General features: G+C 39.9%; 1 protein-coding gene and 1 non-coding gene across 2 annotated transcripts; both read right to left on the reverse strand.

The window, feature by feature from the left end:
* Positions 1 to 12,999: 12,999 nt before the first annotated feature.
* Positions 13,000 to 141,656, reverse strand: LOC124717180. Its single transcript, XM_047243957.1, has 13 exons — positions 141,642 to 141,656; positions 134,412 to 134,474; positions 127,093 to 127,161; positions 100,597 to 100,710; positions 76,430 to 76,479; positions 37,546 to 37,750; positions 14,652 to 14,861; positions 14,354 to 14,548; positions 13,934 to 14,198; positions 13,738 to 13,857; positions 13,548 to 13,661; positions 13,291 to 13,456; positions 13,000 to 13,215 (listed from the first exon to the last, which is right to left on the reverse strand). The coding sequence occupies exons 1-13, from the start codon at positions 141,642 to 141,644 to the stop codon at positions 13,176 to 13,178; spliced, it is 1,614 nt and encodes a 537-aa protein (XP_047099913.1). The 5' UTR covers positions 141,645 to 141,656; the 3' UTR covers positions 13,000 to 13,175.
* On the reverse strand, positions 114,034 to 114,108 carry Trnas-cga. The gene has a single exon. It is a non-coding gene; the product is annotated as a tRNA-Ser (tRNA).
* Positions 141,657 to 288,358: the final 146,702 nt, after the last annotated feature.

Below are 288,358 nucleotides of genomic sequence, written 5' to 3' on the forward strand. Positions count from 1 at the left end.
TCCCCCCCTCCCTCCACCCGACTCGCTCCCCCCCTCCCTCCACCCGACTCGCTCCCCCCCTCCCTCCACCCGACTCGCTCCCCCCCTCCCTCCACCCGACTGGCTCCCCCCCTCCCCTCCACCTGACTCGCTCCCCCCTCCCCTCCACCCAACTCGCTCCCCCCCTCCCCTCCACCCGACTCGCTCCCCCCCCTTCCCTCCACCCGACTCGCTCCCCCCCCTTCCCTCCACCCGACTCGCTCCCCCCCTTCCCTCCACCCGACTCGCTCCCCCCCCTTCCCTCCACCCGACTCGCTCCCCCCCCCTTCCCTCCACCCGACTCGCTCCCCCCCCCCCGCCCTTCCCACCACCCGAGTCGCTCCCCCCCGCCCTTCCCTCCACCCGAGTCGCTCCCCCCCCGCCCTTCCCTCCACCCGACTCGCTCCCCCCCCCCGCCCTTCCCTCCACCCGACTCGCTCCCCCCCCGCCCTTCCCTCCACCCGACTCGCTCCCCCCCCGCCCTTCCCTCCACCCGACTCGCTCCCGCCCTTCCCTCCACCTGACTCGCTCCCCCCCCTTCCCTCCCCCCGTCTCGCTCCCCCCGTCTCGCTCCCCCCCCCCTTCCTTCCGGCCGCCTCGCTCCCCCCCTGGCTCAGCCCATGACTGCACTCCACTCACAAGCAAAGGTTCTACTAACAGTTTTAGCAGTGTGCAACCTCTTTGGCAAAGATGTTGCCTGCTATTAGTCAGATGTTGAACCTTGGCTTTTCCGCATGTTGTCCAAAATACTACAAAAGCTACAATTTTCTGTATAAAACAAAACCCTTACATTTTGACAGACATTACCATCTTTTCTTTGATTCCCAATTTGTCAGAGCAAGGCAGGCTGTTGTAAGACTGACGCACTATGAAGGAATTATCCGAATGGAACCAAAATTGATGGATTTGATGTACACATACAAAAAAATGAATACAATTTCTGAAAAATTTAAATCTTTTATTAAAGAGAGAGAGCTTAATAAAATGAGCAAGTTAATAACGCGTTGGTCCACCTTTGCCAAGCAGACTAACTGCATGCCTTCGTACGCAACCTCTGCTGATGTGCCTGTGTACGAAGTTATACTGAATGCAACAATATCTTTCCGTGCTTCACCTTTTTTTTCAGGTGTTGAATGTTCCCTGCTTTTGTTAGAGTGAATGACACACCACACAACTTTTCATAGGTAAGATCGTTCAACAAACGTCCCACAATGCACAAATAAACAGCATATAACAGTTCTAATAAATGAGGTGGCTGCGAGTTAGTTGTGTAATTTTAGGTAGTAATCAACACTGAGGTCTGAAGCTGGTGGTGTTGTTACAGGTAGGCACGAATAAATTATATGTGCCCACTCGAGTGTCTCGTCAACACCTGACCAAATGTGGAACCTGTGGCAGGGATGTGCACGAGGGTGATTGTCTGCCTTCTCCTCCACACTGTATCTACTGCAATGGCAATCATACCCCCTCCTCTCGAGATTGTCCGATGTATGTAAATAAGCGAGATGTCCAGGAGATCTGGGTAAAAGGATCTGTGACTAGTCAATAACTTCCGAGTGAAGAACTTTTACTATGTTCTCCCGTCTGGATTTACAGTACCATTCTTGCTACATCCCCCTCTAAGGAGGCCATGACCACACAGACATGCGACCTCAGATTCAGCTCTGTGGTTGTGAAATTGCCCATTGTCAAGGTAGCATCGTTCTCCCCTCGTCCAGCCGTGCCATCAAACTCTCGCTTCAAGAGGGGAAAATCACCAACTACACAACCGGAGGCCTGAAAGACTCAAGGAAGTCAAAGGCAATGGGTTTCTCCTTCACCAACTCAAAGATCCCCTTCGACAGTGTCGCCATGTGATACCGTCGCCCCACCGGCCTCTGTGTCGCCGGAGGGCAGGGCTGGACTCTGCAGACCAACAGTACAAGAAAGTCAATGCTTCTGTGGACCTTATGAATGACGACGACGACGACGACGACGACGACGTCGTTTGGTTTGTGGGGTGCTCAACTGCGCAGATACCAGCTCCCATACAAATTCTCAACCTTCGCTCAGTCCAATCTCGCCACATTCATGAATGATGATGAAATGATGAGGACAACACAAACATCCAGTCATCAAGAGGCAGGTGAAAATCCCTGACCTCATGGAGCAGGATCCTCCGGTCTCTGTACCCTGCAGCAGCGAGTCTTCACATGCTGTAACTCGGCAGCCACCGAGGTGATACCCCTTCTTTTTTTCCTCATCGTGACTCTCCTCCAATGGAAGATTCACTGCCTTCAATCCAACAAAGAGGATTTACGGTTGCTTGTAGAATCGGAGCATCTTCTTGTACTCTGCCTTCAGAAAACAAAATTGCGTCCTCACAACAGCTTTGAGCTTTCGCATTACTTCCCAGTCCGTTTTGAACTTCCCCCTGAGGTTGGCATTCTATTACATGGGTTGACTATGTGTGTCATCCTGTATGAGAAGCATGACTCCCCCATCTCCCTGACTACCTGTCTTCAAACTGTTGCAGTTCGCTTTTTCCTTCCACACCTGACGTTTTTCCTTCATACCATTTATATCTCTCCATTGTTTGACGTCACCAGGGCAGACTTCCTCCAGCTTATTGTGCAGCTACTCACCCATTTCTGCTGCTCAGCGACTTTAAAGTGCACCAGAACCTGACTGAGAGGTGCCCTCCTGGCTGACATTCTTAATCAACTTAAGCTCTTCTGCTTTAACACAGGAGCACCCACATTCCTTTCTGACTCCTCGCACACCTATTCGCATTTGAACCTATCCTTCTGTACTGCCCAGCTTTCCCATCGCCTCGAGTGGTCTATTCTTTCTGACACCTACTCGAGCGACCAGTTCCCGTGTGCTATCCATTTGCTGACTCCTACCCCAGTTGCAAGCACACCCAATGGCGGTTTACAAAGGCCATCTGAAAGCCTTGCTCCTCCATGGTGACCTTTGAAGAACACGATTTCCGCAGTTGTGATGTCCAGATGGACCATCTTACAAACATTATCCTTACCACTGCAGAACATTCCATTCCTCGCACTTCCTCTTTACAACACCGTGTCCTGGTCCATTGGTGGACAGAGGCATGCCGTGATGCAACTTGCGCTCTGAGATGCGCTCTCCGCGTTTTCAACTGTCATTCTATGTTGGCATACTGCACTCATCATAAACAGATGTGTGCACTGTGCTGCTGCGTTATTTTGGATGTCAAAATACCTAACTGGATTTCATTCACTAGTTCTTTTAATAGTTCCCCTCCTCCACTGTCACGTGGGCCAACCTCCAGCAGCTCTCTGGCACCAAGACCCATTCCCCAATTTCCGGGCCGACAGTAGCGAACGGTGTCATCATGGACCTTATTGCTATCTCCAACACCTTGGGCCGCCATTTTGAGGAAATTTCGAGTGATTCCCACTATCAACTTGCCTTCTTCCATCAGAAACGAGTGGAAGCGGCTCAGGCGATATCCTTCTCTTCTCAGAATCGTGTGTGCTACAACTCCACCTTTACTATGAGGAAGCTACATCATGCTTTCTCTTCATCCTGATTCTCCTCACCAGGGCCAGACGCTGTTCACATTCAGATGTTGCAGCACTTTCTGCTTCATACGTACAACAGCATCTGGGCAGAGGGCACGTATCCCAGACACTGGCATGAAGCCACTGTCATACCACACCTAAGCCCAGTAAGGACAAGCACCTTACTTCTAGCTACCACCCCACCTCTATGACCAGATGTGCCTGCAAAGTGATGTAAAGTATGATTTATGCCCCGCTGGTATGGTGGCTAAAGTCTCGTAATGGTCAACTGCAGAATGGCGCGCTCGAAATCCACACTGTGCAGTGGTCAGTAAATTGCATCACATTGTCCACTGATGTCATGAATGGTTTTCTGCGGAAATCCCAAACTGTGGCCATGTTTTCGATTTGGAGAAAGCCTACAACATCTGCTGGACGACTGGTATCCTCTGTTCTCATTACACGTGGGGCTTACGTTGCCACCTGCCCCGTTTCCTTGAAGAATTTTTGAGAGACCAAGTTTTCAAGGTCTGTGTGGCTTCTGCCTTTTCGGACACCTTTATCCAAGGAAACGGTGTGCCAAAGGGTTCCATGCTTAGCGTTGTGCTTTTTGCTGTTGCTATTAACCCTATAATGGCCTGTTTCCCGCGCCAGGCATCTTGGATTCCCTTTTTGTTGTCGATTTTGCCATCTATTGCAGTTCTCCACAGACTTATCTCATTGAGCGGCGTCTTCAGCGATGTCTCGATCGTCTTCGCTCATGGAGCATCGACAATGGCTTTCGTTTTTCCACTGACAAAACCGTTTTTGTGACTGAGCCGTGGTGAAAATTGCTGTTTTGAAGAGCGCACCGCAGCACGTAGTGTGAAGCAGTCGCCCTTCGTTTCTGACAGTGGCGCCGCTGTGGCAATTGCAGCCTTTGGTGTCTCCCTCTGGTGGGAAAGGATGCCTGTTCATGTGCATTTAAGGGGCGCTTTGAGCTCGCCAATCGGTCAGTCTGGGGTTAGTCTGGGTCAGTCTCTCGTCCCCAGCTTGCTAGTCTTCCTCTCGTCCGAATCTGTGAGGCAGTTAGTATCTCTCTGTCGTCCGGAGTGCTAGTATGTTTTTCGTTCAGATCAATCTTTAAAGCCAGATAAATGAGTCTTTCCACTCCACCAGTAAGAGAACTCAGATGCAGGAACTAAGCCCTGACCGGGCGACCACTCGCTGAGTCCGCGCGTTAGGCCGCCAGTCTGCTCGAGTTGCTCAGGCAATGGTCATTGGCGGTTGGATCGATCGATCGATCGATCAATCAATCGGTCGCGCACTGAGACACAAGATGACTTGTCCGCCTTGAGCGTCGGCATGCGTGAGGTCGCCACATGAGTCCGGTGGGCCACACTGTAGAGCAAAGGGTAGTGGCTTCGCGGTCGACGCGAGAGCAACAGGAGTCAACCCACGACATCGGTCTGGCTGGTGGGAGCTGCGACGCCGTGAGATCGGCGCACCTTCCTGCGTCTGTTGAAGCGGCTGGCAGCGGGCAGTTCGGGAGAGCAATTTGGGGGTGCTGCGCCAGGTCTTCTCGAGAAATCGCAGTTTATTAGAATTTAAGTGATTGGTGATATGTTGTTTCATTTACTTATTAAATTCTACTTGTTTTCTTGGTGAGGTCACCAGCCGCTTTGTTTTGGGGACGTCCCACCATTCTTCTCCATTTGCCCACCTGCGGGAAGGTGGTGATTTATGAATTGGGTGGTCCATTTTTCCCCTTGTGGAGTATGGGCAGTTTAGAGCAACCAGCGGTTCGGGTTGTTCGGTAATCTTCCTATCAATCTGCCGTACGTTAGTAGCTTCCTCTGTTATGTCTGTCAGATTCGGTGTGTTAATGAATTTATTACTTGGAGTGTAACGGCCTAATTCCTGAAATATGTTTTGATCTTGCCTATCATCTTGAGAGGCGGTATCTGTGTACTGTAGAGCATGTTAACTTGTTTGGCCAACCTTGTATAATTTTATTTAAGATTGCATTTCATGGGCTTTTATTTAAATGGTCATTTTAGTATATAAAGTTGCCACCCTTCCACTGTAAGACTTTTCTTAGAAATTAAAATCAAGTTGCACCTTCGCTGGCAAAGTTAATATTTTAATTTTAGTGTTTTGTACCATTTCCATACCTCCTTATGGGGGTGCATAGTTTGTGTGCTTGTGTAAATTGTTAAAACTTTGTTTGCAGATTTGCACAAGTGTAGTCTTTCAGAGGTTGTTGTGAGCGGTCGTAACTACGGCCGTGTCAAAAGGGAGCAGCAATGTTCTCAGCCCGAAAGCTCCTACAGTCAAAAATTTGTTTCTTCCTGCCTCTGAATAAATTGTAATTTGATATTTAGAGGGTGCTTTCTGATTATAATTTTAAATCTGTTTCTTTTAAAAAATGCTTTAGGCACTATTAAAGTGAATAAATTACCATTTGTTGAAAAGGAATTTAGTTATGATTTCATCAGTTACTCCCTGGCAACACCTTCCACGCTCACATAGTGTGATTAAATATGTTACTGTTGTTGATGAATCACTAGTAAGTAGAATAAATTCTCAAGAAAATAAATTCCTTGAAAATAAAGCACGGTTCAGTGACTTTATGGCGGCTCATCTTGGGCATGTTGCTCTACAGTTTTTTGAAATTACGAAATTACTGGGGTTCATGCTCGACAGGAAACTCTCTTGGTCCTCCCAAATGTCTTACCCGGCAGCCCGCTCTACACAGTCCCTCAGTGTCCAATGTGTGCTCAGTAGTACTTCCTGGGGTGCAGATTGAACCACCTTCCCCCATTTATACCGGTCCCTTAACCATTCGAAACTAGAGTATGCACCTCCATCCGTCTTAAGCCGTCTCAATACTATCCACCATCGTGGCCTCTGTTTGGCCACCAGCGCCTTTTACACTATCCCGGTTGAGTCTGTATTCAGAAGCTGCTGATCTACTGCTGTCCTACCACCGTGACTTTCTCCTCAGCAGGTACGCATGCCGTTTGTATGCCATGCGTGGCCACCCATCCTATGCCTCCTTCTTGGCTGACACCTTTGATTGCCACTATGGATCAAGTCTCTCTTCTCTGTTACCTCCTGGAGTTCACTTTCGGCTCTTTCACCGGTATCTTAACTTCAAAGTACCTGTTACTTTCCCCATGGTTGTGAACCCTTCACCACCTTGGCTTCGTGTGGCGGCCCGTGTTCACCTTGGCCTCCATTCCATTTCTAAGAACACTATTCCAGCCTCGTTCTATCACCTTCATTTTCACGACCTTCTGATTCAACTTCGCGATAGTACCTTTGTGAACACTGATGGTTCTCAGATTTATCATGGTGTCAGGTGTGTCTTCGTTATTGGTGCCATCGTTTTTCGGTATCAGCTTCCCGCACACTGCTCAGTATTTACAGCCGAGTTCTTTGGCCTGTATCAGGCCACGGAGTACATCCAGCGACACATGGTTTTCAACTGTGTCATGTGACCAGACTCTCTCAGCGCCCTTCGAAGTCTGTGTGCACTGTACACTGTCCATCCCTTAGCGCAATGGGTCCAGGAAAACTGTCACTGGCTCACTCTTGTTGGAGCCAGTGTGATGCTTATGTGGGTTCCTGGTCATGTTGGTCTGCCAGGAAACGAGGCTGCTGACGCTGCTGCCAAGGCGGAGCTCTTTATGAATGTGTCTTTTGCGAACTCTTTGGGACTTTTTTTCTAAAAAGAAAGTAATCTTACAGTTGCTATCAGCTACAATCATGGTAGTGCCAAATCTACCTATGAGGTTTGATCTGGGAGACTAGTCTTGCGTGACTAGTGAAATTCAATGAACGAATCACTTCTGTCCAAAATTTAAAAACGTAAGACTTCTCAATGTCAACAGTTATTCATCCATTATGAAACTTTTTCATAACACCTGAATCAATCTGGTAACAAGAGACTCATGCTAAGTATGAACAAGGCTGTTGACGAAATAATGTATGAAAGCAACTGCAAAAACAAACAAGTCATCACCCTAATTTGGCACAGCACTAGTAATCCAGAAGTAGTATTCTGCATACAGATGGACATTCCTCTACCTTTGAATTAAAAAAAGTTTAAGATTCTTAACCTGGTAATGTATGCAGCTGCAAATTCTTTACCCATTGGAACATTCGAAGTCTGTCTGAAGGAATGATCAGCAAGATTTGAGATACACAAATTCTGTTAGAAAGTATGAAACAGTCAGCAAAGGTAATGTCTGACTGAAAATAGGCTTTAAACTGAAAATATAGAGCTTCTCAATAAACATAGGCTAGAAACTGGCTACCAGCTTCTGTAGAACTAATGGGTATAGTGGATCTTACATACTAATTTATTCCTCGCAGTGTGGTTTCAGTTGCCTAAGACTGCAGTCGTGTGTGTGTGTGTGTGTGTGTGTGTGTGTGTGTGTGTGTGTGTTGTTGGTGAAGGCCTTAATGGCCGAAAGCTACAATTGTGAGAGTCTTTTTGTTGTGCCTATCTGAGACTTAGCATATCTGCTATATTGTGAATAGCAACTTTCCTTCCCATAATATTGTAATTTATTCCTCAGGTGACTATGAAATCAGATAGAATTTTAGCCATCTAAATGAAGAACTTACATTTGAAAGTAGTTGTACAGAACTTAAAGAATACAACATTTTAATCATCACTACATACCGCATCCCTGGGTGCCATATAAGCTTGGTATTCTAGATAATTTTGGTATATAAAGCTAAAACTGAAAAACTGCTTAAGAAACTAATTACACATGCTGACTTCAACACTGATGTAAGAACTGATGAAAAATTTTCTTCATATTTAAAAACCTGATTGCCACAAATGGGCTAAATATCAATTTTGACCAATGTAAGAGAGTTAGAGCAACTATTTAAACATATATTGATAATATTGTAATTGGAAACAAAGATGATGTAACTTACCAAATGAAAGCGCTGGCATGTTGATAGACACACAAACAAACAAAAACATACACACAAAATTCAAGCTTTCACAACCAACGGTTGCTTCATCAGGAAAGAGGGAAGGAGAGGGAAAGACGAAAGGATGTGGGTTTTCAGGGAGAGGGTATGGAGTCATTCCAATCCCGGGAGCGGAAAGACTTACCTTAGGGGGGAAAAAAAGGACAGGTATATACTCTCTCTCTCTCTCTCTCTCTCTCTCTCTCTCTCTCTCTCTCTCTCTCTCACACACACACACACACACACACACACACACATCCATCTGTGTATGTGCAGATGGATATGCATGCGTGCGTGCAAGTGTATACCTGTCCTTTTTTTCATACAACAGTCAGCATCATAATGATAAAGAGGTATCGTGATGGGAAGCCCATTAGCTCCAACATTCACAAATCTCTTTACATCTACATACATACTTTGCAAGCCACAGTTGGTGCATGGTGAAGAGCACCCTGTACCACTAACAGTCAACTTCCTTCCTGGTCCACTTGCAAACAGAGCAAGGGAAAAACAACTGTCTATATGCCTTTATATGAGCCCTAATTCCTCATATCTTACCTTCATGGTCCTTACGTTAATTGTATGTTGGCAGCAGTAGAATCAGTCTGCAGTCACCTCCAAATGCTTATCAAAAATTTTTCAATAGTGTTCCTTGAAAAGAACACCGTCTTCCCTCCAGGGATTCAAATTTGAGTTCTTGCAGCATCTCGACAACACTTACGTGTGGTCTGAATCTACTGGTAACAAATCTAGCAGCCTGCCTCTTAATTGCTTCCATAACTTCTTTTAATCGGGCCTGGAGCCCTATTTTGTACTGTTCATACTGATCGGTACAGTAGGTTAGCCTTGAAGTTATTCTTCTGTAAGTTTCTGAGATGTATTACCAATTGGTCCACCCACTGATTCTTCAACTATATCGAGAGGTGGTTAGGTTTTAGTATGGCCACTGATTCGGTTCAGTTTGATTTGTTTACACCAAGAATTTGTTATTTTAGGCATACTAAGTGATTTTAGTTTCAGATATAGTGATTATGTTTTACTAAAGAAGCACCCAGACACATCTGAGAGGAAAGTGAGTTCATAACAGACAGTTTTCCTTTGTTAAATCATTTGTAGTAATAGAAATATGGTTTGTATTGCTAACACCAAAAAATCATGTTTGGTCAATATTCTGGCTATAAATATCTGTTAAAGCTTAAATATGATTAAATTGCAAGATTTTGTCTCTGCTTACATATATTAAATGAGTGTTAGCTGAAATTACTAGTGGCTCTTTTGTACTTTTTCCTGCAAATGGTTTAGTTATTAATTATTGAAGCACATTTACAACTTTTAAGTAACAATGGAAAGGAATTTTGTGGAGCTTGATAGTGGAAACCTCTCAAAATTTCATCCATTTACGGCTTACGCCCACAGCAAAGTCAGCTTCACCCTTTTTTTCCGAGTACATAGCGATTTTTGAGAGTGTGTGGTTAGACAGGAATTTAACAGCACAACTGAACTTACTGCAGATGAAACACTAACAGCAATAAGTTCAAGTAGTAAGTAATAAGATTTAAAACCTAAAGTTGCTGCATGTACAAACTGCAGCAATACTTCTATTTTACTACTTTGTCATTTATGCTATCGGACATGTGACTTGGACATGACGGTCATAAATATCTTGGTTAGGTACTCTGGGTTGTTGAATGACTACTTTGTGTGTGCAAACACTGCACTCAGAGTGAAAATGGAAAAGTTGTATAGAGGAGGACAAGAAAGCTAGTTATAAGGTAACTGCAAAAAAATATTAAATGCAAACATTGTTTGACTTTAATACAAGCTAACATAAAATACAACTATTTGCACATATTTATCTTACTTTTATGATATTCTTTTATAGTAGGGGATACTGGATATCCTTATGACTCGTGGCTCCATGTACCAGTGACTAAAACTGGCCTCTCCACTGTTAGGTAGCCGATCAATCTAGCCCATATGACAGATAGATGCATTGTGGAGAGTACGATAGGACACTTACGCACCAGATTGAGGTGTTTTCTTAAACACAGGTTACTGGAGTACAACACAGTGAAATCAGGCTTCATTACAAATGCATGTGCAGTTTTGCACAACAAATGTGTGAGGGCTTTAGGCGTAGGTGAAGGAACATGGGCAGATCAAAGTGACAGCAGCAGTGATGAATATGAGCCACCACCAATGGTGAATGAATGCCATGCGAGAGATGCGTTGCTGCAGGAGGCTCGATTTGTCAGAGCAAGAATTATTGCCAGGTTGCCCCTCTTCCACCTTCTCAAACCTAAAACCCTCGTAGGGCCCATTTGTGTGCTCAAAGACAGTCTGTGTCTCAAATTTTCAATAACGTGGAACCCTGGTGAATTTCCTCTTGCAGCTAATTTATCATATACACTCTTGGAAATTGAAATAAGAACACCGTGAATTCATTGTCCCAGGAAGGGGAAACTTTATTGACACATTCCTGGGGTCAGATACATCACATGATCACACTGACAGAACAACAGGCACATAGACACAGGCAACAGGGCATGCACAATGTCGGCACTAGTACAGTTTATATCCACCTTTCGCAGCAATGCAGGCTGCTATTCTCCCATGGAGACGATCGTAGAGATGCTGGATGTAGTCCTGTGGAACGGCTTGCCATGCCATTTCCACCTGGCGCCTCTGTTGGACCAGCGTTCGTGCTGGACGTGCAGACCGCGTGAGACGACGCTTCATCCAGTCCCAAACATGCTCAATGGGGGACAGATCCGGAGATCTTGCTGGCCAGGATAGTTGACTTACACCTTCTAGAGCACGTTGGGTGGCACGGGATACATACGGACGTGCATTGTCCTGTTGGAACAGCAAGTTCCCTTGCCGGTCTAGGAATGGTAGAACGATGGGTTCGATGACGGTTTGGATGTACCGTGCACTATTCAGTGTCCCCTCGACGATCACCAGTGGTGTACGGCCAGTGTAGGAGATCGCTCCCCACACCATGATGCCGGGTGTTGGCCCTGTGTGCCTCGGTCGTATGCAGTCCTGATTGTGGCGCTCACCTGCACGGCGCCAAACACACATACGACCATCATTGGCACCAAGGCAGAAGCGACTCTCATCGCTGAAGACGACACGTCTCCATTCGTCCCTCCATTCACGCCTGTCGCGACACCACTGGAGGCGGGCTGCACGATGTTGGGGCGTGAGCGGAAGACGGCCTAACGGTGTGCGGGACCGTAGCCCAGCTTCATGGAGACGGTTGCGAATGGTCCTCGCCGATACCCCAGGAGCAACAGTGTCCCTAATTTGCTGGGAAGTGGCGGTGCGGTCCCCTACAGCACTGCGTAGGATCCTACGGTCTTGGCGTGCATCCGTGCGTCGCTGCGGTCCGGTCCCAAGTCGACGGGCACGTGCACCTTCCACCGACCACTGCCGACAACATCGATGTACTGTGGAGACCTCACGCCCCACGTGTTGAGCAATTCGGCGGTACGTCCACCCGGCCTCCCGCATGCCCACTATACGCCCTCGCTCAAAGTCCGTCAACTGCACATACGGTTCACGTCCATGCTGTCGCGGCATGCTACCAGTGTTAAAGACTGCGATGGAGCTCCATATGCCACGGCAAACTGGCTGACACTGACGGCGGCGGTGCACAAATGCTGCGCAGCTAGCGCCATTCGACGGTCAACACCGCGGTTCCTGGTGTGTCCGCTGTGCCGTGCGTGTGATCATTGCTTGTACAGCCCTCTCGCAGTGTCCAGAGCAACTATGGTGGGTCTGACACACCGGTGTCAATGTGTTCTTTTTTCCATTTCCAGGAGTGTATAATAACAATCTCCATTTTATATCTTTGCACCAGTTTGCATAAAAATCGCACCCCACATAAACCATTTTCAGCACAATAACCAATTTCTTTCAAACAATGGAAAATCCAGGTTGGAATGCAACAATACGAGAGAAGCAAAGTTGCTACTCACCATATAGCGGAGATGCTGAGCCGTGATAGGCACAATAAAAAGACTGCAGTGCAGTTTTAGCTCTCTGAGACTGCAGATGGGTGTGCAAGTTGCGCTTGCACGAGTGTGTGTGTGCGTGTGTGTATGTGTGTCTACTGCTGACAAAGGCCTTAATGGCCGACAGCTATGATTTGTGAGTCTTTTTATTGTGCCTATTGCGACTCAGCATCTCCACTATATGGTGAGTAGCAACTTTCCTTCTCTCGTATTGTTACAATTTATCTTTCAGTTATGCAGTCTCTTTCAAGATGGAGGCAAACTTGTCACAAATTAAAGCTACAAATGCTGTGAGACAACCATCTTTGATTTTTATGTAATGAAAATGACGTCAACTCATTACACAAGAATTTCATTACTCAATCAGCACAAATTATCTTTTCAAAGGAAATCAGCATGTTACTATTTCCTCAGTATTTTAGTGAAGGTGTTGTTTCATTAGTTCTGTAATGAAAGTTTGAGTCAACATTTGTAGAAACATGATTTAATATATTTGTATCAAAACATCAATACATTTGGACATGATGTGATTCGTACCTCTGAGGTGAATTTTTAACTTTTAATTATACATCAGTGCTTGCTTCGAGTTCAATGTCTGATTAGAATATAATATAATTCAAGCAAAATTTCACAGTTTGCACTACTCATTGTCTCTCCTATGCGTCAGGTACTCCTCCAGTCTGGAAGAAAACAAAACAGTTAAACAATAAATAAAATCCAAAAAAATCAAAACACAAAATTTGTTTTAAACTTACGCCTTCATGACTCCTACAAACGCCTCAGCTGCATTTTCAATGGCAACAGTTCTGCGTTCTTCCAACTGAAGTTGTTCACGTCTGATGGCGTTTTGCTCCTGCATGCACATCACCTGTTGTCTGGTGATATCCACCAGAGGATCATCATCTTTTGTTAATGTACCACCTAGATGTACCAAAACAATGTAAATTACAAGATCTAAATATTAAGAAATTATAACTTCTGCGGGTTAATTTCAGGCAGTAATGATACTTACCAGAACTACGTTTGCGCTTCTTCGAAGTTGTAGCATGTGAAGATTTAGTTAAGTGTGAAGCAGGTATGAAACCTGATGTAGAGGGTACACTTTCTTCTAGTGAAGCCAACGATGCTGTAGTCAGAGCAGGTGATATATAGTTTGATGGAATATCCGATGCAGGTTAACCTCAGATGGTAATGATACTTACCAGAACTGCATTTGCCCTTCTTCGCAGTTGTTGTACCACATGAAGATTCAGCTACGTGTGAAGCAGGTACAAACCCTGATGTAGAGGACAGGGTACTTTCTTCTAGTGAAGCCAACAATGCTGTAGTCAGAGCAGGTGATATATAGTCTGATGGAATATCCGATGCAGGTTAACCTCAGATGGTAATGATACTTACCAGAACTGCATTTGCCCTTCTTCGCAGTTGTTGTACCACATGAAGATTCAGTTACGTGTGAAGCAGGTACAAACCCTGATGTAGAGGACAGGGTACTTTCTTCTAGTGAAGCCAACGATGCTGTAGTCGGAGCAGGTGATATATAGTCTGATGAAATATCAGATGCAGACATTATGGTTAGTCCTTCCACAGGAAGGACAACATATTCATCCATTTCCATTGTATCTTTGTTATCTGAGTCATTTTGGGTGACCTGACCTGAATCCTGCAATACAGAGTTACATCAGTTGAATTTAGGTAATCTTTTCAAGGCTCGCTGATCTTTACATGAGTGAAGGTAGTAACTGTACAGTTATGAAGTAAGACTCAGAGACAATGACATATACATATCTTGCGCGAGAAAAAACAGTACACTGATACCTGATGCGCTATGTTTAGGGGGTCTGGTACTTCTTCATGTCCATAAACAGTGCATGGACCCAAGAAGTCAAGAAGCCGCTCCTCAAGAGGGGTCAGGGGCTTAGCTTTTGTACTTAGTTCTCTTCCTGTTTTCTGCAGTTCCTTCTTTACTAGAGAAGCTTTGGCCTTTACATCACTTCTCCAGTCTTGCCAGGACTGATACAAAAAGAGACGAAAATAGAGATAAATAAATGAGCTGCAACATAGGTTAGTGAAAACAGTCTGTAATCAGTAATGCATAACAGTATTCATATGATACCTTCATCCATTTATCCGCTGTTTTTGATGTTCCATTTGGCAGGCTGTTGAGCTCTGTTGCTAGTTGTTGCAAAAGTTTCTGCTTGTGTCTGACTCCATCTGGTCCTGTGTATCTCCCAGTCGCTAGTTCCGCATGTTTTATCATGAAATCTAGCATCACTGTTCGCTGCTCCGTGGAGATTCGCATAAACTGATGTTTTTTGGACCTTACCTACAAAACCACAGATACACATATAAACTTTATTCATGTGGTCTTAACAGTTCTGTTCTTTGTGTGTGGTACATTTGAAACAACACCAGCAACTATGCAGTAAGTCATTTTATTATTGTCGGGATTGGAATAGTATATCTGGCTTTCATTTGCATCTAATAGCATGCTTTATCAGGAACGAGTTTAACTGATGTCATAGTTCCAGGCTAATCAAACTAAAATAAAAGACTGAACGAAGGAAGAAACCAAATCACTTTCTGACCATTTCTCTACTATTCCATTCTCGAATTATAGCTCTCAGGTGTGACCTAATGGCTACAATTTTTAGCAAAGGCTACAAATACTGGTTGAAACTGATCAAGAATAAAGTGACTTACCACATCCTGAGTCGCTTGTTTTTCCTTCAAATAAAGCACCCATAAACAACAAACACAATAGCACTCCTCAACGTCATTTCAGTGTCATTGGGATGTGAACCTTCCAACATTTCTGCTGATATTTGAATAATAGTATGTATTCAAAAACACATTTTTTGGTACTGTGAAGAATAGTGTGCCTATGTTGGCTGCTAGGTGCTTTGGGTTTGTGGTGCTCTGTACACTGCATTGCGTATGCACGGATCTGCAGCCGCTTGCTTTCGATTGGCTGGCACGAGGAGAACCAACCACAGCACCTCAGTTCTCTAGAGTCGTGTGGCATTGTTTCCAAAATGCTTACAGAATAACGTGAGGCCTCTCCTTCGATAATCAGGCAAGTCACTGCACTTGCCTACCAAACTGAATGGCAGAGTGGTTGAAACATATGGAACAAGACACTTGGTACGAATCGCAAACACTCGAGGAATACTCAAATGTACAATGCACTAGTGTCCTATATTTGGACTTCTTCACAAATGAACCGCACTTTCCTAAAACTCTTCCAATAAACCAAAGCTGACTGTTTGACTTCCCTACTACAATACTTACATGCTTACTCTATTTATTTCATATTGCTTTGCAATGTTATGCCCAGATATTTAAACAGTGTGACTGTCAATCAGGACACTACTAATACTGCACCCAAACATTATGGGTTGTTTTAACTACTCATCAGCATTAAATTACATTTTTCTTATTTAGGCTACCTGCCATTCATCACACCAATTAGAAGTGTTGTGTCCTCCAACAGTCACCCAACTTTGATATGGACCCACACACTACAACATCATTAGCAAATAACCACAGATTGCTGCCCACCCTAACCACCAGATCATTTATGCATACAGAAAATAATAGCTGTCCTGTCACACTGTCCAGGGGGCACTCCGGCCGATATCCTTGTCTCTGATGAACACTCGCCATCAACGACAACATACTGGGTTCTATTACTTAAGAAGTTTTTGAGTCACTCTCATATCTGCGAGTGGATGGAAGCCTTAGACTCTCTTAGAAATTTTACATAGGACCAGAATTTTCTCAGATTCTTGGCAAGGTCTTTTGCTCAGGTATGATGGTGGAAGTTGTTGTACACTTCGTGCACTGACCTTCTTATGGACGCACGCATTTCTACTAACTTTCTCCTGTCAGAAATTTGTGTGCTCTTCTTTGAACTGATAGTGCAACAATCTCTGTTAATCAGTATTTTTCAAATTCGATTATTAAACCAGAGAAGCTTATTTCCATCCTTAATACACTTACACACTTACTGGGCACATAGATCTCCAGTAAGTAATTTACAATCCGTTTAAGCTCTGCCCATAATCCTTTTACAAGTCATCCTGCAGCTAAATGCTGTCCATTTATTGTCTAAGTGGGATGCTAACAACTGCTTATCTGCTTTTTCTAGCATAAACGCTCTCCTGGCTTTTTTGATGGATATGTTAACTTTAGTAACCATTGTCACTATAGTGACACCAAGATCACCAATACAATTCTCTATACTGTTACTATGAGGTCTGAGCTGTCTGTGCCTACAAGGTCTAAAATATTTACAATGTGTGTGGGTTGTTTAACTAGTTTTTCACAGCAGTTTTTGGAAAACTGTTCAGAAATACATCACAAGACTGCCTGTCCATACCACTTGCAGTGAATCCACAGACATCCCAGTCTAAACTCGGTAGGTTACAGTCGCCTCCAACCAGTGCTGCACGATTAGGGCATTTATGCTCTACTGACTGTTGACTTTCTGAAATGGCTCTAGAACTGTCACAGAGGAATCGAGCGGCTGGTAAAAATAGCCAGCAATTAATTTCGTTTCATTTTGACTTGTTATACACAATCGGATAACTTCACTATCACACTCAACTTCACCTCAACAGGGACAATATTTTTGTCAACTGCAGTAAAAATTCATGACTTGTTAAACATCTTGGATCTCTCTACTTTGGATTTCAGTCAGCTCCCAGTCTCAAGAACAATTAGAGCCGAAGAAATTTCCTTGAGGGCAGTACATTAGGGAAATTTGTTACAAATACTTTGCCAATTTACTGATGTAATTCTGACAGTCCAAGTTTCGTTACTTTGAACACAGTCTGACTTCCCTTTCTGCATAATGTCTGGTGAGTGTATGTCAGAGTACATCAAACTACCATCTTGCCTAAGAAACCACAATGTGCCCTCCCCAAGTACTCTGCTACCTGAGTAGCTGCTTTCTTTGTGTAGTGCACTCTTAACCTATCAACGAGAGTCCTACAAATTGCTGCCAATGCTGCAGGTGTAGAAATATGTATCCCAGACAATCACAGAGTCAGCAAAGCATTTGGTTGAGAGCTTCACTTGGCTACAAACAAAAGGACCCTGATCAATTCTGGGAACAACACTGCAAATTTCGAGCTCTGCTTGCACCTCACATACAAGGCCAGCATTCTTCACCATCTTAGCCAGTTGCCTGTATGAATGAGGACGTTCTCAGAATGCATGTGACAGGCATCATTTGTGCTGATGTGAGCCACAACTTCCACACAACTGCAGCAGGCAAGGCCATCTCCCCATCTCAGAAGAGGCCCCTCAGCAGACATACCAAGCAGCTACTGGATTTGTTTCCAGCCCTGAATGCTGCTATCTTCCCATGGGACTCCATAATGCACCTAACATAGGAGCTCTTGATAACTAGAAAGTCCCCTTCCCCCCACCATGTGTGCCTGCTTGGACCTTGTTGAACGAACGACCACCTGTTCACTCACAGGTCAAATAGTGAGGCCAGACAGCCAGCCTTCACATCCCATTTACACCCCAGATTTTCTGCCACCGCTACACTCCAAGGCAGTAGCCTGAATGTTGCTGAACTTAGCACGAAGCGCATTCAGCCATTCTCAAACTACAGCCAGCTTCTCCTGTGTCTTCACACAGCATGCATACATCCTACCCATGCTAGTAAGACTGACTGAAAAAGTAAACTATAAAAGCAGACAAAAACCTAGGTACACAACATGCTACCCTCCTGATGCATCACCAATAGACACTGATGCCTTCATGAGCTTTGCAGCTGGCTGTTCAGAGTAAATGAAAACTGTGCAACGGACTGCCTGAATTTGAACTTACAAAACATGAGACTGACCTCTTGAACAGAAAAACATACACAAAATTTAAGAAATATGCTGCTAGTAAAATGCAGGAAAAGTTAAACATGTAATGTGTCACTAAGGAGAGGTGTATCAGCGGACAGCTGGGGCCTGCCTTAGACACAGTCCAATTGAAGCCTAAATGTCTCTCTTGATATTTGGCAACACATTTGAATCTGGCCCCACAGACATGAAAAACTTTACGAGTTCCTGAAACATCTCAATATCATTAGCAATAACATCCAGTTCATCATGGAACTTGAAAAAGACAATGCCTTGCCTGTTGTCAAAGTTCCTAACCATCACAGATGCAATGGATGCTCAGCCACAGTGTCTACAAGAAACCAATGCACACTAAGCTATAACTGCCTGCCATAAAGTATCCCCTGGCACAGCACCATACTGGAGACAATGTTGATATTTGGTATGTGGGGCACTCAACTGCGCTGTCATCAGCACCCGTAAACAGTCCCAATTTTTACACAGTCCAAATTATTCACATCCAATCTAGTCACTATCATGGATGATGATGATGATGATGTGATGATGATGATGATGTGATGATGATGATGATGATGACAACACAGAGAAAATTCCCAACCCAGCTGGGAACTTAACCCGGGACCCTGTGATCCAGAGGCAGCACTGCTAGCCACTATACCATAAGCTGTGGATAACACCATACTGTTACACACATTGCTACATAATACAAGAAAAACATAACATGCTGATAACTTGCGCCACAAGATGAACCACCTATGCTAAGTAGTCACAAACAATGCAGACAACAACAATTCAATAAATGATGTGATCTCAAGTAAGGCTCGCATTAAATTTATATTCTTGATGCTCTGTGGATCATTGTCAGGTAAGCTATGCCGGCTGATTAAAGGTGACAGTCAGATTTTTGTGGGAGAGCTTGAGACCAATTTGATGCTATTTTTTAGGACACCTATGATATACAAAATACCCTACAAGATCTTATATTGGATAAACAGTGTACAATAATGCAGGAAGGCGTATGAGAGGTTTTCTCACTCATGTTACCCCTAGAAATTTGCTGTGACTGAACATGGTCTTACAAATAGTAACCGAATAAAATTTTATGAGTCCTGGCTAGCACTTAAAAGCTTATGAGACAGTGTAGTTAAAGCAGCAAATTAAATACTAATCACTGACAACAGTTTAATAGAGATGGCGATCTACAGCTCAGCATGGCATGGGATCCATCGGTCATGAGGTTCAAACAGACACATCAAATCAGGAGTTAATATATACCCCAGTATGCCGACCTGCAGGCATCTGTGATGTAACAGCCAGCGGCTGGAGTATGTAATAAAGTAGTTCATCAGCAGTTATTCCACTGACAATGTCGAGGAGTACTTCAGCAAAAGCTCATGTCTTTTATTCCACTGAGAATGTCGAGGAGTACTTCAGCAAAAACTCATGTCTTTTTAACCACTTGAAACAGCTGGAAGCCAATGAACATTCTACTTTTTCAGTGTTGTGATGTTTCCATCAGAACAATCACTTTCTCCTCTTGTCATATTTTTAAAGCCCCATAAATTGAGATGAGCTGCCTTCATCACAACAACATGCATTAAACCTCTGACTGTTCTGGACATGTCAGTGGCGACACTCCTACCATTCTTGGATGCTCTGGATGTGTTTACATGTACTATTGGTGCTTCCCTCAGGTGTTCTTAGATGTATATACATGCACCCCTTTGCCACCACCTTTGTGCTTCCAAAGTGTTCACACAGCCAGCTGCTCAGGTCTCTGTGTGCTCTGGATGGGTTAATGTGCGAAGCACTTAGTGGCCATGCAGAGTGGCCAAATATCCACATTTCTGCCTTGAGAGCACAGCAGGATTCCATTGTTCGACCTATGTGCATTTGCTGCTGTGATCTTATTTGTGTTGCTGTCTTCATTTTCATTTTTGACTGAGAAAATGGTACATCATTGTGGTTGCACAGAAGAAGAAATCATGGAGGTGGTGACAGGTAATTACATATGGTACCTGGAAACACAGGATAAAAGAAACAGATGTAGAGTTTCAGACGCATCCACATAAAGGCCATTGCATAATGTTCGGAGAGACTAGTTGGCAAACTGATGTCATTACATGTACCTATAATGCATAACACTTTCAATATCAGTCGAACGGTCAGTGAGCCAGAACATTCCGATGCTGCTGCAGATAAGGCAAGTACATATTTGTCTGTGAATTATATTTATGAGCTTTGATGTGGATACTAGTTTAGTTTCTGTTTAAATTCTTGCGTATTTGGGTGTTTACTAGGCATTAGTAACCATGTAGTGTATATTTTTGCCTAGCATTCTAATAACTGTGTAGTGTATAGTTTTGCTGTCATTGGTATGGATAGGGACTGTGACTGCTGTGTCAGATGTGAGCTGACTTGGAGACCCTTTGCGCACAGCTCCAGGTGGTGTTGTCTTTGGTAACACGGCTTGAGACTGTTGACAATGGGCGTCATTGAGGTGGCCAGACATGGGGATCAATGGGGCGTCCAGGGCATCCCACGTGTCTCCTAACTGGTTCAGTACTGTAGCCATTCTGTGTACTGCTCACAGTGAAGTTGACCCCTCAGCTGTGGTCGAGTGGGAGGTCACTCCAATGTGTGGCAAGCAGTGAAAGACTTTCCAGGAGGACCTCCCTGGATCATCTGATGAACAGGTTTTGGGTGCTATCTCTGGCTGACATAGTTCTTGGGCCAGATGCAGTCACTTGATCTGTTCTAGAGGAAGCCTCTCAGCCCACAAGGTATGGGGATTCACAAAGGGTGGAATTACTACCAGTTTGGAGCTCTAACATTAGGTTGAAATGGGGTCCCTCACAGATATGGTTGCCCAGGAGGGGAAGCCTTTCCAGATGTGGAAAGGCTGCTTCTGGAGGTTCTGAAGAGCACAGGGTGCAGCCAGCTGAAGGTGGTGGCTCATGTCAGAACTAACAATGCATGTCATTTTGGACCGGAAGAGATTTTCTCCGGTTTCAGCCGCCTAGCCCCAGTTGGGCTTGTGAGATGGAAGGAAGAACTTGGCATCTATAGTATCATTGACAAAATCAACTGTGGTCCCTTGGTACAGAGCCAAGAGGAAGGTCAGAATCAGATGCTCTGACAGTTCTGTGACTCTGTAGGCTGCGGATTCCTTGACTTGTGCCAGAGGGTGGGGGCTTTCCAGGTTCTGCTTAATAGGTCAGCGGTCAACTGCACACAGGATAATTGGGGCAGTGTCGAAGGGAGTGGGAAATATTTCAGGTTAGAGGGTCTCGGGAAACTGCAGAAAGAGTGTCAGTCTAAAAGGGTGCAGGACAAAAACTGAAAGGTAGGCTATGCAAGAATTGGTATTGTACTTGTAAATTGTTGTAGCCGTGTTGGAAAAGAACCAGGGCTCTGTTCACTAATAGAGAGCACTGAAGTTCAAAGCATTACAGTTATAGAAAGCTGGCTAAAGAGAGAAATAAATTCAGCTGAAATTTTTACAAAGGACCTAACCATGTTCAGAAAGGGCAGATTAAATACAATTGGTAGTGGAATGTTTATTACTGTCAGAAGTAGTTTACCATGTAGTGAAACTGAAGTAGATAATGTCTATGAGTTAAGGTGGGTAGACATTATATCTGACAACCCAAATACACTAATAATTGGTTCTTTTTACTGGTCCCTGAACTCATATCATACAGTTGCTGCACAGTTCAAAGAAAACTAGAGTCTCATTTCAAATAGGTACCCCATTCATAGATTTCAATCTACCTTCGATATGTTGGTGAAAATACTTGTTTAAAGGCGGTGGTAGGCATAAAAGGTCTTCGGGAATCGTTTTGAATGCAGTCTCAAAAAATTATTTTGAACAATTAGTTCAAAGGTCCACTCAAGGTGTAAATGGTTGCAAAAACATACTTATCTCTTTGTAACAAATACTTCTGTGCAAACAGGGAGCATCATGATGGATACAGTGATTAGTTATCAGAGGGTTGTTGTAGCTGGACAAAATACTGTAACATCAAAACCCACCAAAAGCAAACACAAAATAGTCTACTTAAAAAAAAAAGAATAAGGCAGTTAAAAATTTGCCTAAAGCTGCTTTTCTAAGACACAGTCACCAATCCTTCCAGTTTGACTATGCAAGTGTATATCAGATGCGGTTTCAATTCAAAGAAATATTATCGACAGCAACATTTATACTGGATGATAGTTATTGAACTATATGAAATAAAATCGTCATAACTTCTGAATGGTTTGCATTAGGTCGTCCGAACTGCATGGTTGGCCGCAGGGCGTGATGGGAATTAGTATGAGCATGTGCACGCAACTTGTTGCTGCCAGCCATTTGCACATGAAAATGTCATGCTACAGTGTGCCTAAGCATTCAGTCCTCCTGAAGGCCTACTACGTGAGCAATAACAGTCCAACTGCAGCTCAAAGGAAGTTTGCAACTGAGTTCAAGCTGAAGACAACCAGTCCAAGTGTGCTAACAATCAAGAATTTGATTCATAAGGTTGACAGAACGGGTAGTGTTCATGATGACAGCGGTGGGAATGCAGTGACAACAGCTGAAAACATAGAGAAGACACGTGTTGTGTTTCAAACCAGCCCCAGGAAATTGATCAGACAAGCTATGCAACAGGTGGGAATCAGCCAGGAGACAGTATGATAAATTGTTTTTGAAGACTTGCATCTTTTTCCATAGATTAAGGCCCAGGGCCATTACTGAACTACACAAAAAATCATAAATTAGTTATAAACTGTGCCATGCACACACTTTGTTCAACATGTAAATTTTCACTACAGATATTCAAATTTATGTTATGACATTTTCGATATGCCTCCCATGATTGGTGATGATGGGGTGCAGGCAAACAGTGCTATTCTGCATGATCCCACTGAAGTGTCGGAACATTGATGCTGTCAATGATCTCATGAATGCATTTCCAGACGTGTATACACACACACACACACACACACACACACACACACACACACACACACACACTTTTTCCACTGTGCACAAACTCTAGGCAATGATCAGTGAGAGATTACAGAACAAAAAAGGTCTGATGAATTTATGTCTAGAAATGCTTGGTTTCCATGCTAGAGACCATTTATTCAATCACACATTGCTATAGAGACTGCAGTCTAATACACGCTGTACCATGCAGCCACAGTAACATCTGAACAGTGAAGAGCAACATGAATATGCTGCTCCAGCATCTCATAACCAGAGATCGCACAGGTTGAGATCCAGTGAATGAGCAGGCCCTGCAACTGGACCCCTCATCTGATCCATCGATCAGATAAGACACGATTGGGATGCATCCAAACATCATTGGTGAAGTTGGGCTTGTGCACCATCATGCAGCAACCATATAACCCTTCCAATCATCAATGTCACTTCTTCCAGCAGGGGAGGCAAAGTCACCCACAAGAAACACTGATAGTTCTGGTCTGTTAGGCGATGTGGCAGGAAACTGGTCCCAAAATACGGTCGCCAATTAACCCCAGCCCACACATTTTGGCAAAACACTGTTGCAAACATTCAATGCTGTGGTTGTTGGTGGCGGAGATAGGCCTCCTGATACAACATCGCTGCCTGCTGCCCGTTTCCATTTGCCTTTGTGTAAGTAAACACCTTGTCAGCATGCTCTTGATATGAATACAGAACCATTTTGTACAAGGCTGTATCACATCCATCACAAAGTTAGTCAGTCTAGTACCTCCCGCCACAGAAGTCGAGCATGTGCCAGAGCAAATGGACGTGGTCAGACCATAGAGGGCTCCACGTCCGTGGCGGCTATTCCACGCAGCGAGGGCGCCACCGCTACGCCACGTGCAGACAGCGGCCAATAGCCGCTCCCTCCAGTTTTGTATATAGGGACCCGCTCTGCCCTAGTGCAGTCAGTCTGGTACTCACTCTGGATTGCGTTTCTATCTCGGCGGTACTGCGTTCTGGTCTTTGCTTGTTGTTGACATTTGCCTGGCTCTGGTTCCGAGTGGATTTACTGTTGGTGTTTTGTGTTGTAGTTTCTACAAGCCTCCGTTATTTATCTCTTCCTTGTTGTGTCGGTAATAGTCGGTCATGGCCGGTTGTCGTTGGTCTGCCATCCGACTCGTCCTTGTGTTTACCCGGTGGTGCGTGCTACACCGCCGGTGGCTTCCCCACCTGGCGGCTCCGATCCGCAGCCCAAGGCATTCCCGCAGTTGCTTTTGCTTACAACAGTCAGCAAGAGATGAATCTGACACTACATTACCAATTACTATGGCTGGAGAGGGCGCTAGGGCATGATGTATGAAGAAAAGTACCACCCGCTAGGAGGAAACCATGAAACTGCAACTATTGCTGCATGGTACAGCGCTTATTAGGCCGCAGTCTCTGTAACAAAGTATGATTGAATAAATGGTCTCTAGCATGGAAACCATGCATTTCCAGACGTAAGTTCATTAAACCTTTTTTGATCTGTATCCTCTCATCGCTCAACCCCTAGCATTCAAACTCAGTTTTTAAACAGGGTAACTTTTCTCCTCCATCACAGAAGCAATGAAAACAGGAAAATATTATGCCAAATTTCAAAGAATGCAAAAACCCCCAAGATTGGCAAAGTTTTAGAGAAGCTCGAAATTTAGCACAAAATTCAAAGCAAGAAGCTGTTAATATTTTCCATTACGAAATTCTGTCTTAAAATCTGTATATGACCAAAATTTCTTTGGATTTTCTGCCAAACACACCAGAAGAAAGACACTGCTTTAGTGGCACCGTCATCCATGACATCACCATTATCACACAGAGTTACTACATATAGTTCTCTGAAATTCCTTCACCAAATAAAATGCAGCAAATATTCCAGAATCCAAATCTACAGCAACTGCCAAATGAGTGACTTAGAAGTAGATATCCTTGGTATAACGAAGCAGCTTAAATCGCTTAATAAAGGCAAGCCCTCTGGTCGAGACTGTATACTATTCAGACTTCTTTTAGAGTATGCTGATACAGTAGCTCCATAGTTAGGAATCATGTACAAACATTCACTCATAGAACGATCTGTACCTGAAGACTGGAAAGTTGTGCAAGTCACACCAATATCCATGAAAGTAAATAGGAGTAATCCACTGAAATTCAGACCCACATCACTAATGTCGATTTGTAGTAGGTTTTTGGAACATATACTGAGTCTGAACATTACAAGTTACTTCGAAGAAAACATTTTATTGACAAAGAGCCAATACATATTCAGAGAATATCATTGTCATGAAACACAACTAGCTCTTTATTCTCATGAGAAATAAATCATACTGACAGGTTGTCGAATTGATTTTATATTTTTATGTTTCCAGAAGGCTTCTGACACCATTCCTCACAAGAGACTTCTCATGTAATTGTGCGCCTATGGAGAATCGTTCAGTTGTGTGACAGGCATTCCCCAAGAAATTGTTATGGGTCCTCAGTAGTGCTTGATCTCCATCAAGATTTAGGAAACAATCTGAATGGCTCACTTGGTAAATGACAGCTTCATCTGCAAACAATCTATCTCGTAAAGTCATCAGATGATCAAAACCAATTGCAGAACAATTTAGACAAGATATCTATTTGGTGCAAAATGTGGCAACTGACTATATGGAGGGTTTTTTTTCTTTTTTTTTCCGCTGTGTACTAGCTCCAGAGACTGATTCATGAGAGGATTTGGAATAAAAAAGGTCTAATGAACTTATGTCCAGATACGCATGTTTTCCATGGTAGAGACCATTTGTTCAATCATACATTGTTCCAGAGACTGCAGTCTAATACACACTGTACCATGCAGTGACAGTTACAGTATGCATGGTTTCCTCCTAGAAGGTGCTACTGTTCCTCATACATCAAGCCCCAGCACCCTCTCAAGCCGCAGTAATTGGTGATGTTCTGCCTGATTCACTTTTCTTGCTGACTCACCTTGTAGTGGGTGTGATACAGCGTTGTACACAACGGTTCCATATTTGAATTGATAGCTTGCAGACATGATGTTTACTTATGGAAAGGCAAATGACAAGGGGCGACAGGCAGCAATGTAGTATCAGGAAATGTATCTCCGCCAATAATAACCACAGCATTCACTGTCTGCAACAGTGTTTCACTGTTTGTCTGACACAAGGTCATTTTCAGGAAGCAAGAAATCATGAAGGACGTACCTGAAATGTTCAGATGTCAGACTTGGAGCAGTTGCCTTCCGCAGTGTTAATCACATTTTCCTCCATCAATACCAGGCAGATGGCCCGCCAGTACGCCAGACGACCGTGTGGAACATTATCCATGACAACTGTTACTACCCTCATCACTTACAGCATTTGCAGGGCTTACTAGTGACAGGCTTTCCACATCGGTGGCAGTTTTGTTACTGGTTTCTTCACCAGGCAACCACAATTCTGGTATTTGTGTCATCCATCATATTCACAGATGAGGCCCCCTTTATGCAGAGTAGTATCTTCAACTTCCATAACAGTTTTCTGTGGGATAGTATGCAGAGACCCCATGGTTTTATGACATAAAATCAACAGTGTTGGTGCAGTTGGAGTATATGGGCTGGGATAATTAGTGATAATATTTTGGGACCAACCTTCCTTCCACATCACCTAACAGGCCAGAACTATCGGTGTTTCTTGCAGATGACTTTACACCCGCTGTTGGAACAAGTGCCACTGACGATTTGAAGGGTCATGTGGCTGCTACATGTTGGTGCTCCAGCCCATTTCATCATTAATGTCTAGACGCATGTCAATCATGTCTTCCCAGATCAATGGATCACACAAGAGGGTCCAGTTGCATGGCTTGCGCGTTCACCAGATCTCAATCTGCGCGATTTCTGGTTGGGGGGGCGATCTCAAAAGTATTGTGTGTGCAAAGCCCATTCCAGACATGGAAACAATGGAGCAGTGTATTCATGCTGCCTTTGATGCTGTTTGGATGCCTGGCTGATGTGAATGTGTGAGACAAATCACAGTACAGTGCATACCCGCATGTGCGAGGCACATGGAAATCATTTTCAACACATACTGTAACTATGCCACCCTCTAGGAGGAAACCATGCATACTTTAACTGTTGCAGTATGGTACTGCGTGTATTAGACCACAATCTCTGTAACAATGTATGATTGGATAAATGATGTCTAGATCGAATCCATGCATTTATGGACATAAGTTCATTAGATGTTTCTTATTCTGTATCCTCTCATTACTCAATTCCTAGAGCTTGTACGCGGTAGCAAAAATCAACCTGTATCTAATTAAAAAATCTGAAGTACTGTAATCCACATGTGTACTAAAAGGAATTTGATAAATTTTGGTTACAGGATAAAACACACAAATCTAAATGCTTTAAATTCAATTTAAATACTTTGGGATTACAGTTAAGAATAACTGAAACTGGAACGGCCACATAGATAATATTATGGAAAATGAAAGAAAAGACTGCAATTTATTGCCAGAAGACTCAGAAAATACAACATGTCCACTAAAGAGAATGCTTACACTGTGCTTGTCACCCATCTTCTGGAGTACTGTACTGTGTTGAGGGATCCACATCAGACGATTGCACATGGCACCTCATTTTGTAGTATCACAATATAGGGAGAGGGTGACACAGATATGCCACGCAAATTGGGCTGGCTCCGAGCACTATGAGACTTAACATCTATGGTCATCAGTCCCCTGCAAATTGGGGCGGCAATCATCAGACCAAACGTGTTTTTCACTGTGGCAGGACCACCTTAGAAATTTCAATCACAAACATTGTCCTAAGAGTGTGAAAATATTTTGTTGGCACCCACCTACATAGCGAGGAATGGTCATCATAATAAAATGACAGAAATCGGAGCTCACATGGAAAGATTTAAGTGTTCCTTTCTCCCACACGCTGTTCGGGAGTGGAATGGTAGAGAAACAGTAACTGTGGTTCGACAAACCATCTGCCAGGCACTTGATTGTGAACTGAGGAGTAATCATGCAGATGTAGATCTGTGTGATCTGGCGTTTAAATGCCTTGCTTTCTTTTTTCACCATGCAGAGATAATGCATAGGTTTCTTTTATTCCTTGTACATTATTTCCTGCTTCTAATGTTTTATTGTGTCAAGGTTTCTTACGCTATATCTACTATCAATATTCATCATTCCGATTGTGTTTGTTATTGTTTTCGAACATACTTTTATTTGCATATATGTTACAAGAGGTACTGAGACTGTGCCCATTTCAAAGATATACTTTGGTTGAAGCACCTGTGTAAGGCCATATTGGATTTCGTGAAGCTCGTATTTGGTGTGTTTTGTATTATAACTTATACCCTAGAAATAAATGACATTCCAAAACTTTTGTACATTGAGAATCTCTCAGAAAGGTACAATTTATTGACATTAAACGTTACATAACGTATTATTGACGTTTAAGGATTTCAGGAGACATAGGACCGACACCAAAGCTCAGTAATGCTCTCTGTCTCTGGTGTGGTGGGTGAGTTGTGAATGAGGAGGTTGATTTCATGATGAAGGAATTTTGGTTGAGTCCTCCCAAATGCAAAAAAATTATTATTCAACTTCACAATTCTGAGAGCTTCTCGGAGTTATCATTGTCAATAATTTAGAAACTAAGCTTGATACATGGAAATGCAAGTGAATATTCAAAACATGTCTATAATCTGGTGAAAACATAAAAAAGACTGAACCATGAGAGAGGATTAAAATGTGGCTTACTGTCACTGTTAGCCACCTATACAGAATAATAAAAAATTTACAAGCTAGTTATTTTAGGAAACTTCTTTTCCAAACAAGAACATCTTCAAATTGAACACATATGAAGGCGAAACATATTCTGGTACTTGTGCAGCCATATTCCTGCTGGTGTTTCAGTTACTTTCAAGATGACAGGGAAAAGTTTACTTTCCTGGCAGTGAACTGTAATTTTTCACACAAATGAGGCCATACTTTACACACCCAGCACATTTATTTAGCTGTAGGAGAGCTTCTCCTTAAGTAATTTTTGTAATGCATACTGCTAAGTAAATAACAAATATGTAGGTGAACAGGTCCTCACTTCCAAAGAAAGATGATGCAGCTATAATTGAAATTTATGCACAAATTAGAACATACTTCACACAATCAGCTCACTAACATTGCGTTGGGGCAGCTTCTTGAGTACTTTCCGTACTAATACCGCTATGCAAATAACGAGTATAAAGTGCGCAGGTTGTCATTTTCAAAGAAAGGAATGACAGTAATACTTTCCAAATTTGTAGTGAGTGGACCAGCCGAACATACAAATAGTTTTTGCTTTAAAGGCGGATTCACACTTGTCAGAATGCCACTGCCATGTAACCATCACATTTTTTAACATTGATGACTGAGGAATTCCTGAGCACTCACACGATATGGCACGTCAACGTCAAAAGAATGCTGTGTCGTTACAGCTGGTTAATAAAGTACTCAAAAAGAGGTGCTATTTCACGGTTCATGGTAGATCATCATCAAAATGCCAAAATTTAGTGTAAAGCAGTTAGCGATGACTGCTGTTGCACTTGATGATGAAGAACAGAGAGCAAAAAGAGCCTGGGTTAGAAAAATATTAAAAACTTGAGACTGTGAAGGAGGGTTCCACACTCTTTACAAGGAGCTGGAAGAGGAGGTGTCATTGTTCTATAAATACTTAAGAATGTCTGAAAAACAGTTTTTTCACCTGTTAAGCAAGATACATATGAAAATTACGAAGAGAAATTCAAGATTTATGCATCCAGTATCACCTCGACAGAAGCTAATGGTTTGCCTATGGTATGTCTAGATGGGCTAGGTTTGCATACATTTGTTACCTGCTGTTTGTCATTAATTTATTACAAAGCTTGTTTTCAACTTCTGCATGCTGCATCGACTTTACTCCTGGTTTTTCTTTTCACTATTCCACTGGAAAAATCCTGAGTAAAGCTCACTGAAAGAAATACATATCATTTATTTTGTGATGTATTCCTTCAGGATTTAAAACAAAATACTCTTAATTTAGTACTGTCGTCCAGTACATATTAAGACTTTTTCGTGATAGCAATCAGTGGGGAATACATTCGTATTAGTGTAGCCTACTTGGTGAGCATCTGTCACATTAAGTACACAGTGTGAACTATTACCTGTCGAAATTTCTTCCTGGAAAACCTTGACATGATGCTCACATGATGTGACGTGTCGACAACGCTCCATTGATGGTGTGTGTGAATTCCACCATTTGAACTACAGAGGATAATCTTTGGACGTGATGTAGATAACAGTGATGTTTTGTTTACTCGTCTGCTAGAATGGCTGCTGCAGTCAGAATGATACCTTGACAACAGAGACATTTATTGATGCCTTTGGGGATGTCAAAGGGTGTCTCTGAAAGCAGCGCAGCCATAGTACCTCTCGTGACGTTTATACAAATAAAGGCATATGTTTCTGAGTGCTATTGGTTGTACTTTGTAAAGCTTATTGCGAGTGAAGTAGGGGCTGATTTATATATTCTCTGGTTTCGTACGTTTTCATAAAAATGCCACGAATAAGGAAATTCTCGCCTAAATTAAAATTCAGAGGAAATAAATACATAAAGCTAAATGAGGTTAGTGGTAGTGGGTCAAAGGAACCAAGAAGATAATCACAACCTCAAAAATAAAGTGCAGTGTCTTGATGGGGTTTCCTCCTAGTCAGCTTGTGGAGGTGAACACGCTTTTGAAAATACTGTGGTGAATCTTAGCATGCTCTGCAATTTCATTTCAAAAAATACTGTGTGCAGACTATGCAGTGATGAGTTATCCTTGGGAGAGAATCAGTGTCTTCACACAGGGATTGTGCCAAACCTGATGTTGAATTGTACCAAATGTGGTGCAGTAGCTACAACAACAACATCACAAATGGCAATAATTTGTACAAGAATAACGTAAGGCTAGTTTGTGGTCTCAGATTTATTGGTAAAGGGATGGAGGCAGGCAAACTTTTATGTGCATTACTTGACATTCCAAATCCACCTGTAAAATTTATGATGTTCAATAAAATTATTGGAACTGCTGTTGCTGAAGTTTGTAGCAACTCAATGAACGAAGCAGCTGAAGAATCACTCAAAGAAAGTGATGACAGTGCAAGTGGGGATGTTTGTGCATGTTTTGATGGCAGTTGACAGAAATGTGGCCACACTTCACTAAATGGTGCTATGACAGCTACATCATTTGATACACAGGCAAGGTAACTGATATAGAGATTGTTCGTTAGTACTATAAAACTTGTGACAGTGAAAGTGAGAAAGAGGATGAATGTAACTGTCACATGGATTATACTAGCCCATGTGGTGGAATGGAAGTAACAGGAATTCTCAGAATTTTTAATCATTCAGTGGCAAACAGAGGTGTCAGGTACACACAATATTTAGGGGATGGTGACAGTGAGGCTTATGACTGGATATGTGCAGAACAATCCTATGGTCCTAACGTCTTAATTTATAAATTAGAATACATTTGGCATGTCCAGAAGAGAATGGGGTCCAGGTTGAGAATATTATTAAGAGAAAATCAAAAACAGTACTGGAAGATGCTAATAAGATGTGTGACAAAGGCCGCCCAACAAATGTTGAAATAGGTAGATTACAGAATTATGGTCACTTGGCGATAAGAAGAAATGTTGGGAATTTAGAAAATCTGAAAAAAACTGTATGGACTACCTTTTTCCATAAGCTTTCCGCAAATGAAAATCCTCAGTACTATCTCTGCCCAAATGATACTGACACTTGGTGCAAGTACATGGGATGTGCAACATATGACCACACACATTTTTTTCCTGCAGCAGTAGTGAATGAAATTAAAGCTATTAGTAATGATACTTTGTTGAATAAATGTCTTCATGGGAATATGCAAAATTTATATGAATGTGTGAAATCTATCATTTGGACCCACTTGCCAAAAACTGTATTTGTTCAGATTACAACCCTCAAATTTGGTGTTTATGATGCTATTTTATGCTTCAGTGATGGTGTAATAAGAAAACTGGATGTTTTGGAAATATTGGGCATAAAATCTAGTGGAAATACTGCAAAATCCTTCGTGCAAATAGATAAAGAGAGGATCCACAAAGCAGAAATTGCTAATTTAAAATGGACAAAAGAAGCTATACAGAAAAGAAGAGGCACCAGGAGAATAAAGTCAGTATGATTCAGATGATGTTCAGTATGGTGCAGAAAAATATTAGTGGTAAGTAATCCTCATCAATAACTAGTTTACAATTGCTATACTAAACTTTAAAATGACTTTTCTAAAAACCAAAATTTTTTTTTGCTTTCAGGTACCATTATTTTCTAAACTAATTGAATTAGAAATATGAAATTTGGTCAATCTGTACTCAGGATGGTAATAAGTTATTACAAGTAAATTGAGAACCACTAACTGAACAGAAACTGTTTTATAACAATTAATGTATCAAAAAGTGAAATTTTATTAGTGAAAGAATGAAAAAATTTCTTCAAATCCATAAGAGGTATTTTGTTCATTTTACTTGTGAATGCAGGAATATATGTTATGCACATTAAGTAAAAATTTCACTGCTTTAGCACATATAGTTCTTTTGAAAAGTGTACCTATTCAAAGAGTGAAATAGCATTGGCAGAATAGGGAAAAGAGTCAAGTATTAATCATACTGCAACATACACACGTCTTTGCATGGTATCATTTGCAAAAAACCGCATTTCAATATCTTGAACTATTTATGAAATATGTTGTGTGTTACGACCACATCATTCACATCGGGCATGGCCAGAACACTGGACACAATACTCACAACCCTCTTGTGGATGCAAAAATCAGTATCTTGAGAACGGTGGCATACATATCGCTCAGCTTTCAGCTCTAAATACAATTTCAGGATGTTAGGTACATTTCACATGCTGCTATCAATGACATAAAATGAACCGTACTCAGTCTACACAATGTATTTTTACCATTGCAAAAATGTTAAAATATTGTACAATGCTTTACTCCACTGAATACGGCACAGTAACTACAACGAATAATGAAAGGAAAATCAGTTATTTCTTAGGTGAAGATATCATACTGTAAGAAATTAAAGAATAAAACGTTTCACCAGACAGTTTGCTTAAAATCGGATGTTAATGTATTCCATAATGGTCGACATGTCCACTCAAGCCTGTTATCGACAATTCATGTAACTCTCCCATAGGTATAACAACCAATATCTTCAGATCAGTGATACATATAAGTGTGGTATCAGCTCTAAGTACTATTTGGAAATGTTACCTATATTTCATATGCTGCAATAAATGTCTTACACAATGTGTTTTCACCTCTGGAAAAAGTAAAACAATCCTTCAATGTTTTATTGAACTGTATGCAGCACAGTAAAAACAAATAACCAATAGCAATTTGGTTCTTTATCAAGTGAAGATATCATGGTGTAAGATGTGAAAGAATCAAAATTTTCGTCAAACAGCTCGGTTAAAATTGGATAATAATTATTTCACCAGTGGCCCACATCTTCTCAAACACTTTGCTGACAGTTAATGAATGGACTCAATAAACATTTAGCAGTAGTATTATGACTGCTGATGTGTTACAGTGATATCACTTGTAGATTCATCCTTTCCTCCAGTTATTCCAATCATGAATAGATGTTGGATAGCAGGTTTATGGAAGAGTAGCTATGAAACAATACTTAGTTACTGAGATGAATTAAAAGTGACACTTTTATTTGCTCATGGCCTTCTAACACCCTACTAAAATTTCCAGGATAGTTGTACTTCTTAGGCATGAAACTATAACAACACACTTGTTTGTCTATGCAGTGATTCATTTCTAGAGGAGGGTTAAAGAGAACAACTTAATTTGTTAGAGTAACTGTACTTATTGTGTATTGGGGAGGTGTACAGGGGAGGTGGGCCATATGGCAAAACCAGTTCACAGGTAGCTGTCTGTACTCTGTCTCCCAGTGCTGGAAGCAGTATAAGGCCACAAAAAGCTGCACTTCCCACGGAATGCAGTGAGCATGTCCGTAGCAGCCACAGGGTCAATAAATCCACATACAAGCTGAACTGCGAATACTGGCAAATTGTTAATTAGCAGAGAGGCATTGCACTGTGATGGTGTATATACAGGATTAGTAAATACTCTGGCAGAATCTCACATCAGAAGTAATGGTGTAGTCACTGCAGTCTCCAAGTGGAAACTTATATGAGTATAATAATTTGAATGCAGTACTGAAGAAAGGCACCAAAGACTCAGGGAAAGATGTCATGTCAACAAAAAGATGTCACAATGGTATGAAATTAACCTGAAACACAGTGTAACATACACAGTCTGGAATCAGATTGTGGCCTGATCACCTACAAATTAACACAGAATTACACAAAGATAAATTCAAAGCAGTTGCAGAGGGATTCAGTTGGTATAACTTCCCCTTGCAGTCACACATAGTAATTGAGATGAGGAACTTTTAACAACTGCAAATGTACAGTACACATGTGTGTGTATGGTCAGGCACAGAGTACTGGACAATGTTTTAGTGCTAAAGTAATACTGAGTCTTCTGTAATTTTTAAAATGTCATGCTATCTACCAACAAGGAAGAAAGAACTGTCATTAGCACAGAAATCCAAACAGTATAAAAGCATGTTCTATAAAGTGTTTTGTTTGTCTTGTGCAATAGTGCATTTGCCTATCAGCCACAGTAATCCATTTTATTTGAGGAAAATAACAAACCACAGAATTGTCAAAAGGTCACTGTGAATGGCAAGAACTGTACAAAATAGCAATGTTAGTAGAGAGTATGGTCCCTCAAGAGGAATAGGAATTGCCTTTTAGAAGGTTGTTATTAGTGGACAATGAATTCAGGACTTACAGAAGCAAACTGTCACTTATGCTAGCTACCTCCACTACAATAGTGACTTAAGTAGTCAAGGTAACAGCTAGATTATAATTCATGTACTTTGACAGATGTCACCAGTCAAAAATTTACACAAAATTATGGACCACTCTTGCTGTAATGTTCTTTCATATTCAGTACTCTAATTGTAGTGAAACTGTCTTGTTGTTGTTGTTTATGCTATGTTACAATTTTCTGGAGAGTTAATTCTTGTGTTACATATATTTGCTTTAACTAACCACAGAAAATAATGTCACATCTAATCTGGCACTGACAGCACAACATTCCTTCACAGATTTAATTAAGGCAAGAGACTGAAAATCTGTTTGAAAGGACACTTTCTCCCACAGTTCATATTGCTGCTGCCTAACACAATGGCTCTTTAGTAACATGATGCACATGCTCAATATCAAGTCGCATTGTTATAAGCTGAAGCTAGTAGCTACATTAAACACAAGTGTTATATAATCCAAGGTAATATATGAAAGTAAGTGAATATCTAACCAGAGAGGTTTATGGTGTATCTGACCGAGGGAAAAACAGAAAAACATCATCACAGATTGAGTTACTCTCAAAATGTATGCCTCACACACCAATGCAGTTGCAGTTAAATATTGCTTTCTCCAAGTTTTGTGGCTCATTATACCACTGATGGTGCAACTACAGGAACTGAGTTATATACAGAAGAGACTGTCAAAAGTAATATTTTGAAAACTATTCCTTCCATATTATATGTGTAACATAATCTCTCTCCTATATAGTCACAGATATTCCAAACAGTTAGGTCACCTGGACTGAACCCACTTAAAAGTAGGCATTTATGTTTCACAAGCATGTTTATTACAGCAACTTAATTTCATGAAAATATTAGGCTTCAGTATAATTCCACCATTTTACTTCAACACTTCAGGAATACCTGTGACACATCCAATTGCCCTGTCTTAAAATAATCATGATTACACTGATGTAGTGGTTACTACATTATCCAGACATAAGTGAGACACCTAATCTGTTTAATCAGTTTTGCACCCAGGTTTGAAGTATCAAAGCAATAACAGTCATATAAATCATCTGAAACAAGAGGTTTTGAAACCATTTCAAGGCTGATACACAGGTTCATCCTTTTGTGGCACATGTCGCAGCAACAGGTGCATTTGTCTGCATAAATTCCATTCCTCAGACCAGTATTATAGGAGAATTTATTTTCATAAATGCTACAAGTGACGTATGTCACAAGTGTATGGTAGGTGGCATCTGTGGAAACAAGTGATCCATCAGCTTGCTGTTGCTATTGGACCTTTTATGACCCAATCCACAGCCATGTAATTGTTCACATATGAGTTCACGAAAGTGCTTCTTCATACTACTCTTATTAAAGAATTTATGTTGACAAAATTTACAACTGCATGGTGTTTCCCAAGTGAAGTAGACATTCTGTCTTGAGGCCACTGCTTTCCATTAATGCCTTTAGACACACATCACAGCTTTACTGACATTCACCATTATGCACATGCTAATGTGATTTCAGTATAGTACTTTGTGCAAATGTCTGATTCCAGCTGCACACTAGCGAATGCCCATACAACTGTGGGGTTTGCAAACAGTGCTTTAAGTGCCAGCTTTGTGTGAATGTTTCACTGCAAACACAACAGCTGTATGGGCATTCACCAGTGTGTTGCTGTGAATGCTGCTTCAAGTAAGAACTTTTTGTGAATGTCTTGTTACATATGATACATCTGTATGCATTTTTACCAGTTTGGAGAAGTGAATGTATCTTCAGAGAACTACTTGTTGTGACTGTCTTTTTGCAAACACCGCAGCTGTATGTGCGGTCACCAGTGTGCAGCTGTGAATGCTTTTTCAGGCAGCTACTTGTTATGTATGTTTTGTTGCAAATATTGCAGCTGTATGGTCTTTCGCCACTCTGGAGGCATGAATGTACCTTCACATAGCTCCTAAACATGAATGTCTTGTTGCAAACACCACAGCTGTAGGGTCAGTTGCCAGAGTGCATCCTCAAATGTGAAACCAGGTGGAGTTTTTGCTTCAATGTCTTTTTGCAAACTTCAAATCTGTAAGGGCATACATCAGTGTGGACCTTCAAATGCCTGTTTAGGTTGCTAACCTTTGTGTAAATGTCTTGTTGCAAACGTCACCGCAAATGGGACATTTACCAGTGTGCTTATCTAATTGTTTCTTAAAATGGTCAGACCTTCTGAATATTCTGTCACATACGCTGCAGGAATGCAGAGATTCATGGCTCTCCTCATGTGTGTGCTCCTTCAGGTCCTCCAACTTTCCAAATGCCTTTTTACAGATGGTGCACCTGTGCACCAGATGTTTGGTACCATTTTTGTTCCCAAAGGCAGATCTGTGTTTAGTAATCAGACCACTGCTGCCATCAGTACCACTGTTGTACTCCACACCAACAGCGACAGTGCTGCAGAAAAGTGAAAAAAATTATCAGAAAGATTTTTCATAACATTACAGTTACATTTACTAATGGAGTGTAAAATTTCTCATGAGATTCCTGTGAATGCACTGTACAAGAAATTTGGCACACTAAGTTACAAATGACGATCCTGCTGTCTTAACTTCATGCAATATTTAAGCTTGGTTGAACCAATACATACTTTTTAGTTCATATGCTGTATGGCTTCAGATCATAGAAGTTTCCAAATTTGTCAGAGAGCATTGAGAAGAGATAAATGTAATCAGATTCACTGATAACATGTCACTGCAAAGTGAAATACCAGGTGTGAGAAATTAGCTGATAGGTCCTATGGAAATCTAATGCATACCACATGAAGATGTATTTAGGAATTTACCCTCCCTCTTTCCCAGCTATGAATCTTGCCACAGTGGGGTTGCTTCTGTGTGTCAATGATACAGACAGCTGTATCACAGGTGAAGACTCATCAGAGGGGTATGTGTGGTTATATCAGATTAATATACAGTGTTGAAGAGGGACACCAGCCTTTTCAGTGGTTGCTGCGGGATCAGTCTGGATGACTGACTGTTGGACCTTGTAATGTTAGTCAGTGTGGCCATGCTATATTAGTACTGTAAGCAGGTGTAATGAAATGGAAATTAAAGCTGTTTATACATACCCCAGACAAGAAGCTTCAGTGTAAGGATTAATGGGTATGGCATCCTCTTGGATAAATATATCAGAAGTGAAATAGGGGGTTAAAGAATGGGGAATCAACACACATTTTAATATAAGTAATGCCTGAGGAGGATTAATAATGAACAAGAAAATAGAAATGTTGGTGTGCAGTTATGAATAGCTTAGTGACAGCCTTATCTTAGCTAACAACCACAACAGTAATGCCACTGCATAAACCTACTATCTACACAGACAATAAGATTAATAAAAATATGATGATACAAAGCAAATTATTCAGCTCTTCACAAAATTTAATTGTACTGGTGACTGGAGTAACAGGGTGCAGAAATGGATTACAGGGAAAGGAAGAGACAGAAACACATTAGGAAGACATTGGCTGAGGGAAGAGAATGACTGGGGAGTTTTGCATAGAGCAGAATTTAATCATTAAAGACATTTTCTTTAAGAATCATGGAAGTAGGTTTTATACATGGGAGATACAAATAGACACTAGAAAGTTTCAAACATATTACATAATTACATGACAGAGTCTTGGAACCAGATTTTCTACAGGAAAATATTTCCAGGAGCATATGTACAATCCAAAATTTATTGCTTATGAACTGCATATTAAAAATTAACAAATTACAGAAAGGCATGAAATCAAGGAAGTGGGGCATGCATAAACTGAAAGAGCTTGAAACGAAATTAAAGAAGTGAAACTTCCGTAAATTTTAAAGCGCTTGCGGTTTTGGAAAGATTTATGGAGCTCTACCGAACTACTGATTTCTATTGTTATCGTGTCCTGTGTTGCAGATTCTGCACAGATATGAGATGCGATAAGCTTCAATGCAGGAGAGAATAAATAAATGAAAATCATTAAATAACAAACAAAATACTGAATTTAGCTGATGAAAGGAGAAAATATAGAACTGCAGAAAATGAAGCAGGCAAGAAGGTTTATACACACGTATAAAAATGTAGAAGAAAAATTGCAAAAGGACAAAACAAGAATGGTTAGAGGAGAAATGCAAAGCTGTAGGAGACTGCATTAACATCAGGAAGGCAGATGCAACATACAGGAAAATTAAAGAAGCCATTGAGGAAAGAGAAGCAGGTGACTGAATATCAAGAGCTCTGATGGTATGACAATATATGCATACAAGGAAAGCCTGAAAGCTGGAAGGAATGTATAGTAGGTGACACAATTAAACAAAGCTAATGACAATATTAGGGACAGGGAAGATGACGTACATGAAGCTGAGATGGGATGTGTAATACTGTGAGAAGAATTTGAGTGAGTACTAAAGACGTTAAGTTGAAACAAGGCCCCTGAAGTAGATGCTATTCCCTTACAATCATTCAGATCCATGGGAGAGCCAATCATGGCAACATTATTCCACCTGGTATGCAGCATCTATCTGACAGGCGAAATACCCCTCATCTTCACGAAGAGTGTCATAATACCAGTTCCAAAAAGGGCAGATGGTGACGGGTGTTAAAAATCTGATAGTTTGGGAGTATTAAGTCAGGGTCACAAAATGCTAACATGTATTATTTGCAGGAAAACTGGTAGGATCTGAACTCTGAGTAGTATTGCATCATGTGTTTCTACATTTCTCTGAAACACAAATTGATATTCGCATTCAGACTAATCTTAGAAGACAGGGTGAGAAAGGGAAAATTTACATTTATAGCATTTGTAGACACGGAAAAAGATTTTGACACTGTTGACCGGAGTAGAACCTTTGAAATTCTGAGGCCAGCAAGGATAAAATACTATTAGCAAAAGGTAGTATACAACCTCTACAAACAGAAGACTGCAGTTTTAAGAGTCAAAAACACGACAACGAGGCAGCAGTTTAGAAGGGAATTGGACAAGACTGGCGACTGGTGTGTATCCCCCATGTTACTCAATCTGCACACTGAGGAAGCAGCGAGGGGAAACAAATCAGAGCTTCAGATATGAAGAGATGAACTCAAATGTGGTGCAATAGATGAACATTGTGCCATAACACTCTGTTCATCCAGTTCAGCTTAGTATATCACAATTAGTTATTTCATTTGCCATCGACAATGTACCTAAAATATGGAGTTGGCTGTTAGGACATGTGCTGAGGCATCAAGGAATCATGGTTTGGTAATGGAGGTAAGTGTGGGAGGTAAAGTATAGACTGACTACAGTAGCGAGGTTAAAATTATGTAATTTGCTGTGGTTGCGCAGATATGTAGAGACTAGCATAGGATAGAGCAGCATACAGAGTTGGAGTAAAAACAGTGTTCATTATCGACTGGAGACCAGTACAACTAAAACATGTTGTTGGACGTTCACCTACATGTTGCAACATGTGAGGACACTTTCTTCCTGGCTACACTGCTAGTCACAGAAACATATGTGCTTACCTTGTTTGGACTGGTACTATAAATGACACATCGTTCGTGGAGGATTGGATAAAATATTTTACACACTGATGGACCACAGAGCAAATATTGTACTCAGAAAGGCCTGGGTAGAACACATCAATGTTAGGCATGAAATATCTGAATATCAATGTGTGGCTACTAAAAAGTCCATCACGTTTTCTTGAAAATGTATACAGATATTTGTCTTCGAAATATGGTCTTCAGGTACACCAGCATGCAGGTCAGTACTCCACAGTAAATAAAAAAATTTAGTAAGACATTTTTTGCACCATGTAGAGCTTAATTACCTGTTTCATCTGTCGACTGATTGAGACATTATTTCATACATAATAGCCCAATACGAAAATTACAAAACTGGAATTACTACTGTCACATAAAGTTTACAACATAATGAATGTAGATGCTGTTTGCTCTGGTATATTATTACTACTTCTGCTTATTAGGTGTTTACATAGGCTGTCAATGTATCAAACTGATTGCTTACATGTACTTTTTGAATATTTAGCATTTTCATGGTATTCTCATATTTAAAATGGTTACTATTTTCGTCTTAAAGTTCCTCCTGCATTTAAAAAACGACTCTGAAATACTTTCAGAGTTTTTGACAATGACTTTATGTTCTTAGTGAGAACGAATATCCACATGACTTTGTGACTGAATATTTTTACAGTTCTGAGGATGAATCCATTGATAGTGTCATAATTAGACCCATAAAGAAGTGTATGGTGGCAATGTTTTCAAGTCATTGTGACAATAACAATGAAGATGATTCTGTTCTTGTGAACGATTCATTTTATCCTATGATAAAATGGCTGGTGAGAAACTGACAGTCGCGTACACTTGCTAGCATTATGAATGTTATCCTGGGGTCATTACAAGCACATGAGCAAGGACAGTTCAGGCACCAAAGCATGTCATCGATGAGTTATATGGTCCCCACCCGCTGACAAACACCAATTGCTCTATGTATAAAATGGTGGTAAACAAGAATTTTTGTGGGAAATTAAAGAAAAATGGCCCAATTGTGCTACTGTTCCCTCCTATGATGCCTGCGGCTGTTGTCCTAAGCACAGAATTAAAGATGGCAACCACAGCTCACTAACCCAGACTTGTGATACGAGCACCAGTCTAACAATAGTGTCACAACCCAGCTCAGACCTGTCAGGCTATTTACCCTGAAGCGCCAAAGAAACTGGTGTAGGTACATGTATTCAACTACAGAGATACGTAAACCGGCAGAATACAATGCTGTGGTCGGCAACACCTATATAAGACAACATGTTTCTGGCACAGTTGTTAGATCAGTTACTGCAGCTACAATGGAAGGTTACCAAGATTTAAGTGCATTTGAACGTGGTGTTATTGACGGTACATGCGTGATGGGACACAGCATCTCCGAGGTAGCGATGAAGTGGGGATTTTCCTGTACAACCATTTCACAAGTGTACCGTGAATGTCTGGAATCCAATAAAACATCAAATCTCCATCATTGCTGTGACCAGAAAAATATCCTGCACGAAAGGGACCAACATGACTGAAAATAATCATTCAATGTGACAGAAGTGCAAACCTTCTGCAAATTGCTGCAGATTTCAATGCTGGCTCATCAACAAGTGTCAGTGTGAGAACCATTCAATGAAACATCATCGATATGGGCTTTTGGAGCCGATAGCCCACTCGTGTCTGTTGATGACTGCATGACACAAAACTTTATGCCTCGCCTGAGCCCGTCGCCACTGATACTGGACTGTTGATGACTGGAAACATGTTGCCTGGTTGGACGAATCTCGTTTCAAATTCTATCGAGCAGCTGCAAGTGCACGAGAATGGAGATGACCTCATGAATCCATGGACCTTACATATCAGCAGGTGAATACTCAGGCTGGTGTAGGATCTGTAATGGTGTGGGGCATGTGCAGTTGGAGTGAGATGGGACTCTGGCAGGTGACATGTACGCAAGATCCTGTCTGATCACCTGCATCCATTCATGTCCATTATGCATTCCAATGGAATTCCAGCAGGACAATTCGACACCCCACATGACCAGAATTGCTACACAGTGGCTCCAGGAACACTTTTTTGATTTTAAACACTTCCACTGCCCACCAAACTCCCCAGACATGGACATTACTGAGCATATCTGGGATGCCTTGCAGCGTGCTGTTCGGAAGAGATCTCCACGCCCTTGTACTCCTTCAGATTTATGGACAGCCCTGCAGGATTCATGGTGTCAATTCCTTCAAGCACTACTTCAGATATTAGTTGAGTCGATGTCACTTAGTGTTGCACAACTTCTGCATGCTCCCGGGGTCTCTACATGATATTCGGCAGGGGTACCAGTTTCTTTGCCTCTTCAGTGTATAACTGCATAGAATTCTGGTATGCTGTCCCATAGCTGGAATACTGGCCTCGGCTCCATCACATCACAATCCACCTCAGAGCTTGTGGGCTTTGCATATAGGCGTAGAGTTCTGGTACACTGTTCCAGAGGTGGAAAATGAGGACACTCTGAAATGTTGCAATCCAGCTTCCACTTGTTGGGCTATTTATAAAAGAGTAGAATTCAAATAAACGAGCACAGTTGTGGGCATACTGGAACAGGCTCTATGGCATCAGAATCCAAGTTCTGGAATACTGGCACTATGATGTCAGGAACGGAGGATGTTTGTGTAGGTCCAGGCCTGTCTGCTGACCTATTTTACATGTTTTTCCCCGAAGCTACTATTCTCTCAGTGGTGTATGGTCACTGCCTACTGCTTCTCCTAACTGAAAGTTCATCTACATCTACATCTACATTGATACTCCGCAAGCCACCCAACGGTGTGTGGCGGAGGGCACTTTACGTGCCACTGTCATTACCTCCCTTTCCTGTTCCAGTCGCGTATGGTTCGCGGGAAGAACGACTGTCTGAAAGCCTCCGTGCGCGCTCTAATCTCTCTAATTTTACATTCGTGATCTCCTCGGGAAGTATAAGTAGGGGGAAGCAATATATTCGATACCTCATCCAGAAACGCACCCTCTCGAAACCTGGCGAGCAAGCTACACCGCGATGCAGAGCGCCTCTCTTGCAGAGTCTGCCACTTGAGTTTATTAAACATCTCCGTAACGCTATCACGGTTACCAAATAACCCAGTGACGAAACGCGCCGCTCTTCTTTGGATCTTCTCTATCTCCTCCGTCAACCCGACCTGGTACGGATCCCACACTGATGAGCAATACTCAAGTATAGGTCGAACGAGTGTTTTGTAAGCCACCTCCTTTGTTGATGGACTACATTTTCTAAGCACTCTCCCAATGAATCTCAACCTGGTACCCGCCTTACCAACAATTAGTTTTATATGATCATTCCACTTCAAATCGTTCCGTACGCATACTCCCAGATATTTTACAGAAGTAACTGCTACCAGTGTTTGTTCCGCTATCATATAATCATACAATAAAGGATCCTTCTTTCTATGTATTCGCAATACATTACATTTGTCTATGTTAAGGGTCAGTTGCCACTCCCTGCACCAAGTGCCTATCCGCTGCAGATCTCTCCACCTGCATCTTTATTTAAACAAATACCAGGAGTGATGGAACCTTCTGCACACACCCCCACACTGGCATCCTGACTTACTGCACTAAGTTAAAGTGCAACCTGTGTGCTGCGTAGTAGGAACAATTATGTCTTCATTTAAACAAGTACCTTACCAGGGAGAGTCAGATCTGTCGACAAGACTGCCATGACCCCATCTGTAGTAACCATACTAAGAGCAAAGCTGCCCTAGAGTCGTGCCACCGTGCACTTCTGACACCTCTGTAAAGAGAAAAACCGCACGCATACTACTGATTCAATAACCTAACACAAAATGATGTATAGAAGTTCTGATTCCCAATGCTACTATGCTGTTGTGACAGCACTGCAGTAAGAGCCTGTGTGACTTGAATTAAAATGATGGGAAAGATGAACAATGCAGAAACCACACTTGCACTTCAACCTGAATGACAGGGAGTCAAAATTCACATAAGCTGAAAATAATATGCATGGATCCACGCATATGTTCTGCATGGAAATTGAAAAACTGGAGAGGCACATTCATCCTCCTGGTGGTGGATACTTACGGGATGGCTCTGAAGGCCCCCCCCCCCCTCCCAAAAAAAAATAAATAAATAAAATAAAATAAAAATAAAAAAATAGTTCAGGTACTGTGCTCGTAAAATTCACCAAAACATGTGTGAATGGACAGTGATTATTTCATTGGTAGTAACATGACCAACCACCAAATGGATTACATTATTTACATGTAGAATTGCACCCATCAAAGATGTGGCAACTATACAGGTATATGGTAGGTAAGTATGATCTTTTGCAACTGAATTACACATCTAGAGGTTCCCACCTCACATGTTCCACTATGCACACATCCCCACAGGATTTGTAAATGGAGTCAGCTAACATACAACAGAAATCTGTCTTCCATCCATTTCTCCTGTGCTTTATGAGACCAAAGAATGATGGCTCAGCTTTAACCACTCTATTGATTGGAAAGTGGAAAATCTAAGTATTTGTTCCTTTGTCAATCAGTCATAGGATTTGTATCTGTCACTTACCATTTCTTACTGCTCTGTTGGCGTTAACACTGAAGAAGGAGATGGCATAAGGTATGATTTATAAGTACAGTCAGGCACTTTATAATCTCATAAGTTGACTACAGAATTGTAAATACTTTTGGAGTCTGTGAAATCAAGTTCCATGCAGACTGAATGTAATTTAACCACTATAGCAAATGAAATATTGTTAAATACAGTTACTCCACCAGTTTGAAAACCTCCACAAACAGCTTCCCGGCTTACAAATGCACAATATGGTCTCCTTACAACCCAGTGGGCACGCTGCAGAACTTTGTTACATAATCTACATCTCCATGCTGCACTCATGACATTAGAAGCCCCCACAGGAATTGTAAATGGAGACAGCATGACATGCATGCTGAATATCATGGCATGTATGTTGAACAACACATGGCAGTACTATCCACTAAATTATCGGTGTTCCAATTTATGGTGAAAATCCAAAAATACAACAACTAGAAAACTACAAGTTCAACACACATTTTGACGAATACTGCTGCACTCTTCAATCCAATCATAAGTCCGGCATGACATTCTGTATTTTGCTCATGCAGTGACATTTCAGGACTACTTTTAACACTAATCAGAAGTCAGGAATGAACTATACCTTCCACCACATGATGACAACATAAATGAAGAACAGTTTGTATGGAGACACATCATCATTCTATTTGCATGCTGAATAGGAAAGCAAATAACTAGAAGTGATATAAGATATACACCACAATACATTGTATGAACATTTGCAGAGTATGCATAGTCAGTTTCCCAATGTGTGACACTTACCAGAAGCAGGATTAAATTCTTTAACACCACACACACTCACTACACACATTACACCTCACCACACACCACAAGCCACACCACACGATACCACACCAAGCACAATACACATGCACCAGGCCATTCACCAAACACCAGAGTCCAGCACAAGCAACACATCACACTCCACATAAGACAACAGATGGTGAACCACACACAGCACCCAAATCACACAACACACACCCAACAGAACTCACATAGCACACAACACCTAATACATACAATGCACACCACACACTACACATACCACACAAGACATCTCAGACACCATACACAGCATGCAATTACACACCACTTGCCACACCATACCTCACTACTGAACACAGAAAACAGCACAACAGACCACACCATATGACACACCACAGACACTATACAACCACACCAGAAAGCGCACATCATACACTCAACACACAGCACACACACTATACATTGAACACCGCCCACACACACCACACACCTCATGTCTGGTGAATTGTAATAGTTCGTATAGGCATGTGGATTTCTGTTGCTTAGTTGGTATAGAACTAGCAATCGTAGTAGTAGTAGTAGTAGTAGTAGTAGTAGTAGTAGATTCACATAGTAGGTCTCATGGCAAATTGAGATTGCAATAGGTTCCCAAATAGCTGCCAAGGATTCCCAGCTGGAAGTGCATCGATCCACACACTCTTTTGATGGATGAGAGTGTTATTTTTAATTTACAATGATTTTTACTGTAGGTACACCTTGGTGTATTGAACATCTGATAGTTATGTAGACGAAACACACCCAACAACAGTGAAAACATATATCAACAAGAAGAATACCATAGAGTACACTTGCATGTTAGCAACATCATCCAGCAAGTATTATCCTTACTTGTACAGATTTCACGAATTTTCTAGATAAATCTTATACTGCTAAACCATCAGAACACTTCAGAAGTAGTCTCTGCTATGAATTTCTAGCAAGTTATTCACATGTGACATTCCAACACAGTAAACCACCGAGCACAGTATTTCTATGACATCGCACTAAAAGTACAAATGTGCCTAGTTCTAAGTTTAAAATCATGATGTCAGTGAAGATGTCAGAGACAAAGATTGCTGACCTGTGATTCTGAGCACAGTCCAAAATAGTTGCTCCAATTCCTGACGCATTGTGGCCATCTACCACCTCACCAATTGTGTTATGTACACCATAGTGAAAGGTTGATCATCATCACAAGGTACCATCAGACTTCTACCACCTCCATGCACAAGAAACTGACATGCACACTTGATTGTAAATATGAAACCATTCCTCTCTCACAGAATGTTTATTATTCATTATATTTGTAAGTGTATGCATGTGTTTTTAATTATTTTCTTTTATTTCTCCCTTAGTTCAACAGCTCCATGATTCGGACAATACAGTTCCTGATACATCTGAGCAGCAGCAGCAGCACATCATATCAAATCTAGCATGCAGACATGCTCGCTAATTCAGCTCTTAAGACGTTTGAGTGAAAATCAAATACATTTGAGCAGCATAGATTCTGAACCATCCCAACTGAAGTACTCAAAAGACTTTACTTGAGAAACATTTCACTAATGGAACACAGTTTGTTACAAGAGCTGACTACTGTCGACTTCTTCTCAGCAGTGTTATTTCAGATCACCAGTCAGGCACACACTTGATCTTACAACTGTCAGTTTGTCTGTTCTCATTAATAATCCATGATATCAGAAAATACTTGAATGAGGACAAAATATCAGGCAAATCTCTCAAACATACTAGAAGCTTATAGTGGTACCATATCTGTGTTCTGCCAACATACATAGTTCCTGGGGCTCATAATATAGGAAGAATAACTACAAATCTGAAATCAGCATAGCAGATGCAGCATCAGATATATTGGAGCAGCATGCACAATTGGTTCCAGAAAAGCTCTATGAGACCTCGCTCTGGCAATGCATGCTATTTCTAGTCTACATCCCCTATATCGTTACCCTACTGACTGTGACCAGCAAGGGGATGTCTAAACCACAAGCACATTCCATCAGCTGTTTACAGCTATGCTACTCCCATCTCGATACTATTTCAAGTCTACAAGCACGTTTTGCACTACATTAGAATGCAACACTGCAAACCACATAGCAGAGTAATAGTATTTACATAATGTTACTCTACACCCACTAACCTGCAATGCATCTGTCCCACCAAGTGTCTTATAGTTCCCACTGTAATGACAGCTTAAGACAATCAATGACAAGTGCAGTTTATTTTGTAAATTAAATCATAAGTAATCCCATGTGTGGCTTTAATGCTCTAGAACAAAACTTAAAGGATTTTGATAAATAATACCTGAAACCGTCATGGTATATATATTTTCATGAAACAAAAGGTCTAAGAGCTATGTTTGTGGTACAGTTTCTTGCAGTTTCTCCTGACATACGACTATTACTAGGTATCTTCCTACCACATTCCTGTAGTGGTGGTACGAGTCTGCAACACATTTCATTGTCAAGAAGATAGATATCCAACAAGGTAGTGAAACAGTGTTTGAAATCCTAATAATAATAAGCATGCAGGAGTGAGATAGGTGGGTTGACACGGGGTAAGACGAAGTTACAGTCCTACTAACATACAGTTGATCATGTACATCGAAGCAAGAACTGAACCACATAAGGTGTTTGTAGCAGAAAGGGGGACTAGGATGAACTCCAAACATTTACTTATGAACAGAAGCATGTAGAAGAACGTAGCTCAAGTTTAAGTGAATAGTTGTGGAATGTCGTTGCTCAAAAATTTAAGTGTGTACAGGAGAGCCATGCAAGACGTATTTGTCAGGGAACCCAGAACAACCAAATCTCCCACCAAGTATGAAATTCATGCTGAGGGGTTTCGCCTGACTTCCACGTAGCCCACAATACATATGTCATGCATGACAGCAAAATGTGGCAATGTTTCACGACATTGAAGGAGGACATATAGATGTTTATGATGCAGGTGGTTAGGGATGGATGATGATCTTGTTCAGCAAGTGGATTAGGCTATTTGAGAAATCCGTCAACAGAGAACAATTCAGAACAAGTGAAAAGGAATGTCGTCATCAAGCATTGTCCTTGTTTCTGAAAACGTTTGGCCACACACTGCAGCTGCAACAAAGACACTTCTGCAGCATTTTTGGTGGGAAGTGTTTGATCAGCCACCATACAACCTGGACTTGGATTTCTCTGATTTTAAATTCTTTGCTCACATGAAATGCTGGCTATGAAAAGACTACTTCAGTGCAGTCAAAGAGTTGCTGACCAGTGTAGAAAATTGGAAAGCACATGTAGCTGCTTTCTATGATGAGGGTATTGGAAAGTTGCTACTACACTGTGACAAATGTCTAAGTCAGAGTGGCGACTATGCTGAGATGTAGCTGAAAGCTATGTAAATGAAGCTAAAAATGAAAGCTAAAAAATGAAATAAAGCTAAATGTTGCAAATAAAACATTTTTGATGTTCACGGTCATTGCCATTTAGTGACTGATGGGAGGAAAAAAGGCCTCACAGCTACTGTGATGTTTTCAGTGTCTGTGAATTGAAATAAATTTGAACAGATTAGCTCATTCTGGCACTTCAACGACAACATGAAACTGATTAACAGCTCTGGAAGACTTTTTAAAATTCAACCTGTGCTGGATTAATTCCTCAGTAAATTTGGGACACTTAAGAAAGCAAAGCCACAAATTTTGGACAGGGAGATGATTTGGTAAAGTAGACATCTGAGATTTCGAATTTACAACCCTGCAAAGATTACAAACTATGGTTTACTTGTTAGGATGGTGTGTGCGAGTGACACAAGCTACATCTGCAATCTAGAGTTTTACACTGGTGAAGGGAAGAAATTGGAAGACACTATTCTCTCAATTCTTGGCTGTTATCTTGGTGTGTGGCACCATATCAACCGGGATAATTAATATAATAGTACCTCTACTGCAGATTTACTATTGAAAAACCAAACAAGAGTCTGTAGTACTATTAGGGTTAACAGAAGTTCACCACAAACTTTGAAAGCCAAAGTAACAAGAATGAAGAAAGCTGACATAGATTTCTTTAGAAGAGGCAACATTATTTTCCTTGTATGGAAAGACAAGTAAGAAGTCGGAATGATATAAAAAATTCATGACACTTCTGTGTCAAACACATGAAAGAAAAATAGAAAAACTGGAGAGTATTTATTGATGCTTGTGTGTGTAAATCAATACAATGCTCGCATGAAATGAGCTGAATGTGCAGATCAGTACTTTTCTTACTAACATGTTCTAAGGAAATCGATGAAATAAACAAAAAGGTTGTCCTTTATCTAGTAGAGTGTGGACTTCTCAATTCTTTTGGAATTTACAATGCTCTGAACCAGAGAAAAAAAAAGAAATGCAGCGAGTTTGTCATTTTGGTGGCGAAAAACTAGGTTACTGATGATTACAATGAAGGCTCTCCAGACAGGGACAGAGATTTGCCCAGTGCTTCCCCTAGTGGAGCAGCGAGAGCACTACATGAAGATCTACCTGGCAGGCAGTCGAGTGACAAGCAGCAGCATGAGGCTGTGTTCATTTCAAACAATGGAAGACAGAAATTTCCTACCAAAGGCTGTAGAGTTTGAGCTGCCTGCAGAAAAAATATTCTCAAATTTTATGCAGTTCCGCTTCATAGAGAGAAATTTTTTACACTGTATCATACATTAAAAAACTACTAGACTCAAAGATAAATACAATATGAAAAAATAGTAACTGTAAAGGATAGGCTACCTTGATAAATCAAAGCAAAGGGCTCAGTCATAATATTTGCAAATTGTCTTTGTGTGTTAATGAAATGCTTAGTGTATTGTAATAATAATATATTTTATAACAAAGTAATATATCATCAAATGTGCACTGAACAAATAAGAGTATTTTATGTTTGTGTGATATGCAGGGTGATTAGAATTAAAGTTAAACATTTAAACCACTGTAGAAATAACACCATTGGTCAGAATGACGTCAAATTGCAACGGAATATTATTGGAGAAGGGGAAGTATGTATGGCAGAAGAAAACTAAATAGTTACAAAATGTAGCAATAGATGGCGCTTTAAGCATCATAATTTAATAGTGGTCGACTACAAATGACAAATGAATCATACGGCAATGCCTAAGGTGCACATTTGACATTAAACAAATAGTGGTCGACTACAAATGACAAATGAATCATACAGCAATGCCTAAGGTGCACATTTGACATTAAACAAATAGTGGTCGACTACAAATGACAAATGAATCATACAGCAATGCCTAAGGTGCACATTTGACATTAAACAAACGGTATTCCTCAGTGCGCATGGGTGTACAGTTGTGATACTGTTAGTTATGTAAGCCCAACCACTACGACAAGGTCATATCACATCGAATGGGAAAAATCAGTTTTAAACTCTCCTGAGACCAAAAACCACATAAAAAGCATCACTCACATCAGTTTTTAACTGTCCTGAGGCCAAAAACCGCATAAAATGCATCAATCACATCAGTTTTTAATTGTCCTGAGGCCAAAAATGGCAAAAAAAGCATCAATCAAAATCAAATCGGATTATTAATTTCTGTGTGATTGGCACAAAACATGTTTAATATGCTGTCCATCGTTTCCTGCAACGAGTGAAAATCAAGAAACAACATGTTCCACAACTAATTGAAGAGTTTCCAGGGTCATGTTCAGATTGTATTGTGCAATGCATGCCTTCAATGCAGCTAAGTTTGCAATTGAAACACTGAACACGTCTTTCAGATAGCCCCACATCCAGGAGTCACACAGATTAAGATCAGTTGATCGGGATGGCCAGGCTGTAGGGAAATGGTGCTTCAGCAGCTGCTTAACTGGATTTGCAATGTGCGGAGGTGCGCCATCTTGCATAAAAATGATGCCATCCATGCTGTTGGAGAGCCGGAATTACTTGGTTGTGCAAAGGATACTCATAGCGCTTACCAGTGATGGTACAGGTAACAGGACCGGAAGCACCTGTCTTTTCAAAAAAATACGGCCCTATGATAAACGATGCCGTAAACCCGTACCACACAGTGACCTTTTCAGGGTGAAGTGGTGCTGGTTGATTTGTATGTGGATTTTCCATTGCCCATATTCGGCACTTCTGTGTATTGACATACGCTGTCAGATGGATGTGGGCTTTGTCTGTCCACAAAATCTTCCATGGCCAATCATTGTCCACTACCATGTGAGCAACAAATTCTAACGCAAAGGTCTCTCTTGCTGGCAGGTCAACAGGAAGCAACTCCTGCACATGGGTAATTTTGAATGGATAGAAAAGAAGGCTGTTTCGTAGGATTTCACACACTGTGCTCACGGGTATGTCGAATGTTCAGGCAATTCTCCTGGCATTACACGTTTGCGCACCACCACTTGTCTCCTCCTGCATTGCCATGGCCACTGCTCCCACTGGCATCAAATCAATTCATTTCCTCCCTCTACCAGGTTGCACACCAGAAGAACCCATCTTTTCGAATTCCTGAATCATTTTCTCCAGACCCACAGCAGTCATTAGACTAATGCCGTTTTTCAAACCCTTTAGTGTCCAGAACTTTTGCAGAGCAACTGGTGCAGTCACCATTCTTGTAATACAGCTTTACAAGCAGAGGGCGATCCTGCCCTGAGACAGTCTTGGTAAACATTGCAGATGCGAAAGGAGCAAATGCTGTGTACTCGGCGTGTTTATAGCAACTTCAATTGATCGTATGCATGACAGGTGGTTTCATTTACATGTTCTGGCACATACAGCACCATCTATTGATCAATTTTCACACTTTTTTTTTTTTCTTTTGCCATACATTTCCCCCTTATCCACTAATATTCCATTGCAATTAGACATCATTCTGACCACTGGTGCTATTTTTACAGCATTTTGAAAGTTTAACTTTAATTATAATCACCCTGTAATACATTTATTGTTTTGCACACCAATATGTTGGATTATGGTAATTATTTTTAAATTTTGTTTATAATTTCATTGCTATTATGGTTTATATAAGGTAGCAATTGAATGCTTGCATTAAAAATTATTGTTTCATAATGTGGACAAACATTTTATGCTCAAACAACAAAACTTTACAATGAAGAAGATACAGAGTTGAAGAAGTGTAAATTTGTTTTATGGTTACATGCAAAACCAAACACAGCTGGCCAAAAAAACACCCTTTAATCTCTTTTTGGGGCAGCTGTTTGACTATGCAAATGACATGCAAGAAAGGTAAGTTATGTGGGCCACATGCAAATTATGCAGAATATAATATGCAGCTACTGTGGTAATGTGGAATAAAATATGCAGTCTTCATGTGTTTGTAATGTAACTTACTCATACTTAAGAGTACTCCAGCAGTACGCAACCTTCAATTCATCCAAACATATCAATCTTTTGCAAGTCTGGCGTAGTTGTGTTGGATCATTTGCAAGAGCTGAGTATAGGGAAACACACAAAAAGGGTTCCACTGATCTCAAATTTCATTTCTGAGTCCAAATATATAAACATCTTGCTGCTCTGGTAAAAGTCCCACTCACTGGGAATCCATTTTATTTCGAATATTTTACATATAACCTACATGACCAACCATACTCAGCAAATCACAATGAAGTGCAAAGAAGAGGACACTTCCAACTGTATTTCTATCACCTATTAGTGTTTATTCTTGTTCCATTCACGTGTCGTGCATGGTACAAATGATCACTAAAATGTCTCTGTGCGTGCAGTGATTGGTATAATCTTGTCTTCACAGAGGTATGAGAGTGATATAGAGAGAGCTTAAAAATATCTACAGAGATTCTTCAGTTAATACTGGCTCTTGAAACATTGTAAGTAGGCTGTCAATGGAAATTTGGTATTTATCTGCATCTGCGTCTACATACATACTCCGGAAAACACTGTACGGTGCATGGCAGAGAGTACCTTGCATCACTACCAGTCATTTCCAATCCTGTTCCACTTGCAAATAGAGCAAGGGAAAAACGATTGTCTAAAAGCCTCCATACGACCCCTAATTTCTCGCATCTTATCTTCATGATCCTTATTTGAAATGTATGTTGTGGCAATAGAATCATTCTGCAGTTGGCCTCAAATGCTAGTTCTCTAGATTTGCACAATAATGCTTCATGGAGAGAGTGTCATTCTCCCTCCAAGGTCTCCCATTCAAGTTCACTAAGTATTTCTGAAAAACTCGCATGTTGGTCAAACCTACCAGTAACAAAACTAGCAGCCTGCCTCTGAATTGCTACAATATCTGTCTTTAACCCAACCTGTTGCAGATCCCAACACTCAGACAGTACTCAAGAATGGGTCGCAATAGCGCACTATATGTCATCTCCTTTAGGGATGAGCTACACTATCCCAAAATTCTCTCAATAAAACGAAGTCAAGCATTCGCCTTCCTTACTATCAATCTGATACGCTGATTCCACTGATACATCTTTGCAACATTACGCTTGAATATTTAATCAAAGTGATTGCCTCAACCTGCAGCCTATTAATGCTGTATTCTAACGTTACAGGACTTCCTTTCCCTATTCATCCGCTTCAACTTACATTTTTCTACATTTAGAGCAAGCTACCATTCATCACATCAACGAGAAATTCTGCCATCTTCCCATACACCACAGTGTCCTCGGCAAACAGCCGTAAATTGCTGTTCACACTGTCTGTCAGGTCACGCTTCCCTGGGGCACGCCTGACAATAGCCTTCTTCTAGGACCACGTACTGGGTTCTTTAACTTAAGAAGTCTTCCAGCCACTCACATATCTGGGAATGTAAACTGTGTGCTTGGATCTTCACCAAATGGTTTCCAAAAAAAAAAGAATATCTAATCTGCCTGTTGTCCTCCATCTCCATGAGAAAAGGGCAAACTGAGTTTCACATAAGTGATGCTTTCTAAATCTGTGCTACCGAGCGAGGTGGCGCAGTGGTTAGACACTGGACTCGCATTCGGAAGGACGACGGTTCAATCCCGCGTCCGGCCGTCCTGATTTAGGTTTTCCGTGATTTCCCTAAATCACTCCAGGCAAATGCCGGGATGGTTCCTCTGAAAGGGCACAGCCGACTTCCTTCCCCATCCTTCCCTAATCCGATGAGACCGATGACCACGCTGTCTGGTCTCCTTCCCCAAAACCAACCAACCTAAATCTGTGCTGATCTGTGAACAGAAGCTTTTCTGTCTCAAGGAAATTTATTATATTTGATCTTGGAATATGTTCAGGAATTCTGCAGCAAACCAATGTTAATAATTAATTATATTGGTCAGTTATTTTACCTTTCTTATTTAAAGGAGTTGTCACCTGCACTTTTTTCCATTCACTTGGGACATTTTCCTGGGCGAGAGATTAGCAATAAATGCAGACTAAGTAAGAGGCCAATACTGCAGAGTAGTCTGTAAATCCGAAGTGGGGTTCCAGCTGAGCATGGTTACTTATTAGATTTCAAATTTTTCAGTTGCTTCTCTGTGCCACAGATGTCATTTTGTATGTGTTTCATGCAAGAGTCTGTACAGCAGCACGATCCTCTTGCATGAATTATTTCTTAAATGTGAAATTTAAAACTTCAGCTTTCCTTCTGCAGTCTTTGGGATGGACAGAAGCCTTCGACCCACTCAGTGATTTTACACATGACCAGAATTTTCTCGGGTTCTTGGCAATATCTTTCATTCAGGTACTGTATGATGGTGGAAGTTGATGCGTGCTTTGCGCATTGCCCTTCTTACCGATGCAGGAATTTCTACGAACTTTCACCCGTCAACAATTTGTGCATTATTTTTTGAACTGACAGTGCAACAGCTCTACTTCTTCAGCATCTTTCAAATTTGATTATTAAACCACAGAATGTCATTTCCATCCTTAATTCATTTACTTGGTACATACATCTCCAAAGAGTGATTTATAATTAGTTTAAACTTTGCCCGTAATCCCTCTATATCTGTCAAACTGGAGCTAAATGAAGTCCACTCTTTATCCAAGTGCAATGTTAACAACTGCTTATCTGCTTTTTGTAGCATAAACAATCTCTGCACTTTTTTGAGAGATTTATTAAGATTGGTAACCATTGTCACTATGAAGACTTCATCAGGCCTGTTTGTACCAACACAGTCTAAAATATTTCCGATGTATGTGGGTTGTCTAACTAGTTGATCAAGGAAGTTTTTGGAAAACATGATCAGTAGTACATTGTAAGACTGACTGACTGTACCACCTGCAGTGAATCCATAGACATCCCAGTGTACACTCAGTAGGTTAAAGTCCTCTACAACCAGTATTGTGCGATCTGGGTATTTATGTGCTACTAAACATAGACTTTCTTTGAATGACCCTAGAGCTGTCACAGCAGAATCGGGAGGCCGGTAATAACATCCAGCAATTAGTTTGGTTCCATCTATACATGTTACATGTAACCTGATGACCACTGTCACACTAGAGTTTGAACTCAATATTTTTGTCAACTTCAATGAACACACTCCCTCATACAGCATATTCAAGTTTTAGCCAGTAAAGATTTTTCAATACGTCCACAACCCTCTCCTGCAAGTAAAAAGAAAAATGGGAAACAGAATTCCTGTTGCCATTCTTTGTATACCTTCAGTATCTTCTGTTAGTCACATTTGGTACAGGTCTCATACATTTAATACTGTATTTGCAACACGTAAGTGTTTTCTGAGGAATTTCTTTGGCGGACAGATTGCATTTTCTGAGTGCCCTATCAATCGACTAAATCCTACCACCTGCATTACCTATGAATGAGCCCATGTAATCACTCAATTTCCTGCTCCCACCAGTTATTACACCCACATATTTCAATGAGTTGACTGATTTCAATAAAGACTCGTTGATATTGTGCTTGTTTCTGCATTTTGAGGAATGCACAGTTTTACATTTGAAGCAAGTTGCCAACCTTTGCAACAGCTCTAAATCTTATCAAGGACAGAATGATTTCTTGTGTAGCCTTTTCGAGACAGTACTTCCACATAAATAAATAACTGAATCAGCTGCAAAGTGTATTGTCACTTTTAATATTGTCTTTCAGGTTATTAATACACAACATCAACAATAAGTGTTCCAATACACTTCTCTGAGGTCTACCTGAATTTGTTTCTATTCCTGTCACTGAATCTCCATCCAAGACAACATGCTGTGTCCAGTCTATTAAAAAATATTCAGTCCAGTCACAAGTTTCATTTATTAGCTGATAAGATCTTTCTTTCATTAGTAAGTGCTACTGTGGTATGGAATCACATGATTTTTGGAAATTAATTAATACTGCAACCCCCTGGTTATAGTTTACTATAGCTTTCAAGATGAATTGTGAGAGTGATGGCATGGATAAAATCACTGTCTTTTATGTATCTCATTTTATTTGAGTTCACGTGTGTATATTTGTGAAACTTGTTCATATAGTAAAGGGTAAATCAGCTGTAAAATCTGCCTCAATCTTACAGAAATTTCATGAGTTCCTAGGGCATTGATAAACTTTTACGGTTTCAGCTGTCCTCTACATTACTGAAACTATTATCACTATTCTTGCAGTGGTGCAAGTAATATTCTCTTGCAGTACACTGAAATTTTCCACTTTAAAGGAATGTCTGAAAATCGATTTCAGCTTTTCTGCTCTTGTCATTCTTTGATTCTTGTGTCATCAGTAAGTGTCTGGACAGTAAATTTGTTACCACTGTCTTAAAAAGGAGCAGAATGGATGCGATGGGTCACAGCTCAGGGTTCACTCATTGCCCTTCAGACAATCAAACACGTTTAATTCCACATCTCTCTATCTGTAACCCTCCCTCCATTTGTACCTGTTATGCAGCAGTCACTCTTTCCTTATGAGTTTCTTTAAAAAATTGTAGAGTATGGAGGGTTCATTCCTTCACAAACAGTTTTGCTATATACATATTTATCCCCTCCTTGGTTAACTGCAACATGTATATAAAACATAGGGATTTATTCTTGACACCAAAACCTATAAAATCTTCATATGAACATGGGTCCAAAAACCTTTCACTAGGGAGCTATGAAAGTATTTTGTTATTCATGGCTCAAGATTGATACATTTACCCAACACATTTACATTTACAGATATTGCTCGAAATGCCCATCTCTTGCTTTCATGCTTCCTTTGAGCCTCTATTCCATACTTCATGGAAAACACCTGCTGTCTTTGTTATTTGGTCGAATCTATTTTGGATGCACTCCCTCAGGACATGTTGAATATGCTAATGGTTCTTAATACCTGCAGAGCAAAAAAATCCACTGAATTTGAACCTGGCAATTGGTTGGCAATGCAATAGGTTCCCTGTGACCAATGCACCTCTTTCGAAACTGTTTACTGAGATACTGGCAAAGTATACATTTAAAGTGAGGTTGAGCGTCATCAAATACAAACAACATTCATTGGATGACATCTAGAGGTTTATCATTACGTGAATTAAGCAACTCATGTCTGAGAAAATGGAGATATATTTGTGCTGTAAGGCATTGCTGAAAGAAGTAGTGAACAAAGAATCAGTCAAGAATGATCCCACCCAACATGTCAATGTCCATCTTGTCACATTTCAAGAGGGTTTTCATACACCCAGATGTAGTTCTTATGACAACTGAAAAACCCATCACTTGGAAAGCTAGCCCCATCAGTGAATAATCTATGTGCCAAGAGCTGAAGAAACACCACACACTGCCCTATTACGTGTAGACAGAAAGTTCTTAGCTGAAAGACTGACTCATTTAAACCTTGAATCCCTTGAAGAGCATATGGGTATAAAAGATTTTCATGCAGAATGCTCCAACTGTCACAGAATTAATGCCTTCTCTTCTCGCAACTCTCCCCATACTTGTTGATGGAGTTTTATCCACAGTATGAAGAATTTGTTCTTCAAGCTCCGGCATTCACATAGCACTCGGTCTCCCACCATTTGCAATTCTCTTTTCAAATGAGACTGCCTCTCGCAAATCTTGGTAGAGTAGTATTAATGTTCTTGTGAGAGATAACTGCCTCTCATGGTAACAATGAGCTCAAATTTAATGTACTGCCTCCATATTCCCATCTGCTAGGCTGTACACACAATGTGTATCCAACATTACAAACACTGAATACAACATTGTGATGGAAAGAACTTTAAAATAGAACAAACTACATACAGACAAAATACACAGATACCATGAACAACTGTAAACATGAATATGAGCGAAAATGCACATGTAAAGCTAATTAGACTATTGGGTGTCAATACTTGGAATTCCTTGCATATCTTCCTATCAAAAGATTTTTTGGTCCATAATCATATGCGTATACTGAGTGTTTTGATGTCAAGAATAAATCCCTAAAGATTTTGACGCGCTTTTATACACTTCACATTCTTCTACACATCTGCAACATTATGAACTGATGTCTTGCAAAGACAAAGGAGTGGTGGGGGTGGTGGGAGGTATGGAGTTTGACAGCAAGAGCCGCTGGGCCAGAAATGGCTTGCAGCCAAGAAAGTGAGCAGCTACAAGAAACAGCTTGCCACTAGGGTCATGTCTCACCTTGTGGATGGGGAAGCAACCATTGGGGGCAATGTAAATGAAGATAAAGGGACTTCAAAAGCAGGCACTGTGTGCCAATTCCAATATGGCTACAGTTATTTCAGTAAAATTATGTTCCACAGCCTATCATCATGAGACCATAAACCTCACCATGGATATTGTGAAGCTGAGAATTCACAGAATGAAATAGTTCATAACTGTATAGCAGTTAATACAAATTGTTACATTTCTTTACAGTTAAGAATTTTACTATAGAAAAAGTGAAACTGAAATTCCACATACACTTTTAAATCACAATAACATATATGAGAGATGAGATGAAAGATGGAAATCTCGTCTATCACCATAATAAAACCACACTTTAATTATTTTAGCCATATCAAAAATTACAGCTGATTTAATTACAGTATGACTACCACAATGTGCCACTACTCAGTCTCCCAGGGTGCATGAATTAACCTGATATATTTCCCATGATGGTTTCTCAGTTATTCAAATGGTGATGTACTATTTCCGATTTATTCATGATTTTATTAAAGCTCTCCATAATATGAAAGCACAAATTTATAGATGGTGGAGAAAGCTGGCCACCTTTGTGTACTAGATTAACATACTTTGTTTGTGTTAAGAAAAACATGTATGAACATGATTTACATTTTAATTAATGTTTAATGTTATGCTGAACTTTCAATATCTGGAGAGCTCACAAAATGACTGTCAACGTGAGGCAACTATTTTAATTTAATCTGTATGCACCACATCAGACCAAATATTTCGTGACTCAATTAATGAACAAGCGAGAAAAATTAAAATGGTGGTTTAAATGGTTCAGATAGTCTATTTAGTTTCCCCCAATTGAGTGCAATCCACAGAACATTCATAACATATGTGAGACTGTTAGAAAAGTCTTTCTTTGGGATGTTGTTCAACTTGCACTTCACACTGCTCTGAAAGTTGGCTATGTCATCAGTGTTGATCCTCCTTGTGAATTTCGGTATTTAGTTGTTTTGTGATACATTTGCATAGATAACACCGACCGTCACCACCTGTGATGATTCTATCCGGAAAACTCTTGTCTGCATGTTGCATTTCAATCAAGTCACGGCAAGTCTCCACATATCAGTCACCACATGGTAATACTCTGCATCTGACACGGCAGTACCTGAAAGTTCACTGGTGAATTCGGTTATGTTGGTCAGTGTGGTTTCGTTGAACTTCTCCACAAAATGCAGATATTCATGTGGATGTATTTGTTTCTTCATTATGGGCTGAAATTTAGCTTTATTGGGAATGGAGCCTGAGTGAGATGTAAATCCCCATGACACACTATGTGAGGCTAGAAAACATATTTCTCTGTGCTGTCTAGCAGGATACTAAACTGATCATGGTACAAACTGAAATGAGTCAAGTGCTCCACAAGGAAGTGAACATTGTACCCACTTAAATTATTGATGAAAACAGGTATGTGTCACGGGAAATGGTAATTCAAGCTGCATGAATTGTGGGCAGTACCATGTTATTTGCCTGTTACATTGCAATGACCCCTTCACAGTGTTCCAGCTTTATTACCTAATGGCTGCCCACAAGTATAGCAATCAACAGTATATGTGTATTGTAGCAATCAACTGTATACTTGTACTATGATCTACTGTTTTGCAAGGTTTTCAAGCTCAGAGACCAACCACATTGCAAGATCATCCTCAATGTATGACAGAAAATCATTACAATTCTAATCAGATGCACATACAGTTTAATACGCTGCCACAAGATGTAAATGTTATTTTTGGAGCAGTGGGGTCACCCTCAAAGCCTGCCACAGTAGCGAGAATGCACTCGAAGTCAGCATATACAACAAAGGGTACTTTCTCCTTGTAGAGAGAATCCTTAAACTTGAGGAATTTATATGCCTCACTGGGTATTTCTACAAGTATCAGGTCGTGTGTAGAGCAATCTGCCAGATTCTCTATTTGCTTGCTTGTAATAAACCAGTTCAGGATCCTACAGCAAAAATGCCATTCATGACTGAGTTTACTGAACTGAGGGCAAAGAAAGTAGGCCACTGATGATAAAGTTTTCTTGGGTTATCAGCTGAGTCAAGGAATCATTCTGCAAAAATTTGTCGGAAGTTTGCCACAGATATGACATGCTGACTCAGCTGATAATGCGAGAAAACTTCATCATCATGACTTCCAAGAAAGCTTGCATTCCAATATAAGGCAGTACATGTTTTTTGATCCAGAAGTAGTGCTGCTCCTGATCCTTGGGGATGTTATGCACACTGACCAGCGATTTTGATGAAGTAAAGATTCAAACACTTAAAAATAACATCACCATCATGTGACTTACATTGCTACAAGACATGTACAATGATAGATACATTGTAATTCGGCATCTTAAATTTATAGATATCCTGAGGGCTTATGGGTCATTCAATACCATCATGTTTATAATACCTAAAAATATCCACTTGGCATTTACTGGTATGCTCAGAATTTTGTTTAATTTTTCCCTCACAAGCCATAAGTGACTACAGACTATACAAAACATGAAATTCCATCATAGTTTTGGACATTAATAACGCCTTTTTACCAGCTCCAGCTGTACCCTTGGGAGAGGAATGTGGGAAGTTCCCACATGCATTGAATCAAACACATGCACGTGAGCATCCATGTACAGGACCTTACTAAGAGCTTCCTGGGATCTCTTTCTTGGCATTCAGAGAGTAGGGCCAATGATAGCTTTAGCGTAAAGTGCTCAAACTTCCCAGCAACTGTGTTGCCCTGCAATAACACTCCGTTATCACCCTGCTTATGTATAATGGTGTTTTCAGGGACAAGAGTCATCTCACAACATAACTTAGTGATACACCTAACGGCGGGATAGTGCGGCTTGTTCACAGTCTTGGAGAGTTCAATTTACCAGGCAATTGAGGCGGCTGATGCAGCAGAAATCAGCAAATGGTGAGTGCACAGCATTTGTAAGGTACTTCCTACTTTCAGAGAAGAGCGCATTATACTTTATTTCCAGTTTTGTTATTTCACATACATGAAGTGAATGTATCAGTAGTGCAGTATGAATGGAGTAAGAAACGAGCAGTAGGGTCCCACACTGGCTTGCAGAGACAGGTGGCCATCTGATGCTCTCAGAGCCACCAGCGGGATGAGATGCCAATGCAGAAATTACTCGTGACGTCAGCAAAGTGATACATACAGAAAGTACATTTGTTCTAGCGTGAATCAAGTAACTGTTATTTGTAAATATTAGTAGAACTTATCCAAGTTACCCAGGACCGGTACTTTTATCCTACTATACTCCCAATTTTAGGTCAAAATTCACGTATTTTCATTTAAAAAACATCTATTTTATATTAAATTACTTGGAATATTAATAAAAATAATTTGTTATTATCATGTTCACTTATTATAAATTCATTATTTTGTAAATCAAAGGTGAATGTAAGAAAATAAATAAAATGAATTATGGTGAACGTAAGAAATCTATTCCTTACCTAATTACTTACAGTTCTACCACATTCACAAGTAACTTTAATTTTCAGATAATATTTTTCAAATTCTTTAAAAAAGCAACAATATCCATCTATTCGATATTTATCTTTATAAAATTCATGAACATTCTTTTTCTCTAGACAGTCACCACACTGTTTTAGCTGTTTGCTGCTGTCCATTTAAAGGATATAAAATTTAATAGTAAAAAATAAAATTTTAAAAAAGTTTTCACAGGGTGAATTCGAGATCATGAAATTCATTATTTCTATTTTTAAGTTTCTTCATTACTTAATATTTCAGTTTCATTTGTTCTTTTTCAGTTACTTGTAAATCTAAATCAATAATCAAATTATCATATCTATCATGTAAAATAATCTCAAACTCATTATTAAGCTCCATAGAATTTTTTCCATATCTAATATTTAAATATTCTTATCCAGTAATATTGTGTAACACATTTACCCCTAACTCACTGAATTTTTAAATCTCTTTTGAGACATTTGTGTTGCTGAGCATCTTGATTAGTCTCCATTTATATAGAAAAATTCTTATTAGAATTTTTATTATTTGTAATGTCTGTATGGAAATGTATCTATTTTATTTTCCAAAACATATCTTTTGTCATACTGAGAACTGAACACTTTCTTGTTTATTTCAACTGTGTATATTTCATGTTTTTCACTTTGAATCATATTAATTTTCCTGTACTGTTCCCTATTGTTAAACAAACAATCATTATAATCTTCTAAGCTTATTCTAAGTTTAACAATACATTTTTTAACTCCTTTACATTTTTTCTCTATTTTATTACCAACTTTATAACCATACATTTTTGCTCTCAATCCACAAAATTCTTCCATTATTTTCTCCATTGCATTCATCTTTCATTTTTCCTAAATCTTTCTTGTTTACTTGTGGAATACCATACATATTATTTTCAGGATACTCACTAGTATCAAATGTCTCAGTCATCATTTTCATGTCTTCATAGAAATCTTCAGTTTTTATATTGCAGATATAACTGTCTGTATCTGGGTTAATACAATTCAATATTTTCTCCATCTTTTGGTTTCATTCTTCTGTAGTGAAAATCATACACAAGTTCTTTAGATAACTCAGTTATACTCATTCCATTTTTGTTTTATTCATATGAATAGCAAAAAGATTTTCATTAAATATAGTTCTTCCTTTAAAGTTTGGTTTAGCTATAATTTTATCACACTTATCTCCATCTGATACTAATTTTATATCAACTCTGTTTCTAATATTTTCCACTGTCTTACCAAACACTGAATTATTCAACAATTTATAGAAACATTTTTGAAAATCATTTTTGGCTTTTGTTCTCATTTCTGTATTTAAATCTATATACTACTTTAACCAATCTGATTATTTAAATTTTAAAACTCTATGTATTTTTGTTAATTTCATCCGTAATGCTACATATTGTTTAAGATTTCTATAGCGAACTACATATTTTTTTTTTTATGATTCAGAGTTTTCAAAGACTTGCTTACTTTAGTTCCTGGTACAATTTCATTTTCTGAGGCTAATGATAAATATTTATGTAGATCATGTAATTCTTTTGGATATTCTAAATCTACTTCAAAAATACATCCAATTTTAGCAGTATTTTATATTTCACTTATCCTACTCAGTTTCTGGCTAATCTTTATCTTACCCGGTCTCTTGATGGCTACTGAATGTATTACAGACTTCTCTTATTTTGGTCTGCCTAATTGACTTTGGAAAATGTTAATTTCTCTGACCATCAGAACTTAGCACAGGAAGCCCTTTGTTTTTTTGTATATCACCAAATTGTTTAAGATGCTAGTTGCTCCCTACAGCGATTCAAAATTAAAAAATATCTGACAGCACAGTGCCTCGAGCTAGACAATGTCCAGATCCAATCTTGCATCATTCCAGCTAGCATAGTCATGATGACAGCATTACCAGACAATTCCTATGGCACTGGAAAGTCTTAACAGCGATTTGTGAGTGAGGGACTGATTGGTCCTGCTAAATTTCCTTGGCTTTTCCTTAATATTCTGAATAATTCCCACTTAAGATATTGTACTTTTCAAAATTCTTTGATTCCAAAATGGACATTTCGTGCACAAGATACTGCTACTTTCATCTTTCACATTGTGAGCTATCTACATCAGCTACGATTATGGCAATGAAAGTGTGTTCACTACAGCAATGCCTTGTCCGTGTAACTGTAAAGTGCTCCCTTTCTAAAACAGTGGCAGCTTTCGAAATTATTCTTTTTTTTGCGGCAAAAGCTTTGTCTTATCACTTCCTTTTGCTACCACATTAACTGACCCGCTAACTGTCACAACCAAAGTCATGAATGCTAACACTCCTCACATTGTCTCCTGGCAACCTCATCTATGTCGCAGGAACCTCTTTAGATCACCAACAAAACAGGAGAAAATCTCTTGAACAGATTCGAAGCAACCGTTAGTGACACGAATCTGTGTTTTGTTCATCATCTCAATCTCAGGAAGATGGGACAAATCACAGAATCTATGAACAAGCTTGCAAGTATGTGTTACGTACCGTAGATCTAGAGATGAAAAACATATGAAAGTGCACAAATGCACATTGAGCTGTTTTGTTTCTACTTCCGTAGTCACATGTTCAATTTTTCCTGTGAATCCACAATTTGATTTATTACTATGTGGCATCTACGTTTTAGTCTATTATCCATAACATCTCTACATTTTGGCAGTATTCGCAATATTCCAGTTGTGCAGCACACTAGATTGGAACTAGATACAGTCCATCTGAGGTCAACAGTGCATAGTAGCTTACTATTTACTGACATTTTTGACAAGGTTGTTTTGCACACATTTTTAGTTTTGTTAAAATATGCTTTTGCCACAAGCCGAACTGGATAAGACTGCAACTCATTTGTATGTTTTAGTGGTGTAACCTTATATCGGTTGGAAGTTGTCCCTTATATCGATGTCTCGAAGTGCAGCTCCACTGAAGGCTGGCTGAAGTAGGCTGTGGATAGCAGTGAGGACATTGTGGGCAATCCATGAAGACCTTCATATTGCTAGTACAGATGAGAGTTGGCAATATTGCTGATGATGTTTGGCACCTCATGACTGTTCACTCATTTTCGGGATCCGTGCAAAGCGATTATGCCAAATCCTCATAACAGTCTGTTTTCATACTGATGAAGTAATCTGAATAATCATCGCATACATATGAGATCGACATTGTAAGTTCAATTTTTCTACCCTAGGAAGGTAATTCCACACTTAAATTTCTCCTGGTTTTGTATTTAATGTTGTGAACTGTCTGCACTGATTATCATCAGAGCAATGGCAGATAGCTAAACCAGTGTCATGTTTGCTCCATGGCATCATTCTCATCCCATGATGCTATGCAAGGGTAGTTGCTGGTTCAGATCTCACTGGATTACCAATGTGTATCGCTTTATTTCTCTTCTCTGGAAACAGCCACAAGAGAATTCAGTAACTAAATTTTACAAAAACCTTTGTTTTGTGCCAGCTGAACATCAGCCTAGTTTTAGTTTTAATTCTGAACATTCTTTTGTAATGAAAAATCTTCATTCATTGTCAGTTTGTTACTGATACTATTATTATTGTCATCTGTTCGCTCGCCAGAGCTTTCCTATTCCTATTTTGTACCAATGTGCTTGACTAGTTAGTGTGAAAGAATGGAATATTGCATGTTCTGCCATCATAGAGTGCGTGACTTTAGGAAGTATCAGGGGAGAATGCTGCATAAAAACCAAACAAACTCTTGCCTCACCTCAGAGCCTGTATACAAGCACGACAAACATTTTGCCACTTCACCGACTTATGCTACATAATCCTAATGTAAGATGAGACAGTGAGACAGAAAATTAAAATTCTGGGCTCTTGGAATCCAATATTTCACATAAGTTACAACTGTTTTTATCTTCAACGTTACACTATGAGGATCAGCAACCAATACTACGATCAGATACACATACTCCCACTGAGAGGAGAAGGGTATCACCCGAGCCTCCTCCATTCATTTCCTATGGAAGAAGGCAGAGTGATAGTGGGTAGAGCTCGAAATCTCTACAGAACAGCAGCCTAAGATGTTGGAGACAGCAATGCAGTCTACAATGACATCATCTGCTAGTCAGCCTGGAAATTGAGGAATGGACCTTGGACTCAAAGAGCCACAGAAGGAGTGCGTAGGCCCACATGACGGAAGAGGGAGTCGAACTGTTAAAAGAACTAGTAAATGAAATCCAGCAAACTTTTTTACGGTCCTGAAGAATGCGACGACACTGTGCATGCAACTGTTTACAACGAATAGTCCACAATTGTAGGACGAAGATTAAAAACGTGGGGAGCATGTCTCCGCATGCAAATTGCATTGTGGCATGCCTTAGACCACACAGGGTCTGGGGCACGGCACGGTAAAGATGAAGTGCAAGGAATGGAACATTCTGTGGTTGTAAGAATAATGTTTAAAAGGTATTCTACCTGGTCATCACAACTGGGGAAATCCTGTTTGGTGAAGATGGCCAGGGAGGAGTACAGCCTCCATTCAGCCTTAGAAAGCTGCCAATTGGGTTTACACATAGGTGCGGTAGGAGTCAGCAACTGGATAGCACACAGGAAATGGTTGCTTGAGTACATGTCAGAGACAAAAGACTACTTGAGACAACGAGCAAGCTGGGCAGTGCAGAATGACAGGTGCAAATGGAAACATGTTTGCATGGAGTCTGAAAGAAACACGGGTGCTCCAGCATTAAGGCAGATGAGGTTTAACTGATTGAGACAGTCAGCCAAGAGGACATTTTTTGGACAGGTTCTGGAAGAGCCGCAGAGGGGATGGTGTGCATTAAAGTCACTGAGCAGCAGGAAGGGGTGAAGGAGTTGACCAATTAGCTGGAGGAAGTCCTCCTTTGTGACACCGAATCATGGACAGATGCAGACAGTACAAAGAGAGAAGGTGGAGCAAGGAAGGAAAATGTGGACTGCAACAGCTTGCAGCAGCCAGGTGTTCAGCGAGATGGTTTGACTATGAAAGTCATCTCAGACAAGAAGCATGACTCCCCCATGAGATGAAATGCCATCCTCAGGGGGAAGGTCAAAGCAAACTGTAAGAAAATGTGAGAGGACAAATCAGTCACAAGGACACAATTTTGTAACATGCAGGTAGAAAACAAGGGTACACTGCAATTCAAGGAGTAGCCGCAATTCCTCTTTGTTCTACATCCACATCTACATCTACATGATTACTCTGATACTCACAATTAAGTGCCTCGCAGTGTGTTCAATGAACCACCGTCAAGCTGTCTCTGTATCGTTCCACTCTCAAATGGCATGCGGGAAAAACGAGCACTTAAATTTTTCTGTGCAAGCCCTGATATCTCTTATTTTATCGTGATGATTATTTCTCTCTATGTAGGTGAGTGCCAACATAATGTTTTCACAATTTGGGGAGAAAACGCCTTGGTTTTAATGATTGCCACTCCAATTCACGTATCATGTCTGTGGTACCATCTTCCCTATTTCGTGACAATACAAAACGCGTCACCCTTCCCTAAACTTTTTCATCATCCCTCAGTCCCAGCTGATGTGGATCTCACGCCGCACAGCAATACTCCAGAATAGGGTGGACAAATGTAGTGTAAGTAGTCTCTTTAGTAGATCATTGCAACTTTAAGTATTCTGCCAATGAATCACAGTCTTTGATATGCTCTACCCATAGCATTATCTATGTGATTGTTCCAATTTAGGTTATTTGTAATTGTAATCCTTAAGTATTTAGTTGAATTTACAGCTTTCAGATTTGTGTGACATGTCGCTTAATCGAATTTGGCTGATTTCTTTTAGTACTCATGTGAATAACTTCACACTTTTCTTTATTCAGGGTCAATTTCCACTTTTCACACCACACAGATATTTTATCTAAATCATTTTGCAATTTTTTTTTGGTCATCTGGTGACTTTACAAGACGGTAAATGACAGCATCATCTGCAAATAATGTAAGAGGGCTACTCAGATTGTCTCCTGTGTTGTTAATATAGATCAGGAACAACAGAGGGCCTACAACACTTCCTTGGGAAATGCCGGATACTACGTCTGTTTTACTTGACGACTTTCCGCCTATTACTACAAACTGTGACCTTTCTGACACAGCTGAGGCGACATTCCATAGGCACACAGTTTGGTTACAAGGTGCTGGTGAGGAACTATGTCAAAAGCCTTCTGAAAATCTAAAAAAATGGAATCAATTTGACATCCCCTGTCGATAGCACTCATTATTTCATGAATATAAAGAGCTACTTGTGTTTCACAAGAACAATGCTTCCTGAATCCATGCTGACTATGTATCAATAAATCGTTTTCTTCGAGCTAATTCATAATGTTTGAACACAGTACATGTTCCAAAACCCTGCTGCAAATAGATGTTAGCGATATGGGCCTGCAATTCAGCAGTCGCTCTTATTTCCCTGGTTCAGTATTGGTGTGACTTCAGCAATTTTCCAGTCTTTAGGTATGGAACTTTCTGTGGCGAGCAGTTTTATACAATTGCTAAATATGGACCTATTGCATCAGCATACTCTGAAAGGAACCTGATTGGCATACAATCTGGACCAGTAGCCTTACCTTTATTAAGTAATTTAAGCTGCTTTGCTACACTGACGATATCTACTTCTATGTTCCTCATCTTGGTAGTTGTTCTTCATTGGAATTCGGGAATATTTACTGTGTCTTCTTTGGTGAAGGAGTTTCAGAAAACCATGTTAATAACTGTGCTCTAGTGTCACTATCATCAGTGAATTCACCACTGTTATCGTGCAGTGAAGGTATTGATTGCGCCTTGCCACTTGTGTGTTTTATATATGACTGGAATCTCTTTGGGTTTTCTGCCAGATTCTGAGGCAGAGTTTTGTTGTGGAAATTATTAAAAGCCTCTCGCATTGAAGCACACGCTATATTTCAAACTTCTGCAAAACTTTGCCAATCTTGGGGATTTTGCATTGTTTTAAATTTGGCATGCTTTTTTTTGTTGCTTCTGCAACAGCAATCTGACCCGTTCTGTGAACCATGGGGGATCAGTACCATCACTTATTAATTTATGTGGTATATATCTCTCAATTGCCATTGATACTATCTCTTTGATATCATTGCGCATCTTTTCTATGCTTATGTGATCAGATCGGAAGGAGTGGAGACTGTCTCTTAAAAAGTTTCCTGACTTGGTAGAGCACAAGTGTCCTGTTCGTCTCAAGTTGCTACCTCAATATGCTACCTCAAATTGGCCTACATAATCTACGCAAGCTACAGCGCATGCGCGTTGAGTGAGTTTTTCAACATTCTCGCACTCTCTTCACACAAACCATTTGTTATTGAGAACAAAATGAATAGGACCTTTTTTTTATAGGAAATTTAAAACAGTTTAATTTTGTACTGCAACACGTTTTCACTGGAGGGTGTGGTATTCGAGTTATTCAAGAAAAACATACAAGAGTGATATTAAATGTGTTCTATCTCAGAAACCATTTGGAATAGGGCATACGTTCACACAAAGTATTTTGTTCAGAATCACTAATATTATCACCCCTCAATGCATGTACCTTTCCTCCTGACTCACCCTATATTTGCTCAGCAAGGGTGAGAGGATACAAATTTCTGAATATCTCAGCAGTTAGCATCAAATGTTTGGTGATGAGGACGAAGATGTGAAGAACAAATGGAAAAAACTCAAAGGCATCATTCATTATGTCCTAGACAAGTATGTTCTGAGTAAGGTTTTAAGGGATGGGAAAGATCCAGCATGGGTTTTAATAGCCGTGTTAAAAATGTGCTATGTAAACAAAGAGCATTTCATTTCAGATTCAAGAGGAGTAAAAACCTAGCTGACAAACAAAAGTTGAATGAAGCAAAAATGAGCCTAAGGAAAGCAATGAGAGAAGCGTTGAATGATTTTGAAAGTAAGATGTTGTCAACTGACCTGAGTAAAAACCCTACGAGATTTTGGTCATATGTGAAATCAGTAAGTGGGTCAAAATCGTCTATTGATTCTCTCAGTGACCACACTGGCACCAAAACGGAAGGTAACACAAATGAGGCCAATATACTGGATTCAGCCTTCTGAAGTTGTTTCAGTGTGGAAGATCGTAACACTGTCCCTCCTTTCAATCATTGTACGAACGTTGAAATGGCAGATGGCAGATATTGAGATAACCAATTGCAGAATTGAAAACAGCGACAATTGCTTAGTAGTGGAATGGTGCCAGGACCAGATGAGATACGTATAAGATTCTATAAAGATTGTGTGAAAGAACTTGCTCCCCTTCTAACGGTAATTTATTGTAGATCGCTTGAGCAAGGAAAGGTACCTAATGATTGGAAACAAGTGCAGGACATATTGTTTTTAATAAATGCCGTACGGCAAATCCACCCAATGATACATCTATATTGTTGATGTCAATCTGTTGTAGAATTATGGAACATGTTTTATGCTCAATAATTATGACGTTTTTGGAAAATGAACATCTTCTGTACAAAACTCAACATGGATTCCACAAACTGAGATCCTGCGAAACTCAGCTTGCTCTGTTCCTCCATGAGATCCATAGCGCAGTAGACAATGACGCTCAGGCTGATACCGTGTTCCTTGATTTCAGTAAGGCATTCGAAACCGTCCCACATTGCCGTTTAATGAAAAAATACAAGTTTACGGAGTATCAGAGCAGACGTTTGATTGAATTCAAGACTTTCTTGCAGATAGAACTTAACACGGCGCTCTTAATGGAACAAAATCGACAGATATAAAGGTAATATCTGGAGTACCACAGGGAAGTGCAAAAGGACCATTGCTGTTTACCAAATATATAAATGATCTAGTAGAAAGTGTCGGTTGCTTTTTAAGGCTATTCGGAAATGACACAATTGTCTATAGCAAAGTAGCAACGCCACAAGATAATAAGAATTTTCAGAACGACCTGCAGAGAATTGATGAATTGTGCAGGCTCCGGCAGTTGATCCTGAACATAAATAAATATAACATATTGCGCACACATAGGAAAGACTCCACTACTGTGTAGCTAAACTATTGATGACAAACAGCTGGAGACAGCGTCTGCCATAAAATATCCATGCGTAACTATCCAGAGCGATCTTAAGTGGAATGACCACATAAAACAGATAGTGGGAAAAACAGAGACCAGGCTCAGATTCATCAGAAGAATCTTAAGGAAATGCAACTCATCCACGAAAAAAAGTGGCTTATAAGGCACTTGTTTGCCCGATTCTTTAATATTGTTCATCTATCCGTGATTCCTATCAGATTGGACTGGTAGAGGAGATAAAGAAGATCAAATGAAGAGAGGTGCGTTTCATCACAGGATTGTTTAGCTGGCGAGAGAGCTAAACAAACTCCACTGGCAAATGTTAAAAGAGAGGCATTGTGCATCAAGGAGAAATTTACTATAGAAATTTCGGGACAGCACTTTTCCGGAAGGGTCAGACAACAAATTACATTACTTCCCTCCCCCCCCCCCACTCCCCCCTCCCCCCCCCCCCACTCCCCCCTCCCCCACATACATCTCGCATATTGACCAGAAGGAGAAAATTCAAGAAATTAGAGCGAATACAGAGGCTTACCAGCAATCATTCTTCACATGCAGTATTCGCGAGTGGAACGAGGTTGGAGGGATTAGATAGTGGTACCAAAGTACCGTCCCGCACACATCATTACGTGGCTTGTGGAGCATGATGTAGATATAGATGTAGATAGGAGATGGAGAATGAAGAAAGAACAGAAGAGGGACTGTTCTGATGTCAGGCTACTGAAAATTCAAAACACATTCCCAGAAATACCCCAGATGTGTTCCCTACATGAGGGGAGAAAAAGAACAGCATGTGGACAGACATGCAGCACAGAAGGGAAAAGATACTGCAAAAGGCTGGGCCCCCATGGTAGCCAAGCAAGAGCTCACCAAAGAGTGCTGAGCCCTGGGGGGTTCAGGTATTTGGGTCATTGTACTCGGCTACACACAAATTTTCTTACTTACTGTATATAACTTATTATTCTGAACCATGGCCCATATCACAATGCTTCATGTGCTGTTGCTGTGTTTAACATCTGCTACTGCAAGTTGAGCTACTGGTTAACATCCGTCCCCACTGTAATGTTACACATTCAGACACACTATTCATCTGTCTAGGGTTGGCACTGAGGAGATGTGAGTAAGCTTATTTGGGTGAGTGCAAGTCAGCAGTGTGAGGAGGCCACTCAGCTGCTCCAGGTGAGCTCAGGTAAAAAGGCAGTCAGTGAGTGCTCAGACATGGAAAATTTGGACAGTGATTGCTCGTATTGCCGGAGTGCAGGAGATGTACCAGTAATGGTGGTGTTATAAATATGGCTACTTACAACTCACAGAAATTCAATAATAAATCACAGTTCCATAGTCAGGCACATCTGAATACATATGCAGTCTCAGAAAAGTGAAGCACATCCAATGAAACAATAACAGATTTTAAAACCTACAAAAGTGAGTAATTTATAGTTACCAAATATCTACCCAATGAAACTCAAAACTAACCACTTTAAAATGATTTGTGTGATTTCAATAGTGTCTCAGATCGTAGCATAGCATTTTAGCTATCAACCCTGAAAGCTTAACATCTGTATCTATTTTATTTATTTATGTATTATGTTTTTATATCTTTTTCATTATGAAAACATCTGTCAGAACATTGTCTTCTGCACAATAACACAGCAATTGAATGTTGCATGAATGGCAAATGTTTTGCCATATTTGTGTAGTTATTTAATAAGTATTTTACTACTTTTGCCAGTAACTTAATTTAAATGTTGATGATAGTTGATACTAAAAACCACTGTAACTTAAAAGTGATCACTTGCATGTATTCACTGACACCATAATTGAGAAGAGTGCTAGAAGATGCTTCTGTCAAGATGGCCTAAGGAATTGTTTAATTGATATTTTATTGTCATTTAATGTGAACACACATGTGCAAGAATGCTGGCTTGTTCATTTATGAATTAATTATTATTTATACTTATTTTAAATGGTCTGATTGTGGCCAAATATTTGTGACATTCTTTTTATTAAAATTGATACAATTTATTATTTTAGAGCTGAAAGTGGTCAAGTTTAGTCACTCCTACAGAACACATTATGTATTTTTGGTGAATGTGGACTTCAGCCAATGAGAATTAGCTAGTGGCGGTACAGTACTGGAATCAAGTGAAGATGGGCACTTTTTGAGTGGTGCTCTCAAGGGAGCGATTAAGGACTTTTACATCGAGATGTGGAAGAAGGCTGACCTGCCTGAGGTACCATATGATACTGTTGTGTAGTTGATAAATTCTGTGCTATAAATGTCTGCTAGACTACTTTAACTTTCAATGGGACTTTAACTTTCATAAAGTCTGAAGACACCCCAGTTCAGAACTTTGACTTTTTCTCCATGTATTATAGAATTAAAACTACACACAATATGAGTATCTATTCCTTATCTCTTGTGTGTTTATACATAAACCGTCATGCAGAATCATGAATTATTTTGAGCTAATGACTATTTCACATACTGTGATCACAAAACGAACTAAAGTTTCTTGCATTTCTTGGATGACTATTTACTTTGAGGATTCTGATACCATTCTTGTAACACAATTACCTTCATTGCATTTTAATAAGGTTATCTTTCTGACTGTTGTATAACTGGTAATGATAGGACCACTTACCGTTTATTTGAGATTAGTTACTGGGATAAACATTATTTAATGTAATTCTCTGGTGTCATCTTCATAAATTTCAGACATTAGAATAAAACCCTTTTACTAATTATTTATTATCTTTTATTTAATGTTTCTGATTATTTTATTAATTCATAATTCTAACCGATGCATTCACAATCTGACAGCAAGATCACAGGTACATGTTATTATTTGTAGCGAGTTTAGGTGCAGGGCATGACAGAAGATCTAAATGGTCACCCCTGCGAATTTATTGAGCCATTCTTTTTAAACAGAGCTATGCGTAGCCCAATTACCTAAGTATCACATTCATGATTTTATTTTTTTTTTCAAAATTTAATAGAACATTTTCATGTGACAATGTCAGCACTATAAGTGTTGCAAGTAGCAGTCATAGCTGCCTATTTCTGCACATGTCAACAGCTTGTGCTTCACAAACAATAAAGTCACTTCTAAACACTCACAGTCATGCTGGAGGATAGTTGTTTGGTCTCTTTATACCCCAAATCCACCAACCAACCATGCTGAAGGATATTATATCAAGTTATCTGATACACACATTCTACTTTTTTTTTTTTTTTTTTTTTTTTTTTTTTTTTTTTTTTTTTTTTTTTTTTTTTCACCTTTCAAATAAGTGTCATGTTTCAGAGATTAACAATTGAGGACAGCTTATAAGAGATGTGAGCACACTTGATCCCTCATGAGAAATGTCAATGTTATAAAAAGTGTATGCCAAATGATACTTTTTCATGGGTGGGCAAACATTCGTTTCTTATTATGTCGTGATGAACGTGTTCGTCAATGAGTGTCCACTGTTTGCCAGGTGGACAGGAATTATGTGAGCTACCCATATCAAGACATGACATTTGCATACTGCAAAACTCTATTCATCAGGCAAGGTGATTAGAGGATATTGACTTAGTGCAGTCCAAGTTTACTTATGTTTTCTCTTGTCTCAACAGATGAACAATTTTATCAAAGCTTAGTGTGAGCTACTTTAAAGTGTGCCTTCTCCCCAACTTTGCGGAAAAGAAATATTAATTATATTGAAGCTGGAAAAAGTTGCCTTATCATAAATTTTGTACAACTGGGGTACAAACGGAAAGAAAAATAAATGTAGACATTACTCAATTGCAGGAATGCTTGCTGTTGGTTGAATAGGAGCCTATGGCTGAGTGTGTTGCAGCAGAACAGCACATGGAAATCACAGATACTGATCAACAGCATTCATCAAATCGTGTGCATATGTGCGTAATGCCATATTTTCAGCTGTGCTGTTTATAATGTTAAGCTGCAAACACAGTACACAAAATCAAAAATTTACGATACAAAAAAAACTGTACAATACCTTTCTGCTGCACTGTGATTATTTGTCAACTTAGCTTCATCCTTGAGCTCCTGAAAGAAGGATGAAGAACATCTGTAATAATAATAAATAATAATAATAACAATAATAATAACAATAATCACAACAACACCTGTGTGGAGTTGCCATTCTGCCATCAGGCACCTCCCCAGATAGAAGATGGAGAAATACTGATCAGGTATGGAGAGTATCAGAGAAAAAAAAAATATCTTGGGTGGACCAAAACTGCCATCCATAGATCACTTCTCTATCACATGTTGGTGTCCGTGTTCAGCAGGACCTGCACCATGTTATAGATGCAGCTGAGTAGTCGACTTTGGAGCCCACAACCTAAGAAGTTATTTCAATATCATCACAGCAAAGTGTTCCTAAAGCATGCTGACAATGTCTCCGACAGATGTAACTGCTGCAGGTGATAAGTAACAAGGTAAAACTATCAATAAAACAAGTCACACATCTGTGTGTTTTGGTTTTGGGGAGCCACAAACAACATGCAAGGACGATTTAGATCACTGTTGTAAATACAATCACAAAATTAAAACCCAAAATACGCTAATGGCTTGGAACATTAAGAGCTGACTGTACAAAGCAGTTGATTCTAGACAAGCACAAAAAATGAACTTTGATCTAGCTTGCCTTGGAAACCTGCATCGCATAAACATTACTCTGTGATTGCTTCACTGCAAACCAGGATCAACAAGTAACTAGCAACATTTTGCAAACTGAATCAAGTTCAGTTGCAGTCATTATGTAAAAATCTAGTGAAACTACAAAAGAACAGATTGTTTAACTCGAGTACAAGCTGAAGGTAAATATAAAATAAAGTGCTGTTAACACTCCCACACTGATGATGTTAGAAATGATTTTTTTGGATTTATAAAGTTATGTCCAAGAGAATACTGGTGATGTAGATAATGACTACAGTTAAGTGCTCTAATAACAATTCTTGATGGAAAATATGACTGGGAAATTCGAACTATTTGCAGCAAACAGTTAAGTTTATGGAGATCGACTACATTCAATAATGACTGAACATCTGTTACAAAAATGGCTCTAGGCTTGAACAGCAGTAACTACACAAGTCATATTAACTTTTAATCTATCGAACACGTGCTTAATCTGCTGTGGCAACTGCACATCAATTAATGAACAGAAATAGTATGAACGTGTAAGACAATTACTAATGTCATGTTTACAGGCCAATTACGGAATGAAGTTGTCTTGGAAGCTTAGTGATTACATGCTGAACTAAAGTGCCAATGGTACAGTGGATGAATATAGGTCAGACCCAGGATTCCCCCCTCCCTCCCCCCCCCCCCCACACACACACACGTGCACACACACACACACACACACACCCCTCTGACAATGCTGGTTAATCTGCAAAACAGCAAGCTGCAATGCACTGCATCATTGTACATATTAAACTGTTGGTCCCCAAATAGCTGGATATCAAATGTCTGAGAAAGACAATCATCATATCACTGTAGTTGTAAGACCAACCTTCTAGTAGGCAGCAAACAACATAAATGTGCTCTCTGTGTTAATAATTTCTTTAGCAATGAGTAACAATGGCTTTAATACCTCCTAAGTATTAAAAAGCACGTTCAGCAAATGCTGAAAGTATAACACGATGCCACAGTCATCTACAGTTTGTGTTCAGAGTGCAGCTGGATGTGCCTCCTAATGGAAAATTGTAGGTGGCCAAAAATTATCAACTGTGAAATGACATATTCTCTAGAATATTGGTTACAAAGATAACAATGACAACTCTATGTTTTGAAATCATACCACCGGATAACGAAACGTGCTTTTTCCTAGCATTAAGGGCCACTGTGATGGCCAGCACTCCATGTTCAAGAGCCTTAGTGCTGAGAATTATACAGTTTCTGCAGTATTGATGGCATCTTCAATGACCACACCTGGTGTACCATGAGCTGCTCTCAGCTATGCAAGAGAGAGCACTTTTAAACCTGCCATCAGGGCAATCTCACTATCCGTCACTTCCTCTTCTCCATTGGGTGGCACCAAGCATACTTGCCACCAGAGCTGGTGTGATCTAACTGCATGCAACACTGATTGGCCATCTTTTTAAGCAACCATGCTCAGCGTTTCACCCTGAGGTTTAGTGCATTGACAGACTTATCAACATTAGACTGCAGTGAGGACAATATGTCAACTTACCATGACACTACCAAACATTACTGTGTGTCAGAGACTTAAGTAAGTGTATCAGCATTCAAGAATATTTGTTACAATCAAGAACTTTATTCTCTCTGTATGTAGCTCAGCACCACAGAAGAACCTACAACAATTCAAGTTACATATATCTCAACTCCTAATGTACACAGTGGAAATAAACGTATTAATGAGTTATCTTCTTGTACACGTCTAACTGTGTTTGTTGGCCACCTCCTTTACCAGTACAACTGTTTCTTTTCATTTGTTTTGCAGATATCTATTTCTACATGTTTTAGCTGTGGAGAAGTTTCTTTAAGAAGCTTGAAAGGCTTCATCTACTTATTTTGCTCCATCTTCACAAAATGAAACTTTCAATAATAAATATTCTGTATCTATGATGTAAGATTAATTTCTGCAGTCAAAAAGCAATAGTCATGTCAATGGTTGATTTAGAGGTGTTGCCAAGCATCTCTCATTCAGTTGGTCTACGTCCAGAGTTACACAACATAATTTATGAGCTGCATTCATTTTCTGAATACAAAGGGGAACTCACATGCTGGGCCTCTACAGTTTCCTTCATACTTACAAGTTCTGAAGATCAGTGGCCAGACACCAGTTTACAATAGCAGTATGACACAATTCTCAAAAATATTTGAAAAAATTGACTTTGAAGATTTAAACGTGCTGTTTAGTACAAAATAGTTTCACTTAATGTAACAGAACCTGGTAGTAACTGAGTGCACAGCACCGAAATCTAGTAATTGAAAAGTTACCGGTTTCAATACCGCTTAAAGGAATTCTCTTTTTATTTTTATTTATTTATTTTTTTAAATTCAATATTTATTAGCAAATGGTAATTTTAATTAATAAATACAGGATTAATAAATAACATTTCACCATTTTTTATTGGAGATTAGTGTTTAACGTCCCGTCGACAACGAGGTCATTAGAGACGGAGTGCAAGCTCGGGTGAGGAAAGGATGGGAAGGAAATCGGCCGTGCCCTTTTAAAGGGACCATCCCGGCATTTGCCTGTAGCAATTTAGGGAAATCACGGAAAACCTAAATCAGGATGGCTGGAGACGGGATTGAACCGTCGTCCTCCCGAATGCGAGTCCAGTGTGCTAACCACTGCGCCACCTCCCTCAGTCACCATTTTTTATTACTAATGACATGAAATGCAAGTATTCACAACAAAATAAAACTCTGCACAAAAATGCAAAACATCACATTTATTACTAATCGCTGAACAATATTATTGATATACAGGATCAATCTAAAAGTTGCATACTGACTAAATGAGCTGACTGACGAGTCACAATGCAACAACTTTACAATAAAATTACAATGAAAAGACAACCCTTGGCTGCTTACAGGCATTGACATACGTCAACGGGGACAGATGAAAATGTGTGCCTCGACCAGGACTCGAACCCGGGATCTCCTGCTTACATGGCAGACGCTCTATCCATGTGAGCCACCGAGGACACAGTGCATATTGCGACTGCAGGGACTTATCTCTGGCATGCCTCCCACGACACCCACATTCTCAACATATTGTCCCGCACTTCATTCGTAGTGCCCCCGCCCATTGTACTCATTACTCGCAGAGCGTTGCCAATTCCCGTAAGAGTTCGGGCACTTTTTGTGCATCCGCACAGAAGAAGAAGATGGTCAAGTGGCCAGTGAGCCTTAACTATGTATATACTAAGATGGTATCTGTTCTTTTGGACATGTTCAAAAGAACATATACCATACCAAGCAGCTCATTAGAATGAAATTACAATGAAAAGAGAACCCTTAGCTGCTAAACAGGCATTGATATATATCCTCTGTGTCCTCCGTGGCTCAGATGGATAGAGCGTCTGCCATGTAAGCACGAGATCCAGGGTTCGAGTCTGTCGGGGCACACATTTTCATCTGTCCCCATTGACGTATGTCAACGCCTGTAAGCAGCTAAGGGTTGTCTTTTCATTGTAATTTCATTCTAATGAGCTGCTTGGTCACTGATGGTATATGTTCTTTCGGGCATCTCCTAAAGAACAGAGAGTTCAGAACAGTTGCCCAGGACCCCAGGTCACAGGAGACTTACTAGATGGGATGAGAAGGACTCTGTGCTCTTTGTGACAAGTGGGTTGTTATTGCAGTACTTCTATGGACTGGTAATGTGCACTGCAGCATTCCCAAAGACAAATGCAATGTTTGTGGCATGTACAGTACTTTGCAAAATGGAATAGTACACTTACAGTGTCTGACAATGTTTGTGGTTGCCTTATATGCTTGATAGTGTGTGTCAGAATTCTGTCTGATGTAGTTACGGGTGTATTGAACATGGTGGTCACAGCTGAGTAAACAGAACATCATCTTTACTAAACTTAAGGTACATGCGCAATGTTTGTCCTTGTTGTTCCAACATTCCAAAGCATTCACAGAACTACTTCCAAGATCATAAATTCCTACTCCAATATTGTTGTATGTTAAATCCTTCAATTTGTGCATGACCTTCTGAATACTGCTTTACATACTTTTCTTTTAACAGTAACACATTTCTCATTTCTTTATCAAATTTTCATTACTTTCTTATGACTGTAACGAAAAATAAATGTATATTATTCACAAAAATCATAATTCAGTATTTGCTTGTGTGGTAATTAATATATCCATTTGATAAAAAAATAAATTTGAAATGATTTTTTTTTTTTTTTAAAAAAAAAAGGTTGCTAAAATCAGATTCGTACCACCAACTTTGCTATTACAAGACTTTTACACTGTACTCTCAGCTACCGATGACTCTGTTACGGTTTTTGAAATGTTTTGTACTCATCAGTTCTTGTAAATCATCAAATCTTGAGCAACTTGTACTGTCTCCTTGTAAGATCAACATTGATCTCCAGAGAGTGCCATTTATACAGTAGCCTCTAAATATTCTAGCACTGATAAAAGGTAACAAACCCAAAGAACTGGCAAATATGCTCAATTCTCTACTAAGTAAAATATCATCATTACAACAAACCAGATTTACACATAAAGAAACACCAGATTCAGATAATTATAGTATGTGCAAAGACAAACCAGGAAAAACCTCACTAGGCACTACATTCATAATTAACAAATCATTAACAGATTCAGTGCTAAATTTTTTACTACCTTCAGGAAGATTTTCTCTTCTCACAGTACAGTATGGGAATAAGAGGTACACATTAATTAATGCATATGCACCAACCAATAATGACAAGCAAAAAAATAACCCAGAGAAACTACAGGAGTTCTGGGAACAATGGTACAAAGTTAAAGTGCCATGTAAAAATGTAAACATTTTATGAGTAGATTTTTTGCTCAGACTGGTTAAGAAACTGTATTTGGAAAAATTATTTGCAATGATTCTGTTTGCACATAAATGAATATAAATAGAAAAGACTCATACATCTGTGTGAAAATTTTCACATGAAAATAGCACTAACAAAATTCATAAAGTTACCTAAAAACACGATCAACCAATAACATGATAAGAGAATTTCAGGTGATCATGTTGCAACAACTGAGTGGAATTCCAAAAGGATAATGAAAGTGAAAAATAAAAAAAAAAGATTCAATAAAGAAAGCGATCATTTTTGGCAACAAAAGTAAGCAAACACTCCTATAACTAGGGTATCTACAGCTAAAATAATTATGCATAATGAAAGGAACACTGAAACAAATTAAAATATATTGATATGTTGAAATGCTGGTTAAAACTGAATGAGAGTCCAATTTGCCGCATTAGCTGTTTTATTGCAGTTGCTCAGAGACTGGTACCATGCACTTACATCCTCAGGTGTTCTTAAGATCTAATTGTACCATATTATTTAAAATGCATTAAGCAATTTAGTTGACATGGGACATTACAGTGTTCCTTTCAGTATATTCACGGTGATTCATGGAGATATTTCATTCTACAAGCAAAACTAAAGACAAAAGTTCATACAGAGATAGGTCCACAAATGTTTAGTTATGGCTAATAAGAGATTTTGCCTGAAATTCAGCAACTTCGCTAATATAAAATCATCACAAAACTGTACAAGGATAAAGTATAGCACGATTTCCATTTATTTTATTGTTATTAACCTGGTGAATCTAATAAAACATGTCCCTGGCATGTACCTGCAGTAGTTTTCCAGAATATCCAGAGAATCAAAGAAGTAATTTCGTAAAATTTTTAATTTATTAAGTACTTGGCCCAACTTGTTTTTTTAAATTCAAGACAACTGCACAAAGTTTTCAACAGATGTTGTAGAGAATTTAATTTTGGAAAAATTCCTCTGTAGTAAATTTGAAAGGTATCCCTACTTCATAAATAATCTGCAAACTACAACAGTTACTATGTGGTTTCACTTAAATACACTGTTGTTGTTATGTTCTTTCACTCAAAACTACAGAAACTCACTCGTTTCAAGGTTTTTAAATGACCGAAACAACTCACTATCGGTTACCAACAATGACATAAAAGTTCCTAAATTCTTAACAGAAAGTAAACAAACTTATTTTTATAATAATCTCTCTTCCTCTGGATGTTCTGTAAAACTGCTGCAAATACACATCTGGGACATGTTTTATTAGATTCACCAGTCCAGTAACAACAAAATAAATGTTAATAAAGCTTTACTTTAACCCTGTACAGGTTTGCAATAACTTCATATTAGTGAAGTCACTAAATTTCAGGCAAAATCTTTTATTTGCCGTAACTAAACATTTGCAGACCTATGTTTATATGAACTTTTTGCTTTAGGTTTACTTGCAGAATAACATAAAATATTTGCATATCTTCATGAATCACCTGTATAACAAAAGTAAGACTTCTGGTCCACAATATGCAATAACAAATTCTCAAAAGATTTTTAAATATACAAATGAAAACTTAAAGAAGATAATACATAGTTAAACAGAAGCATGAGAAAATTAGATTCTGGGAATGGGGAAGAAATAGAAGAGAAATTACATCATGAAGCAAAACAAAAAATCCCAGAGAAAAGAATACAAAACACCTGTGGTGGACAATGGAGTGTGACAAGGGAATAACAGAAAAACTAAAGGCCTGAAAAATATGGCATGCTAATAAAAATGAAGAAGAATTGAAGAATTGAAGAATACAGCAGCATAAAAAGGAACATAAAATTATTAGGAACATTCAGACAATGTACAAGAAAGAGCAATTAGTTTTGATAGTTCACAACTTCATGAAAAACCATAGCACAGACTTTTATTAACCATTTTAGAATAAATTAAAGTCTCAGAAAGTACAAAATAAAAAGGTATCATGAGCTTCAGAAACAGATAAGCTATGTGGGAGCAAGTTTGGAAACCATTCTAATACACACAGTTCAATCCATACAACACTGCAAGCTGATTTGCACCATGGTGCACCGATTACGATGTTAATTATGATTACAGTCTTCGTCCGAGTATGTTTTTTAGGAAAATGGATACATTATTTGTGTATTCCAGTGCCCTAAAATTTAATAATGATACACCAAGAATGTGATGCGCAGGTGGAAAGTGAAATTTGCCAGAGTTATGTTAATTATCTGAACCATTATCAACACTGGTGTCAGGTGACATGAGCCAATTGAAATATTTCTTGGCAATTATGAGGAATCATGAACTGTTCTTGCATATAACACCATTCAGGGCAATAAATATCATATGCATGAATTAAATGATAGCAGTCAAAATACAAGAACAAATTTATAATCATGCAGGATCACTACCACCATTGCCAAACACACTCACAAATTTCTTAAAATTTATTTCATGGGAAAAATTGATAAACAAATCAATTGTCACTGTGTTACAAACTTTAGTCAATCAACATTATCGTCAGATCATCATGATATTTCTGTGCCTACATTCAAACAAAAACTAAAATCTTTAAAGGCTTTCAAAGTCAAGTTTTTGGACAGACACACTGTTGGATGTATTCCACTGAATGGCAAAAGAGAGAATTGCACATGCACACATTTTTATTTGGTTGATCAAAAACGTCACATCACATCAAATTGATCAAGTCATCTTAGCATAAATACCAGATGTTGATACCATTTTGCACTTATTTGAAGTCATCGCCAAAAACACGATTCATAGTCCATGTGATTTACTAAACAATAATCCACCGTGCATGAAATACACGGAACAATACACAAGAGACTTCTTTGTTGAGACTATTGCTGGACATCCACTCAACTGTCAATGATCAACCAAAGACAACAGCAAATTCATCAGATGAAAAAAAATGAAACAATGGTGCTGAAGTCGATACTTGTTGGGTTGTATCATATTCACCATTACTCTATAAAATATACAAAGAACACATCAAAATTGAGTATTACCAATTTGGTGAAATTGATCAAGTACATTAACTGCATTTTTCTCATTGCGCACAGATGATATGCTTACTAGGGAGTTACTTTGTTCTGAAGTGCCAACATACTAAGCATGGAATGCAACAGCTGACAAGTTCCAATATCGTAAGTGAGGTAAAACAGCTGCAGAACATCCCAATTTATATTTGACCAATGTGTTAGTCCGTGTGTACACTATTCACTCAAACAATGAATAATGTTCTAACTTGCATTTACTATTAATTAATGTACATGGACCAATATCCTTCCAAGAACTGAGAACAGCAGACAGTCAAGTATGTGGCACTTATCGTGAAGCCTGCAAGAGTTACATCTTGAGACTGATGCACATTTGGACAGTTCGCATGCTGATGCATCAAATACTGCTCAACCACAGCAAATACATATTTTATTTGCAATTATATCAACAATATGCTTCTGACCCAATCCAAAGGATCTTTGGGAATAACACAAGCTACAAATCAAAATATAGATATTCAATTTATACTAATTGTTTATTATGAGGCATTTGTTTCAATTGAAGACATGTTTGGCACTGGTAAAATTGGGAATGGCTGTGCCTCCTCACGTGTGATTTGCAGAGACAAACACACTCTGATGTCGACAGATTAGGCACGTTTGTTCAAACGAATCTTCCAAAATTGGTTCCAGGACAACACTTAGCATATGACAGAATTATGAATGCAATTACAAGCAAAGGAGTGAACTGAATTTCCTTGACGCACTCAGAGGCACAGGCAAAACTTTTCTTATTTCATTTATTCTGGGAACCATACAATCCCGGAAAAAATATTGCACTAGCAATCATATCATTTGAAGTTACAAAAACTCTTTGATGGTGGCCAAACAGCACACCCAGCAAATGCCTGATATATCAACATGCAATATCAACAAAAATTCTGAACTGGATAAGGTAATCCAATCACTGAAATCTTTATATGGGATGAATGTACTATGTCGCACAAAAAAAAGCATTGGAAGTGCTTCATAATAAACTCAAAGATTTGAGTTGAAAAGAACAGCTATTTGGTGGTGCACTCATTTTACTGTCTGGTGATTTTCAGGATATGCTGCTAGCTATAAGCATTCAACAACTGCTGATGAGCTTAATGTGTGTCTCAAATCATCATTTCTATGGTACACAAACTGACTCTGAAAACCAATATGCATGTACAACTAGACCATGATGCAATCAATGAACATTTTGCAAAACAATTAAATAATTGTTGATAATTGGTATTCGTAAGGCAGCAACTGAGGTATTGCACTGCCAACAGACATCTGTAAAATTACAACAACCACAGATGAATTGTTTCACAAATGTTTCCCTAAATATTGCATAGAATTACAAAAATAATCAGTTGCTCAGCGCATGTGCTATTTGGCAAGCAGGACCAATGATCTCAATGTCATCAGATTCAGCACTCAAAATGAAATACCAGGACAAATGGCAATATCAGTACATCAATACTGTAATAAATCCAGCCAAAGTTGTCAATTATCCAACTGAATTCTTGATTGTACTTAATCCAATAGGAATGCCGCTGCATGGTTTAACATTCAAAACTGTTACACCTATTGTGGTGTCACATATCGCTCCAGGTGATTGCTGTGTAGCCTGATGCCTACCTGGACTAAGGAAGATGCTCACAGACTCTAAAACGATGTAATCCATACATATAATAAAAATGGATGTATATATGTGCCATGTATGTGGACCAGTTCAATCAAACCTGCCACACATATCGCTTCCTAATGGGAAAGAATTGTTGTGGGGTAAGAACCACATACCTATCAAAGGGGTGGGGCTTGGAGTGAAAAAAGAAGTGTAGGTCACAATGTGCAAATATCCAGACTTTCTTCACCAATGACAGCACTTAGTGACATCCAACAAACTTTAAACATAAATTCAAACCTTTATGAAATTTTTTGATTCTCACAACCCCCACAAAACAATGTAAGGAAAAAGCTTATTGATTACTAAAAGATGAACAACTTTGCTTCTGCCATTTTTCCCCAACATTTGAGGCTTTAATAAAACAAATTGGTTACACATGTATCATTCAAAATATTTTCCATCACTGGCCACTACTTTCTCCCACCTTTCGGGCAGTGTACAAATCCTGCATCAAAAAAATTGTTCATCTTTTAAAGCGATCCACGAATTGATCCAATTTGTGACTTCCTCATGAGATCGGAAGTGTTGGTCAGCCAGGCCATGTGCTATTGATCTAAACAGGTGATAGTCAGAGGGAGCAATGTCCATATGTACGAGGTAGGGTGGGGTAAGACACCCCATTTTAACATTTCCAAGTATGTTTTGACCTCTTTTGCAATGTGCGGTCAAACATTGTCATGCTGCAAAATCACTTTATGGTGTGTCTCGCTGTACTGCGGGCATTCGTCTTTTAATCCTCAGCTCAAATGCATTAATTGCTTTCGATAGTGAGCACCTGTGATTGTGTCACTTGGTTTTAACACCTCATAGTACACAACGCCAAGCTGGTCCCACCAAATGCAGAGCATGATCTTGGAGCCATGAATATTCGGTTTGGCCGTTGACGTGGAAGCACGGCCGGGATATCCCCATGATTTTTTTGCATATAGGTTATTGCAATGAACCCTTTTTTTGACCCCGGTCACAATACAATGCATAAATCCCTTCCGTTTTTGCCTTTGAAGCAACTGTTCACAAACACACAAACGCCATTCAACATCTCTTGGTTTCAGCTCACATGGAACCCAAGTTTCTTCTTTCTGAATCATGCCCATAGCCTTGAGACATTTTGAAATGGCTTGCTGTGTCACTCCCACTAATCATGCCAATTCTTCTTGAGTTTGATGCAATGTCTCCAATTCTGCATCTTTGGAAACATTCTCTCTTCCACCACTATGCCGGTCTACGATGTTAAAACCATCGTTCTTGAAGTGTTGAAACCACTTATGATGCAGACACAAATCGACTAATGTTTGAATAAGGTTATGTTGACTGAGGTCCAAGCTAATTGCCTGATGTCTGCGATCTATTTCATTCGACCGCTACTTACCATTGTCGCCACCTATTGGCAAACAGTGGAAGCAAAATTGTGCACCTAGTACATTTTCACTTTTCATTCAGTAAAACAGCCACATCAGGCACAACATTTTAATTTATTACTTCTTTACTACTAAATGTATTGGTGACACATTTTGCAGACAGTATTAACATATACCACTGATTCTACTCACAAAATTATATCATTCTCGGACAGATAATTCAAGCGATATTAGGTCATAAACACTGAAATGTGTGAAAATCTGCTGCATTTATTTCTTTTTTGCAACTAATGCTATTCACAACACATTTCACAGACAGTATTGAATTACATTACTGAAAGTACCTACAAAATACGACACTGGGCTGCATGGAAATGAAGATGCAGAGCAAAGTGTGCTAGAGATACAGGTAAAATATGTGTACAGATATGTGTGAAATATGATAGACATATGTGCAATATATGTGATGTAGGTTTGTGGGGAAAGTAATGAGTAAAAATCTATTCCCAAAACCTCTAGACTGATTTCAATCAAATTTGGTACATACCTCCTACGCAGGGGAGAATGGGGGGGGGGGGGGGGGGGAGGGAATAGGGTTGATACATGGACAGAGAATGAGAGGAGGAAGAGATTGACGATGCTGATACAGATTTGGGGGAGGGAGGAGATGGATACAGAGAGGGTGGAGGATGAGATGGAGAGGGAGCTGAGGAAGAGGAATTGGACAGAGAAAAGAGATAAAAGATGGACAGAGAGAGGGGGAGGGGGAGATAGGTAAGAGTGTAAGAGTGAAAGAGGGGAACAGAGAGGAGGAGAAAGAGTTGGATGGAAAGGGGTGGAGGAGACAGGCAGAGAGATGGGAAAGGAGGAGATGGACTAATAGAATTAGAATAAATGCATATCTGGGCACTACCAAGTATGCAGCTAATTATCTAATAAATAGGAGAGTGCAACTGCTGTGCACAATTTTTTGTGTGTATTTGTACATGGCAAGTAATCTGGAGGGGTGACGCATGTCTTCAAGCTGTAACAACGATGGCATTAACTATGCAAGTAGCAGTATCTGCAGGGGCACCTGTGCCCACTTGATGTATCATTAACTATGCAAGTGGCAGTGCCAATGGGGTCATTTGCGCACAATCCATGTATCACCACCCCATGTCGTACTAGTGCATAAGCACTGGAACACTGGCCACAGATGACAATAGGAAAAAATCTATACACGCAAACAAAAGGTCAATTTTGAAATGTGTATTAATTCTATTGTAAAGTTTCAAGTTGCTAAAACGACAGACACAGTCTTGTTATCTACATTGTAAAGTTGTTGATAAAAGAAGTGTCTGTATTTTGTGAAACAATGTAAGAAATCATTGCAGAAGGACTCTTCATATTTATTTCCGAGAGCTGAAACATTTAACTTCCAGCACACTTAAGAGTGCAATGGTGACAAAGTTTGAAGACCAGCAGCATAATTGTCTTACATAAACATATTTCACGTGCATAGATTGATAACTGCGAGTCAACAAACTCAAAAATCAGTTCTCACATATATACGGGAACACTGGATTCTGACACCCTGGTGAAAGTACCCATAAAAACTGGATCAAACTGATAAAGAATGTTAATACTGACTAAAACATGGGTATTAATCAAGAAGAAATAAAAATTTTAATCGTACAATATTATGAGAAGGAAAGCAGCTACTCACCATATAGCAGAGATGCTGAGACACAAATGGGCACAACAAAAAGACCCTCACAATTTAAGCTTTCGGCTATTGGCTTTCATCAACAATAGACGCACACACGCACACGTAAACACAACTCACACATATGACTGCAGTCACGTGTTTGAGTTGCGTTTGCATGAGAGTGTGTGACTGCAGTCATGTGTGTGTGTGTGTGTGTGTGTGTGGGGGGGGGGGGGGGGGGTCCATGTGCACATCTACTGTTGACAGCTTTAAATGTGAAAGTCTTTTCGTTGTGGCTATCTGAGACTCGGAATCTCTGCTATATGGTGAGTAGCAACTTTGCTTCTCATGATATTGTTACATTCTATCCTGGATTTTCCATTGTTTAAATTTTAATCTGAGATCGAGTGGAAAGTTGTTACTGTTGTCCTTGACAACTGACAAAAGTCAAGGAAAAATGCATAGCTAACAACATGTTCACTGAACATTAAACATTAAAAAGGAATAATTTTGCCAGTAAGTAATGGTCACAGTAACCGGCAAAAGTCACATCATGAGATGGAAGAGTGGTGATCAACAACTATTGAGTGCAACAACAGTATTCATCGACTATGCAGCTGCTATGCAGTAGCCACTTAACAGTTGAACATATTCTCTGTTCAAATTACTAAATTTGCTTGAGACTGAGAAGCTTATGTCTACAAATCAGCATGGTTTTAGAAAGCATCATTCATGTGAAACTCAGCTCGCCATTTTCTCACAACATACTGCGAACTTTAGATGAAGGGCAACAGGCAGATTCCATATTTCTAGATTGCCACAAAGCGTCTGACACAGTGCTCCACTGCAGGCTGACAAAGAAGCACGAGCATATGGAATAGGTTCACAGATACGTGAGTGGCTCGAACACTTCTTATGTTATAAAACCCAGTATGTTGTCCTTGATGGCGAATGTTCATCAGAGGCAAGGGTATCGTCATGAGTGCCTTAGGGAAATGTGATAGGACGAGTAATACTCTCTATATATATAAATGATTTGGCGAACAGGGTGGGAAGCAATCTGTGGTTGTTTGCTAATGGCACTGTGATGTACAGTAAGGTGTCAAAGTTGAGTGACTGTAGGAGGACACAAGATGACTTAGACAAAATTTTTAGTTGGTGTAGTGAATAGCGGTTGGCCCTAAATGTAGAAGAATGTACATTAATAGAGATGAATAGGAAAAACCAAACCCACAATGTTTGGATATAGCATTAGTAGTGTACTGCTTGACACAGTCACATCATTTAAATATCTGGATGTAACACTGCAAAGCGATACGAAATAGGAGCACGTGAGTATTGTGACAGAAAATGTGAGTGGTTGACTTCAGTTTATTAGGAGACTTCTAGGAAAGTGTGGTTCATCTGTAAAGGAGACTGCATAAAGGACATTAGTGTGAGCTATTTTTGAATACTGCTCAAGTGTTTGGCACCTGTACCAGGCTGGATTAAGAGAACACATCAAGGCAATTCAGAGGTGGGCTGCTAGGTATGTTACTGGTAGGTTCAAACAATAGAGATGCCTTGGGAATTCAAATAGAAATCCCTGGAGGGAAGGCGATATTCTTTTCATGGGTCACTAGTGAGAAAATTTATAGAACCAGTGTTTGAAGCTGATTGCCGAATTATTCTGTTGCCTCCACCATACACTGTGCATAATAATTACGAAAATAAGATACAAGAAATTAGGGCTCATACTGAGGCATATAGACTGTCATTTTTCTCTCATTCTATTTGCAAGCAGCATAGGAAAGGAAATTACTAGTATTGGTACAAGGTAGCCTCTGCTACTTGCCGGAAGGTGGTCTGGGGAGTATCGCTGTACATGTAGACAACCTACGACCATCCAACCTCACTGAGTTGCTGTGATGTGGTCCCAGCTAATATCACAACACGACGGGCTGTGCAACTGAGTTTGATGAGCTGCATTGAAGCCAAGTTATTGTTATTTGTTAATTTCCTTCTGTGATGGCGTGTGTTTTGCACAGCTGAAATTGATTTTGTTTTTCAAGAAAGTCTGTAACAAAGTCACCCACTCTTTAAACAGTTACTGGTGGGAGAAGATTACTTATAAACATATCATCATAAATACTTTACAACAGTGGTAACTTAACAAAAAGCACGGAGGAGAAATTAAAGGATTTGTTTGCTTCTTTAGTGTGCAAATAACTACAGACTTAAAGGTGGATATGAAGGCTCATGGTGAGGAGTTAAATTCTGAATGAAAAGCAGATTTACCGGCAGATTTAAAAGCTCTGTGTGACGAATTAAAAACTTATTTTACGGTTAAATTTGATAGCAGTAATGCTAACCTATTAGAAAAATTAAAGGTTCAATGTGATGGCTTAGAGACATTCGTCTTCAGAAGTTTGCAGTTTCCATTAAGACTTACATTTGTAATGACTGTCAACAAAGCACAGGAACAACTGCTAGAAGTGTGTGGACCAAATTTGGCAAATGCATGTTTCTCATATGGACAGCTGAATGTGATCTGCTGACACATTGGTAAACATTTTGATTTATTTGTGTATGCAACAGATGGAAAAACAAAGAATACCATGTACCCAAAAGCACTAGAATAACAGAATTTAGGCACAAACACTTTCTTCCTGTGAGTGGCACTGGAACATATACTGGGTACTTGCTATTAATCAAATAAAATATTATTTCTACTTGTACTGAGTTCAGACTCACATAATACATTTTGTAGGACAACACTTTTTTCTCTGAATGTCTGCATTATGTGAATCTCTCCATGAATATTTATATATGTGATGTTGCTGTTGTGGTCTTCTGTCCAGAGACTGGTTTGATGCAGCTCTCCATGCTACTCTATCCTGTACAAGCTTCTTCGTCTCCCAGTACCTACTGAAGCCTACATCCTTGAATCTGTTTAGTGTATTCATCTCTTGGTCTCCCTCCACGATTTTTACCCTCCACTCTGCCCGCCCTCCAACACTAAATTGGCGATCCCTTGATGCCTCAGAATATGTCCTACCAACCGATCTCTTCTTCTAGTCAAGTTGTGCCACAAATTTCTCTTCTCCCCAATTCTATTCACTACCTATTCATTGGTTATGTGATCTACCCATCTAATCTTCAGCATTCTTCTGTAGCATCACATTTCGAAAGCTTCTATTCTCTTATTGTCTAAACTATTTATCTCCCATGTTTCACTTCCATACATGGCTACACTCCATACAAATACTTTCAGAAACGACTTCTTGACACTTAAATCTACACTCGATGTTAACAAATTTCTCTTCCTCAGAAATTCTTTCCTTGCCATTGCCAGTCTACATTTTATATCCTCTCTACTTTGACCATCATAGCAAAACTCATTTACTACTTTAAGTGTCTCATTTCCAAATCTAATTCCCCCAGCATCACCCGATTTAGTTCGACTACATTCCATTATTCTCATTTTGCTTTTGTTGATGTTCATCTTATATCCTCCTATCAAGATACTGTCGATTCCGTTCAGCTGCTCTTCCAGGTCCTTTGCTGTCTCAAAGTTTTTATTTCTTCTCCATGGATTTTAATTCCTACTCTGAATTTTTCTTTTGTTTCCTTTATTGCTTGCTCAATATACAGATTGAATAACATCAAGGAGAGGCTACAACCCTGTCTCACTCCCTTCACAACGACTGCTTCCCTTTCATGCCCCTCAACTCTTATAACTGCCATCTGGTTTCTGTAAAAATTGTAAATAGCCTTTCACTCCCTGTATTTTACCCCTGCCTCCTTTAGAATTTGAAAGAGAGTATTCCAGTCAACATTGTCAAAAGCTTTCTATAAGTCTACAAATGCTAGAAATGTAGGTTTGCCTTTCCTTAATCTATTTTCTAAGATAAGTCATAGGGTCAGTATTGCCTCACATGTTCCAACATTTCTACGGAATCCAAACTGATCTTCCCCGAGGTTGGCATCTATCAGTTTTTCCATTCGTCTGTAAAGAATTCATGTTAGTATTTTGCACCCATGGGTTATTAAACTGATAGTTCGGTATTTCTCATATCTGTCAACACCTGCTTTCTTTGGGATTGGAATTATTATATTATTCTTGAAGTCTGAGGGTATTTCGCCTGTCTCATACATCTTGCTCACCAGATGGTAGAGTTGTGTGAGGGCTGGCTCTCCCAAGGCTGTCAGTAGTTCTAATGAAATGTTGTCTGCTCCCGGGGCCTTGTTTCGACTTAGGTCTTTCAGTGCTCTGTCAAACTCTTCACGCAGTATCATATCTCCCATTCCATCTTCATCTACATCCTCTTCCATGTCCATAATATTGTCCTCTAGAACATCTCCCTTGTATAGACCATCTAAATACTCGTTCCACCTTTCAGCTTTCCCTTCTTTGCTCAGAACTGTATTTCCATCTGAGCTCTTGATATTCATGCAAGTGGTTCTCTTTTCTCCAAAGGTCTCTCTAATTTTCCTGTAGGCGGTATCTATCTTACCCTTAGTGATATATGCCTCTACATCATTACATTTGTCCTCTGGCCATCCCTGCTTAGCCATTTTGCACTTCCTGTCGATCTCATTTTTGAGACGTTTGTATTCCTTTTTGCCTGCTTCATTTACTGCATTTTTGTATTTTCTCCTTTCATCAATTAAATTCAATATCTCTTCTGTTACTCAAGGATTTCTATTAGCCCTCGTCTTTTTTACCTACTTGATCCTCTGCTGCCTTCACTATTTCATCTCACAAAGCTACCCATTCTTCTTCTACTGTATTTCTTTCCCCCGTTCTTGTCAATTGTCCCCTAATGCTCTCCCTGAAACTCTGTACAACCTCTGGTTCTGTCAGTTTATCCAGGTCCCGTCTCTTTAAATTCCCACCTTTTTGCAGTTTCTTCAGTTATAATCTACAGTTCATAACCAATAGATTGTGGTCAGAGTCCACATCTGCCCCTGGAAATGTCTTACAATTTAAAACCTGGTTCCTAAATCTCTGTCTTACCATTATATAATTGATCTGAGACCTTCCAGTATCTCCAGGCTTCTTCCATGTGCACAACCTTCTTTCATGATTCTTGAACCAAGTCTTAGCTATGATTAAGTTATGCTCTTCACAAAATTCTACCAGGCAGCTTCCTCTTTCATTTCTTAGTCCCAATCCATATTCACCTACTACGTGTCGTCCTCTTCCTTTTGCTACTATCGAATTCCAGGCACCCATGACTATTAAATTTTCGTTTCCCTTCACTATCTGAATAATTTCTCTCATCTGATCATACATTTCATCAATCTCTTTGTCATCTTGTGGAGCTAGTTGGCATACAAACTTGTACTACTGTGGTAGGTGTGGGTTCCATATCTATCTTGGCCACAATAATGCGTTCATGTTTGTAGTAGCTCAACCGCACTCCTAATTTTTTATTCATTATTAAACCTACTCCTGCATTACCCCTATTTGATATTGTATTTATAACCCTGTATTCACCTGACCAGAAGTCTTGTTCCACCTGCCACCGAACTTCACTAATTCCCACTAAATCTAACTTTAACCAATCCATTTCCCTTTTTAAATGTTCTAACCTACCTGCCTGATTAAGCGATCTGACATTCCACGTTCCGACCCGTAGAACATCAGTTTTCTTTCTCCTGATAACAACGTCCTCCTGAGTAGTCCCTGCCCGGCGAATGGGGAACTATTTTATCTCCGGAATATTTTACCCAAGAGGAAGCCATCATCATTTAACCATACAGTAAAGCTACATGCCCTTGGGAAAAATTACGGCTGTAGTTTCCCCTTGCTTTCAGCCATTCGCAGTACCAGCACAGCAAGGCCGTTTTGGTTAGTGTTACAAGGCCAGATCAGTCAAGCATCCAGACTGATGCCCCTGCAATTACTGAAAAGGCTGCTGCCCCTCTTCAGGAACCACACATTTGTCTGGCCTCTCAACAGATACCACTCCGCTGTGGTCGCACCTACGGTACAGCTATCTGTATCGCTGAGGCACGCAAGCCTCCCCACCAACAGCAAGGTCCATGGTTCATATATGTGATAGAATGGTTAATTTTTTTGGCACGTAGTTACACAAAAATCTTCCATTTTGAAATAACCCTGTCATCGTAATTACAGTCACAGTGAGTGACTGGAAATAAAGCTAACAGTGAATGCTGAAAATTATGACATTCAAATGAAATATATTCGATCATAATTAAAAATTCTGAAATAAAAACATTAAGCAAACAACATAAATATATGCAGTCATCAGGAAGCATCTGAACTGTCACTTGCATGCCAAGTGTAAATTTCAGCAGACAATTTTTCAGAAAAAGAAACAACAGAAAAAGAAACAAATAGATGTCATGGGAATAAAAAATCAAATTTTAGGCACAAATCTTGGGCATTATTAGTGTTCAAGAATACTATATTACCAGCAACAGTTCGATATAGACTCTTCCACTGCTTGTTCAGTCTTTAGAAATATTATTTTGCTTGTACAAAACTAGCAAAGTAAGTCTATTTGTTGTCAAGAACTGAATTGTATACATCCTTCAATTTCACACATCATAAAATATCTGGTATTAACATTACAGTTAAATGACATGAATACAACAATGGAGGAAATTATTTATTAGATAAAAGAAGCCTTATCGGATTGTGAAATAAAATAATCCCAGATGGCACAACTCATCATCCATTATCTACACTCCCGGAAATTGAAATAAGAACACCGTGAATTCATTGTCCCAGGAAGGGGAAACTTTATTGACACATTCCTGGGGTCAGATACATCACATGATCACACTGACAGAACCACAGGCACATAGACACAGACATCAGAGCATGCAGAATGTCGGCACTAGTACAGTGTATATCCACCTTTCGCAGCAATGCAGGCTGCTATTCTCCCATGGAGACGATCGTAGAGATGCTGGATGTAGTCCTGTGGAACGGCTTGCCATGCCATTTCCACCTGGCGCCTCAGTTGGACCAGCGTTCGTGCTGGACGTGCAGACCGCGTGAGACGACGCTTCATCCAGTCCCAAACATGCTCAATGGGGGACAGATCCGGAGATCTTGATGGCCAGGGTAGTTGACGTACACCTTCTAGAGCACGTTGGGTGGCACGGGATACATGCGGACGTGCATTGTCCTGTTGGAACAGCAAGTTCCCTTGCCGGTCTAGGAATGGTAGAACGATGGGTTCGATGACGGTTTGGATGTACCGTGCACTATTCAGTGTGCCCTCGACGATCACCAGTGGTGTACGGCCAGTGTAGGAGATCGCTCCCCACACCATGATGCCGGGTGTTGGCCCTGTGTGCCTCGGTCGTATGCAGTCCTGATTGTGGCGCTCACCTGCACGGCGCCAAACACGCATACGACCATCATTGGCACCAAGGCAGAAGCGACTCTCATCGCTGAAGACGACACGTCTCCATTCGTCCCTCCATTCACGCCTGTCGCGACACCACTGGAGGCGGGCTGCACGATGTTGGGGTGTGAGCGGAAGACGGCCTAACGGTGTGCGGGACCGTAGCCCAGCTTCATGGAGACGGTTGCGAATGGTCCTCGCCGATACCCCAGGAGCAACAGTGTCCCTACTTTTGCTGGGAAGTGGCGGTGCGGTCCCCTACGGCACTGTGTAGGATCCTACGGTCTTGGCGTGCATCCGTGCGTCGCTGCGGTCCGGTCCCAGGTCGACGGGCACGTGCACCTTCCGCCGACCACTGGCGACAACATCGATGTACTGTGGAGACCTCACGCCCCACGTGTTGAGCAATTCGGCGGTACGTCCACCCGGCCTCCCGCATGCCCACTATACGCCCTCGCTCAAAGTCCGTCAACTGCACATACGGTTCACGTCCACGCTGTCGCGGCATGCTACCAGTGTTAAAGACTGCGATGGAGCTCCGTATCCCACGGCAAACTGGCTGACACTGACGGCGGTGGTGCACAAATGCTGCGCAGCTAGCGCCATTCGACGGCCAACACCGCGGTTCCTGGTGTGTCCGCTGTGCCGTGCGTGTGATCATTGCTTGTACAGCCCTCTCGCAGTGTCCGGAGCAAGTATGGTGGGTCTGACACATCGGTGTCAATGTGTTCTTTTTTCCATTTCCAGGAGTGTATATTAGTACAATTAATTTACTGTTCTGCATACACCAAGAAGAGAAAAGGAGGAACATCACGGAATATATACCACATAAGAATCCTTCCCACAAGTTAATTCAAATGCAATGACGTTGCTGACTGTGTAAGTCAGTGGGAAGATTTAATACTATATTCTCCCGTGTTCCATGAAATTTTGAAATTTTAAACAGAGCAATAGCCTGTTGCTGTGGCTGCCTCTTGACTTGTCATCCATCATATACACTCATTCAGTGTAAGTCAAATTTCTTGTTACTGCTCACGCTGCACTCAATACCATATTGAGGCCTGTGGTGTGCAGGGGCTGTAAACCACAGGTATTTTATGCCTATCTGTAGCTGCAACAGCAAGGTTAAATGCAGTCAACAGCACAGTTGTGAAATGCAATTGATTTAAAACTTATCAATCAGGTTCGAGTCAAGAAGTTCTAATACAACAGCAAACAGATGAAGATAATAGTAGAGACAACAGCAGGCAATAAATTGTGTTAAATAAGTACCTTTTCTTTTTGTTTGTAAATCACTGAATGTGCCTGCTACAACTAGGTGAAATGTGTTTTGTTGGAAAAATAATGGAAACTCAGTCATAAAAGAGAAATAGTTATTCTTATCTACAGTATAAATAGCATTATCCAATAGCATGGATATTCGGCACACACAAATTGGTTGTAGGCAGCACCTGTTCATTTGTAATTTGTCTGGTAAAGTTTATGGTGCCATGAGTCTGTCACCTACAATTCCTGACCACATACTGACACTAAAGTGAACTTGATCCCTTGCTTCCACGATTGCTTGATAATTTTCTTCTATTCACATGTGGTTATTGTGCTTATTTATCATCTCGGTGTGAATCTTGTCTCAACATTAAATAAAATGCAAGTTGCACTTGCAAAGCACTGACCATGTGAAAGTGTCATTTATGTGTTCAGTAGCTCCAATTTTTGCATACTTATCCTACAAAAATCAGTCGTTGCAATGCTCCATAAAGGGTGTGCAAACTGTGTGAGGTCTACTACAGTCCCTCATTCTTATTGTGAATGCACCCATTTCTGGAAGTCTGCTGAACATTTTGTAAACAGAATAGGGCACCAAGTATGATGTTCACTCTGTGTACCAACTGCTTGTCAATTAATGCCACTGGTTAAACTGCAGCAGAATACCGTACTTACTCGAATCTAAGCCGCACTCGAATCTAAGCCGCACCCAAAAAATGAGACTCAAAATCAAGGAAAAAAATTTCCCGAATCTAAGCCGCTCCTGAAATTTGAGACTCGAAATTCAAGGGGAGAGAAAAGTTTTAGACCGCCCCTCCAAATCGAAAAACAGTTGGTCCATTGTAATGAGAAACACAATAGAGGTCAAATGGATGAAGATACAGCTACAGTAGTTTGGTTCAAGTCGTAAGCTTAACAGTTAAGCTTTACCAGGTAGCCATTGCTTTGTGTCAGGCGCTCCGTCCATATTTATACGGGTACCCTTCCTTTTTCGCGTGCTTCGTCTGATTTGAATCGATTGCTTATTTTGCTTTAATCTGATAAGTGCCGTTCTCTTTGTTATAGGTGTTTGTCACTCTAAGCTGAAAATGCAATATTGTACTGTGTCATGCATTGTTTGTTACATTCTGATAATGCGTGTTTACGACCTGTCGCCGCTTGCGGCAAGGCTTGCTTTTGTGCACGCTACCGTGGCTTACAATTAAAAAAAAAAAAGGAAAAAAAAAAAAGAGAGGAATTGTCTCATAAGCGAAACAATGGTGAGAGTCTGCTATTTGTTGTTACTTAAACTGCTGCTTTCTTTGATAATGATCAACAAGATCCAAATAATAGACTGCGTATGATAGAAGATGTTGTCTCACTCTAGTTTCGTAGTTTATTAGGCAGACAGGATTTAAATGAAATAGCAGCAAACATGAAAGAATACAAGGCATAATGTTTACATTATTCTACCTTTAAATTTATTTACTGACGCAGAGGTTTTGGCGCCGGTATTTATCTTTGTGCCCGCAAAGCATACCTGTGTAGCGCGACATATATTTGACGGCAGAAGTCAGTTGTGGCGACACCTACCAACATTTTTCAGAACTTCGCCTGTGGCTTAGAATCGAGTGCAAAGTAGGTGGGTTTTTTGGATAGTAAAAACCAGAAAAATAGTGCGGCTTAGATTCGAGTACATACGGTATCATGTCTGCCATGCAACAATAGGATTCCATGTCACTCTTTATCTTGTTCGCACTTCTCAGGATCAGTAATACTGTTCTGATGCCAGCATAACATCAAACTGACTAATATAGAATGGATTGTCTGATAACAGCATTAAGTACAGAGACAAACACAATCAATACAGAATGAGCACTGTACGTCAACTGGAGGATTTCCTACACCACTAAGTACTGGCTTTCTCAGCAGGAGTGAGACGGCCCATATCTACACAAGTTTCTGCTTTTGCACACCTGTTAACAGAACTGTTTTTATAGTTATGCCCAGCACTACCTCCTGTGAGAAAAGTTGTCCTTTCTAGACACTCTGTACACATCAATATCAGAACTAAACAGCAATGGCTGTAACATCTTTTCCTCCCCACCAAATCACTTATGTCCATAACATTCACAAGCAAATCTAACACTCCACAGGCAGCAATTTGACCTTACTAGTCTCGCATGGCTGCCACCAACACACCAGCAGTGGACAGGTCACACGGAACATAACTCACCTCACCATCGCCCTCGCTCATTGCATCCTCCATATCCTCCTCACATTCCTCATCCTCCATTTTCCCACTATCCTGAGTGCTAGGCCATGGAATATCATCTGAAGGTGAAGATTCCTGAAACAGTTAGAAAATGCTACATAAGCTGAGGGACAGGAAATAACAAACTTTCCAGCAAAAGCACAAAGAAATGATCAGCTCACTTCCTTTTGTTTTCTTTTAACAAATGTGTTTGTGGAAGTGATCATACCACACAAGAATCACGCACAAAATTTATACTGTGTCATAAGTACAATACAGTCAGATAACACAGCTGTTCAAACACATTAAAGATAAGCCATTAACGTTGGATTATCACCAAATCCCCTGGACGTCAATGGAATGTCAAATGGTAGTATACCCACACTAGAAAGAATGTGAATGTGCACCCCATCACTCAGCATGACACTCAACAGGGAAACTGGGCATACAATGGGTAGCCTGTCTAATAAATAGTTGGAACGTAGTATCAACATTTAGGAACTGGCAATGCTGACACAGTTTAATGGTCAAGGAAAACTGTTTTGAGATTAAACTCGTTTATATTGCTTATCATATTTCATTATTTTAATTTCATTTTGGTTACTGCTCTTGTCAGGTCAAAACTTAGAAATCTGAAAAACAATTTTCAATGTCACATTCAATAACGTCCCATTTACGCAGATGTTTTACTAGAATGGATACTGGACATTGTTTTACAGTTTTCAAGTTTTGACCATATCATGGCATCAGCCAATACAGCATTATAAGTAAAGAAATATGTTAAACAATCTAGATGGCTTTTTCACAAAGTCCCCCACAATAACACAGTTTTCTTACAGCTGTGCCTGTATCATTAATCAGTGTATAGTAGTCACATATAAACAGTTCTTTTTTTACTCTGCACCAACTATAAACATATATTGTCATTCAAGTCAACACTTAATGCATCTAAGTTGGTTGGTTGATATGGGAGAGGGGACCAAACAGTGGGGTCATAGGTCTCATTGGATTAGGGAAGGATGAGGAAGGAAGTCGGACGTGCCCTTTCAAAGGAACCATCCTGGCATTCGCCTAGAGTGATTTACAGAAATCACAAAAAACCTAAATCAGGATGGTTGGACGCGGATTTGAACCATCGTCCTCCCTAATGCGAGTCTAGTGCGCTAACCACTGCACCACCTCTCTCAGTCTAAGTATTCTATATTAAAGAGTTATAGTGAAATAAACTAATATTATATGTGCACTGTTGTAATGGCTCAACCTCCGCCTCAATTAATTCTAGGCTTGCTACAACAAAAGTGGCAAAATAATTCTTTGCTTTCAGGTAGTGTGTTTATTATGAGAGAACAATCATAGCAAAAACATAAAATTGCATGAAATAAACAAACAAATAAAGTAATAACGAAGCAGCAGCTCTATGTTAGCCTACCCTGTGTATGTCTCTGTAAATCAGTGTATCTATTGATACCTACATCCATCTGAACTCACTTACTACTGTCAAACCCCAGAATTTGTCTAAAATTCTTAGATGTCACATACAAATTAACTTTTGCTTCATGCCTTTGGACACGTCCTAGCAACCAATATGTTCTTCTAGTCAAGCTACACAACAAACTTTTACTCTCCCCGAATCTACGCAGTACCTCAACAATACTTACTTTATCTACCCACCCAATCTTAACCAGTCTTCTGTAATATCTCATTTAATAAGCTTCTGTTCTCTTCTTATATATGCTGTTTATTGTCCGCGTTTCACCTCCATATAATACTGCACTCTTGACTAATACTTTCAGAAAAAACTTTATAACACTAATATATCTAAAAACAAAGATGATGTGACTTACCAAACGAAAGTGCTGGCAGGTTGATAGACATACAAACAAACACAAACATACACACAAAATTCAAGCTTTCGCAACAAACTGTTGCCTCATCAGGAAAGAGGGAAGGAGAGGGAAAGGCGAAAGGATGTGGGTTTTAAGGGAGAGGGTAAGGAGTCATTCCAATCCTGGGAGCGGAAAGACTTACCTTAGGGGGAAAAAAGGACGGGTATACACTTGCGCGCGCACAAACACACACACACACACACACACACACACACACACACACACACACACACACACACACACACACACACACACACACACACACACACATCCATCGACACATATACAGACACAAGCAGATGTCTGCTTATGTCTGCTATTTGTTGTTACTTACACTGCTGCTTTCTTTGATAATGATCAACAAGAACCAAATAATAGACTGCGTATGATAGAAGATGTTCTGAACGAGAGTTTAGCGAAACATTTTCTCCGTTTGAAAATCTTTGCAGATGCCTCTTTAGTACATTACATTCTACACAGAAATTAGAGTCATCTTAGATTTAAAAATCTAGTCAATTGCCGTGCTTCATTTCTGACTGTATCACTATTACGCATAAGAATAATACGAATATAAACATGAAATGATATGTATATTCTTCCTCATTTGCTGTTGTCTCACTCTAGTTTCGTAGTTTATTAGGCAGACAGAATTTAAATGAGATAGCAGCAAACACGAAAGAATACGTGGCAAAATGTTTATATTTGTATTATTCTTATGGTGAAGAGAATACTGCATGTGATTCACAATTCATAAAAGCTCCTATTAGCAACCATCTCTTCTCACAGGTAGGAAAAAATTCAGAACGTAGAGTTGGCCATATTGACAAACATCCCTAACAGTCTTGCCAGTCAGATTTTCACAGTACATTGAAACGCTGCAACATTCGAAGATAAAAATTCCGTATTGTTCATTTACTTCGATGGATAATGTATGAAAATGCAGTGGTCAAAACTCGGGGCGAAGGAAAAAAGCTCTTCTTCCACCTTTTTTTTTTTTTTTTTTTTTTTTTTTTACCGCAGAGGTTTTGGCCCCAGTATTTATCTTTGTGCCTGCAGAGCATGCCTATGTAGCGTTACATATATTCGACGGCAGAAGTTAGTTGTGGCGGCACCTACGAACATTTTTCAGAACTTCCACTTACTTTGCACTCGATTCTAAGCCGCAGGTAGTTTTTTGCATTACACAAACCAGAAAAAAAATGCGGCTTAGATTTGAGTAAACACGGTAGTCACAAATAATTAAAAAAATGGATTACCTTAAAAATTGGCTTTTTCATTCTTGCATTTTGAATCATCTCATTTCCTCAAAATTTTTTCTCAAGACATATTATTACATAATCCTTTTTAAATAATTCTGCCTCCACTATATGGCAGGCAAGCTTCCACCCTTTTCAAACCAAGTACATAGTCAGATTGTCCAACAGACACCGCTACTCTCTTTGAAAGAAGTAACCTCTCTGACCCAGTTGGATGACTCTTGTTTCATAGGTTTCCAATTTCTGGTCAAGTTTATGCCGAAAGTCTGAAACACGGAGGGGGTTCGATGATGATTTGGGCAGCCATAAAACAGTACTCCATGGGCCCCATGATTACTCTGCAATGTTGTGTTCCTGCCACAGATTATGTGATCATTTTGGCTGACCAGGTCCATATTGTGGTACAATGTTCCCCAGTGGTGACGCTGTGTTACAAAGCAGGGCCCTTGTTCACAGAGCTCACATCGTCCAGGACTCATTTTGACAACACAAAGATGAATTGTTGCATCTCCCCAGGCCACCAAGGTCATCAGATCTCAATATTATTGAGCCTTTATGGTCTCTTTCTTGAAGGGTGCATGATCGCTATCCTTCTACATTGTCACTGCCTGAATTTGCAAAACTAGTTGCACAAAAAATGGTATAAGATTCCTGTAAAAACCTTACAGAACCTCAATTTATCCATACTGAGACAAATGGAAGCTGTTTTGAATGCAACTGTTTTCCTACACCGTATTTGGCATGGTAGTGTGTTGTGTTTTTGTGTTTTATAATTTTTGTCTACCAGTTGTATGTTAAGTTTGGTGATACCTGTGACAGGGCTAAGAAAAATTACTGTGTCATCTTATGTTACATTTGATGAGCACATTATGTTAAATGCTGACTTTGGCAGTTGCTAACATGTGTGAGAGTTACTGAAACATAAAACCTGTAACTCATGGTAACACATTCTATGCACACAAGAATGGAACAACTGGTAGGAGGCTATACTGGAGCGGATGAATTTGAGCTCTGGAGAAATGTACGAATATGACAGGCAATGCTGGCTCTGTGAGTTATCCTTGAAGGTAGAGGTAAGAAAGGCACATTTAGGTTAAGTAAAAGTTTTTGCCAATATTGTCTTGAATACACTCTTTGGAATTCTGAACTTATCACGAATAAAATTCTGGAAGTCACATCATATTTACAACTTGAACAAAAACCAGACATGAAACGAGGCCAGCAACTGAATATGTAGTGAGACTGGGATGTACGCCATACTCCAAGTTATTCCATCTTACACTAAGCAAGTAGTAAAGGAAGCCAACGAGAAATTTAATTCTTGGATAAAACAAGAGATAAATTCAATAAATTAAAATTAAGTGACCAGAACTAAAAACATGAAAGTTTGCTGATGATGTTGCGATTTTGTAAGAGATATCAAAGAGCTTGGAAGATTAAATTACCAGAGAAGATAACATCTAGAAAAGATTTTATAAGATGAACATCAACAGATGTGAAACAAGGATAATGGAGTGTAGTTGAATTAAGTCAGCTGATGCTGAGGGAATTAGAATAGGACCAAGATGCAAAAAGTAGTAGATAACTTTTACTATTTGAGCAGCATAATAACTGATAAAAAAGAAGATGAGAGGATATAAAGTGCAGACATATAATAGCCGCAAAATCACTCCTGAAAAATAAAAATATAATAACATTTCAAAAGAGTCATCAGATTTCACAAGATCATATCTTCTACATGAATGAAGGTGGAAACTTAAGGTGAATTTCAACTTACATTAGGTTACAAAAGTTTTGTTTTCAGACCAATTTATAATTTTGCAAGGTTTTGTCTTCTACACGCGTGTGCACAAAATCTCCGAATACTTTATAAAATTATGTTTATTTATGAAACTTTTCATTACTACTACAAATATTCCATGTACCCTCCACCAGAAGCATGACAAACATCAAGATAATAGTCGTACTTGTCCCATAGTTTTGCAAGCAAGTCTGGAGTTACAGCATTCAATGCTGTTGCTAGGCAGTGTTGCAGTTCATCCAAAGTCATTGGAAGCAAAGGTGCATAGTTGGAGTCTTACTAAAAAACCCACAAAAATAAATATTATACTGTGGGATCAGGAGATTTTGGAAGTCAAAGGCACAATGTGAGAACCATATGCCATAGTTCACTAAACTGTATCTGTTGAGATGAAGAACACAAAACACCTTCTGCTGCTGTTGTATTGCCATCTCAAGCCAACACATATCACATAATAAACGAGCAAGCATGTGATCTAGGTGCACCAGGAAGAACCCTACAGCAATCACATTTACTGGCAAGTTACAACTGAAACCGAGATAAACTCTTAGTTTCAATGTGACACACTCACCTCTTTCTTGATGCTTCAGAGGTCCTGTGCACTACTGCGACTGTCAAGAAACTCCCATTTGTTTAGAAATTGAAAAGGAGTTACTCCCAAGTGTGCATTCATGCACAAGCCATGTCATGACCACCATCAAAATGTTTTATCTATAATGTGCACCAAATTACAAATGCAGAGATGGCTCTACATAATCTCGTGCCCTCGGCAATTAGTATACTTGGTATTCCCACCAAAAAAACTAAATTTTAGTATAATGTTTCTTCCAGAGCCATACAATCGACTCTACCTTAAAGTTGGATATAGTGGGAATTAGTGAAGTTCGGTGGCAGGAGGAACAAGACTTTTGGTCAGGTGAATACAAGGTTATAAACACAAAATCAAATAGGGGTAATGCAAGAGTAGGTTAAATAATGAATTAAAAAAATTGGAGTACAAACAGCATAGTGAACGCATTATTGTGGCCAAGATAGACACGAAGCCCATGCCTACTACAGTAGTACAAGTTTATTTGCCAACTAGCTCTGCAGATGATGAAGAAATTGAAGAAATTTATGATGAGATAAAAGAAATTATTCAGGTAGTGAAGGGAGACGAAAATTTAATAGTCATGGGTGACTGGAATTAGAGAGTAGGAAAAGGGAGAGAAGGAAACATAGTAGGTGAATATGGATTGCGGGACAGGAATGAAAGAGGAAGCCGCCTGGTAGAATTTTGTGCAGAGCATAACTTAATAATAGCTAATACTTGGTTCAAGAATCATGAAAAAAGGTTGTATACGTGGAAGAACCCTGGACATACTAAAAGGTATCAGATAGATTATATAGTGGTAAGACAGAGATTTAGGAACCAGGTTTTAAATTGTAAGACATTTCCAGGGGCAGATGTGGACTCTGACCACAATCTATTGGTTATGAACTGTAGATTAAAACTGAAGAAACTGCAAAAAGGTGGGAATTTAAAAAGATGGGACCTGGATAAACTAAAAGAACCAGAGGTTGTACAGAGTTTCAGGGAGAGCATAAGGGAACAATTGACAGGAATGGGGCAAAGAAGCACAGTAGAAGAAGAATGGGTAGCTCTGAGGGATGAAGTAGTGAAGGCAGCAGAGGATCAAGTAGGTAAAAAGACGAGGGCAAGTAGAAGTCCTTGGGTAACAGAAGAAATATTGAACTTAATTGACAAAAGGAGAAAATATAAAAATGCAGTAAATGAAGCAGGCAAAAAGGAATACAGACATCTCAAAAATGAGATCGACAGGAAGTGCAAAATGGCTATGCAGGGATGGCTAGAGGACAAATGTAAGGATGTAGAGGCTTATCTCACTAGGGGTAAGATAGATACTGCCTACAGGAAAATTAAAGAGACCTTTGGAGAAAAGAGAACCACTTGTATGAATATCAAGAGCTCAGATGGAAACCCAGTTCTAAGCAAAGCAGGGAAAGCAGAAAGGCGGAAGGAGTATATAGTGGGTCTGTAGAAGGGCGATGTACTTGAGGACAATATTATAGAAATTGAAGAGGATGTAGATGAAGATGAAATGGGAGATACAATACTGCATGAAGAGTCTGACAGAACACTGAAAGACCTGAGTCGAAACAAGGCCCCGGGAGTAGACAACATTCCATTGGAAATACTGACGGCCTTGGGAGAGCCAGTCCAGACAAAACTCTACCATCTGATGAGCAAGATGTATGAGACAGGCGAAATACCCTCAGACTTCAAGAAGAATATAATTCTAATCTCAAAGAAAGCAGGTGTTAACAGATGCGAAAATTACCGAACTATCAGTTTAATAAGCCACAGCTGCAAAGTACTAACGCGAATTCTTTACAGACGAATGGAAAAACTGGTAGAAGCCGACATCGGGGAAGATCAGTTTGGATTCCGTAGAAATGTTGGAACACGTGAGGCAATACTGACCCTACGACTTATCTTAGAAAATAGATTAAGGAAAGGCAAACCTACATTTCCAGCATTTGTAGACTTAGAGAAAGCTTTTGACAATGTTGACTGGAATACTCTCTTTCAAATTCTAAAGGAGGCAGGGGTAAAATACAGGGAGCGAAAGCTATTTACAAGTTGTACAGAAACCAGATGGCAGTTATAAGAGTCGAGGGGCATGAAAGGGAAGCAGTCGTTGGGAAGGGAGTGAGACAGGGTTGTAGCCTCTCCCCGATGTTATTCAATCTGTATATTGAGCAAGCAGTAAAGGAAACAAAAGAAAAATTCGGAGTAGGTATTAAAATCCATGGAGAAGAAATAAAAACTTTAAGGTTCACCGATGACAGTGTAATTCTATCAGAGACAGCAAAGGACTTGGAAGAGCAGTTGAACGGAGTGGACAGTGTCTTGAAAGGAGGATATAGGATGAACATCAACAAAAGCAAAACAAGGATAATGGAATGTAGTCGAATTAATTCGGGTGATGTTGAGGGAATTAGATTAGGAAATGAGACAGTTAAAGTAGTAAAGGAGTTTTGCTATTTGGGGAGCAAAATAACTGATGATAGTGGAAGTAGATAGGACATAAAATGTAGACTGGCAATGGCAAGGAAAGCGTTTCTGAAGAAGAGAAATTTGTTAACATCGAGTATAGATTTAAGTGTCAGGAAGTCGTTCCTGAAAGTATTTGTATGGACTGTAGCCATGTATGGAAGTGAAACATGGACGATAAATAGTTCGGACAAGAAGAGAATAGAAGCTTTCGAAACGTGGTGCTACAGAAGAATGCTGGAGATTAGATGGGTAGATCACATAACTAATGAGAAGGTATTGAATAGAATTGGGGAGAAGAGGAGCTTGTGGCACAACTTGACTAGAAGAAGGGATCGGTTGGTAGGACATGTTCTGAGACATCGAAGGATCACCAATTTAGTATTGGAGGGCAGCGTGGAGAGTAAAAATCGTAGAGCGAGACCAAGAGATGAATACACTAAGCAGATTCAGAAGGATGTAGGTAGCAGTAGTTACTGAGAGATGAAGAAGCTTGCACAGGATAGAGTAGCATGGAGAGCTGCACCAAACCAGTCTCAGGACTGAAGACCACAACAACAACAACAACCTTAACTTAACGTCGAGCTGTAGCTGTCTGAGTGTTCCAGCAAAAAATACTCTTGCTTAGTCTCTGCCATGTTGTTGTAAGAAAAGAAACAAAGTGTGACTAAGGCAAAAAAAAAAAAAAAAAAATACTTTCCATACAGTCCCTACAAGGAACAGTTACGTCCAATGTCTAGAATACTGCAGAAGAAAAAATAAATTCCTTCAAAACAATGCAAAACAATGACAATAGTTCATTTCTATAATTTCAAAACTAGAGTGTGATCTAGAAATTGACAGGCCAAACATAAAAATGATTCTCTTTTCTTTTCATATACGCTTTATTCGCCCATTTATGGATGTGCAGAGCAGTATAACGGGAGGCAGCAGAAACTGATAAATCAAATTCTGTGTCCCAAAAAATGCGGACTGGTCAGACAACCCACTACTGACAGCAAAATTATGGTTGAACTGTTGAAGTACTCCTAAATATAAACAGAAACTGACACATGCAAGGGTTCTCCCTTCTCAAGCTAATGCAAAATAAATTTTACATACTTCATATCCAAAGTAATAGATTGTCTACCAGAATTTATGTTACCACTCACTGTCATCGTAGCCCAAACTGCAAATGTGACACAGTAGCAGGACATTTAATTTTGAAATTTCCCAGACATAATCTGCACTTATTGGTAAAACATATGATGGATTTGAAAATAGAAATGATACATAATGGATTTCAGAAATAGTGTTTGAAAAATCTCTCAAATTTCTGCTTGGTATACATAGTAAATGTGCCATCATAATTTTTAAGTTAATCACGATTTTCAGTCAACTCTTGTGCAAGGACTGCACCAACCCCATATTCAGAGGCGTCCGTGGCAAGAACAAGATGTTGGCCAGGTCGATAAGTAGCCAGACATGGGGGCTGTTTCAGGATACTCTTCAATTTCTGGAAAGCCGCATCGCATGACGCAGACCAGTGAAAGGGCACGTTTTTATGCAACAGGCGATGCAACGGCTGAGTCACCGAAGCTGCAGACGGTAAAAACCTGTAATAGTATGCGATTTTCCCCAAGAAGGCCTGCAGTTCCTTAACAGATGTATGGCGAGGAAGGGCGTCGATCGCAGCGACAGTTTGCTGAAGCGGACGAATACTATCCCGAGAGAGTTGAAATCCCAAGTACATGATAGATGCGTGAAAAAAATTTTGATTTCTAAAGACTACACTTAAGACCAGCAGTCTGTAAGACATGAAAAAGTGTGCGGAGATTCTGAAGATGTTCTTCAGTGGTGGAGCAAGTGACAACAATGTCGTCCATGTAATTTATACACCCAGGGACAGGGAGCAATAATTGTTCCAAGAATTGCTGAAAGAGAGCAGGGGTGCTGCCAACCACGAATGGCAATCGTTGGTATTGATAGAGGGCGAAAGGCCTATTAAGGACCAGGAACTGCCGGGAAGCAGCGTCGAGAGGAAGTTGATGATAAGCTTCTGACAGGTCAAGTTTAGAACAATACTGGCCTCCAGCAAGTTTAGTGAACAATTCTTCTGGTCGGGGCATAGGGTAAGCGTCGATGAGGCATTGAGCATTTACAGTGGCATTGAAATTGCCACAGAGACGAATATCACCATTGGGCTTAGCAACAACAATGACAGCAGAGGACCACTCCCTGGAAGTGACAGAAAGCAAGACCCCTGAAGCAGTGAGACGATCCAGCTCCCATTTGACCCGATCACAAAGGGCCACAGGAATGGGCCAAGCCTGAAAAAACTTAGACCGAGCAGTGGGTTTGAGCGTGATATGAGTTTCAAAGTCGTTTGCACGGCCTAACCCAGGAGAAAAAAAGGGACGAAAATGTCGTCGACAAGGAATCCTAGTGAGCATAAGGAATAGCATCAGAGACGACATTGACAGAGTCATCTATGGAGAACCCAAAAACCCGAAAGGTATCGAAACCAAAAAAATTCTACGCATTACTATGGTCGACCACAAATAATGGGAACAGCGCGAATGACAGATTTGTAAGATATCTCAGCATTAAATTGTCCCAAGAGAGAAATCTTCTGTTTATTGTACGTTTGTAATTGCCTAGTGACAGGTGATAGGACTGGAGAACCCAACTGAAGATAGTCTGAGAATTGATGATAGTGGCAGCAGAACCAGTATCCACCTGCATGCGAACATCCTGACTAAGGATTTGGACAGTGAGGAATGACTTCCCTGAAAGGGAAGAAGTACCATTGCAGACAACACAGAAGCAGAATCAGCGTCACGTTCATGAACGTCAGGTATGTGGTCGGAATTGCAAACGGATGACACATGACCCTTCTTTTTGCATGTGTAACACACGGCCCAACGTTGGGGACAATCCTCCCATGAATGTTTCGTAAAACACTGCGGACATGAAGGAAGTTGCGGTGGGTTTTGCTTCAGTTTCTTAGAGGTTTGTTTATGGTTAGGCCGAAGCTGGGCTTGGGAGCATACTGCAGCCACATCGGCTGGTGGGGACACGCCGCATGCTTCGTCAACAGCGCACAAAGGTTGCACTTCCCCGAGGTCATCCCATCCCTCTATTTGCGCTCCAGCGGCGCAAGAAATTTAAAAAGACTGAGCAATGGATAGGACTTCATCTAGAGTCAGATTTGCCAACTGAAGGGCACGTTGCCTAACTTCTTTGTCGGGCACTGATCGGATAATAGCATCCCGTACCATGGAGTTGGCGTAGGATTCTTTGTGAACGTCAGTAACAAATTGACACTTTTGACTGAGGCCATGAAGTTCAGCAGCCCAAGCACGATAGGATTGATTCGGTTGTTTTTGACAATGATAAAAGGCAGCACGAGAATCTACCACATGTGTATGCTTTTGAAAATATACGGACAGAAGTGAGCACATTTCAGCAAAGGACAAAGACGCAGGATCTTTCAAAGGAGCCAACTGCGACAACAACCGATACATTTGAGGTGAAATCCATGAAAGGAACAGAGACTTACATGTTTGGTCGTCCACGACATGAAATGCCAAGAAGTGCTGTCGAAGATGTTTTTCGTAATCAGACCATTCTTCCGCCGTCTATCCATAAGGAGGAAAAGGAGGTAGAGACAACGACGAGAGACGCCCCACATTGGACGCCGCGACGAAATCACGAATTGCAGATGTGATCAGCATTTGCTGTTCAATGAGACCTTGCAATAGTTGCTCTAAAGTAGCCATGGAAACCTGTGTGTCAACGATGAAAAAAAGAAAAATTCACTACTTCGTCACCAATTGTTATAACGTCAAGTTGAACAAATATATTTGTAGGACGACACAATACATGTAAGTCGCAGATCAAGTAAACAAAGTAAAACGTGTGTACACTGTAACAGTCAAATCAGCACTGAGTCCAAGTCTAGCGGCCGCTGGCTCGCTGGCCGCTTAGGTAGCGTGGCTGCTGCATGGCTGACAGACAGCGTTGCATGTAGAGGACGCGTGTAACTGCACGGCGGCACTTTGAAAGATCGGCGACTAACAACAGAATTATGCTAGTTATGAGGCAGTCAACTGACGAAATATCACTATGTATTTATGTTGATCTGTTATGTATTTTTACTTACAGTTCTTTCACAGTTAGAGACAAAGTTAATAAACAGAAATAGGTAAATACACTCTAACCACATACAGACCAACTGAAACTGTTTGCCTCACTGCAATGTGACACGTGGTGCAGATGTCAGACATGGAGAAGTTCTGTGCTCCAAGATCAAGTAATACAACAATTATGATGTCTCACCATTTATTTTAGTAACAGTTTCAGAAATTTGATTATGAAAAAAAGGGGTGCAGCAGAACGGCAGGAAATCAACAGAGTAAAATGATTCTTAGATGAATAAATTATTAATATTAATAGCAAATATGGAGGCAGTAAAGGTACCAACACAATGTACAGTCGTCTGTCTGCTATCATCCTGGCATTTGGACTGATGCACTGCACCTAATGAGAAAGCAAGATAAAATTTAAGTGAAGCATAGAAGCAGTGTGTACTAAGCTCTTATGAGATGAATGTGGACAATCATATCAACATGCTCAAGAGACTGACACCACCATGGACCACACAGCGGGCTACATGTTGTTTGGCACATGGTTTACGTGAAAACTGGCAGCAGCCAATAGAGCCAAAAGGATCTGCACACTGGAATACCTGTACACTAAATTAAAACATCTACAGAATGCTTTCCAGAAAAATGACTACTCAGGGAAAGAAGTAACCTGAATTCTATGACTAAATAATGGAAGGTCGAAGGACAAGCATAAAAAACAACGGTGGAAAAATACAGTTTCTCTGCCTTTTATTAAAAAAGTAATAGATCAGATCGAAAAGATTTTACAGAAACATGACATCAGACTGGTTTTTACACCAACAAAGAAAATACGTCAAGCACTCTGGTCTGTGGATAAACGCCCTCCTCTATTAGCATGTGGCATGTATAAAATTCTGTGTACATGTTTATATTGGAGCAACTAAGAGAAGTGTGGATACATGGATAAAGGAACCCAAAAGTCTTTGAAAATTAGAGAAAATAGTCAAATTGGCTTTAACAGGACATGCTCTTCAGCCAGGAAGTCACAAAGTGAAGTTTTCTGAAACAAAAAATTTTATCTACAACAATGAACTATTATCCACAGTTATGGAGAGAAGCCATTGAAATACATAAACATAGGCAAAATTGTAATAGGAAAGTAGAGACCATGAAACTTAGCAACATTTGGATAGTAACTCTGAAGAATCGCCAAACAGTTTTTGTCTTTGACAAAATGACAATTCCAGAATGAGATTTTCACTCTGCAGCAGAATGTGCATTCTGAAACTGCCTGACAGATTAAAACTGTGTGCTGGACCGAGAATCGAACTCGGGACCTTTGCCTTTCGCGGGCAAGTGCTCTACCAACTGAGCTACCCAAGCACGACTCACGCCCCGTCCTCACTGCTTTACTTCTGCCAGTACCTCGTCTCCTACCTTCCAAACTTTGCAGAAGCTCTCCTGCGAACCTTGCACAACTAGCTTTCCTGAAAGAAAGGGTACTGCGGAGACATGGCTTAGCCACAGCCTGAGGGATGTTTCCAGAATGAGATTTTCACCCTGCAGTGGAGTGTGCGCTGATATGAAACTGCCTGGCAGATTAAAACTGTGTGCCAGACCGAGACTCAAACTCGGGACCTTTGCCTTTCACGGGCAAGTGCTCTACCAACTGTCTCCGCAATATCCTTTCTTTCAGGAGTGCTAGTTCTGCAAGGTTCGCAGGAGAGCTTCTGCAAAGTTTGGAAGGTAGGAGACGAGGTACTGGCAGAAGTAAAGCTGTGAGGACGGGGCGTGAGTCGTGCTGGGGTAGCTCAGTTGGTAGAGCTTCTTGCCCGCGAAAGGCAAAGGTCCCGAATTCGAGTCTCGGTCCGGCACATAGTTTTAATCTGCCAGGTAGTTTCAAGATGACAATCAATAAATAAGTTTTTATCTTTGACAAGGGCCATCAGTGATTATCACATGTAACTCCGGCCACATCCCTTATTCTGCAGTATATATCGAGACAATACAGCAGACTGATGGTGCCTTAATTTGTTTGGTAATTTACCTAATTTTTCACTTGGGTTGTTACAAGTGTAGAAAATTGTCAGTCAACACTTTAGGTCAGATTCAGCACCTATTGTGGTCGCTAGATGAGTTACAGGAACAAGGTGAAAACTGTGGATTGACAGGACAACACTTTTATAAGTTGCTATATCCAAAGCATGCAGGGCAGTTAATGTGTTCTGATAATACAGCTAGAATAGCACAGTGTAGCCTTAGTGAATTTTGGGGCTATTTGTGTAGGAAACTGATACCTTCTCTGTAGATACTGCAGGAATTAGTGCAAAGGGACTACTGGTGGGTATAAGAAAACAGTGAGCTGTTAGCACAGTACATGCGGGATATTATTCACGTAGTAAAGGCATTATATTTACCACAGAGTGAAGCAGAGGTTGAAGGGGTAAGTCCAGAGGATAGGCATTGGTTGTTGTTTGTGGAGAGGCCAACTCATTCATGGATTTACAAGGCAGACACGTGTGTACACGATCCATTACACAGATATGAATCTGAAAGATATCATGTGAGACAAAAAGGAAACTCCATCTGATACATAGGGACACCTTTGATACTAACATTATAGCTCATTACAAAAATTACTCTAAAATACTGAAGAAGGTTATCCAGAAATCTAAACACCTGCATTATCAGAAGAAGATAAATACATCCAGCAATAAAATAAAAACAATATGGGACATAGTTAAGTCATAGACAGGTAGGACCAGAAATGAGGAGGAACAAATAGCTCTAAAAATAAATGAAACCCTGGTAACGAACGCATGTTGTGTTGGAAACTATTTAAACAAGTATTTTGTCTCTGTTACTGATAGCATGGGGTTGTCAGGTTCAGTAAATAATGCAATGGACTATCTGAGACCAGTGCACACAAGCAATCTCAGTAAAATGGAATTGACACTTACTTCACCCAAAGAAATAGAATCCATCATAAAGTCCTTGAAATCAAATCATTCTAGTGGTTATGATAACATATCAACAAAGTTAATAAAAGAGTGTTCATGTGAGCTTAGTCATATCTTAGATTATTTGTGTAATCAATCACTTGTCACAGGAACATTCCCGGACTGGCTTAAATATGCTGAAGTTATACCTCTCCACAAGAAAGGGGACAAAGAAATGCCGTCAAATTACCAACCAACCTCACTTTTGCCAACTTTTTCAAAAATCTTTGAAAATGTTATGTTCAAGCGTCTACTTAAGCATCTTAGTGAAAATAACATACTGTCAAAGTCACAGTTTGGGTTTCTTAAGGGTTCTGATATTGCGAAAGCTATTTACACTTAGAGTGAAAATGTCCTTAATTCATTGGACAACAAATTAGAGGCAACTGGTATATTCAGTGACCAGTCAAAGGCATTTGGCTGTGTGAATCACAGCATTCTTTTAAGTAAACTAAAATATTATGGCGTCACTGGTAGTACTGCAAAGTGGTTTCAGCCATATCTTACTAATACAAAACAAAGGGTGTCATTACGTAACACTTCAGCAGTAGGCAATCAGACATCAACTGACCGGGAAGAAATTACATGTGATGTTCCCCAAGGTCCCATACTACGTTCACTACTATTTCTTGTGTATATTAATGACCTGTCATCTATTACATTACCAGATGCCAAGTTTGCCTTATTTGCAGATGATACAAACATTGCAATTAATAGTAAATCAAATATAAATTTAGAAAGGGCAGCTAATCAAATTTTTACTGACATTAATAAGTGGTTCATAGCCAATTCACTGTCATTAAACTTTGAAAGGACCCACTATATGCAGTTCAGAACTTCCAACAGATTTCCTTCTGGTGTGTGTATAAAATATGATGACATGGAAATATTTATTTATTTTTATTTTTATTTATTGATTCATTTAACCTGGCACGATTAGGGCCATCAGACCCCCTCTTACATCTAACCAGGCATTCTACTTATTTTACATTCATATGTTTTAGTAGGCATGTTAAACTACATCTAGTACAAAAAGTGAAATAAACAATTAGAAAGGTACACCTGGAAAAATACATACATATAGAGTGTATATTCTTAGATCATAAGTACTGTTATAATTAGACATTATTGAAGAGACAGATTTTAGATAGGAGTGCTGGCAGCAGGGAGTATGAGGGAGACTGATGGTGAAGGGAGGAGAAGAATAGAGAGACATGATGAAACATAATTAAGGAAATATAAAGGAAAAGAAGATTGCGTGGCTAATAGAGATAGATGAAGAGGAAGGCAACTCAGGAACAAGATAGGAGATGCTAGCTTTGCTATTTGACAGATGAGAGAATTGCCCTTGTACATTAATTTTGTGGAGAACTTTATGAGGATGATAGTAGGAAATGCTTCAACTTCTTCTTAAAAGCAGCAGGAGATTGGATTTTGCGCAAGGTAAGGGGCAGTTTGTTCCAGGGGCAGACAGCGGCAACTGAGAAGGAGTTTGCAAAAGTTTTTGTTTTGTCAGTGGGCACAGTTAGGATACCAAATAAGAGTGACCTCGTGTTTCGATTATGATGGCATGACAGGTTTTTAATCTCTGAAGCAAGGTACTGGGGTGCTTGCGCGATGAGGAGTCAGTGAAGTAGACATAGAGTGTTGTAGTCACGCAATTTGTCTGGCCGCAGCCACCCTAGCTCAGAGTATGAAGCACTAACATGATCATATCGGCGAATGTTGCAGGTGTAACGCACACAGGCATTCATGGTTAGCTCTAGCCGTCTTTTGTTTTCACTACTCATGCCTTGTTGAATCACATCACAATAGTGGAGGTTTGGTAGAACAAGTGCTTGCACGAGCTGGCATTTCAAGTCCTGTGGAAATATGTTCCGAAACTTTTTGAGAGCATAGAGACAAGCAGACGTCTTTCGGCACACTGCGACTGTAATCTCCGCCCAGTTGAGATGCTCATCCAAAGTTACACCGAAGTTCTTCACTGTTTTCTGATATGGTATTGGAGTACCGTCGAGCAGAATAGGAGGTAGCCGTTCGCGGAAATCTGAATTTATTACTTTCTGATGGGCTATTAAGATTACTTGCGTCTTTTTTGCATTTAGTTTAAGCCCCAGATTTTTCGCCCATGTCACTACTGAAGACAGATCATCATTCATCTGAGCGATTGCAGTGTTTACATCTTCAGGTCTGACGCTTAGGTAGAGCTGGAGGTCGTCGGCATAGAAATGATATTTACAGGAAGACAGAAACGACGAAATATCGTTGACATATAAAGAAAACAAAAGTGGTCCTAAGACTGATCTTTGTGGCACTCCCGAGGAAACATGTTTCCAGGAAGATTTTTCATTTACGCAGACAACACATTGCTGTCTGTCTTTTACGTAGATTTCAAACCATCTCATTGCACTATCAGAGAAATTAAGCTGTTGCATTTTTCTGAGCAATATGTCAAAGTTAACAGTGTCAAAAGCTTTGCTGAAGTCCAGTAGCATCAATATTGTTGCCTTTTGATTGTCGATGGCATATTTCAGGTCATCAGTTACTTTAATTAGAGCAGTGTTTGTGCTCTGATGTTTACGGAAACCGGATTGAAATTTGTCATATAGGCTGAATTCATGCAAATGTTCAGTGATTTGGTCATGAACAATATATTCAAGTGCTTTGGAAACAGCAGGCAGTTGCGGGTTTTCGATCTTAGGGATGGGTCGAATTAAGCTTCTTTTCCATGCAGTGGGGTGTATTCCGTTCACAAGGGAAAAATTAAATATGTCAGTTAAGACAGGTACTAAGATATCGGCAACATTCTTAATCATGTTTATACCGATACTGTCATTGCCTATTGCATCAGAAGAGATTCTCATTATTGCTTTTCTTGCCATATTTGTTGTTACATGTTTTAGATGGAAGGTATCGTTGTTAGTTATCCTGTTTGAGGATTCTTGTGGACGGTAATTATCAGCCGTGCTGGTATTCAGAGGTGCAGAGAAGAATTCATTTAATTTGTTAGCTGACACATGAAAAGTAGTTTCCGATAGGAGAAGTTGAGAGTGTAAAATTCTTGGGATTACAACTTGATAATAAATTCAGTTGGGAGAAACATACTAACGAACGGCTAAAGTGCCTAAACAAGTCTGTGGTTGCAATGTGAATGATATCAGACAAAGGAGACATAAACATAAAAAAAACTGGCATATTTTGCTTATTTTCACTCCATTATGTCATATGGTATCATATTTTGGGGTAACTCCACAAACAGAGAACAAATTTTTAGAGTACAGAAGCGTATAATAAGAGTAATGAGTAGCGTAAATCCAATAACATCATGTCGAAACCTATTCAAGGAACTGAGCATATTAACCACAGCTTCTCAGTATATTTATTCCTTAATGAAGTTTGTTGTAAATAATACATCTCTTTTTCCAACTAACTGCTTAGTACACAGTATCAATACTAGGAATAAGAACAATACATATAAAGATTTAAAATCACTTACTCTTGCCCAGAAAGAAGTCCAGTATTCAGCAAGACATATTTTTAATAAGTTACCAGCAACCATTAAGAGTTTAGTTTCAGACAAGGCACAATTGAAACATAATTTAAAAGAATTTTTGGTGGCCAACTACTTCTATTCCATCCATGAGTTTCTCAACAAGTGCAGTAGACCATTTTAATGAAAATTTATTATACTTTAATTTTTGACAATACTTGGTTGTAACAGTCAAGTAACTAGAAAAAGTCGGAATTATGGATTTAATGAAAGCAGATGTAAGTATTTAAACTTCTAATATTTACAGGTTTAATTTAATTAATGTACATAATTTTACTGTCTATTGACTGAGGATCATTAAAATTAATTACACTCAAGTTTTTCTAATTACATTTTTGTAATGTGCTTATCTGACATATCCCACACCCAGGATGATTCCCTCCTTTATAGGTCTATGGAACGAATAATTAATCTAATCTAAAGGCCGAGACCGGGATACAGGATTCAAAGGTGCCTATAGGAGGCAGAAAGGGCTGCCTTATACATAACAGGATGCCATGTACACATTTTAGATGTGGGAGTCCTGACCATTTCAAATGAGACTGTCCAGGCATCCAGCAAAAGAAAAGCGAGAATTCTGACTGACTAGAGGCCAGTAATAGGGGTGATGTTAAGGTGAGTAGACCCTTAGTGTGTAATAAGTCAGTGGCTCACAGTCAAACCTACTAAGGTAAAGTTTGCACAATCACAGATGTCATTTTTGGCACATGCACAGTTTCTCCCCAGGGTATTACTGTTGACCAAAGCTGCTTTAAGACTGTGCACAACTGTTTGCCACCTAAGTGTCCCAAGGCTATGGCAAGGTTCATTGGCATGATTAATTTTTTCCAAAAATTCACACTTAACTTTGCCCAGATTGCTAGTCCACTGAGTTAAATGAGAAAGAAAGGAAGGAAATTTGAATGGGGTCCACAGAGGAGTGGAGGAGGGGGAGGGGGAAGGGTGGGGATTTCTCAGAAGGGTGGATTATCTGCAGGAGGTGTCATAAATCAATTAGCAGGACAAAAGGTCAAGAGAAGAGGAGGGGGAAGGGTCAGGGTTTTCTCAGGGTGGATTATACCCTGGATGCTTCTATATCAGGTGTAGCACCTCTTCTTTTATTAGAACACTAGTCAAGGAGAAGACTGATAGGGTACACCTCTCTCAGTTTTCCAAGATTAGAAATTTTATATTCAGTTTACAGACTGGAAAGGTTGGCTGTATTGTTTGCTTTGCAGAAAATCCGTACATCCCGAGAGCACCATCCATTGGTTGTTGAAAGTGATAACCGTGCCCTTATTGGGTACGGGGACGACCAAGGTGGACGGGGTGTATTGCAAGAGAAGCAATTTGGATCTCCACCTCCAGTTTAGAGTGTGTCTGTCATATAGGTGGAGGGTATAAAGCTGTTGCTGACAAACATAATTTTATGTTTGGGAAAGGGGATATTGAATCATACAGTGAGTGGACATTTCAAGGAGGCAGTAAGCACAAAGCAGACTTCTTTGTGGCTATCCTCACCTATCTCCTGCGGTTGTTTACAGACAGTGCAGAACATCAGGATTCCAATGTTAGGTTACAAGAAATTAAAGAGATGATAAAGGGAGGAGAAAAGGTTAAGCCCTACTGTCTAACTGTAAATGTTTTGAGCTGTCCAGTCAGGGGAAGTAAACAGGACAAAATAGCTTCATCTCTCACTCCTGGAGTAGTATCTTTACTATGTAAATATTACCGAGAGTTGCTAGTCAGTAGCCATTTAGGAATATTTAAAACACAACTTAAAATTCAGGAAAATTTTATATGGAAGATCACAGACATGGGAATTACAGGGTGGGTACAGTTTAGCAAAGTCTGTGCAATGAGTAACCAAATGATGAGTACACGGCACAGAGTGACTGCTAGCTTCTGAAATATTGACGTCACCCACGCACATATTGTACATAAATTATGTAGACAATCTTCTGCAGTAGCAAGTCGGGAATAGGTTCATACTAATTTGTGTGGATATCTTTACCTGCTTTTGCTGGTTATTTCTGAGCTGTGATATCACATGGCACTATAAATTGCTTGAAGTCCTTGTTTGGTACCCTTGGGGAATTGCAATATTTAGTCTCTGATAATGCTGCATCATTCAAATCGAGACTGTTTCAGGGTTCCTGTTTCGAAAGGGGGACTGCACATACTGCTACAATGCCTTACTGTCCTAACCCATCATTTGAGGAATGATTCAACCGCAATTTGTGTTCTGCCCACATAGCACACCAATATGAAGACCTTTCCTGGTGGGTCTATTCACTTCAATGGTTAGCTTTTGCTATCAACATGATGGTACATGAGTCTCAGAAACAGATCCCACTAGTCTTATGTTCACATGTAAGCCCAACATGCCACTAGAAAATCTGTGATAAATCAACCCACTGTTAACTGAGAAATGTGATACAATGCAGATCTGAGACTACTGGACGAGGACAAGAGCTAATTTGAAGAGCAAGAAGCCCAGAATTATAACAAGGTGAGATGTCCTACTCACCTCAAACAGGGTGATAGAGTCTGGCTGCAGAGCTTTCAGGCATTCAGTAAAGCGAAAGATAAAATAATGATGAAGTTGTTGCCCAGATTGAAGGTGATGGTACAACTGCTCCTGTTTGCAACTCCAGTCACCCTTCGCATCAAAAACCCACATTGTAATTGAATTTTTTTGGGTATATTTATCCCAAGTTAAACCCAATACTAATGATGTAAGAAAACGTAATAAGTGATTTGTATAAATTTAAGCCTGTATAAAGAAGGGGAGCAACTGTTTTGATAACCTATGTTCAGTAATAGTGTTCAATGAACTGGTGCAACTGTGAGCAAATCATCATCTCCTATGTATATTATGTATGTACATTACAATCTGTATTTTTAAGCAAGGTGTGGGTAGATCTTCACTACCTCTACTCATGCTATCTTCCAATTTATCCTTAATTGGAGATGTAACAACACTAAAGAAAAGGACCTTTAGCAATTTATTTTAACTGTAGTACCCCGTGCAGTGGTGGCACTAATATTGTCTTCTCGAGTTCCCTCACTAGGAAGCTCCTACCTCATCTAGACATTTTGGGGACAGGAGTATGTGCTGTGATGGACACAAGCACCATTCTGCAGCTGCCCGCTGCGCAAGTTTTTAATTTTGCAGTGGCCACACGGAGCGACATCTGGCCATGAGAGTACTTGACTGGCAGACAGAATGATTGCTGTGGCTGAACTGATGGGACACTGACACTGGACAAGCAACCGGGCTGCTGGTATAGAGCAAAAGCTTTACCCTGGATGATTTTGGAAGTCTTGCCGAATGTGATGGGACCAACCTATGTGGCCATGTCAACAGGCATCCTAATGTAACTCCCAGCTACTCAAGAGGATATCTGAAGAGTTTCTGTAGAATAAGGTGGTGAAGGCAATCTCTCAATTTGCATATCTGTAAAATGACTGATCAAATTTGAATGTTAAATTGTTTCTCTGTTTTATATCGGTGCCAACGGCAGTTTTAATGTAAGTTTTTAATTTCAGTATTGTTGTGCCAAATTCTTAAAGGTTTTTGTTATAATTTTGGTAGTTGGGGACAACTGCTTTTTTCCTGTTTTCTTAAGCAGCCATAGCTCCTAAACTACCTTCAACGTGTTTTTTAATTGAAACCATGGACATGATTAAGTTTAGTTCTAATTTACTTGTTTTAATAAAGGTTGTTAAGTATAAACCACTTAATCAACTAGCCCTTCCACTCTCCTGTCACACTCTTACTCACATTCTTTATTATTTCAACTGCACTGTCCACTGCACTATAATGTCAAACATGTGATACTACACTAGGGTGCAGATGAACACCAAATCAGTCAGCACTGAGCCACAGTGGTTGGTAAACTGAAAGGGCCACAGCTCCCGAACATTCTCCAAAGACCGGAAAATACATTCCAACTCAACATAATAGATGAGATAATTTTATAAATGAAACAATTGCAGTCTTGAAAACTTATTGATTAATCCCTGTTGGGTCCTACATAAAATCCACAAGTGAATTCCTAATAACCATTATTTGTTGAACATAGTTCACACCAATTGTAATAAATGAATAAATAAATAAATAAACAGCAGAACTGATCCACAGAATTACTACAAATAGCCTATTTGAGACAAAGTGACCTTCTCTACAGCAATGAGTTTGGGTTGCCTAAACAGTGAGTGATGTGAAACCTATCCTGTACTCTTAATACGTGATACTCCTACAATGGAACCACAGTAGCTTGGATGACTAACACTGAATAAAAATTAGTTTAAAATAAGGAGATAAGTATGGTCTACCACCCATTAAGGTTATTTAGCCATATACCATAATATTTTAACACTACCAATGTTCAAAGGTTAATGAAGCAATGACTACAGAAGCATACATTTCATAAATTAGATACCATATGGAAAAAGCTAAATATTTGCTTGAAACAACATGCAGTACTTGAAGATTCATATTCCCCAAAATAGATGCTGCTGGGTTTCTGTACAATCTTCCCCTATTAGTAACTGAAATGTGACTGTGGAGATTCAAGGAGATGATTGAAATAGCCCAAAATGGAAGTTCTATTTTGAGAAATATAATACTAAATATTTCATGTGTTAATATTTTTTGCCAAATCACTTATGATTCTTATGAACCTTCTGTGACTTTTGCTTCTGCGGTATTCAAATTTGTTAACCTTTGATCATTGATTGTGCACAAATGCACAGTTTCACAGATAAATGACAATGATGAGTGGCAGAGAAGACACTTCTCCAGACTTAAAAACTATTTCTATATGGGTTAAGCCATGTCAGCTGGGTTACTTTCCTTGTGAGAGTTATGGATATAACTTGGATTTGGTATTACAACACTTTTCAGAAGTTTTTGACTCAGTATGTTTTTTTGGAGACCTAGTCATGAATGTGACAGTCATAACATGTCATGAATGGATAAAGAAGCATCTACAGTTACTGAATTTCATACCTGGTATCCTCATGGATGTGTAATAGGATCATTACTGTTCATGTAATACATTAATTGGTTAGCAGATAGTATTAGTTGCAGGCTCAGCTTTTAGCAAATGATGTATCTATGACAAACAGTCATTCAATGAAGAATTGTAGGAATGTCCAGCTGGTTTTCAACAAAATATACAAACAAATGCAGTAATGTTGCACTACGGGGTTAATGAGTCACAGCAAAAGTCAGACCTGTCCTACCACTGTCTGAGCATAAACAACTTGTAGAGATATGAAGTTGAACTACTAGATAAGCTCAGTCTTAGGTAAAACAAATGGCAAGATTTAATCCATCGATTGGCCACCAGGAATTTTCAATTTGGCTGAGAAGGAGACTATTTATGCCATACATTAGAGTACTGCTTAATTCTGTGGGATCCAAAACTGGTTGGACTAACAGGGACCATTAAACTTGTGCAAAAGAAAGGGATAGTACAAATGGTTACACACCTGTCTGTTCTGTGGAAGAAAATAATGGAAATTATGGGTAAAGTATACTGATAAGATAACAAAATCCGATGAAATATATTTACAAAAACATAAAACTCAGTTATCAGGACAAAATCTTCACATAGCTTTTGAACACCATATATATCTGCTGAAGAGACTGCAGAAATAAAAACTTACAGCAGGGCATGGAGAAAGGCATGCAAGTAATCATTCTTGTCAAGCTTCGTCTATGAGTGGAACTGTTAAAGGACCACCTGCAAAATACCTTGCCATCTTAGTATATAGATATACAAGGGATGTTCCAAAAGCAACTTTTGTCATTGTTTTTGAAAGAGAACGTGGTACACCAGGTGACACAAACAAGTGCCATACGAATTGACATCCATTGCTAGTTTAGAAAGAGAAGGGGTGCCAGTGGAGGAAGAATAACGTATGCACAGAGCACCAGAAAAGAGAGAACAGCAGTAAACTGGCGTAGCTGAGGTTATTAGAGCACCTATCACGATGGCAGACAGGTGTGCACTGACAATGTGGTCGCCAATGGAAATGTGTGCTGTTATCTGGTGTGAATGGGCACATGGGACTAGTGTGTGAATGCCTACAGATATCCCCATCTAGTCTCAGGATGTCACTTCCAAACCAGTGCTGAAGTGCAGCAGGCTGTGCAAAATTTTCTTGCATCCTGAGCACCAAGTTTTACCAGAGTGGTTTCTTCAAACTGATTGCACACTATCACAAATGTCTTAATATTGGTGGTGACTATGTCAAAAAATAGTGCAAGATGTATAGTTTTTGATGCCATGGTGTGTTTGTTTTGGCAATCAAGTTTTGTCATTGTTTTTCAAACAGAAATGTGTTTTCAGAACATCCTTTGTAGTTCACTTTACTTTTTGCGTGTTCTATGAATCACATTCACAACAACTCAACTGTGACCTGGAACGTATCAATAGTTTCCAAATAAGACACATCATTTTCTCTGCTGAAACACTGCTACATTATGACCATTTATGTAACCAGATTTTTTATCTTAATATACAACAAAATTTGAGAAATGTAACCCAAGCACATTCAGAAATTCATAGTTGTCAAATAGAAAGGCTTTCAATTGGTTTTTAAAACTTTTATTATTTACCGGCAACTTTAATTCATGAAGGTGATCAAATATTTTTGTTGCAGCATACTTTGCAACTTTCTGTGCAAGGGTTAAGGGAATATTGGAGATAGTGGAGGACATTTTTGTGCCTATTTAAGGGTGCTGCTACTTTCAAATGTGACTAACTCTTCACAACAAAAGGTCATAAAATACTCAACATACGTGAGGCTCTTGTTACTGTGTATAATTTTTTAAACAGCTGTGTACATGAAATCTGAGGATGGGCACCAGATTTACTCTCACAGTTCTTTTTCTGTATAATGGATACTTTATGTGTACATCCAGATATGACCCAGAATGTTACTCCATTTGACATCAATGGATGGAAGCATGTAAAGTAGGCTAATTTTGCAACGTTTTCCAGTACCAAATGTTATGTACTGTGGGCAACACTGAACCCAAAGGTTTGAGAAGATATATGATATTCATATCATTAATTTGAACCCAACAATTACGTTCAATAAAAATTCTGATAGACATTGCTACCCAAGAACACTGAACAGTCAGTTTTACATCTTTCCTTTCTCCTGTGATGTACTTATATTGATAGTGACCTATTTGCCTTGCACTGTACTGGATGAACTGTGATTCATAAAAAGTAAATCAAGCAATATATCATTTACCGACAAATAATCAATAATACTTCTGAATATTTGATTTATTGTTCCTTTTACCTCAGCATGCCGCACTGAAGGAGATCGAGGGAAGGAAGCGAGACAGACTAGAGCTCAACACCTTGCAGGTGTCAAGATCATTACAGGGAAAGGATGGGAAAGAAAATCAGATGCAACCTTTTCAAACGAACTGTCCTGCATTTGGCATATCCAAATAAGGGAAACTCCAAAAAATTTAAATATGGGTGGTCATACAGGACTCTAACTCCTGTCCTCCAGTGTCTTAACCAGTGTTCTACTTCACTCAATCCAGTTCAGAAAGTAGATTCAGAAAACCAGCAGTTCAGATAGACTGAAACCCAAATCCTGTATCTCTATCACACAAGGCACACCAGAAGCTTACAAATAAGGTACAAGGCTAGGATGCGTGTTGGGGCCGGTAACATTCCTTGCGGATCACCTATGAGTGAAATAACAAGACGAGGAATTAATATCCACACAAATCACCTTCCATCATGCTGTGCACATTGGTTTGCAGACAATGTAAAGACAGATGAATTTTGATACTTACCAGAGTTTCTTCCTTAATGAATATGTCTTCAATCTCTTGATTTGGAGATGTGGATGGGTCAGTTTCCACCTGAATGAAAATAAATGAGAGGTACAGGTGCAACACAGGCTACAAAAATACAGAAAAAATGGGTCTAAACAACATAAATGAATATGTCATGACAACTGAAAGTCTGTGAAAGACTGGGACTTGAACCTAGGCAAAATTGCCACATTAGTCAGATTGTCTGACAAACTGTCCTAGCCTGATTCAAACTTTCATTTGTCACTGATGTTCCCTCCTACAATTTCACAATCCTATTTCCTGAGGTTCTGCAACCATGACATGTGTGGTACAGAACACAACAGCAGCTCTAGGGGAACAGAGTCGGTGGACCACTGTGGCTTAGCCTCACACAAAGGATGTACATGAAGTTAGTTAAATGCTGCGATATTAAATAACTGGGTCATTACGGATGAAATCAATGTAGCATATTTCAAACGATCCTGCTTTGAGGGAATCACTGAGATTGTATGTATGCTGAATTGCTGTACATGCAATTTACTCAACAAAAAATTTACAACAAATTTAAAATTATTCAAGAGCAGAAAGCATATCCTTTGCTTTACTCATCTTTATGGATCAATGTTCTCATCTATCATTGATTGTAGTCATTCCATTATTTAGTCATTCCATTATTTACTTAAAGCACTGGATTTTGCTATTTTGTATGCATCGAATGTGGAATTGGTGATTTCAGAGTTAAATCCAATATGCAATTTTACTCATTCTTGGCTTTGTTTATATTTTCTTGAAGACATACCATTCAGAATGTGTTTCCACTCTACTCAAGTCACCACTTCACATACTGCTGGCCATACCATTACCATCATGCCTGCTACCCAATGAACAACAACCATAATGTAACATCATCTCATTCCAAAACACAGAGTAAAAACCATACATAACAGTATAAATTCTTACTTAAGTTAACAAGTAGTCATAGTGCTAATCTTGACAATAATTTAACGTTCTGTAAGCTAATTCTGTGAAGTGAAACTATTATTTTGGAATTTCTTTTTTTTTTTTTTTTTTTGATTCTATACTGTAATTAGAAAAGGCAAATATAATTTTGCTATAACTGCTTTTTGGATGTGATACGATCACACATACAGCTATTATTTCCATAATCCATAAAATAAAAGTAAATCTATAATGGTTTTGTCTGAATTTTTGAGTACAAAAATGACAAATTAAACTTATCAATACTGTACAGTGACATAAACTGAAGAGACTGTTACCCATCAAAACAAATTCGCATATCATCAACATATTTCACATTGTAGGTTCAGCATATCCTGAAAGTTTTCACTGGCATAATTCATGTTACTCTATCTACACCAATTTCATCCATACCGATCTCTGCACTCGTTACTGCTCTTTTAACTCATTTCAGTTACATAATAGACACACAGCTCCTGCAACACAAGCATGAGAAGTGTTCAGTACCCGCTGTATTAGGCACCTCACTGTGCAGCTGCAGGTTGAATGTCTGGAATCAGGTTGTGCGCAGGTTGCAGGGAGTTGGCTTACAGAGATACTGTACGGCTGTATAACAAAAGAAGAGTAGACCATTCACACCGGGGCACCCCCGGGGTATGCCTCCCATTTACTCAAACCATACTGAGGTGATCTTTGTGACTAGGAGAATACTTGTGCTCAATCTGGAGCCAATCTCAGACTTTGCGTGTCTGAACACAACACCCAACTTCAACTTGGCAGCTGCTTCCAGTTTTCCAACACTGTGTACAGGTTCTCCTCTAACCCTCTATTGAGTTAGTACTCCTAGGTGAAACAATATTATGAGGATTAGCTCATCCAAAGACTGCAAGTTGATTCCTGGAAGAATCTTTCATTTTGGAGTGGCACTTGTACTGAAATTCCATCTCAGTGCCTTATAAGTGTACCTCAAGTTTCACCACAAAGGACCACAGTTTTATAGCATTAATGGAGGGAACTACTCTCAACTAAAACATATGAAACCATATGCAACAGTACTTTACAGTACAACTATATTATTTTTAAAATCCAATAATACCCACTGATGTCTTGTAACATTGAAAATATTCAAACTAATAATTCCATCCTTTTATTATCGCCATGGCCAATCACAGGTTAGGCAATTATTTTCCGGGGACTACACTAACTACAGATGTAATGGAGTTGGTTTTCTCAGAACTCAAGTTGAAGGCGGTATTCACTTCATTATCATTTCTGAAACGGCCTAAGACTGTTAATTTACTCATTTACCTAATGAAATTGGTTTTATTGTAAATTACTTACGTAATTAATGATGGGAATTTGTACACTGCAGCATTCCTCTGTGGAGGGCCAAGCCCACAATGACGCTCAACTATCCACAGTACAGAGCTGGTAATACTGCTGTCACTACTTGATAATTTTGCTTTTAGAAGTTTCAAGTTCAAATTTTCAGCCTTCACCTTCACTAAAACTTGCATTTTCAAAACTATCTGAGCCAGAAATGCAACTTCAAATGCAAGCTCCATTACATCCTGGATCAGGAATTAATGTGTGAATATCAGAAAGGTTTTATATACAGGACTATTTTTCCACCTTATCACATTCTGGACACTGAGGTACCTGTCTTAACAGTGTACATGCTTTGGGGATGTCCATTAACTACCTGAACTCAAAACCTCACCAAATCTCATTTAATGATGGAGGACAGGGCAATGAAAACCTCACATCAGTTTGTTAATGGAAAGAATATACATTACTATAGTGGATAACATTTTCATTTACAAAATTACTCTCCTGTATAACAATATAAAAGTGTCCATCAACCTTTACGGCCCCTCTGAACACAATGCTATCATGCCAGCAAGACATTAAGCATTCATGGGCGGATGCTAGGATGAAGTTCACCAACGTGACCTCTCTAGTGATCATATAAATGAAGAGAGAGAAAAGCTAAGTAATCATACAGTTCAAGGAAAGTAAAAACAATGTCATCTTTCATTCGCAAAGTAAGTAAACGTTCAATGAGATTTAATGTATTGTATAAAATATATCAATACAAGACTAGTTTTTTACATATCCATCAAAACTATGAATACTATATTCACAGAGTCTTTTCATCTGTCTGTCCATCTGGATACTTCTCAGAGCTGGAATGTTTAAAATAAGTGTTTTAAAATGTTTTTAATCACGAGTTAAAAATACTATTTAATACACATACAAATGTATGTACCACATTTTTTCTGTAAAATTAGCTGTCAAATGACAGCTACATTTACAATGGAAAACAACAATTTTAATTGATTTAACTTTCTTGAAAGCTGCCAAATGGTTGAGAATATTCAGAGAATATCTGTTATCATAATACAGGGTTATTACAAATGATTGAAGCGATTTCACAGCTCTACAATAACTTTATTATTTGAGATATTTTCACAATGCTTTGCACACACATACAAAAACTCAAAAAGTTTTTTTAGGCATTCACAAATGTTCGATATGTGGCCCTTTAGTGATTCGGCAGACATCAAGCTGATAATCAAGTTCCTCACACACTCGGCGCAGCATGTCCCCATTAATGAGTTCGAAAGCATCGTTGATGCGAGCTCGCAGTTCTGGCACGTTTCTTGGTAGAGGAGGTTTAAACACTGAATCTTTCACATAACCCCACAGAAAGAAATCGCATGGGGTTAAGTCGGGAGAGCGTGGACGCCATGACATGAACTGCTGATCATGATCTCCACCACGACCGATCCATCGGTTTTCCAATCTCCTGTTTAAGAAATGCCGAACATCATGATGGAAGTGCGGTGGAGCACCATCCTGTTGAAAGATAAAGTCGGCGCTGTCGGTCTCCAGTTGTGGCATGAGCCAATTTTCCAGCATGTCCAGATACACGTGTCCTGTAACGTTTTTTTCGCAGAAGAAAAAAGGGCGGTAAACTTTAAACCGTGAGATTGCACAAAACACGTTAACTTTTGGTGAATTGCGAATTTGTTGCACGAATGTGTGAGGATTCTCTACCGCCCAGATTCACACATTGTGTCTGTTCACTTCACCATTAAGAAAAAAATGTTGCTTCATCACTGAAAACAAGTTTCGCACTGAATGCATCCTCTTCCATGAGCTGTTGCAACCGCGCCGAAAATTCAAAGCGTTTGACTTTGTCATCTGGTGTCAGGGCTTGTAGCAATCGTAAACGGTAAGGCTTTTGCTTTAGCCTTTTCTGTAAGATTTTCCAAACCGTCGGCTGTGGTATGTTTAGCTCCCTGTTTGCTTTATTCATTGACTTCCACGGGCTACGCATGAAACTTGTCCACACGCGTTCAACCGTTTCTTCGCTCACTGCAGGCCGACCCGTTGATTTCCCCTTACAGAGGCATCCAGAAGCTTTAAACTGCGCATACCATCGCCGAATGGAGTTAGCAGTTCGTGGATCTTTGTTGAACTTCATCCTGAAGTGTCGTTGCACTGTTATGACTGACTGATATGAGTGCATTTCAAGCACGACATACGCTTTCTCGGCTCCTGTCGCCATTTTGTCTCACTGCGCTCTCGAGTGCTCTGGCGGCAGAAACCTGAAGTGCGGCTTCAGCCAAGCAAAACTTTATGAGTTTTTCTACGTATCTGTAGTGTGTCGTGACCATATGTCAATGAATGGAGCTACAGTGAATTTATGAAATCGCTTCAATCATTTGTAGTAGCCCTGTACATGACATTAAGTTTTATAAAAATAATTCTGAGCATTGCATTAGGTATTTTTTGTGGTATAAAGCAAAAACATGAACATATCAAATAAATTTAATTATTTAAAAATTATAGGGTAAACTTCAAGTGAGGGAAAGGGAGGGGGTTTGACCACATCTCATCTAGGGAGGAAGGTGGGTCCAAATTTTCTTAAAAAACCCTCACACAATTAATGGACGTACCTTTTCCTATCTCCTCCGCAGACAGGCCTGTTTATCGAGATGCCACTCTCTACGTCCACATTCCTGTTCCTTGTTTCCTTATTTTACATAATTCTTAAGATAATACTGGATCATCTCCACTGATAGTCATGTGTGACAACATTTATTTTATTCAAAGGACATAAATAAAGAATGAAGTTGGAGATACCACACCCTGTCAAGTTTTTTACTAATATTTTCTGGTATGATTGCTGTAACTTTGGCATTTGTATCCTGTGTATTGATATTTACAGAGCATTAAAAACAAAGTGTCAAATAGATTAAGAAGTGGTGTTAGTCATCAAAACAAGTAAAACAAGTCCGATTAACATGTACCAAGAGAGGCATACTTTCTGAAATCTGCATGAGGGGCTGAAAGACTATTGGTTGCTGATGTGAGCACAGTCACCACTTGGTGCTTCATAAAGTGTGTCAACAGTACACATCGCTCTGATGTGGTCAGTAGTCAGTTATGTGGCTAGAGTTTTGTTGTAGCATAGCTTGTTTTGTTAGTCTACGTAACTGTACAGTCGATTACTCACAGCCCTTGGTGTTTATTGTGGTGTCTTAGCTACTTATACAGATTACTTTCGTACTGTTTTTAAGTACAAATGGTCCAGTGCATTTTCTTTTCTCTCCAACAATGGAAACCTACTACTCCACAAATGATTTGGCAAATACGATTTTATGTTTCAGTTTAGCAAACGTAAATAACGTTCAAGTATGTGAACTTCATGCTGAAAAATATCTGCACCTCAGAGTAGCACCTAATAAACTGTTTGCCAAACATTTCCACAGACCTAGTTACACAGGTTCTTTGGCAAACAGTTGATAGCCTTGTCCACTCCATACACCTGATATGGATGGAACATGGTATCCTTAGCAGACAAAAATTCTATAAAATGTGTGACGATTAGTTGGCTGTGTGGTTCCTAGCCTTTTCTAGACAGTACTTCATACACAATTTCTGTATCCATACCAGCACAACCAGACATCAAGGCAACAAGATCACAATTGGCAGCTTGCAGTTCTATCGATGGCGCAAGTAAGTGTGTAGTGCAGATTCTTTGTTTGTATCTAACATTTCACTTACAGATAAGGTGCGCAGCTTACATCAATTTGTGTCATAAACTTCCAATATGAGCATGTGTGGGCTGATGAAAACCTAATCCACCTACACTAAGAGTGGAAAAGCACTGTTTCTCAAACAACAAAAAGACAGGTGTTTTTGGGCAAAGATTAATAGGGCCACAGAGACTAAACAGTGCTCATTATCAGTATTTTCTCATTAATACTGATCAAGGACATGTCGTGTCAGTGAAGGCTACAGATAAGGTTGATGCACAACGGCACACCAGCACATTCTCACAGCAGTGTGGTAGAACACGTAGCACTGACATTTCAGGACCACCACTGGTTTGGTTGGGAAGGCCCCACTCTCCTGGTACCCCACACCTCAGTCATCAATACTTTCACTTATGGCAGCAACTGAAGAAATAATGGATTTAGTTTCAAAGGAGTGTGATTCCTAATCCTGGAGAACAAAGTTAGTTAGTAATAACACTGAGCCCCTCCTGTAAACAAGAATTGAGATCTAAGAAAGTATGTGATTCCATGAGCTCCTTTATAGGATCTGTTTTCTTGTTTTGATGATTACTACCACTTCTTAAATTATTATACACCTTTTTTTTTAAAAAAAATAATCTGTTTATTTTGTGTACTGTCTTGTTCCAGATGTGACCAGAACATCTGAGTAACACCAACAACTCTGACACTTCTGTGTGTCAAAGATTTCTGGGGGTGTGAAATAATAAAAAAAGAAATGTGTTGACAGGGAGAACCAGTCTGCTGATTTGTTGTTGCAATCATACAAAATAAGACTGCAGGGATGCTGCAAAAAATAAAGTAAATACATTCTCTAAATAAGAAAGGATCATAAGGCAAAAAATATTACAAGCTAACAGCCCATAAATGTACAGCATGCCAAATAGTTGAATCTGAGTCATAAGTAATGCACTTTAAAGTGAGATATTACTTCAAAGATTGATGCACTTATTACGGTTTTAGATATAAAAATAACAATACAGAAAACCTGCCAAACTTGTACTAAATTTCCAGAAAAGCAAGACCCACTGAAGGTGGCTCGCAGCTGTGAAAACAAATGGGTAACAAATGATCTGAACTTGGTCAATGATTGCAGAAACCAGTAATTTCCATTTGAAATTTTGTGTGATTGTGCTGGACAATAACCCATTTTAAAAAGGCTTATTTGTTTCCCTATCTTTGGTTTTATTTCTGAGATACTGCTACAATCTTAAAAAACAAAAACATAATTGTCATATTAACATTACTTACTGACTCTTGTTTGATGGTAGTCACACCACAGACAAAGCTTTGATGTTGTTCTGCTTCCATCTTCTGGGGGAAAAAAATTAAAAAAAATTAACACAAAACAAACAACAAAGAACTAACAGCAGGTAAACCACTACAAAAAAAGTGGGTGACTAGTTCCAAATCTTTTATTTTCTTTGACTGGAGCTTCAAAACATGCACAGCTACTGCATGGGAGTTGACAATTAAACCAATTGGTGAAACCTTGTTTCACAAACACACACAGATTCAATCTGTACTTGACGAAGTTTAAGTTTATTCAAATCATTTTTCTGTCTACATATTTTTCTATAATGTGTAGATTTTTTATAAGTTGCCCTTATATGTAGAGCTCGATAATCAGAGCTCAAAGTGATGTTAAGATTGGCAACTTGTTTCCAGTGTTCGGAACTGTAAAATTGTGCATTTCACAAAACAAACCAAAAAAGTGATATTCTATGACCACAACATCAGTGAGTCAGAGCTGGAAGCAGTGAACTTATGCAAACACCAGGATGTAACAATTTCTAAGGATATGAAATTGAATGATAACATGGGTTCTGTCATAGTAAAGCAGTTGGCAGAAATCTGTTCACTGGTAGAATATTGGTGAAAGATGCAATATGTGTATAAATGACATTTCTCACAAAAATCTCACGTGACCCATCCCGGAATATTGTTCAAGTACAAGGCTAAGAAGGGATCCTGAATGTATACAGATAAGGGCAGCATAAATTGTCACAGGTTTTTGACTCAAAGCAGCATGCCACAAAAATGTTAAAAAATCTGAATTGGCAGACTCTTGAAGATAGATGCCATATTTACTGAGAAACTGAGCTGTGATGTTTCCAGAAACAGTATTATGTGAAGAATCTATAGAGCCAATGTTCAGCTCTCTGTGTATCACTCCCACAGAAACTGTGAAGACAAGATTAAACTAAGTACAGAATGCTCAGAGGTATTTCAATAGTAATTTTATTTTAAATTCAGTGCATTAGTATTTGTAAAATGACTCTTAGTGTTCATTAAAAATGACGATCATTCCACTTGGGACCTGTGGAATGGTACATTAGCTTATTTGTTTTAGTTGTAAATATTTGTCATGTATTGTTGTTTTTCTGACATGTTCCACATCCAGGAGGACCTCCTCACTACGGATCAATTGGAATGAAAGTAAATCTAATCTAATCTAATCCAGGTGTAATCGGAATTTTAGAAAACCCTAACAGGTGTTACGGCATAAAGTTTCCTCTTCCATGCACTTTACAGAGGTTTGCAGATATGCAAAATGTAAATCTTTCAAACATTTATATCAAAATGAAAGAAATATTTGTTCATCATTAATTCTGTAAATTATCTGAACATTTGGAACACGGATACACAAAATGTTTTTAGTGCTGCAGAAAAGCAAATTCGTTGTGTATAACCTTACATGACACAGCTTCAAGTATTTTCGTTCCTTCATCAGTTGTTAGTATACTCGAACAGCAACTGAATAGCTCATTAAGAAAATATTTCACATTAAAGATTACCTGAACAACTAAGGATAATGCTAAAAACTTTAAAAGGTTATTGTTAATATTGAAGACTAATAATCTCACAAACCCCCTCCCCCCTTGAACCATGGACCTGGTCATTGGTGAGGAGGCTTGTGTGCCTCAGCGAAACAGATAGCCGTATCGTAGGTTTAACCACAATGGAGGGGTATCTGTTGAGAGGTCAGACATATGTGTGGTTCCTGAAGAGGGGCAGCAGCAGCTTTTCAGTAGTTGCAGGGGCAACAGTCTGGATGATTGACTAATCTGGCCTTGTGACATTAACCAAAAGGGCCTTGTTATGCTGGTACTGCGAATGGCTGGAAGCAAGGGGAAACTCCAGCCGTAATTATTCCCAAGGGCAGGCAGCTTTACTGTGTGATTAAATAATGATTGTGTCCTCTTGGATAAAATATTCCAGAGGTAAAACAGTTCCCCACTCGGTTCTCTGGGCGGGGGACTACCCAGGAGGACGTTGTTATCAGAAGAAACAAAACTGGCATTCTACGGATCAGAGCATGGAATGTCAGATCCCTTAATAGGGCATGTAGGTTAGAAAATTTAAAAAGGGAAATGGATAGGTTGAAGTTAGATATAGTGGGAATTAGTGAAGTATGGTGGCAGGTGGAACAAGACTTCTGGTCCTGTGAATACAGGCTAATAAATACAAAGTTGTAGGGGTAATGCAGGAGTAGGTTTAATAACGAGTAAAAAGAAAGAAACACAGTTAAGCTACTACGAACAGCATAGTGAATGCATTATTGTAGCCAAAATAGACACAAGGCCCATGCCTGCCACAGTCGTACAAGTTTACATGCCAAGTAGCTCCACAGATGACAGAGAGATTGAAGAAATGTATGATGAGATAACATAAATTATTCAGATAGTGAAGGGAGACAAAAACTTAATAGTCATGGGGGACTGAAATTCGACTGTAGAAAAAGGAAGAGAAGGAAAAGTAGCAGGTAAATATGGAATGAGGGTAAGGAATGAAAGGAGCAACCGCCTGGTAGAATTTTGCACAGAGCATAACATTCATAGCTAACACTTGGTTTAAAAATCATGAAAGAAGTTTGTATACGTGGAAGAGGCCTGGAGACATTGGAAGGTTTCTGACATATTATATAATGGTAAGACAGAGATTTAGGAATGAGTTTTTAAATTGTAAGACATTTCCAGGGGCAGATGTGAACTCTGACCATAGTGAAGGCGGCAGAGGATCAAGTAGGTAAAAAGATGAGGGCTAGTATAAATCCTTGGGTAACAGAAAAGATATTGAATTTAACTGATGAAAGGAGAAAATATAAAAATGCAGTAAATGAAACAGGCAAAAAGGAATACAAACGTCTCAAAAATGAGATCAACAGGAAGTGCGAAATGGCTAAGCAGGGTAGGCTAGAGGACAAATGTAATGATGTAGAGGCATGTATTGCTAGGAAAATTAAAAAAAGCTTTGGAGAAAAGAGAACCACTTAGGCCTATATGAATATCAACAGCTCAGATGGAAAACCTGTTCTAAGCAAAGAAGGGAAAGCAGAAAGGTTGAAGGAGTATACAGATGACCTATATAAGGGTGATGTACTGGAGGGCAATATTTTGGAAATGGAAGAGGATGTAGATGAAGATGAAATGGGACATGACACTGCGTGAAAAGTTTGACAGAGCACTGAAAGAGCTGAGACGAAACTAGGCCTCAGTAGTAGACAACATTCCATTAGATGTACTGATAGCCTCGGGAGAGCCAGCTCTGACAAAACTCTACCATCTGGTGAGCAAGATGTATGAGACAGGCAAAATAACCTCAGACTTCAAGAAGAATATAATAATTCCAATCCCAAAGAAAGCAGGTGTTGACAAGTGTGAAAGTTACCAAACTATCAGTTTAATAAGTCACAGCTGAAAAATATAACACGAATTCTTTACAGACAAATGGAAAAACTAGTAGCAGCCGACCTCGGGGAAGATCAGTTTGGATTCCATAGAAATGTTGGAACACATGAGGCTATACAGACCCTATGACTTATCTTAGAAGACAGAGTATGTATGGAAAGACAAACCTACATTTCTTGCATTTGTAGACTTAGAGAAAGCTTTTGACAATGCTCACTGGAATACTCTCTTTCAAATTCTGAAGGTGGTAGGGGTCAAATAAAGGGAATGAAAGGCTATTTACAATTTGTACAGAAACCAGATGGCAGTTATAAGAGTGAAGGGGCATGAAAGGGAGCAGTGGTTGGGAAGAGAGTGAGAAAAGGTTGTAGCTTATCTCCGATGCTATTCAATCTGTATATTGAGCAAGCAGTAAAGGAAACAAAAGAAAAATTTCGAGTAGGACTTTAAATCCATGGAGAAGAAATCAAAACTCTGAGGTTTGTCAATGTCACTGTAATTCTATCAGAAACAGCAAAGGACCTGGAAGAGCAGTTGCGCGGAATGAACAGCGTATCGGAAGGAGGATATAAGATGAACATCAACAAAAGAAAAATGAGGATAATGGAATGTAGTCAAATTAAATCAGGTGATGTTGATTAGAAAATAAGACACTTAAAGTAGTAAATGAGTTTTGCTACTTGGGGAGCACAATAACTGATGATAGTCTAAACAGAGAGGGTATAAAATGTAGACTGGCAATAGCAAGGAAAGCATTCCTGAAGAAGAGAAATTTGTTAACATCGAGTACAGATTTCAGTGTCAGGAAGTCTTTTCTGAAAGTATTTGTATGGAGTGTAGCCTTGTATGGAAGTGAAACGTGGACGATAAATAGTTTGGACAAGAAGGGATAGAGACTTTCAAAATGTGGTGCTACAGAACAATGCCGAAGATTACATGGATAGATCACGTAACTAATGAGGAAGTACTGAACTGAATTTGGGAGAAGAGGAATCTGTGGCACAACTTGACTAGAAGAAGGGATTGGTTGGTAGGACATGGTCTGAGGTATCAAGGGATCACCAATTTAGTATTGGAGAGAAGTGTGGAGGGTAAAAATCGTAGAGGGAGACAAAGAGATGAATACACTAAGCAGATTCAGAAGGATGTAGGTTGTAGTAGGTACTTGAAGATGAAGAAGCTTGCACAGGATAGGGTAGTATGGAGAGCTGAATGAAAGCAGTCTCTGTACTGAAGACAACAACAACAACAATCTTACAACTTTACTGAATTCAACATCTAACTCATCACGTGGAGATGTTGCATCAGTTTTCAGATAGAAAGGACTACATGGGCATACAAAAGTCATGTACTGGCTTGCTCATGCTGCTAAAGTCATCTGCAAATATATATGACTGTGTGCAATGAAAAGCATTGAGAAACTACGTGAGCAGTATAGTGCATTAATTGATTGTTTTGTTGATCCTTAGTAGAATATTTTATACATTATGAATGAAAGAAACCTGTGACACTGGTGTAATATTATACCAATTTATTATTTTCAGTTGTTGTGCCATTGTCAGATACAAAATTAAGTATGCATTGCTGTGAAGTTTCTATGGGACCAAAGACTTTGAAAACTGAGTTACTCTGTGAGATGTGCTAGTTTAAAGATCTATGTGATACATTAAATAAAGAACTCAATGACAAATTACAACAACTGTTCTGAAAAGAAAAGCAAATTGAGTAATATATAGTAAGCTTTCATGACATGTTCCAAGGGGGTGACTGAACAAGATAATCGTGACCTTAATCATTCCATTATTACAAACAGGTAATATATTATGATACATAATATCATAACATTGTTACGTTCCATCCTGGATTTTACAATGTTTAATATAAGTGACACTCAGCATGTAAGCGAAACAACTGTAATCATGCTAGGTAGTGTTCTTTTTAAGGGGCAAGTGAAACTACAGTAACTCAAATAAAGAAAATAAAGGAAAACTGGAACTTAGGAGTGGCAGGGGTAATTTTACATAGTGGTCTGGATGAGATTATTAGCAGTACTGCAGTTAGAAGTGGTGAGTAAGGCATCTGATTGTTCTGTACTAACCTTGGGAAAATAGTTATATGCTCATTAATTTCCATAATTTCAAGGTACATTATCTTCCCTCCTTTGTTATGTATCACCTCATGTTGCACTTGTAACTTGTGGCCTTCTTTACACAGGTCGACTGCAAAGGTAGAGTCCCCTTTTCCAAGTCTTCAGCTTTTATGGTGTCCCATCAATTGGATGGAAATTGTGCTGCCAGACTGTCCTGTCTAGTATTCGTGACAATTACAAGTGATTCTGTATGTACTACTCTCTTCCAAAGTTGAAGAGCCGTCTTTGCCAGAGGGCAAAAGGGTGTCTAGTACTGATGTGCACATAAACAATTGTCTGTTTTGAAAATCAACTGAGCTACTCTGTAGATGCACTAGTTTCAAATCACTGACCCACAAAAATTTCACAGCTACACATATTTATGTTTGTAACTGATGGTGGCGTAACAGATGAAAATTAGCTTGAAAAGTAATAAATATTGTACAATGTTACATCAGTGTAATGCATGTGTTCACTGACAACAAATAGTATAAATTATCCATTCAAAAAGTTGTGACACTGATGTTATTCCTAGCATACAAGTGCTATCAGCACAGCAACTATAGTGACTGTAAACAACAGTTGTGACATGTGAGCTGTCAGTTATGAGCAGACAGTGCTAAGTAGTGGACGTGTGGCCATAGCCCGTCAACATTTTTGTATCACAAATAACAATAGAGTAACAGCTGAACTTCTCTAAATCAGGTGTTATGGGTATTCTCCAGAATGTTTTGAACAGGAGAAAATAGTCTGCAAAGTATGTGCCCACCTCGACACCCAAGTATAAACAACAATGTACTGACATCTGTCATGACTTGACTGAAATGCAAAATGTGGACAATTTTGTTTTGGGACAATCATCACACATGATGAAACTTGGCATTATCAATATGAACATACCACAAAATGACAAAGTGCAAGAATTCATAATGCTTTGACACCACCACTCAAGCCATAACACGAGTCAAAGATCCGACAGGAAGATTTTTCTGACACTTATATTATACAGTTGTATGAACGTTCTGTACATTGCACTCAATTCTGTGTGCGTGGTTTCTTCTTTTTTTTTTTGTGGGGTGGGGGGTGGGGGGGGGGGGGGGGGGGGGGGGGGCGACTATGAAGAATACCTGAGGCATTAACACCCCCATCTTAATCTTTCTCTATTTTTTATTAATCCAGTCTCAAAACTTTCTGAGCTGATGGGGTGTATTACATTTTATGTTATTGGACTAATTTGCCCAAAATAATCAAAATATGTACAGTAGGAACAAATAAGGCCTGTATGTTAAGAGGAACTGAATGAGCTCATATTAGTCGGTAGTCCATGCTCTATGCTGTGATCCTGATTTAGGTTTACCTAAACAACTTTAGGTGAACTCCAGGATTCCTTAAATACGACCACAGCCAACCACCTGTCCACTCTATGATAAAAGACTTGTGTATATTCACATGTCTGTATACAGCGTGTGTCATAATTAACTGGTAAATCCAATTCTTTATGGAATCGAACTCCCATGTACCAAACAGCTTCAAACATCTGATTACTTTACAAATGAGTTACCATGTTAAATATATGATATAACCATGCAAGTGAAAAAGCTTAGAAAAGGTTTAAAACTATGATTACTTTTTAAAAAAACCTTTGTGGAATGTGCTACATACCATCCACTGTAATGTCAACGTGGCATGTATGGTAGAATCATAATGGAATAGGATCTATAACAACAAGTTTTTGAAGACGACAGTCTTAAATGTTGAAACCATTCATCAGGAACAAACAGAATTGAATGCAATCTTGGCTATTAAAAGTTTCTTCAAGGCAAATACAGATTGCTCCTTCCAATCTCCAATTATGATAAATTCTGAAAAATCATTAGGTGTTACACAGGAGTAGGACTAACAGAGAACAACAAAATAGGAGTATGAGTAAACTACTACAAAGTGAAACAATTATCAATAAAGTCCTTTGACTGTGAGCGTCGCCTAACCTTTGACAGTGACCTTTCATCTCGGTAAAAATGGTAGAAACCATAGAAACATTTGAACCAGCTAAACAAGGAAATTTTGTTCTCATACCAGTGTCACTGAATAAGTCTACAGAAAGAAAAAGCAAATAGTGAAGATGAAACGAACTACAAATCCAATAAAGATTGAAACAATAAGATTCTGTTTCAGTAAAATGCTTCCTGAACTGTGATTGCGTCATATGCAACAAAACTACGAATGGTTTCACTGGTATTGTATACAGCTTTCATAGGGTGAGTCTAAAGTACGGAAAGACAAAACGTGTTTACTTTATGTAGGCAGGCAGTGTCGAAGTCTTTCAGGAGCAATTCATGATATTTTACACAAATATTATCTACACTGTTTTCACCATATTGAAACTGGAGCTACATCAAGTACTGCAGTTGAAAACCTAAACAAAGAAAACAACCACCTGAAAAAGATGTAATCATAGGCAGTGCCAACAATGATGACAAAAAATAAGAGTGAGTCTGCACTTTAGAGATGACAGGATATTATTTCCAAAACTATATCAGACAAATGAGACAATAATGAATTTAACCAGTGCAAAATGATCCACCTAGTGGCCATAGATTAATACAGAAACTCAGCACTAAATTCTGACATACTGAAACTGCGTAAAAAATTTAGTCGTGAGTAGTTACTACATATAGCTAAAATGAACTGTGAAAAACATACAAGGCAGAGATTTCACTTAAACAGAAAAAGAAAGCTGAAGTTAGCCAACCAGATTGCATGACTCTTCGATGTGATTTATTGTAGCTTTTTGTGCCATTTCACTAACTCATAGACCAACTGTATCTTTTCAGTCTAACATTGGCCTCTGATGATGCTACAGATCAACCCACCCAGTTAGCCGTGCAGTCCAATGCACTGCCTTCCAGGTGCAAAGGCATGCCAGTCCCCAGCACGAACCCGCTCGACGGATTAATTTCGAGGTCCAGGGTGCCGGCCAGTCTGTGGATGGTTTTTAAGGCGGTTTTCCATCTGTTTCAGCGAATGCGGGTTGGTTCCCTTTATTCCGCCTCAGTTACATTATGTCAGCAATTGCTGCACAAACACTTTCTCCACATACGCATACACCATAATTAATCTACCATGCAAACATTGGGGTTACACTTGTCTGGTGTGAGACATTCCCAGGGGGTGTCCACTGGGGGCCAAAATGCACAATAACCCTGGGTTCAGTGTGGAGCAGTGGAGGGGTGAGAGGACTGCTGCAACCTGTTATGGGGTTGTGTACCACTGCAACTACAGCGGGGACGAAGCCTCTCCGTCGTTTCTAGGTCCCCTGTTCAATACAGTACAATGCTACAGATCAGAAAGTCACTGTAACTAAGGATTCATATCCACATTCATGGACTTCACCAACTCACAACCAAACAGTCAGTTTTCAACCCAATCTAGACCTCAGGCTGCTACGAGTCAGTCTGTCATCACAATTTATATTCCAAAAATTAATGTAGATACAAAATAAATATTATCAGTATTCTGTCCTCTTTCTGTTTGTGTATGTATGATGTAAAATGCCACAACATCATTATGTCACAGGTCAATGCCGAAGTGTGGTATCGGTAGGTTCAGTCAACATCTCTGTTGAACTTCAAAGAAACAAGGAGCCTTGCCAATAACCGGCAGATTGTTCGAGATGCAAGAAGGAACATAATGATATCAAACTGAACACTGTGGATGTGGTGTCACCGCCAGACACCACACTTGCTAGGTGGTAGCATTTAAATCGGCCGCGGTCCATTAGTATACGCCGGACCCGCGTGTCACCACTGTCAGTAATTGCAGACCGAGCGCCACCGCACGGCAGGTCTAGAGAGACGTCCTGCCACTCGCCCCAGTTGTACAGCCGACTTTGCTAGCGACGCCACACTGACAAATACGCTCTCATTTGCCGAGACGATAGTTAGCATAGCCTTCAGCTAAGTCAATTGCTACGACCTAGCAAGGCGCCATCACCAAGTTATATTGAGATGATAATACTGTATCAACAAGACCAATGTTCACCAATTGTGGATTAAAGTTAAGTATTCCAGCAGCTACATACTTTTCTTCATAGCATTCATTCCGTATCCTGTTTCAGACCTCACGCCAGCCTACGTGAGTTTAAGTGCGTGCCTTTCGGCTTCCTCTCATTGTGTCTAGGCTGTCTTGCCTAGACACAACAGTGGATGTGTATGAATCACGTAATTCAGTTGAAGAATCAGGAACAGAATTGAACAACTTATCAGTGCAGTGTGAAAGTCAACTGATTTACAATTGCTTATATCGAAGTGTTGTGATTCACAAAAACCTAGGGATTAAAAGCAATGAAAATGACTTTAGCAAAACAAGTAACTTTGTATTTTTAAAAGTTCAGAGGCTTGATGGTAAAGCTGAAATCTTGGAAGAAACATTACCATAAAAGGAATTCTGTATACCACAGGGTTATAAATAAAAAAATCATTCATGCGGGTCTCACTATCGTAATGGTAGTACTGTTAACTATCCATTTCCAATGACATTAACTTAAGGACACTTGAGTTTAGTTGGAAATGGATGGAGAAACATTTTGAAATTACAGGAATCATACACAATTGCAGGCAAGTTGTTTTTGGTGTTTCTACCATGCCACTGGTGCTGAGAAAAAAATATTTCTAGATAACTTATGCAGCTCATTCAGGTATCTGACAATGTAAAAATAATGTGTTACAATAATCTATGGGAGACATAAATTCTAACTTTGACAGACCATGCAACATACCTAATATAAAAATTATATAATAATAAGGCAGTGTATTGTGCACGGTGTGAATTTATAACCCACCAGCCTAATGCATGAGTAAATAAGATATTTGTAAAAGGTCCTAATGCTGTGTATCAGTTGGTACAGTTTACTCGAATATTTTGTATACAGTACGGTTTTTATATATTTTTATAAATACTGTCTATGCAACATGCCAACTACAGAAATCAATGCCTGAGTAAGAAAGATATACACACTGACCCAAATAACTGTAGTTGTGCTGTCAGAAAAACAGACGATATAAAAATAACTATAAATCATCACACTGTAACACTAAATTCTTTTTTTCTAATACTTAACTGGGTTTGAAAAAGTCTTCATTACATTCCTCACGATATTAAGGCCGCTAGGCGATCAAGTGATGTCATACAAACTCACACTATGCAAAATTATGACAACGAACACTTTGTCTACACATAGCTAAAACATTTGTTGTGCATCTTGGGTGTAACCTGTGAATAACACAGAATCATAAACAACCAACACAAAAATGTTGGGGGTCTATCATCACGCATATTTCACAATAACAATATTTAATAGTTTCGACCTGAATTTGTCACTAATGCAGGCTAATGTTGATAAACAAATTACACACAATATATACACTTATCATTACGACAAAACTAACAATTTCCAACGTGAATATTGCGGGAATGCGCTCAAGCTAATCCTTTTTACGTGTGATCGCCCTCTTACAAATGATTAACACAAAACTAGGGCACACCACTTTTCTGCGCTTGATCGACACGACAATATTTCTGTTTATTTACTTCGGATTTTGTGTGTTTACATTCAACCAAAATCGCTTGTTTTCAATTTCAGATGGTATCGAAAGCTATCGAAAGTCGCAAATGGAATGTCTAGAATCCTTCGTATCCGCATTCTGTACTACAGTTTGGGACAATTCCAACGAGTGAAACGTTGAAAAGTATACACGTCGTCACCTAAATCCAGAGAAGCAGTGTGTCCTGGATTTTTTTTCTTAATACACAACACTGCTCAAAACAATGAACGTCATTTAATTTCCATTGGATCGTATGTTGGTACTACTGATATGAAAACAACAGGCAGTTCATCCCGTGAGATTCAAATTCATCGGAGCGAAATACACACGAATTGAAATATGTATATGTCTTGTAGGAGTAGATACTGAACATATCACATCCCACTCTTATAAAAATAAAATTATTTATGCCGTCTGAAGGTGACCACCCAATGCACACCACATGAGACTGAACGCCTCAATTTGTTAAGCATTCCAATTAATAACGAACGAAAGTGGCTCGAGCTGCGGATAAATTAATCAAAACCTCCAATTCTATCTGATTTGCACTTATAAATCTTTTCATTTTCTTATCCTTCTGACGCAATTCCTACGATAATTTCACTAATTGGAACTATATCTTACTCTCGCATTCACAATAAATGTTGTTCAGTATTAGATAATGAACTTTTTAAATAACGACAGTCACTATACTGACAGCGGGCAAAGATGCTTATTACCGTCCGCGCTGATTTCGTTCATTTGTCGCGCAAAGGATGTAGTGATGTCGCCACACCCTCCTCCCCCCCCCCCCCCCTTTCGCAGCACCAATTTTTTAAATCGAATGCTCCCGGTATGTGAGGGAATTTGTATTTAATTTGCATGCCGCTCCTGGAGAAGACGACTGGTGTAGGCGAAGATTAGGTCTACTCCTGTTCCGAGGTTGATGCGTCGGAGTCTTCTGATAGACCCAAAGGCCTTGTCTCCTCACTGGAGCGCGATGTTATGGTATGCCAAGGAGACGTACCTTCGTTGGTATACGCAGGCTTGTGTCGCTCTATTTACCTTCTTTTTCAATCTTAAAAGTGTGGCTTCCACATGTGGTTACTGTTTATGCTCCTGAATATGGAGAAACGAGGGAAGGAGGCAAGGTATCATCCCTGAACCACACGTCAGTTGTTTTTCCTAAATCTTATGCACAAACACCTGTCGGTCTCCGTGTCTGACAAAAGGGCTACGTTGAATGGACTTCATTCGGACACTGAGTTGCTGTGCAAACTGGATGCATATCTCCATAACGAGAGGCTGTGCGGATGGTGGTGAGATCTGTTATCCTGGAATCCTCAAACGCTCGCCATAGGTCATTTCTACTGCTGAGCATTGGATGTCCCTCCTTCACACATGTATTAGAACCAGTGGCAATGCTTCTGACCATGATGATGAACTGCACGTAAGGCCCATTTTGAGTGTAAGGTGGAATCGCTCTACAGTTTCATTGCTCGCTGGATGGTAGCTTGTAGTGCGGAGGTGGTTGCAGCCGCACAGTAGAAGTTCGTGGAAAAGTTGGATTTCAAACTGTTTCCCGCGGTCTGTTGTTATGTCTCGCGATACACCAAACCTGGGGAGCCAAGCGAGCAGCAACGCCTTCGCGACCGATTGAGCAGATACTCTCTACTAAAAAAAAAAATTAATAAAAATTGCTCCACGAAGGAGTTGTGCAAATTGGTCACAAATAGATGTTCGTACAGGTATCGACGGAGAATGCAAAACCGTAAGCTCTGGCGGCCGATGGAAGAATATGTGACGGGGCAATGCAATTTCACCACGGTGCTGTCACGTATAGTAAACAGGGACCATGACAAATCCAGAATATAAAGTCTTTGCGAATGTCAATCCGAGTACTCAGTTGGATAGCAACTATGCCTCGCACACAGGGGCGAGAACAATATACACAGATGTCACCACCTGAGGTAGGATGTTCAGTTGGGCTCAAAGAAGCCAGTTGGAGTGATTGGCGAATCGCTCGACATTTCAGTGAGAGTGATGCCTCTATTCGACGATGTTGGCAGAAATGGGTGAATTGTGGCGAACATAGCATCAAGAAGTAAGCGATCGACCTAGTGAGACGACAGAATGTGAGGATGGAGCAATCATTAGAGACGCACCCAGAGCCTCGAAGTTATTATTATCAGCGATTCGACGTGCAACCGGTAATTCAGTGACCACAGGTATCATTAATAGGCGATTCACAGAAAGGCAACTCAGTTCGTTGTGCTCTTTGCGCCGCCTACGATTGACCTCTGCACATCAACAAGTCCGTTTGCAGTGGTGTCCGGCACAATTGGCCTGGAATCTCAATCACCGGAGTGGAATAGTTTCAGTGACGAGAACCGCTTCGAACTGAACCCCAATGACCGGCAAAGACGCCCGTGAGATACCAACCTGAGTGTGCCCGCAATATGGCTCGACAACCAAGAGTAATGAAATGATAGTGAAATCAAGACCCTAAGCTGCCGACAGGCGTTCATATACATCAACAGGGACAGTTGAAAATGTGTGCCCCGACCGGCACTCGAAACCGGGATTTCCTGCTTACATGGCAGACGCTCTATCCACCTGAGCCACCGAGAGCGCAGAGGTAATGCGACTGCAGGGATTTATTCCTTGCACGCTCTCCGTGAGACCCATATTCCCAACTTAATGTCCACACACTACATTCATAGTGCCCCTGCCCATTACACTCATTACTCGCGGCAGACAATCTTGCCGAGTCCCGTAAGAGTTCAGGCAATGCGTGTGCATCCACACAGAAGAAGGTCAATGGCCAGTTTGTCTTAACTATATGAAGATGGTATCTGTTCTTTCGGATGTGTTCAAAAGAACAGATACCATCGGTGACTGTGCAGCTCTCTAGAATGAAATGATACTGAAATCAAGACCCTAAGCTCCCGATAGGCGTTGATATACATGAACGGGGACAGTTGAAAATGTGTGCCCCGACCGGCACTCGAAACCGGCATCTCCTGCTTACATGGCAGACGCTCTATCCATCTGAGCCACCGAGAGCGCAGAGGATAATGCGACTGCAGGGCTTTATCCCTTGCACGCTCTCCGTGAGACCCATATTCCCAACTTAATGTCCACACACTACATTCATAGTGCCCCTGCCCATTACACTCATTACTCGCGGCAGACAATCTTGCCGAGTCCCGTAAGAGTTCGGATAATGCGTGTGCATCCACACATAAGAAGGTCAATGGCCAGTTTGTCTTAACTATATGAAGATGGTATCTGTTCTTTCGGATGTGTTCAAAAGAACAGATACCATCGGTGACCGTGCAGCGCTATAGAATGAAATGATACTGAAATCAAGACCCTAAGCTGCCGATAGGCGTTGATATACATGAACGGGGACAGTTGAAAATGTGTGCCCCGACCGGCACTCGAAACCGGCATCTCCTGCTTACATGGCAGACGCTCGAGCGCAGAGGATAATGCGACTGCAGGGCTTTATCCCTTGCACGCTCTCCGTTGAGACCCATATTCCCAACTTAATGTCCACACACTACATTCACAGTGCCCCTGCCCATTACACTCATTACTCGCGGCAGACAATCTTGCCGAGTCCCGTAAGAGTTCAGATAATGCGTGTAGTTTGTCTTAACTATATGAAGATGGTATCTGTTCTTTCGGATGTGTTCAAAAGAACAGATACCATCGGTGACCGTGCAGCTCTCTAGAATGAAATGATACTGAAATCAAGACCCTAAGCTGCCGATAGGCGTTGATATACATGAACGGGGACAGTTGAAAATGTGTGTCCCGACCGGCACTCGAAACCGGCATCTCCTGCTTACATGGCAGACGCTCTATCCATCTGAGCCACCGAGAGCCCAGAGGATAATGCGACTCCAGGGCTTTATCCCTTGCACGCTCTCCGTGAGACCCATATTCCCAACTTAATGTCCACACACTACATTCACAGTGCCCCTGCCCATTACACTCATTACTCGCGGCAGACAATCTTGCCGAGTCCCGTAAGAGTTCAGATAATGCGTGTGCATCCACACATAAGAAGGTCAATGGCCAGTTTGTCTTAACTATATGAAGATGGTATCTGTTCTTTCGGACATCTTCATATAGCAAGAGTGATGGTCTGGTGTCCCATATCATCCTATAGGAGGACTTCTTTGGTTGTCTTCCGCGACATCCTTACAGTACACCGGTACTTCGACGATATTATACGCCCCGTTTTGTTACCCTTCGTGGCAGGCCATCCTGGGGTACATTTCAGCATGATAATGCCTGACCACACAAAGTTTGTACCACTTGTCTTCGTGCTTGCCGGATCTATCCCCAACTGAAAGAGGGTGGAGGGTTATGGGCAGAGCCCTCCCACCATCTCCGGATTTTGACAATCTAATGTGCAAATTGGGCACAATTTGGTACAATATCCCTCAGGAGGACATCCTAAAACACTATCAATCAATGCCAACCTGAATGAATGCTAGTGTAAGGCCAGAGATGGACCAACACTTTATTGACTTGCTCAGTTTGTGGAGCTCTTCCTTTATTTTGAATAAATCATCCAATTTTTCTCAAATAGTAATCGTTTAATTGTTTGTACAAGTACATCGTGTCTACCGATTTCCGTCCCATTCAAATAATTCCTTTGTGGTGCGTCGTTTGTCTTTTGCCGCAGAACGTATTCTCTACAGACTTCTCTTTCCACTCCACAAGTCTGCACAATTGCAACATGCCAATGGAAAAGGCTCTGCTAAATGCAGCCAATGTAATTTTTTAATATCTCAACTATCTCCCCGCACAGTAAAATGTTTTACAATGTTAGTCAATCATTTCAGTACCAATTGCGCAGTTCTTACACAATTCCAACTCTTCACCTAAGTTTTCCACCTCAGCCAATACGCTAGTGATCACGTTCACATTTCTCACAAACTGGTGTCCTGACTTCCCCTTCTCTACTGTTTTGTTAAGATTAACCAGAGAGGAGTTCTCTTAAAATTCACCTCCTGTTAAGCGGTACCGAAAATTTGGCTCACCAGTTCCCAAAGGAAAGAGAATTCCTGAACACAATACAGCTAAGTCGCTTTTCAAGGAACACAGAAATCTCCGTCTGTTACTGACTTCCCCCTGCACAGCATTATCAGAAGGTGAAATGTCGACAGAAAACACAGTTCTTCTGAAATGTGTTTTGCCCAGATGGCACTGCTTGAACAAAGGAGCTCATCACGGCTTTTGTGAATCTAGGCCTGATCCCCATAATGTGCAGTGTATGTTACGTGAATCACTGCCAGAAAGCAATGCGCGGGCACCTGGACCGAACAAATCTTGGGCTGTGGTGTTTACTAGCCACGAGCACATACTCTGCCCATCACACTTGTTTTCTCCTCTGAAAACTACAGAAAATATTACATGCAAAGCAGGCACTGGGGAAGAGAAGGAATTCATATAAAAGTAGATGGCTTCATCCTGGTAATTACTGATATTATTAGTACAACTGACAGGAATAGAATTCAGACTGTGATGAATTTAAAGCAATTATGAATGACACATGAGACATGCATCTCAATGAACTGACGCTTATCAATAGTGCCACAACATTCTACCGAGTGGTTGTAATTAAACTTTCCTGTTTAAAACGGAAACTAATTACCGTACGAGTACCAAACTTGGGTAGCATTAATGTCAAGGACGTGGGGAAGAGAAATAATGCATAATCAATTTATTTGAAACACTTTTAAGGTGCAGCTACGGTACATCATACCGTAACATGCCAGTACCATTACTACTACAAACGGGGCTCAATATGGCGGGCATCAGTGTACAGAAGAGTCTGAAAGCGCAGGATTGCATTATGCACAGCTGAACGAAGCATGTCCGTAGGTACGGTCGCTACCTCTCTTGATATGCTGCACTTCAGATCAGCACATGTTCGAATGGAATTTTGTCATATAATGACATGGTTGGAGATCCTGGCTGTTATTTGAAGACAAATGTTGATGGTGTTGAGACAGCAACCGGCCACAAATTTATTTTCAGTTCCTTTATTCAAAGGATACCGTTACCGGTTTCGAATCGTTATCATTCATCTTCTGACGGTTTTCATGATTTCATTACAACTTTTTTTTACAGATTAATTGTCCTAAAATATAATAACACATAAATATAAACATAACACATATATAAACATAATAAATAAATATAATATCACATAATTATAAGCATACCACACAGATGGTTGCGTTACAGATTTTCATTGGATGTGACTTAACGTGAAATGTCGGTTTGGAGAATTTGTTTTCATTACATTCGACCAACAGATGTGAATACATTCCCACATTGCATTCTTATCGTTGCACACGTAAATTTTCTCGCTGAACTGTGATTTTTCTTTTTTTTTGCAATTTTCCGAATAAAATTATATACATATATCACTTATAAACTCACATGGGAAGTATTTTACTTTATTTTTTAAATATAATCTACACAGATTGAAAATGTTAAAATTCATACGTGCATTACTTCAAGATTTAATAAAATCGGTAATTTATTATATAGAAGGCTGAAACGTGTTAATCATGTCCAGAAGAGGATGGGCACCTGGTTGAGGAAGTTGAAACAAAGTTTGAGAGGAAAGAAACTCTCAGATAGTAAAATCATACGAGGCAGCCTGACAGATAAAATGATTGATGAAGTACAGCAATATTATGGGATGACCATCAGAAATAATACTGAGGATTTGTTGAAAATGAAGCAGGCAGTATGGGCTACTTTCTTCCACAGACTGTCAATTGATGAAAAACCAGTACACCACCTTTGCCCTCCTGCACCTGATTCATGGTGCAATTACCGCAGTGCCGAGTACTCGAACAGTTCATGGAGACATAAACATTCCATCCCAGCAGCAGTCATGGATATCATAAAAAGTATTTACAGAGACCTGGAAAATCTTGAATTACTGAAGAAGTGTCTGCATGGTCAGACTCAAAATCCCAATGAGTCGTTCAATTATTTTACATGGACTCGCTTACCAAAAAATGTTTTTGTTTGAATGAAGACACTAATGTGGGGGTCAGTGATGCTGTTATTGCTTTCAGTGATGGCAACATTGGTAGGGTGAAAGTGCTAACAGAATATGGGAATTAACCCTGGAGTAAACTGTATCAGAGAACTTGAATGGATGGACAAGACTTGCATTGATAAAGCAGAGTATGCAGCACAGTTGGCCACTGAGGAGTCCAGAAAGAAGAAAAAAACTTGGAAAAAGATCAAGAGGATGATATACAGTATGGTGTAGGATGCTTCTGAGTGACTAAAAATAAAAGTCAAGCATATATTAAGTGAGTTACAGTCTTTTGAAACTTTAGAAGCCGCTCCTGAAAATTTACATTTTCTGTTGCTGTAATTTTCCCTAAATCTCAGATACCACTTCGAGTAGAGTATTCAAATTTTCAGGGAGTAATAAGATACATATCCTGAGTCCACTGAACTAAAAGAAGAACATAACGTTCTGTATAATTAAAATTATTTAGGATAACGTACAAAAAAGTACACAAAATTCTAACCGTGTAATTAAAAAATTGCATTTTCGAAAGCAGTTGCTGAAATGCAATTATTGTAGATCAGTAGACACAGAACATACAGTTTAATGCCCTGTAAAAGCTTCATGTCAATGGCTACAGTAGTTCCTGAAATACAGGGAAACCAAGTCAATAAATTTAACATTATCGGGATAGGGCGTTCCAACTCCCCTGAAAGTGAAAGTCGTTCAAGAGTGGCCAACAGCAGACTGACTACAGTTTTAAAGACGTACATGACATTCAGTATTCATTTCATTATTTCACTGTAAGATCGCAGTCGCTGCGGGAGACGTACAGCTTCAGGCTTCTTCTTACCAAGGACAGCCGTCGACCAGGTGGGTGTTAAATAAATGTCGTGTGGCTGGGGCCTCCCGTCGGGTAGACCGTTCGCCGGGTGCAAGTCTTTCGAGTTGACGCCACTTCGGCGACTTGCGCGCCGATGAGGATGAAATTATTATAATTGGGACAACACGACACCCTGAGCGGAGAAAATCACTGACCCAGCCGGGAATCGAACCCGGGCTCTTAGGATTGACATTGTGTCGCGCTGACCTTTGTTGATCTCATTTTGTTCTGTTTTGTTCGTTGTATACGTTCGGGGCGGTCGTATCATGAACCCGTTCTGGTTGTTCGTTGATCCGTTCACTAACTTTTTTTTTTTTTTTTTATTACAGAGGGTAGCTAACCCTCTGACCGAACACGCTGAGCTACGGTGCCTGTGTACCACTCAGCTACCGGTGGCGGACAGGTGAATGTTGTATCCGCGGGAAGTGTAGCCGCAGCCGTCTACGCTCTCCTTCGCTGCACGAGAAATCCCAGCTCAGTGACTGCTTCAAGTTGGTCTTCTCGAAGGGTAGTTTCTCATTTTTCCATTTCGTGGCAGGTATGTATCCACACTCTGGTTTCCCGAGTTTGGATTTCTTTGTTTATCTTCTCTGGACTCTCACCGTCTCACTATGAAAGATCCTTTCTCCCAGCTTGGGCACATCAGAATATGAGGAGGGTATCACATTCATGTAATGGGTTTCTTCTCCTAATATCCAAATGAATGTTGTGGATGAATGCTATTCACAACAGATAAACGTTAAGAAACGGAAGGAAAGTTGCTTCTCCTGTGGTGGTAACTTCTCACCATTTGGAAATGAAATTTACTCCGCAGCAATATATAACCGTCAGTTTAAAATAAAGAAACTAAAAGCAAAAAAAGATTTATCCAGCAAATTGTATAACATTTCTCGTTTGACTATTTACAGTTTCCTCGAATGGCGTGTATACATGTGACTTGGTCGCGTTTGCGGTCGTCAGCTATATGTAAGTTGCTTTTCCGAACATGAAGTAATACAATGTGGAATGACTCTCAATTCTGAGTTAAAACGCAAATAAAAAAGTTTTGGAACAACTGTTTATACTTAGAATGTTCTTTTCAAGTTACGATGTTGCTCCCGAACTTACAAAATAAATGCTTTGAGGCGTGCATGCTGTTGGGTGACAATGTAGTACGTACGTTGTCCGAGGGCCAGGTATAACTATTGTTCTTCGCGGCAGGGAACAGGTGCTAGTCCGGGTATAACACATCGTCCACAGTGATCGCATTCTCTGTCGTCCTGTTAATAATCGATAACTTTTTCCTCGTCCAGTTCCATATCACGATGTTCTCTCCACAAACGAAGGCGTGAGCCATTGTGTCTATAAAGTGACATTGGTTAGAGTATGGTATAGTATAGGGCGTAGTTTAATTTTATGCATCTTTTCGCCTGTAGAGATCTTTTTATTTACAATGTCATACCATACAGCAGCTATGACCGACATAAGAACGGGGTTGGTGATGTTCGCCTATATACGTTTCCGTGTTTTACCCGGATTTTTCTTTTCGATCGGAATCCGTTGTTGTCTCTTTGTCAGTTCAAAGTAAAGTGTAGAGGTACTAAAATGATGAGGTGACAGGTGCAGGCAGTTGGTTTCCGTGAAGTAGACGCTGACGTATCCCAGTCGTTGGTTGGTGTGCCCAACGTTGATTGGCGGCCTCACATCCTGAGGTACTAAGGAGGTGAACAGTCTCTCGGATATCTCAGTCTGGTTGCTGCTGATTATTTTGGATGTTCTATGCATGAAGACCGCAAGACGCTGAGTGCATACATCCCTATACCTAACCTGCCTGCATGGCGAGCCAGTGTTATCGTTTGAACTGGAGTTTTGAAGATATTTCCCCTCCAAAAAAAAAAAAAAAAAAAAACAATATATGGCAACAAGAAGCTTGTGACCAGTGTCAGTGGGTTTCGGTAACACTTTCTACTAAGAACATACATATTTATAAACTGCACTCTTTGGAAGTAGTTGAGGGATCCAGTCTTGTTTTCTTGGAGTTGAGCTACCCAAGCACGACTCACGTCCCCTTCTCACAGATTTGCTGCGTAGATACCCCATTTCCTACTTTCCAAAGTTCATAGAAGCTCTGCTGCGAAACATGCAATACTGCGGAGTTATGGCTTAACCACAGCTTGTAGGATGTTTCCAAGATGAAATTTTCATACAGCATCGGAGTGTTCGCTGATAAGAAACTTCTTTTCAGGTTAAAACTATATGCCGGACTGATAATTGAATCGGAACCGTTGCCTTTTGCAGGCATGTGCTCTACCGACTTTTGTTTCCTTTGGATTCAGAGTGCTAACCATTATACCATATTTTATACACACGCACGCACGCACACACACACACACACACACACACACATACACACACACACACACACACACACACACACACACACACACACACGGCTTCAATCACTTGTTTTCAATAACAATTAATTGACATGTGCTAAGGACTATTCTTTCTTTGTTTACTAATTCCACTTCTCCTAACCAGTGTGCGATTTGCAGGGGGGGATGGGAGGGATTTCCCCCCCTCTGCATCAGACCATCCCCTCCTCTGGTTTTAGTTTATGCATCCCAACCTGGGATGTTTATTTCCCACGCACTGGAGTAAAAATTTACACATAATTTAAATTTGTGGAGCCGAACACTGAAAGTTTTTAATACAGTCTTACTATTAATACTATTAATATGTTTGCTTATTAATTTTGAAAAAGTGTTATGCAGTAGTTAAGCATTTCAAAACATTTGGAACTAAATGACAAGACGACGCACGCCACATTTCCGTAGCATGCCACAATGTTGCAAGACGTTGCCCCAGCGTAAACGAGGCTTTAGAGCCAGGTCTGTATTGTATGGTGGATGTGATGTGTTGCGTACGAAACTAAAACCTGCAATCAGATCCAAACGTCATGGAAAACTGTGAAGAGGTGTCATCCTGCAGCAAGATAACGCTCGCCCACATTCTGCCAAACGGACAGCCGACGCAATAAAGGAGTTGAGATTCGATGTGCTGGAACATCCACTATACAGTCCAGACCTGGCCAAGCGATTTTCACATGTTTGGACCCTTAACGGAAGCACTACAGGGAAGGAGATTTGAAAGTGATGAAGACGTCATTTCTGCGGTGCAAAATTGGTTACAGATGCAACCGAAAAACGTATTTTCTGATTAAATAAAAAAAAAAAACTCGTAAAACGTCGGGAAAACTGCATTGAAGTCCAGGGAGGTTACGTAGAAAAATAACGCATGTTTCAGTTTTATATTATCAGAATAAGTACAGCTTTTCACAAATGTGCCTTTACTTTTTGAATTTCCCTCGTATACCTGTATATAGATGATTTTGTAAATAAGCTTTACCTCGGGGAAGATCAGTTTGGACTCCGTAGAAATACTGGAACACGTAAGGCAATACTGACCCTACGACTTATCTTAGAAGCTAGATTAAGGAAAGGCAAACCTACGTTTCTAGCATTTGTAGACTTAGAGAAAGCTTTTGACAATGTTGACTGGAATACTCTCTTTCGAATTTTGAAGGTGGCAGGGGTAAAATACAGGGAGCGAAAGGCTATTTACAATTTGTACAGAAACCAGATGGCAGTTATAAGAGTCGAGGGAAGTGAAGGGGAACCAGTGGTTGGGAAGGGAGTGAGACAGGGTTGTAGCGTCTCCCCGATGTTATTCAATCTGTATATTGAGCAAGCAGTGAAGGAAACAAAAGAAAAATTCGGAGTAGGTATTAAAATCCATGGAGAAGAAATAAAAACTTTGAGGTTTGCCGATGACATTGTAATTCTGTCAGAGACAGCAAAGGACTTGGAAGAGCAGTTGAATGGAATGGATAGCGTCTTGAAAGGAGGATATAAGATGAACATCGACAAAAACAAAACGAGGATAATGGAATGTAGTCGAATTAGGTCAGGTGATGCTGAGGGAATTAGATTAGGAAATGAGACACTTAAAGTAGTAAAGGAGTTTTGCTATTTGGGGAGCAAAATAACTGATGATAGTGGAAGTAGATAGGACATAAAATGTAGACTGGCAATGGCAAGGAAAGCGTTTCTGAAGAAGAGAAATTTGTTAACATCGAGTATAGATTTAAGTGTCAGGAAGTCGTTTCTGAAAGTATTTGTATGGACTGTAGCCATGTATGGAAGTGAAACATGGACGATAAATAGTTCGGACAAGAAGAGAATAGAAGCTTTTGAAATGTGGTGCTACAGAAGAATGCTGAAGATTAGATGGGTAGATCACATAACTAATGAGAAGGTATTAAATAGAATTGGGGAGAAGAGGAGCTTGTGGCACAACTTGACCAGTAGAAGGGATCGGTTGGTAGGACATGTTCTGAGACATCGAAGGATCACCAATTTAGTATTGGAGGGCAGCGTGGAGAGTAAAAATCGTAGAGGGAGACCAAGAGATGAATACACTAAGCAGATTCAGAATGATGTAGGTTGCAGTAGTTACTGGGAGATGAAGAAGCTTGCACAGGATAGAGTAGCATGGAGAGCTGCATCAAACCAGTCTCAGGACTGAAGACCACAACAACAACAACAACTTTACCTATAATGTACTTTTAAAGATATAACAAGGGATGGCTTTTCTGACAGTGCATTCGAGTGAATAGTGAGTTTCGGCACTAACATCTATTTATAAATAACTGTTTAACCATGGGTAACGCCACGGTCCAAGCAAGTAACATATGTAATTATACTAACCCCCTAAGACATCCCCGCCACTGGTAAAAGCACAAATCGCACACTGCTCCTAACTTGGAGGGCGTCACTCGCCAGGAGGTGCACATTTCCATCTTCGTTGGCGCTGATAATGACGAACGTCTCTGCTAGAACTTTTTTCTTTTTTTTTTCCATATGTGATCTTCAACAGAGAAATAAACTCAGGTGATACTACACCAATCAAACAGAAATGGTAGTTTCAGGTATCTCTGTTGCCTGAGAGCTGAAATGCATTCTTACATTCCTCGAAAAATAAAACATGTTCTAAGTACACTTACAGTGAGTTACGCACCCATAAATGAACAGACTTCCTGAAAATTTAATCATATTCCTTATGTGTATATAAAAGAATGCTGGGGATGCCCACCCGGTTAGCCGTGCGTCGTTAGACCCCACAGCTTTCCGGACTGGGAAGGAGTGTCTGGTCCCCGGCACAAATCCGCCTGGCAGACTTGTGTCGAGGTCCGGTGAGCCGGCCAGTCTGTGGATGGCTTTTAGGCGGATTCCCATCTGCCTCGGCGAATGCCGGCTGGTTCCCCTTATTCCACCTCAGCTACACTATGTCCGCAATCGCTGTGCAAACAAGTTCTCCACATACGCATACACCACCATTACTCTGCCACGCAAACATAGGGTTACACACTCATCTGATGTGAGACGTTCAATAGGGGAGGGGGGGGGGGGGTCCACCGGGGGCCGAGCCGCACAGTAACCCTGAAAGAGTAGTTCGGTGCGTGGCGGCGGAGGGGTGAAGTGGACTGTGGTGGTCGTTGTGGGGTTGTGGACCACTGCGGCCACGGCGGGGACAGAGCCCCTCCGTCGTTTCTACACCCCCGGTTAACATACAATACAATATTTAGGATACATATCTTTCTTTTAAGATAAGAATGCTCGTATTAAATCAAATTTCTTCCGTAGTGCAAGAGGGAGATACAATTGGGAATAGTTTTTGTTTTAACCTGACCAATGGGGACCTCTCAATCGGAAGAAAGTATACAGTGTCTTCTACACTATGAACTTGATAATGTGCTTGGAACTGTATCAGATATTCGACCAATTCCTCTTCCGTGTCGTTAAATTGCCGGAACGCCGGTATGCTGGGCAGCGGCACTTGTTGTGCTAGTCAAGCGGTCGGTTGCTGTTGTGTGGCCGACGTGGCTTGTGCAGCCACAAGTTGTTGTGCTGTCGTCATCAAAGCAGCAATTTGTTGGTTCTGAAACTGGAAAACTTACGTTAGATCCACCACATTGCCCGTCTGCGGCTGAGGCGCTGGGGCTGGGGTAGAAGGGGGTGGGGTAACCATGGGTTACACAAATATGTTATACCAAAAAAGCAATCAAAGCCTCTGAAAAGAGAAATTTGATTAGTTCTGCGACTCCCCTCCTGGAATACATGTAAGAATACAATAAGAGATTAGCAACACTTGAATACGAGCACCCCTACAAGTAAAAACACAAGAAAAGCAAGTAAATCTGCACTGAATTATACTCGTCGCCAGTTTTTGTGTCGCCTCGTTGTCACTGCGGGCTTTTACCCTGGGAAGCAAGGAGACAATGTTGTTTGGTGACCGGGATCTTCTTCTATAACACAAACTGCACGTTGGTATTAACAAGGTTCTTTATTCATAATAACAAGAAGTTATTTAAGACAGTCCAGGTTCTGTGGTACCAGTTCTTCTGTAACAGTCCACGTTAGCCTCACTGCTGGTGAAGTACACGTCCCGCTATGCACACTACCCTGGTCGCTAGGTACTGACTGACTCTGAGTTAGAGGCTGAGCTAACTGCGAATGCAATTCCCTTTGGGCTGCGACTGATGACTCGACTCGTTGACCACTGGATGACTGCCCAGGATTGACCAGGACCTGCGGTCCGCGGCGGCTATCTAAATACTGGTGGTCAAGAGACCGTTGGTGGCGCATCGCCTGCAAGTCTGTTTTTGGCCTCTCTCTTCATAGGCGCATTACTTGTGTTTATTATCGATCTTCTCGCAACCTCTTTCCCATTTGGTGCGCTAGCGATAGCTTACACCAGCACATACACTACCGGCCATTAAAATTGCTACACCACGAAGATGACGTGCTACAGACGCGAAATTTAACCGACAGGAAGAAGATGCTGTGACGTGCAAATGATTAGCTTTTCAGAGCATTCACACAAGGATGCCGCCGGGGGGACACCTGCAACGGGCTGACATGAGGAAAGTTTCCAACCGATTTCTCATACACAAACAACAGTTGACCGGCGTTGCCTGGTGAAACGTTGTTATGATGCCTCGTGTGAGGAGGAGAAATGCGTACTATCACGTTTCCGACTTTGATAAAGGTCGGATTGTAGCCTATCGCGATTGCGGTTTATCATATCGCGACATTGCTGCTCGCGTTGGTCGAGATCCAATGACTGTTAGCAGGATATGGAATCGGTGGGTTCAGGAGGATGATACGGAACGCTGTGCTGGATCCCAATGGCCTCGTATCACTAGCAGTCGAGATGACAGGCATCTAATCCGCATGGCTGTAACGGATCGTGCAGCCACGTGTCGATCCCTGAGTCAACAGATGGGGATGTTTGCAAGACAACAACCATCTGCACGAACAGTTCGTCGACGTTTGCAGGAGCATGGACTATCAGTTCGGACACCATGGCTGCGGTTACCCTTGACGCTGCATCATAGACAGGAGCGCCTGTGATGGTGTACTCAACTACGAACCTGGGTGCACGAACGGCAAAACGTCATGTTTTCGGATGAATCCAGGTTCTGTTTACAACATCATGATGGTCGCATCCGTGTTTGGCGACATCGCGGTGAACGCACATTGGAAGCGTGTATTCGTCATCGCCATAGTGGCGCATCACCCGGCCTGATGGAATGGGGTGCCATTGGTTACTCATCTCGGCCACCTCTTGTTTGCATTCACGGCACTTTGAACAGTGGACGTTACATTTCAGATGTGTTACGACCCGTGGCTCTACCCTTCATTCGATCCCTGTGAAACCCTACATTTCAGCAGGATAATGCACGACCGCATGTTGCAGGTCCTGTACGGGCCTTTCTGGATACAGAAAATGTTCGACTGCTGCCCTGGCCAGCACATTCTCCAGATCTATCACCAACTGAAAACTGGCTCGTCACAATAAGCCAGTTACTACTCTTGATGAACTGTGGTATCGTGTTGAAGCTGCATGGGCAGCTGTACCTGTACATGTCATCCAAGCTCTGTTTGACTCAATGCCCAGGCGTTATTACGGCCAGAGGTGGTTGTTCAGGGTACTGATTTCTCAGGATCTATGCACCCAAATTGCGTGAAAATGTAATCACATGTCAGTTCTAGTATAATATATTTGTCCAATGAATACTCGTTTATCATCTGCATTTCTTCTTGGTGTAGCAATTTTAATGGCCAGTAGTGTATATAGTCAGTCGTACAGATCATGATGGCAAGTGTATGTCGTATCCATTTCCATATCTCGTTGGCAGCGCTGCAAGTAAAACGGTGGAGCAGTGTATCTGTCTTCTGACAGTCCAAGCATTGGCCAGTATTTGACAAGTCGATCCTGAACAGACGCTCATTTGTGCTTGTGGTGTTGTATAAAGTGCAATACCACGTAGCTCACACGTGTGACAGTAAGGTTGTAACATAAATATTTTGCCAAACTTTACTCCACGTGATTGTGGAAAAGTTCTTCGCTAATCTGCTTACACACTTATTTCTGTCAGCACTTTATAGACTTCCTTGATTGTGTAGTTCCTTATCCTTTGTCTGACGAAGCTTTTCTTAATAGTATATGTTTTAATATGGAACAACCTGTAATTAATATGGCCGACCATAACTGGCACCATCCTATCTGGAGGAGACGATGAGTTCACAACGTATGCTGTGAGATTTCCGTCACTTGTTGCTAGGACCTTTGCTGTCCTTGATATCAACAGAACTCTGCATTTATCTCTAACGTTGGTGAGCCTTAAGCCTCCATTTGTTTCAGGTAGAGCCATGATATGGTAATTAACTATAAGGACACGCCATGTCCAAATGAGCCACGTTGGAACAGATTCACTGCTTTTCCGTATTGTTGGAGGCAAGGTGAAAATACTTACGAGGGAGTACACTTTAGGTAACATAGCCAGATTTACCAGCGTGATAACTAGAAGATGAGTGGAATTATTTCTTAATATCACTCAGATATTACTGAGCTTCATTTTCAAATTCATGGCTGTTGTCTTGGTAGGACATTTGCTAAACCACATCCCTAGAAGTTTGATGCTATCTGCTTTTCTACTGGTCTAGTTTCAATGAATCATATCCCTTGACCTAACAGAAAAATGCTGGATTTACTTACATTGATTTTAGCTCCAGAATAGTAACTACATATTTGAATCACGTCTTGTATCTTCATAACATCGGTTGGATCAGACATGTACACCGCCAGGTCATCACTGTAACATTTACAAACATATTTGTTGCCTCCAGTTTCATTTCCATTAAGCTTCTCAGATAGTGGTCGTAGAACTTGCTCGATTGATGTTGAGAACAGTAGCATCGAGAGGGGGCAGCCTTGTCGTATCGACGCTAGAATGGGAATTCTTTATGTTAACTGTTCATTTACAAAAATTCTTGAAGTTACATGAATGTGTAATCTCCTGATAATATTTACAAAAAATGGCTTCAATCTCATTTTCGACATGACACGTAGCAGGTAGCTGTGATGGACCCTGTCAAACGCTTTGTCTATGTCTAACAACATGATGGTCACTCTGCAGTTGGATGCCGAAGCGACAGCCGTTAGATCACGGTATTCCTACAGCGCTTGCTGTATTGTCCTAGGGACGGTAAGCGTCTGATACTGACCTGTGAGGAGACCAACAATGGTGTTCAGTCGATGAAGCAATACGATATAAGCTAGTTTCGTAGTCAGCGTTTAGAAGCGATTTAGGACGAGTGATTTGCAAATCATTAGCGCAGTTCTCTTTAGGGATCAACATTATGAACTCTTCTAGAAACTCACAAGGAATTGTGGCAGACGTACAAAATGGCTCTGAGGACTATGGGACTGAACTTCTGAGGGCATCAGTCCCCTAGAACTTAGAACTAGTGAAACCCAAATAACCTAAGGACATCACACACATCCATGCCCGACGCAGGATTCGAACCTGCGACCGTAGCGGTCGCGCGGTTCCAGACTGTAGCGCCTAGAGCCGCTCGGCCACCCCGGCCGGCCGCAGACGTACATTTTTCGTTGAGCACGGCTGTCAACATACTGCCGATCAAATTCCAGTACTTTAAGTAAAACCCTACCCGTAATCCATCAGGTTCAGCGTGTTTGTTTCCCGGGGTTCCTTTCAACGCTTCGCACAGTTCTCTTCAGTAATCTGAGAGTCCAGATTTGCATTTTCTGCTTCCGTCATAGTTGGTTCAGTGCAGTTTAAAAAACCCTCAAAATTGTCGTTGTCGTCAGTGTCTTCTGCAGAATATAGTCTTGTTGGACAAAATTTTTGATGTACTGTAGGTGGATAAGTTGTCACCAATCACCATTTCATGCTCGACGCCGCTTTTGTCTCTCGATCTTATTTTAACTCCCTATACTTGTTGACGTTATTTTGGCTTTGATCCGTTTCATTTTCATGATGTGACGTGGCATATTTCCAGCATCTCCATGTAATTCTCTTAGACACCGGAAGTAGAATTCCATTGTGTGTGTTTCCCACCATTTCTTTGCAAGCGCATAACTTTTTAGCAAAAATTCGTATATTAGGTTATGTGTGTGTTACCCACCATTCCAGCTTAGTTCTTCAGCGCCGTATGTTCCTTAAGCACATTTACCAACCTCAATTTAACTCGTGCTCAAGCTGTGCCGATCAGGTGTGAGATATTGAATATCCACACACTCCTACCCCTAAATGTCATTTGCCTTGGCATGTTAATATTAGACACAACTGCCAAAAGAGCAGAAAAACTGACAGGACAAGTTTCTGCGCTGAATAAACTCTTTTTCAGGGTACTAGAGGCGTAGATTTGGTCTATTCTGCTCATAGAGTGGCTAATAATATAGGTGAACCCTGGTTTCCCTCTTGGCTATCTGTGCAAGATGTCAACGAAATGCAATTCCTTCACTAAGTCTCCCAGATCTAATCCTATGTTGGGATCGGGTGATTGGTCGGCGGCGAAAAGAAACAGCTGAAATCACCAGCAAGGTTGGAGTTTTGTTTCGCGGAATTGATTAATTCAACTATGTTTTCCTGAAAGAAGATAGTTTCAGCTAGTGTGGCTTGCGAACCGAGCTGTATCTGTTTCGGCAGAAATTCCTCGTCCACTTCCTAACTTTTTAACACGTCTAGGTATAGTTCCATCCTTGAATAACGTGGGGGTACCGCTTTTAGGTCCTCTATTGAGGATAGCATTGTATATCGCGATATGTTCCACCTTGTTTACGCACACTTCGTGCAACATGACTGTCTTACCGAAGGTGTATATAAAATCTCGTATGCACTCTATTTTAGTCAGATTGGAGGTTCTGTTAATGTTAACGGTAGCTGTTCTATATTTCAAATAACTTCCGGGAATTCAGCCAGGCAACACTTTCAGCGACCGTCGATATTTCGGTGGGAGAACACCCCCACCATTTTCAAGGCAAACTACAACGAACAGGCGACGTACATGCAAATTTAAAACCTCGGTTCTCGGACTGATGCAGGAAAGATAACACACACACTTCACATTAGTGCCACCAAAGATGATCAAAGTCAGATCTGTCGATAGTGAGACTACGAACTCGCAGGTGAGGTAGCATTGACTATGCCCCTCTGTTTTTTTGACAAGGAGGAGAGCCGTATTCCAAATAGAGTTTAAACAAAAACCTACATCCCTGTTACCGAGGTTGCTCGCTAATTTAATCTCAACTGCCTCCAATAGCTGGACGTACAAGTCAATATCTCTGTGTTATTATATAACATAATTTGCATGTAAGTCGCCTGTCCGTTGCAGTTTGCCTTGAAAATGGCGGGGTGTTCTCCCACCGAAATATCGGCGGTCGCTGAAAGTGTTACCTGGCTGAATTCCCGGAAGTTATTTGAAAGTTGTATACGCCAGGAGAAACTCAGGTCTCACAAGCTGTTCTATATGATTGTAAATCAGTGCCAGTACTCATTTCGGTCAGTCCTCGATTCACAGCTGTGCGTTAATAGAAGTTGTCTTTCATGTCTGCACCCATGCAACCGAGCGTCCCTGTATCGCGTCCGCCACCGTATGTTGATGGCAGATTACACTCTGCCATTTCTTCATACCTAGGTGTGTTGTTGTGTAATGTTGCAGACACGTCCTTGCTGTACGGAGTGAGATTTTCAATACGTCCCTGTGTTCTACGCCAGCCATTGGCATTCTTTGCTTTGGGGTTTCTCCAGAAATTTTTTCCGAATCTAGAGTCGCCGCCATTGCTTGGTTATGATCACTTTCTTCCTTATCGTCTTCCGATGCCTGTGGATGGTTGGCTTCCCGTGTTCCTTTTTTCTCATTTCGTGCCTCCGTAGGTTGGTTGTTCACATTTGCTGAACTTTTTTTTACATTTTTATGGTGTTTTTGTATTCCTCTAATTTTCCTATTTCACGGTCTGACAGTTCTGCTACCCATGATTTCTTCGCCATTTATTCGTGATATTATTGGCTTTCCGATGGTGTGTCATGTAGTTTCTGTCGCACTTGCTTCGCTTTTTCTCTCAGGAAGGCACACTTTTTTTTCAATTCCGTGATGGGCAGTCCTCCATTTTTTGTTTTCGTTGGTGGAGATTTCTGTCGTTTCGTCGTTTGTCATCTGTGATACAGTCTCATGTGCGGACGTCTGTTGATTATTTGGAGCTGCAGCCATGTCATCGTCGTTTGCGCTGTTGTGCGCAATATCTGCACCACAGCCTCGTTCATTGTCGTGGGGCCGCATGTCTGCATTTTCTGCTTTGGCCTTTTCCATCCGTGTGTCCTCTTCGACGTGGCCCGCAGGGTCATCAGTAACTTCCTCTGATGTCTTAGCTAGGGTTCCAAGAACTTTTGGGACGTACGTTATCAGTAGTCGGTAGTTGTGACATAGTGGGTGGGACAGCTGCCTCCCTCGTCCGTAGTTGTGTCACTCGGCGCTGCGTACATACCCCGTGGAACCACATCCCTCGTACGTTCTAGACTGACCCTCATAAATAACAATAGCCCTGTATCCACAGATAGGGGACATTCCAAGTCTTGTTTTCACAACAATAACATCTCCGACATTGCCGTCAGAATGTTTGAACTCTAAATTGTTTCAATAGGATTCCACAATTAGGTCACATTTTTCGGGATTCTTTAACTTAAAATAGACGGACTACTACCAGTCGACGGATGAATTCCTGTTACACTATGTGATCAAAAGTATCCTGACATCCCCGAAAACACACATTTTTTTCATATTAGGTGCATTATGCTGCCACCTACTGCCATGTACTCAATATGAGTGACCTCAGTAGTCATTAGACATCGTGAGAGACGAGAATGGGCCGCTCCGCTGAACTCACGGACTTCGAACGTGGTCAGGTGATTGGGTGTCACTTGTGCCATACGCCTGTACGCGAGATTTCCACACTCCCAAACATCACTAGGTCCACTGTTTCCGATGTGATAGTGAAGTGGAAACGTGATGGGACAGGTACAGCACAAAAGCGTAAGGTAGACCTCGTCTGTTGACTGAGAGACCGCCGACAGTTGAAGAGGGTCGTAATGTGTAATAGGCAGACATCTATCCAGATCATCAGACAGGAATTCCAAACTGCATCAGGATCCACTGCAAGTACTCAGACAGGTAGGCGGGAGGTGAGATAACTTGGATTTCATGGTCGAGCGGCTGCTCATAAGCCACACATCACGCCGATAAATGCCAAGCGACGCCTCGCTTGGTGTAAGGAGCGTAAAGATTGGACGGCTGAACAGCGGAAAAACGTTGTGTGGATTGACGAATCAGGGTACGCAATGTGACGATCCGATGGCAGGGTGTAGGTATGGCGCCGGCCGAAGTGGCCGTGCGGTTCTAGGCGCAGCAGTCTGGAACCGCGAGACCGCTACTGTCGCAGGTTCGAATCCTGCCTCGGGCATGGATGTGTGTGATGTCCTTAGGTTAGTTAGGTTTAACTAGATCTAAGTTCTAGGGGACTAATGACCTCAGAAGGTGAGTCCCATAGTGCTCAGAGCCATTTGAACCATTTTTTTTTGTAGGTATGGCGAATTCCTCGTGAACGTCATCTGCCAGCGTGTGTAGTGCCAACAGTAAAATTCGGGGGCATTTGTGTCATGGTGTGGTCGTGTTTTTCATGGAGGGGGTTTGCACCCCTTGTTGTTATGCGTGGCACTATCACAGCACAGGCCTACACTGATGTCTGAAGCATCTTCTTGCTTCCCCTGTTGAAGAGCATTTCGGGGATTGCGATTGCATCTTTCAACACGACCGAGCGCCTGTTCATAATGCACGGCCTGTGGCGGAGAGGTTACACGACAATAATACCCCTGTAATGGACTGGCCTGCACAGAGTCCTCACCTGAATCCTACAGAACACCATTGGGATGGTTTGGAACACCGACTTCGTGCCAGGCCTCACCGACCGACATCGATACCTCTCCTCAGTGCAGCACTCCGTGAAGAATGGGCTGCCATTCCTCAAGAAATCTTTCAGCACCTGACTGAACGTATACCTGCGAGAGTGGAAGCTGTCATCAAGGCTAAGGGTGGTCCAACACCATACTAAATTCCAGCATTACCGATGAAGTGCGCCACGAACGTGTAGGTCATTTTCAGCCAGGTGTCCGGATACTTTTGATCAAATAGTGTATAATTCCACAATTAGATCACATTTTTCTGGATTCTTTAGCTTAAGATAGACGGTCTACTACTGGTCGAAGGAAGAAAAAAATAGCTCTGAGCACTATGGGACTTAACTTCTGAGGTCATCAGTCCCCTAGAACTTAGAACTACTTAAACGTAACTAACCTAAGGAAATTACACACATCCATGCCCGAGGCAGGATTCGAACCTGCGACCGTAGCGGTCGCGCGGTTCCACGACGGAAGAATTCCAGTTATATCCTCAGCTGTTAAGTGCTTCTTCCATAAAGTCCTCTACCACAAACGGCTTAGGTCGTGCATAGTTATTGTCAAATATAAACTTCAAAGTGTCCTTCCTTACAGGTTCTGCCATCAAAAATGCTGTCTGATCTGTGGCAATAAGTTACGAAAGTTCAACGGCGTTAAACTCACCTACGCCACACGGCTACCAGCAGCGGAGACATAAACACAACCCGCTTTCCTTGCCACAGCTGCCGGGGCCAAATGCGCTAGTCAGCTATCCTAAGCACGTCCTCACAACTTCACTCCCTTCATTGCCTCATTAGGCAAGATTAGCACTCCTGGGATAAAGAATATGGCGGTGGCACGGATTATCCATAGCCTGGGGCTAAGCCGTCTCTCCTCAATATTCTTTCTTCCAGGCGTGTTAGTGTTGTATGTTTCGCAGGAGAGCTGTGAAGTTTAAGAAGTACTGGATGAGATACTGGCGGAAGTACAGCTGTGAGATGCGGCTGTAAGTCTCGCTTGGGTAGCTCTGTTGGTAGTGCACTTTTCAGTGAAATGCAAAGGCTCCGATTTCGGTTTTCGATCCCGAAAACAATTTTTAATCTGCCGAGAAGTTTCAATAAATTATTTTGATTACGTTGACGTAGCGAAGATTTGTTTTGGCTGATTCATTTTACCATTTTTATCCATCTTTCCCTCCTCTTTTAATGTTTCATTATATGTTTTCTTTCTTTCCTTCGTTCGGGCACCAGGCAGACCTCATTCTCGGGGGCATTGCCCCTGTCATTATCGCTTGCAGTTTCTTTAATTGTACGGTGATAATTGTCCGCGTACCCTCTTAGAGTAAACAACACAAATCGCGATGTGACGCAGTTTTCAACAATACTGCGGTCTCTTTAACGCCCCGTGCCGTATCTTAGCAACAGTCTGAGACGATTCGAATGGCGAGCGACACGAGTGTTCCTGACCGCATTCAGCAAAACCTTCAAAATTCGTGGAATGCAGTAGGGGCACGGGCAAGAATGGCGGTGTCTGGTAAGTCACGAACCAGCATCTTACTTCTGCGAATCCTTAGCAGCCAAAACTAGAAGCGTTGAATCAATTGTACTTTTCTGCGGACGCATAACACAAATTCTCACGTCAGATATGTTTAATGAATATGGAGACCTTCGACACAGCAATTGTATTCAGGGTGATTTAATTGTGCAAACCAATCGTCCAGACTGTTTATCGCAGTTAGTCTAAAGCAGTTTGTATTGGAGACAAATTAATTTTATAAATCTTGTAATTAGAGTGAGATAGGAATACTACAAATTATAAATGCTCATATGGAACTACCCGTGCCAAGTGCTTGTCGTATTCGCTCGTTTAAATAACGTTCGAGAAGTTTGGTACATCGCCAAGCTGTCTTGAAACACACGCTTTCTAGGGTCCTATCGTAAGAAATAATATACTGTTAAAAGAATTTCTAACGGGTTGCAGATGAATTTCTAGTATTAAGTGCTATTTGTGATTCCAACTGTCAGCTTTTACCAGTGACATCCTGTGTGACGCCGTGAGTTCACGATCTGAAGAATGTACTGCATGATGTACTGGCGTTGTTATTAAATGTTATCTGTGGTTCTCTTAGTAACTGACGTAAAATATGCTGTTTTTTTGCAAATATGTCGCTATTTTCGAGGGTGTGGCTAGGCAGGAACCTAAGTGAACAGCCCGAATTGCTGTGAGTGAATCAAGTAGCACTCGTATTTATAATCTTGGTTCTCCTAAATATATATGGCTACTTTTTTCCGAATATGGCATGATTTCCGAAGGTGACTTTAAGTAAGAACCTAAGAGCAAAGCTTAAATTGCTACATGTGAAACGATTTGTAGCTATATTTATAATCTTGGTTCTTACAAAAATTTGGCTGTTTTTCTTTTTTTGGTATGTCGCACGATCGCCGAACGTGTGGTTACGCAGCAACCTAATAGCTTAATTTCAGTTCTCCATTTCACGGTTGATTATTTTTCCTGATTTTTCTTAGTGTTTATGTTTATTTCTGCTACGACTTTTTTGTGTCTCTATACGAGTCAAGTCGTGATTTTTCATAGAGTGTTTGTGTTTATTTCTGCTGCGACTTTTTTTTGTGTCTCTATACGAGTCAAGTCGTGATTTTTCATAGAGTGTTTGTGTTTATTTCTGCTGCGACTTTTTTTGTGTCTCTATACGAGTCTAGTTGTCGATTCAAACATTTGTTATTTTTAGCGTTTTACCAGTAGCTTAGCGAGCGATACGAACAAGTCAAATCCTTAACGAAATAATTAATAGCCAGTAAAAATGAAGAATAACGGAATGTGGAATCAACAATTAGTGTGATAGCATGGATGACAATTCTCAAAGAATGCACAATACACACCTACTGTAACAACAGCAGCACAGAAAGCAACACCAAGAAAGCATAGTCTACAGGGCATTCTTTTAGAGTTTTCGTATGTGATTCCGCTCTAATTGCCGGTTCTGCGTTCCTTTATTACGTCATTTTCTTTACGTGAGGGTTGCTAATTCCTTTAGGATTCAACTTATGATATTGCTTCCTGTACTACTACAAAAACGCTATAAATAACAAACCATGGAATCGTTGACTGGAATTGACCTATGTAGGTCAAATCTAGTTACCGGTTCCTAGATATTTTATTTATCACGGTAGTACAGAAAGCGACACCAAAAACAGAAATCCTGTAGCAAAGAACTGCACATACCTACTACGAAAACAACGCTGAAAATAATGAATGTAGGAATCGATAAGTAGAACTGTCCTATACAGCTCCATTCTAGTTATCGATTCCAAGATTTGTTTGTGTATTTTCGTTACCTGTGTAGTGCCCTTACTCTATGGAATTCAGTATTTTTTTCTCCTTATTTCCTGCTTATTTCCTTGTTACGTTTTCTGTATATTTTCTGTTTTGCAGGTGTTGTGTTAGATGTTAGTTGCCCCCGCCCAAAACCCCCACCTTCCCATGTTAATCCCGTTAGGTTCAATACCTATTACTAAGAAGTACCACTATTCCATAACATTACGTGTTTACTATGGGTAATATTGTAGTGAACTGTAAATATCGTATATGGTTCTTTCACGACTACTCACGTAAACTCTGACCATAATTGAGGCATTGAGAACCATAAGGGCCCGAATAACGTACACAAAGTTTTGAGAAAAAGTAGATGTTTGTGAAAACCAAATTTATAGGGAAACCACCAGTTTCAAAGCTTTGACTTTCCAGTTGGAAACCGTAACACATCAACTAAGATGGTGTTCAGATTTAAATTATCTGCTCTTCTTCTTCTTTACCTAGCCTGTATCCCGTATCTTCACGGGGTCAGTATGTTAATTTGTTAGTAGTACAGGAAGCACGATGCCCCTTCCTGTTGCCAACTCTTCCCCCCCCCCCCCCCCCCTCCACCACCAACCTTCTTTGGGTACAGTTTTGGCAGATGTATCAAGGGCGCAGGATTACCTCGGTACTGCTTATATCAACTTTTATGCTGTGCTACTTTTTTATCAGTTGATTTTTCTCAAAATTGCCCTGGGAACGAAGTACTCAAGACAAATCAAACCTATTAGTGCAAAATACGTGTTTTGGCAAACTCATACGCATTTTTAAAGCGTGATATCTAGAAACACGCAAGGACTAAAAGAATTGTACACACAACTTTGTCGTAAGTTTTATCATCTACAAAATTTATTCATGCTATTTTAACCGAAATTTCATTGGACGGGAGAAATGTCGGGGAAAAGGATTTTGCCATGATTTCGGCTGGTTAGCTCAAACATGGCCGAATGCACACATGCGCTCCAACGACGAGATTTGGAATTTATAACAGGAGGCCAGTGCACGCTACACAATAAAAAAACTGGAACTACAGAGATGATTACGATCACGGATCATTAATTTCACTCGACTGCACACCTGCGTATGTCAGATATATTCCAGTGTAAAGTTCTAACGTAAACAACAGCCTGACGGAGTCAGTTCACGCTGTGGAATATACTGTAAGGTATTATTGCACCAAGTGGGCATCACCAACACGACTTCAAAGTGGTCATTTCGTTCACCATAGCGTTTTCGAATGCAGATCATTAACGTGTCACACAATGTATCGTAAGATGAACGTAAAACTGCCGTCTGCGTCAAAATAGACGTCATCAGATTCGTGACGTGTATTTCCTGATTCTCACATCGGAAGAACGAAAGCGACAAGAAATATTCGAAATGACTGTAACGGAATGCTGTTAGGTCATTAATAACAACACATCTAACTTTTTTACCTGTTCCGACGCACAATCAATAAATATAAAAGCAATTTCACTTACTATATAGGTTTTGCCCATGGGTTAACGTGATGGATAACGACTGCCGTGAAAGAACGAGAACTCTTGAAATCCAGAGTTTCAACTCTTGAAATGTCAGCATTTCGAGTATATGTGTCACTCATACATGCTACACACCCTACATGCGAGAATTTCATCACATATCGTAGCTCATCTGGATGGAAGTAACACACATCTCAAAGACCTGCAGTTCTTACTGGGCCGGCAGTCCGCTTCCGTCAACTGCTCCATTCTCTTTCCTTCCGCTTTCCTAAAACTTTCTTGGCAACTTGGGGTACAGCACCGCCTTGGCTCCGTCCCCGGACCTGCCCGCCCCGTGACCTTTGTGAGTTTCCCAAGGATGGTACCCTTCACTTGTTTATCGTCGGGCATTTTCTGCTCTATGTGCACAAATGAAGGAAGCCACATTTATTTACACTGATGGCTCAAAAACATCGTTTGGTGTAGGGAGTGCCTATATTGTTGGCGACACCCCAAATCGATTTCGGCTTCCCGACCAGTGTTCGGTTTATACTGCGGAGCTTTACGCTGTTCTCCAGGCTGTCCAATACATCCGTCGCCATCAGCGGATACAGTATGTTATCTGCTCAGATTCTCTCAGCTCTCTCCTCAGTCTCCAAGCTCTCTACCCTGTCCACCCTCTGGTCCACCGGATTCAGGACTGTCTGCGCTTGCTCCACCTGGGGGGCGTCTCGGTGGCGTTCCTATGGCTCCCGGGACACGTTGTTATCTGTGGAAATGAGGCGGCCGATATTGCGGCCAAGGCTGCAGTCTCTCTTCTTCGTCCAGCTATTCAATCGATTCCCTTCGCCGATCTACGGAGCGTTTTATGTCGTCGAGTTGTTCTTTTATGGCACGCACATTGGTCGACACTTCCCCATAATAAATTGCGGGACGTGAAAGCTCTTCCCTGTGCTTGGACCTCTTCCTCCCGAACGCGCCGTTGGGAGGAGGTAATTTTAACTCGACTCAGGATAGGGCACTGTCTTTTTAGCCATCGACATCTTTTAAGCGGCGATCCTCCCCCACTCTATCCCCACTGCTCTCAGCTGTGGACGGTAAGACAGCTTTTACTTGAGTGCCCCTATTTTACTCCGTTACGCGCCCGTCTACAGCTGTCGCCTGATATATCTTCCATTTTAGCAGATGACACGCGCTCAGCCGATCGCGTTCTCGAGTTTATTAGTGCCAGTGAGATGACGTCAGTCACCTGAATCTCTTTTTGGGGACAACCAACCCCCTTCTATAGTGGTTTTTTAAGCTTTCCTTCTGTTTTTAGTTTCTCCAATTTTTTGAGTTTCGTTCCCATTGCTGCTGGTTTCCAGTTTCGCTTTTTATCTTTTCCTAAGTCACAGACCGGGCGCTAATGACCGTAGCAGTTTTGCGCCCTAAAACCATAAAAAAACGCAATCACAGCTGTCCGCACTCTCTTACTGGTAATATATTCTAACCTTTATGCCAAGGAAACTTCCTCGTCCAGACTGAAATAAGAAATTCAAATTTTGTGTTACTGATCTCCTTAAAACAAAACTAGTTACTTGCGATTCAGCTTTTCTATTGCTGTCAACTGGTAAGTCATAGGATAGATCATTTACGATTCTCTTGTAACGCTCACTTAGCAGCTTGTGAGTAGTGGGACAAAGCAGCCACCAGCGCATTCTGCTAGTGCCAGCTCCCTACATAAGGCGCAGGTATGCACTCAGAGGCAAATCTATTGTTCTCTTTTGATTGACAGGTCATTAACCTATCGTTCTCCTTTGACTGACAGTCCCTTAACCTATTGTTCTGCTAAAGGGATCCTTCCTTTTGATTGACAGGTCCTTAACTTATTGTTCCTCGCCTCCTCCCCCTCCCCCCCTCCCCCACCTCCCAGGAAAGCTCCCCCCCCCCCTCGCTGCTACAGGCAGAATTTCAGGTCTGAGTTATCGTAATAGCCCCTCTCATTCTTATCAATTCGATTGACTACTGAATTAAATTGATCAACTAATTAACCTCTCCCCCTCTGGTAAACCACCTCTCTTCCCACCCTCAGACTCAGTTGGTCTGTCATTTGGAGGGAATTCGATTGTAGTGGATGGAATATTGTTTAAAAAATTTAAACTCTGTATAGAATATTGTTTAGTTATTTATGGCAGTGTATGGAATATAGTTTATTTGTTCAGTTAAAGAATATGTCTGGAAATAGATTGCTGTGTATGGAATATTGTTTAAACAAACTAGACAATGTGTGGAATATTTTCTATTTAAACAATTTAGGGGATTCAAGGCAGTGTATGTAATATAGTTTATTTATTTATTTAAAGAATTTTTCAGGAAAATGATCACCAGCACTGTCACCCCATCCTCACCTCTCTCGCCCCTCCCCTCTCCCCCTCCCCTCCTCTACCTGGAAACTGGCGGCTCTGCGGTAGAGAGGAAGGATCTCGCGAAGGGAAATTCAAGGGTACATTGTTCTTTCTACAAAAAAAAAAAAAATCAGTTTGCTGGGCTTGGATTTCACTTTCTCATCATTCTCTGCTGTTTGGAAAGGTGCAGGTCTTGTGAGAAGTAATTACATCGATCACATTTCTTTTTTTATTCCTGATTGCGCGAGGAATACCGTCATGAAACACACGTCACACGTAATTGCACACAGTTAAAAATCTTTCGATCGCGAAGCACGCTCCGCCCACCGTGCCCTGTCCACTGGACTGCACAGGACACTACCGCACGTGCTCCCAGGAGTCAGGGTGCACCGGTGGCCCCCACAAAGTGACAACGTGGCCGTCAGCAGCCAAACCAAACGCAGGTGTCAGTTCGGGTCCTGCAAGGATGAGGCGGTTGCATCCCTGTGATACATGACACCTGAGAAATATATGTCAAAATACGTGTTCACCTAGGCACTAATTCCGGCACGATGATGCAGAGCTGCAGGTCTAGTGCTTTAGAAATCTGTTCCAATGCTTACCAGAATAGCTCAGGGTGCAGTGTTCCTAGTGATCCTAATGGGATGTGCAAGCTGTGTCTAGCTGTGCACGCGTGTTTACCTGCCCAACGTGGCTGATGCATCACTGCAAAATGTTAGCATACTGACTCACCATCTAAAAGTTCTCAATGTTGTACTGACGTCACATGGCTATGTAAATAGCCTCTCGGAAATTGTAAAGTGTCACAGAAAGAGTTAACGGTCGCTGCTGTAGGAGCTTTCATGATGTCTCAGCTTGTCCGCATGGAAGTTCCTGTCCTGACAGAACCTGTTTACGAAAATAGCCTAGAATAACGCTGAATATATTCCTCCTGATGCTCCTAACGTGGCACCCTTCCGGGAAATCGTTAAGTCCTGCTTTCAACAAACATCTCTGAAACACAAATGTTCTCACTGCTATACAGGGTGGTCCATTGATCGTGACCGGACCAAATATCTCACGAAATAGGCATCAAACGAAAAAACTACAAAGAACGAAACTCGTCTAGCTTGAAGGGGGAAACCAGATGGCGCTACGGTTGGCCCGCTAGATGGCACTACCATAGGTCAAATGGATATCAATTGCGTCTTTTAAATAGGAACCCCCACATTTTTTTGCATTTTCGTGTAACACGTAAAGAAGTATGAATGTTTTAGTTGGGCCAATGTTTTAACTTTGTGATAGATGGCGCTGTAATAGTCCCAAACAAATGGCTCACAATTTTAGATGAACAGTTGGTAACAGGTATGTTTTTTAAATTAAAATACAGAGCGCAGGTACATTTGAACATTTTATTTCGGTTGTTCCAACGTGATACATGTACCTTTGTGAACATGCTGTTACAGCGTGATTACCTGTAAATACCACATTAATGCAATAATTGCTCAAAATGATGTCCGTCAACCTCAATGCATTTGGCAATATGTGTAACAACATTCCTCTCAAGAGCGAGTAGTCCACCTTCTGTAACGTTCGCACATGCATTTACAGTGTGCTGATCATGTAGTCAGGCGTTGTCAGTGGATCACTATAGCAAATATCCTTCAACTTTCCGCACAGAAAGAAATCCTGGGACGTCAGATCCGGTGAATGTGTGAGCCATGGTATGGTGCTTTGATGACCAATCCACCTGTCACAAAATATGCTATTCAATACCGCTTCAACCGCACGCGAGCTATGTGCCGGACATCCATCATGTTGGAAGTACATCGCCATTCTGTCACGCAGTGAAACATCTTATAATAACATCGGTAGAACATTATGTAGGAAATCAGCATACATTGCACCATTTAGATTGCCATAGATACAATGGGGGCCAATTATCCTTCCTCCCATAATGACACACCATACATTAACCCGCCAAGGTCGCTAATGTTACACTTGTCGCAGCCATCGTGGATTTTCCGTTGCCCAATAGTGCATATTATGCCGGTTTACGTTACCACTGTTGGTGAATGACGCTTTGTCACTAAATAGAACGCATGCAAAAAATCTGTCATTGTCCCATAATTCCTCTTGTGCCCAGTGGCAGAACTGTACACGATGTTCACAGTCATCGCCATGCAATTCCTGGTGCATAGAAATATGGTACAGGTGCAATCGATGTTGATGTAGCATTCTCAACATACGTTTTTGAGATTCCCGATTCTCGCGCAATTTGTTTGTTACTGATGTGCGGATTAGCCGTGACAACAGGTAAAACACCTACTTGGGCATCATCACGTTTCACATGTGGCTGAACAATTCCTGTTTCCTTAAATAACGTAACTATCCGGCGAACGGTCCGGACACTTGGATGATGCCATTCAGGACACCGAGCAGCATACGTAGCACATGCCCGTTGGGCATTTTGATCACAATAGCCACACCTCAACACAATATCGACCTTTTCCGCAATTGGTAAACAGTCCATTTTAACACAGGTAATGCATCACAAAGCAAATACTGTCCTCACTGGCGGAATGTTACGTGATACCATGTACTTATATGTTTGTGACTATTACAGTGCCATCTATCACAAAGCAAAAAAAGTAGTCCAACTAAAATGTTTATTTTTCTTTACGCACTACACGAATACATAATAAAAATGGGGGTTCCTATTTAAAAAAAAAAACGCAGTTGATATCCATTTGACCTATGGCAGCGCCATCTAGCGGGCCAACCATAGCGCCATCTGGTTTCCACCTTCAAACTAGACGAGTTTCATTCTTTGTAGTTTTTCCATTTGATGCTAATTTCGTGAGATATTTGGCCCGGTCACTATCAATGGACCACCCTGTATAGAGGCTCCTATGTACTGGCACACTGGATGTCTTGTGAGTGAATGGAGCATTATGATCAGCACTTACTGAATTTACCTGCTAAACTACTGATGATGTCAGTATAGAAGCACTGTCTGCCTTTTTCTTTCTGCAGACAAGACTTTCAGTCCCGAAACTATTTTGTACAGATCGCTATATTGCACTGACAGTTAAGCCCTGCAAAAGTGACCTACAGATCGTCAAGTATGGAAAGACTCTTACTCAATTACACTGCTCTGCCAATGAGGACGAAAGCTTGAACATAAGAGCATAAAACCAATCTCCAACCCAAAAATATGTCACCGCGTACTGTGTCGATGTAGTAAACATACAATTCGTATCCTGCGCCATACAAAATCGCCCCTTTCGCATCATTCATACGTCTATCGACCACCAGACACTCGTACATATACTGTGAAGACCGTTGTACAAAGGCTGGGTCAGTTCCCCTTGGCACAAAGGAGTCACTGTTCATGGTCCCGACCTGCTTGCTTTGCTTGTTTTCTACACCAGTCTCCAGACTCTGGGATTATAAGATCATATGTAATTTCACATGGCTTGCCAGAAATCATACCATTTTCGTGATACTTCTCGATATCTAGTACATAGCAATAATGCGTGCTTAGTAGTATCGCTCATGCAGCATAATTTCGAAGATATAGACCGGAAATTATTTCTCTAGAAACTTTAAACCTTAATGAGGTGGAGCTTGCTGTAAACCACCGAGTAACTAGAAAATGATCTTGCAGATAGATCATTGGAACAGATTTCTAAAGCGCTAGACCCACAGCTCTGCATCATTGCACCAGCAACGATGTCTAGGTGAGCACATATTGCGACAAGTATTTCTCAGCTATCATGTATCAAAGGGATGCCATCATCTCATCCTTGCGGGACTCGAACTGTGTGGTTCAGCCGCTGATGGCCACATCGATACTTTGCGGTGCATCCCGACTCCTAGGAGCATGTGCGGTAGCGTCCTGTCTGGTCCAGTGACCAGGGTACAGTGGGCAGTGCGTGCTTCACGATCGAAGGATCTTTAACTGTGTGTAATTACATGTGATGGGTGTGTCATGACGGTATTCCTCGCGCAATCTGAATAAAAAAAGAAATGAGATCGATATAATTACTTCTCACAAGACCTGCATCTTTCCGAACAGCAGAGAATGATGAGCAAGTGAAATCCAAGCCCCACAAACTCTTTTATTTTATAAAAAACAATATACCCTTGAATTTACCTTCGTGAGATCCTTCCTCTCCACTGCAGAGCCGGTAATTTCCAGGTAGCAGAGGGAAGGGAGAGAGTGAAGGGGGCGAGAGGGGCGGTGATGGGGTGGTGGGGGTGGTGATCGATTTCCTGAAAAACTCTTTAAATAAATAAATAAACTTTTCAATAATAATAAAAAATAAATAAACTCGAGGACACTATTGGCAAGATCCCAGAGAGGAACACAGTCATATTATTGCATGATTTTAACGACCAGTTAGGGAAAGAGCGGAAGTATAAGTGAATAGTGGGGGAATACCCAGCTCACATGCGCACTAACAGAAATGGAGAATGGCTTGTGGGACTCTGTAAACCATTTAACCTAGTAATGAAATCAACAGCCCTTAAGCATCTACCAAGAAAGCAGAAGACATGGACTTCACCCAATAAACTTCTAGGAGAGTTTCAAATAGTTCATGTGGCCATTTCAAGAAAGTCCTGTAGAGAATCCAGAATGTGAGAGTGTTAAGATAGCTTAACTTGGAGTCACACCACTACCTCTCCGATTTCTGTCTAGGAATACAAGAAAGTCTCAAACTCCCAAACTCACCAAGTTTGACTTGGAAAAACCGAAAACCTGCAATATGCTTACAGAGATAATGCAAACACTAGATCATGAATGCAACAACTGGGACCAATGAAGGGACCAATTACCTGCGACCAAGCGATCACAAAGAGACAAGCAGCTTGGCTAAGATGGAGCTCACAGAAGTCCGAAACAAATATGGAGAAGTTCATAGAACAGCCCCGGCTAACTGCCAAAACAATCAGGCAGGTTAAACATCAGTACACTCAGGACCAATTGACTCAATTAGATGAAGATATCAAGGAGAATAACTCTAGAAACTTTTACCAAACTTCCAAGCGAAACATTAGAAGCTATGCCCCACACAGCTTACACTTCAGACGACCAGATGGAAACATAGCCTATAATGACAAAGACATCTGCCTCACATTGGCCACATATTTCGTCAAATATTTTGAGAATCTCCTCAACTGTGAGTCCCCTAAAACCTCCTTTATATATCGAGATAGTCCCAGACAACCAATCTCTCGCCCTCCAACACAAGAAGAAGTGAAAAACATCATTCAGTCCATGAAGAATAACAAAGCTACAGGAGAAGTCGCTATAGTTGCAGAGCTGTGGAAGCAGGCTGGAGACAAAGCAATTAGCAAGTTGACCGAGATCCTATGGAACATAGAGTGGCGAAAAGAAATGGAAGAACAATATGTACCGAGTGGTATTTACTTGGACACAAACGGAAGGGACTGGTAGTAGACTGTTTAGCTTTCACAGATGATCTGGCACTTATAGCAAGCTGAGTGGAAGTAGCTGTAAAGCAGCTCTATATGCTCAAACTCCAAGCTGCCAAGGTAGGACTTCAATTGTCACTAGAAAAGACAAAATTCCTCACCAACATCAGTGATACTCCCAGTGTTCTCCCCACCAACATCAGTCATGGTAGTGTGATGTTGTCGACAAAGTGGTTACGCGAGGGAACCTGTTCCGAGTTGGAGTGGCACCGGATCCATATTTCACTAAGTGTACTCTATAACACATCCAGGAACACCGTTCCGTGTGCGTCAATCAAAAGAAAATGTGGGCGAGGGTTCACAAAAGAATGGCCCATATTACCTGCACAGCACCTTTATCAATACCAATAAAATTTATTACAACCAGACTGGCACTGCTAAACGACTGCAAAGCTATTAAACAAGAAGTCATAAGAGGAATATAAAGAATTTATCTGCAATTTTTTGCAACTCTCTCAAGTAGATTGAGGGTTTATACAAGGGATCTTCTCTTACTCTTCGAGGAAAGCCCTATTGTTTTCTCTCAAGAAAAATTTCCACCATCTCCGATAGAGAGTCTTTGCGCTGTGTTTCTTCCCAACATGTTTCAGTTATTTCTTTAAGGGGAGTGGCAACTGTTTCTTTTAGAAGCGTTTTCTTTTCAGTGTCTTCCAGACTAATTTGGCATAACGTCTCTTCTTCCTATAATGAAATTACTTAATTTTCCTAGAGCAGATTTGTTTATTTTTCTTTCAATGGAGAGGTTATTTTATTCATGTACATGAAGAAGTTATTTCGAAGTTCTTCGTGAAGAAGCTCGTCTTCTACTACGATGAGTAACTTAAAAGAGTCTGGAAGACACCTCAGGAAAATTTCTCCGTTCGGGACTGGGCGTGTGTGTTGTACTCACCATCATTTCGTTATCATCAACGCGCAAGTCGCCGAAGTGGCGTCAACTAAAAAGATCTGCACCAGGCAGCGGAAAATCCCCAATCCCCGCCAGTACTTCCATACGCATTTTAAATTTTTTTTAACTTGTAGATATTTACTGAAGAATGTCGCTTTCCTTTAAGAACAAAAAGTGACTGGTAAACAGTAAGAGACCTGACCTTTTGCGGAAGGATCTCGTGTAACTACCCAACTACGTGAAGTTTTATTCGTTACACTTCCAGCCATATAAGTGAACGCAGAACACAGGAAACTTACATGGAATGCAATATCTGCCTTATTTAACGTACCAAACAAGCCAACACAACAACTTTGGCTGAAGAGGACACCACACAGACGTGATAATAAAACGTCAAAAGCTATAAAACAGTTTCCCGGCACAGAAGAAACGAATGCTACAGTTTTTGCTAAAAAAAATCAATGATCTTCAGCACAGTCGTCTTTTGAAGAAAAATTAATTACATTTACGTAATATTTGCGTATTAGAAAGTCGAGTAACGTGTACGAAAGTGCTAATCATTAGACGTGTCAAGAAAAATGGCAATCATAGTAAGAACAGGCAGCAGCATAAGTACCTACTACATGCTTCTTATGCATGAAACACTGTGTTTACGTTATATTGCTTTCAGCGGAGTAAGCTACTGTTATTCCGTATACGAAAGTATTTCTTCACTGAATAAGCTGTTCACTGGATCAGTGAGATTTGGCTCTTTTTACATTTATTTCACGATCATTCATGTCTTAGTTAAGCAGAAATACAATCAAAAGCAAACATTAATTTCTCGAAGTTAGGGGGTGTTTATCTTGGTCTGCCTGTGGAGCTGCTGTGTTGCAACAAAACATCAGAGAATAGTAAATAACGAGTGGCGGAAAAAATAATCTTGTAGCGAAGGCCATTAAATGTTTGCTGTCAGTCGTCTGCATCGATTACATTTTTTTAAAAATTCGTATGATTATATCATAATCAGAAATAAGACAGACAATAAATATGTGGATTACCGATTTGAAAACAACTACGTCTTTATCCAGTATATTTAGAGAAATGGGCCTCCAGTTTTATCCAGTTACTGTCGTTTCGCCACTTATGAAGAAAAAACGTTCGATAATCGAAACTGTATTTTGAACATGGCTTCATCCTCATTAACACACAGTTACGTACACGTATGTTACCATGTTTTGTTAGTTTGCTATGGGTGACGTTAACCAGATTTAAATGAAAATTCTCACCCTCGTCAATCATTCACCCTGCATTCAACACGAAACATTTTCTCGGAGACGTACATGATATTGCGTTGTACTCATTGTTCCACGCCCTGCGCGTCTCTACATACTCGGTATAGCCACAACAGAGACAAAGTATCTCATGTTTCGGAATAACGTATTCTTTATGCATAAACAGAGATGGATTACGAATGGAACTCTATACCAAATGAGCAGTAGTTAATCAAAAACTATTTCGACGGTGTTTGCTTATACGGGGTAGGTCCCACAACTCTCTTGCCTGACTACATATAATGGTACTACTTTTCAACGTAACCACTCTTTATGTCAATATACTTTTCACACCTCCATGCCTTTCAAAAAATAATCTTATACTGTATCGGCAAAATGTCTCATTACAGCAGCTTTCACTTTATCATCATCAAATTTCCTTCTTCGAATAAATGGCTCAAATGGCTCTGAGCACTATGGGACTTAACATCTGAGGCCATCAGTCCGCTAGAACTCCCACGTAACTGTCATAGTACTTGCAGTGGATCCTGATGCAGTTTTGAATTCCTGTTTGACGGTCTGGATAGATGTCTGCCTATGACACATTACGACCCTCTTCAACAGTCGGCGGTCTCTGTCAGTCAACAGACGAGGTCAGCCTCTACGCTTTTGTGCTATACATGTCCCTTCACGTTTCCACTTCACTATCACATCGGAAACAGTGGATCTATGGATGTTTAGGATTGCGGAAATCTCGCATACAGACGTATGACACAAGTAACTCCCATACACCTGACCGCGATCGAAGTCCGTGAGTTCTGCTTTTTGTTCTCTCACAGTGTCTAATGACTACTGAGGTGGCTGATGTGGAGTACCTGGCAGTAGGTGGCAGCACAATGCCCCTAACATAAAAAAGTATTTTTTTTGGGGGTGTCAGGATACTATTAAAAACATTCGTGGTAAGGTCTTATGGGACCAAACTACTTTGGTCATCGGTCCCTAAGCCTACATACCACTTAATCTAACTTAAACTAACTTACGCTATTGACAACACACACACCCATGCCCGAGTGAGGACTCGAACCACCACCACCGACGGGGGGAGCCGCACGGACCGTGACAATGCGCCGCAGGATTCTTTTGATCACATAGCGTGTGTAATAATTTTCTGCGCAATAACAATGGCTATGCCACTGATGACAGTGCCTCTAAAGCAGAGTTATTAAACACGGTTTTCAGAAACTCGTTCATCAAATGGGGCGAAGTAAATCTTCCAGAATTCGAATCCAGAACACATGCCAACATGAGTTACTTAGAAGTAGATATCATCGGTGTAATGAAGCATCTTAAATCACTTAATAAAGGAAAGGTATCCGGTCCAAATTGCATACCAGTCGGGTTCCTTTCAACAATAGTTCCGCATCTAACAATGATACACAAACGCTCGCTCATTGAAAGATCTGTACCTAAGGACTGGAAAGTAGCACACGTCGCATCAAGAAAGGAAACATGAGTAATCCGCTGAATTACAGACCCCTATCACTATCGTCCATTTGCAGTAGGGTTTTGGAACGTACTCTTGTGTTCAAACATAATCAATTATATCGAAGAAAACGATTTACTGACTAATAACATCCCTATCACTAACGTCCATTTGCAGTAGGGTTTTGAAACGTACTCTTGTGTTCAAACATAATCAGTTATGTCGAAGAAAACGATTTGCTGACTAATAGCACGGATTCAGGAAACATCGTTCTTGTGAAACGCAACTAGCTCTCTGTTCTCATGAAGTAACGAGTGCTGGCGACAGGGGTTGTTAAATTGATTCCGTATTTTTATATTTCTAGAAGGCTTTCGACACCGTTCCTCACAAGCGTCTTCTAATCAACTCGCATGCCTATGAAGTATTGTGTCAGTTGTGCGACTCGATTCGTGAGTTCCTGTTAGACAAGTCACAGTTCGTAGTAATTAATGTAAAATCATCTAGTAAAATAGAAGTAATGTATGGTGTTTCCCAAGGAAGTGTTTAGGCCCTCTATTGTTCTATTAACGACATAGGAGACAATCTGAGTAGCCCGCGTAGATTGTTTGCAGAAAATACTTACATTTACCGTCTTGTAAAGTCAAAAGATGACCAAAAGGAATTCGATAAAATATCTGTACGGTGCAAAAAGTGGCAGTTGATACTGAATAAAGAGAAGTGAGAAGTTATTCACACGAGCACTAAAAGAAATGCGCTAATTTCGGTTACGCTATGAATCACACGAATCTAAAGGCTGTAAACTCAAGTAAATTCTTGGGGATTACAGTTACGAATAACTTCAGGTGGAATGATCATATAGATAATGCTGTGGGTAAAGCAAACTAAAGACTGCGATCTATTGGTAGAGAATGTAGAAAATGCAACAGACCGACTAAAGAGACTGCGTACACCTTGCTTGTGCGCCCTCTTCTGGAGTATTGATGTGCGGTGTGTGATCCGCATCAGGTGGGACTGACGCAGGACATAGAAAACGTTCAAAGAAGGGCAGCTCGTTTTTTATTGCTGCGAAATAGGGGAGAGAGTGCAGCGCACATGATGCCCGAATTAGGGTGATAGTCATTAAAAGGCGCTTTCCGTTGCGGTAGAATCTTCTCGTGAAATTTCGATCACCAACATTCTCCTCCGAATGCGAAAATATTTTGTTGGCACCCACCCACATAGCGAGAAATCATAATCATGATCAGAGCTCGCACAGTGCTCTGTTAGACAGTGGAACCGTACAGAAATAGCTTGAAGGTGGTTCGATGAATCCTCTGCCACGCATTTAATTGTGAATTGCAGAGTAATCATGTAGATGTAGACAAGTGGGGTGTTTCTTCTTGTTGATATGGGTTAACCACAATAGAGCACATACTCTGAGACATGAAATCAATGTGAGCTCGTAGCAGACTGTTCACTATGTTATCGTTAAAACTTGTTGAGGTACGACTGTGCAAACAAATGTCGGTTATGAATAATGTGGTATGCTGAGTTTTCTATTTTGTCTTTTCTATTTTGTCTTTGACACATATCCTAGTTCCTGGTAGCACCTCTTGTTGTGAGACTACTTTTAAAAGCAACATACTCAAAAGGAATAAATCGTTAATAGTCCAGAATCACATGAATCATGTGTAAAGGTTGCGTTTTATGAGAATAAACACAGGGTTTTGCAAAAGTTTATTTCTTTGTTACGCAAGTCTGTAACAAACAAAGGAAAAGTAAAATTTGACAGCTCTTTCGGGTACATGTTTAGCTATCGGTGTAACGAACTGTCGGCTAAAAATTTAAAGTTGCAGCACTGAGTCAAGCAAAAACGAATTTCGAATCTTTGGTCTTTATAAATAGCTGGTCTTTATAAATGGCTGGAAGAATTTTGGGCATAATTTCTGTAAACATACAGGTCGACAGAGGGCTACTGCAATCGACGTTGCTATTTACAAAACAGTACATTACTCTAATTCATATATTATATTTTGAGCTCATGTCAAAAATCTGAACGACTGATACGTAGCTTTTAGTCATGTTCGCTACGAGATTGTTTTTCCCGCTACGTATATTTACTCTCTGATTGTTTTCCCGCCACGTATTAATTACTCTCTGTTTTCCCGCAAGGGATAACTGCTCTTTGAATGGTGTATGTATACGAGTAGCTGTCACTTCGCAAGACTTGTCTTTTTTGCTCCGCCTTCGACAGTTACGTACAAGGCGAATTCGAAGCTTCCAGTATTCTATAAAGGACTTCTGTAACAGAAGATTTTATTTTCTTTTTCCACCGTCCAGCAGAAATCTACTCGGCATGAAGGTAAGAGATACTCCTCTTTTGTAGCCCAGGATGAGACTGACGTATAATCATTAGCGGCTGTGCTTACAGGTACTTGCAAAAATTTGTCATGTTTCTGTTCTTCGAGAGTGTTAAGTTTGTTGGGTTTGTATTAGACATTTTTTACATGAAAAACTTATGCGGGCGCATTGTACGCAGTTTCTCGTGTTCTGCCGCTTCTGCGAGAGTCATTACCTTCACGATCATCCAGGATTTCCTACGGTAAGTGAAATTGTTTTTCTTTTGATTGTCAGCGACCTGGAATAAATAACAAACTAGCTCTGTGTCTTACATGTCGGTGCGCCATAGTATCCGGTCAGTTTTACGTTCATAATTTACTGTGTGACAAGCTAATGATCGTAACTTGCAAACACTCTGTTGATGGTACTGACTGCCTTGTACGTTTAGTAGCACTCAGCTGGAGCAGTATTTTCTCGAACCGTTTCTTATGGAATGCGTTTACTCAATCCTGGCACTATGTGAAATCAATCTAAATTATTTGTTAGTAGGTTGCGTAAAAGTTTCATGCGTGCACTTTTGACAATGTGTACGAGCGCACGCGATGGCGCACGCGCATACGCCCGCCCGCGTGAATGTCCGTGTGTGTGTTTTTATCAAGGTCGAAATATGTTAACTGCGCTTCCCACCTCCCCTTCTTCATGGTGTAAGGTTAGCTTCGACTCCAATGGCATTTAAGTACAAAATTCTGATTATTCTGTTCTAAGTTTCATGTCTGAAATAGAACGCAGATTTCTATCACTTACGTAATTTCTTCTTATAATATAATAAGTAGTAGATGTCTTATGTTTAGTGATCATTTCTGAGATTATATATGATAATGCGTTACTGCAATTAAATTTTTTACGTCGCGGTGTAGATTGCAACCTGAGAATTAGTGGCCCACAAATTCTGCTTAGTCTCCATCAAAACTGCCTACTCTGTTTATTCATTTTGATTTAGTGACCGTTTTTTCTTAACGGTTGTCCAGTGATCCATACAACCATTCTCAACAGCTATTCAAATACACCCAATCTGTGTTGAAAGAGAAATTGAATCTTTCTATACAGATATAGCGGAGTTCGTATTTCGGCTTCCAGCAATAGTTCTTAACACACGCAGAGCGCGCCTATACCCTTATTGTTGCAACACAATGCAAAACGTTCATTTCAGAATTTGCTCATCACAATTGTAGCAAAACCTCTTATGTAATCTCATGCACGTAGAAGAGCTTCTTCATAATAATTTTATTCGACAGGTTATCACAAATCTAGAAACCTTAGGAACTCTAGGAACTCCTGTCTTTACAGCAGACGCAGTAGGGGCCTATAAAAACCAGGCAAGAAAATCAAGATCTCAGAAAAGAATGAGGCGGCGCAAGAAGCAGCGATCTTTCAGGAACGAATACGCCTGAATCTAGAGGGGTGGTGGGGGTTGGCGGGGGAGGGGGGGGGGGGGGGCAAACGGAGGTATCTGCCCGGGTGGAAATTTCAGTGGGCACCAATTTCATATTCTTAAAGAACATGTTTCACAAAGCAAGCGCCTAGTGTCCAGCGCACGTTAGTCTGTCGATTGCTCATATGATTTTGAAAAGCATCCCTGCTGGTTTTTGAACATTTTTGAAACATTCTAAGTTGATTTCTGAACGAATCGCAAGTTGGTTATTGAATGCGTGCATAGTGTACGTGATGTCTCTGCAAGGGGAAACCTGTCGCATCTAGAAATATAAACTTTCTTGTAGACAAAAGGGGACGGGGCTACACTAGCTGATCAATAAACCCTAATGGGTGAATGCCAGACGGTTATATATATATTTTTTTGTTGACTGGGTGTGCCAATGATACGCGTTGTTATAATAATCAGCGAAATCCCTAGATTCAGACTACCAGAGTGGAAATGAACGATGAACAGTAACGACAGGAAATAAAGATTGCGTATTATCTTCTCGGTGTTTCTAAGGAAATGAAATTTTGACAGAGAAATTGCCAGAACGCTGTACTACTAAAGGTTAGCAGCTGCGTAAGTTCTGTTCTCGGAATAGCGCAGAAAACGTGTTGTACGAATAGATAATAACGCCTCACCGGAGGATAAAGACGGGATAACTGAACTGGTGATTCTGGCAGGGTTAGTGAAGTTAACCAGAGAATACGTTTTGACAATAGCAGGAATATTTACAGAATTTGTGATGACAAGATTGTAAGATCGAGGAAGGAGAAGAAACGGGGACATGACACAAATTATATGGAATAATATGACGATTCTAAATTTATATAAAAATTTCGTACTACTACTATTTTTCCATCTCATGCTTGAGAAACTGGAGTATATGAATGAAATGTAAACTATTTCCTAACATAAAGTTTTTTGCTTGTAGTAGACCTAATAGGCATTTGAAATAGGTACTTTGTGAATTATATTATGTCAAAAATGACTATCTACACCAAAACAGTTTCGCTTATTTGGCGTGTATTACAATTGCTACAATGTTAGAAAGTTTTATCGAACATACAGTGCCAAAATATACGTATCCAAATCGAGAAATGATACCAGTCTTCGGTACTATTCGTATCAACAACTTTTTCGGCGTTAGACAACGACATTTTGATTTTTCATGTAGCAAAACGTTTGACTAACTTTGATGAGGTAATACGTTCTTTCACAGAAAGGAAAAACGCTCTGTAAAGCTGTAGAAAGACTAGAGAGAGAATAATGCTGGGACCTAAGGATTGAAGGAAGGTGTCCTGTCTCGTTTGTCACTTGTCTTTACTTGTTTGATGTTTCCTATATTTAATTTTATGTCACACAAAAGAGAATGTTAAATAAGAAGTGCAGTTTTTCTGAGGAGTTCGTATTCTTTCGTTACAAATAATCCTACCCAGTATTGACTGTGAGTTTTTTTAAAAGTGGGTTAGGACGTCAAACCGACTGATTGGCAGGAGAAGCACCGCAGAACATTTTAATTTCCACTGTCCTGATTGTAGGTTTGATGACTTCCATTACAAAATATGCACATTTGAATTCCACAGAGAGAAATGGAGTGACACGCTATAGAACACTTACGACAAAATAACATGTCTTACATATCCTCGAACATGTATGTTTTATATACCAAACTCTTGAGATTGATGTGCGCTACAAGATAAACATACTTTTGAAAAATTATTTTTTTTTTTTTTTACGTTTTTGACGTCTTGTCTCAAACGCTCGATGCGAAGGGGGGGAGGCGTCACTGTCAAGTTTTTGCCCCTTTTCGGGAAGGAGTTGCACAACATAAACGAAAGTTGGTAAGCGTGTTCTTACATCTGAAAAATGATGTATATTCCAATTTCGCGTCATTCACACAACAGCGGCGATAGTAGTTAGTCGAGAATCGCTTGAAGGTGACAAACACGACAATATCAACACCCCACTGAGTCTGAATGAGGTCGTTTAAGAGGGCTACAGGAAGATGGATGTTCCTTCTGAGATATTACAGAAAGAGTTGGCAGGACTGTAGTCACTGTGCATGATTGTTGGCAACGGTGGTCATGAGACGTACGGTCACAAGAAGACCGGGCTCCGGAGGACTATGTGGTATTACCAACAGGGAAGACCATCGTGTTGAGTGTCTTGTTTCTGTCGCATCATCTACATCTATACTCTGCAATCCACCCGACGGTGTGTGGCGGAGGGTACCTTGAGTACCTCTATCGCTTCTCCCCACTATTACAGTCTAGTATTGTTCGTGGAAAGAAAGATCGTCGGTACGCCTCTGTCTGGGCTCTAATCTCTCTGATTTTATCCTCATGCTCTCTTCGCGAGATATACGTAGGAGGGAGCAATACACTGCTTGACTCCTCGGTGAAGGTATGTTCCAGAAACTTCAACAAAAGCCCGTACCGAGCTACTGAGCATCTCTCTTGCAGAGTCTTCCACTGGAGTCTCTCTGTCATCTCCGTAACGCTTTCGCGATTACTAAATGATCCTGTAACGAAGTGTGCTGCTCTGTGCTGGATCTTCTCCATCTCTTCTATCAACCCTATCTGGTACGGATCCCACACTGCTGAGCAGTATTCAAGCAGTGGGCGAACAAGTATACTGTAACCTACTTCCTTTGTTTTCGGACTGCATTTCCTTAGGATTCTTCCAATGAATCTCAGCGCGGCATCTGCTTTACTGACGATTAATTTCATATGGTCATTCCATTTTAGATCACTCCTAATGCCTACTCCCAGATAATTTATGGAATTAAGTGCTTCCAGTTGCTGACCTGCTATATTGTAGCTAAATGATAAGGGATCTTTCTTTCTATGTATTCGCAGCACATTACACTTGTCTACATTGAAATTCAATTACCCTTCCCTGCACCATGCGTCAATTCGTTGCAGATCCTCCTGCATTTAAGTACAATTTTCCATTGTTACAACCTTTGATATACTACAGCATCATCCGCAAAAAGCCTCAGTGAACTTCCGATGTTATCCACAAGGTCATTTATATATATTGTGAAAAGTATCAGTCCTACGACACTCGCCTGCGGCACACCTGAAATCACTCTTACTTCGGAAGACTTCTCTCCATTGAGAATGACATGCTGCGTTCTGTTATCTAGGATTTCTTCTATCCTATCACACAATTGGTCTGGTAGTCCATATGCTCTTACTTTGTTCATTAAACGACTGTTGGGAACTGCATCAAACGCCTTGCAGAAGTCAAGAAACACGGCATCTACCTGGGAACCCGTGTCTATGGCCCTCCGAGTCTCGTGGACGAATAGCGCGAGATGGGTTTCACACAATCGTCTTTTTTGAAACCCATGCTGATTCCTGCAGAGCATATGCAGTAGCAATTTGAGCAGCAGTTGGCACTGCAGTGACACAACGAACTTTTACAAATCGGTTACTTCAAGGGCACCTCTGAGACAGACGTCCTGTAGTGTGCATTCCACTGGCCCCAAACCAGCGCCATTTGCAACTTTGGTGATGTCCAGTGAGAGCTGACTGGAGGTCAGGGTGGAAGTCCATGGTGTTTTCTGGTTAAAGCTGGTTCTGGCTCGGTGCCAGTGATGACCGTGTGTTAGAAGGAGGCCAGTTGACAGGGCCTGCAACCAACCTGTCTGCTTGTTAGACACACTGGACCTACACCTGGAATTACGGCATGGGGTCCGATTTCATATGACAACAGAAACACTCTCGTGGTTATCCTATGCGCTCTGACAGCAAATCTGTGTGTCAGCCTGGTGATTAGATTAGTTGCACTGCCATTTGTGCACAGCATTGGCTCTGAGCACTGTGGGACTTAACTTCTGAGGTCATCAGACCCCTAGAACTTAGAACTACTTAAACCTAACTAACCTAAGGACATCACACACATCCATGCCCGAGGCAGGATTTGAACCTGTGACCTTACCAGTCGCACGGTTCCAGACTGTAGCGCCTACAACCGCTTGGCCACTCCGGATGGCTGTGACTAGCATTCCAGGAGCTATTTTCCAACTGGCTAGCGCTCGTTCACATACCGATGTTGTAACTCAAAATGATCTACAAAGTGTTGACATGTTGCCTTGATCCGCGCTATAACGAGATCTGTCTCTAATCGAGCACATATGGGACATCATCAGACGATAACTCCAGAGTCACCACAACCAGCATTAACCGTCCCTGTATTGACCGACCAAGTGCAACAGGCATGGGACTCCATCCCATAAACTGACATGCTGCACCTCTACAACACAATGCATGCACATTTGCTTGCTTGTATGCAACATTCTGGCCTTTACACCATTATTAATGTACCAACATTTCAGCTTTTCAGTGGCTTATCTTGCAATTCACTTACTTGTGATCCTACATTAATTATTTTTTGGTGTTACAGTTTCCTTCCGTCAGTGTACTTTCAGTAGCCTAATGTACAAAAGACGTTCAAAAAGTTTTGCACATCCGTCTATAATTTTTTTATTTTTTGCAGAAGTAGAATGAAATTTTTTGTGAACATACTTGCAAAATTTAGCTATAAGTTGTTATATAAAAGTATTTTCTTTTATATACACTTGAGCCATAATGGACCATGAAGTAGATGGCAGGTTGCGACAACGTTCGGTGATGGAGTTCCTCTTCAAGACTGGCAATGACTCTGCTACATAGATTCACAGGAAGTTGCTCCCTGTTTATGTAGAGGACACAGTGGATCGCAGCAGTATCCAGCGGTGGTTGCAGAGGTTTAAAGAAGGTGATTTCTCTCTGCTGGACAATCCTCAAAGCGGTAGACAATCGATGGCAGTGAGTGATGTGAATAAGGAGAACATTGATCAAATCATCCAAAATGACAGATGTGTGACGACATGACAGCTTGCTGAAATGACTCGTTTGTCAATGGGTAGTGTGGTATCTCTGATACAGTCAGTCACTAGGGTACAGAAAAATCTGTGCGCGTTGGGTGCCTAGATTATTGATAAGAGAAATGAAAACAATGAGGAAGAATGTGTGCAAGGGTCTCATGATACCTTTACTGAAGAGTGGAAACAGTGTTTTGACAGCGTCGTTACCCAGGATGAAATACGATTGTTTTTGTCCGAACCTGAGAGCAAAACCCAATCCATGGAGTGGCGTCATCTGGGTGCCCCTCGGAAGAAGAAACCAAGACTTTCATGAACAGTAGGCCGAAAGTGAGGCCTCCTTCCTCTGGGATCAGTGTGGTGTCATTTTCATTGACTTTTTGGAACCTGGCTTCACAATTAACCGGGACCATCACTGTTTGCAATTGGACAAGCTGTGATGTGCCATCGAGACTCACAGACCACAACTTCAGGGTCAGCTCATCAGACTACACCATGACAATGCCAAACCCCATTCAGCCCTTATGACGCAGGAGAAAATCAGGAAAATGGGTTGGAAAATTGTTCCTCATTCTCCCTACAGTCCAGATTTGGCTCCGTCTGATTTTTACCTCTTTGGTCAACTGAAGGCCCACCTGTGTGGTTTGATAGTGAGAAAGACTGTATTTCCTGTGTCAAGAAATGGTGTAAAAGTTTTACCAAAGTTCATTTACATCATGGAAAGAACGTTGGGCCAGATGTGTCACAGCTGACGGAGGCTACATTGAGGAGACTCAATATATAGCTAAATGTTCCAAGTATGTTCACAAAAAATTTCATTCTCCTCCTGCAAAAAATAAAAAAGTTAGAGACGAATGTGCAAAACGTTTTGAACGTCCTTTGTACATATGAACTACACTGCAACAACGTTCTACACAAATTTCGAATTACATATCATGTTTATGGGAACAACAGTGCAGTGAAACACGAGCATGATTAAGCCAGTATAGAACAAATGTAATATAAGGAACTTGGCACGTTAGCATCACAAGTCTTTTAACGATCATCACTGTCCTTATGCTGCTGAAAATGCTTTCCAAAAGTTGAAAAAACCGCCATCAAACATCACTGTATAGATGTTTGTGACTATTAAACAATATTAGTGGCAAGGGACATATTACAACATTACCTAATGTACAATTCTCACACACATCGCATCTGATGAACAATGTTGATAGACTAATGACATATTGAGACAGGTACAACCAGAAACTGAAATCACTTGTACACTATCTGCATTGCATTCAGGTAGGCTATAGTTAAATACAGAGATATACCTGTGTATATATATCTTATATGAAGAGTGCAGAAACCTCATTATAGTACCAATGAGCAGTGGAACCGCTGTTATAAAAGAGGCAAAGAGTTTGTGTTGTCAGTAGAAAAGCAGTAATTACAGAACTGGTCACTCAGGAGAATTCTGTGACTTCCATTGTCAACTAATCACTAAGTTACTAATTCATCAGGGCATTTGAACCCATCTCAAGCACCCCAAGTCAACTAATGGTGGCGTGATTGTAAACTGGAAAAGCAAAGGAAAAATCACAGCTAAACCGAGACCAAACAGACCTCACATACTGATGGACAGGGACAATCGAGCACTGCATAGGATAGTTGTAAAGAATCACTTGAAATTGCCAAAGGAATCATTCATGAGTTCCAGCACTCCAGCTTGCATACTGACTGTGTATAGAGAGTTAAAAATACTGGGGTATAACTGTCGAGGAGCTCCTTGAAAGCCACACTTTTTCTGCAGTCAGTTTGGAGCGACCCATGAGATAATGTAAAGAGTAACACCACTGAACAGTCAATGAAGGGAAACGAGTGATTTGCAGTGATGTAGAACGCTACAGTGTGACGGTCCATTGGAAGGCTTTGGATTTGACGAATGCCTCGAGAGCATTACATTGCATCACGTGTAGTCCCATCTGTGAAGTACGGAGAAGGATGTCTTACAGTCGACGGGTGTTCATCATGGTTAGGGAGTCAACCTCCGATTGCACGTAAGGAAATGTTAGATGCTTAAGGGTATGAGCAAGGGTGCTGTACCAGTACAGCCCACTCTGCACTATTGCAGACCTTCCAAAAGTGTCATTGCCCTCCTTGATCAATGTGTCCTGAGGCAGCCACAGGTCAATTATCAAATCCCTGAGGCATTTGCCCTCATCTCCAATGTCCTGGAGTGTCCGTTGTCCTCTACAAGTAAATTACTATTATTTATTAACCGTCACTTTTATCACTGTGCTTATTGATTAGTTAGTGGTTGGCAACAATTTATAATCAAATTATGATGATTTAATATGCCAAAAGAAGGATTTTTCCCCACCACTCCAACCACCAGACTGTACTTCCAAATACCTAATTTAAACTACTTTTGAAGGTCACTCAACTAGTCACTTTAAATTACTCTTTTCAGTGTCAACCAACCATTTATCTAGTTTCTCATCTAAAGATACATGTACATAATTGTAGTAAAGTGGCTGATAATGCCTAAGCCATAGCTGTTGCATATGTATATTAGCACCGAATAGCACAGTACAGTTTATTTTTCAGCAGGTTGATGTGGTATGTGTTATTCTCCCACTGACTGCTTTTCCTGCAAATGAGAGGAGCGAAATGTAATACATCTTCTTTATTTTGGTAAGTAATGAGGGGTGCGCAACTTGATACATTTTGTTTCTTTGCTAAGTGCATATTCCTGTTTTATACTTTTAAAAATTAGATTTTTCAAGTTGATGTAAAAATGACCTATTTGATATACGAAATGTAGTAACGGGCTCATCCTACCCAGCAGGTCGACTCGGACGTTTCACTGCGACATTTATGATCGAACTGACTACATTCTTGGGGCAAATGAAACATCACTTGCCTCATAGTTAACTATGAGAGGGCAGAACTTAATACAACTTCTTTCTTTTGGTAACCATTTTCTATTGCTTTTGACTTTTCAGAATTATACTGTAAAATTCCCATAAAAATGATCCATTTCAAATAACAAATGTAGCAACAGTCTTGTTCTCCCAGTAGATTGACTTGGGTGTGTGGTTGCAACATTTATGCTCCCATCAACCACATTTTTGCTTCAAATGAGACACCAGTTGCACCATAGTTAACTATGAGAGCTGTGGAACTTGATACATCTTTCTTTTGTTAAATGCTTCATCCCGCTTTTTCAAAAACATTTGAAAAGGTTGTGTTCAAGCCTCTTCTTAAACATCTGACTGCTAAGAATATATTGTCCTAGTCACAATTTGTGTTTCCTAGTTGTTCAAATATAGGGAAGGCTTTTTAAACATATACTGAGATGTACTTAATTCATTAGATATCAAATTAAAGGCTGCCGGCATTTTCTGTGACCCACGAAAAGCCTTTGACTGCGTGGATCATAGCATCTTTTTAAGTAAATTAGAATATTATGGTGTCACTGGCAGGGCTGCAAAATTGTTGGAGTCTTATCTAACTAATAAGAAACAAAGGGTGTCATTGCAAAATACCTGTGGAGTAATGCAACCAGTCTTCCTCTGTTTGGGAATTAATTACATGCAGTATTCATCAAGTTTCCATATTGAATCCATTGCCTTTTCTTGTATCATTGATGATCTCTTGTCTGCTACATTGCCAGATGCAAAGTTAGTTCTGCTTGCAGATGGTACAAACATAACAATAAATAACAAGTCAAGTACAGATTTAAAAATGGCTGTTAATCAAATTTTCACTGACATTAATAAATGGTTTAAAGCTAACTCACTGTCATTACACTTTCAAAAGACCCACTGTATGCAGTTCGGAACCTGTAACAGATTTCCCTCCAGCATATTTATAACATATGAAGAGATGCAGATCCAAGAGGTGTACAGTGTTAAATATTTCTGGGATTGAAACTCAATTTTAAATTTAGTTGGGAAGAGCATACCACAGGATTGCTGAAGTGCCTAACAAGTCGGTATTTGCAGTATGAATGAGGTCAGATGTAGGAAATATAAATATAAAAAACTTACACACTTTGCTTACTTTCATTCTATTGTGTCATATGGAATCATGTTCTGGAGTAACTCATCAAATCAAGGAAAGGTTTTTATTATGCAAAAGCATGTAATATGACTCATTTGTGGTGTAAATTGAAAAACACCGTGTAGAAATATGTTCAAGGAACTTTGTGCTCTAACCACTGCTTCTCAGGATCTTTATTCCTTAACGAAATTTGTTGCAAGTAATATGTCTCTATTTCCAACTAATAGCTACGTAAAGACCTAAAATCACTTACCTTGGTCCAAAAAGGGGTCCAATATTCAGGAACACAAATTCCCAATAAATTGCCAGCAACCATAAAAAACTTTGTTCCAGACACAGCACAGATTAAACAGAGACTGAAAGACTTTTTCATAGGCAACTCCTTCTGCTCTACATCTGTATATCTTAACAGAAACTATTAGGCCAACTGAAATAAAAATGTCTGTTAGATTTCAGCTTTGACATCAGTTGTTTACAACAGTCAAGATCAGGTATACTGTGTATAATAAATTTATTAAAAGTGCATAACTATGTTTCAGTTTGACACCATATTAATTCTGTAAATATTAGGAGTTCCACTTCACTGTAATATTTCACATGTTTTGACAATCTCCTGACAAAGAATCAGGGTAGTGATTACTATATTCAGATGTTTTATGTTTTTTATTTTACATTTTCTGACTTGTACCACACCCACGAGAATCATTTCACTTTTTGTCTGTGAAACGAAAACTGAATCTAATCTAATCTAATCTGGAGAGTGTGGCTGCAACATTTATGCTCTCATCGACAGCATTTTTGCTGCAAATGAGACATCAGTTTCACCACTGTTAACAATGTGAAGTGCGGATATTAATACGTACCCTTTCTTTTGGTAAGGACTTCCTATTGATTTACACTTTTAAAAATTAAATTCCTCAAGTTGACTTAGAAATGAAGTATTTGATATACTGAATGTAGTAACAGTCTCATAATTCCCAGCAGGTTGATTTGACTGTGTAGTTGCAACATTTATGCTCCCATCAACTGCATTTATGCTGCAAATGAGACATCAGATGCACTGCAGATAATTGTGACATTTGCAGAACTTAATGCATGTTCTTTCTTTCGGTAAGTGTTTCTATACTCTATCCTTTTAAGAAATAGGTTCTTCAAGGTGACATAAATATGGCATACTTGTTACACCAAATGAAGTAACTGACTCAACCAGAGTAACTGACTCCTTCAAAACAGGTTGATTTGCATGTGTGGTTGCAATATTTAAACTTCTATCCAATAAGGTTTTACTGCAAATGAGATATCAGTTGCACCATAGTTAACTGTGAGACATTTGGAACACAATAACCCTCCTTCTTTTGGAAAACACTACTGATTGTATTGTACTTTTAAAAATTTTTAATTTAGTGTACCAACTGTAGTAACAGTCTCATCCTTAGCAACAGGTGGACTTGCATGTATGGTTGAACATTTATGCTCTTATCGACTGTGATTTTGTTGCAAATGACTTCTCAGTTACAACATAGTTAACTATGTGAGTTGCAGAACTTGATACATCTTCTTTGCTTAGTTATTCACACCTACATTAGAAATATCTAATTATTGAGTTGAGATAAAAATGAACCATTAGATATATGAAATGTAACAGCAGGGTCTTCCTTCACAGAAGCATGACTTGGGTGTGTGGTTCAACATTTATGCACCAATGGAATACATCTTTGTGGCAAATGAGACATCAGTTTCACCATAATCAAAGTACAGGAATTGATATATTCCCAGAATGAGATTTTCACTCTGCAGTGGAGTGTGCGCTGACATGAAACTTCCTGGCAGATTAAAACTGTGTGCCGGACCGAGACTCGAACTCGGGACCTTTGCCTTTCGTGGACAAGTGCTCTACCACCTGAGCTACCCAAGCACGATTCACGCCCCATCCTCACAGCTTTATTCCTGCCAGTACCTCGTCTCCTACCTTCCAAACTTTACAGAAGCCCTCCTGCGAACCTTGCAGAACTAGCACTCCTAAAAGAAAGGATATTGCGGAGACATGGCTTAGCCACAGCCTGGGGAGTGCTAGTTCTGCAAGGTTTGCAGGAGACCTTCCGTAAAGTTTGGAAGGTAGGAGACAAGGTACTGGCAGGAATAAAGCTGTGAGGACGTGGCGTGAATCGTGCTTCGGTAGCTCAGATGGTAGAGCCCTTGCCCATGAAAGGCAAAGATCCCGAGTTCGAGTCTCGGTCCGGCCCACAGTTTTAATCTGCCAGGAAATTTCAATTGATACATTGCCATGCCCAGTAGCCACACGGAATAGGGTGCCTTGTCATGGTCCACGTGGCTCCCTGCTTCAGAGATTCGATTACACCGTCAGGCATGGGTGTGTGTGCTGTCCTTAGCGTGACTTAGTTTAAGTTAGGTTAAATAGTGCCTAAGCTTAGGGACTGATAACCTCAGTAGTTTGGTCCCACAAGACCTTACACAAAAAAACATGCTCATCTTTCGCAGCAGACTGACTCGGGTGCAAGGCTGCGAACAATTATGTCCATATCAACTGCGTTTTTGACAAATTTGATATCTGTTGCATTATAGTTAAATGACAGATGTGTGGAAATTAGTACACAGACTTCCGTTTGATAAGTGTATCTTGCTCTTTTAAATTTTTAAAAACTATTCCTCAAATTGACATAAAAATAATAATATATCTGATGTACAAAATATAGCAACTGGTCCCTCCTTCACACCAGGTTGATGTGTGGGTGACTGCAACATCTCTGCTCCTATCAACTACATTTTTTGGCAAATGAGATATTTCTTGCACCACAGTTAAATATGAGAGGTGTGATATGTTTTCATTCTTTAAGTAAGCATGTCATCCTGTTTTATATTTTTCAAAATTACACTTTTTATGTTGACATATGAATGACCAATTTGATGTTCAGAATGTAGTAATGCACTCGTTCTTGAAAGCAGGTAGACTTGTGTGTGTGGTTGCAACATTTCGGCTCCCATTGACTTCATTTTTGGCGAGAATGACATCTCCTGCAACACAGTTCAATAAGAGAGGAGCAGAACTTGATACATTTTCATTCTTTTGGTAAGCATATTTTCCTATTTTATACATTCAGAAATCAGGTTTTTATGTTGACATATTGAGGTACAAAATGTACTAAAACACCCATCCTTCACAGCAGGTTGAGTTGTGCGCATGATTGCAACATTTCGGCTCCCATCGACTGCATTTTTGGGCGAAAGGAACATTTGATGCACCACAGCTCAATATGGGTTTTGCAGAATAAGATAAATTTTTTTTTGAAGCAAGCATATATTCCTGTTTTGAACTTTTAGAAATCAGAATTATTATGTCGAAATTTGAATCACCTATTTGATGTACAATATGTTGTAAAACATTTTTTCTCCACAGCAGGTTGACTTGTATGTGTGGTTGCAACATTTCTGCTCCCATTGACTGCATTTTTTGGCGAAAGGGACATCTGTTGCAGCACAGCTCAGTATCCAAGATGCAGAACTTCATAGATTTTCTTTCTTATGGTAAGCATTTAATAGTTCTTAATACATTTTCGAAATTAGATATTTTATATTGATATATGAAAGACCTATTTGATGCACAAAATGTAGTTGAACACTCATTGTTCACAGCATGTTGACTTGTGAGTGTGGTTGCAACATTTTTGCTCCGAAAGACTGAAATTTTTGGTGAAAGGAACATCTGGTGCAGCACAGCACAATATGGGATGTGCGGAACTTGATATGTTCTCCTTCCTTTGGTAAACATATATTACAGTTTTATATTTTTAGAAAATTGATTTTTTATGTTGACGTATGAACGACCAATTTGACATACCAAATTTAATAACACTTTCGAACTTCACAGCGGTTGACCTGTATGTGTGGTTGCCACATTTATTCTCCAATTTACATTTTTGGAGAAAGGGCCATCTGTTGCAACATAGGTCACTGCCAGAGCTACAGAGCATTAAACGTTCCCATTCTTTTGGAAAGCATATCTTACAGTTTTATACTTTTTCAAATTTAGTTTTCTCATATTGACTTTAACATGACCTAATTGATGTAATAAATGTAGTAACCGACTTATTCTTCATAGCAAGTCAACTTCTGTGAATGGTTGCAGCATTTATGTTCCCATTGAGTACATTTTAGAAGAAAGGAACAATTATTGCACCACACGCAAGAGAGGCAGCTGCAGAGCATGATGCATATTCTTTCTTTTGGTAAGCATTTTTTCTGTTTTATACTTTTGGAATTTTGGTTTTTTCGTGTTGATTTAAAAATGACCTACTTCATGTTTGAAATGCACCAACTCGTTTTTTCCTCACAGCAGGTCAACTTGTGTGTGAGGTTGCAACATTACGCTCCCACTGAGTACATTTTTGGAGAAAGGGACATCTGTTGCACCACTGGGCAGGTAGAAGGGTGCGGAGCATGATACATTTTCTTTCTTTGCTAAGCATTTTTTGTGTTTGACGCTTTTGGAATTTTGATTTTTGATGTTGATTTTAAAATGACCTTTTTCATGTTCGAAATGTACTAACTCCTTTTTTCCTCACAGCAGGTCAACTTGTGTGTGTGGTTCCAACATTACACTCCCATTGAGTACATTTTTGGAGAAAGGGACATCAGTTGCACCACAGGGCGGGAGGAGGGTGCCTAACACAATACATTTTCTTTCTTCAGTAATCATTTTTTTGTGTTTAATTCTTTTGGAATGTTGGTTTTTCATGTTGATTATAAAATGACCCTTTTCATGTTTGAAATGTACTAACTCGTTTTTTCCTCACAGCAGGTCAACTTGTGTGTGGTTGCAACATTACGGTCCCATTGAGTACATTTTTGGAGAAAGGGACACCAGTTGCACCACAGGGCGGGAGGAGGGTGCCTAGCACGATACATTTTCTTTCTTCGGTAAGCATTTTTTTGTGTTTGATACATTTGGAATTTTGGTTTTTCATGTTGATTCTAAAATGACCTTTTTCATGTTTGAAATGTACTAACTCGTTTTTTCCTCACAGCAGGTCAACTTGTTTGTGGTTGCAGCATTACGGTCCCATTGAGTACATTTTTGGAGAAAGGGACATCAGTTGCACCACAGGGCGGGAGGACAGTGCAGAGAACGATACATTTTCTTCCTTCGGTAAGCTTTTTTCGTGTTTCATACTTTTGGAATTTTGGTTTTTCATGTTGATTTTAAAATGACATTTTTTCATGTTTGAAATGTACTAACTCGTTTTTTCCTCACAGCAGGTCAACTTGTGAGTGGTTGCAAGACTACGGTCCCATTGAGTACATTTTTGGAGAAAGGGACATCAGTTGCACCACAGGGCAAGAGGAGGGTGCCTAGCACGATACATTTTCTTTCTTCGGTAAGCATTTTTTTGTGTTTGATACTTTTGGAATTTTGGTTTTTCATGTTGATTTTAAAATGACCTTTTTCATGTTTGAAATGTACTAACTCGTTTTTTCCTCACAGCAGGTCAGCTTGTGTGTGGTTGCAATATTACGGTCCCATTGAGTAAATTTTTGGAGAAAGGGACATCAGTTGCACCACAGGGCGGGAGGAGGGTGCCTAGCACGATACATTTTCTTTATTCGGTAAGCATTTTTTTGTGATTGATACTTTTGGAATTTTGGTTTTTCATGTTGATTTTAAAATGACCTTTTTCATGTTTGAAATGTACTAACTCATTTTTTTCCTCACAGCAGGTCATCTTGTGTGTGGTTGCAACATTACGGTCCCATTGAGTACATTTTTGGAGAAAGGGACATCAGTTGCACCACAGGGTGGAAGGAGGGTCCCGAGAACGATACATTTTCCTTCTTTGGTAAGCATTTTTTGTGTTCGATACTTTTGGAATTTTGGTTTTTCATGTTGATTTTAAAATGACTATTTTCATGTTTGAAATGTACTAACTCGTTTTTTCCTCACAGCAGGTCAACTTGTGAATGGTTGCACCATTATGGTACCATTGAGTACATTTTTGGAGAAAGGGACATCAGTTGCACCACTGGGCGGGAGGATGGTCCCTAGCATGATACATTTTCTTTCTTCGGTAAGCATTTTTTTGTGTTTTATACTTTTGGAATTTTGGTTTTTCATGTTGATTATAAAATGACCTTCTTCATGTTTGAAATGTACTAACTCGTTTTTTCCTCACAGCAGGTCAACTTGTGTGTGGTTGCAACATTACCGTCACATTGAGTACATTTTTGAAGAAAGAGAAAAACAGTGGCACCACAGGGCGGGAGGAGGGTGTAGAGCACGATACATTTTCTTTCTTCGGTAAGCATTTTTTTGTGTTTGATACTTTTGGAAGTTTGGTTTTTCATGTTATTTTAAAATGACCTTTTTCATGTTTGAAAAGTACTAACTCGTTTTTTCCTCACAGCAGGTGAACTTGTGTGTGGTTGCAACATTACAGTCCCATTGAGTACATTTTTGGAGACAGGGACATCAGTTGCACCACAGGGCGGGAGGAGGGTGCTGAGCAAGTTACATTTTCTTTCTTCGGTAAGCATTTTTTTGAGTTTGCAACTTTCGGAATTTTGTATTTTCATGTTGATTTTAAAATGACCTTTTTCATGTTTGAAATGTACTAAGTCGTTTTTTCCCCACAGCAGGTCAACTTGTGTGTGGTTGCAACATTACGGTCCCATTGAGTACATTTTTGGAGAAAGGGACAACAGTTGCACCACAGGGCGGGAGGACGGTGCTGAGCCTGATACATTCTCTGTCTTCGGTAAGCATTTCTTTGTGTTTGATACTTTTGGAATTTTGGTTTTTCATGTTGATTTTAAAATGACCTTTTTCATGTTTGAAATGTAGTAACTCGTTTATCCTCACAGCAGGTCAACTTGTGTGTGGTTGCAACATTACGGTCCCATTGAGTACATTTTTGGAGAAAGGGACATCAGTTGTACCACAGGGCGGGAGGAGGGTGCAGAGCATGATACATTTTCCCTCTTCGGTAAGCATTTTTTTGTGTTTTATACTTTTGGAATTTTGGTTTTTCATGTTGATTTTAAAATGACCTTTTTGATGTTTGAAATGTACTAACTTCTTTTTTCCTCACAGCAGGTCAACTTGTGTGTGGTTGCAACATTACGGTCCCATTGAGTACATTTTTGGAGAAAGGTGACATCAGTTGCACCACAGGGCAGGAGGAGGGTGCCTAGCACGATACAGTTCCTTTCTACGGTAAGAATTTTTTTGTGTTTGATACTTTTGGAATTTTGGTTTTTCAAGTTGATTTTAAAATGACCTTTTTCATGTTTGAAATGTACTAACTCGTTTTTTCCTCACAGCAGGTCAACTTGTGTGTGGTTGCAACATTACGGTCCCATTGAGTACATTTTTGGAGAATGGGACATCAGTTGCACCACAGCGCGGGAGGAGGGTGCCTAGCACGATACAATTCCATTCTACGGTAAGCATTTTTTTGTGTTTGATACTTTAGGAAGTTTTGTTTTTCAAGTTGACTTTAAAATGACCTTTTTCATGTTTGAAATGTACTAACTCGTTTTTTCCTCACAGCGGGTCAACTTGTGTGTGGTTGCAACATTACGGTCCCATTGAGTACATTCTTGGAGAAAGGGACATCATTTGCACCACAGGGCGGGAGGAGGGTGCAGAGCACGATACATTTTCTCTCTTCGGTAAGCATTTTTTTGGTTTTTATACTCTTGGAATTTTGGTTTTTCATGTTGATTTCAAAATGACCTTTTTCATGTTTGAAATGTACCAACTCGTTTTTTCCTCACAGCAGGTGAACTTGTGTGTGGTTGCAACATTACGGTCCCATTGAGTACATTTTTGGAGAAAGGGACAACAGTTGCACCACAGGGCGGGAGGAGGGTGCTGAGCCTGATACATTCTCTCTCTTCGGTAAGCATTTCTTTGTGTTTGATACTTTTGGAATTTTGGTTTTTCATGTTGATTTTAAAATGACCTTTTTCATGTTTGAAATGTACTAACTCGTTTTTTCCTCACAGCAGGTCAACTTGTGTGTGGTTGCAACATTACGGTCCCATTGAGTACATTTTTGGAGAATGGGACATCAGTTGCACCACAGCGTGGGAGGAGGGTGCCTAGCACGATACAATTCCATTCTACGGTAAGCATTTCTTTGTGTTTGATACTTTAGGAAGTTTTGTTTTTCAAGTTGACTTTAAAATGACCTTTTTCATGTTTGAAATGTACTAACTCGTTTTTTCCTCACAGCGGGTCAACTTGTGTGTGGTTGCAACATTACGGTCCCATTGAGTACATTTTTGGAGAAAAGGACATCAGTTGCACCACAGGGCGGGAGGAGAGTGCAGAGCACGATACATTTTCTTTCTTCGGTAAGCATTCTTTTGTGTTTGATTCTTTTGGAATTTTGGTTTTACATATTGATTTTAAAATGACTTTTTTATTGTTTGAAATGTACTAACTCGTTTTTTCCTCACAGCAGGTCAACTTGTGTGTGGTTGCAACATTACAGTCCCATTGAGTACATTTTTGGAGAGAGGGACATCAGTTGCACCACAGGGCGGGAGGAGGGTGCTGAGCACGATACATTTTCTCTCTACGGTAAGCATTTTTTCGTGTGTGAGACTGTTGGAATTTTGGTTTTTCATGTTGATTCTAAAATGACTATTTTCATGTTTGAAATGTACTAACTCATTTTTTCCTCACAGCAGGTCAACTTGTGTGTGGTTGCAACATTAGGGTCCCATTCTACATCTACATCTACATCTATACTCCGCAAGCCACCTTACGGTGTGTGGCGGAGGGTACTTATTGTACCACTATCTGATCCCCCCTTCCCTGTTCCATTCACGAATTGTGCGTGATAAGAACGACTGCTTGTAAGTCTCCGTATTTGCTCTAATTTCTCGGATCTTTTCGTTGTGATCATTACGCGAGATATATGTGGGCAGTAGTAATATGTTGCCCATCTCTTCCCGGAATGTGCTCTCTCGTAATTTCGATAATAAACCTCTCCGTATAGCGTAACGCCTTTCTTGAAGTGTCCGCCACTGGAGCTTGTTCAGCATCTCCGTAACGCTCTCGCGCTGACTAAATGTCCCCATGACGAATCGCGCTGCTTTTCGCTGGATCATGTCTATCTCTTCTATTAATCCAACCTGGTAAGGGTCCCATACTGATGAGCAATACTCAAGAATCGGACGAACAAGTGTTTTGTAAGCTACTTCTTTCGTCGATGAGTCACATTTTCTTAGAATTCTTCCTATGAATCTCAACCTTGCGCCTGCTTTTCCCACTATTTGTTTTACGTGATCATTCCACTTCAGATCGCTCCGGATAGTAACTCCTAAGTATTTTACGGTCGTTACCGCTTCCAATGATTTACCACCTATGGCATAATCGTACTGGAATGGATTTCTGCCCCCTATGTATGCGCATTATATTACATTTATCTACGTTTAGGGAAAGCTACCAGCTGTCGCACCTTGCATTAATCCTCTGCAGGTCCTCCTGGAGTACGTACGAGTCTTCTGATGTTGCTACTTTCTTGTAGACAACCGTGTCATCTGCAAATAGCCTCACGGAGCTACCGATGTTGTCAACTAAGTCATTTATGTATATTGTAAACAATAAAGGTCCTACCACGCTTCCCTGCGGTACTCCCGAAATTACCTCTACATCTGCAGATGAGTACATCTTTGGAGAAAGAGACATCAGTTGCATCACAGTGCGGGAGGAGGGTGCCTAGCACGATACATTTCCATTCTACGGCAAGCATTTTTTTGTGTGTGATACTTTTGGAAGTTTGCTTTTTCTTGTTGAAATTGAAATGACTTTTTGTATGTTTCAAATGTACTAACTCGTTTTTTCCTCACAGCACGTCAACTTGTGTGTGGTTGCTACATTATGGTCCCTGTGAGTACATTTTTGAAGAAAGGGACATCAGTTGCACCACAGGGCGCGAGGAGGGTGCTGAGCACGATACATTTCTTTCAACGGTAAGCATTTTTTTGTGTTTGATACTTTTGGAAGTTTGGTTTTCCATGTTGATTTTAAAATGGCCTTTTTCATGTTTGAAATGTACCAACTCGTTCCTTCCTCACAGCAGGTCAACTTGTGTGTGGTTTTAACATTACACTCCCATTGAGTACATTTTTGGAGAAAGGGACATCAGTTGCACCACAGGGCGGGAGGAGAGTGCTGAGCACTATACATTTTCTCTCTTCGGTAAGCATTTTTTTGTGTTTTATACTTTTGGAATTTTGGTTTTTCGTGTTGAGTTTAATATGACCTTTTTCATGTTTCAAATGTACTAACTCGTTTTGTCCTCACAGCAGGTCAATTTATGTGTGGTTGCAACATTACGGTACCATTGAGTACATTTTTGGAGAAAGGGACATCAGTTGCACCACAGGGCGGGAGAAGGGTGCTGAGCATGATACATTTCCTCTCTTCGGTAAGCATCTTTTTGTGTTTGATACTTTTGGAATTTTGGTTTTTCCTGTTGATTTTAAAATGACCTTTTTCATGTTTGAAATGTACTAACTCGTTTTTTCCTCACAGCAGGTCAACTTGTGTGTGGTTGCATCATTACGGTCACATTGAGTACATTTTTGGAGAAAGGGACATCAGTTGCACCACAGGGCGGGAGTTGGGTGCTGAGCACGATACATTCTCTCTCTTCGGTAAGCATTTTTTTGAGCTTGATAATTTTGGAATTTTGGTTTCTCATGTTGATTTTAAAATGACCTTTTTCATGTTTGAAATGTACTAACTCGTTTTTTCCTTACAGCAGGTCAACATGTATGTGGTTGCAACATTACGGTCCCATTGAGTACATTTTTGGAGAAAGGGACATCAGTTGCACCTCATGGCAGTAGGATGGAGCTGAGCACGATACATTTTCTCTCTTCGGTAAGCATTTTTTTGTGTTTTATACTTTTGGAATTTTAGTTTTTCATGTTGATTTTAAAATGACCTTTCTCATGTTTGAAATGTACTAACTCGTTCTTTCCTCACAGTAGGTCAATTAGTGTGTGGTTGCAACATTACGGTCCCATTGAGTATATTTTTGCAGAAAGGGACATCAGTTGCACCACAGGGCGGGAGGAGGGTTCTGAGCACGATACATTCTCTCTCTTCGGTAAGCATTTTTTGTGTTTTATACTTTTGGAATTTTTGTTTTTCATGTTGATTTTAAAATGACCATTTTCATGTTTGAAATGTACTAACTCGTTTTTTCCTCACAGCAGGTCAACTTGTGTGTGGTTGCAACATTACGGTCCCATTGAGTACATTTTTGGAGAAAGGGACATCAGTTGCACCTCATGGCAGTAGGATGGTGCTGAGCACGATACATTTTCTCTCTTCGGTAAGCATTTTTTTGTGTTTTATACTTTTGGAATTTTAGTTTTTCATGTTGATTTTAAAATGACCTTTTCCGTGTTTGAAGTGCACTAACTCGTTTTTTCCTCACAGCAGGTCAACTTGTGTGTGGTTGCAACATTACGGTCCCATTGAGTACATTTTTGGAGAAAGGGACATCAGTTGCACCACAGGGCAGGAGTAGGGTGCAGAGCACGATACATTTTCTCTCTTCGGTAAGCATTTTTTTGTGTTTTATACTTTTGGAATTTTGGGTTTTCATGTTGATTTTAAAATGACCGTTTTCATGTTTGAACTGTACTTACTCGTTTTTTCCACACGACAGGCCAACTTGTGTGTGGTTGCAACATTACGGTCCCATTGAGTACTTTTTTGGAGAAAGGGATATCAGTTGCACCACAGGGCGGGAGGAGGGTGCTGAGCACGATACATTTTCTCTCTTCGGTAAGCATTTATTTGTGTTTAATACTTTTGGAATTTTGGTTTTTCATGTTGATTTTGAAATGACCTTTTTCATGTTTGAAAAGTACTAACTCGTTTTTTCCTCACAGCAGGTCAACTTGTGTGTGGTTGCAACATTACGGTCCCATTGAAAACATTTTTGGAGAAAGGGACATCAGTTGCACCACAGGGCGGGAGAAGGGTGCAGAGCACGATACATTTTCTTTCTTCAGTAAACATTTGTTTGTGTTTGATACTTTTGGAATTTTGGTTTTTCATGTTGATTTTAAAATGCCCTTTTTCATGTTCGAAATGTACTAACTCGTTTTTTCCTCACTGCAGGTCAACTTGTGTGTGGTTGCAACATTACGGTCCCATTGAGTACATTTTTGGAGAAAGGGACATCAGTTGCACCACAGGGCGGGAGGAGGGTGCTGAGCACGATACATTTTCTCTCTTCGGTAAGCATTTTTTTGTGTTTTATACTTTTGGAATTTTTGTTTTTCATGTTGATTTTAAAATGACCTTTTTCATGTTTGAAATGTACTAACTTGTTTTTTCCTCACAGCAGGTCAACTTTCGTGTGGTTGCAACATTACGGTCCCATTGAGTACATTTTTGGAGAAAGGGACATCAGTTGCACCTCATGGCAGTAGGATGGTGCTGAGCACGATACATTTTCTCTCTTCGGTAAGCATTTTTTTGTGTTTTATACTTTTGGAATTTTAGTTTTTCATGTTAATTTTAAAATGACCTTTTCCGTGTTTGAAGTGCACTAACTCGTTTTTTCCTCACAGCAGGTCAACTTGTGTGTGGTTGCTACATAATGGTCCCTGTGAGTACATTTGTGGAGAAAGGTACATCAGTTGCACCACAGGGTGGGAGGAGGGTGCTGAACACGATACATTTTCTCTCATCGGTAAGCATTTTTTTGTATTTAATACTTTTGGAATTTAGATTTTTCATGTTGATTTTAAAATGACCTTTTTCATGTTTGACATGTACTAACTCGTTTTTTCCTCACAGCAGGTCAACTAGTGTGAGGTTGCAACATTACGGTCCCATTGAGTACATATTTGGAGAAAGGGACATCAGTTGCACCACAGGGTGGGAGGAGGGTGCTGAGCACGATACATTTTCTCTCTTCGGTAAGCATTTTTTTGTGCTTTATACTTTTACAATCTTGGTTTTCATGTTGATTTTAAAATGACCTTTTTCATGTTTGAAATGTACTAACTCGTTTTTCTCTCACAGCAGGTCAACTTGCGTGTGGTTGCAACATTACGGTCCCATTGAGTACATTTTTGGAGAAAGGGACATCAGTTGCACCACAGGGCAGGAGTAGGGTGCAGAGCACGATACATTTTCTCTCTTCGGTAAGCATTTTTTTGTGTTTTATACTTTTGGAATTTTGGGTTTTCATGTTGATTTTAAAATGACCGTTTTCATGTTTGAACTGTACTTACTCGTTTTTTCCACACGACAGGCCAACTTGTGTGTGGTTGCAACATTACGGTCCCATTGAGTACTTTTTTGGAGAAAGGGATATCAGTTGCACCACAGGGCGGGAGGAGGGTGCTGAGCACGATACATTTTCTCTCTTCGGTAAGCATTTATTTGTATTTAATACTTTTGGAATTTTGGTTTTTCATGTTGATTTTAAAATGACCTTTTTCATGTTTGAAAAGTAATAACTCGTTTTTTCCTCACAGCAGGTCAACTTGTGTGTGGTTGCAACATTACGGTCCCATTGAAAACATTTTTGGAGATAGGGACATCAGTTGCACCACAGGGCGGGAGAAGGGTGCAGAGCACGATACATTTTCTTTCTTCAGTAAGCATTTTTTTGTGTTTGATACTTTTGGAATTTTGGTTTTTCATGTTGATTTTAAAATGCCCTTTTTCATGTTCGAAATGTACTAACTCGTTTTTTCCTCACTGCAGGTCAACTTGTGTGTGGTTGCAACATTACGGTCCCATTGAGTACATTTTTGGAGAAAGGGACATCAGTTGCACCACAGGGCGGGAGGAGGGTGCTGAGCACGATACATTTTCTCTCTTCGGTAAGCATTTTTTTGTGTTTTATACTTTTGGAATTTTTGTTTTTCATGTTGATTTTAAAATGACCTTTTTCATGTTTGAAATGTACTAACTTGTTTTTTCCTCACAGCAGGTCAACTTTCGTGTGGTTGCAACATTACGGTCCCATTGAGTACATTTTTGGAGAAAGGGACATCAGTTGCACCACAGGGCGGGAGGAGGGTGCAGAGCATGATACATTATCTCTCTTCGGTAAGCATTTTTTTGTTTTTGATACTTTTGGAATTTGCATTTTTCAAGTTGAATATAAAATGACCTTTTTCATGTTTGAAATGTCCTAACTCGTTTTTTCCTCACAGCAGGTCAACTTGTGTGTGGTTGCAACATTAGGGTCCCATTGAGTACATATTTGGAGAAAGGAACATCAGTTGCACCATAGGGCGTGAGTAGGGTGCTGAGCACGATACATTTTCTCTCTTCGTTAATCTTTTTTTTGTGTTTGATACTTTTGGAATTTTGGTTTTTCATGTTGATTTTAAAATGACCTTTTTCATGTTTGAAATGTACTAACTCGTTTTTTCCTTACAGCAGGTCAACTTGTATGTGGTTGCAACATTACGGTCCCATTGAGTACATTTTTGGAGAAAGGGACATCAGTTGCACCTCATGGCAGTAGGATGGTGCTGAGCACGATACATTTTCTCTCTTCGGTAAGCATTTTTTTGTGTTTTATACTTTTGGAATTTTAGTTTTTCATGTTGATTTTAAAATGACCTTTTTCATGTTTGAAATGTACTAACTCGTTCTTTCCTCACAGTAGGTCAATTAGTGTGTGGTTGCAACATTACGGTCCCATTGAGTATATTTTTGCAGAAAGGGACATCAGTTGCACCACAGGGCGGGAGGAGGGTTCTGAGCACGATACATTCTCTCTCTTCGGTAAGCATTTTTTGTGTTTTATACTTTTGGAATTTTTGTTTTTCATGTTGATTTTAAAATGACCATTTTCATGTTTGAAATGTACTAACTCGTTTTTTCCTCACAGCAAGTCAACTTGTGTGTGGTTGCAACATTACGGTCCCATTGAGTACATTTTTGGAGAAAGGGACATCAGTTGCACCTCATGGCAGTAGGATGGTGCTGAGCACGATACATTTTCTCTCTTCGGTAAGCATTTTTTTGTGTTTTATACTTTTGGCATTTTAGTTTTTCATGTTGATTTTAAAATGACCTTTTCCGTGTTTGAAGTGCACTAACTCGTTTTTTCCTCACAGCAGGTCAACTTGTGTGTGGTTGCTACATAATGGTCCCTGTGAGTACATTTGTGGAGAAAGGTACATCAGTTGCACCACAGGGTGGGAGGAGGGTGCTGAACACGATACATTTTCTCTCATCGGTAAGCATTTTTTTGTATTTAATACTTTTGGAATTTAGGTTTTTCATGTTGATTTTAAAATGACCTTTTTCATGTTTGACATGTACTAACTCGTTTTTCCCTCACAGCAGGTCAACTTGTGTGTGGTTGCAACATTACGGTCCCATTGAGTACATATTTGGAGAAAGGGACATCAGTTGCACCACAGGGCGGGAGGAGGCTGCTGAGCACGATGCATTCTCTCTCTTCGGTAATCATTTTTTTGTGTTTGATACTTTTGGAATTTTGTTTTTTCATGTTGATTTTAAAATGACCTTTTTCATGTTTGAAATGTACTAACTCGTTTTTTCCTCACAGCAGGTCAACTTGTGTGTGGTTGCAACATTACGGTCCCATTGAGTACATTTTTGGAGAAAGGTACATCAGTTGCTCCACAGAGTGGGAGGAGGGTGCTGAGCACGATACATTTTCTCTCTTCGGTAAGCATTTTTTTGTGTTTGATACTTTTGGAATTTTGTTTTTTCATGTTGATTTTAAAATGACCTTTTTCATGTTTGAAATGTACTAACTCGTTTTTTCCTCACAGCAGGTCAACTTGTGTGTGGTTGCAACATTACGGTCCCATTGAGTACGTTTTTGGAGAAAGGGACATCAGTTACACCACAGGGCGGGAGGAGGGTGCTGAGCGCGATACATTTTCTCTCTTCGGTAAGCATTTTTTTGTGTTTGATACTTTTGGAATTTTGTTTTTTCATGTTGATTTTAAAATGACCTTTTTCATGTTTGAAATGTACTAACTCGTTTTTTCCTCACAGCAGGTCAACTTGTGTGTGGTTGCAACATTACGGTCCCATTGAGTACATTTTTGGAGAAAGGGACATCAGTTGCACCACAGGGCGGGAGGAGGCTGCTGAGCACGATGCATTCTCTCTCTTCGGTAATCATTTTTTTGTGTTTGATACTTTTGGAATTTGCATTTTTCAAGTTGAATATAAAATGACCTTTTCATGTTTGAAATGTACTAACTCGTTTTTTCCTCACAGCAGGTCAACTTGTGTGAGGTTGCAACATTAGGGTCCCATTGAGTACATATTTGGAGAAAGGGACATCAGTTGCACCACAGGGCGGGAGTAGGGTGCTGAGCACGATACATTTTCTCTCTTCGTTAATCATTTTTTTTTGTTTGATACTTTTGGAATTTTGGTTTTTCATGTTGATTTTAAAATGACCTTTTTCATGTTTGAAATGTACTAACTCGTTTTTTCCTCACAGCAATTAAACTTGTGTGTGGTTGCTACATTATGGTCCCTGTGAGTACATTTGTGGAGAAAGGGACATCAGTTGCACCACAGGGTGGGAGAAGGGTGCTGAGCAGGATACATTTTCTCTCTTCGGTAAGCATTTTTTTGTGTTTGATACTTTTGGAATTTTGGTTTTTCATGTTGATTTTAAAATGACCATTTTCTTGTTTGAAATGTACTAACTCGTTTTTTCCTCACAGCAGGTCAACTTATGTGTGGTTGTAACATTACGGTCCCATTGAGTACATTTTTGGAGAAACGGACATCAGTTGCACCACAGGGCCGGAGGAGGGTACTGAGCACGATACATTTTCTCTCTTCGGTAAGCATTTTTTTGTGCTTTATACTTTTACAATATTGGTTTTCATGTTGATTTTAAAATGACCTTTTTCGTGTTTGAAATGTACTAACTCGTTTTTCTCTCACAGCAGGTCAACTTGCGTGTGGTTGCAACATTACGGTCCCATTGAGTACATTTTTGGAGAAAGGGACATCAGTTGCACCACAGGGCAGGAGTAGGGTGCAGAGCACGATACATTTTCTCTCTTCGGTAAGCATTTTTTTGTGTTTTATACTTTTGGAATTTTGGGTTTTCATGTTGATTTTAAAATGACCGTTTTCATGTTTGAACTGTACTTACTCGTTTTTTCCACACGACAGGCCAACTTGTGTGTGGTTGCAACATTAGGGTCCCATTGAGTACTTTTTTGGAGAAAGGGATATCAGTTGCACCACAGGGCGGGAGGAGGGTGCTGAGCACGATACATTTTCTCTCTTCGGTAAGCATTTATTAGTGTTTAATACTTTTGGAATTTTGGTTTTTCATGTTGATTTTAAAATGACCTTTTTCATGTTTGAAAAGTACTAACTCGTTTTTTCCTCACAGCAGGTCAACTTGTGTGTGGTTGCAACATTACGGTCCCATTGAAAATATTTTTGGACAAAGGGACATCAGTTGCACCACAGGGCGGGAGAAGGGTGCAGAGCACGATACGTTTTCTTTCTTCAGTAAGCATTTTTTTGTGTTTGATACTTTTGGAATTTTGGTTTTTCATGTTGATTTTAAAATGCCCTTTTTCATGTTCGAAATGTACTAACTCGTTTTTTCCTCACTGCAGGTCAACTTGTGTGTGGTTGCAACATTACGGTCCCATTGAGTACATTTTTGGAGAAAGGGACATCAGTTGCAACACAGGGTGGGAGGAGGGTGCTGAGCACGATACATTTTCTTTCTTCGGTAAGCATTTTTTTGTGTTTTATACTTTTGGAATTTTTGTTTTTCATGTTGATTTTAAAATGACCTTTTTCATGTTTGAAATGTACTAACTTGTTTTTTCCTCACAGCAGGTCAACTTTCGTGTGGTTGCAACATTACGGTCCCATTGAGTACATTTTTGGAGAAAGGGACATCAGTTGCACCTCATGGCAGTAGGATGGTGCTGAGCACGATACAATTTCTCTCTTCGGTAAGCATTTTTTTGTGTTTTATACTTTTGGAATTTTAGTTTTTCATGTTAATTTTAAAATGACCTTTTCCGTGTTTGAAGTGCACTAACTCGTTTTTTCCTCACAGCAGGTCAACTTGTGTGTGGTTGCTACATAATGGTCCCTGTGAGTACATTTGTGGAGAAAGGTACATCAGTTGCACCACAGGGTGGGAGGAGGGTGCTGAACACTATACATTTTCTCTCATCGGTAAGCATTTTTTTCTATTTAATACTTTTGGAATTTAGGTTTTTCATGTTGATTTTAAAATGACCTTTTTCATGTTTGACATGTACTAACTCGTTTTTTCCTCACAGCAGGTCAACTAGTGTGAGGTTGCAACATTATGGTCCCATTGAGTACATATTTGGAGAAAGGGACATCAGTTGCACCATAGGGCGGGAGTAGGGTGCTGAGCACGATACATTTTCACTCTTCATTAATCATTTTTTTTGTTTGATACTTTTGGAATTTTGGTTTTTCATGTTGATTTTAAAATGACCTTTTTCATGTTTGAAATGTACTAACTCGTTTTTTCCTCACAGCAGGTAAACTTGTGTGTGGTTGCTACATTATGGTCCCTGTGAGTACATTTGTGGAGAAAGGGACATCAGTTGCACCACAGGGTGGGAGGAGGGTGCTGAGCACGATACATTTTCTCTCTTCGGTAAGCATTTTTTTGTGTTTGATACTTTTGGAATTTTGCTTTTTCATGTTGATTTTAAAATGACCATTTTCTTGTTTGAAATGTACTAACTCGTTTTTTCCTCACAGCAGGTCAACTTATGTGTGGTTGTAACATTACGGTCCCATTGAGTACATTTTTGGAGAAAGGGACATCAGTTGCACCACAGGGCCGGAGGAGGGTACTGAGCACGATACATTTTCTCTCTTCGGTAAGCATTTTTTTGTGCTTTATACTTTTACAATCTTGGTTTTCATGTTGATTTTAAAATGACCTTTTTCATGTTTGAAATGTACTAACTCGTTTTTCTCTCACAGCAGGTCAACTTGCGTGTGGTTGCAACATTACGGTCCCATTGAGTACATTTTTGGAGAAAGGGACATCAGTTGCACCACAGGGCAGGAGTAGGGTGCAGAGCACGATACATTTTCTCTCTTCGGTAAGCATTTTTTTGTGTTTTATACTTTTGGAATTTTGGGTTTTCATGTTGATTTTAAAATGACCGTTTTCATGTTTGAACTGTACTTACTCGTTTTTTCCACACGGCAGGCCAACTTGTGTGTGGTTGCAACATTACGGCCCCATTGAGTACTTTTTTGGAGAAAGGGATATCAGTTGCACCACAGGGCGGGAGGAGGGTGCTGAGCACGATACATTTTCTCTCTTCGGTAAGCATTTATTTGTGTTTAATACTTTTGGAATTTTGGTTTTTCATGTTGATTTTAAAATGACCTTTTTCATGTTTGAAAAGTACTAACTCGTTTTTTCCTCACAGCAGGTCAACTTGTGTGTGGTTGCAACATTACGGTCCCATTGAAAACATTTTTGGAGAAAGGGACATCAGTTGCACCACAGGGCGGGAGAAGGGTGCAGAGCACGATACATTTTCTTTCTTCAGTAAGCATTTTTTTGTGTTTGATACTTTTGGAATTTTGGTTTTTCATGTTGATTTTAAAATGCCCTTTTTCATGTTCGAAATGTACTAACTCGTTTTTTCCTCACAGCAGGTCAACTTGTGTGTGGTTGCAACATTACGGTCCCATTGAGTACATTTTTGGAGAAAGGGACATCAGTTGCACCACAGGGCGGGAGGAGGGTGCTGAGCACGATACATTTTCTCTCTTCGGTAAGCATTTTTTTGTGTTTTATACTTTTGGAAATTTTGTTTTTCATGTTGATTTTAAAATGACCTTTTTCATGTTTGAAATGTACTAACTTGTTTTTTCCTCACAGCAGGTCAACTTTCGTGTGGTTGCAACATTACGGTCCCATTGAGTACATTTTTGGAGAAAGGGACATCAGTTGCACCACAGGGCGGGAGGAGGGTGCAGAGCACGATACATTTTCTCTCTTGGGTAAGCATTTTTTTGTTTTTGATACTTTTGGAATTTTGGTTTTTCATGTTGATTTTAAAATGACCTTTTTCATGTTTGAAATGTACTAACTCGTTTTTTCCTCACAGCAGGTCAACTTGTGTGTGGTTGCAACATTACGGTCCCATTGTGTACATTTTTGGAGAAGGGGACATCAGTTGCACCACAGGGCGGGAGTAGGGTGCAGAGCACTATACATTTTCTTTCTTCGGTAAGCATTTTTTTGTGTTCGATGCTTTTGGAATTTTTGTAATTCATGTTGATTTTAAATTGACATTCTTCATGTATGAAATGTACTGTTTTGGTTTTTCCTCACAGCAGGTCACCTTGTGTGTGGTTGCAACATTATGGTCCCATTGAGTACATTTTTGGAGAAAAGGACATCAGTTGACCACAGGGCGGGAGGAGGCTGCTGAGCACGATGCATTCTCTCTCTTCGGTAATCATTTTTTTGTGTTTGACACTTTTGGAATTTGCATTTTTCAAGTTGAATATAAAATGACCTTTTTCATGTTTGAAATGTACTAACTCGTTTTTTCCTCACAGCCGGTCAACTTGTGTGTGGTTGCAACATTAGGGTCCCATTGAGTACATATTTGGAGAAAGGGACATCAGTTGCACCATAGGGCGGGAGGAGGGTGCTGAGCACGATACATTTTCTCTCTTCGTTAATCATTTTTTTGTGTTTGATACTTTTGGAATTTTGGTTTTTCATGTTGATTTTAAAATGACCTTTTTCATGTTTGAAATGTACTAACTCGTTTTTTCCTCACAGCAGGTCAACTTGTGTGTGGTTGCTACATTATGGTCCCTGTGAGTACATTTTTGGAGAAAGGGACATCAGTTGCACCACAGGGTGGGAGAAGGGTGCTGAACACGATACATTTTCTCTCTTCGGTAAGCATTTTTTTGTATTTTATACTTTTGGAATTTTGGTTTTTCATGTTGATTTTAAAATGACCTTTTTCATGTTTGAAATGTACTAACTCGTTTTTTCCTCACAGCAGGTCAACTAGTGTGAGGTTTCAACATTACGGTCCCATTGAGTACATTTTTGGAGAAAGGGACATCAGTTGCTCCACAGTGCGGGAGGAGGGTGCTGAGCACAATACATTTCCTTTCTACTGTAAGCATTTTTTTGTGTTTGATACTTTTGGAAGTTTGGTTTTTCATGTCGATTTTAAAATGACCTTTTTCTTGTTTGAAATGTACTAACTCTTTTTTTCCTCACAGCAGGTCAACTAGTGTGAGGTTTCAACATTATGGTCCCATTGAGTACAGTTTTGGAGAAAGGGACATCAGTTGCACCACAGGGCGGGAGGAGGGTGTTGAGCACGATACATTCTCTCTCTTCGGTAAGCATTTTTTTGTGTTTTATACCTTTTGAATTTTGGTTTTTCATGTTGATTTTAAAATGACCTTTTTCATGTTTGAAATGTACTAACTCGTTATTTCCTCACAGCAGGTCAACTTGTGTGTGGTTGCAACATTTCTTCCGCATTGAGTACATTTTTGGAGAAAGGGACATCAGTTGCACCACAGGGCGGGAGGAGGGTGCTGAGCACGATACATTTTCTCTCTTCGGTTAGCATTTTTTTGTGTTTCATACTTTTGGAAATTTGGTTTTTCATGTTGATTTTGAAATGACCTTTTACATCTTTGAAATGTACTAAATCGTTTTTTCTTTACAGCAGGTCAACTTGTGTGTGGTTGCAACATTACGGTCCCATTGAGTACGTTTTTGGAGAAAGGGACATCAGTTGCACCACAGGGTGGGAGGAGGGTGCTGAGCACGATACATTCTCTCTCTTCGGTAAGCATTTTTTTGTGTTTGATACTTTTGGAATTTTGGTTTTTCATGTTGATTCTAAAATGACCTTTTTCATGTATGAAATGTACTAACTCGATTTTTCCTCACAGCAGGTCAACTTGTGTGTGGTTGCAACATTACGGTCCCATTGAGTACATTTTTGGAGAAAGGGACATCAGTTGCACCACAGGGCGTGACGATGGTGCTGAGCTCGATACATTTTCTCTCTTCGGTAAGCATTTATTTGTGTTTTATACTTTTGGAATTTTGGTTTTTGTGTTGATTTTAAAATGACCTTTTTTATGTTTGAAATGTACTAACTCGTTTTTTCCTCACAGCAGGTCAACTTGTGTGTGGTTTCAACATTACGGTCCCATTGAGTACATATGCGGAGAAAGGGACATCAGTTGCACCACAGGGCGGGAGGAGTGTCCCTAGCATGATACATTTTCTCCCTTCGGTAAACATTTTTCGTGTTTTATACTTTTTTAATTTTGGTTTTTCATGTTGATTTTAAAATGACCTTTTTCATGTTTGAAATGTACCAACTCGTTTTTTCCAAACAGCAGGTCAACTTGTGTGTGGTTGCAACATTACGTTCCCATTGAGTACATTTTTAAGGATAGGGACATCAGTTGCACCACAGGGTGGGAGGTGCGTGCTGAGCACGATACATATTCTCTCTTCGGTATGCATTTTTTTGTGTTTGATACTTTTGGAATTTTGGTTCTTGATGTTGATTTTAAAATGACCTTTTTCATGTTTGAAATGTACTAACTCGTTTACTCCTCACAGCAGGTCAACTTGTGAGTGGATGCAACATTACGGTCCCATTGAGTACATTTTTGGAGAAAGGGACATCAGTTGCACCACAAGGCGGGAGAGGGATGCAGAGCACTATACATTTTCTTTCTTCGGTAAACATTTTTTTGTGTTTGATACTTTTGGAATTTTGGTAATTCATGTTGATTTTAAAATGACCTTTTTCATGTTTGAAATGTACTAACTCGTTTTTTCCTCACAGCAGGTCAACTTGTGGGTGGTTGCAACATTTCGGTCCCATTGAGTACTTTATTGGAGGAAGGAACATCAGTTGCACCACAGGGCGGGAGTAGGGTGCAGAGCACGATACATTTTCTCTCTTCGGTAAGCATTTTTTTGCGTTTGATACTTTTGGAATTTTGGTTTTTCATGTTGGTTTTAAAATGACCTATGTCATGTTTGAAATGTACTAACTCGTTTTTTCCTCACAGCAGGTCAACTTGTGTGTGGTTGCAACATTACGGTCACATTGAGTACATTTTTGGAGAAAGGAACATCAGTTGCACCACAGGGCGGGAGGAGGGTGCTGAGCACGATACATTTTCTCTCTTCGGTAAGCATTTGTTTGTGTCTTATACTTTTGGAATTTTGGTTTTTCATGTTGATTTTAAATTACCTTTTTCATTTTCGAAATGTACTAACTCGTTTTTTCCTCACAGCAGGTCAACTTATGTGTGGTTGCAACATTACGGTCCCATTGAGTACATATTTGGAGAAAGGGACATCAGCTGAACCACAGGGTGGGAGGAGGGTGCTGAGCACAATATATTTCTTTCTTCGGTAAGCATTTTTTAGCGTTTGATACTTTTGGAATTTTGGGTTTTCATGTTGATTTTAAAATGACCTTTTTCATGTTTGAACTGTACTTACTCGTTTTTTCCACACGACAGGCCAACTTGGGTGTGGTTGCAACATTACGGTCCCATTGAGTACTTTTTTGGAGAAAGGGATATCAGTTGCACCACAGGGCGGGAGGAGGGTGCTGAGGACGATACATTTTCTCTCTTCGGTAAGCATTTATTTGTGTTTTATACTTTTGGAATTTTGGTTTTTCATGTTGATTTTAAAATGACCTTTTTCATGTTTGAAATGTACTAACTCGGTTTTTCCTCACAGCAGGTCAACTTGTGTGTGGTTGCAACATTACGGTCCCATTGAGTACATTTTTGGAGAAAGGGACATCAGTTGCACCACAGGGCGGGAGAAGGGTGCAGAGCACGATACATTTTCTTTCTTCAGTAAGCATTTTTTTGTGTTTGATAGTTTTGGAATTTTGGTTTTTCATGTTGATTTTAAAATGCCCTTTTTCATGTTTGAAATGAACTAACTCGTTTTTTCCTCACAGCAGGTCAACTTGTGTGTGGTTGCAACATTACGGACCCATTGAGTACATTTTTGGAGAAGGGGACATCAGTTGCACCACAGGGCGGGTGTAGGGTGCAGAGCACTATACATTTTCTTTCTTCGGTAAGCATTTTTTTGTGTTCGATGCTTTTGTAATTTTTGTAATTCATGTTGATTTTAAATTGACATCCTTCATGTATGAAATGTACTGTTTTGGTTTTTCCTCACAGCAGGTCAACTTGTGTGTGGTTGCAACATTATGGTCCCATTGAGTACATTTTTGGAGAAAAGGACATCAGTTGCACCACAGGGCGGGAGGAGGGTGCTGAGCATGATACATTTTCCCTCTTCGGTAATCATTTTTTTGTGTTTTATACTTTTGGAATTATCGTTTTTCATGTTGTTTTTAAAATGGCTTTTTCATGTATGAAATGTACTAACTCGTTTTTTCCTCACAGCAGGTCAACTTGTGTGTGGTTGCAACATTACGGTCCAATTGAGTACATTTTTGGAGAAGGGGACATCAGTTGCACCACAGTGCGGGAGGAGGGTGCTGAGCAAGATACATTTTCTCTCTTCGGTAAGCATTTTTTTGTGTTCGATGCTTTTGGAATTTTTGTAATTCATGTTGATTTTAAAATGACCTTTTTCATGTTTGAAATGTACTAACTCGTTTTTTCCTCACAGCAGGTCAACTTGTGTGTGGTTGCAAGATTTCGGTCCCATTGAGTACTTTATTGGAGGAAGGAACATCAGTTGCAGCACAGGGCGGGAGTAGGGTGCAGAGCACGATACATTTTCTCTCTTCGGTAAGCATTTTTTTGCGTTTGATACTTTTGGAATTTTGGTATTTCATGTTGGTTTTAAAATGACCTATGTCATGTTTGAAATGTACTAACTCGGTTTTTCCTCACAGCAGGTCAACTTATGTGTGGTTGCAACATTACGGTCCCATTGAGTACATATTTGGAGAAAGGGACATCAGGTGAACCACAGGGTGGGAGGAGGGTGCTGAGCACAATGTATTTCTTTCTTCGGTAAGCATTTTTTAGCGTTTGATACTTTTGGAATTTTGGGTTTTCATGTTGATTTTAAAATGACCTTTTTCATGTTTGAACTGTATTTACTCGTTTTTTCCACACGACAGGCCAACTTGGGTGTGGTTGCAACATTACGGTTCCATTGAGTACTTTTTTGGAGAAAGGGATATCAGTTGCACCACAGGGCGGGAGGAGGGTGCTGAGCACGATACATTTTCTCTCTTTGGTAAGCATTTATTTGTGTTTTATACTTTTGGAATTTTGGTTTTTCATGTTGATTTTAAAATGACCTTTTTCATGTTTGAAATGTACTAACTCGGTTTTTCCTCACAGCAGATCAACTTGTGTGTGTTTGCAACATTACGGTCCCATTGAGTACATTTTTGGAGAAAGGGACATCAGTTGCACCACAGGGCGGGAGAAGGGTGCAGAACACGATACATTTTCTTTCTTCAGTAAGCATTTTTTTGTGTTTTATACTTTTGGAATTTTGGTTTTTCATGTTGATTTTAAAATGCCCTTTTTCATGTTTGAAATGAACTACCTCGTTTTTTCCTCACAGCAGGTCAACTTGTGTGTGGTTGCAACATTACGGACCCATTGAGTACATTTTTGGAGAAAGGGACATCAGTTGCACCACAGGGCGGGAGGAGGGTGCTGAGCACGATACATTTTCTCTCTTCGGTATGCATTTTTTTGTGTTTGATACTTTTGGAATGTTGATTTTTCATGTTGATTTTGAAATGACCTTCTTCGTGTTTGAATTATACTAACTCGTTTTTTCCTCACAGCAGGTCAACTTGTGTGTGGTTGCAACATTATGGTCCCATTGAGTACATTTTTGGAGAAAGGGACATCAGTTGCACCACAGGGCGCAAGGAGAGTGCAGAGCACGATACAATTTCTTTCTTCGGTAAGCATTCTTTTGTGTTTTATACTTTTGGATTTATGGTTTTTCATGTTGATTTTAAAATGACACTTTTCATGTTTGAAATGTACAAACTTGTGTTTTCCTCACAGCAGGTCAACTTGGGGTGGTTGCAACATTACGATCCTATTAAGTACATTTTTGGAGAAAGGGACATCAGTTGCACCACAGGGCAGGACGAGGGTGCAGAGCTCGATACATTTTCTTCCCTCGGTAAGCATTATTTGTGTTTGATACATTTGGAATTTTGGTTTTTCATGTTGATTTAAAAATGACCTTTTTTGTGTTTGAAATGTACTAAGTCATTTTTTCCTCACAGCAGGTCAACTTGTGTCAGGTTGCAAAATTACGGTCCAATGTAGTACATTTTTGGAGAAAGGGACATCAGTTGCACGACAGGGCGGGAGGAGGTTGCTGAGCACGATACATTTTCTCTCTTCGGTAAGCATTTTTTTGTGTTTCATACTTTTGGAATGTTGATTTTTCATGTTGATTTTAAAATGACCTTCTTCGTGTTTGAAATGTACTAACTCGTTTTTTCCTCACAGCAGGTCAACTTTTGTGTGGTTGCAACATTACGGTCCCATTTAGTACATTTTTGGAAAAAGGACATCAGTTGCACCACAGGGTGGGAGGAAGGTGCTGAGCACGATACATTTTCTATCTTCGGTAAGCATTTTTTGTGTTTTTCACTTTTATAGTTTTGGTTTTTCATGTTGATTTTAAAATGACCTTTTTCATGTTTGAAATGTACTAACTCGTATTTTCTGCACAGCAGGTCAACTTGTGTGTGGTAGCAACATTACGGTCCCATTGAGTACATTTTTGGAGAAAGGGACATCAGTTGCACCACAGGGCGGGAGGAGGGTGCAAAGCACGACACATTTTCTCTTTTCGGTAGGCATTCCTTTGTGTTTGATACTTTTGGAATTTTGGTTTTTCATGTTGATTTTAAAATGTCCTTTTTCTCGTTTGAAATACACTAACTCGTTTTTTCCTCACAGCAGGTCATCTTGTGTGTGGTTGCAACATTACGGTCCCATTGAGTACATTTTAGGAGAAAGGGACATCAGTTGCACCACAGAGTGGGAGGAGGATGCTGAGCACGATACATTTGCTCTCTTCTGTAAGGCTTTTTTTGTGCTTTATACTTTTGGAATTTTGGTTTTTCATGTTGATTTAATATGACCTTTTTCATGTTTGAAATGTACTAACTCGTTTTTTCCTCACAGCAGGTCAACTTGTGTGAGGTTGCAACATTACGGTCCCATTGAGTACATTTTTGGAGAAAGGGACATCAGTTGCACCACAGGGCGGCAGGAGGATGCAGAGCACGATACATTTTCTCTCTTCGGTAAGCATTTTTTTGTTTTTGATACTTTTGGAATTTTGGTTTTTCATGTTGATTTTAAAATGACCTTTTACATGTTTGAAATGTACTAATTCGTTTTTTCCTCACAGCAGGTCAACTTGTGTGAGGTTGCAACATTACGGTCCCATTGAGTACATTTTTGGAGAAGGGGACATCAGTTGCACCACAGGGCGGGAGGAGTGTGCTGAGCACAATACATTTTCTTCCTTCGGCAAGCATTTTTTTGTGTTTTATACTTTTGGAATTTTGGTTTATCATGTTAATTTTAAAATGACCTTTTTCATGTTTGAAATGTACTGACTCGTTTTTTCCTCACAGCAGGTCAACTTGTGTGTGGTTGTAACATTACGGTCCCATTGATTACATTTTTGGAGAAAGGGACATCAGTTGCACCACAGGGCGCGAGGAGGGTGCAGAGCACGATACATTTTCTCTCTTCGGTAAGCATTTTTTGTGTTTGATACTTTAAGAATTTTGGTTTTTGATGTTGATTTTAAAGTGACCTTTTTCTTGTTTGAAATGTACTAACTCGTTTTTTCCTCACAGCACGTCAACTTGTGTCAGGTTGCAACATTTTGGTCCCATTGAGTACATTTTAGGAGAAAGGAACATCAGTTGCACCAAAGGTGGGAGGATTGTGCAGAGCACGATACATTTTCTTTCTTTGGTATGCATTTTTTTGTGTTTGATACTTTCTTAATTTTGGTTTTTCATACTGATTTTTAAAATGTCCTTTTTCATGTTTGAAATGTACTAACTCGTTTTTTCCACGGAACCGGTCAACTTGTGTGTGGTTGCAACATTACGGTCGCATTGCGTGCATTTTTGGAGAAAGGGACATCAGTTGCACCACAGGGCGGGAGGAGGGTGCAGAGCACGATACATTTTCTTTTTTCGGTAAGCATTTTTTGGTGTTTGATACTTTTGGAATTTTGGTATTTCATGTTGATTTTAAAATGACCTTTTTCATGTTTGAAATGTACTAACTTGTTTTTTCCTCACAGCAGGTCAACTTGTGTGTGGTTGAAACGTTACGGTCCCATTGAGTACATTTTTGGAGAAAGGGACATCAGTTGCACCACAGGGTGGGAAGAGGATGCAGACCACGATACATTTTCTCTCTTTGGTAAGCATTTTTTTGTGTTTTATAATTTTGGAATTTTGGTTTTTCATGTTGATTTTAAAATGACATTTTTCATGTTTGAAATGTACTAACTCGTTTTTTCCTCACAGCCGGTCAACTTGTGTGTGGTTGCAATATTATGGTCCCATTAAGTACATTTTTGGAGAAAGTGACATCAGTTGCAGCACAGGGCAGGAGGAGGGTGCTGAGCACGATATATTTTCTCTCTTCGGTAAACATTTTTTTGTGTTTGATACTTTTGGAATTTTGGCCTTTCATATTGATTTTATAATGACCTTTTTCATGTTTGAAATGTACTAGTTCGTTTTTTCTCGCCTCCGGTCTACTTGTGTGTAGTTGCAGCATTACGGTCCCATTGAGTACATTTTTGGAGAAATGTACATCAATTGCACCACAGGGCGGGAGGAGGGTGCAAAGCACGATACATTTTTTTCTTCGGTAAGCATATTTTGTGTTGATACTTTTGGAATTTTGGTTTTTCATGTTGATGTTAAAATGACCTTTTTCATGTTTGAAATGTACTAACTCGTTTTTTCCTCACATAAGGTCAACTTGTGTGTGGTTGCAACTTTACGGTCACAATGAGTACATTTTTGGAGTAAGGGACATCAGTTGCAAAACAGGGCGGGAGGAGGGTGCAGAGCACGATACATTTTCTCTCTTCGGTAAGCAATTTTTTGTGTTTTATACTTTTGGAATTTTGGTTTTCCATGTTCATGTTAAAATGACCTTTTTCATGTTTGAAATGTTCTAACTCGTTTTTTCCTCACAGCAGGTCAACTTGTGTGTGGTTGCGACATTACGGTCCCATTGAGTACATTTTTGGAGAAAGGGACATCAGTTGCACCACAGGCAGGAGGAGGGTGCAGAGCACGATACATTTTCTCTCTTCGATAAGCATTCTTTGTGTTTGATACTTTTGGTATTTTGGTTTTTCATGTTGACTTTAAAAGGACCTTTTTCATGTTTGAAATGTACTAACTCGTTTTTTCCTCACAGCAGGTCTACTTGTGTGCGGTTGCAACATTACGGTCCCATTGAGTACATTTTTGGAGAAAGGGACATCAGTTGCACCACAGGGTGGGAGGAGGGTGCAGAGCACGATTCATTTTCTCTCTTCGATAAGCATTCTTTTGTGTTTGATACTTTTGGTATTTTGGTTTTTCATGTTGATTTTAAAATGACCTTTTTCATGATTGAAATGTACTAACACGTTTTTTCCTCACAGCCGGTCAACTTGTGTGTGGTTGCAACATTACAGTCCCATTGAGTACATTTTTGGAGAATGGGACATCAGAGACACCACAGGGCGGGAGGAGGGTGCAGAGCACGATACATTTTCACTCTTCGGTAAGCATATTTTTGTATTTTATACTTTTGGAATTTTGGTTTTTCATGTTGATTTTAAAATGACCTTTTCATTTTTGAAATGTACTAACTCGGTTTTTCCTCACAGCCGGTCAACTTGTGTGTGGTTGCAACATTACGGTCCCATTGAGTACATTTTTGGAGAAAGGGACATCAGTTGCACCACAGGGCAGGAGGAGAGTGCAGAGCATGATACATTTTCTCTCTTCGGTAAGCATTCTTTTGTGTTTGATACTTTTGGAATTTTGGTTTTTCATGTTGAAATTAAAATGACCTTTTTCTCGTTTGAAATGTACTAACTCGTTTTTTCCTCACAGCAGGTCAACTTGTCTGTGTTTGAAACATTACGGTCCCATTGAGTACATTTTTGGAGAAAGGGACATCAGTTGCATCACAGGGCGGGAGGAGGGTGCAGAGCACGATACATTTTCTCTCTTCGGTAAGCATTTTTTTGTGTTTGACACTTTTGGAATTTTGGTTTTTCATGTTGATGTTAAAATGACCCTTTTCATGTTTGAAATGTACTAATTCGTTTTTTCCTCACAGCAGGTCAACTTGTGTGTGGTTCCAACTTTACGGTCCCATTGAGTACGTTTTTGGAGGAAGGGACATCTGTTGCACCACAGGGCGGGAGGTTGGTGCAGAGCACGATACATTTTGTCTGTTCGGTAAGCATTTTTTTGTGTTTTATACTTTTGGAATTTTGGTTCTTCATGTTGTTTTTAAAATGACCTTTTTCATGTTTGAAATGTACTAACACGTTTTTTCCTCACAGCCGGTGAACTTGTGTGTGGTTGCAACATTACGGTCCCATTGAGTACATTCTTGGAGAAAGGGACATCAGTTGCATCACAGGGCGGGAGGAGGTGCAGAGCACGATACATTTTCTCTCTTCGGTAAGCATTTTTTTGTGTTTGACACTTTTGGAATTTTGGTTTTTCATGTTGATGTTAAAATGACCTTTTTCATGTTTGAAATGTACTAATTCGTTTTTTCCTCACAGCAGGTCAACTTCTGTGTGGTTGCAACATTACGGTCCCATTGAGTACATTTTTGGAGAAAGTGACATCAGTTGCACCACAGGGCGGGAGCCGGGTGCAAAGCACGATACATTTTTTTCTTTGGTAAGCATATTTTTTGTTGATATTTTGGAATTTTGGTTTTTCATGTTGATTTTAAAATGACCTTTTTCATGTTTGAAATGTACTAACTCGTTTTTTCCTCACATCAGATCAACTTGTGTGTGGTTGCAACATTACGGTCCCATTGAGTACATTTTTGGAGTAAGAGACATCAGTTGCAAAACAGGGTGGGAGGAGGGTGCAGAGCACGATACATTTTCTCTCTTCGGTAAGCATTTTTTTGTGTTTTATACTTTTGGAATTTTCGTTTTTCATGTTGATTTCAAAATGACCTTTTTCATGTTTAAAATGTACTAACTCGTTTTTTCCTCACAGCAGGTCAACTTGTGTGTGGTTGCAATATTACGGTCCCATTCAGTACATTTTAGGAGAAAGGGACATCAGTTGAACCACAGGGCAGGACGAGGGTGCAGAGCATGATACATTTTGTCTCTTCGGTAAGCATTTTTTTGTGTTTGATACTTTTGGAATTTTGGTTTTTCATGTTGATTTTGAAATGACCTTCTTCGTGTTTGAATTATACTAACTCGTTTTTTCCTCACAGCAGGTCAACTTGTGTGTGGTTGCAACATTATGGTCCCATTGAGTACATTTTTGGAGAAAGGAACATCAGTTGCACCACAGGGCGCAAGGAGAGTGCAGAGCACGATACAATTTCTTTCTTTGGTAAGCATTCTTTTGTGTTTTATACTTTTGGATTTATGGTTTTTCATGTTGATTTTAAAATGACACTTTTCATGTTTGAAATGTACTAACTTGTGTTTTCCTCACAGCAGGTCAACTTGTCTGTGGTTGCAACATTACGATCCTATTAAGTACATTTTTGGAGAAAGGGACATCAGTTGCACCACAGGGCGGGACGAGGGTGCAGAGCTCGATACATTTTCTTCCCTCGGTAAGCATTATTTGTGTTTGATACATTTGGAATTTTGGTTTTTCATGTTGATTTAAAAATGACCTTTTTTGTGTTTGAAATGTACTAAGTCATTTTTTCCTCACAGCAGGTCAACTTCTGTCAGGTTGCAAAATTACGGTCCAATGTAGTACATTTTTGCAGAAAGGGACATCAGTTGCACGACAGGGCGGGAGGAGGTTGCTGAGCACGATACATTTTCTCTCTTCGGTAAGCATTTTTTTGTGTTTGATACTTTTGGAATGTTGATTTTTCATGTTGATTTTAAAATGACCTTCTTCGTGTTTGAAATATACTAACTCGTTTTTTCCTCACAGCAGGTCAACTTGTGTGTGGTTGCAACATTACGGTCCCATTTAGTACATTTTTGGAAAAAGGACATCAGTTGCACCACAGGGTGGGAGGAAGGTGCTGAGCACGATACATTTTCTCTCTTCGGTAAGCATTTTTTGTGTTTTTCACTTTTATTGTTTTGGTTTTTCATGTTGATTTTAAAATGACCTTTTTCATGTTTGAAATGTACTAACTCGTATTTTCTGCACAGCAGGTCAACTTGTGTGTGGTAGCAACATTACGGTCCCATTGAGTACATTTTTGGAGAAAGGGACATCAGTTGCACCACAGGGCGGGAGGAGGGTGCAAAGCACGATACATTTTCTCTCTTCGGTAGGCATTCCTTTGTGTTTGATACTTTTGGAATTTTGGTTTTTCATGTTGATTTTAAAATGTCCTTTTTCTCGTTTGAAATACACTAACTCGTTTTTTCCTCACAGCAGGTCAACTTGTGTGTGGTTGCAACATTACGGTCCCATTGAGTACATTTTGGGGAAAGGGACATCAGTTGCACCACAGGGCTGGAGGAAGGTGCTGACCACGATACATTTTCTCCCTTCTATAAGCATTTTTCTGTGTTTGATACTTTTGGAATTTTGATTTCTTATGTTGATTTTAAAATGACCTTTTTCATGTTTGAAATGTACTAACTCGTTTTTCCCTCACAGCAGGTCAACTTGTGTGTGGTTGTAACATTACGGTCCCATTGAGTACATATTTGGAGAAAGGGACTTCAGTTGCACCACAGGGCGGGAAATGGGTGCTGAGCACGATACATTTTCTGTCTTCGGTGGCATTTTTTTATGTTTGATACTTTTGGAATTTTGGTTTTTCATGTTGATATTAAAATGACCTTTTTCACGTTTGAAATGTACTAACACGTTTTTTCCTCACAGCAGGTCATCTTGTGTGTGGTTGCAACATTACGGTCCCATTGAGTACATTTTAGGAGAAAGGGACATCAGTTGCACCACAGAGTGGGAGGAGGATGCTGAGCACGATACATTTTCTCTCTTCTGTAAGGCTTTTTTTGTGTTTTATACTTTTGGAATTTTGGTTTTTCATGTTGATTTTAAAATGACCTTTTTCATGTTTGAAATGTACTAACTCGTTTTTTCCTCACAGCCAGTCAACTTGTGTGTGGTTGCGACATTACGGTCCCATTAAGTACATTTTTGGAGAAAGGGACATAAGTTGCACCACAGGGCGGCAGGAGGATGCAGAGCACGATACATTTTCTCTCTTCGGTAAGCATTTTTTTGTTTTTGATACTTTTGGAATTTTGGTTTTTCATGTTGATTTTAAAATGACCCTTTACATGTTTGAAATGTACTAATTCGTTTTTTCCTCACAGCAGGTCAACTTGTGTGAGGTTGCAACATTACGGTCCCATTGAGTACATTTTTGGAGAAGGGGACATCAGTTGCACCACAGGGCGGGAGGAGTGTGCTGAGCACAATACATTTTCTCCCTTCGGCAAGCATTTTTTTGTGTTTTATACTTTTGGAATTTTGGTTTATCATGTTAATTTTAAAATGACCTTTTTCATGTTTGAAATGTACTAACTCGTTTTTTCCTCACAGCAGGTCAACTTGTGTGTGGTTGTAACATTACGGTCCCATTGATTACATTTTTGGAGAAAGGGACATCAGTTGCACAACAGGGCGCGAGGAGGGTGCAGAGCACGATACATTTTCTCTCTTCGGTAAGCATTTTTTGTGTTTGATACTTTAAGAATTTTGGTTTTTGGTGTTGATTTTAAAGTGACCTTTTTCTTGTTTGAAATGTACTAACTCGTTTTTTCCTCACAGCATGTCAACTTGTGTCAGGTTGCAACATTTCGGTCCCATTGAGTACATTTTTGGAGAAAGTGACATCAGTTGCACCACAGGGAGGGAGCCGGGTGCAAAGCACGATACATTTTTTTCTTTGGTAAGCATATTTTTTGTTGATATTTTGGAATTTTGGTTTTTCATGATGATTTTAAAATGACCTTTTTCATGTTTGAAATGTACTAACTCGTTTTTTCCTCACATCAGATCAACTTGTGTGTGGTTGCAACATTACGGTCCCATTGAGTACATTTTTGGAGTAAGGGACATCAGTTGCAAAACAGGGTGGGAGGAGGGTGCAGAGCACGATACATTTTCTCTCTTCGGTAAGCATTTTTTTGTGTTTTATACTTTTGGAATTTTGGTTTTTCATGTTGATTTTAAAATGACCTTTTTCATGTTTAAAATGTACTAACTCGTTTTTTCCTCACAGCAGGTCAACTTGTGTGTGGTTGCAATATTACGGTCCCATTGAGTACATTTTAGGAGAAGGGGACATCAGTTGAACCACAGGGCAGGACGAGGGTGCAGAGCATGATACATTTTGTCTCTTCGGTAAGCATTTTTTTGTGTTTGATACTTTTGGAATTTTGGTTTTTCATGTTGATTTTAAAATGACCTTTTTCATGTTTGAAATGTATTAACTCGTTTTTTCCTCACAGCAGGTCAACTTGTCTGTGGTTGAAACATTACGGTCCCATTGAGTACATTTTTGGAGAAAGGGAATTCAGTTGCAGCACAGTGCGGGAGGAGGGTGCAGGGCACGATATAATTTCTCTCGTCGGTAAGCATTTTTTTGTGTTTGGTACTTTTGGAATTTTGGTATTTCATGTTTATTTTAAAATGACCTTCTTCATGTTTGAAATGTACTAACTCGTTTTTTCCTCACAGCAGGTCAACTTGTGTGTTGTTGCAACATTACGGTCCCATTGAGTACATTTTTGGAGAAAGGGACATCAGTTGCACCACAGGCAGGAGGAGGGTGCAGAGCAGATACATTTTCTCTCTTCGATAAGCATTCTTTGTGTTTGATACTTTTGGTATTTTGGTTTTTCATGTTGACTTTAAAAGGACCTTTTTCATGTTTGAAATGTACTAACTCGTTTTTTCCTCACAGCAGGTCTACTTGTGTGCGGTTGCAACATTACGGTCCCATTGAGTACATTTTTGGAGAAAGGGACATCAGTTGCACCACAGGGTGGGAGGAGGGTGCAGAACACGATTCATTTTCTCTCTTCGATAAGCATTCTTTTGTGTTTGATACTTTTGGTAGTTTGGTTTTTCATGTTGATTTTAAAATGACCTTTTTCGTGATTGAAATGTACTAACACGTTTTTTCCTCACAGCCGGTCAACTTGTGTGTGGTTGCAAAATTACAGTCCCATTGAGTACATTTTTGGAGAATGGGACATCAGGTACACCACAGGGCGGGAGGAGGGTGCAGAGCACGATACATTTTCACTCTTCGGTAAGCATATTTTTGTATTTTATAATTTTGGAATTTTGGTTTTTCATGTTGATTTTAAAATGACCTTTTCATTTTTGAAATGTACTAACTCGTTTTTTCCTCACAGCCGGTCAACTTGTGTGTGGTTGCAACATTACGGTCCCATTGAGTACATTTTTGGAGAAAGGGACATCAGTTGCACCACAGGGCAGGAGGAGAGTGCAGAGCATGATACATTTTCTCTCTTCGGTAAGCATTTTTTTGTGTTTGACACTTTTGGAATTTTGGTTTTTCATGTTGATGTTAAAATGACCCTTTTCATGTTTGAAATGTACTAATTCGTTTTTTCCTCACAGCAGGTAAACTTGTGTGTGGTTCCAACTTTACGGTCCCATTGAGTACGTTTTTGGAGGAAGGGACATCTGTTGCACCACAGGACGGGAGGTGGGTGCAGAGCACGATACATTTTGTCTGTTCGCTAAGCATTTTTTTGTGTTTTATACTTTTGGAATTTTGGTTTTTCATGTTGTTTTTAAAATGACCTTTTTCATGTTTGAAATGTACTAACACGTTTTTTCCTCACAGCCGGTGAACTTGTGTGTGGTTGCAACATTACGGTCCCATTGAGTACATTTTTGGAGAAAGGGACATCAGTTGCATCACAGGGTGGGAGGAGGTGCAGAGCACGATACATTTTCTCTCTTTGGTAAGCATTTTTTTGTGTTTGACACTTTTGGAATTTTGGTATTTCATGTTTATTTTAAAATGACCTTCTTCATGTTTGAAATGTACTAACTCGTTTTTTCCTCATAGCAGGTCAACTTGTGTGTTGTTGCAAATTTACGGTCCCACTGAGTACATTTTTGGAGAAAGGGGCATCTGTTGCACCACAGGGCGGGAGGTGGGTGCAGAGCACGATACATTTTCTCTGTTCGGTAAGCATTTTTTTGTGTTTGATACTTTTGGAATTTTGGTTTTTCATGTTGATTTTAAAATGACTTTTTTATGTTTGAAATGTACTAACTTGCTTTTTCCTCACAGCAGGTCTACTTGTGTGCGGTTGCATCATTACGGTCCCATTGAGTACATTTTTGGAGAAAGGGACATCAGTTGCACCACAGGGTGAGAGGAGTGTGCATAGCACGATACATTTTCTTTCCTCATGAAGCATTTTTTTGTGTTTTATACTCTTGGAATTTTGGTTTTTCGTGTTGATTTTAAAATGACCGATTTCATGTTTGAAATGTACTAACTCGTTTTTTCTTCACAGCAGGTCAACTTGTGTGTGGTTGCAATATTACGGTTCCTTTGAGTACATTTTTGGAGAAAGGGACAACAGTTGCACCACAGGGCGGGAGGAGGGTGCAGAGCTCGATACATTGTCTCTCTTAGTTAAGCATTTATTCTGTGTTTTATACTTTTGGAATTTTGGTTTTTCATGTTGATTTTAAAATGACCTTTTTCATGTTTGAAATGTACTAACTCGTTTTTTCCTCACAGCAGGTCAACTTGTCTGTGGTTGAAACATTACGGTCCCATTGAGTACATTTTTGGAGAAAGGGACATCAGTTGCAGCACAGGGCGGGAGGAGGGTGCAGGGCACGATACAATTTCTCTCGTCGGTAAGCATTTTTTTGTGTTTGGTACTTTTGGAATTTTGGTATTTCATGTTTATTTTAAAAATGACCTTCTTCATGATTGAAATATACTAACTCGTTTTTTCTTCACAGCAGGTCAACTTGTGTGTTGTTGCAACTTTACGGTCCCATTGAGTACATTTTTGGAGAAAGGGACATGTGTTGCACAACAGCACGGGAGGTGGGTGCAGAGCACGATACATTTTCTCTGTTCGGTAAGCATTTTTTTGTGTTTGACACTTTTGGAATTTTGGTTTTTCATGTTGATGTTATAATGACCTTTTTCATGTTTGAAATGTACTAATCCGTTTTTTCCTCACAGCAGGTCAACTTCTGTGTGGTTGCAACATTACGGTCCCATTGAGTACATTTTTGGAGAAAGTGACATCAGTTGCACCACGGGGCGGGAGCCGGGTGCAAAACACGATACATTTTTTTCTTTGGTAAGCATATTTTTTGTTGATATTTTGGAATTTTGGTTTTTCATGTTGATTTTAAAATGACGTTTTTCATGTTTGAAATGTACTAACTCGTTTTTTCCTCACATCAGATCAACTTGTCTGTGGTTGAAACATTACGGTCCCATTGAGTACATTTTTGGAGAAAGGGACATCAGTTGCAGCACAGGGCGGGAGGAGGGTGCAGGCACGATACAATTTCTCTCGTCAGTAAGCATTTTTTTGTGTTTGGTACTTTTGGAATTTTGGTATTTCATGTTTATTTTAAAAATGACCTTTTTCATGTTTGAAATGTACTAACTCGTTTTCTCCTCACAGCAGGTCAACTTGTCTGTGGTTGCAACATTACGGTCCAGTTGACTACATTTTTGGAGAAAGCGACATCAGTTGCACCACAGGGCTGGAGGTGGGTGCATAGCACGATACATATTTTCTCTTCGGTAAGCATTTTTTTGTGTTTTAGACTTTTGGAATTTTGGTTTCTCATGTTGATTTTAAAATGTCCTTTTTCATGTTTGAAATGTACTAACTCGTTTTTTCCTCACAGCAAGTCAACTTGTGTCAGGTTGCAACACTACGGTCCCATTGAGTACATTTTTGGAGAAAGGGACATCAGTTGCATCACAGGGTGGGAGGAGGTGCAGAGCACGATACATTTTCTCTCTTTGGTAAGTATTTTTTTGTGTTTGACACTTTTGGAATTTTGGTATTTCATGTTTATTTTAAAATGACCTTCTTCATGTTTGAAATGTACTAACTCGTTTTTTCCTCATAGCAGGTCAACTTGTGTGTTGTTGCAACTTTACGGTCCCACTGAGTACATTTTTGGAGAAAGGGACATCTGTTGCACCACAGGGCGGGAGGTGGGTGCAGAGCACGATACATTTTCTCTGTTCGGTAAGCATTTTTTTGTGTTTGATACTTTTGGAAATTTGGTTTTTCATGTTGATTTTAAAATGACCTTTTTTATGTTTGAAATGTACTAACTTGTTTTTTCCTCACAGCAGGTCTACTTGTGTGTGGTTGCATCATTACGGTCCCATTGAGTACATTTTTGGAGAAAGGGACATCAGTTGCACCACAGGGTGAGAGGAGTGTGCATAGCACGATACATTTTCTTTCCTCATGAAGCATTTTTTTGTGTTTTATACTCTTGGAATTTTGGTTTTTCGTGTTGATTTTAAAATGACCGATTTCATGTTTGAAATGTACTAACTCGTTTTTTCTTCACAGCAGGTCAACTTGTGTGTGGTTGCAATATTACGGTTCCTTTGAGTACATTTTTGGAGAAAGGGACATCAGTTGCACCACAGGGCGGGAGGAGGGTGCAGAGCTCGATACATTGTCTCTCTTAGTTAAGCATTTATTCTGTGTTTTATACTTTTGGAATTTTGGTTTTTCATGTTGATTTTAAAATGACCTTTTTCATGTTTGAAATGTACTAACTCGTTTTTTCCTCACAGCAGGTCAACTTGTCTGTGGTTGAAACATTACGGTCCCATTGAGTACATTTTTGGAGAAAGGGACATCAGTTGCAGCACAGGGCGGGAGGAGGGTGCAGGGCACGATACAATTTCTCTCGTCGGTAAGCATTTTTTTGTGTTTGGTACTTTTGGAATTTTGGTATTTCATGTTTATTTTAAAAATGACCTTCTTCATGATTGAAATATACTAACTCGTTTTTTCTTCGCAGCAGGTCAACTTGTGTGTTGTTGCAACTTTACGGTCCCATTGAGTACATTTTTGGAGAAAGGGACATGTGTTGCACAACAGCACGGGAGGTGGGTGCAGAGCACGATACATTTTCTCTGTTCGGTAAGCATTTTTTTGTGTTTGACACTTTTGGAATTTTGGTTTTTCATGTTGATGTTATAATGACCTTTTTCATGTTTGAAATGTACTAATCCGTTTTTTCCTCACAGCAGGTCAACTTCTGTGTGGTTCCAACATTACGGTCCCATTGAGTACATTTTTGGAGAAAGTGACATCAGTTGCACCACAGGGCGGGAGCCGGGTGCAAAACACGATACATTTTTTTCTTTGGTAAGCATATTTTTTGTTGATATTTTGGAATTTTGGTTTTTCATGTTGATTTTAAAATGACGTTTTTCATGTTTGAAATGTACTAACTCGTTTTTTCCTCACATCAGATCAACTTGTCTGTGGCTGAAACATTACGGTCCCATTGAGTACATTTTTGGAGAAAGGGACATCAGTTGCAGCACAGGGCGGGAGGAGGGTGCAGGGCACGATACAATTTCTCTCGTCAGTAAGCATTTTTTTGTGTTTGGTACTTTTGGAATTTTGGTATTTCATGTTTATTTTAAAAATGACCTTTTTCATGTTTGAAATGTACTAACTCGTTTTTTCCTCACAGCAGGTCAACTTGTCTGTGGTTGCAACATTACGGTCCAGTTGACTACATTTTTGGAGAAAGCGACATCAGTTGCACCACAGGGCTGGAGGTGGGTGCATAGCACGATACATAATATCTCTTCGGTAAGCATTTTTTTGTGTTTTAGACTTTTGGAATTTTGGTTTCTCATGTTGATTTTAAAATGTCCTTTTTCATGTTTGAAATGTACTAACTCGTTTTTTCCTCACAGCAAGTCAACTTGTGTCAGGTTGCAACACTACGGTCCCATTGAGTACATTTTTGGAGAAAGGGACATCAGTTGCACCACAGGGCGGGAGGAGGGTGCTGAGCACGATACATTTTCTCTCTTCGGTAAGCATTTTTTTGTGTTTTATACTTTTGGAATTTTGGATTTTCATGTTGATTTTAAAATGACCTTTTTCATGTTTGAAATGTACTAACTCGTTTTTTCCTCACAGCAGGTCAACTTGTGTGTGGTTGCAACATTACGCTCCCATTTAGTACATTTTTGGAGAAAGGGACATCAGTTGCACCACAGGGCGGGAAGAGGGTGCAGGGCACGATACATTTTCTTTCTTCGGTAAGCATTTTTTTGTGCTTGTTACTTTTGGAATTTTGGTTTTTCATGTTGATTTTATAATGACCTTTTTCATGTTTGAAATGTACTAACTCGTTTTTTCCTCACAGCCGGTCAACTTGTGTGTGGTTGCAACATTACGGTCCCATTGAGTACATTTTTGGAGAAAGGGACATCAGTTGCACCACAGGGCAGGAGGAGAGTGCAGAGCATGATACATTTTCTCTCTTCGGTAAGCATTCTTTTGTGTTTGATACTTTTGGAATTTTGGTTTTTCATGTTGAAATTAAAATGACCTTTTTCTTGTTTGAAATGTACTAACTCGTTTTTTCCTCACAGCAGGTCAACTCGTCTGTGGTTGAAACATTACGGTCCCATTGAGTACATTTTTGGAGAAAGGGACATCAGTTGCATCACAGGGCGGGAGGAGGGTGCAGAGCACGATACATTTTCTCTCTTCGGTAAGCATTTTTTTGTGTTTGACACTTTTGGAATTTTGGTTTTTCATGTTGATGTTAAAATGACCCTTTTCATGTTTGAAATGTACTAATTCGTTTTTTCCTCACAGCAGGTAAACTTGTGTGTGGTTCCAACTTTACAGTCCCATTGAGTACATTTTTGGAGGAAGGGATATCTGTTGCGCCACAGGACGGGAGGTGGGTGCAGAGCACGATACATTTTGTCTGTTCGCTAAGCATTTTTTTGTGTTTTATACTTTTGGAATTTTGGTTTTTCATGTTGTTTTTAAAATGACCTTTTTCATGTTTGAAATGTACTAACACGTTTTTTCCACACAGCCGGTGAACTTGTGTGTGGTTGCAACATTACGGTCCCATTGAGTACATTTTTGGAGAAAGGGACATCAGTTGCATCACAGGGTGGGAGGAGGTGCAGAGCACGATACATTTTCTCTCTTTGGTAAGCATTTTTTTGTGTTTGACACTTTTGGAATTTTGGTATTTCATGTTTATTTTAAAATGACCTTCTTCATGTTTGAAATGTACTAACTCGTTTTTTCCTCATAGCAGGTCAACTTGTGTGTTGTTGCAACTTTACGGTCCCACTGAGTACATTTTTGGTGAAAGGGACATCTGTTGCACCACAGGGCGGGAGGTGGGTGCAGAGCACGATACATTTTCTCTGTTCGGTAAGCATTTTTTTGTGTTTGATACTTTTGGAATTTTGGTTTTTCATGTTGATTTTAAAATGACCTTTTTTATGTTTGAAATGTACTAACTTGTTTTTTCCTCACAGCAGGTCTACTTGTGTGTGGTTGCATCATTACGGTCCCATTGAGTACATTTTTGGAGAAAGGGACATCAGTTGCACCACAGGGTGAGAGGAGTGTGCATAGCACGATACATTTTCTTTCCTCATGAAGCATTTCTTTGTGTTTTATACTCTTGGAATTTTGGTTTTTCGTGTTGATTTTAAAATGACCGATTTCATGTTTGAAATGTACTAACTCGTTTTTTCTTCACAGCAGGTCAACTTGTGTGTGGTTGCAATCTTACGGTTCCTTTGAGTACATTTTTGGAGAAAGGGACATCAGTTGCACCACAGGGCGGGAGGAGGGTGCAGAGCTCGATACATTGTCTCTCTTAGTTAAGCATTTATTCTGTGTTTTATACTTTTGGAATTTTGGTTTTTCATGTTGATTTTAAAATGACCTTTTTCATGTTTGAAATGTACTAACTCGTTTTTTCCTCACAGCAGGTCAACTTGTCTGTGGTTGAAACATTACGGTCCCATTGAGTACATTTTTGGAGAAAGGGACATCAGTTGCAGCACAGGGCGGGAGGAGGGTGCAGGGCACGATACAATTTCTCTCGTCGGTAAGCATTTTTTTGTGTTTGGTACTTTTGGAATTTTGGTATTTCATGTTTATTTTAAAAATGACCTTCTTCATGATTGAAATATACTAACTCGTTTTTTCTTCACAGCTGGTCAACTTGTGTGTTGTTGCAACTTTACGGTCCCATTGAGTACATTTTTGGAGAAAGGGACATGTGTTGCACAACAGCACGGGAGGTGGGTGCAGAGCACGATACATTTTCTCTGTTCGGTAAGCATTTTTTTGTGTTTGACACTTTTGGAATTTTGGTTTTTCATGTTGATGTTATAATGACCTTTTTCATGTTTGAAATGTACTAATCCGTTTTTTCCTCACAGCAGGTCAACTTCTGTGTGGTTGCAACATTACGGTCCCATTGAGTGCATTTTTGGAGAAAGTGACATCAGTTGCACCACAGGGCGGGAGCCGGGTGCAAAACACGATACATTTTTTTCTTTGGTAAGCATATTTTTTGTTGATATTTTGGAATTTTGGTTTTTCATGTTGATTTTAAAATGACGTTTTTCATGTTTGAAATGTACTAACTCGTTTTTTCCTCACATCAGATCAACTTGTCTGTGGTTGAAACTTTACAGTCCCATTGAGTACATTTTTGGAGAAAGGGACATCAGTTGCAGCACAGGGCGGGAGGAGGGTGCAGGGCACGATACAATTTCTCTCGTCAGTAAGCATTTTTTTGTGTTTGGTACTTTTGGAATTTTGGTATTTCATGTTTATTTTAAAAATGACCTTTTTCATGTTTGAAATGTACTAACTCGTTTTTTCCTCACAGCAGGTCAACTTGTCTGTGGTTGCAACATTACGGTCCAGTTGACTACATTTTTGGAGAAAGCGACATCAGTTGCACCACAGGGCTGGAGGTGGGTGCATAGCACGATACATAATATCTCTTCGGTAAGCATTTTTTTGTGTTTGACACTTTTGGAATTTTGGTTTCTCATGTTGATTTTAAAATGTCCTTTTTCATGTTTGAAATGTACTAACTCGTTTTTTCCTCACAGCAAGTCAACTTGTGTCAGGTTGCAACACTACGGTCCCATTGAGTACATTTTTGGAGAAAGGGACATCAGTTGCACCACAGGGCGGGAGGAGGGTGCTGAGCACGATACATTTTCTCTCTTCGGTAAGCATTTTTTTGTGTTTTATACTTTTGGAATTTTGGATTTTCATGTTGATTTTAAAATGACCTTTTTCATGTTTGAAATGTACTAACTCAGTTTTTCCTCACAGCAGGTCAACTTGTGTGTGGTTGCAACATTACGCTCCCATTTAGTACATTTTTGGAGAAAGGGACATCAGTTGCACCACAGGGCGGGAAGAGGGTGCAGGGCACGATACATTTTCTTTCTTCGGTAAGCATTTTTTTGTGCTTGTTACTTTTGGAATTTTGGTTTTTCATGTTGATTTTATAATGACCTTTTTCATGTTTGAAATGTACTAACTCGTTTTTTCCTCACAGCCGGTCAACTTGTGTGTGGTTGCAACATTACGGTCCCATTGAGTACATTTTTGGAGAAAGGGACATCAGTTGCACCACAGGGCAGGAGGAGAGTGCAGAGCATGATACATTTTCTCTCTTCGGTAAGCATTCTTTTGTGTTTGATACTTTTGGAATTTTGGTTTTTCATGTTGAAATTAAAATGACCTTTTTCTTGTTTGAAATGTACTAACTCGTTTTTTCCTCACAGCAGGTCAACTCGTCTGTGGTTGAAACATTACGGTCCCATTGAGTACATTTTTGGAGAAAGGGACATCAGTTGCATCACAGGGCGGGAGGAGGGTGCAGAGCACGATACATTTTCTCTCTTCGGTAAGCATTTTTTTGTGTTTGACACTTTTGGAATTTTGGTTTTTCATGTTGATGTTAAAATGACCCTTTTCATGTTTGAAATGTACTAATTCGTTTTTTCCTCACAGCAGGTAAACTTGTGTGTGGTTCCAACTTTACGGTCCCATTGAGTACATTTTTGGAGGAAGGGATATCTGTTGCGCCACAGGACGGGAGGTGGGTGCAGAGCACGATACATTTTGTCTGTTCGCTAAGCATTTTTTTGTGTTTTATACTTTTGGAATTTTGGTTTTTCATGTTGTTTTTAAAATGACCTTTTTCATGTTTGAAATGTACTAACACGTTTTTTCCACACAGCCGGTGAACTTGTGTGTGGTTGCAACATTACGGTCCCATTGAGTACATTTTTGGAGAAAGGGACATCAGTTGCATCACAGGGTGGGAGGAGGTGCAGAGCACGATACATTTTCTCTCTTTGGTAAGCATTTTTTTGTGTTTGACACTTTTGGAATTTTGGTATTTCATGTTTATTTTAAAATGACCTTCTTCATGTTTGAAATGTACTAACTCGTTTTTTCCTCATAGCAGGTCAACTTGTGTGTTGTTGCAACTTTACGGTCCCACTGAGTACATTTTTGGTGAAAGGGACATCTGTTGCACCACAGGGCGGGAGGTGGGTGCAGAGCACGATACATTTTCTCTGTTCGGTAAGCATTTTTTTGTGTTTGATACTTTTGGAATTTTGGTTTTTCATGTTGATTTTAAAATGACCTTTTTTATGTTTGAAATGTACTAACTTGTTTTTTCCTCACAGCAGGTCTACTTGTGTGTGGTTGCATCATTACGGTCCCATTGAGTACATTTTTGGAGAAAGGGACATCAGTTGCACCACAGGGTGAGAGGAGTGTGCATAGCACGATACATTTTCTTTCCTCATGAAGCATTTCTTTGTGTTTTATACTCTTGGAATTTTGGTTTTTCGTGTTGATTTTAAAATGACCGATTTCATGTTTGAAATGTACTAACTCGTTTTTTCTTCACAGCAGGTCAACTTGTGTGTGGTTGCAATCTTACGGTTCCTTTGAGTACATTTTTGGAGAAAGGGACATCAGTTGCACCACAGGGCGGGAGGAGGGTGCAGAGCTCGATACATTGTCTCTCTTAGTTAAGCATTTATTCTGTGTTTTATACTTTTGGAATTTTGGTTTTTCATGTTGATTTTAAAATGACCTTTTTCATGTTTGAAATGTACTAACTCGTTTTTTCCTCACAGCAGGTCAACTTGTCTGTGGTTGAAACATTACGGTCCCATTGAGTACATTTTTGGAGAAAGGGACATCAGTTGCAGCACAGGGCGGGAGGAGGGTGCAGGGCACGATACAATTTCTCTCGTCGGTAAGCATTTTTTTGTGTTTGGTACTTTTGGAATTTTGGTATTTCATGTTTATTTTAAAAATGACCTTCTTCATGATTGAAATATACTAACTCGTTTTTTCTTCACAGCTGGTCAACTTGTGTGTTGTTGCAACTTTACGGTCCCATTGAGTACATTTTTGGAGAAAGGGACATGTGTTGCACAACAGCACGGGAGGTGGGTGCAGAGCACGATACATTTTCTCTGTTCGGTAAGCATTTTTTTGTGTTTGACACTTTTGGAATTTTGGTTTTTCATGTTGATGTTATAATGACCTTTTTCATGTTTGAAATGTACTAATCCGTTTTTTCCTCACAGCAGGTCAACTTCTGTGTGGTTGCAACATTACGGTCCCATTGAGTGCATTTTTGGAGAAAGTGACATCAGTTGCACCACAGGGCGGGAGCCGGGTGCAAAACACGATACATTTTTTTCTTTGGTAAGCATATTTTTTGTTGATATTTTGGAATTTTGGTTTTTCATGTTGATTTTAAAATGACGTTTTTCATTTTTGAAATGTACTAACTCGTTTTTTCCTCACATCAGATCAACTTGTCTGTGGTTGAAACTTTACAGTCCCATTGAGTACATTTTTGGAGAAAGGGACATCAGTTGCAGCACAGGGCGGGAGGAGGGTGCAGGTCACGATACAATTTCTCTCGTCAGTAAGCATTTTTTTGTGTTTGGTACTTTTGGAATTTTGGTATTTCATGTTTATTTTAAAAATGACCTTTTTCATGTTTGAAATGTACTAACTCGTTTTTTCCTCACAGCAGGTCAACTTGTCTGTGGTTGCAACATTACGGTCCAGTTGACTACATTTTTGGAGAAAGCGACATCAGTTGCACCACAGGGCTGGAGGTGGGTGCATAGCACGATACATAATATCTCTTCGGTAAGCATTTTTTTGTGTTTTAGACTTTTGGAATTTTGGTTTCTCATGTTGATTTTAAAATGTCCTTTTTCATGTTTGAAATGTACTAACTCGTTTTTTCCTCACAGCAAGTCAACTTGTGTCAGGTTGCAACACTACGGTCCCATTGAGTACATTTTTGGAGAAAGGGACATCAGTTGCACCACAGGGCGGGAGGAGGGTGCTGAGCACGATACATTTTCTCTCTTCGGTAAGCATTTTTTTGTGTTTTATACTTTTGGAATTTTGGATTTTCATGTTGATTTTAAAATGACCTTTTTCATGTTTGAAATGTACTAACTCGGTTTTTCCTCACAGCCGGTCAACTTGTGTGTGGTTGCAACATTACGGTCCCATTGAGTACATTTTTGGAGAAAGGGACATCAGTTGCACCACAGGGCAGGAGGAGAGTGCAGAGCATGATACATTTTCTCTCTTCGGTAAGCATTCTTTTGTGTTTGATACTTTTGGAATTTTGGTTTTTCATGTTGAAATTAAAATGACCTTTTTCTTGTTTGAAATGTACTAACTCGTTTTTTCCTCACAGCAGGTCAACTCGTCTGTGGTTGAAACATTACGGTCCCATTGAGTACATTTTTGGAGAAAGGGACATCAGTTGCATCACAGGGCGGGAGGAGGGTGCAGAGCACGATACATTTTCTCTCTTCGGTAAGCATTTTTTTGTGTTTGACACTTTTGGAATTTTGGTTTTTCATGTTGATGTTAAAATGACCCTTTTCATGTTTGAAATGTACTAATTCGTTTTTTCCTCACAGCAGGTAAACTTGTGTGTGGTTCCAACTTTACGGTCCCATTGAGTACGTTTTTGGAGGAAGGGACATCTGTTGCACCACAGGACGGAAGGTGGGTGCAGAGCACGATACATTTTGTCTGTTCGCTAAGCATTTTTTTGTGTTTTATACTTTTGGAATTTTGGTTTTTCATGTTGTTTTTAAAATGACCTTTTTCATGTTTGAAATGTACTAACACGTTTTTTCCTCACAGCCGGTGAACTTGTGTGTGGTTGCAACATTACGGTCCCATTGAGTACATTTTTGGAGAAAGGGACATCAGTTGCATCACAGGGTGGGAGGAGGTGCAGAGCACGATACATTTTCTCTCTTTGGTAAGCATTTTTTTGTGTTTGACACTTTTGGAATTTTGGTATTTCATGTTTATTTTAAAATGACCTTCTTCATGTTTGAAATGTACTAACTCGTTTTTTCCTCATAGCAGGTCAACTTGTGTGTTGTTGCAACTTTACGGTCCCACTGAGTACATTTTTGGAGAAAGGGACATCTGTTGCACCACAGGGCGGGAGGTGGGTGCAGAGCACGATACATTTTCTCTGTTCGGTAAGCATTTTTTTGTGTTTGATACTTTTGGAATTTTGGTTTTTCATGTTGATTTTAAAATGACCTTTTTTATGTTTGAAATGTACTAACTTGTTTTTTCCTCACAGCAGGTCTACTTGTGTGTGGTTGCATCATTACGGTCCCATTGAGTACATTTTTGGAGAAAGGGACATCAGTTGCACCACAGGGTGAGAGGAGTGTGCATAGCACGATACATTTTCTTTCCTCATGAAGCATTTTTTTGTGTTTTATACTCTTGGAATTTTGGTTTTTCGTGTTGATTTTAAAATGACCGATTTCATGTTTGAAATGTACTAACTCGTTTTTTCTTCACAGCAGGTCAACTTGTGTGTGGTTGCAATATTACGGTTCCTTTGAGTACATTTTTGGAGAAAGGGACATCAGTTGCACCACAGGGCGGGAGGAGGGTGCAGAGCTCGATACATTGTCTCTCTTAGTTAAGCATTTATTCTGTGTTTTATACTTTTGGAATTTTGGTTTTTCATGTTGATTTTAAAATGACCTTTTTCATGTTTGAAATGTACTAACTCGTTTTTTCCTCACAGCAGGGCAACTTGTCTGTGGTTGAAACATTACGGTCCCATTGAGTACATTTTTGGAGAAAGGGACATCAGTTGCAGCACAGGGCGGGAGGAGGGTGCAGGGCACGATACAATTTCTCTCGTCGGTAAGCATTTTTTTGTGTTTGGTACTTTTGGAATTTTGGTATTTCATGTTTATTTTAAAAATGACCTTCTTCATGATTGAAATATACTAACTCGTTTTTTCTTCACAGCAGGTCAACTTGTGTGTTGTTGCAACTTTACGGTCCCATTGAGTACATTTTTGGAGAAAGGGACATGTGTTGCACAACAGCACGGGAGGTGGGTGCAGAGCACGATACATTTTCTCTGTTCGGTAAGCATTTTTTTGTGTTTGACACTTTTGGAATTTTGGTTTTTCATGTTGATGTTATAATGACCTTTTTCATGTTTGAAATGTACTAATCCGTTTTTTCCTCACAGCAGGTCAACTTCTGTGTGGTTGCAACATTACGGTCCCATTGAGTACATTTTTGGAGAAAGTGACATCAGTTGCACCACAGGGCGGGAGCCGGGTGCAAAACACGATACATTTTTTTCTTTGGTAAGCATATTTTTTGTTGATATTTTGGAATTTTGGTTTTTCATGTTGATTTTAAAATGACGTTTTTCATGTTTGAAATGTACTAACTCGTTTTTTCCTCACATCAGATCAACTTGTCTGTGGTTGAAACTTTACAGTCCCATTGAGTACATTTTTGGAGAAAGGGACATCAGTTGCAGCACAGGGCGGGAGGAGGGTGCAGGGCACGATACAATTTCTCTCGTCAGTAAGCATTTTTTTGTGTTTGGTACTTTTGGAATTTTGGTATTTCATGTTTATTTTAAAAATGACCTTTTTCATGTTTGAAATGTACTAACTCGTTTTTTCCTCACAGCAGGTCAACTTGTCTGTGGTTGCAACATTACGGTCCAGTTGACTACATTTTTGGAGAAAGCGACATCAGTTGCACCACAGGGCTGGAGGTGGGTGCATAGCACGATACATAATATCTCTTCGGTAAGCATTTTTTTGTGTTTTAGACTTTTGGAATTTTGGTTTCTCATGTTGATTTTAAAATGTCCTTTTTCATGTTTGAAATGTACTAACTCGTTTTTTCCTCACAGCAAGTCAACTTGTGTCAGGTTGCAACACTACGGTCCCATTGAGTACATTTTTGGAGAAAGGGACATCAGTTGCACCACAGGGCGGGAGGAGGGTGCTGAGCACGATACATTTTCTCTCTTCGGTAAGCATTTTTTTGTGTTTTATACTTTTGGAATTTTGGATTTTCATGTTGATTTTAAAATGACCTTTTTCATGTTTGAAATGTACTAACTCGGTTTTTCCTCACAGCAGGTCAACTTGTGTGTGGTTGCAACATTACGCTCCCATTTAGTACATTTTTGGAGAAAGGGACATCAGTTGCACCACAGGGCGGGAAGAGGGTGCAGGGCACGATACATTTTCTTTCTTCGGTAAGCATTTTTTTGTGCTTGTTACTTTTGGAATTTTGGTTTTTCATGTTGATTTTATAATGACCTTTTTCATGTTTGAAATGTACTAACTCGTTTTTTCCTCACAGCCGGTCAACTTGTGTGTGGTTGCAACATTACGGTCCCATTGAGTACATTTTTGGAGAAAGGGACATCAGTTGCACCACAGGGCAGGAGGAGAGTGCAGAGCATGATACATTTTCTCTCTTCGGTAAGCATTCTTTTGTGTTTGATACTTTTGGAATTTTGGTTTTTCATGTTGAAATTAAAATGACCTTTTTCTTGTTTGAAATGTACTAACTCGTTTTTTTCCTCACAGCAGGTCAACTCGTCTGTGGTTGAAACATTACGGTCCCATTGAGTACATTTTTGGAGAAAGGGACATCAGTTGCATCACAGGGCGTGAGGAGGGTGCAGAGCACGATACATTTTCTCTCTTCGGTAAGCATTTTTTTGTGTTTGACACTTTTGGAATTTTGGTTTTTCATGTTGATGTTAAAATGACCCTTTTCATGTTTGAAATGTACTAATTCGTTTTTTCCTCACAGCAGGTAAACTTGTGTGTGGTTCCAACTTTACGGTCCCATTGAGTACGTTTTTGGAGGAAGGGACATCTGTTGCACCACAGGACGGGAGGTGGGTGCAGAGCACGATACATTTTGTCTGTTCGCTAAGCTTTTTTTTGTGTTTTATACTTTTGGAATTTTGGTTTTTCATGTTGTTTTTAAAATGACCTTTTTCATGTTTGAAATGTACTAACACGTTTTTTCCTCACAGCCGGTGAACTTGTGTGTGGTTGCAACATTACGGTCCCATTGAGTACATTTTTGGAGAAAGGGACATCAGTTGCATCACAGGGTGGGAGGAGGTGCAGAGCACGATACATTTTCTCTCTTTGGTAAGCATTTTTTTGTGTTTGACACTTTTGGAATTTTGGTATTTCATGTTTATTTTAAAATGACCTTCTTCATGTTTGAAATGTACTAACTCGTTTTTTCCTCATAGCAGGTCAACTTGTGTGTTGTTGCAACTTTACGGTCCCACTGAGTACATTTTTGGAGAAAGGGACATCTGTTGCACCACAGGGCGGGAGGTGGGTGCAGAGCACGATACATTTTCTCTGTTCGGTAAGCATTTTTTTGTGTTTGATACTTTTGGAATTTTGGTTTTTCATGTTGATTTTAAAATGACCTTTTTTATGTTTGAAATGTACTAACTTGTTTTTTCCTCACAGCAGGTCTACTTGTGTGTGGTTGCATCATTACGGTCCCATTGAGTACATTTTTGGAGAAAGGGACATCAGTTGCACCACAGGGTGAGAGGAGTGTGCATAGCACGATACATTTTCTTTCCTCATGAAGCATTTTTTTGTGTTTTATACTCTTGGAATTTTGGTTTTTCGTGTTGATTTTAAAATGACCGATTTCATGTTTGAAATGTACTAACTCGTTTTTTCTTCACAGCAGGTCAACTTGTGTGTGGTTGCAATATTACGGTTCCTTTGAGTACATTTTTGGAGAAAGGGACATCAGTTGCACCACAGGGCGGGAGGAGGGTGCAGAGCTCGATACATTGTCTCTCTTAGTTAAGCATTTATTCTGTGTTTTATACTTTTGGAATTTTGGTTTTTCATGTTGATTTTAAAATGACCTTTTTCATGTTTGAAATGTACTAACTCGTTTTTTCCTCACAGCAGGGCAACTTGTCTGTGGTTGAAACATTACGGTCCCATTGAGTACATTTTTGGAGAAAGGGACATCAGTTGCAGCACAGGGCGGGAGGAGGGTGCAGGGCACGATACAATTTCTCTCGTCGGTAAGCATTTTTTTGTGTTTGGTACTTTTGGAATTTTGGTATTTCATGTTTATTTTAAAAATGACCTTCTTCATGATTGAAATATACTAACTCGTTTTTTCTTCACAGCAGGTCAACTTGTGTGTTGTTGCAACTTTACGGTCCCATTGAGTACATTTTTGGAGAAAGGGACATGTGTTGCACAACAGCACGGGAGGTGGGTGCAGAGCACGATACATTTTCTCTGTTCGGTAAGCATTTTTTTGTGTTTGACACTTTTGGAATTTTGGTTTTTCATGTTGATGTTATAATGACCTTTTTCATGTTTGAAATGTACTAATCCGTTTTTTCCTCACAGCAGGTCAACTTCTGTGTGGTTGCAACATTACGGTCCCATTGAGTACATTTTTGGAGAAAGTGACATCAGTTGCACCACAGGGCGGGAGCCGGGTGCAAAACACGATACATTTTTTTCTTTGGTAAGCATATTTTTTGTTGATATTTTGGAATTTTGGTTTTTCATGTTGATTTTAAAATGACGTTTTTCATGTTTGAAATGTACTAACTCGTTTTTTCCTCACATCAGATCAACTTGTCTGTGGTTGAAACATTACGGTCCCATTGAGTACATTTTTGGAGAAAGGGACATCAGTTGCAGCACAGGGCGGGAGGAGGGTGCAGGGCACGATACAATTTCTCTCGTCAGTAAGCATTTTTTTGTGTTTGGTACTTTTGGAATTTTGGTATTTCATGTTTATTTTAAAAATGACCTTTTTCATGTTTGAAATGTACTAACTCGTTTTTTCCTCATAGCAGGTCAACTTGTCTGTGGTTGCAACATTACGGTCCAGTTGACTACATTTTTGGAGAAAGCGACATCAGTTGCGCCACAGGGCTGGAGGTGGGTGCATAGCACGATACATAATATCTCTTCGGTAAGCATTTTTTTGTGTTTTAGACTTTTGGAATTTTGGTTTCTCATGTTGATTTTAAAATGTCCTTTTTCATGTTTGAAATGTACTAACTCGTTTTTTCCTCACAGCAAGTCAACTTGTGTCAGGTTGCAACACTACGGTCCCATTGAGTACATTTTTGGAGAAAGGGACATCAGTTGCACCACAGGGCGGGAGGAGGGTGCTGAGCACGATACATTTTCTCTCTTCGGTAAGCATTTTTTTGTGTTTTATACTTTTGGAATTTTGGATTTTCATGTTGATTTTAAAATGACCTTTTTCATGTTTGAAATGTACTAACTCGTTTGTTCCTCACAGCAGGTCAACTTGTGTGTGGTTGCAACATTACGCTCCCATTTAGTACATTTTTGGAGAAAGGGACATCAGTTGCACCACAGGGCGGGAAGAGGGTGCAGGGCACGATACATTTTCTTTCTTCGGTAAGCATTTTTTTGTGCTTGTTACTTTTGGAATTTTGGTTTTTCATGTTGATTTTATAATGACCTTTTTCATGTTTGAAATGTACTAACTCGTTTCTTCCTCACAGCAGGTCAACTTGTGTGTGGTTGCAACATTACGGTCCCAATGAGTACATTTTTGGAGAAAGGAACATCAGTTGCACCACAGGGCGGGACGAGGGTGCTGGGCACGATACATTTTCTCTCTTCGGTAATCATTTTTTTGTGATTTTTACTTTTGGAATTTTAGTTTTTCATGTTGATTTTAAAATGACCTCTTTTATGTTTGAAATGTACTAACTCGTTTCTTCCTCACAGCAGGTCAACTTGTGTGTGGTTGCATCATTACGGTCCCATTGAGTACATTTTTGGAGAAAGGAAAATCAGTTGCACCACAGGGCGGGAGGAGGGTGCTGAGCACGGTACATTTTCTCTCTTCGGTAAGCATTTTTTTGTGTTTGATACTTTTGGATTTTTGGTTTTTCATGTTGATTTTAAAATGTCCATTTTCATGTTTGAAATGTACTAACTCGTTTTTTTTTCACAGCAGCTCAACTTGTGTGTGGTTGCTACATTACGGTCCAGTTGACTGCATTTTAGAAGAAAGGGACATCAGTTGCACCACAGGGCAGGAGGAGGGTGCAGAGCACGATACATTTTCTCTCTCCGGTACGCATTTTTTGTGTTTTATACTTTTGGAACTTTGGTATTTCATGTCGATTTAAAAATGTCCTTCTTCATGTTTGAAATGTAGTAACTCGTTTTTTACTCACAGCAGGTCAACTTGTGTGTGGTTGCAACATTACGGTCCCATTGAGTACATTTTTGGAGAAAGGGACATCAGTTGCACCACAGGGTCGGGAGAGGGTGCTGAGCACGATACATTTTCTCTCTTCGGTAAGCATTTCTTTGTGTTTTATACTTTTGGAATTTTGGTTTTTCATGTTGACTTTAAAATGACCTTTTTCATGTTTGAAATGTATTAACTCGTTTTTTCCTCACAGCAGGTCAACTTGTGTCAGGTTGCAACATTACGGTCCCAATGAGTACATTTTTGGGGAAAGGGACATCAGTTGCACCACAGGGCGGGAGGAGGGTGCAGAGCACGATACATTTTCTTTCTTCTGTAAGCATTTTTTTGTATTTGATACTGTCTTAATTTAGGTTTTTCATGTTGATTTTAAAATGACGTTTTTCATGTTTGAAATGTACTAACTCGTTTTTTCCTCACAGCAGGTCAACTTGTGTGTGGTTGCAACATTACGGTCCAGTTGACTACATTTTTGGAGAAAAGGACATCAGTTGCACCACAGGGCGGTACGAGGGATTTGTGCACGATATATTTTCTCTCTTCGGTAAGCATTTTTTTGTGTTTTATACTTTTGGGATTTTGGTTTTTCATGTTGATTTTAAAATGACCTTTTCATGTTTGAAATGTACTAACTCGTTTTTTCCTCACAGCAGGTCTACTTGTGTCAGGTTGCAATGTTACGGTCCCATTGAGTACATTTTTGGAGAAAGGGACATCAGTTGCACCACAGGGCGGGAGGAGGGTGCAGAGCAAGATACATTTTCTTTCTCAATAAGCATTTTTTTGTGTTTGATACATTTGGATTTTTGGTTTTTCTTGTTGATTTTAAAATGACCATTTTCATGTTTGAAATGTACTAACTCGTTTTTTCCTCACAGAAGGTCAAATTGTGTGTGGTTGCAACATTACCGTCCCATTGAGTACATTTTAGAAGAAAGGGATATCAGTTGCACCTCAGGGCGGGAGGAGGGTGCAGAGCACGATACATTTTCTCTCTTCGGTAAGCATTTTTTGTGTTTGATACTTTTGGAACTTTGGTTTTTCATGTTGATTTAAAAATGTCCTTCTTCATGTTTGAAATGTACTAACTCGTTTTTTACTCACAGCAGGTCAACTTGTGTGTGGTTGCAACATTACGGTCCCATTGAGTACATTTTTGGAGAAAGGGACATCAGTTGCACCACAGGGCGGGAGGAGGGTGCAGAGCACGATACATTGTCTCTCTTAGGTAAGCATTTTTCCGTGTTTTATACTTTTGGAATTTAGGTTTTTCATGTTGATTTTAAAATGACCTTTTTCATGTTTGAAATGTACTAATTCGTTTTTTCCTCACAGCAGGTCAACTTGTGTGTGGTTGCAACATTACGGTCCAGTTGACTACATTTTTGGAGAAAGGGACATCAGTTGTACCACAGGGCGGTACGAGGGATCTGAGCACGATATATTTTCTCTCTTCGGTAAGCATTTTTTTGTGTTTTATACTTTTGGGATTTTGGTTTTTCATGTTGATTTTAAAATGACCTTTTTCATGTTTGAAATGTACTAACTCGTTTTTTCCTCACAGCAGGTCAACTTGTGTCAGGTTGCAACATTACGGTCCCATTGAGTACATTTTTGGAGAGAGGGACATCAGTTGCACCACAGGGCGGGAGGAGGGTGCAGAGCACGATACATTTTCTTTCTCAATAAGCATTTTTTTGTGTTTGATACTTTTGGATTTTTGGTTTTTCATGTTGATTTTAAAATGACCATTTTCATGTTTGAAATGTACTAACTCGTTTTTTCCTCACAGCAGGTCAAATTGTGTGTGGTTGCAACATTACCGTCCCCTTGAGTACATTTTAGGAGAAAGGGATATCAGTTGCACTTCAGGGCGGGAGGAGGGTGCAGAGCACGATACATTTTCTCTCTTCGGTAAGCATTTTTTGTGTTTGATACTTTTGGAACTTTGGTTTTCATGTCGATTTAAAAATTTCCTTCTTCATGTTTGAAATGTAGTAACTCGTTTTTTACTCACAGCAGGTCAACTTGTGTGTGGTTGCAGCATTACGGTCCCATTGAGTACATTTTTGGAGAAAGGGACATTAGTTGCACCACAGGGCGGGAGGAGGGTACAGAGCACGATAAATTTTCTCTCCTCGGTAAACATTTTCTGTGTTTTATACTTTTGGAACTTTGGTTTTTCATGTTGATTTTAAATTGTCCTTTTTCATGTTTGAAGTGTACTAACTCGTTTTTTATTCACGGCAGGTCAACTTGTGTGTGGTTGCATCATTACGGTCCCATTGAGTGCATTTTTGGAGAAAGGTACATCAGTTGCACCCCAGGGCGGGAGGTGGGTGCAGAGCACCATACATTGTCTCTCTTAGGTAAGCGATTTTCTGTGTTTTATACTTTTGGAATTTTGGTTTTTCATGTTGATTTTAAAATGACCTTTTTCATGTTTGAAATGTACTAACTCGTTTTTTCCTCACAGCAGGTCAACTTGTGTGTGGTTGCAACATTACGGGCCAGTTGACTACATTTTTGGTGAAAGGGACATCAGTTGCACCACAGGGCGGGAGGGGGGTGCAGAGCACGATACATTTTCTCTCTTCGGTAAGCATTTTTTTGTGTTTTAGACTTTTCTAATTTTGGTTTTTCATGTTGATTTGAAAATGTCCTTTTTCATGTTTGAAATGTACTAACTCGTTTTTTCCTCACAGCAGGTCAACTTGTGTGTGGTTGCAACATTACGGTCCCATTGAGTACATTTTTGGAGAAAGGGAGATCAGTTGCACCACAGGGCGGGAGCAGGGTGCTGAGCATGATACATTTTCTCATTTCGGTATGTATCTTTCTGTGTTTTATACTTTTGGAATTTTGGTTTTTCATGTTGATTTTAAAATGACCTTTTACATGTTTGAAATGTACTAACTCGTTTTTTCCTCACAGCAGGTCAACTTGTGTGTGGTTGCAACATTACGGTCCCATTGAGTACATTTTTGGAGAAAGGGACATCAGTTGCACCACAGGGCGGGAGCAGGGTGCTGAGCATGGTTCATTTTCTCATTTCGGTATGTATCTTTCTGTGTTTTATACTTTTGGAATCTTGGTTTTTCATGTTGATTTTAAAATGACCTTTTTCATGTTTTAAATGTACTAACTCGTTTTTTCCTCACAGCAGGTCAACTTGTGTGTGGTTGCATCATTACGGTCCCATTGAAAACATTTTTGGAGAAAAGGGACATCAGTTGCACCACAGAGCGGGAGGAGTGTGCTGAGCACGATTCATTTCCTTACTACAGTAAGCATTTTTTTGTGTTCTGTACTTTTGGAATTTTGGTTTTCATTTTGATTTTAAAACTACCATTTTCATGTTTGAAATGTACTAACTCGTTTTTACCTCACAGCCGGTCATTTTGTGTGTGGTTGCAACATTTTGGTGCCATTGAGTACATTTTTGGAGAAAGGGACATCAGTTGCACCACAGGGCGGAAGGTGGGTGCTGAGCACGGTACATTTTCTCTCTTCGGCCTATTTTTTTGTGTTTGATCCTTTTGGATTTTTTGTTTTTCATGTTGATTTTAAAATGACCATTTTCCTATTTGAAATGTACTAACTCGTTTTTTCCACACAGCAGGTCAACTTGTATCTGGTTGCAACATTATGGTCCAATTGCGTACATTTTTGGAGAAAGGAACATCAGTTGCACCACAGGGCGGGAGGAGGGTGCTGAGCACGATACATTTTCTCTCTTCGGTAAGCATTTTTTTGTGTTTTATACTTTTGGAAGTTTGCTTTTTCATGTTGATTTCAAAATGACGTTTTTCATTTTTGAAATGTACTAACTCGTTTTTTCCTCACAGCAAGTCAACTTGTGTGTGGTTGCAACATAACAGTCCCATTGAGTACATTTTTGGAGAAAGGGACATCAGTTGCACCACAGGGCAGGAGGAGGGTGCCGAGCACGATACATTTTCTCTCTTCGGTAAGCAATTTTTTGTGTTTTATACTTTCGGAATTATGGTTGTTCATGTTGACTTTAAAATGATCTTTTTCAACTTTGAAATGTACTAACTCGTTTTTCCCTCACAACAGGTCAACTTGTGTATGGCTCCAACATTACGGTCCTATTGAGTACATTTTTGTAGAAAGGGACATCAGTTGCACCACAGGGCGGGAGGAGGGTGCTGAGCACGATACATTTTCTCTCTTCGGTAAGCATTTTTTTGTGCTTTATACTTTCGGAATTTTGGTTTTTCATGTTGATTTTAAAATGATGTTTTTCAACTTTGAAATGTACTAACTCGTATTTTCCTCACAGCAGGTCAACTTGTGTGTGGTTGCAACATTACGGTCCCATTGAGTACATTTTTTGAGAAAGGGACATCAGTTGCACCACAGGGTGGGAGGAGGGTGCAGAACACGATACAATTTCTCTCTAATGTAAGCATTTTTTGTGTTTTATACTTCTGGAATTTTGGTTTTTCATGTTGATTTTAATATGACCTTTATCATGTTTGAAATGTACTAACTCGTTTTTTCCTCACAGCAGGTCAACTTGTGTGTGGTTGCAACATTACGGTCCCGTTGAGTACATTTTTGGAGAAACGGACATCAGTTGCACCACAGGGCGGGAGGAGGGTGCAGAGCACAATACGTTTTCTTTCTTCGGAAAGCATTTTATTGTGTTTTAGACTTTTAAATTTTGGTTTTTCATGTTGATTTTAAAATGACCTTTTTCATGTTTGAAATGTTCTAACTCGTTTTTTCCTCAAAGCAGGTCAACTTGTGTGTGGTTGCAACATTTTGGTCGCATTGAGTACATTTTTGGAGAAAGGGACATCAGTTGCACCACACGGTGGCAGGAAGTCGCAGAGCACGATACATTTTCTCTCTTCGGTAAGCATTTTTCTGTGTTTTATACTTTTGGAATTTTGGTTTTTCATGTTGATTTTAAAATGACCTTTCTCATGTTGGAAATGTTATAACTCGTTTTTTCCTCACAGCAGGTCAACTTGTGTGTGGTTGCAACATTACGATTAGATTGAGTACATTTTTGAAGAAAGGGACATCAGTTGCCCCACAGTGCGGAGGGAGGGTGTAGAGCACGATAAATTTTCTCTCTTCGGTAAGCATTTTTTTGTGTTTTATACTGTTGGAATTTTGTTTTTTCATGTTGATTTTAAAATGACCTTTTTCATGTTTAAAATGTTATAATTCGTTTTTTCCTCACAGCAGGTCAACTTGTGTGTGGTTGCAACATTACTGTCCAGTTGACTACATTTTTGGAGAAAGGGACATCAGTTGCACCACTGGGCAGGAGGGGGGTGCAGAGCACGATGCATTTTCGCTCTTCGGTAAGCATTTTTTTGTGTTTTAGACTTTTCTAATTTTGGTTTTTCATGTTGATTTGAAAATGTCCTTTTTCATGTTTGAAATGTACTAACTCGTTTTTTCCTCACAGCAGTTCAACTTGTGTGTGGTTGCAACATTACGGTCCCATTGAGTACATTTTTGTAGAAAGGGACATCAGTTGCACCACAGGGCGGGAGCAGGGTGCTGAGCATGATACATTTTCTCATTTCGGTATGTATCTTTCTGTGTTCTATACTTTTGGAATTTTGGTTTTTCATGTTGATTTTAAAATGACCTTTATCATGTTTGAAATGTACTAACTCGTTTTTTCCTCACAGCAGGTCAACTTGTGTGTGGTTGCAACATTACGGTCCCGTTGAGTACATTTTTGGAGAAAGGGACATCAGTTGCACCACAGGGCGGGAGGAGGATGCAGAGCACGATACATTTTCTTTCTTCGGAAAGCATTTTATTGTGTTTTATACTTTTAAATTTTGGTTTTTCATGTTGATTTTAAAATGACCTTCTTCATGTTTGAAATGTTCTAACTCGTTTTTTCCTCAAAGCATGTCAACTTGTGTGTGGTTGCAACATTTTGGTCGCATTGAGTACATTTTTGGAGAAAGGGACATGAGTTGCACCACACGGTGGCAGGAAGTGGCAGAGCACGATACATTTTCTCTCTTCGGTAAGCATTTTTCTGTGTTTTATACTTTTGGAATTTTGGTTTTTCATGTTGATTTTAAAATGACCTTTCTCATGTTGGAAATGTTATAACTCGTTTTTTCCTCACAGCAGGTCAACTTGTGTGTGGTTGCGACATTACGATTAGATTGAGTACATTTTTGAAGAAAGGGACATCAGTTGCCCCACAGTGCGGGGGGAGGGTGCAGAGCACGATAAATTTTCTCTCTTCGGTAAGCATTTTTTTGTGTTTTATACTGTTGGAATTTTGTTTTTTCATGTTGATTTTAAAATGACCTTTTTCATGTTTAAAATGTTATAACTCGTTTTTTTCCCTCCAGCAGGTCAACTTGTGTGTGGTTGCAACATTACGATTAGATTGAGTACATTTTTGAAGAAAGGGACGTCAGTTGCACCACAGGGCGGGAGGAGGGTGCCTAGCACGATACATTTCGTTTCTACGGTAAGCATTTTTTTGTGTTTGATACTTTTCTAAGTTTGGTTTTTCATGTTGATTTTAAAATGACCTTTTTCATGTTTGAATTGTACTAAGTCGTTTTTTCCTCACAGCAGGTCAACTTGTGTGTGGTTGCAACATTATGGTCCCATTGAGTACATTTTTGGAGAAAGGGACATCAGTTGCACCACAGGGCAGGAGGAGGGTGCAGAGCACGATACATTTTCTCTCTTCGGTAAGCATTTTTTTGTGTTTTATACTTTTGGAATTTTGTTTTTTCATGTTGATTTTAAAATGACGTTTTTCATGTTTGAAATGTACTAACTCGTTTTTTCCTCACACCAGGTCAACTTGTGTGTGGTTGCTACATTACGCTCCCATTGAGTACATTTTTGGAGAAAGGGACATCAGTTGCACCACAGGGCGGGAGGAGGGTGCAGAGCACGATACATTTTGTCTGTTCGGAAAGCATTTTTTTGTGTTTTATACTTTCGGAATTTTGGTTTTTCATGTTGTTTTAAAATGATGTTTTTCAACTTTGAAATGTACTAACTCGTTTTTTCCTCACAGCAGTTCAACTAGTGTGTGGTTGCAACATTACGGTCCCATTGAGTACATTTTTGGAGAAAGGGACATCAGTTGCACCACAGGGCCGGAGGAGGGTGCTGAGCACGATACATTTTCTCTCTTCGGTAAGCATTTTTTTGTGTTTTATACTTTTGGAATTTTGTTTTTTCATGTTGATTTTAAAATGACGTTTTTCATGTTTGAAATGTACTAACTCGTTTTTTCCTCACAGCAGGTCAACTTGTGTGTGGTTGCTACATTACGCTCCCATTGAGTACATTTTTGGAGAAAGGGACATCAGTTGCACCACAGGGCGGGAGGAGGGTGCAGAGCACGATACATTTTCTTTCTTCAGTAAGCATTTTATTGTGTTTTATACTTTTAAATTTTGGTTTTTCATGTTGATTTTTAAGAATGACCTTTTTCATGTTTGAAATGTACTAACTCGATTTTACCTCACCTCAGGTCAACTTGTGTGTGGTTGCAACATTACGGTCCCATTGAGTACATTTTTGGAGAAAGGGACATCAGTTGCACCACAGGGTGGGAGGAAGTCGCGGAGCACGATACATTTTCTCTCTTCGGTAAGCATTTTGTTGTGTTTTATACTTTTGGAAATTAGATTTCTCGTGTTGATTTTAAAATGACCTTTCACACGTTGGAAATGTTAAAACTCGTTTTTTCCTCACAGCAGGTCAACTTGTGTGTGGTTGCAACATTACGATCCGATTGAGTACATTTTTGAAGAAAGGGACATCAGTTACCCCACAGGGCGCGGGGAAGGTGGAGAGCACGATACATTTTCTCTCTTCGGTAAGCATTTTTTTGTGATTTATACATTTAGAATTTTGGTTTTTCATGTTGATTTAAAAATGACCTTTTTCATGTTTGAAATGTACTAACTCGTTTTTTCCTCACAGCAGGTCAACTTGTGTCAGGTTGCAACATTACAGTCCCATTGAATACATTTTTGGAGAAAGGGACATCAGTTGCACCACAGGGCGGGAGGAGGGTGCCTAGCGCGATACATTTCGTTTCTACGGTAAGCATTTTTTTGTGTTTGATACTTTTCGAAGTTTGATTTTTCATGTTGATTTTAAAATGACATTTTTCATGTTTGAATTGCACTAACTCGTTTTTTCCTCACAGCAGGTCAATATGTGTGTGGTTGCAACATTACGGTCCCATTGAGTACATTTTTGGAGAAAGGGACATCAGTTGCACCAGAGGGCCGGAAGAGGGTGCTGAGCACGTTACATTTTCTCTCTTCGGTAAGCATTTTTTTGTGTTTTATACTTTTGGAATTTTGATTTCTCGTGTTGATTGTAAAATGACCTTTCACATGTTGGAAATGTTAAAACTCGTTCTCTCCTCACAGCAGGTCAACTTGTGTGTGGTTGCAGCATTACGGTCCCATTGAGTACACTTTAGGAGACAGATACATGAATTACACCACAGGGCCGGAGTAGGGTGCAGAGCACGATACATTTTCTCTCTTCGGTAAGCATTTTTTTGTGTATTATACTTTTGGAATTTTGGTTTTTCATGTTGATTTTAAAATGACCTTTATCATGCTTGAAATGTACTAACTCGTTTTTTCCTCACAGCAGGTAAACTTGTGTGTGGTTGCATCATTACGGTCCCATTGTGTACAATTTTGGAGAAAGGGACATCAGTTGCGCGACAGGGCGGGAGGAGGGTGCGGAGCATGATACATTTTCTCTCTTCGGTAAGCATTTTTTTGTGTTTTATACTCTTGGAATTTTTGTTTTTAATGTTGGTTTAGAAATGTTCTTTTTCAACTTTGAAATGTACTAACTAGTTTTTTCCTCACAGCAGGTCAACTTGAGTGTGGTTGCAACATTACATGCCCATTGAGTACATTTTTGGAGAAAGGGACATCAGTTGCACCACAGGGCGGGAGGAGGGTGCGGAGCACGATACATTGTCTCTCTTCAGTAAGCATTTTTTTGTGTTTCATACTTTCGGAATTTTGGTTGTTCATGTTGATTTTAAAATGATCTTTTTCAACTTTGAAATGTACTAACTAGTTTTTTCCTCACAGCAGGTCAACTTGTGAGTGGTTGCAACATTACATGCCCATTGAGTACATTTTTGGAGAAAGGGACATCAGTTGCACGACAGGGCGGGAGGAGGGTGCGGAGCACGATACATTTTCTCTCTTCGGAAAGAATTTTTTTGTGTTTTATGCTTTCGGAATTTTGGTTTTTCATGTTGATTTTAAAATGATGTTTTTCAATTTTAAAATGTACTAACTCGTATTTTCCTCACAGCAGGTCAACTTGTGTGTGGTTGCAACATTACGGTCCCATTGAGTACATTTTTGGAGAAAGGGACATCAGTTGCACCACAGGGCGGGAGGAGGGTGCAGAGAATGATACATTTTCTCTCTTCGGTAAGCATTTCCTTGTGTTTTACACTTTTGGAAGTTTGGTCTTTCATGTTGTTTTTAAAATGACCTTTTCCATGTTTGAAATGTATTAACTCGCTTTTTCCTCACAGCGAGTCAACTTGTGTGTGGTTGCAACATTACGGTCCCATTGAGTACATTTTCGGAGAAAGGGACATCAGTTGCACCACAGGGCGGGAGGAGGGTGCAGAGCACAATACATTTTCTCTCTTCGGTAAGCATTTTTTTGTGTTTTATACTTTTGGAATATTGGTTTTTCATGTTGATTTTAAAACTACATTTTTCATGTTTAAAATGTACTAACTCGTTTTTTCCTCACAGCAGGTCAATTTGTGTGTGGTTGCAACATTACGGTCCCATTGAGTACATTTTTGGAGAAAGGAACATCAGTTGCACCATGGGGCGGGAGGAGGGTGCAGAGCACAATACATTTTCTCTCTTCGGTAAGCATTTTTTTGTGTTGTATACTTTTGGAATATTGGTCTTTCATGTAGATTTTAAAATTACCTTTTTCATGTTTAAAATGTACTAACTCGTTTTTTCCTCACAGCTGGTCAACTTGTGTGTGGTTGCAACATTACGGTGCCATTGAGTACATTTTTGGAGAAAGGAAAATCAGTTGCACCACGGGGCAGGAGGAGGGTGCAGATCACGATACTTTTTCTCTCTGCGGTAAGCATTTTTTTGTGTTTTATACTTTTGGAATTTTGGTATTTCATGTTGATTTTAAAATGACCTTTTTCATGTTTCAAATGTACTAACTTGTTATTTCCTCACAGCAGGTCAACTTGTGTCTGGTTGCAACATTACGGTCCCATTGAGTACAATTTTGGAGAAAGGGACATCAGTTGCACCACAGGGCGGGAGGAGGGTGCTGAGCAGGATACATTTTCTTTCTTCGGTAAGCATTTTTTTGTGTTTGATACTTTTGGAATTTTGGTTTTTCATGTTGATTTTAAAATTACCTTTCTCATGTTTGAAATGTACTAACTCGTTTTTTCCTCATAGCAGGTCAACTTGTGTGTGGTTGCAAAATTACAGCCCCATTGAGTACAATTTTGGAGAAGGGGACATCAGTTGCACCACAGGGCGGGAGGTGGGTGCAGAGCACGGTACATTTTCTCTCTTCAGTAAGCATTTTTTTGTGTTTTATACTTTTGGAATTTTGGTATTTCATGTTGATTTTAAAATGACCTTTTTCACGTATGAAATGTACTAACTCGTTTTTTCCTCACAGCAGGTCAACTTATGTGTGGTTGCAACATTACGGTCCCATTGAGTACATTTTTGAAGAAAGGGACATCTTTTGCACCACAGGGCGGGAGGAGGGTGCCTAGCACGATACATTTCGATTCTACGGTAAGCATTTTTATGTGTTTGATACTTTTGGAAGTTGGGTTATTCATGTTGATTTTGAAATGACCTTTTTCATGTTTGAAATGTACTAACTTGTTTTCTTTTCACGGCTGGTCAACTTGTGTGTGGTTGCAACATTACGGTCCCATTGAGTACATTTTTGAAGAAAGGGACATCAGTTGCACCACAGGGCGGGAGGAGGGTGCAGAGCACGATACATTTTCTTTCTTCGGTAAGCATTTTTTTGTGTTTCATACTTTTGGCAGTTTGGATTATCATGTTGATTTTAAAATGACCTTTTTCAACTTTGAAATGTACTAACTCGTTTTTTCCTCACAGCAGGTCAACATGTGTGTGGTTGCAACTTTACAGTCCCATTGAGTACATTTTTGGAGAAAGGGACATCTTTTGCACCACAGGGCGAGAGGAGGGTGCCTAGCACGATACATTTCGATTCTACGGTAAGCATTTTTATGTGTTTGATACTTTTGGAAGTTGGGTTATTCATGTTGATTTTGAAATGACCTTTTTCATGTTTGAAATGTACTAACTTGTTTTTTTCTCACGGCTGGTCAACTTGTGTGTGGTTGCAAAATTACGGTCCCATTGAGTACATTTTTGGAGAAAGGGACATCAGTTGCACCACAGGGCAGGAGAAGGGTGCAGAGCACGATACATTTTCTCTCTTCGGTAATCATTTTTTTGTGTTTTATACTTTCGGAATTTTGGTTTTTCATGTTGATTTTAAAATGACCTTTTTCAACTCTGAAATGTCCTAACTCGTTTTTTCCTCACAGCAGGTCAACTTGTGTGTGGTTGCAACATTACGGTCCCATTGAGTACATTTTTGGAGAAAGGGACATCAGTTGCACCACAGGGCGGGAGGAGAGTGCAGAGCATGATACATTTTCTCTCTTCGGTAAGCATTTTTTTCTGATTTATACTTTTGGAATTTTGGTTTTTCATGTTGATTTTAAAATGATCTTTTTCATGTTTGAAATGTACTAACTCGTTTTTTCCTCACAGCAGGTCAACTTGTGTGTGGTTGCAACATTACGGTCCCATTGAGTACATTTTTGGAGAAAGGGACATCTTTTGCACCACAGGGCGGGAGGAGGGTGCCTAGCACGATACATTTCGATTCTATGGTAAGCATTTTTTTTTGTTTGATACTTTTGGAATTTAGGTTTTTCATGTTGATTTTAAAATGACCTTTCTCATGTTTGAAATGTACTAACTCGTTTTTTCCTCACAGCAGGTCAACTTGTGTGTGGTTGCAACATTACGGTCCCATTGAGTACATTTTTGGAGAAAGGGACATCAGTTGCACCACAGGGCGGGAGGAGGGTGCAGAGCACGATACATTTTCTCTCTTCGGTAAGCATTTCCTTGTGTTTTACACTTTTGGAATTTTGGTTTTTCATGTTGATTTTAATATGACCTCTCTCATGTTTGAAATGTACTAACTCGTTTTTTCCTCACACCAGGTCAACTTGTGTGTGGTTGCAACTTTACAGTCCCATTGAGTACATTTTTGGAGAAAGGGGCATCTGTTGCACCACAGGGCGGGAGGAGGGTGCCTAGCACGATTCATTTCGTTTCTACGGTAAGCATTTTTTTGTGTTTGAAAACTATTGGCAGTTTGGTTTTTCACATTGATTTTAAAATGACCTTTTTCATGTTTGAAATGTACTAACTAATTTTTTCCTCACAGCAGGTCAACTTGTGTGTGGTTGCAACATTAGGGCCCCATTGAGTACATTTTTGGAGAAAGGGACATCAGTTGCACCACAGGGCGGGAGGAGGGTGCTGAGCACGATACATTTTCTCTCTTCGGTAAGCATTTTTTTGTGTTTTATACTTTTGGAAGTTTGGTTTTTCATGTTGATTCTAAAATGACCTTTCGCATGTTTGAAATGTACTAACTCGTTTTTTCCTCACAGCAGGTCAACTTGTGTGTGGTTGCAACATTACGGTCCTATTGAGTACATTTTTGGAGAAAGGGACATCAGTTGCACCCTAGGGCGGGAGGAGAGTGCAGAGCACGATACATTTTCTCTCTTCGGTAAGCATTTTTTTGTGTTTTATACTTCTGGAATTTTTGTATTCCATGTTGATTTTAAAATGACGTTTTTCATGTTTGAAATGTACTAACTCGTTTTTTCCTCACAGCAGGTCAACGTGTGTGTGGTTGCAACATTACGGTCCCATTGAGTACATTTTTGGAGAAAGGGAAATCTGTTGCGCCACAGGGCGGGAGGAGGGTGCCTACCACGATACATTTTCTCTCTTTGGTAAGCATTTTTTTGTGTTTTATACTTTTTGAATTTTGGTTTTTCATGTTGATTTTAAAATGACCTTTTTCATGTTTGAAATGTGATATCTCGTTTTTTCCTCACAGCAGGTCAACTTGTGTGTGGTTGCAACATTACGGTCCAATTGAGTACATTTTTGGAGAAAGGGACATCAGTTGCACCACAGGGCGGGAGGAGAGTGCAGAGCATGTTGCATTTCGTTTCTACAGTAAGCATTTTTTTTTGCTTGAAAACTTTTGGCAGTTTGGTTTTTCATGTTGATTTTAAAATGACGTTTTTCATGTTTGAATTGTACTAACTCGTTTTTTCCTCACAGCAGGTCAACTTGTGTGTGGTTGCAACATTACGGTCCCATTGAGTACATTTTTGGAGAAAGGGACATCAGTTGCACCACAGGGCGGGAGGAGGGTGCAGAGCACGATACATTTTCTCTCTTCGGTAAGCATTTCTTTGTGTTTTACACTTTTGGAATTTTGGTTTTTCATGTTGATTTTAAAATGACCTTTTTCATGTTTGAAATGTACTAACTCGTTTTTTCCTCATAGCAGGTCAACTTGTGTGTGGTTGCAACATTGCGGTCCCATTGACTACAATTTTGGAGAAAGGGACATCAGTTGCACCACAGGGCGGGAGGTGGGTGCAGAGCACGGTACATTTTCTCTATTCAGTAAGCATTTTTTTGTGTTTTATACTTTTGGAAGTTTGGTTTTTCATGTTGATTTTAAAATGACCTTTCTCATGTTTGAAATGTACTAACTCATTTTTTCCTCACAGCAGGTCAACTTGTGCGTGGTTGCAACATTACGGTCCAATTGAGTACATTTTCGGAGAAAGGGGCATCAGTTGCACCACAGGGCGGGAGGAGAGTGCAGAGCATGATACATTTTCTCTCTTCGGTAAGCATTTTTTTGTGTTTTATACTTTTGGAATTTTGGTAATCCATGTTGATTTTAAAATGACGTTTTTCATGTTTGAAATGTACTAAGTCGTTTTTTCTTCACAGCAGGTCAACTTGTGTGTGGTTGCATCATTACGGTCCCATTGAGTACATTTTTGGAGAAAGGTACATCTGTTGCACCACAGGGCGGGAGGAGGGTGCCTAGCACGATACATTTCGTTTCTACGGTAAGCATTTTTTTGTGTTTGAAAACTATTGGCAGTTTGGTTTTTCACATTGATTTTAAAATGACCTTTTTCATGTTTGAAATGTACTAACTAATTTTTTCCTCACAGCAAGTCAACTTGTGTGCGGTTGCAACATTACGGCCCCATTGAGTACATTTTTGGAGAAAGGACATCCGTTGCACCACAGGGCAGGAGAAGGGTGCAGAGCACGGTACATTTTCTCTCTTCAGTAAGCATTTTTTTGTGTTTTATACATTTGGAGGTTTGGTTTTTCATGTTGATTTTAAAATGACCTTTCTCATGTTTAAAGTGTACTAGCTCGTTTTTTCCTCACAGGAGGTCAACTTGTGTGTGGTTGCAACATTGCGGTCCCATTGAGTACAATTTTGGAGAAAGGGACATCAGTTGCACCACAGGGCGGGAGGAGAGTGCAGAGCACGATACATTTTGTCTCTTCGGTAAGCATTTTTTTGTGTTTTATACTTTTTGAATTTTGGTCTTTCATGTTGATTTTAAAATGACCTTTTTCATGTTTGAAATGTGATATCTCGTTTTTTCCTCACAGCAGGTTAACTTGTGTGTGGTTGCAACATTACGGTCCAATTGAGTACATTTTTGGAGAAAGGGACATCAGTTGCACCACAGGGCGGGAGGAGAGTGCAGAGCACGATGCATTTCGTTTCTACAGTAAGCATTTTTTTTTGCTTGAAAACTTTTGGCAGTTTGGTTTTTCATGTTGATTTTAAAATGACGTTTTTCATGTTTGAATTGTACTAACTCGTTTTTTCCTCACAGCAGGTCAACTTGTGTGTGGTTGCAACATTACGGTCCCATTGAGTACATTTTTGGAGAAAGGGACATCAGTTGCACCACAGGGCGGGAGGAGGGTGCAGAGCACGATACATTTTCTCTCTTCGGTAAGCATTTCCTTGTGTTTTACACTTTTGGAATTTTGGTTTTTCATGTTGATTTTAAAATGACCTTTTTCATGTTTGAAATGTACTAACTCATTTTTTCCTCATAGCAGGTCAACTTGTGTGTGGTTGCAACATTACGGTCCCATTGAGTACATTTTCGGAGAAAGGGACATCAGTTGCACCACAGGGCGGGAGGAGAGTGCAGAGCATGATACATTTTCTCTCTCCGGTAAGCATTTTTTTGTGTTTTATACTTTTGGAATTTTGGTATTCCATGTTGATTTTAAAATGACGTTTTTCATGTTTGAAATGTACTAAGTCGTTTTTTCTTCACAGCAGGTCAACTTGTGTGTGGTTGCATCATTACGGTCCCATTGGTACATTTTTGGAGAAAGGTACATCTGTTGCACCACAGGGCGGGAGGAGGGTGCCTAGCACGATACATTTCGTTTCTACGGTAAGCATATTTTTGTGTTTGAAAACTATTGGCAGTTTGGTTTTTCACATTGATTTTAAAATGACCTTTTTCATGTTTGAAATGTACTAACTAATTTTTTCCTCACAGCAAGTCAACTTGTGTGCGGTTGCAACATTACGGCCACATTGAGTACATTTTTGGAGAAAGGGACATCAGTTGCACCACAGGGCGGGGGGAGGGTGCAGAGCACGATACATTTTCTCTCTTCGGTAAGCATTTTTTTGTGTTTTATACTTTCGGAATTTTGATTGTTCATGTTGATTTTAAAATGATCTTTTTCAACTTTGAAATGTACTAACTCGTTTTTTCCTCACAGTAGGTCAACTTGTGTGTGGTTGCAACACAATGGTCCCATTGAGTACATTTTTTGAGAAAGGGACATCAGTTGCACAACAGGGTGGCAGGAGGGTGCAGAGCACGATACATTTTCTCTCTTAGGTAAGCATTTTTTGTGTTTTATGCTTTAGGAATTTTGGTTTTTCATGTTGATTTTAAAATGACCTTTATTAAGTTTGAAATGTACTAACTCGTTTTTTGTTCACAGCAGGTCAACTTGTGTGTGGTTCCAACATTACGGTGCCATTGAGTACATTTTTGGAGAAAGGGACATCTGTTGCACCACAGGGCGGGAGGAGGGTGCCTACCGCGATACATTTTCTCTCTTTGGTAAGCATTTTTTTGTGTTTTATACTTTTGGAATTTTGGTTTTTCATGTTGATTTTAAAATGACCTTTTTCATGTTTGAAATGTACTATCTCGTTTTTTCCTCACAGCAGGTCAACTTGTGTGTGGTTGCAACATTACGGTCCCATTGAGTACATTTTTGGACAAAGGGACATCAATTGCACCACGGGGCGGGAGGAGGGTGCTTTGCACGATACATTTCCTTTCTAAAGTAAGCATTTCTTTGTGTTTGAAAACTTTTGACAGTTTGGTTTTCCATGTTGATTTTAAAATGACCTTTTTCATGTTTGAAATATACTAACTCGTTTTTTACTCACAGCAGGTCAACTTGTGCGTGGTTGCAACATTACGGTCCAATTGAGTACATTTTCGGAGAAAGGGACATCAGTTGCACCACAGGGCAGGAGGAGAGTGCAGAGCATGATACATTTTCTCTCCTCGGTAAGCATTTTTTTGTGTTCTATACTTTTGGAATTTTGGTAATCCATGTTGATTTTAAAATGACGTTTTTCATGTTTGAAATGTACTAACTCGTTTTTTCTTCACAGCAGGTCAACTTGTGTGTGGTTGCAACATTACGGTCCCATTGAGTACATTTTTGGAGAAAGGGACATCAGTTGCACCACAGGGCGGGAGGAGGGTGCTGAGCATGATACATTTTCTCTCTTCGGTAAGCATTTCCTTGTGTTTTACACTTTTGGAATTTTGGTTTTTCATGTTGATTTTAAAATGACCTTTTTCATGTTTGAAATGTACTAACTAATTTTTTCCTCACAGCAGGTCAACTTGTGTGTGGTTGCAACATTACGGCCCCATTGAGTACATTTTTGGAGAAAGGGACATCAGTTGCACCACAGGGCGGGAGGAGGGTGCAGAGCACGATACATTTTCTCTCTTCGGTAAGCATTTTTTTGTGTTTTATACTTTTGGAAGTTTGGTTTTTCGTGTTGATTCTAAAATGACCTTTCACATGTTTGAAATGTACTAACTCGTTTTTTCCTCACAGCAGGTCAACTTGTGTGTGGTTGCAACATTACGGTCCCATTGAGTACATTTTTGGAGAAAGGGACATCAGTTGCACCACAGGGCGGGAGGAGGGTGCTGAGCACGATATATTTTCTCTCTTCGGTAAGCATTTCCTGGTGTTTTACACTTTTGGAATTTTGGTTTTTCACATTGATTTTAAAATGACCTTTTTCATGTTTGAAATGTACTAATTTTTTCCTCACAGCAGGTCAACTTGTGTGTGGTTGCAACATTACGGCCCCATTGAGTACATTTTTGGAGAAAGGGACATCAGTTGCACCACAGGGCGGGAGGAGGGTGCAGAGCACGATACATTTTCTCTCTTCAGTAAGCATTTTTTTGTGTTTTATACTTTTGGAAGTTTGGTTTTTCATGTTGATTTTAAAATGACCTTTCTCATGTTTGAAATATACTAACTCATTTTTTCCTCACAGCAGGTCAACTTGTGCGTGGTTGCAACATTACGGTCCAATTGAGTACATTTTCGGAGAAAGGAACATCAGTTGCACCACTGGGCGGGAGGAGAGTGCAGAGCATGATACATTTTCTCTCTTCGGTAAGCATTTTTTTGTGTTTTATACTTTTGGAATTTTGGTAATCTATGTTGATTTTAAAATGACGTTTTTCAAGTTTGAAATGTACTAAGTCGTTTTTTCTTCACAGCAGGTCAACTTGTGTGTGGTTGCAACATTACGGTCCCATTGAGTACATTTTTGGAGAAAGGGACATCTGTTGCACCACAGGGCGGGAGGAGGGTGCCTAGCACGATACATTTCGTTTCTACGGTAAGCATTTTTTTGTGTTTGAAAACTATTGGCAGTTTGTTTTTTCACATTGATTTTAAAATGACCTTTTTCATGTTTGAAATGTACTAACTAATTTTTTCCTCACAGCAAGTCAACTTGTGTGTGGTTGCAACATTACGGCCCCATTGAGTACATTTTTGGAGAAAGGGACATCAGTTGCACCACAGGGCGGGAGACGGGTGCAGAGCACGATACATTTTCTCTCTTCAGTAAGCATTTTTTTGTGTTTTATACTTTCGGAACTTTGATTGTTCATGTTGATTTTAAAATGATCTTTTTCAACTTTGAAATGTACTAACTCGTTTTTTCCTCACAGCAGGTCAACTTGTGTGTGGTTGCAACGCTATGGTCCCATTGAGTACATTTTTTGAGAAAGGGACATCAGTTGCACAACAGTGTGGGAGGAGGGTGCAGAGCACGATACATTTTCTCTCTTAGGTAAGCATATTTTGTTTTTTATGCTTTAGGAATTTTGGTTTTTCATGTTGATTTTAAAATGACCTTTATTATGTTTGAAATGTACTAACTCGTTTTTAGCTCACAGCAGGTCAACTTGTGTGTGGTTGCAACATTACGGTCCCATTGAGTACATTTTTGGAGAAAGGGACATCAGTTGCACTACAGGGCGGGAGGAGGGTGCAGAGCACGATACATTTTCTCTCTTCGGTAAGCATTTCCTTGTGTTTTACACTTTTGGAATTTTGGTTTTTCATGTTGATTTTAAAATGACCTTTTTCATGTTTGAAATGTACTAACTCGTTTTTTCCTCATAGCAGGTCAACTTGTGTGTGGTTGCAACATTGCGGTCCCATTGTGTACAATTTTGGAGAAAGGGACATCAGTTCACCACAGGGCGGGAGGTGGGTGCAGAGCACGGTACATTTTCTCTCTTCAGTAAGCATTTTTTTGTGTTTTATACTTTTGGAAGTTTGGTTTTTCATGTTGATTCTAAGATGACCTTTCGCATGTTTGAAATGTACTAACTGGTTTTTTCCTCACAGCAGGTCAACTTGTGTGTGGTTGCAACATTACGGTCCGATTGAGTACATTTTTGGAGAAAGGGACATCTGTTGCACCACAGGGCGGGAGGAGGGTGCCTACCACGATACATTTTCTCTCTTTGATAAGCATTTTTTTGTGTTTTATACTTTTGGAATTTTGGTTTTTCATGTTGATTTTAAAATGACCTTTTTCATGTTTGAAATATACTATCTCGTTTTTTCCTCACAGCAGGTCAACTTGTGTGTGGTTGCAACATTACAGTCCCATTGAGTACATTTTTGGACAAAGGGACATCAATTGCACCACGGGGCGGGAGGAGGGTGCTTTGCACGATACATTTCCTTTCTAAAGTAAGCATTTTTTTGTGTTTGAAAACTTTTGGCAGTTTGGTTTTCCATGTTGATTTTAAAATGACCTTTTTCATGTTTGAAATGTACTAACTCGTTTTTTCCTCACAGCAGGTCAACATGTGCGTGGTTGCAACATTACGGTCCAATTGAGTACATTTTCGGAGAACGGGACATCAGTTGCACCACAGGGCAAGAGGAGAGTGCAGAGCATGATACATTTTCTCTCCTCGGTAAGCATTTTTTTGTGTTTTATACTTTTGGAATTTTGGTAATCCATGTTGATTTTAAAATGACGTTTTTCATGTTGGAAATGTACTAACTCGTTTTTTCTTCACAGCAGGTCAACTTGTGTGTGGTTGCAACATTACGGTCCCATTGAGTACATTTTTGGAGAAAGGGACATCAGTTGCACCACAGGGCGGGAGGAGGGTGCTGAGCACGATACATTTTCTCTCTTCGGTAAGCATTTCCTTGTGTTTTACACTGTTGGAATTTTGGTTTTTCACATTGATTTTAAAATGACCTTTTTCATGTTTGAAATGTACTAACTAATTTTTTCCTCACAGCAGGTCAACTTGTGTGTGGTTGCAACATTACGGCCCCATTGAGTACATTTTTGGAGAAAGGGACATCAGTTGCACCACAGGGCGGGAGGAGGGTGCAGAGCACGATATATTTTCTCTCTTCGGTAAGCATTTTTTTGTGTTTTATGCTTTTGGAAGTTTGGTTTTTCATGTTGATTCTAAAATGACCTTTCGCATGTTTGAAATGTACTAACTCGTTTTTTGCTCACAGCAGGTCAACTTGTGTGTGGTTGCAACATTACGGTCCCATTGAGTACATTTTTGGAGAAAGGGACATCAGTTGCACCACAGGGCGGGAGGAGGGTGCTGAGCACGATACATTTTCTCTCTTCGGTAAGCATTTCCTTGTGTTTTACACTGTTGGAATTTTGGTTTTTCACATTGATTTTAAAATGACCTTTTTCATGTTTGAAATGTACTAACTAATTTTTTCCTCACAGCAGGTCAACTTGTGTGTGGTTGCAACATTACGGCCCCATTGAGTACATTTTTGGAGAAAGGGACATCAGTTGCACCACAGGGCGGGAGGAGGGTGCAGAGCACGATACATTTTCTCTTTTCGGTAAGCATTTTTTTGTGTTTTATACTTTTGGAAGTTTGGTTTTTCATGTTGATTCTAAAATGACCTTTCGCATGTTAGAAATGTACTAAGTCGTTTTTTCCTCACAGCTGGTCAACTTGTGTGTGGTTGCAACATTACGGTCCGATTGAGTACATTTTTGGAGAAAGGGACATCTGTTGCACCACAGGCCGGGAGGAGGGTGCCTACCACGATACATTTTCTCTCTTTGGTAAGCATTTTTTTGTGTTTTATACTTTTGGAATTTTGGTTTTTCATGTTGATTTTAAAATGACCTTTTTCATGTTTGAAATGTACTATCTCGTTTTTTCCTCACAGCAGGTCAACTTGTGTGTGGTTGCAACATTACGGTCCCATTGAGTACATTTTTGGACAAAGGGACATCAATTGCACCACGGGGCGGGAGGAGGGTGCTTTGCACAATACATTTCCTTTCTAAAGTAAGCATTTTTTTGTGTTTGAAAACTTTTGGCACTTTGGTTTTCCATGTTGATTTTAAAATGACCTTTTTCATGTTTGAAATGTACTAACTCGTTTTTTCCTCACAGCAGGTCAACTTGTGCGTGGTTGCAACATTACGGTCCAATTGAGTACATTTTGGGAGAAAGGGACATCAGTTGCACCACAGGGCAGGAGGAGAGTGCAGAGCATGATACATTTTCTCTCCTCGGTAAGCATTTTTTTGTGTTTTATACTTTTGGAATTTTGGTAATCCATGTTGATTTTAAAATGACGTTTTTCATGTTTGAAATGTACTAACTTGTTTTTTCTTCACAGCAGGTCAACTTGTGTGTGGTTGCAACATTACGGTCCCATTGAGTACATTTTTGGAGAAAGGGACATCTGTTGTACCACAGGGCGGGAGGAGGGTGCCTAGCACGATACATTTCGTTTCTACGGTAAGCATTTTTTTGTGTTTGAAAACTATTGGCAGTTTGGTTTTTCACATTGATTTTAAAATGACCTTTTTCATGTTTGAAATGTACTAACTAATTTTTTCCTCACAGCAGGTCAACTTGTGTGTGGTTGCAACATTACGGCCCCATTGAGTACTATTTTGGAGAAAGGGACATCAGTTGCACCACAGGGCGGGAGGAGGGTGCAGAGCACGATACATTTTCTCTCTTCGGTAAGCATTTTTTTGCGTTTTATACTTTTGGAAGTTTGGTTTTTCATGTTGATTCTAAAATGACCTTTCGCATGTTTGAAATGTACTAACTCGTTTTTTCCTCACAGCAGGTCAACTTGTGTGTGGTTGCAACATTACGGTCCCATTGAGTACATTTTTGGACAAAGGGACATCAATTGCACCACGGGGCGGGAGGAGGGTGCTTTGCACGATACATTTCCTTTCTAAAGTAAGCATTTTTTTGTGTTTGAAAACTTTTGGCAGTTTGGTTTTCCATTTTGATTTTAAAATGACCTTTTTCATGTTTGAAATGTACTAACTCGTTTTTTCCTCACAGCAGGTCAACTTGTGCGTGGTTGCAACATTACGGTCCAATTGAGTACATTTTCGGAGAAAGGGACATCAGTTGCACCACAGGGCAGGAGGTGGGTGCAGAGCACAGTATATTTTCTCTCTTCAGTAAGCATTTTCTTGTGTTTTACACTTTTGGAATTTTGGTTTTTCATGTTGATTTTAAAATGACCTTTTTCGTGTTTGAAATGTACTAACTCGTTTTTTCCTCATAGCAGGTCAACTTGTGTGTGGTTGCAACATTGCGGTCCCATTGAGTACAATTTTGGAGAAAGGGACATCAGTTGCACCACAGGGCGGGAGGTGGGTGCAGAGCACGGTACATTTTCTCTCTTCAGTAAGCATTTTTTTGTGTTTTATACTCTTGGAAGTTTGGTTTTTCATGTTGATTTTAAAATGACCTTTCTCATGTTTGAAATGTACTAACTCGTTTTTTCCTCACAGCAGGTCAACTTGTGTGTGGTTGCAACATTACGGCCCTATTGAGTACATTTTCGGAGAAAGGGACATCAGTTGCACCACAGGGCGGGAGGAGAGTGCAGAGCATGATACCTTTTCTCTCTTCGGTAAGCATTTTTTTGTGTTTTATACTTTTGGAATTTTGGTAATCCATGTTGATTCTAAAATGACGATTTTCATGTTTGAAATGTACTAAGTCGTTTTTTCTTCACAGCAGGTCAACTTGTGTATGGTTGCAACATTACGGTCCCATTGAGTACATTATTGGAGAAAGGGACATCTGTTGCACCACAGGGCGGGAGGAGGGTGCCTAGCACGATACATTTCGTTTCTACGGTAAGCATTTTTTTGTGTTTGAAAACTATTGGCAGTTTGGTTTTACACCTTGATTTTAAAATGACCTTTTTCATGTTTGAAATGTACTAACTAATTTTTTCTTCACAGCAGGTCAACTTGTGTGTGGTTGCAACATTACGGCCCCATTGAGTACATTTTTGGAGAAAGGGACATCAGTTGCACCACAGGGCGGGAGGAGGGTGCGGAGCACGATACATTTTTTCTCTTCGGTAAGCATTTTTTTGTGTTTTATACTTTTGGAAGTTTGGTTTTTCATGTTGATTCTAAAATGAACTTTCGCATGTTTGAAATGTACTAACTCGTTTTTTCCTCACAGCAGGTCAACTTGTGTGCGGTTGCAACATTACGGTCCAATTGAGTACATTTATGGAGAAAGGGACATGAGTTGCACCACAGGGCGGGAGGAGAGTGCAGAGCACGATACAGTTTCTCTCTTCGGTAAGCATTTCTTTGTGTTTTATACTTTTAGAAATTGGTTTTTCATGTTGATTTTAAAATGACCTTTTTCATGTTTGAAATGTACTAACTCGTTTTTTCTTCACAGCAGGTCAACTTGTGTGTGGTTGCAACATTACGGTCCCATTGAGTACATTTTTGGAGAAAGGCACATCTGTTGCACCACAGGGCGGGAGGAGGGTGCCTACCACGATACATTTTCTCTCTTTGGTAAGCAATTTTTTGTGTTTTATACTTTTGGAATTTTGGTTTTTCATGGTGATTTTAAAATGACCTTTTTCATGTTTGAAATGTACTATATCGTTTTTTCCTCACAGCAGGTCAACTTGCGTGTGGTTGCAACATTACGGTCCCATTGAGTACATTTTTGGACAAAGTGACATCAATTGCACCACGGGGCGGGAGGAGGGTACTTAGCACGATACATTTCCTTTCTAAAGTAAGCATTTTTTTGTGTTTGAAAACTTTTGGCAGTTTGGTTTTTCATGTTGATTTTAAAATGACCTTTTTCATGTTTTTGAAATGTACTAACTCGTTTTTTCCTCACAGCAGGTCAACTTGTGTGTGGTTGCAACATTACGGCCCCATTGAGTACATTTTTGGAGAAAGGGACATCAGTTGCACCACTGGGCGGGAGGAGGGTGCAGAGCACGATACATTTTCTCTCTTCGGTAAGCACTTTTTTGTGTTTTATACTTTTAGAAGTTTGGTTTTTCATGTTGATTTTAAAATGACCTATCTCATGTTTGAAATGTACAAACTCGTTTTTTTCTCACAGCTGGTAACTTGTGTGTGCTTGCAAAATTACAGTCCCATTGAGTACATTTTTGGAGAAAGGGACATCAGTTGCACCACAGGGCGGGAGGAGAGTGCAGAGCACGATACATTTTCTTTCTTCGGTAAGCATTTTTTTGTGTTTTATACTTTCGGAATTTCGGTTTTCATGTTGATTTTAAAATGATGTTTTTAACTTTGAAGTGTACTAACTCGTATTTTCCTCACAGCAGGTCAACTTGTGTGTGGTTGCAACATTACGGTCCCATTGAGTACATTTTTGGGGAAAGGGACATCAGTTGCACCAAAGGGCGGTAGGAGGATGCAGAGCACGATACATTTTCTCTCTTCGGTAAGCATTTCCTTATGTTTTACACTTTTGGAATTTTGGTTTTTCATGTTGATTTTAAAATGACCTTTGTCATGTTTGAAATGTACTAACTCGTTTTTTCCTCACAGCAGGTCAACTTGTGTGTGGTTGCAACATTACCTCCCCATTGAGTACATTTTTGGAGAAAGGGACATCAGTTGCACCACAGGGCGGGAGGGTGGTGCAGAGCACGATACATTTTCTCTCTTCAGTAAGCATATTTTTGTGTTTTATACTTTTGGAATATTGGTTTTTCATGTTGATTTTAAAATGACCTTTCTCATGTGTAACAAGGTACTAACTCGTTTTTTCGTCACAGCATGTCAAGTTGTGTGTGATTGCAACATTACTGTCTCATTGAGTACATTTTTGGAGAAAGGGACATCAGTTACACCACAGGGCGGGAGGAGGGTGCAGTGCACGATACATTTTCTCTCTTCGGTAAGCATTTTTTTGTGTTTTATACTTTTGGAATATTGGTTTTTCATGTTGATTATAAAATGACCTTTCTCATATTTGAAATGTACTAACTCGTTTTTTCCTCACAGCAGGTCAACTTGTGTTTGGTTGCAATATTACGGTCCCATTGAGTACATTTTTGGAGAAAGGGACATTAGTTGCACCACAGGGCGGGAGGAGGGTGCTTAGCGCGATACATTTCGTTTCTACGGTAAGCATTTTTTTGTGTTTGATACTTTTGGAAGTTTGGTTTTTCATGTTAATTTTAAAATGACCTTTTTCATGTTTGAAATGTACTAACTCGTTTTTTCCTCACAGCAAGTCAACTTGTGTGTGGTTGCAACATTACGGTCCCATTGAGTACATTTTTGGAGAAAGGGACATCAGTTGCAGCACAGGGCGGGAGGAGGGTGCGGTGCACGGTACATTTTCTCTCTTCGGTAAGCATTTTTTTGTGTTTTATACTTTTGGAATATTGGTTTTACATGTTGATTTTGAAATGACCTTTCTCATGTTTAAAATTTACTAACTCGTTTTTTCCTCACAGGAAGTCAACTTGTGTGTGGTTGCAACATTACGGTCCCATTGAGTACATTTTTGGAGAAAGGGACATCAGTTGCACCACAGGGCGGGAGGAGGGTGCAGAGCACGATACATTTTCTCTCTTCGGTAAGCATTTCTTTGTGTTTTATACTTTTAGAATTTGCTTCTTCATTTTGATTTTAAAATGACCTTTTTCATGTTTGAAATGTACTATCTCATTTTTTCCTTACAGCAGGTCAACATGTGTGTGGTTGCAACATTACGGTCCCATTGAAAACATTTTTGGAGAAAGGGACATCAGTTGCACCACAGGGCGGGAGGAGGGTGCAGAGCACGATACATTTTCTCTCTTCGGTAAGCATTTCCTTGTGTTTTACACGTTTTGAATTTTGGTTTTTCATGTTGATTTTAAAATGACCTTTTTCATGTTTGAAGTGTTTTAACTCGTTTTTTCCTCACAGCAGGTCAACTTGTGTCTGGTTGCAACATTACGGTCCCATTGAGTACGTTTTTGGACAAAGGGACATCAGTTGCACCACAGGGCGGGAGGAGGGTTCAGAGCACGATACATTTTCTCTCTTCGGTAAGCATTTTTTTGTGTTTAATACTTTTGGAATATTGGTTTTTCATGTTGATTTTAAAATGACTTTTCTCATGTTTGAAATGTACTAACTCGTTTTTTCCTCACAGCAGGTCAACTTGTGTGTGGTTGCAACATTACGGTCCCATTGAGTACCATTTCGGAGAAAGGGACATCAGTTGCACCACAGGGCGGGAGGAGAGTGCAGAGCACGATACATTTTCTCTCTTCGGTAAGCATTTCTTTGTATTTTATACTTTTAGAAATTGGTTTTTCATGTTGATTTCAAAATGACCTTTTTCATGTTTGCAATGTACTAACTCATTTCTTCCCCACAGCAGGTCAACTTGTGTGTGGTTGCAACATTATGGTCCCATTGAGTACATTTGTGCAGAAAGGGACATCAGTTGCACCACAGGGCGGGAGGAGGGTGCCTAGCACGATACATTTCGTTTCTACGGTAAGCATTTTTTTGTGTTTGATACTTTTGGAAGTTTGGTTTTTCATGTTGATTTTAAAATGACCTTTTTCATGTTTGAAATGTACTAACTCGTTTTTTTCTCACAGCTGGTCAATTTGTGTGTTGTTGCAACATTACGGTCCCTTTGAGTACATTTTCGGAGAAAGGGACATCAGTTGCGCCACAGGGCGTCAGGAGGGTGCTGAGCACGATACATTTTCTCCCTTCGGTAAGCATTTTTTTGTGTTTTATACTTTTGGAATTTTGTTTTTTTATGTTGTTATTAAAAGGCCTTTTTTAATATTTGAAATGTACTAACTCGTTTTTTCCTCACAGCAGGTCAACTTGTGTGTGGTTGCAACATTACGGTCCCATTGAGTACATTTTTGGAGAAAGGGACATCAGTTGCACCACAGGGCGGGAGGAGGGTGCAGAGCATGATACATTTTCTCTCTTCGGTAAGGATTTTTTTGTGTTTTATACTTTTGGAATATTGGTTTTTCATGTTGATATTAAAATGACCTTTCTCATGTGTAACAAGGTACTAACTCGTGTTTTCCTCACAGCATGTCAAGTTGTGTGTGATTGCAAAATTACTGTCACATTGAGTACATTTTTGGAGAAAGGGACATCAGTTACACCACAGGGCGGGAGGAGGGTGCAGTGCACGATACATTTTCTCTCTTCGGTAAGCATTTCTTTGTATTTTATACTTTTGGAATATTGGTTCTTCATGTTGATTATAAAATGACCTTTCTCATGTTTGAAATGTACTAACTCGTTTTTTCCTCACAGCAGGTCAACTTGTGTGTGGTTGCAACATTACGGTCCCATTGAGTACATTTTTGGAGAAAGGGACATCAGTTGCACCACAGGGCAGGAGGAGGGGGCCTAGCGCGATACATTTCGTTTCTACGGTAAGCATTTTTTTGTGTTTGATACTTTTGGAAGTGTGGTTTTTCTGTTTATTTTAAAATGCCCTTTCTCATGTTTAAAATGTACTAACTCATTTTTTCCTCACAGCAAGTCAACTTTTGTGTGGTTGCAACATTACGGTCCCATTGAGTACATTTTTGGAGAAAGGGAAATCAGTTGCACCACGGGGCGGTAGGAGGGTGCAGAGCACGATACATTTTCTCTCTTCGGTAAGCATTTCTTTGTGTTTTATTCTTTTTGAATTTGCTTCTTCATTTTGATTTTAAAAATTACCTTTTTCATGTCTGAAATGTACTATCTCATTTTTTCCTCACAGCAGGTCAACATGTGTGTGGTTGCAACATTACGGTCCCATTGACTACATTTTTGGAGAAAGGGACATCAGTTGCACCACAGGGCGGGAGGAGGGTGCTGAGCACAATACATTTCCTTTCTACGGTAAGCATGTTTTGTGTTTGATAACTTCTGGCAGTTTGGTTTTTCATGTTGATAATAAAATGAACTTTTTCATGTTTGAAATGTACTAACTCGTTTTTTGTCACAGATGGTCAACTTGTGTGTGGTTGCAACATTACGGTCCCATTGAGTACATTTTTGGAGAAAGGGACATCAGTTGCACCACGGGGCGGGAGAAGGGTGCAGAGCACGATACATTTTCTCTCTTCGGTAGGCATTTTTTTGTGTTTGATACATTTGGAATTCAGGTTTTTCATGTTGATTTTAAAGTGACCTTTTTCATGTTTGATATGTACTAACTCGTTTTTTCCTCACAGCAGGTCAACTTGTGTGTGGTTGCAACATTACTGTCCCATTGAGTACATGTGTGGAGAAAGGGTCATCAGTTGCACCAAAGGGCGGGTGGAGGGTGCAGAGCACGATACATTTTCTATCTTTGGTAAGCATTTTTTTGTGTTTTATACTTTCGGAATTTTGGTTTTTCATGTTGATTTTAATGTGATCTTTTTCAACTTTGAATTGTTCTAACTTGTTTTCTCCTCATAGCAGGTCAACTTGTGTGTGGTTGCAACATTACGGTCCCATTGAGTACATTTTTGGAGAAAGGGACATCAGTTGCACCACAGGGCGGGAGGAGGGTGCTGAGCACGATACATTTTCTCTCTTCGGTAAGCATTTTTTTGTGTTTTATACTTTTGGAATTTAGGTTTTTCATGTTGATTTTAAAATGACCTTTTTCATGTTTGAAGTGTACTAACTCGTTTTTGCCTCACAGCAGGTCAACTTGTGTGTGGTTGCAACATTACGGTCCCATTGAGTACATTTTTGGAGAAAGGGACATCACTTGCACCACAGGGCGGGAGGAGGGTGCTGAGCATGATACATTTTCTTACTACGGTAAGAATTTTCTTGTGTTTTATACTTTTGGAAGTTTGGCTTTTCATGTCGATTTTAAAATGACCTTTTTCGTGTTTGAAGTGTACTAACTCGTTTTTGCCTCACAGTAGGTCAACTTGTGTGTGGTTGCAACATTACGGTCCCATTGAGTACATTTGTGAAGAAAGGGACATCAGTTGCACCACAGGGCGGGAGGAGAGTGCAGAGCACGATACATTTTCTCTCTTCGGTAAGCATTTTTTTGTGTTTTATACCTTTGTAATATTGGTTTTTTATGTTGATTTTAAAATGACCTTTCTCATGTTTGAAATGTGCTAACTCATTTCTTCCCCACAGCAGGTCAACTTGTGTGTGGTTGCAACATTACGGTCCCATTGAGTACATTTTTGGAGAAAGGGACATCAGTTGCACCACAGGGCGGGAGGAGGGTGCTGAGCACGATACATTTTCTCTCTTCGGTAAGCATTTTTTTGTGTTTTATACATTTGGAATTCAGGTTTTTCATGTTGATTTTAAAATGACCTTTTTCATGTTTGAAATGTACTAACTCGTTTTTTCCTCACAGGAAGTCAACTTGTGTGTGGTTGCAACATTACGGTCCCTTTGAGTACATTTCTGGAGAAAGGGACATCAGTTGCACCACAGGGCGGGAGGAGGGTGCAGAGCACGATACATTTTCTATCTTTAGTAAGCATTTTTTTGTGTTTTATACTTTCGGAATTTTGGTTTTTCATGTCGATTTTAAAATGATCTTTTTCAACTTTGAAATGTACTAACTTGTTTTTTCCTCACAGCAGGTCAACTTGTGTGTGGTTGCAACATTACGGTCCCTTTGAGTACATTTCTGGAGAAAGGGAGATCAGTTGCACCACACGGCGGGAGGAGGGTGCTGAGCATGATACATTTACTCTCTTCGGTAAGCATTTTTTTTTGTGTTTTATACTTTTGGAAATATGGTTTTTCATGTTTATTTTAAAATGACCTTTTTCATGTTTGAAATGTACTAACTCGTTTTTTCCTCACAGCAGGTCAACTTGTGTGTTGTTGCAACATTACGGTCCCATTGGGTACATTTTTGGAGAAAGGGACATCAGTTGCACCACAGGGCGGGAGGAGGGTGCTGAGCACGATACATTTTCTCTCTTTGGTAAGCATTTTTTTGAGTTTATACTTTTGGAATTTTGGTTTTTCATGTTGATTTTAAAATGACCTTTTTCATGTTTGAAATGTACTAACTCGTTTTTTGTCACAGATGGTCAACTTGTGTGTGGTTGCAACATTACGGTCCCATTGAGTACATTTTTGGAGAAAGGGACATCAGTTGCACCACGGGGCGGGAGAAGGGTGCAGAGCACGATACATTTTCTCTCTTCGGTAAGCATTTTTTTGTGTTTGATACATTTGGAATTCAGGTTTTTCATGTTGATTTTAAAATGACCTTTTTCATGTTCAAAATGTACTAACTCGTTTTTTCCTCACAGCAGGTCTACTTGTGTGTGGTTGCAACATTATGGTCCCATTGAGTACATTTGTGGAGAAAGGGACATCAGTTGCACCACAGGGCGGGAGGAGGGTGCAGAGCACGATACATTTTTTATCTTTGGTAAGCATTTTTTTGTGTTTTATACTTTCGGAATTTTGGTTTTTCATGTTGATTTTAAAGTGATCTTTTTCAACTTTGAAATGTACTAACTTGTTTTCTCCTCATAGCAGGTCAACTTGTGTGTGGTTGCAACATTACGGTCCCATTGAGTACATTTTTGGAGAAAGGGACATCAGTTGCACCACAGGGTGGGAGGAGGGTGCAGAGCACGATACATTTCCTTACTACGGTAAGATTTTTCTTGTGTTTTATACTTTTGGAAGTTTGGCTTTTCATGTCGATTTTAAAATGACCTTTTTCGTGTTTGAAGTGTACTAACTCGTTTTTTCCTCAGAGCAGGTCAACTTGTGCGTGGTTGCAACATTACGGTCACATTGAGTACATTTTTGGAGAAAGGACATCAGTTGCACCACGGGGCGGGAGGAGGGTGCTGAGCATGATACATTTCCTTTCTACGGAAAGCATTTTTTTGTGTTTGAAAACTTTTGGCAGTTTGGTTTTTCATGTTAATTTTAAAATGAACTTTTTCATGTTTGAAATGTACTAACTCGTTTTTTCCCCACAGCAGGTCAACTTGTGCGTGGTTGCAACATTACGGTCCCATTGAGTACATTTGTGCAGAAAGGGACATCAGTTGCACCACAGGGCGGGAGGAGAGTGCAGAGCACGATACATTTTCTCTCTTCGGTAAGTATTTTTTTGTGTTTGATACATTTGGAATTCAGGTTTTTCATGTTGATTTTAAAATGACCTTTTTCATGTTTGAAATGTACTAACTCGTATTTTCCTCACAGCAAGTCAACTTGTGTGTGGTTGCAGCATTACGGTCCCTTTGAGTACAGTTCTGGAGAAAGGGACATCAGTTGCACCTCAGGGCGGGAGGAGGGTGCAGAGCACGATACATTTTCTATTTTTGGTAAGCATTTTTTTGTGTTTTATACTTTCGGAATTTTGGTTTTTCATGTTGATTTTAAAATGATCTTTTTCAACTTTGAAATGTACTAACTTGTTTTTTCCTCACAGCAGGTCAACTTGTGTGTGGTTGCAACATTACGGTCCTTTGAGTACATTTCTGGAGAAAGGGTGATCAGTTGCACCACACGGCGGGAGGAGGGTGCTGAGCATGATACATTTTCTCTCTTCGGTAAGCATTTTTTTAGTGTTTTATACTTTTGGAAATTTGGTTTTTCATGTTTATTTTAAAATGACTTTTTTCATGTTTGAAATGTACTAACTAGTTTTTTCCTCACAGCAGGTCAACTTGTGTGTTGTTGCAACATTACGGTCCCATTGAGTACATTTTTGGAGAAAGGGACATCAGTTGCACCACAGGGCGGGAGGAGGGTGCTGAGCACGATACATTTCCTTACTACGGTAAGAATTTTCTTGTGTTTTATACTTTTGGAAGTTTGGTTATTCATGTTGATTTCAAAATGACGTTTTTCATGTTTAAATGTACTAACTCATTTTTTCCTCACAGCAGGTCAACTTGTGTGTGGTTGCAACATTACTGTCCCATTGAGTACATTTTTGGAGAAAGGGACATCAGTTGCACCACAGGGCGGGAGGAGGGTGCTGAGCACGATACATTTTCTCTCTTCGGTAAGCATTTTTTTGTGTTTGATACTTTTGGAATTTTGGTTTTTCATGTTGATTTTAAAATGACATTTTTCATGTTTGAAATGTACTATCTAGTTTTTTCCTCACAGCAGGTCAACTTGTGCGTGGTTGCAACATTACGGTCACATTGAGTACATTTTTGCAGAGAGGGACATCAGTTGCACCACGGGGCGGGAGGAAGGTGCTGGGCATGATACATTTACTTTCTACGGTAAGCATGTTTTTGTGTTTGAAAACTTTTGGCAGTTTGGTTTTTCATGTTGAATTTAAAATGAACTTTTGCATGTTTGAAATGTACTAACTCGTTTTTTCCTCACAGCAGGTCAACTTGTGTGTGGTTGCAACATTACGGTCCCATTGAGTACATTTGTGAAGAAAGGGACATCAGTTGCACCACAGGGCGGGAGGAAGGTGCCGAGCACGATACATTTTCTCTCTTCGGTAAGCATTTTTTTGTGTTTTATACTTTCAGAATTTTGGTTTTTCATGTTGATTTTAAAATGACCTTTTTCGTGTTTGAAATGTACTAACTCATTATTTCCCCACAGCAGGTCAACTTGTGTGTGGTTGCAACATTACGGTCCCATTGAGTACATTTTTGGAGAAAGGGACATCAGTTGCACCACAGGGCGGGAGGAGGGTGCAGAGCACGATACATTTTCTATCTTTGGTAAGCATTTTTTTGTGTTTTATACTTTCGGAATTTTGGTTTTTCATGTTGATTTTAAAATGATCTTTTTAAACTTTGAAATGTACTAACTCGTTTTTTTCTCACAGCAGGTCGCCTTGTGTGTGGTTGCAACATTACGGTCCCATTTAGTACATTTTTGGAGAAAGGGAGATCAGTTGCACCACACGGCGGGAGGAGGGTGCTGAGCACGATACATTTTCTCTCTCCGGTAAGCACTTTTTTGTGTTTTATACTTTCGGAATTTTTGTTTTTCATGTTGATTTTAAATTGACGTTTTTCATGTTTGAAATGTACTAACTCGTTTTTTCCTCACAGCAGGTCAACTTGTGTGTGGTTGCAACATGACGGTCACATTGAGTACATTTTTGGAGAAAGGGACATCAGTTGCACCACGGGGCAGGAGGAAGGTGCTGAGCACGATACATTTACTTTCTACGGTAAGCATTTCTTGTGTCTGAAAACTTTTGGCAGTTTGGTTTTTAATGTTGATTTTAAAATGACCTTTTTCATGTTTGAAATGTACTTACTCGTTTTTTCCTCACAGCAGGTCAACTTGTGTGTGGTTGGAACATTACGGTCCCATTGAGTACATTTTTGGAGAATGGGACATCAGTTGCACCACAGGCAGGAGGAGGGTGATGAGCACGATTCATTTTCTCTCTTCGGTAAGCATTTTTTGTGTTTTATCCTTTTGGAATTTTGGTTTTTCATGTTGATTTTAAAATGACCTTTTTCATGTTTGAAATGTACTGACTGGTTTTTTCCTCACAGAAGGTCAACTTGTGTGTGGTTGCAACATTACGGTCCCATTGAGTACATTTTTGGAGAAAGGGTCATCAGTTGCACCACAGATCGGGAGGAGGGGGCTGAGCACGATACATTTCCTTACTACGGTAAGAGTTTTCTTGTGTTTTATACTTTTGGAAGTTTGGTTTTTCATGTTGATTTCAAAATGACGTTTTTCATGTTTAAAATGTACTAATTCATTTTTTCCTCACAGCAGGTCAACTTGTGTGTGGTTGCTACATTACGGTCCCATTGAGTACATTTTCGGAGAAAGGGACATCAGTTGCACCACAGGGCGGGAGGAGGGTGCAGAGCACGATACATTTTCTATCTTTGGTAAGCATTTTTTTGTGTTTTGTACTTTCGGAATTTTGGTTTTTCATGTTGATTTTAAAATGATATTTTTAAAATATGAAATGTACTAACTCGTTTTTTTCTCACAGCAGGTCAACTTGTGTGTGGTTGCAACATTAGGGTCCCATTTAGCACATTTTTGGAGAAAGGTAGTTCAGTTGCACCACACGGCGGGAAGAGGGTGCAGAGCACGATACATTTTCTCTCTTCAGTAAGCATTTTTTTGTGTTTTATATTTTTGGAATTTTGGTTTTTCTTGTTGATTTTAAAATGACCTTTTTCATGTTTGAAATGTACTAACTCGTTTTTTCCTCACAGCCAGTCATCTTGTGTGTTGTTGCAACATTACGGTCCCATTCAGTACATTTTTGGAGAAAGGGACATCAGTTGCACTACAGGGCGGGAGGAGGGTGCTGGGCACGATACATTTTCTCTCTTTGGTAATCAGTTTTGTGTGTTTTATCCTTTTGGAATTTTGGTTTTTCATGTTGATTTTAAAATGACCTTTTTCATGTTTGAAATGTACTAATGCGTTTTTTCCTCACAGCAGGTCAACTTGTGTGGTTGCAACATTACGGTCCCATTGTGTACATTTTTGGAGAAAGGGACATGAGTTGCACCACAGGGCGGGAGGAGGGTGCTGAGCACGATTCATTTCCCTACTACGGTAAGAATTTTCTTGTGTTTTATACTTTTGGAAGTTTGGTTTTTCATGTTGATTTCAAAATGACATTTTTCATGTTTGAAATGTACTAATTCATTTTTTCCTCACAGCAGGTCAACTTGTGTGTGGTTACAACATTACGGTCAAATTGAGTACATTTTTGGAGAAAGGGACATCATTTGCACCACAGGGCGGGAGGAGGGTGCTGAGCACGATACTTTTTCTCTCTTCGGTAAGCATTTTTTTGTGTTTTATACATTTGGAATTTTGGTTTTTCATGTTGATTTTAAAATGACCTTTTTCATGTTTGAAGTGTACTAACTCGTTTTTCCCCCACAGCAGGTCAACTTGTGTGTGGTTGCAACATTACGATCCCATTGAGTACATTTTTGGAGAAATGGACATCAGTTGCACCACAGGGCAGGAGGTGGGTGCTGAGCACGATACATTTTCTCTCTTCGGTAAGCATTTTGTTGTGTTTAATTCTTTTGGAATTTTGGTTTTTCATGTTGATTTTAAAATGACCTTTCTCATATTTGAAATGTACTAACTCGTTTTTTCCCACAGCAGGTCAATTTGTGTGTGGTTGCATCATTACGGTCCAATTGAGTACATTTTCGGAGAAAGGGACATCAGTTGCACCACAGGGCAAGAGGAGAGTGCAGAGCACGATACATTTTCTCTCTCAGGTAAACATTTCTTTGTGTTTTATACTTTCAGAATTTTGGTTTTTCTTGTTGATTTTAAAATGACGTTTTTCGTGTTTGAAATGTAATAACTCATTTTTTCCTAACAGCAGGTCAACTGGTGTGTGGTTGCAACATTACGGTCCCACTGAGTACATTTTTGGAGAAAGGGACACCAGTTGCACCACAGGGCGGGAGGAGGGTGCAGAGCACGATACATTTTCTATCTTTGGTAAGCATTTTCTTGTGTTTTATACTTTCGGAGTTTTGGTTTTTCATGTTGATTTTAAAATGAACCTTTTAAACTTTGAAATGTACTAACTCGTTTTTTTCTCGCAGCAGGTCAACTTGTGTGTGGTTGCAACATTACTGTCCCATTTAGTACATTTTTGGAGAAAGGGAGATCAGTTGCACCACAGGGCAGGAGGAGGGTGCTGAGCACGATACATTTTCTCTCTTCGGTAAGCATTTTTTTGTGTTTTATACTTTTGGAAGTTTGGTTTTTCATGTTGATTTCTAAAATGACGTTTTTCGTTTTTGAAATGTACTAACTCGTTTTTTCCTCACAGCAGGTCAACTTGTGTGTGGTTGCAACATTACTGTCCCATTTAGTACATTTTTGGAGAAAGGGACATCAGTTGCACCACAGGGCAGGAGGAGGGTGCTGAGCACGATACATTTTCTCTCTTCGGTAAGCATTTTTTTGTGTTTGATACTTTTGGAATTTTGGTTTTTCATGCTGATTTTAAAATGACCTTTTTCATGTTTGAAATGTACTAACTCGTTTTCTCTCACAGCAAGTCAACTTGTATGTGGTTGCAACATTACGGTCGCATTGAGTACATTTTTGGAGAAAGGGACATCAGTTGCACCACAGGGCGGGAGGAGGGTGCAGAGCACGATACATTTTCTCTCTTCGGTAAGCATTTTTTTGTGCTTCTATACTTTAGGAATTTTGGTTTTTCATGTTGATTTTAAAATGACCTTTTTCATGTTTGAAATGTACTAACTCGTTTTTTCCTCACAGCAGGTCAGCTTGTGTGTGGTTGGACCATTACGGTCCCATTGAGTACATTTTTGGAGAAAGGGACATCAGTTACACCACAGGGCGGGAGGAGGGTGCAGAGCACGATACATTACTTTTCTACAGTAAGCATTTTTTTGTGTTTATTACTTTTGGAACTTTGGTTTTTCATGTTAATTTTTAAAATGACGTTTTTCATGTTTGAAATGTACTAACTCGTTTTTTCCTCACAGCAGGTCAACTTGTGTCTGGTTGCAACATTACGGTCCCATTGAGTACATTTTAGGAGAAAGGGACATCAGTTGCACCACAGGGCGGGAGGTGGGTGCTGAGCACGATACATTTTCTCTCTTCGGTAAGCATTTTTTTGTGTTTGATACTTTTGGAATTTTGGTTTTTCATGTTGATTTTAAAATGACCTCTTTCATGTTTGATGTGTACTAACTCGTTTTTCCCTCACAGCAGGTCAACTTGTGTGTGGTTGCAACATTACGGTCCCATTGAGTACATTTTTGGAGAAAAGGACATCAGTTGCACCGTAGGGCAGGAGGTGGGTGCTGAGAACGATACATTTTCTCTCTTCGGTAAGCATTTTTTTGTGTTTTATACTTTCGGAATTTTGGTTTTTCATGTTGATTTTAAAATGATCTTCTTAAACTTTGAAATGTACTAACTCTTTTTTTTCTCACAGCAGGTCAACTTGTGTGTGGTTGCAACATTACTGTCCCATTTAGTACATTTTTGGAGAAAGGTAAATCAGTTGCACCACACGGCGGGAAGAGGGTGCAGAGCACGATACATTTTCTCTCTTCGGTAAGCATTTCTTTGTGTTTTATACTTTTGGAATTTTGGTTTTTCATGTTGATTTTAAAATGACCTTTTTCATGTTTGAAATATACTAACTTGTATTTTCCTCACAGCAGGTCAACTTGTGTGTGGTTGCAACATTATGGTCCCATTGAGTACATTTTTGGAGAGAGGGACATCAGTTGCACCACAGGGCGGGAGGAGGGTGCTGAGCACGATACATTTCCTTACTACGGTAAGAATTTTCTTGTGTTTTATACTTTT

The sequence above is a fragment of the Schistocerca piceifrons genome, chromosome 9, assembly GCF_021461385.2.
Source record: "Schistocerca piceifrons isolate TAMUIC-IGC-003096 chromosome 9, iqSchPice1.1, whole genome shotgun sequence".
NCBI lineage: Eukaryota > Metazoa > Arthropoda > Insecta > Orthoptera > Acrididae > Schistocerca > Schistocerca piceifrons.

Coding starts and splice junctions, on each gene's coding strand:
- LOC124717180 (XM_047243957.1), bottom strand. Junction 14,549..14,651: donor CAGCGGATAAATGGATGAAG/GTATCATATGAA, acceptor TTTTTGTATCAG/TCCTGGCAAGACTGGAGAAG. Junction 13,662..13,737: donor GAAGGGCAAATGCAGTTCTG/GTAAGTATCATT, acceptor CTCTGACTACAG/CATCGTTGGCTTCACTAGAA.